The 286,246-nt window shown below is 41.0% G+C and overlaps 1 protein-coding gene and 1 non-coding gene across 2 annotated transcripts; one reads left to right on the top strand and one right to left on the bottom strand.

Moving 5' to 3' along the window:
• Nucleotides 1-85,420: 85,420 nt before the first annotated feature.
• Nucleotides 85,421-270,440, top strand: NWD2 (NACHT and WD repeat domain containing 2). The gene is made up of 7 exons (XM_043572808.1): nt 85,421-85,845; nt 160,277-160,365; nt 177,560-177,676; nt 245,486-245,689; nt 253,935-254,079; nt 258,983-259,572; nt 264,222-270,440. Exons 1-7 carry the CDS (start codon nt 85,695-85,697, stop codon nt 268,152-268,154), a joined length of 5,229 nt encoding a protein of 1,742 aa, XP_043428743.1. The 5' UTR covers nt 85,421-85,694; the 3' UTR covers nt 268,155-270,440.
• LOC122479186 lies at nt 105,458-105,564 on the bottom strand. Its single transcript, XR_006296254.1, has one exon. It is a non-coding gene; the product is annotated as a U6 spliceosomal RNA (small nuclear RNA).
• Nucleotides 270,441-286,246: the final 15,806 nt, after the last annotated feature.

Below are 286,246 nucleotides of genomic sequence, written 5' to 3'. Positions count from 1 at the left end.
GTGAAACTAGAAATGACCTCACTGACCATCGCTCTCAAGGATCCATGAGAACACCTGAAGGATCTGGTTCCCAGGGACTTCCATGCTTCCCATTTCCATACCTTTGTGCTGCATGAGCCTAAATGTCCTGGTTTCTAGAAGGCACAGAGCAAGGGTCCCACTAAACTTTAAGCTATAGCTTCTGCCAAGTTATTTCAAGGTGTTCATGCCAAGAGGACAGTGGAAAGGAGTCACCATTTTGGCAGAGCTGGGATTGTGATCACCCGGAGAAAGCTGTCACACACAGGAGGCAGAGGAAAACAGATTTAGCACCCCGATGGCCACAGGGGTGTTTCTTGGCACTCCCCTGCACCATTTTGATGGCTAACGGAGAAAGACAACAGCCTCGGCCTGAGATGGGCATGGAGACTAGGAATGAAGATCCGGGTTGCCCACCAGCTATGCCACCTAGACCAAGTATGAGAGGGCTCTGGACATGTGGTGGAGGAGGGAGATGAGTATGGCTCTGGCCTTGAGACAGCCACAGCAATGAGCACTGGAGTTTATTCCACCAATGTTCCTCTCATATGTTTACTATCGGAAGACTCCTGGATGAATCCTGGAGGCATTCATCCCAGACAGGACACATCCTCTGTGTGAAGTGGATCCAAGTGCTACATGGATGAGGTGGGGGTGGGGGAGCACTGTGATGTGCTACCTGACCCCGCGGGACTGAAACATGCCCACTTTCATAGATACTGGGAATGTGGGCGGACAATTTTTCCCCACCAATTCACTTTCAGGGGTTTTCTCTCAACAAAAGGACTTACCTTAACTCCACTCACCTCTGTTTTATGCAAGGGTAAAAGAGGCCCGATATCCTCACCTCAATCCAGGACAATCTGAATGGTCATCCCGGCACCAGATAACCCATGGGCCTCTGTGGCAACCCCACTTTCGACGTCCTCCTCTGCCCAGCTGTGCCTTCCTCATTTGTTTGTAGTGATGTTCCTGAGATCAAGCCTCAGAGCAGCTCCTGCACAAAAACCTTCACCTAGAGTCTGTTTCTCTAGGCCCCTTACCTGGGACAATAGCTGACATCTATGGAATGTTTACTGCGTGCCAAATACTTTGCAGATGTTGACTCATTCAATGCTCACTGAAAATAATATTATCCCCATATGACAGGTGAAAACTTTAGGTTTGAAAGAGGCTAAATGACATACGTGAAGCCTGATACGATGATTTGAATATTAAACTTGGAACAACTATGTACTTTGATCGGGTCGGTCTCATTGAAATTTGGAATGCCACCAATGTCTTCATTATCGGCAAATGTCTCCGATGATCCGTGACATGTAGTACACTGTACCCACAAAGGTTCCATTTACATCACACATATTCTGAGACAACTAGTGACAGTGCTTTGGACTCTACCCAGTGGCCACGTCTCAATGGGGTTTTATTGTACCCTCACCAATTCCAAAGATCAATTTTATTTATTATGACCAAATGCCAGTATACAAGGCTGGCAAAAAGTAAAATAGAAAAGGAAAAGAAAGGAGCGCCTGGGTGGCTCAGTCAGTTGAGCAGCCAACTTCAGCTCAGGTCATGATCTTACGGTCAGTGAGTTCAAGCCCCATGTCAGGCTCTGTGCTGACAGTTCAGAGCCTGGAGCCTCCTTCAGATTCTGTGTCTCCCTCTTTCTCTGCCCCTCCTCTGCTCATGCTCTGTCTGTCTCTTTCTCAAAAATAAATAAACATTAAAAATTTTTAATAAAAAAAGGAAAAGAAAGATGTTAATATGTATTGACTGCTTTGCCCTGTACTAGTGCTTTTCAAACTTCTTTTACCTCAACTTGTAGTAAGAAATACAGTTTTCATGGTAACTTGGTGTGTGTGTGTGTGTGTGTGTGTGTGTATGCGTGAAACTGAAGCAAGAAAATGTCACTATCCAATACATACCTTCATTAATGTGACACACTCTGATATTTTCTATTCTACTTGAATGTTTTTAAGCCAGTCACTGTACACTATATTGATTTCATACTTAATGATCATGAAGTACACTTTAAAAAACACCACCCAGTGCTAAGACTCTTCACATGTATTTACGAATTTAGCACCTCCCAAAGAAATTATTGTCATCCCCTTTTTTAATCAAGTACATGATTTAACAACTCTCCATTCTACAATTCATAAATGACAGAGCTGGACTTTAAACTGATTAAACTACTGGGGCGCCTGGGTGGCTCAGTCGGTTGAGCGTCCGACTTCGCTCAGGTCACGATCTCACGGTCTGTGAGTTCGAGCCCCGCATCAGGCTCTGTGCTGACAGCTCAGAGCCTGGAGCCTGCTTCAGATTCTGTGTCTCCCTCTCTCTGGCCCTCCCCCCGTTCATGCTCTGTCTCTCTCTGTCTCAAAAATAAATAAATGTTAAAAAAAAAAAAATTTTAAAAAATAAATAAATAAATAAATAAACTGATTAAACTACTAATTTATTGTTTTTCAACTTCTTGGTTGAAATAAATGCCAAATGTAAAAGGAGAGAGAGAGAGACACAGAGAGAGAGAGAGAGAACAGAAGAAAAAATAAAGAAATATAGGTGTTCTCTGCATTCATTTTCTTTTGCCTCTTACAGCAGTTCCCTGTCTGTTCTCAGAAAGAGCTCAGAGCTAGCAAGATTCCCGGACCCCATGCAGATGGAGTAACTGAAGACAAATGGTGACCACCTTGCCATTCCTCATGAGATTTCATGGAATTGAGCATGTAGCTCAAGAAAATGTGTCTTCCTATCGAGGCGATGTGCTCTCCCACTCCCTGGACAGCAAGACATCCAAGTAAGGATGATGTTGTTTCTCATCATCCTAGTTTTAAGAACCATTTTTTTTTTTTACTTCTTGAGGAGTAAAGGAAGTGTCAAGTCAATCAATGCTCCTATGGACTTTTTTCTGGAAGTCAAAAAGTGAGAAAATTTGCCCTGTTGCAGCTTAAGCACGTTATTCACTCTGGACTCTTATGGGTAAATGAAAGTGAATTGTGATATATTTCCTGAGCTGCCCAAGTTTTAGTGCTTGTTAGCATTTGAGGAAAAGATGAATTTGAGGGATGAAATTCTCTTAATCTCTCCCCAGCTTCTTTAGCAGCACTGTCCTCACAACCAATACATTGATGTGAGGTACACATAGCATCTTCCTCTCCATGCAATTTATTTTTGGTTTTCTACTGTTCCTCAAATACGTGTATACTACAATGAGAAATGTAGACCCTGGTGGTCAACAAGAGCTATAAATTTATGTCTTTTCTAGTGAAGTGGCGGGTCAGAAACCTATTTATGTGGATCATGTGAGGAAGAAGAAAGAGCAGTTTCAGACAAGTGTTTACAAAACGACCTTCAGATTTAATGTTTTCCTCGTCTAAATCCCAACAGCAATCATATAAAACTGGCAAACAGACTTTAAAAATTAACTAAAAGTGAGAAGGGCAAAAATAGCTAAATCATTTCCCAAAAAAGAAAACATGTCTGCAGGTTTTTAGTGAGTGGACAATTGTTCTTGAACATTTGGTGTGTATTTGATTATAAAGAACATAGAGGCCTTGGTGTGTCGAAGCAAGACCCAGGCCTCAGTATTTTTACCAAGATTCCCAGGTGATTTTGATATCCCCCAAGGTGTGATAACCACTTTCCCAGTAGGCAACAAGACAAATTGCAAGACTATAGCAATTAAACAGAGTGGTACTCATGTAGGAAAAGATAAAGAGACCAATGGAACAGAAGAGAGAGCCTAGAAACTCATAGGGCTAGATGCATGAGTGATATATAACGGTGGCGGCTTACAGATACTGGAAAAGAAGAATACTCAAAAATAATGGTAACAAAGTGGTTTCCATAGTAAAATAAGGTTAGATTCCGAAGGTCAACAAAATCAAAGGTAATTAAAGACAAATATTAAAAAGCCAAAACTTTACAACTTTTAAAGAAAAGCAAAGGAGAATAACTTTACCACCTATAGGACGTAATGAAAAGGATTTTATTTAGAATAGAAAGGATTTGTCAAGGAAAGATTTATAAAGCACAAATGATAAGGAAAACATTGGTAAAATGTTTTCTTAAACGTCTTCCATTTAACTGTTTATCTATAAGAAATTACAAGTTTCTAGATTATTGCTTAACAAAAAACAAAAATATTGGAGGCTAAAGAATATAGTTGTCATTCCTAACAAGGGTTTAAAATGTTTATTTTTTAATTGTATAAATAAATGTCCCAAAGTTCAATATATATGATACATTTATACTAATATGACACTGGTTGAATTTGTTTTCCATGTTTATGTTTCATATTAGATTTTATTTAAACAAAATGTCTTCCCTTAATTTAAGCCTCCTGGTTAACAGACAGCAAACCCAAGTCCAAAGAGGTTACTTAGCTTGCCCAACATGATGGATTTAACTAGTCAAAATCAACTTTTCAGATGGAATGAAAACACTAAATAACATTCTAGGATATTAGTTTTCCTTAAAGCCTTCTCTTTTATCATCTTAAAGTTGTTATTAGTAACCTCAGCACTAAAAGCTTGAAAGTAAAATGACAAAGTCTTAAGTGGCAAATTTGGATTATGAACATAGGTTTCATGGATAGGTACAGCCATTTAATTGCCAACAAAATAGATTAGTAGAAGTCATTAAGGTTTTGTGGCAAGAAATAAACCACCAACTTCTCCTTCCTTATTTACTTTCCTATATAAAATTTGATTATTATTAGGATTTAAAATGAGTCAAATCAATTACCTTTTCTTTCCCTCTAGATTCTGAACAAATTGATAACTATACACAGGCAACACTGAGCTCAAAATATCAACCTGATTGCTAGTAAAGCTGGACCAAAAAAGGCAACTTGGATATAAGCTCCAAAACTGTGCCCCCCAAAACTGACCTTTCCCCAGTCACAGGCATCAGTAGGTCATAAAAACACTATTCCAGGGAGCTTCTCCACGGAAGGAAGAAGAGAGAACACACAGATTGCTGGAAGGCAGGCTGATCCCAGAGCAAAGGCAAGATGCAAAACTATGATCCTGCACTGATATTTTCCCCATTCTTCCTTTTGTGGGGAGATAGAATACACATGGGCCCCCAAATATTTATCCACCACTTCTTTTGAGGAATAAAATTGAAGACCCTTCATGGAAGCACAAGGCTGATAAAATAAGGTGCCTTTTATCAGTTGGGGCCATAGCAAAAATCCAATGACATAATTCAAATGGAGGATTGATGGCTTGAATCGATGGGCTGCTCACAACACTGTGGGTAGTGCTTCAGGAAAATGACAAAGGAGAGTGATGCTCTCCAAAGCTAGAAGCTCCTTGTTGCAGACTCTTCTTTAATATCTGAAGGGCAAAGGGAAGAGGGAAAAGAAGTGTCTACCAGAATATGGCAAAAGGTATGGCTATAGGAGAGAGGAACAAAGCAACTGCCAGACCATGGCCAAGCAGAGAGGGAACCAGAAAAACAAATACCCCAACCTCTCCTTCTCTACTCACCCTCAGGTCTCCTCCAGATGCCACTCCTTCTCCCTAGGAAAGCATGGTTGATGCAGTCCAGAGAAGTCAGTCTTCCAGGATACAGGGAAGAGTGGACAGTGGTGGAAGGTACATCTGGAGTGTCAGAGAATATCAACTCAGCCCCTAACATGTGCAACTACTACCCACTACAGGGGACTGAAGCTGTAATGCCTACATAACATTATAGCAGCCTGTCTTCAGTACCTCAGTACTTGACCTGTCTTAAGTACTTCGGTGCTTCAGTGCTTTAGTACTCGACCTGTCTTCAGTGTTTCAGTGCTCAACCTGTCTGTAGTAGTTATTAAGGGAAAATGTTTATTGATTCTTTAGTCTCCAATGAGGAGAGTGATCAGATTAATCACAAAAAATCACTTTATTAAAAGGGTTTTTTAATTCTCAAAATACAAATATGATCAAGATTTCTGATAAATTTTTAACTTCATCATACATAAGATATCTTCTTGTATATATACCTGAGCATTTCTAAAATTCATGATACAGTCATGGAGGTATTTCAATGCAAATGAAACTAAATAAAAGTAGTACAGGAAACACTTTGTATCACACATATAAGTGTGTAAAAACACAGCTTCTTCCTGCAGAAGAAGATGATGGGGGTAGTGGTCAGGGATAACCCTCAAACCATGGCATTGCCTTCCAAAGTTGAGGTCACTTTGACCCAGCTCAGTTTTCTTCTCCAAGAATGACAAGATCACTTGGAAATACCACTACTTAGGCTTGGATTCCACCTTTTCATTCCACCACTTCAGAACTATTTAGCTAAAAGCTACACCTCTGCCAATATTTTACCAGCATTTGTCAATAGTTAAAATTTCCCTTTTAGGTGATTCACCCTTTAGAAAATATCAACTGAAGAAAACAAAATTTCCCCTAACATATCAGGAATAATAAAGGATCCAATTTTTCTCTCTTTTACGTGAAGTCTACACAAACCTAAATTCCCAAGGAAGCACAGATCATTCCCATCATTTACCATAGCAGCCATAGTCTATCTCATGAATCGCCAAAATGTCAACTGAAGCAGCAGCTGAATGGTCCACTATCCTTCTTTCTGTGATTCCCCAGCTGTTTCACCCTGTGGGCCATTTGTTCTCTTTGTGGCCCTGTCTAAAAGAACAATGCAGAATGTATTCGTTTTGGAACAATGTCTGAGTTGTGCTTCTGAAAGTTCCTAATTCAGTGATCATATAATTTTTTCAGGCACTGTGCATTTTTTCAGTCTCCAAAAGGACATCAAGTATTGTATAAAGTGATTTCCAGGTAAATTTGAGCTGAGAATTTCAAAACCCAGCTTGAGATAAAAACAATAATAAATGCCTACGGTCTTAAAGCCAAAGGCAAGAATCACTGTGGTTCATTCATTAAATGTTTGCTGTTTCTGCAATATGCCAGGCAGAGTTCTGGTCGCAGTGTGTCAGGAGGAAGGATGGACAGGTAGGAAAAGACCCAATCTACTCAGAAAAGACAAACTTATATAAATAATTAGAATACACTGGGTTGAACTCCATGTGTAGACCTCCCTATTTAAAATACCTCTTTACTTTTTTAATAAGAGACTCTTGATTTTCATTGCAATAGTAATGTGACCAACTAAAAAGGTTTGATTTCCTGGACTCCCCTGCATGCAATATAGTTCTGCCAATGAGATTAAGGCAGAAGTCCATGAAGAGGTGATTGCTTCCTGAATAAGAAGTCAAAAATCTCTCTAAAAATACAACTTAGCTCCTTTCCCCTTTGTTCATCCCTCTTCTTCTCAAGAACAGAAGATACCAGAAAGTGCAGCAGTCACCGTGCAACTGTGAGGCAACAAGCATGAGGACAAAATCCTACATCCAAGGATGTAGAGTAGAAATAGAGCAAATCCTTGAGTAACCCTGTGAGGCCTTCCCCTAGAATGTCTGTCACATAAGACAAACTAAACCTGTTGAAATCATGTGGGTTTTTTAAATGTTTATTTGTGTTGGAAAGAGAAAGGGGGCACGAGCAGGGAAGGGCAGAGAGAGAGGGAGACAGAGAATCCCAAGCAGGCTCTATGCTGTCATGCAGAGCCGACTTCTGGCTCGATCTCATGAACTGTGAGATCATGACCTGAGCCAAAATCAAGAGTCAGACTCTTAACCAACTGAGCCCTCCAGGTGCCCCTAAACCATGTTTAACTGTGGTAGATGGCGATAGAAGAACGCCTCATCCTATAAAATACAAAAGAAGGAGCAAAGAAAAGTTTTCACAAGACACACTGGCGTTTGAAACGTGAGGTGTAAGGAAGGCAGAGGCAGTAAAGTCTAGGGGTTAAGGGGAACTGAACTCAGAATGCTTGAGTTTATAACAAGTTTCTGCAACATACGGACACTTGTGTATATTTCATCTCTCTGTACCTCAGTTTCCTCATTTGTGGGAGAAGGGGTAATTTACTTCTTAGCACAGTTTTAAGTATAAAACAGTTATCACTGGTGACGCTGCTAAACAATACTGGGCACACTGGCAGCAAACACATGAAAAGATGCTCAACATCACTCATCATCAGGGAAATGCAAATCAAAATTTCAGTGAGATATCACCTCGCACCTGTCAGAATGGCTGAAACCAAAAACGCAATTAATAAGTGTTGGTGCAGATGTGGAGGGAAAGGAACCCTCTTACACTATTGGTGGGAACGCAAACTGGTGCGGCCACTGTGGAAAACAGTATGGAGGTTTCCCGAAAAAGTTAAAAATTGAACTACCCTGTGATCCAGTAATGACAGTACTGGGTATTTACCCAAAAAATACAAAAACACCAATTCAAAGGGATACATGCACCCCTATGTTTACTCCAGCATTATTTACAACAGCCAAATTATGGAAGCAGCCCAGGTGCCTACTGGTTGATGAATGGATAAAGAAGATATATATATAGTGGAATATTATTCAGCCATAGAAAGAATGAAATCTTGCCATTTGCAACAACACGGGTGGAGCTAGAGAAAAACAAATACCATACACTTTTGCTACTGTGTGGAATTTGAGAAATGAAACTAACAAGCAAAGAAAAAAAGAGACAGAGAGGCAACCAAGAAACACTCTTAACTATAGAGAACAAACTGATAGTTGCCAAGGGGGAGGTGGGTGGGGAGATGGGTGAAATAGGTGATGGGGATTAAAGAGTACACTTATCATGATGAGCGTTGGGTAATGTACAGAATTGCTGAAACACTATATTGTACACCTGACACTAACATACCTCTGTATGTTAACTATACTGGAATTAAAATTAAAAACTTAATTAAAAAAATACTGAACACATCATATAGCAGGTGCATGTAGATGTACAGGGGACTGAGCTGCTATCCTAATAGCTGAACACCCAAAAGCAGTTGTGCATTCTGCATACTGGCTGTCTGTTATCAAATATTTCCTAGATAGATCTGTATTATCAGTTAATTCACTTGGATTAAGAAAGGCTGATCAAAATATGTCCCTTTCTTGGGATGGGACTGAGCAATATGCAGGTTGAAAATTTTTACAGCTATCAGATATGGGCCCTAGATGGATGCCTGAATAGACCTGCTTTTCAGTTTGACAATTATTTATCATCTACATGGAGCGTTCCTCTCTGTCACCTCTATTTTGCCATCAGACTATTCCTATTAGATTGTTCACTCCATATTCAATTATGTCCTCCACCTAACCAAAGGCGTTTCTAACTCACCCTAACTTCTGATTTCTTCCTGAAAAGACTCCCAAGTTCCTGTGACTTTGTTTTACACAGGATTTTGGTTTTATCCAGATATAGTGAAGCCAACAGATCAGGAGACAACTGCCATTGAAAAGTGTTTTTCACAATTTCTAACAGAAAGGGACACACCACGCCATGCAGAGCTGCTTGGGGAAGCACCAGGGCCACTCAGGAAGTGGAAGGAGTGAGGCAAAAACATGGGCAAAAGCCTTTATTGTGGTTTTGTGGGAAGGAGTGGGGGAGGCAGAGTAAACAGTTTCGGATTGCATCGTTTGAATATTTTCTATGGGTTCTGGGCTCTAGAGGTTGTCCCTAATGGTCTGGTACTGGGCCTTGGGATGAAAAGGGCATGGGAATATTGCCTCCTGGAGTATAGAAGGTAGAGAAGCTTGTTCAGAGTGTGGGCTCTGGGATTGGTTGGTTTGCATATCAAGGGTGTGCTCATAGACAAGTCATTTCCTAGCTCTAGGAGTTAGCTAGGCCTGAGAGGGGCATCCTTTTCCTGGTCTAGCTAATGTATTCATTATCTACATTAATTTGGTCAGTGAGGCCCCCAAGACATCAAGGTCTCATAAGATACAGAAAATAAAAACATGACTGATACAGTCTTGGGCTCCAGTTTTGTGTTTTTGATTTACAGTATTTCAATTGTATGTTAAATTTTCTTCCGTGCCATGTAAATGTTAAATTCTTACTAGAATTCTTACAAATTCTTACAAATAAGTAAGCTACTCACGGTTAAAAACATATTTTTTTTTCAAAATGAAATTATACAAGTATTCAGATTGTTTTGGCTGGACTGTTCTGGCGTCTTTATTTTCCAGGCCATTGCTATGACTTTGGACTGTGAAGAGGCAGGCATAGTCAGTTAAGTCTCTGAATAAAGAGATACTTTCCAGTTTGCACTCAAACAAGATTAAATGTAGTGCCTCCACAATTACTACAATTAGTCTAATATATGTAATTATTCTGTATCATACACATACCCAAATAGCTATCATCTCAACATCTTGCTCCAAATAATTGCATCTTCTTTTAGAAACCATATTTGATTTTTGGAGGTTGGGGGAAGAGTACAGCAAATGCTAATAGGCAATACAAGGTTTTTTTTGCAATAAAATGTCATAATTTTTTTTTCAAATGTCCTTTTGTCTTCATGTTCTCTAGACCTGTAAACACCCTGTGAATAGGAACATGTCTGACTTATGCTCGTCCATAGTATATAACCCAAGGCTGGCACATAACAGAAGCTCAATAAATATTTGTCATAACAATGAATAGTGAAGAAATTAATGTAGACAGTGAATACATTAGTGCACTGTAAAGTAATGTAAATGACAAACATGAGTGTATTTTCAGTCTGTGTGAAGAAATCTCTCTGGAATTCTACCGAACTAAATTGTTAAAGTTCACTTCTCCATTTCCTGAAGGCACAGGAAGATATGCCAAGAACAGTCACATTAACCAATATAGTACTATACAAATCACTGCCCTTAAAGTTTTCATACCCAAACTCAAAAAACTCCCAAATCACAAACTCTTATTGATTTGACCTTGCATTTGAAGAACTCAGTAGAGTTTGCAAAGCTCTGTTAATACATGATCTCATTTACCCTCCATAACCACCTTGAGAGGAAATTAGGACGGGCCCATACTCCCATCAGCCCAGGTACTTACACAATCATGAGCTCCAGAGATTTTGAACCTAAAAAAAAAAAAAAAAAAAAAATCATCTTAGAGTGCGTGGGAATTGGGTACTTCATTAGGCTACTGCACTCAGAAATCTCAAAAACAGAAGAGGCAGATCAAATTATTGTGTCCACCACATCTTATATAAAAAAGAAGATGTCAGCTTTAAAGTTTAAATTATATACCCAAACAGCCAGTGAGCACCAGACCAGTGACTGAAGTTCAAATTATCTTTTTGTTCGACCTGCCTGGTTGAAAGTGATCTGCTAGAATTATTTAATCCAGTAATGAAATTGCTGACCTTCAGTTCTTTGAAGTCATTGATATAAGTTTTCGTCTACTTTGTGTCCTCTCTCTATTTATCTCTCTCACATTAGGGGATTCCTTACAGGCCCATGCCCTCAGTTTTTCTCTACTTCCCATAACTTTTGAAAAGCAATCTAATAAACTCACTCACTGGCTCTCCAGGGATAAAAGCCTTCTTTTGTAGTATTTGCCAGTTTCTGTGATGTAAACACTCCCTCCATTGTCAATTTCAAGGATGGCGGTTTTTAACAAGAAGATTACAAAATTCCTGAAAATTTAACAGTTAGCGACGAAATCAAGGATGAAGATTATTTACTGCCCTTCTGAAAGGCATTCGCAAAGCAATGCTACCTCCCAAAGTATACCCCAGCTCCCCAAAGTATGGAGCATCACCTCACCTGGAAGATGGTTGGAAATGTAAATTCTTTGGCCCCCCTCAAACTCGGATTGTAAACTCTGATTGTGGGGCTCCAGAATCTCTATTTTAATAAACAATGTGCATACTAAAGTTTGAGAAGCACTTTATTAGTTTGCTAGGCTGCCATAACAAGGTATACCATAGATTAGGCAGCTTAAAATATGGAAATTTATGTCCTCACAGATCTGGAAGCTAGAAGGCCATGATGAGGGTATCAGCCGGTTTGGTTCCATTCTGATGTCTCTTTCCTTGGCTTGTACGTGGCTGCCTTCTCCCTTTGTCTTCACAGTGTCTTTTCTCAGATTATGTCTGTGTCCTCATCTCTTCTTATAAGGACAATAGTTGTTTTGCATTAAGGCTTACACCAATGAACTCATTTAACTTTAATTACTTCCCACGTTCAGAGGCACTGGGGCTTAGAAATTCACCATACAAAACTGGAGGACAAAATTCAAACGTTAAGAGTGTCCAATAAATATTCGTTAAAATATTTGATTCCATTAATGAATGAATGAATAACAATAATTCAGGAGGGAGATACAGAACCAATTTATTGAAAGGCTAGGATCTACAATGCTAATCTAATTACTCCCGAATATTGACTCCGTCTATTTAGTTAGCAGGCAGAGAGTGGTAGTTATTAGCAAAAGCACTCAGTAGTTACATGAAAAAAGTTGCATCATCAAGCGGCCTTGGTTTTTATTAACTAGTCTGTTGGCTACTCTTACAAAGTCTAGAGTGGGATATACCGCTTAGGACGCTTGGGCTGGGCAGGTCTAACTGATACTTGTCATTATTTTAGCGCTCCAATTCAGTAAGACAAGGTAATCTGGCTCCATTACAAAATGGAGGCTAAAAAGGGTCTCTTTCTGTTGCTGTCCTTCCTTTTATACAATCAGGCATTAACCACAGTTTCCCAAGACCCATATGTACCCACTCACACAAATACATAAAATAAAAGTGGGACAATAATAATTCTTTCTTTTCTGATATAATGGAGTCTGCTATTTAGGGTTACTCAATTATTAAACTCCAATTTTGGAATATTTACTAATTCTACTTTGTCAGATTCATTAAATTGTGTCCATAGGGGCATTTGGGGTACTTTATATTGAAAGAAACAGTGTTGTAACAATGCTTAGACATAGTGTCACATTAGCAATCTCACATTCTAAAATGGTTCATGATAAAATTATATTCTTAAACTTTTCTAACATATTCTTTAAAAGTTTTGTTGTGAACATATATTGAATTCTTGCACATAGAGAATCATTCTGAGTCTTGCTGCCATTAATATCATGAATATTTTCTGTTTTATACGTGAGAAGGGCAAATATAAAAGCAACCATTTATTTTTAAAAATTAAGGTGAAAGTAGCAAATATCACTCTACGCTCCCAAAATTTGTCAGATGGCTTCAAAGAGAAAAAAAATAACACATCATCATTAGCAAACTCCCCAGGCAGAAGCTCTGACATATCGCCTTTGATTAAATCTAAAGTATCACATGTTTTTTGTAACTAGATCTGACAGATAGTTCCCATGGCATATCAACCCAAAACTATTCAAATACTGCTTGCAGTGCAACTTGCTTTTCTGTATTTAGGGCACCAGTTTTCTCAAACAAGAAAGAAAAAAGGTTTTCTGATTCTTCCTAGGAATTCCTGAAAAAAAGGACCATAGAATCCCAGAGGTAGGAGGGACATTGGTGTTCACATAGTTCAATTTTCCATATAATTGGGAAATCCCTCTACACTAGTCCTAACAAACTGTCACCAGCCTTTGCTGTACACTTCCCATGACAATGAGCCTGCTTCTTTTGCAGGATCCCACTGGCCCGATTCTGCACTATAGGGTGTCACTAAGTTGTTGACTTTCACAGATTATCAGTCAGATGTTTGAACTTTACTCTCAGAACCTTTTCATTCTTCTCTACTGAGTCAGAAAAGAAATCACCAAATACTCTCCAAATAACTTTTTAATGCCTCTTTACCCTCAATATGGATACATATTTATGGTGCAGCAATTAAAACATTAAAATAAAAAATAACCAAAAAAATCCTTGCCTTGAACCTGTGCTTTGTCAGGCTGTTGCCTTAACTCTCTTCTTCCATCATATTAAGTTTCTAGGAAAGAATACCGTGCCCACTGTTTTACGTTCCTACTTTCCATGAACTTCAGAGGCAACTGGGCTTTCGCCCTTACTACATCACTAGAATCATTATTCTCAGTCTTTACCAGCGAACATTTCTAAAATATCTGAACACTCCTGATTGCAAATTTCTTTGAAAAATTCCCTCTCTCTTGTTTTCTCTGACACAATTCTTTGTTTATCCTCACCCGTGTCTCCAGTCAATCCATTGTGGTATTCTTCTTGGACTTATCTTACTTGCTCACTCCTTTATATTTACTTGAGTTTATCTTTTCTGTTTCTTTATTTTTACTCAAAAAAGAAAAAAGACAAATGTCCTTCTGGATATCTATGAATCCCGAAAAATTATATCCAAAATTTTGTATCTACTTGCGTGTGCCTACTTCTAGGACTTAAGAGTACTTATTGAGAGCTCAAAGGATTCTTTTACTTTTGTTTGTTTTTAATTTTATTTATTTTGAAAGAGAGAGCACGCACACAAGTGGGGGAGGGGCACAGAGAGAGGGAGAGAGGCTCCACGATGTCAGAGCAGAGCCCCATGTGGGGCTGGGTCCCACAAACCGTAAGATTGTGACCTGAGCCAAAATCGAGTTGGACACTTAACTGACTGAGCCACGCATGTGCCCCAAGGGCTCAAAAGATTCTTGAAATGAAGTTCTACAATATTCCCTGCATAAGCACATCCACTCCTAAGACATCATCTGCCTCCTGTATACACCACTAGGTAGCTCCCCTGATATTTCACAAATGCCTCAAACACAACAATACAAAAGCAAATCACTAATTTACCACCACCACTAAATTTGTCTTTCATACATTATCTTCTGTCTTTATAAATTCCAACACTTTGGGGCACAAGGGTAGCTCCGTCGGTTAAGCATCCAACTTCGGCTCAGGTCATGATCTCACGGTTTGTGAGTTGGAGCCCCGAGTCAGGCTCTGTGCTGCCAGCTCAGAGCCTGGAGCCTGCTTCGGATTCTGTGTCTCCCTCTCTCTCTACCGCCCCCCCCCCACTTGGGCTGTCTCTCTCTGTCTCTCAAAAATAAATAAGTGTAAGAAAATGATAAATTCCAACACTATTCAGCCAGTTGTCCAAACCATAAATCAATAACGAATTCATAGCACCCCCGGCCACGCTCCAAATCCAGTCAGTGATGAAGTCCTCTCAGTGACAGCTCTCTGACATCTTCAGAATCCATCCTCTCTTCTCTACACTGCTGCCTTAGTTCAGGGTGCCATCATTTCTCAACTCAATTAGTCTAACAGATTCCTACCTGGTCTTTCTTTTCCAAAAAGTTCTTCTCTCTAGGACATTTCTATACTTCTGCTAAGTATATATGCCAAAGTCCAAATCTGATCCAGGTACTTAACTATTTAAATACCTTTTGTACTTTACAAGTGTCTTCAAAGTCCATAGGTCTTAGAATAGTGAGCAATGTTTTTCATTGCTTCTGTCTGAATGTCCAGCTCATCTCTTGACTATCTCGTCTTCCTACCTCTTGCATTCCTCCTTCTGGTGCCCCCTTCCCTCCAGCGTTCCCTGCTACCCTCTCCATCCCCACTCGTATAGCTAACTGATACCCGTTCTTCAAAACTCAGCTCAGACATCATATCATCAAATGTTTTATTCATTCATTCAGCAAATGTTTCTTAGGAGCAATCTCTTTGCTCAACACCAGGTAGATGCGGAAGACGTAATATTGGTAAGACAAACATAATCCCTGCCTCCTAGAATTTACCTTCTCTTTACAAAAAGAATTCATACCAATGAAGTTAAACCAATAAGTATATAACTAACTGTTTTATTAGAACTACAATAAGTGGTTTTAGAAGTAAGTATAAATTATGCTGAGAACATGAATATGGTTTGGACCTAGATTGTGAGATCAGGGGAAACCTCCCATAGAAATCACATTTAAGCCGAAGCCTGGAAGATTTATGGGTGTTCCTGGGTGATGGAGGGGAAAGATTCCAGATGAAGGGAACAGCAGGTGCACTGTGCAGAGGGCTTAAAGCAAAAACGCTTGTGTTGTATTAGAGGAATTGAAGGAGGACCAGTATAGCTGTAAGCCAGGGTGCAAGATAGAGCAATGCAGATTGAACCTAGAGACATAGGAGTGACCAGACCATACTGAGATCTTTGGCATCTTAGTAATGATTTAAGTCTAATTGTAAGAATAACGGGTAGCCCCCAAAGATTTTTTAATAGGCAAGTGATGTGATTAGATATGACTTTTTATCACTCTGACTTCTGTATGCAGAACAAAGGGGCTAAGTGGAAAGAGTAGATGCAAAGGGAGCGTTTACGAAATTAGTACAGTAGTTTAGGCAAGGTGTGATGGGGCCTTATACTAGCGTAGTGATGCTGCGATTAGAAAATAGAGGGGCGCCTGGGTGGCGCAGTCGGTTAAGCATCCGACTTCAGCCAGGTCGCGATCTCGCGGTCCGTGAGTTCGAGCCCCGCGTCGGGCTCTGGGCTGATGGCTCAGAGCCTGGAGCCTGTTTCCCATTCTGTGTCTCCCTCTCTCTCTGCCCCTCCCCCGTTCATGCTCTGTCTCTCTCTGTCCCAAAAATAAAATAAAACGTTGAAAAAAAATTAAAAAAAGAAAATAGAAAAATATGAGCATTTTTAGGAAAGTAAAACCAATAGGACTTGACAAAGGATTTGTATGGCAGTTAAAGAAGAAAGATATTAAGGGTGACACCTATGTTTCTACCTTGTACAACTAGGAGGATGATTATGCTATTCATGAATACAAGCCACACTGGAAAAGGAGAAAATTTCAGGGTACAGTCCTTAGTACAGTTTCTACTATGTTAAGCTTGGAGGTCACATTAAGTCTGGAGGTGACATTAAGTAAGCAAACCTGGAGGGCAAAAGTAGTAATCTCAAAGTTGAAGACATTAACATGAGTCAGTATATGAGTGGTAATTGAATTTGGAGATGTCATCATCCCAGAATATTAAAATGATAATAATAAAACTAATAATAATAGCTAGCATTTATCAAGATTTTACTCCATGCCTATCACTCTCTTAATGGCTTATCAGATACCAATTCATTAAATCTTCACAAAAGCCTATTGGTAAGTGTGACTATCATCCACATTTTACAGATAAGAAATGCGAGGCTCAGACAGATGACGTGAATTATTCAAGTCACACAATGAGTCAAGTGACAAACTATGGACTCAAACACAGGCAATGTCAGCTCTTTAGGCCCGCAAGGTGGTGGAGTAGAAAATCCAACACCTCCTTCCCTGACAAAAACGTTGACTTGACAATCATATATGGGCCCTCATACCTCTACAAGAAGCCCAGAATCCAGTGAAGTTTCAGTAGCTTAGACAAGATCAAAGCCAAGAACAGCAGCCCTGAAACGAGTAAGAAGGGCCATTTCACTTTAGTCGCATTTGCCCCTTCCGCAAGCCGGCACATCTCAGAGCTAAAAGGAATTGCTGCGACTGGCAAGGTTCTGATCAACTGGGAGAAGGTACCGAAGCTCGGGCTTCTCCCCCGGGAGGGAGAGAGGGGAGTGGAGCAGGCTTGCAAAGTCCCAACCTTTTGGTGCACCACCTGGGGGGCCAACTTCTGTCCCACCTCACTCAGAGTGCTGACACGATTGGCAGCAAAGTTGCAGGATACAAAACTCAATGTCCAAAATCACTTGTTTTTCTGTATATAAACCACAAACTGCCTGAGAAGGAAATTAAGAAAACAATACCACTCACAGTAGCACCGAAAAGAATCGAGTACTTAGGAATAGATTTAACTGAAAATGCGAAAGCCTTGCACGCTGAAAGCTATAAAATATTGATGAAAGAAGTTAGAGAAAACATAATAAAAGGGAAGACACACCCTGTTCATGAATTGGAAGACTTAATATTGTTAAAAAGTCCATACTACCCAAAGTAATATAATCCTTATCAAATCCCAAATGCATTTTTCACAGGAATAGAAAAAAACAATCCTAAAATTCATATGGAGGCACAAATGACCCAAAATAGCCAAAGCAGCCTTAAGCATGAAGAGCAAAGATGGAGGCATCACACTTCCTGATTTCAAAATATATTACAAACCTACCATGATTAAAACAGTATAATATACTGGCATAAAGGTAGAAACATAGACCAATGGAATCAAAGAGAGTTTAGAAATAAGCCTATACATATACAGCATATACAGTATACTGATCTTCAACAAGAGTACCGAGCACACACAATAGGGAAAAGATAGTCTCTTCATCATATCATGTTGAGAAAGCTAGATATCCATAAACCAAAAGAAGGAAACCGGACTCTTAACCTGACACCATACACCCTAAACTAAAACTGGATTCAAGGGGCACCTGGGTGCCTCAGTCAGTTGAGCATCTGACTCTTGGTTTCAGCTCAGGTCATGATCTCACGGTTCACGGGATTGAGCCCCGCACTGGGCTCTGTGCTGACGGCACAGAGGCTGCTTGGGATTCTCCCCTCTTTCTGTGTGTCCCCCCACCCTCTCAAAATAAATAAATAAACTTTTAAAAAATGGACTCAAGACTCAAACATAAGAACAGAAAACGGTAAAACTCCTGAAAGAAAATGTAGGGGAAAATCTTCATGCCACTGGTCTTAGCAATGATTTCTTGGATACCTAAAGCCTATGGGAAAAAAAAGCAAACGTAGAAAAGCGGGCCTATAGAAAACTAAAAAGCCTCTACACAGCAAAGGAAATAATCGATAGAGTAAAAAGGCAATCTGTGGAATGAAAAAATATTTTAAAACCATATATTTCACAAAGATTTAATATTTTAATGTTGTTTCTTCTTAGAGAGAGAGAGAGCATGAGCATGAGCAGGGGAGGGGCAGAGAGAGAGGGAGACACAGATTCTGAAGCAGGCTCCAGGCTCCGAGCTGTCAGCACAGAGCTGGTACCAGAACAGAGCTACCAGCCCAAATTCACAAGCCACGAGATCATGACCTGGGCCCAAGTCGGACATTTAACTGACTGAGCCACCCAGGCACCCCAAGTGTTAATATTTTAAATACTTAAAGGACTCCTATAATGTAATAGCAAAAATAAGCACGATAACCCGATTAAAAAGTGGAAAAAGGACTTTAATAGATATTTCTGCAAAGAAGACATAAAATGGCCAATAAGCGCATGAAAAGACGCTGAACATGACCAGTCATCAGGGAAATGCAGATCATAACCACGATGAGGTATGACCTCACGCCTGTAGGGGTGGCTATTATCAGACAAAAAAAATAGTAATCACTAGTTAAGTGTTGGCAAGGATATAAAGAAAGGACCACCCTTGTACAACGTTGGTAGGGATATAAAATATGGTGTGGCTACTATTAAAAGCAGTATGGAAGCTCCTCAAAAAATTGCACCTACCATATATGATCCAGCAATCCCACCGCTGAGTAGACAGGCAAAAGGATTGAAATCAAGATCTCAAAGAAGTATCTGCACTCCCCCGTTCATTGCATTATTACTCACAATAGCCAAGATATGGCAACAGCCTAAATACCCATATGTCTAGATATGGGTAGATACATACAGCAGAATACTGTTAAGTCATAAAAAAGAAGTAACCCCTGTCATGGGTAGAACACAGATAAACCTGGAGGACATTATGCTAAGTGAAATAAGCCCGTCACCAGGGGAAAAGTACTGCATGATTTACTTATATAAGGTATCTAAAATAGTCAGACTCATAGAAAAAGAATAGCATGGTCGTTGTTAGCAACTGGAGGAGAGAGAAATGGGGTGTTGCTGTTCAATGTGTATAGAGTTCCAGTCATGCAAGACAAGTTTGAGAGAGCTGCTGTATAGCTACTATTTTGTGTAGTAGTTTCCAATCACTGAATTTGTGATAAAGTTAAACCTCTAAGTCTTTTTCACACAAAGACTTAGTTTTTGAACACGCCAGCATTTCACCCTCCTGTATTTTTCTAATTACAGATTTAACCTTGAAGGCAATGTTAGGATTACAACCGTCAAGTTTCTTGGCCCTGCTTCTGCCCCGATGCCACATTACCAAGTTCACTTTGAATGTTTGTGACTGGTGGCATTAAAGGAGACCCAACCCATGCACCCCTATTTACTCTTCCTCCATTCTGATCCAATGGAGGAGTTAAATTTGGAAAACTAACGCAGAGGGTAAATTAAGATAGTACTTTGATTTATGAGAAATTATAGTCAATGTGACTTAAGTATAGAGAAACAATGGCATCCTGATATTGTACCCCAGAATGACACAGTCAGCCACCCCATCCTAGGCAGCTCTCTATAAAGGCGTCTGCCCTTGTAAAACTTCCAACACAGAGAAGCAGAGTTGAATACATCCTTCCAAAGGCATCTGAGTTGCTAACAGCAGAGGGAAGATCAGCAGTCTTCACAGAGAGGAATAAGGGGTGAACAAAAAAGAAAGCACAGAGTGCTACAAAATCTGCAAAAAATCCCTTTACAAAGAAGAGAAGACCTGTAAATGTCAATAGACAATCATTGCCCATAAGTGGATAAATGATCATATTGGCTTAGTTTATCTTACAGGTTTGCTGTGACAATTAAATGAGAGAATGAAAGTAAAAATTCTTTGGAAAAGATAGGACATCGTTAGCTCGTAAGATAGATTTATCCTATTTACGCCCAGGCAATCCTGAGTTTGGGTCCCACCTCCACAAGCCAATAACCGTGACCTTGGGCAAGTTGCTTCACTTCTCAAGTCACTCATCCATAAAATAATAGTCTTCTCAGAGAGTTTTTGAGACTTAAAAAAACGGTACGTGTGAAATTTGACACGATGCTCATCATACAGAAAGCCAAAAAATTTTGTAGTAGTAGCAGCCCCCGGTCGTAGTAGTTTCTATTACTATAAAGAAAACGTTTTCATCATATCAGAGTGAAGTCTTCAAAGATTACAGAAACATTAGCAAAGGTTTCGCACTCTTTAATGTCTGGCTATTTTCATTCAATACATCAAGGTGAGGATCTGTGCTATCTTTTCTGACCACTGCCTAATATTCTAATTGAGTGATAACATCATAATTTAATTATTATAACCTCATTTAAATGAATATAAATAAAGATATCACGAACCCACATGTACACACATCAATTATGTTTTTAATCAATTCCTAGGGGAAAAAAAACATCCATTTTTAAAGAAGTATTAAGGTAAGTGTTACAAGTCTTGTATTTTTGATACTTCCCATTGTTATGCATAGATATGGAAAATGTCCTGTATTTTTTCAAAGCCCAAACTGGGATCTCTCCCTTTTCATGAAGCTTTCTCTGATTGTAAGTCTTACAACTCTCCTTCCCTACAGTGTGGCATTCTCTCATTTATTATTCTGTGTTTTGTATCCTAACAGGTATAACATTCCAACTCTTTTACAAACTCCTGGAAGTTATATACATATTTTTCCTTTACATGACTCAAACACACTAAGGATATTAAACCAACATTAGTTTCAATTAGTCTAAAACCATTTCCCCGAACTGGTGCTATTTACCTCCCTGCCCTTTTACCTTGCTTATTCGTGCCTTGTCTAAAAAAGAAAAGGTAAAGAAATTTTAAAACCTCTAAGACAAAAGGTTATTTTAAAGGTTAGCCAATCAATAACAGGCTGAAGTGCATTTACTGCAAGTTTATTCTCAGCTCTTTGGGGGAGAGATCTGTCCACACACCCACAGCAGATGTAAAGAGAACCAGATCACCCATGTAACCCTCCGGGGCGGCTGCTGGCCATTGTTGGCCAGATTAGCGGCCAGATAAATGTGCTCATGGCAGACTTGTGGGACCATGATGAGAGTGTCCTTCACTCTCAGCAGTATACACTCCCATATGGACAATTTTCAACATTGTACAGGAGCACAGGTTCTCAAATTTGACCAAAGTGCAAGATCATGATCCAAATTTACCCTGTTCTCCCGAATATGACGTCGAGCTACAATTAATTTACAGGTGGGGTCAATGCTACAGATTAAAATATCATGTCATAAGCTTTCAAAGATAACATTTTAAAATAGTTTTGCTGAAAGCAATGCTATGATGTAGGCGAAATAAATGAAATTTAAATATTATGCCTAAACTAGATTATTCGCTATTTTAAGAGTTTCATGTGCAAGACCTTCATTTGTATCGAAAACGCAGGAATCTAAATTATAGAATATCTTACTGGACCTATTTTTCAGTGTAAGAAGACCATGAGATGTCTTTATTTTTGCCTACAGTATAGTTTAAATAAGGTTTGTGGGCTTTTCAGTGGTACAAGTACCCTAGCTGATTGCTTCTATATTCAGGAAATCGTGTATTTAAAGCTGGTCCTTCTGTGGAGACAACTGCTGATAAGCAAAGCTGTTTCCTTGGAAACATCTAAGCAGCATCTGACAGCTTGCTGAACATTCGAAATTCACAACAATTGATCTTGGTAGCCTCTCCTTAGACAAACTGACTTATGAGGAGGGAGTGGAGGGCTGGGGCGAGGAGCCAAATTTGAATATTAATTGGACAGCGAATTTCTCACTGTCAATCTTCTTCAAAGACTCTATTCTGGCTCATTTTATTATCTTAGAATTCATTCAGTGACCGCAGCATTGTATTTAAAATTCAACATGCAACAAAATTTTAATTTGGGATATGATATTTTCTGGTTTATACTTTGAAAACATAAATTGCTAGAATGCCTATTGAGGGCCTCGTATCCCTTAAATGCAGAAGCCAACTAGAGGTCAGTCAGGGCAGACCTTGGGCATCATTAAAAGAGACAGGGTTTACCACTGTCACTTGTCTACCTTGTCCGAGAATAAAACCTGAGGAATTGTTGGAGCATAGAAAGAATCATAACAGTAAAGCAAGTCTTATGCATCAACATACTGCAAAAAGTGTATATTTAAACATGTTTAGGGGTGCCTGGGTGGCTCAGTGGGTTAAGCATCTGACTCCTGATTTCAGCTCAGGTCGTGATCCCAGGGTCATGGGATCAAGCCCCACCTTGGGCCTCGTGCTGAGTATGGAGCCTCCTTAAGATTCTCTCTCTCTCTCTCTCTCTCTCTCTCTCTCACACACACACACACACACACACACACACACACACACAAATAAAAAAAACACGTTCATCATATGTTTATATATATATAAAACTCTGGGATAGTGTCCAGCCGTTTGTGTTCTAACAAGCCCTTCAGGGAATTCTGATGTAAACTAAATTTTGAAAACCACTGTTCTAGCATATGAATTGTGGGATGGTTACATCCACCTGAAGATGGTCTTCATATGCTTCTGATGATGACCTACAGTAAACATTATGAAGGTGCCAGAATTGCCTTGACAGAGGATTGAAAAAGGGGTCAGTAGGTTCACAGCGGTGGACAAACAGTGTGTTATTATGTAAGACCAGAGAACTACAGTCTGCATGATCCCAAGAGAGTGAGGAAAAAAAAAAACAAGTTACTTCACTAAATCAATAGGGAATTAATGAGGGAGCACTGGCACTGCTGAGAATCTGTCGAATGTCTATTCTCTGTAGCCAAGGTCGATGGGAGGATATGTTGCTATGGAGCCAGGCTCCCTCCTGTTGATGGGGTGATACAGATGATGGTATTCTGAAACATCAGAGGCCAAGTATTGCACACAATCATCAGAGGCAAAATGGATATAATTACTACAACAGGCAGAAGTTAGGATGGCAACAAGGGGTTAATAGACCATTGGGTCACTAAAAGAAAGATAAGCTAAGGAGGCAAGGAGGACATAGCTTGACTTATACAAATGAAAATGGTCAAGAGCTAATGAGCAGCTGCTACATGGAAAAGCCATGATCCCCCTTTCACCTCCCAGACCTGAGGCTGATTTTTCAGTTCCAGAGCCCATCCACTGAATTTGGAACATTAAAGAAGAATCTTGCGGGTCGCCTGGGTGGCTCAGTGGGTTAAGCAACTGACTTCAGCTCAGGTCATGATCTCACAGTCCGTGAGTTCGAGCCCCGCGTCGGGCTCTGTGCTGACAGCTCAGAGCCTGGAGCCTGCTTCAGATTCTGTGTCTCCCTCTCTCTCTGCCCCTCCCCTGCTCATGCTCTGTCTCTCTCTGTCTCAAAAATAAAAAATAATAAAAAATAATTTAAAAAAACATTAAAAAAAAAAGAATCTTGCAATACCACAGAAGGTATATATGATTAGGATTCCCAAAAATCCTTCCCCAAACAACATACAGTTACGTACTAGATGAACCAAGGTAGGGAAAGGAAAATAGCCAGTTCCTTCAAGGACTGCTGGATAGAGGGCCTGAGTGGTGACAACAAGAGAACAAAAAGTACATTGTGACCCATCTGTTGAAATGGAAACATACAGAGGGAGGCTATACATGGACTCTCAGCCCATGCCCACATCACAGTAGGTGCAATAGTTCCAAGGAGGCATACTGTTGTCATATCCCTAGTCCCTGAGTGCGTACCTGAGATGGATTATTGTAGTTGCTATACAACTTCCTGTAGATCTCTGACCAGCAGAGTAAGATTCATCACGGTAGCAATGGCCAAAGCCTACAATAGTCCCCTTTTATAGGCCAAGATAGCAAATCTGAAGCAATACCAAATACCAGGTGTATTATCAAAGATTAGTACCACTCAAAAATTTAAAAGACACACAGTGAAGCCCCTGCATAAACCAAAGAGATCAAGCAAATGATCAGAGACTGCCATAAACTTAACCATGTGGTAGCCCTGATTGCAGCTGGTGTGCCGATGTGATATCTTCACTAGAACAGACCATTGGCCTTAATTAATCTGGTAAATGCATTTTTTAAAAACATAATGCACTATTTTCAAATACTATCAGGAAGAAGAATCAAGAGAAGTTCTCATTAGCATCAGTCCATAGCAGTTCACATTCATTCTCTTGCCTCGATTACATTCGCTCTTCACTGTCAAAATATAATCTGAAGAGAACTCCATCATCTCAACCCTATGCAAAACATCACACTGGTCCACTATAATGCACCATTATACCTTTTTATTAGGTAAAATGTAATCAGAGCATAGTACTCAGGCCCTAAGTTCTTGGGACAATGACAAACTGATTCAAGAGAAGTAAATGAGTGAGGATATTGCAAAGAGACATTTGTGATTGACTCAACAATATTGGCTGCCCTTCCCTATGTGAGGATTCTCACTCTAGTAACCTTAGATGAGAACATTTGAGCTACGACTCTTCCACTGGAAACTTCAAGAGCCAGTAGGTGCTTCCCTATGTATTCTTTTCCCCCTGCCGCAACAACTGGCACTGTTCCAGATAGAAGCTGATCCATCTTCTTGGATCCCAGAGTGAAGGTGATATGGAACAGAGTCGTAATGAACATTATCCATAATGAACCTTGTTGATGCAAGCCAGAGAGATTTTCTATATTGTCTTTTATACTGCATAACCTAGCCTAGCTTAGCCAAGCCAACATCCTTCTGTGATGAAGTTGACCAAGACCAACGCTGCTCCCCAACAGGAATGAAATGAGATGCCTACAAGAAAACTTCCCAACTCTAACTACTATATTATGTGATTAGTTCTGAAAAAATGAAGGACTTACCTGTATGCTAACTGAAGAGCTGATCAGTATAAAATGAATTATAATGTGCCAAGAAAGTCTGTTGAAATGATAGATGAGGTTGCAAAGTCATCACAAACAAAAAGGAGCAACACCCCCGGAATCTACAAAAAGTAGAGTTGAGAGGAGATATTGTTAGGTCTCCCTAAAACATGACTGGGAGGAAAAAGTTGCTTTATGTGGCTGACAAAGAACTTATGTCAATACTTTAAAGATTTTCCATTTAATAGGAAACTGATTCACTGGGCTCCTATACTCTGGTAAAAACAACACTTAAGACCATCTTATTTTTGTCTCTCATTTTATATTTCCAACATTGTTTTCAAAATTAATATCTATGGTTTCTGTTGATTATTAGAGACAGAATACACTGATGAACCAACAAGAACATTCTGATCACTTGGCAGTCACATCTCATTACTAATTAATGATCAGCATTCTGACCAAAGTGGAGGCAAAGCTTCTTAAAAAATAAAACACATTACATATTTGTCTTTTACTCTTTCATTATCTCCAGCTTTGGCAATCTCATTGCAAACAATTTATCATACAATGAAAACACTCAAATTTGTGTCTCCAACATTGACAACTTGTCAATACCCTAGTTCTGGTTGATGTCTTGTCAACACCTCAAATACATATAAGCAAATTTCATGAGCCAAATAGAATCATTTATCTCCCCACCCAAAACCAATCCTACTCATCTTTCTTTATCTGTCATTGGCACTAACCAAATAGTAATCTTCTCTCTTCTTCCTCCCTATTTTGTCGTATCCAAAATGGTAATTACCTCTTTTCCCACGTTGATTGCCCATTTGGTTTGGCCTAGATTTTCACTCCCAAATCCCCAGATGTCCTCACCAATTCTATCATCAGTCTCAAAAGAGTTCAGAAATACGGTAATAGTCTCTAGCTACCTCTCCTTTTATAATATATTGGGTATTAAAATTAATACCGAGGGCCACTACCCAGGCATAATTGCTGAGTGTTTAGATTTCTTTACTGCCAGTCAGACCTAGGACTCAAATATACAATACCAAGCAAGCCCTGAACATATATGTGACCTGCAGGTTAAGTCCAAGCACTTCTACTCTTCTCAGTGGTCTCACCATATAGGACTGGAGCCCATCCTAACCTCAGTTCCAGTGAAATGGGTCCTAATACATCACTTGGGTCTTCTCTTCTCACTTCCCTTTCATGGGCCTCAGTTCTTTCCCCATTCCTCTACTATGTATTTGTAGATCTGCCAGAATCTCATCATTGCCCCTGCTATTTCTGGATTTCATAATGTTAGACCCAGTCCACATGCTCAGATGTTCTGACAATAGACACCACTCCTAACATCATTTTTAAGACTATTGTTTCACCAAAATGATATGTCTCAAACGTCTCCAGTTTTTTACTACGTTGATTTCTATGGCTGCTGTAAGAAGTTACCATAAACTTAGCAGTCTAAAACAACTGCTCAGTTTAGACAACCAACCTCACAGTTCTGTTGGTTTCAACTCCAGGTTGGCTCAACTGGTTGCTCTGAATTTCACAGGCCAAAATCAAAGTTTTGACTGGCTAGACTCATCAGAAAATTCTGGGAAAAATCCACTACCTGGCTCATTCAGGATATTGGTACAACTCAGTTTCTTGAGGTTGTAGCAGCGAAGTCCCCATCTCCTTGCTGGCTGTTACCTGGGAGCCACCCTTAAATCAGAAGCTCCATGCATTCTTCCTCACGTTTCCCTCTGTCTTACCAGCAGTGGGACAGTGAGTACTTCTCACATCTCAGATCCCTCTGACCTCCCGTCTACCATATCTCTTGCATCTCATTTTCTGCCTTCCTCTTGTGTATTCCTCTTCTGTTGATGCACCTGGAAAATCCAGAATAATTTCCTTACCTTAAAGTCAGCTATTAAGTATTCTTTTTTTGTTTATTTATCTTAGAGAGAGAGAGAGAGAGTGAGAGAGTGAGAGCAGGGGAGGGACAGAGAGAGTGGGGAAAAGAGGATCTGAAGTGGGCTCTGTGCTGACAGCAGCAAGTCCAATGCAGGGCTCGAACTCATGAACCATGAGATCATCATGACCTGAGCAGAAGTCAAACACTCAACTGACTGAGCCACCCAGGTGTCCCAGCTAATAAGTATACTTAATTTAATCTTAAAGTCCCCTCACAGAAGTACCTAAACTAGGTACCAAACAGTGCATAGATTACCATATAATGGGATAGCCAAGCTGGGAATCCTGGGAGGACACCTCTAGAATTCTGCCTACCACCACTACTCTCCAGACACATGAACCAGAGAGACTCAGGAGCCTGTAAGTAAGCACAGCGATGGCAGGGAGAAAGCAGGAGACTGAAAACAAGGGGATTGTAAAGGTCTTCTCCTGAATGATCCAAGGCACCTCCGTCCACTCAGCTCCTAGAACACCGGAAGTTAAGCTTTGATACCCCAGGCAAAGGACTGGAGAATTTCTCCCTGGAGAAACTAATGGGCACAACAGAAAAGACCTGCTGAGGTTTGATGGGTGGGTCCCCAGTGAATTAGTTATTCCCCACCAATCACTCTACAGGGAAGCTCAACAGGGAACAGCCCTGGCCATGCAGCCACAGTACCCAAACAACTTGGTAAGTCTCTCTCTGTCAAATATGATCCCAAGGAAAATTAAATTAAAAAATAAATTTTAAAAATAACATCACCGTTACAACCTAACTCAAATCTCTCTTTTCTTATAACAACCTTCCTGCCCTCTTTAGGTGCAAAGAATACCTCCCTGATTGCCACTAGCACTTTGTCTGTAATTCTCTTATGATTTCTGTCACGTCCTTTCTATCATTGCCATACTGCTCATTTTCATTTACTAAGCCATAAGCTTCTAAATATCCATTTAACTTATATAATTCAGAAATTTCTCATCCTGTTCTCTGAACAGTAACATCAAGAAATATTTCTAGAATCATATAGTGTAAAAAAAAAAAATTCAACAATGTTTCTTTTATCCTGCATTAGATTGTGAGTTCCTTGGGCGCAAGCACTATCTTGCATGCATTTTCTCCCCAGCTTATGCTCAGTGGTTAGCACTCATGGAGTATCTGTAAATGAGTGAATTCATAAAAAAAAAAACATGTGTCTAGTGCTCTGTTGTTTCCCGGAGATTCACATTCAATCTCATTTGATCCTGACACCTCCATATGTGGGCAGTTCGGTTGTCATAATATCTGCTAACACTTATTGAACCCTGTTTTAAGCCCTCACAAAACACTACGATAGACGCAAATTCATTACCATCCCATTTATAGTTAGGAACTCAGGCACAGAAAGGTTACGGCTAGGAAGAACTAAATCGAGGCTTGAATATTGGCAGCCTGAACCCTGAGCTTTTGCTATTCACCAATATCCTCCACTGATTCACTATTCAAAAAACAAAACAAAACAAACCGTTCCATTTTATGGGAAACTGAGATCAGTTGACAACTATTCTAACTCGAGATCTTGAGTCACCTCTATTGTCTTATTGTTTTCCATAGATACTTAGTGTATTAATGAGAAAATAAAGATGAGATCCACGAAGACAGGGATTTCGTCTGTTGTGTTCATTGCTACAATCCACCACCTAAACCAGCACACTTTTTGGATATTTGTCAATGATTTGAATAAATGGTCATTTGATAGTGAATAAAATTGGTAAATGTCTCTTGGATCAAATCAACTCTGGGTAAATTGGCCATCAAGTTTCTAGATCTTGTAAGGTGTGAAATACACTCTCAAAGCCCATAAAATTATAGCAATCCAGGATTCTTGGAATAAATAATTTCTTACCAATTCAGTGCAGTTTTCTGGGACGAGGGTGAGCACAAAACCACTGAATCATCATCTTGCTGTAGTTATGATAAACGTTATACAAAGGAGGAAAAATTACATGCACGTATGTATATTACAAAGTGGGAAATAAGGTAATTATCTGGAAATTTAGAGGAAATGAAAAATCATTTGCCTTGAATATAGTGATTTTCTAGGGAAAAGCCCTTTCATTACTTTTTAAAATTGTTTGATTGGGAGCACCTGGGGAGCTCAGTCAGTTGAACATCTTACTCTCTGTTTCCGCTCAGATGGTGATTCCAGGGTAGTGGGATCAACCCCACTCGGGCTCCATGCTAAGCATGGAACTGCTTAAGATTCTCTCTCTCTCTCTCTCTCTCTCTCTCTCTCTCTCTCTCTCTCTCTCTCTCTCTGTCTCCCTATGCCCTCTCCCTCCCCAGACACTCTAAAATTTAAAAAAAAAAAATCTGTTTGGTTTATCATTCCTTTTCTGTGTGTGTAGAAGAGTTCAGCTGTAGGTTTACTCTCCCTCAGGGTTCTTTCCTTCTCTGCGTCACCCCCTCCCTTGCAAATGATGACTGACTTCAACACATTCTATTCTCCTTACAGCTTCTACAACGGGTCTTCTCTCATTGTTCCTATGGAAAGGATCTGACCTGTACCTGTTGCCCACATACTATTGGCATCGTCTCCCTCTACATCCTATTTCTGATTTTTGAGTCCTACAGTAGTAGAATCTGATTCTTTTGCAGCACTAAATCATACCTAATCAGATAGGGGATCTGTTTTACAACACAAATAGTAAGTGTATGAAATAGCTTCACCCTTCAAGGTGAGCTGACTTTTATACAATGCTTCCCAGCTTCTCCATCAAGACAGAAATCTCCATTCAGCAACTTATTGAGAGAGAATGGCCACCATGCTTCATACTGTTAAAGTTACTGAAGCTTCTTATGTTCTCTCTTACCTACAGCACATTCTTTAAAGGTCTGTGCTAACCAATTGCCAGGCTGTCAGCAGGCTGCCGGGCTAAGATGAATTTTGTAGGCTTAGCCACTAACCTGAATCTCTTTCTCTTATCAGCCAGCCCTACTACAAAATTCTTTTTAACTGATAAACAATATATATCTAAATTTTTCAAAAAGGCTTCTATTTCATTATCTTTATGTTGAAGAAACGTATGGAAATATACAAATACAAACATTTTTAAAATCATGGCCAATTAAATAATTTCCCAAGGACACATGGCCTTTACCTGCCAGAATATTTTTGTTTTTATTTATTCTATTGATGGAGGGAAGACATAACTGCATTGATGCCCTTTACTCCCCCTAAGGGAAATGCGATGCCCAAGTAAGAAAAAAAAATTCTGGGAGAAGAGAAATTCTGTATCAGAAGCTCAGATGTAATTTAAGGTTCACCAAAATGCTCACATATTTTTGAAACCTTATTGATAAAAGTGGGGACTAAATCTAACAAAGAAACTCCCACATACTTTTAAATCTTTATCTTTATTTTGTTCAGCTTAATCATTTCTGGGTTTTGCAAGGGGCATTTGTTATTTCTAGTTTATATTTAAATATTTAGAGGGAATAGAATGCAAACTGCAAAGCTCTTGGATATTTTTTTCTTCCATTTCTCAAGTTCTCCCACAAGTGAGAAAACAGGGAGGATCTACATTTTTTGAAAGGCATTACATCACCAGAAAAACAGAAGTTCACCATTCATGAAAGACCAGCTTTGTGCCAGACACTGGGTTGAGCTCTGGATTGGGATATAAAACTGAGGGCAACATGGTCCCTCTGAATGATCTAGTAGAAAATATGCAACTAGGCTCTGACACTGTGCAAGGAATACCCTAGCATCATTTCCAAAGTCTTGTAGGAACACGGAAAGAACAGCTTTTATTCTTTCCAGATGGTCGAGAGGCAAAGAAGCAGTGTGGCTCTTGCCCTGGAGAAGGAGCATAATTTTACCAAGCAGTGGACAGTCCTCCCCAAACCCAAATCCAAAAATAAAAGAAGTTAAGAAGGAATGAATGAAAGGAAGGAAGAATGGAGAGAGGGGGAAGGGAATAGTTTGATTTCATCTAAATTGCCTACTCATTGAAGGCTGATTTTCTCATAAGAAAATGACATGATTAGAATTTGGAAAATATTTTGTCACACTGAGCATTTAATATCACCTAATCAACAGAAAATGATACTGAAGAAAAAAATCTTAAAGTCTTATTTTTATCTCCAGCGAATGCAATCAACCTACTATTTGATATATTTTTGATAAAGCTGCCCTTACAGAACGATCTGGCCAGATATTCCAATGATGTCACAAGATGAGTGGTCCCAGTGAAACAAGATGATGGCCGGGGTTCATCTCCCCACCCCAGAGGTTCTAATGATTCTCTGACAACTCTTCTGACTCATATGACCAAAATAATTCAAGCTTCGATATTTATTTATAACCTCAAAAATACCTTGAAGACTCATAACCCAGACTACCTCATTATTCTAGTGATTATGGCAATCAAAATCAACCTTAAATGCCCAGGATAGCACAGCATCTCAAAACTTTGCTATCTACAAGACAAGAGGAAAGTCATAAAGGGGGAAAAAATGGACAAGGTTGGCTTTTTACCAACTCTGATTATGCTACTGCCTCCGTCAGATCTTCTGACATCAAGGATTGCAAAAGTAGAAAAGTCAGTCATACAGTGACCTAGTTAACAACCTCACTAGACCAGGTTAAATGAGAAGGTTGTGTTATGATGGTGACTTCCACGTTCCCACAAACTTTCCAGGGTTATCACTTGGATAAATACAAACAATAGCCCTCACAGAAGCTACTGGACATTAATTATTTACATAAACATTTTGGTCATTGTGAAAATAATATACGATCATTGAAGAAAATTTGAAATGTATATATAGTAAACAAGAAAAAAATATCCCAAGATACTAAAGGAAACTGCAGAAAGGTTGGTATCCTGTTGTTTTATGACAAGGAAATATTATTTGAAAATGTAATTTTAATGATTATTACGTGTCATTCCATAATCTACATTAATATGCTCTTAATTTTAAAAATTAAGATGATTTCCAACTTTCTCTATAATAATTTGTCCTAAAATGAATGTCCTAACTGTAACCTATCTATTGATCTTTGTCCACATCTCTACTTAGTTCTTTGTGATAGATTCCTAGAAGTAAAATTACTAAGTAAAACAATAGAAAACGTTTTCTTAATACATGTGGCCAAATTGCTTTTCCAATACCATGTACCAGTTAATGCTTCAACTAACATAACATAATACAGCCTCCACAAACCCTCACCAGCATTAAGTAATACTATTTTGTTGCTGTTGTTGATCTGATAAATGAAAATTTGTAACTTTTTACATATTCATTGCCACGATGAAGAGGGAATTGAAAATTTTCTTGGGGCACCTGGGTGGCTCAGTCGGTTAAGGGGCCGACTTCCACTCAGGTCACGATCTGGTGGTTTGTGGGTTTGAGCTCTGAGTAGGGCTCTGTCTGACAGCTCGGAGCCTGGAGCCTGCGTCGGATTCTCCCTCTCTCTACGCCCCTTCCCTGCACATGCTCTGTTTCTCTCTGTCTCTCAAAAAATGAATAAGAACACTTAACAATTTTTTGTTAATGAAAAATTTCTTGTAGTTATTCAACATTAGCATTTCTACCATATTTTTTTTTGCCCATATTTTAGGACCTTTGTATTTTAATCATTGATTTGTAAAAATTCCAAAAATTAGGAATTGTAACATTCATATTTGTTACAGGTATCTCACTTCATAATTTGTCTTTCATTTTGGCTACTATGAAATGTGAAGTGTAGGATAATTTTATGTAAAAAATCAAAATGTTGATTTTTTAAAATCAATTTTTCCAATGCTTTTATGAATGGAAAGTCTTTCCCTATCTTGAAATCAGGCTAACAAATTAGGGGGGAAAAACCATAAATAAAAATCTTCTTTACAATTAACTCTTTTATCTAGTGAGACTGAGAATCTTAGCCATTTAATAGGATTTTAATACATAACCCTTATCATAATTTAAATATTTGGTCTTCAGATATCTCATTTTATGCTCTTATTTTCTATGCTTTATTGCTACTCTTTTGTTTCTATAGAATGTTTTTCTACTTCAATCATTTGAAAGTTACAAACTGTGCTTATTTTTTGCTTACAGACTTTTCCCACTAAGGTATTCCCAAACCTTCTTTGGCCGTTATTCCAAGGTTAACACCATCAAGAATGAAATAGCACTTTTTACTATCCACTCTAAAAACTAGGGATTTTAGCCTACTAAAACTTCCCTTCCCACCCCATCTACATTTCCAGTATACTTTAAAACAACTTGACGGGGGCACCTGGGTGGCTCAGTAGGTTAAGCATACAACTTTGGCTCAGGTCCTGATCTCATGTTTCCTGAGTTCAAACCCCGCATCGGGCTCTATGTTCACAGCTTGGAGCCTAGAGCCTGCTTTCAATTCTGTCTCCCTCTTTCTCTGCCATTCCCCCACTTGCACTCTTTCTCTCTCTCCCTCAAAATAAATAACATTAAACAATTTTAAAAGAAAACACCTGACATTAAAATTGTTTTTTTTTAATATTATATAACTTTTGTTTCAGTTTGCATTCAATTTTGCAACCTTAATCTAAAGTATGAGAATTCACAGAATGATTATGACAAGAAGTTTTGCTGATTAGAGAGACTTTACCGTATTGATTAGATATTCCATGTATTTTTAAGTATCATGTATTCAGATTGACTATATATTCTTTTTTAAATCTTTTTTTTTTTTTTTATGTTTTCTCTCATTGATTCACAAGCACTTCTCAATAGGCAATGAAGCGTAGACAGGCCAGCTGTGCTGCTGATGGTTTAGGACATGTTCCTTGTGTCATCTGAATGTGAGACATGAAGGGGGGAAGCCTGGAACCAAGATGAGCACAGTTAGAATGTTATGTCTCTCCATTCAGGTGTGAAACTCTCAATGTCCACAACAACATAATCCGTTCCTAAGATTCAACACTTGCTATTTTTAGAAAATATTTAAAATTAAGTTTTCATTGTACTCTTTCTGAATTCTCTTAGCGCTGTGTATCTTTGCTTCTCAATAAAAGGTGCTAGCAATCTGCAAGTCATAAAATTTATTGCATTGGTTCCCCAAGGGGAAAATCAGTTTTGTGTCATTAAATAAAAAGCAAGCTATGGAAAGAGTGACTCTGTGTTCAAATATAATTTCAGATGTATCGTGCTTTACTTAATAGATTCACTTCTAGCCAGTAGTTTCTTAATAAATCAAGTTATGTATTAAACGTACTGAAGACGTTTGCTATTTTATCACACGATGAATCCTTTTGTATAAGTATCGTCAATCCCTTTGTAACCTGTTTTTATGTATGTGAACTCTCTAATGTCAAGATAATTTAGTTAAAATTTTTTTAATGTTTATGTATTATTGAGAGAGAGTTCAAGTGGGGGAGCAAGCAGGGGAGGGGCATGGAGAGACGGGGATTGCACTGACAGCAGAGAGCCCAATGTGGGGCTCAAACTCATGAACCCTGGGGTCATGACCTGAGCTGAAGTCTTATGTTTAACCAACTGAGCCACCTAGGTGCCCCAAGAAAACTTAGCTTTAAACCAGTATGTTCTTCCTCTTATGTATATATATTACATATTATAAATGAAAAGCATAGTAATTCCCCTAAACCAGAGGAAGAAACAATTGCATCATATCCTCAAGTCTTCTCTTGGCAAAATAAGTCTTTAACTGTCAAGGTGGGAATAAAGTGAGTATTACCTTAAATACATGAGATAAAAAGAATCCGGAAGGTAGGCTCTTGGAGAAACGGGCAAGATGAGAGATGGGGTAGAACATCTTACCCAAGCAATGCATGAGACAAATACAACAAGTCTTGAAGAGGTACCAAAGGCACAGCTATGAACCATATTTCAAATCAGAGGTCATACATATCAAACAAGGAGGTAGAGAAGTATAGAAGATAAAATATAGAGCCAAAATGACATTAGGACCAAGAAACAAGCAAAAACGAACATGAAGAGAGATAAACAATAGGAGAAGAGAGAGGTGTATTTTGGGTTAGTCAAACAGTGCAGCGAATGAACTACAGCTATGCAAATGGAAATGAGGGAATCACAAAATAATGTTCAATGAGAAAAGCCTATAAGTAGTATAGCTCCATTGATATATGCAAAATATACAAAATTAAGAATATACATGGTGAGAGTATTTACACCATGGAAATAAACAAATGCTACCCCCCAAGAAAGAAATTTTTTTCTTCATTGTTTGAAAGTCAGATGTTAAACATTTGCTAACATATCAATGCATCCATCCACACGGAGATGGAATGTTCATCAGTTGGAGTGGCATCTCAATCTCCACATGTCTAAAACCAAACTTATTATCTCCTCTCCTCAAGTTTGTGTATCCAGTATCCATTTTCCAGTTAATGGCATCACCAACCATCTGCTTGCACAACTCCAGAACTGTTACTCTTCCTTTTCTTCACTTACACACTTAATCAGTCACCAAATCCTCTACATTTACCTTCAAAATGTGTCTCACATTTGTTCTCTCATATCCTTTCCTCATGCTGTTTCTATAGGCAAAATAATCTGTGATCTGTACATATGTTTCCAGGGTTGCTATTCAAAATATTTAAAAATGAATTATGACGGCTTGACCAATCAGAACAGAAGTCAGCTGTAATGCAGGACAGGCCCTGGAAATGTGTTAGCTGCTAAATCAGAGAAGGTCCTGAGTCCCTAGAGGTGCAGCAGGTGGCCAGAGCTCTAGGCAGGTGGGGCGGGGCAGGGGGGGACATTCAGGAGCTCAGGGCAGTCACTGTTTAACAACTGGTAAGGTGGCATTTCAATATTTTAACAACTTAAAAGCCACATCAGTGTATGCCAGCTGAATTTTTGTCATGAGTATGGCATGTGTATTATGAAGATACACAGGATAAAGAGGTGCATATACAAACTTTTTAAAAATAAAAGATGTATTTTTATTACATTTTAAAAAATATAATACACTAAGGCCAAATTTTGAAATATATTTAGTATAAACTAGATAGATAGATAGATAGATAGATAAGACTGATAGATGATAGAGATAGATGATGGATAGATAAATAGATGATAGATAGATAGATAGATAGATAGATAGATAGATAGATAGAACACTTAATAAAATTTAGATGGGTAACAGGAATTTGGAAATTTCAAAAAAAAATTGTTAATGTTTATTCATTTTTGGGAGACAGAGAGAGACAGAGTGTGAGCAGAAGAGGGGCAGAAAGAGGGGGAGACACAGAATCTGAAGGAGGCTCCAAGCTCTGAGCTGTCAGCACAGAGCCTGATGAGTATGCAGGGCTTGACCCCACAAGCTGTGAGATCATGACCTGAGCCAAAGTCGGGATGTTCAACATACTGAGCCAACCAGGTGCCCCAGGAATTTCGAAACTATGATGCCTTGCCTCCACTTTCTCCCCACTTCAGCTCTTTCAGAGATGCCAGAGTATTTTTTCTCAACAAAGATTTGATCCTTTCAACTCCATAATTTAAGTTGACACTTTTTGTTTAATCGAACAAAGACCAAATTCCTTAAAGCATATGGTAGTCTTGCAAATATGGCTTCATAAAGTTACTTTAGGCATCTCACCAGAACCTTTACATACTTAGCCACATTTGTCCAAGTTTTGCTTCACATTTTCCCAGCTGGTAAACCCCAAATGATCATTCAAACTTCAGTGTAATGCCATTTTTTTCCATGAGGCTTTCCCCAATGCTTTAAATAGAAGTAATGGCATCTTTTCCTTCCTTCCAACATGTTTCATTCACACCACCATTTAGAAGGGACTGTACACTACTTCTTCCAATTGCCCGCTGAGAACATTTGATTGCTCATTGACAACTCTCTCCCAAAGAATGGGCACAAAATAATAGAATTCTATGTTAATTGTGGCACAACCTAAGCTCTTAAAGCAAAGAGAGTTCAGCAAAATAGAAGTTTATTTCTTTCTCTTGCAATAGCCCAGGAATGGTAAACAAAGTGTGGGAGGGTGGATCCATGGTTCTCAACCTCCAGTCTCCATCCCTGTTTCCAAAGTGTCTGCTCCACTCCCAACATCATGCATGTAAGTAGCAAGCAGGAGAGGCCATGTTCAAGCCTGCTTCTTCACTCACAGGGCATTTAGTAGAAGTTGCACATATCACATCTGTTCACACGTCCTTGACCAAAACTTAGCCAAATGGTCCCATCAAATCACACCAGAGGGTCCCTGGTATCTCCCAGTATAACTCCCAGTATCCTACTGGGGGGTAGTCATTACCTGGTCAGCAATGTGCCCAGTCAAAATCTGAGAGGTTCTATTACTAAAGGGAAATGGGGAGAAATTGAGACAGAACATAAATTAACAGTTGGTACCTCAAACATGAAACACAAAATTTCTCCATTTTACTTACATATGAAGCATGAAGATAAAAGGTTTTATGGGAAAACTGTCAGATTATTGGTCACAGCCAGGTTCCTGGTTACTCTGGCATTTTAGTCATTTATGGTCTCCTTTATTACTGTTATTATTGCTTCAGCTTCCTCCATAAAACCAAGCATATATATGATCACAATCCCTCAGCCCACGTATAAATTTTGTTATTTTATGGGACCACTAAATTCTGGGCCAGCTTGTGTACATCCCTTATTTAGAGAGATGGTAAAGTAAATTAAGTCAACCTTATTTTCCTTGTTTTCTACTTCAATGGTATAAATCTTGCTTCCTAAAAATAAACCTTCTTCCAAAAATACAGTTATCATATTCTTTTTTTTAAATTGCATACCTGACTCTAGAATTATCTAGCAGTTCTTATCTTGAATTTTTTAGCTGACTCAAAGTTTTTGCAACTTGACCACAGTTCAGAAAATAATGCACTAAACCTGAGTAGGAAAGTACCGCACTCAAAGTCTGCATACAATTTGCTAGGTACCAATTATATTTTTCAAACAGTGCTCTTTTGGGCATAATAGTAAAATCTATGAAGCTTTTCATCTGCCCTCAAATTAATAAACATTTGCCTTCTTCACTGAGCAAGACTGTAGTGAAGTGAGGGTTAAGGAACCATAATGAGATACAATTATCAACTGTAGGTGTTTGGTTTGAAGCAGTAATACATTTTGTTTTTGTATGGTAGAAAGATACTCTCATTTATCCTACTGGGGGTTCTTCTTTCTGGACTACTGAGTATGAATTACTTCTAGAGGCCAAACATGTCCCTCATTGAATATTTCAGCATAATTGAGAGCTGCCTCGGTGAGCCTGCCCACATTAACAGTGTTCTCCAGTGCCGAATTAAATTTAAACTAATAGCTTTTCATGACCCTCTGGATAATCCGAAACTGAGGGCCTGCGTGTCAAAGACGGCAAACTGGTCTACCTAGTACCACCACAATGCTTTCTATGCCATATGTGAAAACAGCTGCCCTACCCACCCTCTCCCCCTACCTCAAGAGTTGGTGGTCAGCAAATGCTTGCACTATGGGACAAAAGTTAACTAATGTAAGAGTGTCTGTCTCCAGGCTTCCTCCTCAGACAGCCCACTGCTGAGGATTTGATCTTGACCCTCTTACTATTTGGGTCTTCCACCATGAGAAGAGGAGCTTTATGATGCAGGAAAAGAGTTAAGAGGGAAGGGACAAGAGCTTGTAGACATAGACTAGAAGGGAACTCTCAGAGGGAATTTTGAAGCAAGACATATGGGGACAGCTGCAGTATTTGAATGCAGTGGATAGAACAGAAAATTGGAAATACTTAGAATTGAGTGGATGGTCTAGGAATCATGGTGCTTAGGAAATATAAGAATATATATGAAACACTTGGGTTGCTTTGAAATTACGTTTGGTTGCTGGAATTTTGTCCATCAACTATGAGATTGCCCTGGGATTGAATAGAGTGGGTACTAGTTTTAAGACATTACCCTTATATTCCCTCAACACCCTCTACTGCAAGAAGAAAGGAAGAAACCAATTCTAATATTATATTTCTCAAATACTGTCAACTCCTGATCTCGGCTTTCATCACTTTTAAAATCACATTTATGAGCAACTAAAGGAGGAGTCTCTGTTGGTTATATTGAGTGTAGGGGAGGCATCTGTGCTCAACCAAAGTAGACAAATGGAGCAAAAAAGACAGGACCAAGGAAGAGCTCGAGATGTCTCCATGTTGATGACTTAAACTGTCAGCTACAAGGCAATTTCATCTTCCTCACATAACCTACTAAAACTCTCCAATAACTACTCCCTCTCATAACTATTTTACTTCATTTCTTTGCCATCTCATGTCTGATCTCTGCAGCATTTTTAAGCAGCAGATGAGTCCTTGCAACCTCATTGATATGGAGACAGTATAGCAAAGCAGGGGAGAAGAAACAGAATTCACAATCAAGCAGCACAGAGTTCAAATTGTGATTTGACCATTTACTTCCTTGGCAAAGATACTTGAAATTGGTAAGCTGTAGTTTTCTTGTCTATAAAGTATTTTGAAGATTAGATGAGATAGAAATTATAAAGTACTAAGCCTGACACCCAGCCTATAAGTTCTAAGTAAACACCAGCCATTTTTTATTATCATTAACACATTACCATGCTGTAGGTCACTATTTATTAGCTACAATTGTCACTATTGCCATCTATATCACCTTCTTTCTCTCTGAACACTTGTGTTCCTCAAGGCCATATACTGAACCTAATCTGCCTGGTTATATGTATGTTATTGCAGTTAGGAGTGGTCAGAACCCATTACAACCACCATCTGAGGATTTCAAGATGTTATCCTATCTAGTATCCATCCTGACCAGCCAACAGTGTCTCACCTGTGTCTCCCTGGTGTCTGCATCTGGCCTGAACTCATCCCTCTTCCCTGACACCAGCGAATCTAGCCTCCAATAGACAAAGCAAGGCCAGAGTTTAATCAAAACATTTCCCCCTGTATTCTAACCTTGCATTGGGACACCTCCACTCAAAAACAAAAACAAAAAAAACCCCAAAACCAAAAAAACAAAAAACAAAACTAATTTGACGCGTGCCTGGGTGGTTCAGTTGGTTAAGCATATGACTCTTGATTTCAGCTCAGGTCATGATCTCATGGTCATGAGATCAGGTCCTCTGTCGGGCTCCACACTAGGCATGGCACCTGCTTGAGATTCTCTCTTTCCCTCTCTTCCTTTCTGCCCCTCCCCTGCTCCTGTTCATGGTCACTCTCTGAAAGAAAGAAAGAAAGAAAGAAAGAAAGAAAGAAAGAAAGAAAGAAAGAAAGAAAGAAGGAAAGAAAGAAGGAAGGAAGGAAGGAAGGAAAAAAGAAAGGTAATTTGAATGCTAATTTTTATCACATAATTTTCTAAGGACTTCTGAGAAGAAAGGAACTGGATTTTTCCTATTACATTTGAAGTATTTTAATGAAATATAATACTTTAAAAAGAGAACTTTTAGGTGAGAACTTTAAAAGATCTATTCTGATCTTTAAAAAATCTAAATCATGGGTGCCTGGATGGCTCAGTCAGTTGAGCTTCCAACTCTAGATTTGGGCTCAGGTCCTGATCTCACAGTTAATGTGATCCAGCCCCACATCGGGCTCTGCACTGCTTGTAATTCTCTCTCTCCTTTTCTCTCTACCCTTCCCCTGCAAGCACTCTCACTCTCTCTCAAAATAAATAAATCAACTCAAAACAATTTAAACCAACTAACCCATAATTATTTTCTCTCTACTGAGAAAAAAGAAACCCACAGGGGACAGGAGAAAGCAATAAAACAGTAAATCAAATAAATCTCAATTTCCTTACAATTGTCTATCTTCCCAGATATTCTGTGAGATAGGTGGTATCATCTCCATTATACAGATGAGCAAACTAAGGTTTAAAGAGAGGATGTGACTAAGGCACTCAAACCAGAAAGAGTCAAGGCTGGCATAGAAGCCCCAAGTATCTGACTTCAAAGATCATCACAGTGCGAAACACTGTACCCAGGAGTAGACCCAACCCCGTGAGAGAGACCTTCCCCCCACACACTTCCTCATTCCCTTTCCACTCCCCAAATGTCCATGATAACACAACAGGGCACTATTTTAAAAAGGCACATTTTATTGGCTGATGCTTGCACGGTTTGAGCCATTTATCCTGTCTACAGCGTGCAGACGACTTCTGCATTGAGTCCACGTGACAGCCTGGTGCTCTGAATCATGATTCAACTCAGTTCTGTTACCAAACTCCCAGACACTTTTAAAAATCACTTTACTGGAGTTACCATGATGAGAAAACAAGCTACCCAGAAGCACCTGCTGAGAGGGCAGCTGGAAAGTGTCCTGAGCAATTACAGGGCAGCAGCATTTCTTCCTATTTCATCTTTACAATCACAACAGATTCAACATTTGGAGGAGAAAAATAAGAAAGCTCTCAGAAAATCGCCAGTGAGTGAATGAGAATATTTCTGAGTTCTACTGCATTGTGTTTGTACTGTGAGCATCACACCTCCTTCCATGCCAGTTACTAGCAAAGGCCCACCGGGAAACAACACCATGGAGGAAAGATAAGAGGGTTGTATTATTTTCTATACTAGACCTGAGGGATCTTGCTCTCAACCCTTATTTTATCAAGCCATCTTTACATCTTTGCCCTGTTATTGTTTTCAACATCACTCCCTCAGTTTGCAACTGATAATGAAATGGTAGACATTTGATGTGTGTGGAAGACATCAGGTCTGCTCACCCATAGTTATAGGTTCTTCTTTCCAGGTATGCAAGGATATCTTGTTCTCTACACTCTTGAGGTTAGTCCTGGCCAGGTGATTTGGTTTGGCCAGGGAAATATGGGCAGATATGAAGTGTGTCACTTTTGGCCAGAGTAATTAACTGTACTTGACTGAATCAATCTTTCCCCTGCTGTGGTGTTCATGGTAGCATGTGTTGACATGGAATTGCCATAATACCTGCAATGCTGAGCTAACTCATGGATACCACCTAAACCACAGCAAGCATACCAGAAGCAGGAAATAAACTCTTTTTGTAGGAAGCCACTGAAATTTCCAGGTTGTTCATATATTGTAGCATAAACCAGCCTAACCGATTGCAACATGTATCAGTTGTGTTTGTCTTTGGTTGACAGAAGCAGAAAACTCCATTGCAATGGCTAGAACAAACAAGGGTAATTAGCTCACAGCATTAGAATGCCCAAGAAAGTAATGCGGGGCTTGTTGGGTGGTTCAATAGTATATTCCATGCCAAATCTGTTTCCATCTTCCTACCCTATTATCTCTGGTTGTGGCATTAGTCCTCATGGTATCATATGGCTCCTGCTCCTATAGGCATCCTGTCCGGGTTGCAAGCAGGAAGAAGAGGTGAGCCCTTGTCTTTTACTTTGGGGAAGGAAGGCATCCTTGGAGATTTCTGCCTTTGTCTCATTGGCTAGATATGCATGCTATGATCAGTGCTAGCTGCAGGGAGATCTCGGAAGATGTTTCAGCTTCGTACTCTCCAAAGTAGAGGAAGATAAGGGAAAGGAGGTTTGGGGGTAGCTAATTCACAGTTTCTGTTACTATGTGATTTTTAAGAATATCAGGTTTTTGCAAATTGTTTGTTTTGTCTTTTATGCATCCTAGAGTGACTATCACATCCATTCTCTTTTTCCCCCCTTTTTTAAAATTGAGGAAGAATTGACATGTAACATTAAAGTGTGCAATGTGTTGATTGGATACATTTGTATACTGCAATGATTACTATCATAGTGTTAGCCAATACCTCTACCATATCACATAATTCCCATCTTTTTTTGTGCGTGTGGTAAGAACAATTAAGATCTCATCTCTTAGCAACTTTGAAGTTTATTTTTTTTAATGTTTATTTATTTTTGACAGAGAGAGAGAGGCAGAGCATGAGTGGGGGAGGGGCAGAGACAGAGGGAGACACAGAATCTGAAACAGGCTCCAGGCTCTGAGCTGTCAGCACAGAGCCTGACACGGGGCTCAAACTCACAGACAGCGAGATTGTGACCTGAGCTGAAGTTGGACGCTCAACCGACTGAGCCACCCAGGCGCCCCTTTGAAGTTTATAATACAGTATTATTGACTATAATCACTATGTTGTTCATTAGATCTCCAGAACCTATTTATCTGTCAGTTGCAAGTTTATACCCTTAACATTTCCCCAGTTCCTTCACCCTCCAACCCCTGGTAACCACCATTCTACTCTGTTTCTATGAGTTCAGCTTCTTTAGATTCCACATAAAAGTAAATAACATACAGTGTTTGCTTTTCTCTGTCTGACTTATGTCACTTAGCACAATGACTTCAACGTTCATCCGTGTTGTCTCCAATGACAGGTTTATTTCTTTCTCATGGCTGAATACTATTCTATTACTATAATGATGGACACTTAGGTTGTTTCCTTATCTTAGCTATTGTGAGTAATGCTGCAATGAACGTGGGCATGCAGACAGGCAAATTGTTTTTAAAAATCTAATAGTCCACCAAAGGTAGTATTAAGGAGGATACTATATAATAATAAATGTTATTTTATAGCAAAGTATATGTATTTCCTCCACTTTTGTATGGCTTACTATCCATTGACCTAGACTCATGGACAGTATCACAGAATTACAGATTTCCCCAAAAGGATTAGCAGGATTGGGCATTCCACCAAACCAATAATTGCAGTCTTTATAATCTGAGTCTTTAACATCCCGAGCCTCCAGAGATACACCATCTAATTTCCATGTAAACCCAAAGCCTGATCAGGTCACAGAATGGGAGATGCTTGTTCATTCATTCCACAGATGTCTACTGAGCCACTACTCTGGAATAGGCAACTTGCTATGTCCAAGATCTATAATTATGATAAGTGAGGCACCAACTCCGCCTTCCAGAAACTCACACCATAGAAAGAAACCTGTACTGATCAACAAGTATCTAAGTGCAATGGGACAAGAGCAATGACAGTGATACTTACAACCTATAGTTATTGCTCTGAGGAGGAAACACTCAGAGTGTGGAATGCAGAGAGGATGGGCGATTAGAGAACATGATATTTGAACTGGGTATTGCAGGATTGAGTAGGAGCTTGCCAGGATAAATGGGTTGGGAGAGAAATCCTTATAATCAAATGAAAGAAATATCCATAGTATTTAAGATCTGAAGATTTTCCAAGCTTTATATGTTTTATCAACCCTTATTTAATACATTTAAAGATATATATTGCATCAATATCATGGGGGCATTATATAAGCCTACTATCACTAGATTTTTCCCCAATAAATTTCCCCCAGAGAAATGGGGCATAAGGGGGGATAATTAGGACATAAGAATAGATTCAACCTTCACTTGTAAGACATAATGAGTTCAAACGCCTGCCGTCTAAAACATGCTGCTATGGTTAGGAAAGACAAAGGTACTATTTTTATATGTGATTCCATAAAACAGAATAAAAATTACAGATTTTCCCACAGGGGCCAAGGAGGGCTTTTGCGAGAGCATCCAATGTTACTGAAAATATATTTGGTGGTCTTTATGTGCCTCAGTTTAAAAGTATCCCAAGCAACTGAATCCATATATCAGACCTCCCTTCTATTTCCTCTTACCTTTTTGTACATGAGACACTGGAATATAGGGGGAAAACCTTACATAATGTAAGACTTATCAAATTGCCTACTCACATCCAATTAAATCATGAATGGGTAAAAATGGACCTTTTTCCCACTGCAACTATACACATTTTATTCATTTGTACCAAGTATGATAGAAAGTCTTGGCTTCAGACTCCTTGGGTGAGTGAAAATTCTGAATAAGACAAGTGTCTTGTGAGCTCCATGAAAACATAAACCATGTTGGCTTTGCTTTTATATGCCACCGTAATAATATAATGTAATAATATAGTACATGTACCAGCCGCATCATAAAAACTGTTTGGCTACTTGGTTGAATGAGTTCATAAAAAAGAAGAGAGGCTGTGAAGTTTAATATAAAATAGCAGAATGTCATTTATCCCAATGATTTGTATTACTGCAAGATCTTGTAGCAATTACTTACAAACAAAGAAAATATTGGCCTGTGTAACAACAAAATTTATTAAGGACCAGGAAGGCATTGTTCTAAGTGCTTTGCATATGCTAACTCACTTAGCTTTCCCAACACCCTATGCAAGTATCCTTGATGCTGGCAGAGATTAATCAACCCAAATCACATGTCTGAGAGCAAGAGAACTTTGAATTTCACAAAGAGAAATTAGGGCTCTGAGTAATAGATGCTTGGGTAGAATCCAGAAGTGCCCACCACGGTCCCAGGATGAGTAACATCACCAAGACTGAGCCCACATCTTCTGCTTCAGACTAATGAGCCCTCACTACACCCTGCAATCCACTTCCCAGAACAAAAACATATATGATGACTCACTAATATATGAATATTCTTTCTTATTCATACAATAAATATTTCATTCATTCAACCAACATTTATTGAGCAGGATTTGTATCGCTTTCTTTACGTACGTAAGGAAACTGTGTCTCAGAGACGTTTCTGACTAAGGTTACCCCATTCAGCAGAGAGTCTTTGGGAAGAAATTCTTCAACTTGCCAGAAGCTTCATCTTCTCTCCATGCAGTACTTTGAAGTTAATCCAGTTTCACTTCAAAAGGCACGTGGCACATGTTTACAAATGTGGGATCGATGTTTGTGAAAGAAATTATTAGAAAAGGCCCACCACAGCTGAGGATTCGTAATCATCTCCTACATTAAGCTGCATTCAGCTTAGAGGATAGGAACCTCCTGAAGGCTACCTCAAAATAAAGGAGCTGTGCAGACTTCCTCTTACTATTCCATGGAAAGCAGCCCTTCCTGGTAACCCCTATGAGCTATTTTAACTCACCACACCATCTGCAGGGGGGACTCCAAGTTTCAAGCCATGAGCTCAAAGGAGTGGTCCTATGCTCTCTCCTCTTCTTTATACACATTTTACAATTCTATTTCCAGGTAAAGAAAAGTGCAGTGAGACAAGAATAAATGGGAGTGGAATAAACAGCCCGTTAAAGAAGGCTCACATCTTTCTCTCTTATTTTTAGATCCTGTCCCTTCAACAATTATTCATCACATGCTTAACATGGGGCAAGCCCTGTTTGGCACAGGTAAAAACAAAAACAAAAACAAAAACAAAAACAAAAACACATAGGCAAATTTTTGCCCCTGGGAAACCTGTGTTCTAGTGGACTTTATATTCTAACACTATTTGAGGAAAACTGGCTAGGGCACAGAAAATAATTGAAAAGTTTAAGTCTTTTGTGAAGTCAAACTCAAATTGTCAACTATGAGTCTTCAGTCTCAAAGAACCGTGAACAAGACCCTTCCCCCACCCACACCAGCATCCGAATGATAATCTCAGAGAATGGCAACGGTCATCAATGCTGACATAAAGATGTGCCTTAAGTGTTAGGAACTTGAAACTTAGGTGAAAGTAAACTTGGGAAGGAGTCAGCTTTTTAGTCAACACTATGTCACCTCGAGAATTAGGCAAAAAAAGAAAAAAATCTGAAGTCAGCAAGTCAAACTTGAAGTGGTTTAGAGGAGAAAAAGATGGGGTCAGAGACCCCCATAGAAAGATATCATCCAATACAGGAAAACTGGGTAGTGCCTTATATTATGTAAAAATAACATTTGATGAATTAGATTTCAGGGAAGTTTTTGGCTCGCTGTCTGTTAATGCTCCCTAACAGCCTCTGTCTAGACATGGAGAGCTGGTCAATTGTCCAGACCCTGTCAGAATCTTATTGTTATTCTGAACAGATGCTTCATCATGCAGGGTAATTTGGCATCATCAATGAAGGAATTAACCAGATGACTCACAGAATTTATAATGAGCTCAGGAGCTCTCACCTGTTACACCTACAAACAAGACCTCAAGTTGGGGTTCAGGTTTACTAATGACCACATATTAATTAATCACAGGAGACATATTTTCCTGGCTTTAGACCTGAAAGATTAAATAATAATAATAATAATTATAATAATTTTTTTAAAAAAGCTCTGTAATTTCTGTGAAACCAAAGGGTAATATCTACTGTGATTCATTAAATATGGTCTCAAAGTAACAGCAGCAATTGAGTAGTGCACCATCTGCTGAAAAGTTATTGTCATTTGAATACAGTGAATCTCTGGCGCTGTATATCCAGGAACATGTAAATCCAAATAAATAGAAGTTGTTAGGTGTTTCAGTTTTCCCAACAAGTTTCCAAAAAGTAAGAAGGAGAAGACTTCTAACATTTACGAAGTGACTCTCATCTGATACGTCTCTTATCACACTTAATCTTGCAGAAATCCTGAGTTCTATATTATTACAAATCTACTTTGTAGATAAGGAAACTGAGACTCAGAGAGGTATGGTAACTTCAGTAACTTTCCCTTGGTCACACAGTGAAAAAATAGCAGAAAAACCAAGTCTGAGCTTTCCAGGTGCTTACAGCTGTGCATAAAACTGCTCAGCACTATGAGGGTTCCCCTACGGGTAGCAGCCATAATCCCTACCTTTGTGGATTTATGGTTCAGTTAAGAAGATGAAGCACATAGATATAGAAGTTAAAGAACAAGATCATAGAACACATCAGCACAAAAGTGTAATAATGCCTTACACCCACACAGGGCTTTACACTTTCCAAGATGCATCCATTTACGTTCAAAAAGCTCCTGACACATATGTTTCAAGCAAAAAAGTATTCCTTTGTTTTTCCAAAGGAATTCCAAAAAAAGTATGTCTTTGTTTAGGATTTGTATTTGAAGGAAATTGGGACTAATCTTCACACTTGTAAAATGTAAGCTTTCTAAATATACTGTACGTGAATATATTCATGAATATCATGCTGAATACACCAGCCTAGACCGTTAGTTTTCACGTAAGTTCAGCAGGCAGAGCATCCAGGAGCCATAGAGACCACTTTGAAGAGGGCTATCAAATATGGTTCCATAAAGCCAAAATATTAAAAATAAAATACATTGTGTGTGACACTGGATATCATATTACATCGGTATAGTCAAGTGACAGCCAGTGCTGAAGGTCTAAGGAAAATGCAGAGAGGTAGGCAAACTTAACATTAGGAATGACTCTTCCATATACGCTAACTAATTTGGATGTAAATTTAAAAAAATAAAATTAATTTTAAAAAAAAGAAAAAAAAAGAATGGCTCTTCCAATGCTTTTGGTTGACATTTCAGTAAACTGTAAAAGTTTCTTCTGCAATAATGGATTATCATGATCCCCTTCCTGGAACTCCAAAGGGGAACCCTGAAAACATCCAAGATGGTGGGCCAGAACTTCTGGTCCATAAACCTCCCAATGAATGCTGTATATGCATTCATGAGACTATAATAACACATTTTATATCCAACGTGTTTGATCAATGGCCTCTTTAGGGTCATACTTCCATTTAAAGAATAGGAGTCAATATATGTTGAGTGCCACCTATCAGTAGGATTAATACCAGGTACTTTACCTTAAATATTCAAAATGCTGGCAGACTATTGTCTTCATCTTTGGATGCGGACAGTGATATCCCCAGAGCCTATAGCCACACAGTCAATAAATAATGACACCTCACTTTGTAATAGCAGTCCTGCCAACCTCATAGAATTCTATTAAGGATCAAATGAGGGGGCATCTGGGTGGTTCAGTCAGTTAAGTGTCCGACCCTTGCCTTAGGCTTGGATCATGTTCTCATGGTTCATGGGCTTGAGCCCTGTGTCAGGCTCTGTGCTGACAGCGTGGAGTCTACTGGGGATTCTGTCTCCTTCTCTCTCTGCCCTTCCCCTTTTGCTCTTTATCTCTCTCTCAAAATAGATAAAAATAAACTTAAAAAAATGAAACAAAATAAAAGACAATAGCCTTTCAATTAAAAAAAAGGATCAAATGAGATAACACACAAAAGAATAACTTTGAAAATTTTAAACTTTCACCTAACTTCACTGTATCATCATCGCTATAATCATAATGATCATCAACATCACCATCAGTCATTATCATCAGTGGGTCACTTTTTTAACGAGTGGCAGTAAATCTGTTATGTGATAACAAGTATTAGCATCAGAATTATTTTTCTTGACTTATGGATAATTTTCATCAAGATGGTTTTAAAACTAAAACAGCATATCCATTGAAGACTGAACAGTACGGTTTCATTTTGCCTGAAAAGAGAAAAATAAATGAAGACCTAATAACTATTCAGTGATTCAGTTCCAAAAGCAACCTAATGAGAAAGCAAGAATGGTAGCCAACAGAAGAAATATCACACTTAGCCCAACCATGCTAACACATCATTGCTCTCTCCAGATTTTAATATTCATTTTCTACATAGCTACATTCAGTGGACATATAGGTATAGACCCTGTTTTTAATTCACAAACGTATCTCATGGTCATTTTAAAGGGTTATTACATGATCTTTATAAACCCTTATTTACAACAGCTTCATAATAGACCACATTGTATATTATTTAACAACAGCCTTACTGGTGATTTCTAATCTTTTCATGACTACTTATGATCCTGTGATTTAACGAAAATACTTTGTACACATATTTTATCATTTGGATTTTTTTAGGAGACACTAGCAAAACTTTCAATAAGAACAATCTGTAGTTCCAGATTCATTCTAATAAATATGTTTCCCTGAAGTCTTATCCAATATACACATGTCAACAACAATTAGGACTGGCCTCACCAGATACTTGTTAGAACTGTTTTATTATTATTTAAATTTATTTTTTTTGCTGATTAATGAGAGGAAAATTTCACCTTTTTATTCTAAAATATGCTTCTTTGCTAGTAGTGAAAATAAATGCTTTCCAACATGCTTGCTAGTTGTATTTGTTCCTTTTTTAATTGAGATATAATTGACCTATAATATTAAGATGTACAGTGCATTGATTTGATACATTTATATATCGCAATATGATTACCACCTTACCATTAGCTAACACCTCCACCAGGTCCAATAATTATTATATTTTGTGGTGAGAACATTTTATGAATTCTCCCATGAAGGCCTTTACACACTGAGCTATTACATTCTTAATGGTATTTCCTTAATTTATATAAAGACTTTTTCTAAAGACGCTATTTCCCTGACCATCAGTATTTGCAAACATTTTTCTCAATTTGATGTTTGCCTTTTTGTTTTGTCTTTTGTATTTTTTTTAACGTTTATTTATTTTTGAGAGAGAGGGACTACGCGTGAGTAGGGCAGGGGCAGAGAGAGAGAGACAGAATCTGAAGCAGGCTCCAGGCCAGATGCGGGGCTCGAACTCACAAACCATGAGATCATGACCTGAGCCGAAGTCGGTCACTTAACTGACTGAGCCACCCAGGGGCCCCTGCCTTTTTGTTTTGATTGCTAACATTCAAAAGTGGTAGCTCTGTGTTCACGTAAACCTCTTTATTTCAATGTGAATGTTTTTCTTTTCTTTTTTTTCTTTTTTCCTTCTTTTTTTTTTCTTTTTGCCACTTCTACGCTTAGAAATTTAGTGCATCTGCAGAGGTTTAACAAATATTTATTTCTTGTTTCTTCAAGTTTTGATAAATTTTAAAATACCACTCATTGGTCCAGTACAGCTTAGAGTTCAGTGGCACAGGCCTCCCTCAGGTCTTATCACTGACTTGGCTCACATTCTCTGCATTAGGCCTTGATCTCGAGTTTCTTTACGCTCCTCTTGCTCTACCCAACCCTTAAATGCTGGTACTTCTCAGACATCTGCGCTGGCCCTCTCCTCTTTTTCCTCTGTACGGTACAGCTCCCTGGCCATCCTACCCATGCCCATGATTTCAGCTACTCCCAGTATGGCTTTGACCTCCAGATCTGTATCTCCAGACCCAATTATCTGAGTCAGAAACCCAGCCGTTATCCTTGACTCTTTCCTCCCTCACATCCTTGGCCATCAGATTCTGTAGGTTCTGCCTCCTGATGTAGCTCCTCTCCCCCTGCCTCCATCTGCACGGCCATTCTCTTAGTACTGGCCTTCCTCTGGAAGGCTGCAACTGTCTCCTTACCAGCATTCTCGCCTCCATTCTTGTCCCTTCCGACGCTGCCTCTTCACAGATCCAGGGGATCTCGTTACCAAGCACATACCACACTCTCACCTCCCCGTCCAACATGATCTGTTCATCCACAGACCAGTAAACAATTACCGACCAGGAGTTATAGTGAAGTTACACAAAGGAAATCCGGAAAGAGGGGTGTTAACCAAGACTGAGATCAGGGGTCAAACACAGGTGAAAGAGTTGATGGTGACTATGCATTTAAAACAAAACCAAACAACCACAAAACACACGCAGAAGGAGAGAAGGCAATTCTTCACAGAGGAAGCTATGGGGGTGGATTCTGCCATCTAACATGTATGGAAAGCCTGACTCTGTGCAGGCATGTCACCTGTAATTCCCTATTCAGTCTTCCAACACCCATCTGAAGTAAGTACTATCATTAACCCCATCTTATAGATGAGGACCTGTAGCAACAGGATGGCAAAGATACTGTCTTTAGTCACAGTGCCAGAGAGTAGAAGAGCCAGGCATTTGAATCTCTAGGCCAACGCTCTTAGCTATTATGCAAAACTGCCTTTTATGGGGGGAGCAGGGAGGAAGGGACGGAGGGAGGGAGACAGAAATGGTTGAAAATTGACAGACGTATGGCATTAGGGATCCTGGTTAGGTAGGCCATGAGTCTATTGTGTTCACTTCAGAATAGTAATTAAAACGTATGCACCTTAATTTCAGTATTTATAAAATTCAGTTACTGGTACTTCCCCTTCTAGTTTCTCACCATCAAACATCATTTTACATATACCCTTGGAGTATTACTAAAATTAAGTGTTACCAGATCTATTACATGAGAAAAACTCCTCATCTTGACAAACATTCCCAACATTGTTCTCTCTCAAAATGGGTGAAGGAAGCTTAATTTTCAGTGCCCTTGACCTCTGCATTTCTTGGAATCTTATGCGACGTCACTCAGGTCTGAAGTGTGCTTGCCTTCTTCCCCCAGCTTTTAGACCTAGTGAAGAACTTCTTAGAGCTTGGGAACCTCATTGTCAGGTACTCTATGCAACTTAGAAAAGAGGTATCTTTGGGGAGTACAGGTTCCTAAAAGCAAGACAGGCATCTCAAAGAGAAGGTGTTCCTAATTGGCCTCCTTGCCTGTCACCTTAGTTCTTCCAGTGTAAGGCTTGGATCTGGACTTTACTGGAGACAAACACTGCTCATAAATTATTCTGGGGATGAACTTCTATATGACCTTTGCCTCCAAGAGCATCAATTTAATCCACGTTGTCTCCCAAGCATTAAACTTGTTCTCTTAATGGAAAGAGAAGTTTGTTGAGGAACTTTGCCTCAGTGGCAAAGTTAATCTAAAGGTGTGAGGATTTTCTTTCCTTCTTCGGGAAGGTATCTTTTAACTAAATTGACACTCAGCCACCTACACTGTTTCTATAGTAATCCCTTACAAACCAGGGTCTCAATTCCAGAAAATAAAAAGCCTAGACCATGAGCCACAGGAAACATTGAAAATTATTATATTATATGTAAAGCCTTATTTTTTTTTCTTGTTCCCTTGCCCTCATAATTTAAAATTATTGCACAGTGACTCAGTGTTTCTCCTTCTAAACCTATTTTCCAGAAAGAACTACAATATCTACTGTGGCTAAGGATAATATATCAACATTTGGGAAGAAAGAAAGTACAGATTTGGCAATTTCTGTGCATATTTTGGGAACCCATGTGTAGCTCTAAGGAATGTTAATATAACCTATCCCTGTATCCTTTTAGATTTTTGTTTTCCATTGATTGCTACACACAAAAGAGGCCTAAGCAATTTGCAGAAAGTCAGTGTCAATAATCCAAAGACAAAATGTCCTAAACACTTGAATGACAGCTGAAAATTAGCTGCATTATGTAATGGATCAATATGGATTATAAAAGCAAAATAAGTCTGACATTTAGACAACAAGTCAAAAACATTTGCGGCACCTGGGTGACTCAGTTGGTTAAGCCTCCAACTCTTGGTTTCAGCTCAGGTCATGATCTCATGGTTCATGGGATCAAGTCCTGCATCAGGCTCTGCTTGGAATACACTCTCTCCCTATCTCCTCTGCCCTTCCCCAGCTCGTTCTCTCCCTCTCCATCTCTCTCTCTCTTTCTCTTAAAATAAATAAATAAACATCTTTTAAAAAAAAAAAAAAGAGTCTGTAAAAACAAAGCATTTAAGAGATGAGAACGTAATTTTTCACCATAAAACTGTTATGTAATTCAGTTCTTAAAAATGTAAGGGACTCCTGAAATCATTGTTGCACTATATGCTAACTACTTTGGATGTAAATTTAAAAGTAAAATAAAATAAAATAATAAAATAATAAAAAGAAAGAAAGAAAGAAAGAAAGAAAGAAAGAAAGAAAGAAAGAAAAAGAAAGAAAGAAAGAAAAATACAACAAGCAAGTGTTAATGAAATGAGCCTCATCTCAGGATGAGATGTTATACAAAGAAAGAGGAAATAAGCAGTTAGAAATCTGTTTTTTCATTACCTCCTTTCCAAACCAAACCATTTGGAATAAGCTGCAAGTGCTGTAGACTCAGTCCTAATGCCTCTAATTTTCCTAAAGCCAGGAAGGCAGAAGAGTCATCTTAAGATTCCAACTGAGTGGCAGTGTCACCTGTGGAGCTGGATTGCAAAGAACGGTGACGGGGCACCTGGGTGGTTCCATCAGTTGAGCCTAGAACTTAGGCTCAGCTCATGATCTCATAGTTAGTGAGTTCCAGCCTCAGATCAGGCTTGCTGCTGTCAGTGCAGAGCCTGCCTCGGGTCCCCTGTCCGCCCCGCCTCTCTGCTCCTCCCCTGCTAATGCACATGCACAAGCTCTCTCTCAAAAATAAATAAACATTAAAAAAAAAAAAACTGTGAGGTTAAGACTGGACTCAGCAGGAAAGACATCTGACATGGATTAGTGATGTCTGCCATAGACACTGAAGGATGGGGGAGGAGGTGGTAAAAAAGGTGCTAACTATGTACCCACCTTAACTCTCATGGCATTTTTGTGGGACACGAGTGACATATACGAACATTCTTTGGCATGCCCCTTAGTATACATCAGTAAGCCATCACTGGGTTGTGGAGAATGCAAATATTCAGCTTTACAAGCTAACACCAAGTTGCTTTTTCAGAGTGGTTGTACTAGTTCACATTTCCACTAAAAATGAGGAATCTCCGCTACGGAGAAATTTTCCCATAGTTTCATATCTATAAGTGATGGACACAGATTTGGATACAGACATATTACCTCCAGAATCTTCTCTGTTTGCAACTGCATTAACCACAGAGGTATATATGAAGGCCTAAGGAAAAGAAACCTGCTGAGGAAGTGTTGAGTAGAATTCAGGATATACTGGATTTCCAAGTAAAGTTCTGGCGGCAATAGACAGAGCAATTTTGATCAATATGGAGATTTTGGTCATAGGAAGAATGACACAACAAAATGGAGATTCCTGTCTGACACATGTCACAGAAAGAATCACCATTCTGGATTTGAGGGGAAAAAAAAAAAAAACTGAGCTCGAAATCCAGTTACAGTGGAATGAATCCAGTTTTGCAGAGCAAATTATATTCCTTGACCATTAATTACCAGTTTCCACCTTAAAGATTATTTGCCTTGAATAAAAGGGGCTTTGCATGCTTCGGTATTTTGCGGGCAGGCTGAAATTAAGTAGTCCCCAGAAGAGAAAGGTAAAACATGTTTCCAAAATCCTGCTCCAGAAGGACATTTCTGATTTGTGGCTCAGTAGAGAGTTTCCTCTATTTGGGAATATACTGGTTGATGTGGTCATAGTTATAAGTCACAATGTTTTAGATGTATTAGATATGGTTTTTAGCTAGGTCTGCAACAAAGAAGTGAGGTAAGAACATCTAAAAATGTTTGAACTTGAAGCATATTAATAACAAAAATGGGAAGGTTATAAGTTAAATTAATTGCCTCTCATTTATACCTTATATTTATAAATGTCTGTTTTTAAGCTGAATCAGGACTTCACCATCACTTGACACGGGAATAAAAATAAAAGCAAACTCTTTCCAAGCCATGCTGTATGTGCAGCATTTTCTAAGTTGCTCCTTTTGTGTTGGCTTGACTTTTTAAATATTGTAACATAAAGAATTAGAAGTAAACCTAAGGTTTATTCACTTCTCAAACACGTAAATTGAGTTCTGGGTTTTGAAAGGAAATCTCCAGACTCTTTCTAATTCTCAGCTTCAGAACAACTTTTCAAAATCTGTTCTTTCACTGAATTTATTTCTTTTTTTAATATTCAGTGCAATTCAAGTTTATATTAGAATTTGATGTTTATGAAATACCTTACTTTTTATGAAGAATTCTTGACCCTCTTGTATAGTTTCTATTTTTTCAAGTTTTATATAGTTTCTATTTTTAATTAATATATACAGGATAATTTCCCATAGGTTATTAAGCACTGAATGTAAATTTTTATGTTACAAAAATAACAAAATTCCCTTGATCATTGCTCCTTAAAAGGTAATGTCAGGCTGAGGGCCACAATTTGAAGATCTGTTTCAAAAGAAGAATCTATAGTTTTGCTGACCTTTATGGTATCACATTCCCTTTACATTCAGCCAGTAACTTACTATTTGGTCCAGGGTTGCTTTTGTTTTGCTTTAAATGTTATCATGGGTTTCATCTTGTTTTAACCCAGCATCAACAACTTCTATATCCCCTCGACAGCTCCTTCTATTCTTAGGGTTCATGTGTGGGTATATGTGTATGAATGGCTATAAGGCATCTCTTTCAGGTTTCAAGTTACCGTTGAGGACAGAGTCATTAGCCACGCACCCAAGTAGCTAACAAGACCCAAAATGTGGAGACAGGCATGCATGTGGACCCTTGTCAAGCAAGTCCTGCATTGCAGGCTGCCTGATGTCCACCGCTCACCCATGTGGGTCATTACAGAGATGCCTCTTCCTCTCGCACTGCCATTGCATGGATTAATCGGCCCCCAGTGCTTTGAGGCTGCGGCTGAATTCAGTTTTGGCTTCATACAATTGCATAAATAGGTTCTGTTCAGGCGCGTTAGTCAGTGAAGTGCTTTTTTCTCACATATCCCTTCACACGGCCCCAATTCCCTTAGCCATACAATACAGTCTTTTCTGTTATAAAGAAAACACAAAACAAAAGGAGATGAGAAGAAATCCCAAGTAAATGCAAAGTATAGACCTTTTCAATAGTTTTGATTCTGATTCTAGTGGCACTCCACTCCAGAGCTGGTGATAAATGAGATAAGGTGCCCATCTGGAATGTGGTCATTTATCACCCATTAGGTAAAACGTCTGTTGGAAGTGTTATCACGAAAGGTTGCAGTAATCAGGAGGACGTGTAATGCTGCCCAGCCTCCCTTTCTAACTTTACCAGGAGCCTTGTGCAGCGATTCTGAGCAGTAAGGGTTGCTTACCAATTAGCAAAGCAAACCACACTCTGAAATGTGTAAACGATCCTTTAAGCTGGGCAGAAAGCCCAGGAATAAAGCTTCTCTGACCTGTTATAACTAATGTTACCACCGTTACCTCTTGCCTTCAATTATTCAGGCTTCCCCCATGCCTGGACTGGATTCCTGCTGACAGTAACGTGGAGTGCATTCATTAATCATTTTCTTGTCATTGTACTCTGGCGGGGGGAAGGGAGGGATGCTCACAACCAAAAATAGAATGCCTTCTCTCTCTGATAAATAGGGGGAAACTGTAATGAACATGTTATCTTGTCACGAGCAATTCCTTCTTCAATTGTTTTGAGAAGAAGCATATGATGATGGTGCTGTATATCTATAATCATAGGCACCCAATACTGAAGATGTAAATAGATACTAAATTCAAGTAACTGCCTTAAAAAATAACTATGTAAACATAAACTCTCAGTTATGCTCATCATTTCCAAGTCATGGAACACTGAAGTTTCTCAGCAATAAATGTCAGTGCGTGAAGACTGACCTTTGAGTTTTTTATCATTCATATACATGAAAAAGCCCCATTCGTGTGTGTGTTTATGCATAAAGAAATATTTTCATCACCAGACATGTGTTTGCAAAACCTCTCATGCTGGGTCACTGCTTTCAAGGGTTTCTAGAAGATTGCCATTGCACACAAATCCAATGTCATGATGATGTCATCAAGTCTAACATTTGTTAGAACTAGAATTGCTGTTAAGAGCCATTCATTGTGTCCCATCTCTTCACTTTATTTTTTTTTAATTTTTTTAAAAGTTTATTTATTTTTGAGAGAGACAGAGTGTGAGTGGGGCAGGAGCAGAGAGAGAGGGAGACACAGAATCCGAAGCAGACTCCAGGCTGCGAGTTGCAAGCACAGAGCCCTGTGTGGGGCTCGAACTCACAAACCATGAGATCATGACCCAAGCTGAAGTCAGACACTTACCAACTGAGCCACCCAGGTGCCGCCCCCACCCCGTCTCTTCACTTTATAAGTCAGGAGATGGAAGCTCAGAAAAATTTTTTTTATATAATTTTTTTAAACATGTATTCATTTTTGAGAGAGACAGAACATGAGCAGGGGAGGGGCAGAGAGAGAAGGAAACACAGAATTAGAAGCAGGCTCCAGGCTCTGAGCTGTCAGCACAGAGCCCGATGCGGGGCTTGAACCCACAAACCATGAGATCATAACCTGAGACAAAGTCAGATGCTTAACCGACTGAGCCACCCAGGTGCCCCATGACAATTCTTATTCAAGAGGCTGGAGATCCTCTCTGACCCTTGCTCCCAGTGTGAATTTTCCTTAACCCTTTGTATCAGTTCATCCATGTTCCCATTCTGGCTTAATGTGATGTCTCATGAGGCAAGCAGGGGAGAGACTCAGTGCTCCCTGATCACCCTTTCAAAGGCTGCTCTATCATACTTTGACTTTAATTTAAGAAGGGTTGCCCCATTTTTCAGTTGAGAAAGCGGAGTTAAAAAAGTCAAGTTGAGCAAATTAGTGACAGAAGGACTAGTTAGTTGGAGCTAGGCAGAGTAGGGATTAGTATCCAGGTTGCCTAATACCTAACATCCAAATGCGAGCAGTATTCTTGCCATCAAGTCCCTGGTATCTAACTACATTTTTCTTCTTTTACTCAGAAAAAAAGTACCTTTCTTTTTTCTTTCTTTCTTTCTTTCTTTCTTTCTTTCTTTCTTTCTTTCTTTCTTTCTTTCTTTCTTTCTTTCTTTCTTTTTTTGGTGTATCTGTAAAAATGACTATGTTTGCCTTCATACAGGTATAAAATTAGGGCTGTGAGGGCATTGGAGAGGCATGACTCCAAACACGCCACTTGGAACACTCTCCCAGACGTCACGCCAACAGTGTCCCAGGAAGTCCTTGAGAGACATTCTTGGGCTGGATGCTTCGAAGGATGGTTCTAGAACCACTGCAATTAACTTTGAGTTTCATCCATCACCATCTCTCATCTCTACAAAATAACCTAATGAAAGCAAATAACACTTATGGTTTTCAACATATTGGCCTGTGGAGGAAAAATGTCAGCTAATCAGTTTAGTTGATATATTGTAGAGGAAATTGGCCCCACCCACTGTCATATAGCAAAGTCAAGCGGGAGAGTCGAGTTGATTACCCGCTGTTTAAAAGGCACCATCTGTTTCACAAGTTGTTTTTTTTCCTTTTGTCTTTCCCTCATCCATGACTTTTCTTCATCCGTGACTTTTCTTTTCTCCTACTCAACATTACCTTTCACAAAGCAGAGAAACCAAAACCTAATTGTTCTATCATGGTGCCTAAAAGCATCATTTCCCATTGATGAGATGAGCTACAGGTTGACAAACATGGAAATATCATCAGCCAGAGTAATGGCAGGGTATTAAGGAGACTATATGTGACTGTTCCTAGTAAATTAATTTCCATGTAAATATTATTTTTAGCCCCCTCACATTTTAATTAGGTTCCCATCTTGTTTCACCTGACAAGGTAAAATCAGTGACTATTGCTATAGATTGCACCATCAGGTTTGTACTTCCAAATTTCTACAACATAATTTGAGACAGGAAATTCTAGCCAATGTAACTTGAGAGAGCATTTGATACCTAAGCCAAATGTTAATAAAATAAATCACTGTAGCATGTAACTCAATTCCCATCTCAGCTGAATAGTTTGATCCAGAGCTGCTGTTTGTATGGAAGCAAGACCTGCCAGCAGAATCAAAGTGAAGATTAGAGGGCAAAATGGGCCCAAGTGTAAATTGTATTTATAAAGTTTATCTGCCATCCAAACCATCAAAACTTCAACTAAAATTTATAGCACTCGGGGTTATACCATCTCATCAGCGCTCCCAGCCACATGGGGTATTCTTATCTTTGTGTGTCTTATCTGATTGACCGGAGAGGAAACAGAAATTCTGTCCTACTTCCTGCTGTCCTATCTTTCTGAGCTAAGAATGTCTGGCCCAGGATTGCCACCAAAAGTGAGCCCAGACATTTGTCGAAAACATTAGAGTGCCTTTACTGTGCAGAGGTATCCTCAAGAGTTTCTCCTGAATCCACCTTCAATGAGTTTATAATTTTTGATAGAGAATATTCTGGAATAGCAGGATGTCAACAAAAGTCAATGATAGCACACCCTTGTACGGGAATAACAGTGCAATGTCAAACATCACTGAAAAGCAGATTACAAATTCGGCAGCAAGAGCAGTATTTGAAAAGGTAGGTTAAGGGAGGTAGTGAAAATGAAGTTTGTGAAGAGGAAAAGGAAACACTTTGAATATTGTTCATGTTAAATAGAGCTTCCAAAATGTTTTTCATAACTTTCAGTGACTCCCTCCTTACCCTCACAGTAAATTTCAAACCCCTACACAAAGCATGATTCATTCAAGTAGTTATGGAATATTTATTCTCAGCCAAGTAGGAGGGAGAACACAGCAAACACTAAGCTTCGGGGATCAGTTCTCTACACCTTTCCCACAGACTGACCTACAAACTCCATACATCTATACAAGTCCACAACTGTCCACTAATCTTTCTGCTTCTTTACCTTTGCTCATCAAAGAAGAGTCTTCCCCTTCCTTTGCAACTTTTTTCATCATTCAAGGTTCAGCTCAAAGTCACTGCCTTTAGAAAGCCTTGGATAATCCATGAGGCCAACTTTCAAAGCACTCGATTATACCTCTGTTTTAGTCCATTCAAGCAGCTACAACACAAATACCATAGTCTGGGTCTTCTCAGCAACAAAAATTGATTTATCACAGTTTCAGAGGCTGAGAAATTGAAGATCAGGACACGAGCAGATTCAGTGTCTGGCGAGATCCCACTTCCTGGTTCATAGATGGCCATGTTCTTCCTGTGTCATCACAAGGCAGAAGGGGCAAGGGAACTCTCTAGAGCCTCTTTCACAAGGACACAAATTTATTCATGAAGGCACCACCCTCATGACTTAATCACATCTCAAAGGCCCCATTCTTAAAACTGTCACATTAAAGGTTGGGTTTCAACATCTGAATTGTAGAGTATACAAACATTCGGTCTATAGCAACTGCTATGGTCGATTAATAATGAACTAATTAATGAACTAATCCAGGGAGTGTGTCATACGTGAAAGGAAAGTACACTTTGGACACATGTCCACAGAAGATCCCACACGAAGCTGTTCACAAGCATATAAAGCACCTCCTCACTCCTGGCCCTGAATCCTCCCAAGGAGATTGTATCACAGGTTTGCTCCATGGCAGTTATCAGTAAGGCTGGCATCCACTGCACTGTTGAGAAGTGAGGTGGAGGAGTAAGGAAAATGAAGACAAAATCATAAGACTTCAGTTCTGTTCACAATCTAGTTATAAAGCCAAGTGTGTAAAATAAGTGTTTGTCGTTGATAAATGGATGTGAGTTCCTGAAACACTTTACACGGAAGGCAACCTGACTCCGTTGGATACTACTTCTTAAAAATGGCTCCAAGAGGAAGACTTTGGTCAGTGGTAATCTGATCGGGGAGGTGGAGGCAGTTCCTTTCTTCTTTTGTGGCCTAAGGGAAATCTAGTCCCAAGGCCTTGGCTAATCATCACAGTGAAGTTAGACCCCTGGAGGAGGGAGCAACCAACTGAAATGATACAACCAGCATCTGAAATTCTGATTTATTGTACCTTTTCTATTTTCTGAGAAAAATCTATTTAGAAGTCATGAATAATTAAGGTTAATATTAAAAAGCACACTCGTAAATCTTGTTAAAGTCTTTCTCAATTTTTTCTCTATTATTTCCTTGTAATTTGTAAGGAACAACCATCCCAGACCCTGGAAGTTGGGAGCTCGGGGTATATTTTAAGCTTATTATTCACTAGAATTCTTCACAAGGGGTCATTGGTAGGATTTTCCTCACGTGTGTGTGTGTGTGTGTGTGTGTGTGTGTGTGTGTGTGATTTCCAATTGTAGTGGGAAAATTGCCTACAAATATTTCTGATGATTCAGAAACTACACAGTCTCTGGTAATATCGATGAGGAGCCAAGTATTAAGTGAATACTACCATTTGCAAAATGATTTCTGTGAAAAAGTCCAAAACTAAGGCTACTGGTTTTCATTTGCCCTGTCCATTTCATGGGAAATTGCTTTTACTAACAAGTAGGGCTTATCTGCCCAGTTTGTAGCCCACTGACAAATTTCACTTTGCCTTGTCTTATATATAGTCAGTACATTAGGCATGTTAAACAGCTCTCAGGTTTTATTTTGTAATGGGAAGGGGGAAATGTGGCGGAACCTGTAGGCAAGCTGGGTCAGGAGAGAGTCTTTTGAAACTATAGCCTTTAACCTTGATGAGGAGTCTCCCTCCTTTGACTTTTCCAGCACGAAATTGCATTCTATCAGAAAATGGAGGTACCGGTCATGGTTCCTAAGTAGTCAAAAGAAAGAACCAATTGATTTAAGCAGAAAAGAAATGAATTGAGGATAATGGGTAGATTTGGCATCTCTGGGAGGATGGAGAACCAGACTTGAGGCTTTGTGGCCAAATATAATGTTAACTCTCCACAGCATGGCCCCAACAGAGATGCAGCACTATATCTGGCATCAGCAACACGAGGGCCTGCATACATTTTCAGAGGCTTCTGTTCCACTGGCCCTAGAAACTGCACATCTCTCTAAGGCTGTCTTCACCACAGATTCTTCCCAGGGCCTGCTTCCCTCCATCATTCCCTTCTGAATCTATGACCTACACACAGATCTCTGGATGGGAGCACCTAGATCACATGCTTATGCATAACTGCAGAAAGTCTGGAAAAATCAGTTTCTAATACCTTCCACAGGGACGTGCTGACACAGTAGGGAACTCCCTAATGTAGATATGTTCAAAGGTGCCAGACTGCCATGGAGAATGACAAACGTCCATTGTCTTGATTTCTTGGCCAAGCTGGAATATCAGCCAACATTCCAGGTCAGGGTGAACGTAAGCATAAGCAGGAAATGGTGTGTTTCCATTCAACTCCTCTATTCTGGCTAACCCCATCTCACTTGGCCCTGATTTACCAGCTGAGTGTCTTTGAGTAAATTACTCAACATTTCTAATCCAAGCCATCCATCCACTTGGAGTCCCTCTGGTTCCACTCTTGCTGTCCAATAGCTCATTTTTATACCCAGTTGAGCTTTTTACAACATATATGTGATGATGTTATTTCCAGCCTTTAGATCCTCAAATGGTTTCCACAACCAGCAAGACCCTAAAAGAACTGATTGCTGCTTATATTCACTTCAAGGCCTCTAGAACCATCCTTCCTCTCATTAATTGTTCTTCTATCCCACTTTCTTCTAACACAAGCAAGCTTGTTTTGACTCAGGGCATCTGCACTCGTGGTTTTCCCTACCTGTAATATTCTTCCCCCAAATCAGTGCATAGATGGATCCTTTTGATCATTCAGGTCATACTTCAAATACCATTTTCTCAGAGACCTTCCCTGACCACCCTATCTAAACTGGACACCCCTCCCAAACCCTTTCTACCATACCCTCTTTTAAAAACATATTTCTTGGGGCACCTGGGTAGCTCAGTGGCTGAGCCTGTGGCTCAGGTCCTGATCTCACAGTTCCTGGATTTGAGTCCCACGTTGGGCTCTGTGCTGTCAGTTTGGAGCCTGGAGCCTACTTTGGATTCTGTGTCTCCCTCTCTCTCTGCCCCTCCCCTGCTCACACTCTCTCTCCATCTCTCCAAAATAAACATTAAAAAAATTAAAAATCATATTTCTTTTAAAAATGATTTAGGGGCACCTGGGTGGCGCAGTCGGTTAAGCGTCCGACTTCAGCCAGGTCACGATCTCGCGGTCCGTGAGTTCGAGCCCCGCGTCGGGCTCTGGGCTGATGGCTCAGAGCCTGGAGCCTGTTTCTGATTCTGTGTCTCCCTCTCTCTCTGCCCCTTCCCCGTTCATGCTCTGTCTCTCTCTGTCCCAAAAATAAATAAACGTTGAAAAAAAAAATTAAAAAAAAAAAAGAATTTAAACTTAAAAATAAAATAAATAAAAATAAAAATCAATTCTTATCCATGCCTAGATTATCTTTGATCTGTTTATTAAACTATTTTCTATTTGCTCTACTAACAGATGAGGTTCATGTTTATCTAGATCTCTAGTGCCTAAAACCATTCCTAGACAATTAACAAGTGTCGAATTCCTGAGCCTCTGGCTTAATTCTTTCCACACTCTGCTTCATTCCAGGCTTCCCTTTGCCCCACTTCCTCGCACCCTAACTGAGTTCCCTGTCATGTGTTTGAGCAGATGGGACCTCCCACTTCCCTCGAAACAGATGGCACCCTCCGTGGCTAGTGTAGGCAGGGTATCAGTAGCCTGGGAGTTGAGCACGTGATCAGAGTGTGCAAGGCTGTGGAATTTGGAAGAAATTGAGTGGGAGGGTGAGGAAGAAGGATTGGAGATGTCAGGCGGGCCGGAAGTTAAGTGGGCAAATATGTGACAAAGGTGGCTATGGATACAGGGTTGATATCCAACGTCAGTTGACTTGCTGTCTGGCCAGGGCCTAGCCTCAGTCATCATTTCTTCCTGGATGAGCACAGCAGAGAGAAGCGGACGACACATACAAACCATGTGTCTCATCAAAGATCTGTTTCTTAGAGACACAAAGACGACAGGATTAGCTCAAACATCCATATGCTTGTTAATGCCTCTTGTTAATACAAAGTCCCAAGACCCAGAGTATTCCAAATGGAAGAGGAGTACATTTGGGTTTGAATTGTCCCAGTGATGTGTGAGTTATCTGTGCTTTCTCAGCTACAGGTTCGAAGGAAGGATGGCACTTTTTCCCTTCAAATAAAGTCCTATGTTAATTATGTTTCCTCTTAACATTGAGCTAAACTGATTTCAGGTATAGCTGCAAACATGTCCTCAAATGGAAAACAGGCATCCACTGAGAATCTCTCCATCATAGACCTTGACCTGAATGTTGTGATGAGTTGATTAATACTTTTCAGTCATAACTACTTTCCTTTTAAGTATCTGAAATATTGAGATAATCATTCACGCTAATGGAGAAATAGCCATGACGTGGTGAACTGCAATTTGTATGAGGTACAACCTTTCACAGTTGTGAAATTTTTCACAGTCGTGATAACATAATGCAATCCAAACTCCGACAAAGGTCCAAATCTCCCCCTCTTTCATCAGAGGACTTACCAGGGCCCAGGACTATTGGATGGTAGGTGATGAGTGAGCAGGCAGGAAAGTGTTCATCCTCTTGGTTCTTCCATTCTGCTCTTGATTCTCTCGACTGAAGGTTTTCACTTTGTTCCTCTAAACCATCCTTCCTCTTCCACTGATTGTTAGACGGGTTTTTGTCCCCTCTCTCCCTTCCCCATGGGCAGTGACATCTAATCTCTTCAAGTGGGAGTGGAGAAACAGACCATCAGGCAGCTTCGTAACAGTCACTTCAATAGAAGATTGTTTGAATCCTTGTTTCTACTTTGCTGTGAGGTGGTAGAGGGAGAAAGTTTCTTCTGGATCAAGTGAGAGGCTAGAGGGCAAATAAATGCCCAGAAACAACTACATTATTGCTTGGAGATACAGTAAAATCTTGGTTTGCTTGAACATAATTCGTTTAGGAAACATGCTTGTAATCCAAAGCACTTGTAGTGAATTTCCCCATAAGAAATAATGGAAACTCAGATAATTTGTTCTACACCCCCAAAATATGCATATAAAAATGATTACAATACTGTAATATAATACAAAATAATAAAGAAAATACAAAATATAAAGAAAACTAAACAAACTAACCTGCACTTACCTTTGAAAACCTTCCTGGCTGGTTTGAGAGAGACAAGAGAGAGGAGGGTTATCGTGTAGCACAACCTTCATTATCACTAACGGAATCACTGCTGTCTACGGCTCAATGGAATCTTTTTCTCTTCATGCAGCTTTAACAAGAAACCTATCCAATGACACTTGCTTTTGCCTCCTTTTGAAGAGTTCATGGAAATGTGACATTGCATTGTCGTTAAACAGATCCATCACTCACACTGCTACAGCCTTCTTTGGGTGGTGCTTTTCTACAAAATTTTGCACTGCTTCCCACATTTTAGACATCTCCCTCATCTCATTTGAAGTCAGGGATTCCTCTGCCTTTTTCTCCCCCTCTGCAGACGAGATGCAGACGTAGACGTCTTATAAAATCTTGAAGTTTTGGCCACTCGCATACCCTGTTCATACTTCTCAACGATTTCCTTCTTAACTTCCACCCTAATCATCTCCTTCTTCTTAGCACCTTTGTTTTCAGCCTTTTTCTGCACGGGGGCCATTGTATATGCTCACACAGATATTGGCCACAGTATTAATAAACTCTTGTCATATACTGTATTTAATGTAACTGGCAATAAGGCAGCAGAGGAAGGGGTTTATATCTGCAGGCAGCCTGACCTAGAATGAAGCAAAGCATTCCTAAGCTTACTCACATATGGAAAAGCAAAGAACTGTCCATAGATGCTTTGAAGTGCCAGTTGTGGGCACCTTCCAACGTTATGAAAAATCATTGATTTCTGCCAAACACCACAGCCTGAGACTGAGCATCTGAGCATAGAAGACAATCACCCACAGTCCAGCAGCAAGAGAGAGAAAAAGAGAGAGAGAGAGAGAGAGAGAGAGAGAGAGAGAGAGACAGAGAAGAACCATTGGCTCAGCTGTGATCATGTGACATTTGTGGTCATGCACTACTCTTATTGCAAGACATTGCTCATTTGTCAAGTTAAAATTCATTAGAAATATTTGTGTCTTGCAGAACAAATTTCTTGCAATCCAAGGTTTTACTAAATAACAGGGACAAGGTTGCAAATAGAAACCATTTGAGGAACTCAGAAAGGGGGACTTTATTGTAGAGGAGGTGTTTCCCACGAAGCCGTATCTGGACCCATTTTCTGCCTGTTGTCTCTGTGTCTGTTGCCTCTAACTCCCTCTCACTCTTCTCTCTTTCCAGGTCTTTCTCTCCTTCTGGTGCTTATTATAGTTCCCCTTACCCTACTCTAAATTTCTGACTAGACCAGCTTCCTCTGCTTCTCTAGTGCACGTGGAAAAGAAACATGCCTCTTGGATTTACCTGTTACAGATCCAGCCACTGAAATTCCCAGGGAAAGTCACCCAAGTTTTGACAGGTCTACCCTTGGAGTATCAATAGGAGAGGTGCTAAGTCAATGTCACATGAACATGGCAGAGTCCTGTAACCATGTGACAGGAAGTCGTGGAGTGGGAGAGCAAGGAACAAAAAATAAACACCCCATATAATGGATATCTACTATACAGTTTACTTATAATGCATGGCAAATTGTCTTCCTGATTTATGAGTATCATACCAGTTGCCTAGTGTATTTCATCTCACTTGAGAACAAAGAAAAGCACTCAGCCCTTAGAAACATTTGCAAACATGTCTATCCATATAGTAGAGATCTTTGAGAAATCTGCATGAGCTATCCTTAACCGGAAATGGGATTGGGCTCTTATCATTTCAGTTGTGAGAAATTTCTTGGTGTTCTGTGTGGTTGCCCACAAGATCAAGTGCTTTATGCTACATTTTTAACAGATGGAGAGCTTTCTTTCCTTACTATAATTTTCATGTCATTGAGCCAGATGGGAGTAAGGGAATTGGAAAATAACAATAGATACAACAAATATCAGTTGCTGCTCCTTCTTTTTTTTAAGACAAAAATTTTAATGTCATTTTCTTCCTTCCTCTGTCTTTCCTCAAGATCCTACTTCAATACTTTATATCCTGTGGTGACATATATCCCCTTCACGGTACAAGAAAGGTAATAGGTGCTCCATAAGTTCTTTCTGAAATAAACTGGGTTTATCCAACATGTGCGCGGTCACATGACTGACTTCGCCATCTCCCCTCTGATGGACCCAGCAAATAGGGAGGAGATCAATGTTTAAGCATTCATCAGTACACATCAGAAGTCCTTTATGGATATTTCAGAAGTATTATTCTTTATTGTCTTTGCAGTGTTAGGCTGTGAAGGGTTTTTTTTTTTTTTCTCTTTTTTCAGAATTAGCAGTAGGTGTGGTTCCCTTAGGGAGGGACTAAAAATATTCTGCTCCACATATGGCTTTCTTGGTGTTACTGCAGGTATTTGTGCTTTGCTAGATGCAACCGACTGTCTGCTACTTTGAATATATTCCAAGATCATTTGCCAGGGTGTGGGCAATTCATTGCAGAAGCCTTTATTAAGCACCTCCTCTGTGCTAAGTGCTGTGTAATTCCAATAAATAAAAAGCTAACATAATTGGTGATGGTAAGGAAATGCTTTATTCACTTTTTCTGTTGTTAAATGATTCACAATCCCTTATTCTTCCTATAATCATAAGAGTAGTTTTCAAAAACTGAGATCTGCTCCCATATTCGTATTTATTTTCTCTCATTTTAAGATAGTTTACACAAAGATATACATGTGGTAGTGCTCAGTGCCTTTTTTTTTTTCTTTCCTGGCTTTTTAACTGAAATTTTTATTGTTCCCTTCTCTTGGCAGAAGGAAAGAAATATTTTTAACTGAAATTAAAAAAAAAAAAACAATAAGGACTATTCGTAAGAATAGAGTAAGTGTTCTCTCTGTTCAGAGTTGTCTGCCAGCCAGAAAGTAGAGTGTGGCCGCTATCAGGTTATTTGGTCCCTATAACAACCAATACTGATAATGGACACATTAAAAAGGCTTCTTAACCTGTTTCGGATTCTGTGTCTCCCTCTCTCTCTGCCCCTCCCCTGTTCATGCTCTGTCTCTGTCTCAAAAATAAATAAACGTTAAAAAAAAAAATTTTAAAAAAAAGGCTTCTTAAGGGAAAAGTCTCTTTCCCAAAGAACCGAAATTAATGAAGATACATGTTTAATAGGAATGTGAAGGAAGTAGAGATTTTGACTTCTGCCAGCTAATACAGTGCTCAACTTTTGCTTAAAAGTCCATATATAATGACAGAATTAGCAATGCCTTGAAACCACACTCAGGATTCCTTTTCATTTAACAGCCTCTTCATAATGTAAAAATGACTCAAGTTATGTATAACTGCAGCGCCTAATGAATTTCTGGAAAGAAGGGGGTCTTCGTTAAAGCACTGCTGTGGAAACTCTGAATTCAGCAGCATACAGTTGACCTCCACACTGACCAGTCAGGCTCTGACATAGTCAACATTCCAGATCTATGAAGTACCATTTGCTCTCTGATAGATTTTGCACACAATACTCACAGCATCTTTTATCACAGGGCTTTCAAGTGTTCTATGGCCGCAGTTTACAGCCTTGATTTGCAAATGGAGATTCAGAAAGGTGAAGTGATTCCAGATCCTATTCTTTGCTGCCCTCATTAAGCTCGTAGGGCTCTGTCCAAGCCGTATCTGAGAAGAAAACAGTGACACAGATAACACCGTCCATCTGGGTCACTGCGGCAGCCCCCAGTGATCCATCTGTACTGATACAGGAGACACGGGGTTGGGAACACGGATGGCCATGCTGCTGCCACCTCAACTCACCTTGAGCTCCTCTCTTCTGAACTCCTGCTACACTCATTCTTAATTCACACATCGGGCTCTTAATCATTCACGACTCTGCACTGTGCTTAATCATTTCATGTTCATTGATTCATCTGGCACACAATGATGAAACATTTGCAGTAAAGAAAGCACTATTCTGGATGTGCATGTACGTGTGTTTTCTTTTTAATCTTACTCAGGCAAATACCTCCATGTTATTCAAAAATTAAAAAAAGAATTGAAGGAGACTTAGTTTTCCATTGCAGTGAGGAAATACAGAGTCACTGTTCTCTGGAATTCAAACCTAGAAAAAGAAGTTAGGCCTTACATGTTGTTCATTAGGACGCTCCATAAATATCCTAGCTCTTCTTTTCTCCTAGATATATGGTTGAGTTGAAGTGACTCACCTCTCAAGTGGAATGTGACCATAAGACTTCTTTGGGCCAATGACACATGAGTTGAACTGATGTGTATAACTTCCAGGTGAAAATTTAAGGGCCAATGGGCGATTCACCATATTCCTTTGGTCCTACCTAGTGATCATAGAAGTATATGATAATGCAAAGCCTCCATCAGCCAGGGTCTTAAGAGTGTCCACGCTGATGAGAGCCTGTCTCCCAGCCCTCATTGAGTGTGTAGCATGAGTGAGAAAATACATTTCCATTGTATTCAATTACTATGATTTCTTAACAGCTTCATTAAGATATAATTTATACACTGCAAAATTCTCCCATTTAAAATGTGTGGTTTGATGTTTTTTATTACATTTATTTATTTATTTATTTATTTATTTATTTTTAATTTTTTTTTTCAACGTTTATTTATTTTTGGGACAGAGAGAGACAGAGCATGAACGGGGGAGGGGCTGAGAGAGAGGGAGACACAGAATCGGAAACAGACTCCAGGCTCTGAGCCATCAGCCCAGAGCCCGACGCGGGGCTCGAACTCACGGACCGTGAGATCGTGACCTGGCTGAAGTCGGACGCTTAACCGACTGCGCCACCCAGGCGCCCCATGATGTTTTTTATTACATTTATAAAACTACACAACCATCACCATAACCTAATTTTAGAATGCTTTCATCAAAACAACACCATTTTAGCATTTTAGAATGCTTTCATCAACAAGAAATCCTAAACCCATCAGCAATCACTTGCCATTTCACTCTCATCTTCACAGCCCTAGGCAATCACTAATCTCCCCCTGTCCCTATAAATGTACCTATTCTGGACATTTTAAGTAAATTGACTTGTACAAAATGCAGTTGTTTATGACTGTTTACTTTCACTACACATAAAGTTTTGGAGGTTCATCTGGGTTGTGGTATCCCAGTGACATGTTCCCTTTTAGTGGTGAATACGTTCTATGTGGTTACCACATTTTGTGTGTCCATTCGTTGTTCGGTAGACATTTGGGCTTTTCCCACTTTTCTGTGTTTATGAATAATGCTGCTACAAACATTTCTCTAGGGGTGAAATTGCTGGATCATACGATAACGTGTTCACCAGTTTAAGGTACTGCCAAAGTATTTGCCAAAGTGAATACACAATTTTGCATTCACGTCAGCAATGTGTAAAACTTTTTATCTCTTCACCTCCTTACCAACAATTCTTATCGTCTGACATTTTTATTAGAGTCAATTCAAGTGGGTGTGCAATGGTACCTTGAGTGGTTTTGATTTGCATTTCCCTATTAAGTGATGATGTTGTACATCCTTCCATGCACCTACTCATCATTTGTAAATCTTTTTTGAAGAAAATGATCACTTTATAATAGGTGTATATGTCTTATTATTGAGTTTAAAGAGTTCACTGTATAATCTATATACAAATCCCTTGTTAGATATATAGTTTATGGATATGTTACCCATTCTGTGGGTTGTCTTTTTGCTTTCCTGATAATAGGTTTGCATGACAAAGCTTTTTTAAATTTTTGTAAGGTTTAAGTTTTTCTTTTATCACTTATGATTTTTGTGTTATGTCTATGAAAGCATTGCCTAAGACAAGGTTCCAGAGATTTACTCCTATGACTTCTTGCTAAGAATTTGATAGTATTAGCTCTTACCTTTAGAGCTATGATCCATTTCAAGCACATTTTTTAAGTCTTTTCTTTTTTTTTTTTTTGAAAGAGAGAAAGAGTGAGTAGGGGCGGACCAGAGGGAGAGGGAGGGACAGAATCTTAAGCAGGCTCCACACACAACACGGAGACAGAGCCTGACATGGGGCTCAGTCTCTTGACCGTGAAATTATGACCTGAGCCGAAATCAAGAGTAGGACATTTAACTGACTGAGCCACCCAGATGCCCCTCAAGTACATTTTTATGCATGGTGTGAGGTAATGGCCCAAATTCATTCTTTTGTGTGTTTATATCCAATTGTCTCGGAACCACTTGTTGAAAGGATTCCTATTTCTCCTGCTGAGTTATCTTGGCACCTCCGTTAAGAAGTAACCGACCATAAACATAAGAGCTGATTTCTGGTCTCTTAATTCTATTCTTCCAATTCTGTTCTACATGTGTCTATCCTATGCCAATACCACACTGTACTAGTTACTGTAGCTTTGTAATAGGTTTTAAAATCTGGTAGTGTAAATCCTTCAACCTCATCATTCTTATTTCAAAATTTCTTTGGGTAATCTAGATTATTGCATTTCCATGAGTTTTAGGATCAACTTGTCAATTTCTTAAAAACAGGAGAGAAAAAAAAAATCCCAGTTGGAATTTCAGTGGGGATTGCATTACATTTGTAGATCAATTTGGGAAGTTTTGCCATTGTGATGATATTGAGTCTTCTGATCCATGAACATAGGGTGTCTTTTCATTTATTTAGATCTTTAAATTTTTCAACAAGTTTTATAGTTTTTGGTATACAAGTCTTACACTTTTTGGCCAAGTGTATTTTTAATAAGTTTTAATATTTGAATGCTATTGTAAATGAAATTGTTTCCTTAATTTCTTTTTTTGCATTGTTCATTTCTAGTATATAGAAATGCAGTTGATTTTTTAATATCAGTCTTGTGTCCTGCAAATTCGATTAATTCATTCATTAGTTCTAGTATTTTTATAGTGGATTCCTAGGGCTTATCTACATAGAAGTTCATATTGTTTGCAAATAAAGATAGTTTTGTTTCTCCCTTTCCAATTTCATGCCTTTTGTTTCTTTCTGCCTTGTCTAATTGCCCTATCTAAAACCTCCAGTATGATGCTGAAGAAAAGAATCCCTGGGATTTTGACATTGGTTGTTAGGAAAGACTTCTAAGAATGACTTGGAGAGGCTAAGCCTTGAAGGACGGAAGTGAAACTATTCAATATGAAAAAATACAGTATTGAGTTCTCTGCCTTTACTTAGAGTAAATCTGTACTGGAAGAGAGGAGAGAAGACAGGAAATATAAGTTGGGAACAGAATCTTTGCGAAAAGCTGTACTGGAGAATTGAGAATGAAGATAGAAAGATCAATTGGGAGATTCCTGCAAAAACCTAGAGAGGAAATAGCAAGTGTCATAGCTAGTTAGTGCTGCCTGTTCCAAGATCTCTCCAGTGCTCACACTTAGAGCTCCAACAGTAGCTAGACTCCACCTCCTCAGGCTTCCAGAACCCCCCAGCTCCAAACTAGAGGATATTTACTAGCTACTGAGTATGAGTCTAATGGTGAACCTTGTCCCTGACTCTATCTTCTATTCTGGACCCCTATATCAGGAACAGCATGGGTTTTCCACTTTCAAATTGCAAGAATGCCTTTCCCATTTTGTGATCTTTCTGCTTTACCAGAGGCCTAGGAATCAATGTGCTTCACCTGTGTTTTTCACATTGCTCTAGCTCATTCCTCACCTAGGTTTTCTCATCTAGCTAGACTGCCTGTGGAGTAAAACCCAATGTCCTCAGCTGCTACCGATAGCCCTGCAACCCTTGTCCCCATCCACACAAAAACAAGACACAAAAGGGCCAAAATTCCTCAAATGAAGTTTTGTTAATTGGTTGGTTTGATTTTGTTTTTACTCCAACCTATGGATATAAACAAGAAATAACAAACTACAAAGTTTTAGAAATCTGGCAGAGTTTTGCTGTCATGATCTTCTTTTGAATTAAAAAAATTTTTTTTACATTAACTTATTTATTTTGAGAGAGAGAGCACAAGGGGAGGGGCAACAGAGAGAGAATCCAAGCGGGTCCACACTGTCAGCCCAGAGCTCATCATAGGGCTAGATCTCAGGAACGGCAAGATCATGACCTGAGCAGAAGTCAGACTCCCAACCTAGCCACCCACACGCCCCACGATCTTCTTTTAAAGCAATAATTGTGAGTCAAAGCGGGCCTCTCTTCTAACAATAATTACCACCAGTGAGTACCAGGCAATGTGCTGGTCCTTTAACATGCTTACCATTCACCATTGCAAAGTAGGCATCTTACTGCCTTTTCACAGAGGATGCTAAGGCTTAGAGAAGAAGATTTACTACTACAGCCACAATTAGTAAGTGTCGGAGCCAGTACTGGAACCCACATTAACTAATTTGTCTCCAAAACTCACATCCTAATATTATAGCCTACTGCCTTTTTGAGCAGAGTTCATCAAACCCCTTTTAGATTCCTGTTCTTGCATTGTCGTGACACTCTTTCATTGTGACCCTCCTTTTCCCTTCAATCCTTTTTTCTAGAGTGTTAACCAATGTCTTTTAGGGATGTACTTGTCTTCATGGTTTTGTTTGTATTTGAGAAACCTCTAAACTGATTGATGGTCATTTCATTAGAGTCTTGCCCCACACAGGCACAATCATTTTTAGAGTCCCATATTAGATTCAATTTCCTGAGAACAAGGCTGAGCTCAGAGCAAAGAAGTGCTTAACAAATGATGAATAAATAAAAAAAATAAATGAAATAGATGAATTTATGAATGCACAAATTTAATAGATCATTCTTGCAACTGGCATTTGCACTGTTTAGAGGCAATGTCACCCTTTAGCAAAAAAAGGCAGAGTCCATCATGGAAACTGAATCCCAGCTTCATCACTTACAAGCTCTGTAAAGATGGATGTATTACTTAACCTTTCTAAGCCTCAGATTGTTCATTTGTAAAATGAATAATAATCGTACAGCATATGGAAGGCCATATGAACACAACACAGAGTAAACCTTCATTGAGCATTATTTCCCTTCCCTTCCCTTCTCTTTCCTTTAAGACAGATGTTGCAACCTGAGTTTCCTTGTCTTAAGCTAGTTTTCTTTTGCCTGGTATGCTACCTAGCGTCTACAGATGGGAGTATATCAATGTTTGAAACTCAGATTCTGGAGCCTGACTACCTGCATTAAAGTCTACGCCCCACCACACCCCACCTGTGTGATTTAGGCAAGTACCTTCACATTACTTTGCCTCCGTCTCTTCATCTAGAAAATGGGAATAATAGCTCCTCCTCAGAGATTCCAACTTAGAATTAAGTAATATCTATAATTCCCATAAAAGTCATATTATTATCGTTACTGATAATAAGAATAATAATACCACTACTTTAGGCACTTAAGTAAAAGACACCTACAATGTTCTTCTTGGAGGTACAGTTCTAACTGAATCTCTGCCTACTTCATTTGCTGTTTACCTTCACCTCCTTGATGTTTACTACTGGATATCATGAATGCTAATTATCGTGGGTTATCTGCTGCTGAAAATTGCCCCTAAGTACTTGCAGCACTTTGAAGTTAGTCTGTCTCAACTTCAGGATTCATTGATTTTTTTTCTGTCCCATTTGGGATATATAGAATTCTACTGTTCCGAAATTAAGTGGCCTCTGGATCATGATGTAGTGTGTGTGTGTGTGTGTGTGTGTGTGTGTGTGTGTGTGTGTGTTTGAATACCTGTCTCCTCTGCTGTCATATGTTATCGGACTCTTCACTGTGAGCAGTCATTTCTTCCAGATAGCAGCTGTTCGTTGTCTCTAATCTGCTGTGGTTTTGCCAACCAGGAAAAGCCACCTTGTTTGAATTTTGTACATAGTAAGTGTGAAAAGACCCTGACAGAGAGCCTCTGGGGATTTCCCACTGAGTCCAGTAAGTGAGGGTCAGTGCGTATTAACATTGTAACATGCTGTCTAGCTGCTTAGGGAATTCTTTTTAGCTCACTTTCTTATTTTTGGTTGTGGTCCAAGAGAGGTGAGCTTTGCCAGGCATCTGAGTCTTAGAGAGGTGGAGCATGATTATTCTAATTTTCTTACAAGAAATGCAAAAAGCATTCAATTCACCTCTTATCCATAGCATCCAAAGTTCTGGGCCACTTACGAGCACAGGAAGTGTATTTTGCTGGTTTGAGCTGTGTAATGGTCTGACAATCTAACCTCTAAACCTCTTTCTAGTGTTTAGAGAATTCTACACAGCCTAAGTCTAGATACAGGGCAGACAGTATCTCTTCCTAGGTTCCCAGTCCCAGAAGCCAGAGTAAAGAACTGTACAGGACAATAGTGATGGCAATGGAGCCATGGTGGGATCCAGTAAATGGTACTCGTGGTGGCAATGGCGTAAATGCTCTCCTGGATGTCTGTTCCTATAGCACTGAGTGTGGATCCAATGGGCTGACCTCTTCAATCTCTCCCATTTTACAAGCCTGGTTCTCCAGCCCTCCCGCAATAATGCAATAATTTTCCAGTGAATTGCTTGTATGCTTAAACCAATCAGCACTAGTTCTGGTATTTTTTTTTTTTTCAGCCAAGAACCCTGTGTAGGACATGTGGGTAATTTCTTGTATTTCTATCTAAATCATAATATAAGGCAATCACTTGATTTCAAACCATACTTTAGCTATATATTTGATTACAGTCAGTAAATTTAACTGTTCACATTCTTATTAACACACTCAGAGAAAGTGTCAAAATTCTGTTTTGACTTACCACTTCCTGTTTAGTTTTACTCTTCTCAGTACCTGAGAAACTAGCAAGTAGCATTTAGACCATTTTTAGAAAAAATCACTTTTTCCAGGGTTCCTGGGTGGTTCAGGCTGTTAACATCAGACTCTTGATTTTGGCTGAAGTCATGATCCCAGGGTCATGGGATCAAGCTCTGTGTCCAGCTCCACACTGAGCATGGAGCCTGCTTAAGACTCTCTCTCCCAGGGCTCAGTTGGTTAAGTGTCCAACTCCGGCTCAGGTCATGATCTCACTGCTTGTGAGTTCGAGTCCCTCATCAGGCTCTGTGCTGATAGCTTGAAGCCTGGAGCCTGCTTTGGATTCTGTGTCTCTGGCTCTCTCTGCCCCTGCCCCACTTGCACTCTCTTTCAAAAATAAATAAACATTAAAAAAAAAAAAGACTCTCTCTCCCTCTCCCTCTGCAACCCCCCCTCCCCCCGAGCCCATACTCACATGCTATCTCTCTCCCTCTCAAAATAAAATGAAAAATTAAAAATTTTTCCTCCCATATTTTCTTCTACAATTTTTATGGTTTCACATCTTACATTTAAGTCCTTAATCCATTTTGAGTTGGTTTTTGTGTATAACGCAAGGTAAGTTACAACTTTCCTTTTTTTTTTTTTTTTTTTTTGCATCATATCTAGTTTTTCTAACAACATTTATTGAAGAGACTATCTTTCCCCCTTTTTGTCTCCTTGGTACCCTTGTTAAAGATTAGTTGACTGTATATGCATGGGTCTATTTCTGGGCTCTCTATTCTGTTCTATTGCTCTGTTTTTATGCCAGGACCATACTATTTGATTACTGTAGCTTTGCAACATAATTTGAAATCAAGAAGTGTGATACTTCCATCTTTGTTCTTGCTCAAGACTACTTTGGCCATATGGAGTTTTTGTGAATTTCACGATTCTTTTTTCTATTAGTTTTGGCAATCATGTTTTGGATATGACTCCAAAAGCACAGGCAATAACTGAGTGAGATTACATCAAACTAAAGAGCTTCTGTAAAGCAAAGGAAACCAACAAACCTACAGAATGGGAGAAAATGCTTGTAAAACATGTATCTGATAAGGGGTTAACATCAAAATAGGGGCACCTGGGTAGCTCAGTCGGTTAAGCATCTGACTTTGGCTCAGGTCATGATCTCGTGGTTCGTAAGTTTCAGCCCTGTGTCAGGCTCTGTGCTGACAGCTCAGAGCCTGGAGCCTGCTTTGGATTCTGTGTCTCCCTCTCTCTCTGCCCCTCCCCTGGTAGTGCTCTGTCTGTTTCTCTCTCAAAAATAAATAAATATTAAAAAAAATTTTAACAATCAAAATACATATGGAACTCATACAACTTAAAAGCAAAAACAAAACAAAAAGAAAAAATCCACAAATAATCTGACTAAAACATGGGTAAAGGAACTGAATAGATAGTTCTCCAAAGAAGACACACAAATGGCCAACAGATATATGAAAAAATGCTCAACAGCACTAATCATCAGGGAAACACAAATCAAAACTACAATGAGATATCACCTCACACCTATTAGGAAGGTTGTTCTCTAAAAAACAAAAGATAACAAGTGTTGGCAAGGAAGTAAAGAGAATCTTTGTACACTGTTGGTGGGAAGGTATGTTGGTATAGCTTTTATGGAAAACAATTTGGAAGTTTCTCAAAAAATTAAAAATAGAAGTACCATATGATCCAACAATCTTACTTCTGGGTAGATATCCAAAGAATTGACATCAGGATCTCAAAGAAATAGCTGTACTCCCATGTTTATTACAGCACTGTTCACAATAGCCAAGATAGGGAAACAACTTAAATGTGCATTAATGGATGACTGAAGAAAGTGTGGTCCTTACACATACTGGAATATGATATTCTGTCTTAAAAAAAAAAAAATCCTACCATCTGCAACAACACGGATGGACCTGGAAGACATTATATACTGAGTTAGATAAGCCAGACACAGAAAGACAAATGAAAGCATGATTTCACTTAAATATGGAACCTAAAATAGTCAAACTTCTAGATAGGGTAGGATGGTAGGTTTCCAGGGGCTAGAAGAAGGGGGAAACGGGGAGAGAATGACGAAAGGGCACAAAATTTCAGTTACGCAAGAGAAATAAGTTTGGAGATCTCCCATACAGCATAGTGCCTACGGTTAACAATACTGTATTGTATGCTTAAAATTTGCTTGGTAGACAATCTACCACAATTTGACATTAGTATTTGTGTTGAGGTATGGTAACTTCTTAAAAGAGTGGGAAGATCTACACTTAAATATCAACTCAAAATGAGTACAATCACTTTGTGTCCATTAACTTCTAAAAAGATTTCAGAAAAGATTTGGTTACTCTTTCCATGACCTAAGGCCTGAGATGTGGCTTGACCATACCCAGAATGAGTATTAGATGCCAAAAAAATGTGGGAGGGGGGAGGGAAGGGGGGGGGGGAGAGAGAGAGAGAGAGAGAGAGAGAGAGAGAGAGAGAGAGAGAATATTCATGATGCTAAGCAAGAACCAGAGATGAAATGTGGAAAAATAATATCTTTTTTCCTAAGCACATTTCCAATTCTAGGTTCCAGTTTTTCTTGAGATTCATTTACACTTCTGCCCATGAAGTCTGTATAAGGTCCTATATTCTTAAACACAAACAAAAAACAAAACAAATCCTCCTATATATATTTTTTCTAATTTTAAATATTTATTTTTGAGAGATAGGGAGAGACAGAGCCTGAGTGGAGGAGGGGCAGAGAAAGGAGACACAGAATCCCAAGCAGGCTCCAGGCTCCCAGCTGTCAGCACAAAGCCAAACACAGGGCTGGAACCTACAAGCTGTGAGATCATGACCTGAGCACAAGTTGGACCCTCAACTGACTGAGCCACCCAAGCCCCCTAAACCTCCTATTTTTAAAAGAAATTCCTCCTTAGTTTCAGTTATTTACCACTAAAAAAAATTTGTCTAATGCAGAATTAGATTTGTATTCACTGTCTTTTAAAAATGTCACATATACTTATATTTTTACAATAAAAATATATATTATAGTTATAAATAAATATATAAATATAATAGATATTATATTTCTACACCATATTTATTTTGAGAGGAAGAAAATAAGTCCCCTAAATTTTAAATCTGTTCCAAAGACTCCAAATGATGGCCAAATGATCTTCCCTTACTTTCCAAGAAGTGATAGGAGTACAGAATTTAAACCCGTTTGTGAATCATTTGATTTGTAAATGTTTCTCAAAACCTCAAAGCAATCGTAAATAACTGCCTACTCTTCACCCTGACTAAATGTAAATAACCTGTCAATTTCTGCCTATTGTACTCTAAATTTAGTCAGTAGGATCATTTACATTATGTGACCCAAGCAGACACATGGTGTAACTGTCACTAATTCAGGCTAAAGGACTGTGATGGGGACCATTATTTTGTGAAGAAGTAATTTCAATCAAATAACAAATATAAAGCAGAACTGCAAGAGTATTTTTTTAGAAAATAGAATCCATAGAATTATGTTTAGAGAGACTGTGATAGAATTATCATCTATGCTTAATTTTTACAGGAAAAATACCCAGGAAAAGAACACTTGGTCCCATTAAAACTTTGGGGGACCAAAAGTAAAATTAGCATACATTAAGTTTAATACTCTTCTAGTTAAGTACAAGCATTTAAACAATGAGATGATTGACCCGGGCAGTACATTTAAGATACTGGGGCCATGTCACTATGGAATACTATAAAGAGAATATTTTTTGTATCTTATTCATGTGGATTCAGTCTTCTGTGGTAGAAAGATCTCATTTAATAACATAGGGAGAGAAATCTGGCTCACATTCTAGCTTTGCTATTTACTAGCTACCTGAATTTGGACAAATTATTTAAACTCTCAGAACCTCTTGTTACTTGTTACTATAAAATTGAGCTGTTAATAGAATTAAAGGATATGGAACCTAGCTTTTGCTCAATAAAAAATATGGAAACCAATGTATATAAGCCATGTAGGTAACATTGCAATCCAGGTGGAGTGTTTTATACCCTGTATGATTTGGTTTGCCTAACAACCCATATAAATTTCATAGAGAGGTACAAATGATGTCCATCAATTTGGCCAGATGGATCTTGTTATATATTGGTAGTCATGTGATACATTGTAATTAAATCCATGGTTTGGTGGTCAGAGATTTAGTTTTAATACTGGCTCTGCCAACCACTAACTGAATGAACTTGGACATGCCACTTAAATCTCTTGATCTACTTTTTCATATTAAAGAAAAGGGGGGGGGCACCTGGGTGGCTCAGTCGGTTAAGCGTCCGACTTCAGCTCAGGTCACGATCTCGTAGTCCATGAGTTCGAGCCCCGCGTCGGGCTCTGGGCTGATGGCTCAGAGCCTGGAGCCTGCTTCCGATTCTGTGTCTCCCTCTCTCTCTGCCGCTTCCCCGTTCATGCTCTGTCTCTCTCTCTCTGTCTCAAAAATAAATAAACGTTAAAAAAAAGTTAAAAAAAAAATTAAAAAAAATATTTAAAAAAGGGGGGAGGGGGGAAGGGTAGTATAGTTAATGCAGAAACTACCTCTCAGGGTTAGAATCAAAATGAGTTAACATGTGTGAAAGAGCTTTGTAAAAAGCAATTCTCCAAACCAGTATCAGATAAAGGGACAAGAGAGGAGAGGGTACTGTGTTTAAGATTAATGGCATGAGGGGGAAAATATTTGGCAATCATATAATGAAAATGAAATATCTGACTGAGAAATATGAAATAAACTACAAATTTTTAAACAACTCACCTTACTTTCTTCTACTTTGTGTGGTATGCCCAGTGCTTACAAAACAATGTGAGTATTTAGAAGGTTGTAAGAGGCAGACTGATCAAAAAATACATTAAACAGATTTGGAAGGGGGTGGATATAAAGTTAGAATTTCTGAGTCATGAAAACATCAGATAGCAATTTCAGAAAGGTGTAACTTTATTTAAAACCAAGCTGCTGTGAATTCTATTATGTCACAGACACCTCTGAATCAACCCTCTCTGTTGGCAAATTGTTATGCTGACAAATTCTCACATACACCGAAAATTTCCACTTTGTAAACAAGTAAGTGGGTTCCTGATGGCCCAGCTTTTCTCCTGAGCTGGAACCTTGGAAAGCAGAGTCCTCATCTGAGTGGACCTGTATAATCTACTCCTCACATCCCCAAAGCAGATTCAAACCTTTATCACTCACATCCAAGGGCCACCATGAACATTAATGTAATATTAAATTTGACATTCTTGTTCAAGTCTAGGAAACACAAAAACACATCATTGGCTTCATTGGCTAGATTTCCTGAGATAGTTAGAATAGGTGTGGTAATTTGGTCATTTTTATAACACCAGGGGCTCTATTTCCACTTCTGTCCATGTGGACAAATACAGAACACTGGTCCAGAAGAACCCAGGATATTTGACATGCAGAAAAGTGAGTGTACATATAGGTAAATACAGCTTGAGGGGTGGCCCTTCCTTCTGCAGGGTCAGAGTCAGCGGCAGGGGCTCTGGTTGTGTGCTTTATGATCACCAGCCCTGTCATCTCAGCAGGATGACCTGGCCAAGGGATAGAGCCATGCAGATGGGTGAAAAACCACTGCCAGGGCAGGGAAGGGGAGTAGGTGAGGTATATTTCCATAACATGGACCTTAGACAGGGGAACCTGCACATACATCGCCAAAGATGATGTGTGCACATCATAAAAGGTATTCAAGGGACAGCTGTGTCCAAAATGGGATATCAAGTGGGGATATTAGAGGTGTTGGGCCCTGGCCCCAGATACAGTGCGATTTAAAGAATCTATCACAGTGTCTAGCTTACAAGTGCTCAGTATATCAATATATTAGTTTAGGTTTCCTTCCTCCTGTTTTATAAAACTACCTTGTGAGAGGGGCATTATCATATATCAAGGGGAGTTGGAGTCCATGAGCACAACGTTCCTCCTAGCTCTATGAGTAGGAAGAACCTAGCAGTAATTGAACCTTTGAACAGTCCTGTTTTTATCAAAGGCTGCGACCATTGTTGCCTAAAGACCATGCCTCTCTGTGGCCCTCCGTCCTGTTAACCGGGGTGTGTGGGAGGATGAAGAGAGGAATACCCGTCCTTGGTCACAAGCGAGGTTCCCAGCCCATTTTTCCTGTACTTTTATCTTCCAATTTCTAGACGCTTTAAACTTTCCAGCCAGCTGCAAGGATGCTATGGGTTTACCTGTGGTCTCATCAGGAAACAACAGGAATACAAGGCATTCTGCAATTACGTTGGGAGAGTCTAGTCCAGTGTGATCTTGTAGACATAGACCTTCTCTGCCACACGGAAGCAGAGGTGATAACCAGCCTTCCACACCTGTGAACGCAGACCTGAACATCTATCTTCCAGGTTACTAAAGATGTCAGCCAGGGCCAGACCCAGGCAAAATTAGAAAATAGAAGAGGTTTGTGGCAAAGAGTGCTAAGACTGGGGCCACAATACCTGGATCCCATAGTTATACGACCTTGGACAAGCCCTTCTCTTTTTTGAACGTTGGTTTTCTCATGTGTAAAATGGAAGGAATAATAACATGTTCAATATTTGATGAAGAGGAGAAAATGTTTGTAAAGTGTTTCAAACGGATATAAAAACAAAACCGTCTCCTAGCTAGAAGTCAGGGCCTGCCTTCCACATTCAAACCAGCTCCTTCCCTTCCGTTTTCAGTTCTTTTCTCTTTTCTTTCTCTCTCCACTGGTATAGTCACAAGTGCCTTGGGGTGGGAAATAAATCTAGTTAATTCCTAACAGTGTTAGTGCCAAGGGTGACATTTCCCTTATGCCATTTCCACACTAATGAATGAATCTCTGGTTTTAGGAGATCAGATATTAGCAAGAGACAGAAAACTTCGAAGATAGGAGAGAGATGTATGTGTATATGTGTATAGAGAAGGGAGGTGGTTGATTGGGTAGTGTCCTTAGGAGGCGTCCTAAGGTAGACAGCTCCCTGATAACCCAAAGACAGCGCTGGCTCTACCTATGTGAAGCTGGCTGTGCAGGGAGCCCTTTAAAACACCGCGGCACAAAAAATGTGAAAGTCTCTCTCCTCTGCATCCTTGGTCTGCAGTGACACTGGCAGATGCTAAACTTCGGCCTGTCTAGAACAGTTAATTAGGTTATAGAGGCTGCCAAAAATCCCAAAGTCATCTTAAGAAAGTGCAACACTTTGAGATGTGAAGCAAAGGTCAGAAGACACAAACACTAATCTGATTTTTAAGAGAGAAACCACCAAATAAGTAGGGGGAAACGAAAGAAAGGAAGGCAGGTCCCTGACAATCCGGCAACTTCTTATCAGTTTCTTATAAACAGCATTGAGATTAGGCATAAAGTGGTCCTGGCTCTTTTCTCCAGTAATAAATACTGTATATTCATAAAGGCTGGTACTGTAACGGACACTGTATATTCATGACGTGTTCCAGAACTCTCAGTCCATACCTCCTGGGATATCAGGAAATCTTTCGGAGACCTCCTTCCTGCCGGACAATGTTCCCACCTGGGAGTAATAAAGCTGGAGAGGGAAGGAGATAATTTGCTAAATGGAATCAGTTGAACAAATGCCTGGGTATGTTCAACGTTTCTTTACTGGTTGCATCAAATTATTACAGAGTTCGAACGGTTGACTGCCCCCTGGTTCCCAGTAGTGGAGAGGCAGCCTTAAAAACCCAGAGACCCAATTCTTCCGAAAGGTTACCCCAGAAAGCATGTTTTGGGAACGGGGTGGGGTCAGAAAATAAACAGCAGTGCATAGGACTTCACTGCCACCAGCAGGACCTAGGAGAAGTGCAGGCCAGGAGGAGGCCAGGAGAAGCCCCAGGTGAGAAGATAAAATTTGCAGCTGAGCTGCCCGCACCCTGTGCCCAAGCACCCCCCTTTCCAATCCCAAAGGTTTGGAAAAGCCGTTCTTCCTCTCTAAGAGCCAGGAGTTCCTGCCCCAAAGCTCACAATGAGAGGTTTGGACGCCAAACTCCAATTAAGGCTCCAAACACACCTCCTCCCTTCCCCCACCCCAAGTACAATCACACTTTTAATTCTACGAGGTCTTCTTCCTGTCCTGGAATTTGCAGTACTTGGCAAGGGCAGTGAGCGGGCACCGGAGATGGTGATTTTACGTTGGGGTCCCTCGGCATCTTACGTCACCCCGCCGTAGACCAGACCCCTAGAGCTACGACTCCCAACCCCGGGGTAGCAGAGTTCCGCGACCGCTCTGGCCCCGTCGGATCAGCGTCAGGCGAAGCCTGCAGGGACTTGGAAAAGCAGCCAAAAGCCAACTCTGATCTCTCGCACCCCGCCCCAATCCGTGGCCACCTGCACTTTGCGGGCTCTTGCGCCAAACAGCGCTCCCCGGAGCCCCCAAAGGCCTGCCGGGCCCAGGCGCGCACCAGGCGGCACGGGGCTCCTGGAGCCGCCCAGCTCCCGGAGTGGCCCGGGAATGCGCCAGGGCGGGGGCAGGAAGGACCCCTCTGGAGCCTTCCAGACCTCGGGAAGGCTTCCCGCGGAGACCCACTCTTGGAAAGGTTCCGCGACCACGCGGCGAGGAGCACGTGAGCGGCGCGGCTTCTCTATAAAAACCCCCGGCTCTGCCGAGCGTGAGGCCAGCGGAGCGGCAAGACAGTCACCTGCGCCACCTGAGGCCGGGCGACGGTGACAGCCCCTCCAGGACGCTCAAAAGGGTCCCGAGTTTTGATGCTTTGCACCCTCGGGGGCCGGGCTCAGTGCGTGAGTCTAACTTTGAGGCCGGAATTGGCGGCACGTAGGCAAAGAGGCGCCGGCGCCGGTAGGCGTGCGTTCCCCAAAATGCTGAGGGCTTGTTTGACCTTTAGGAGAGTTGGAGGAGTCAGAGGGATCTCGGGCTAGTTTCTTTCATGTTCTCCACCAAGGAGACAACCACGAGCGCTCGGGATCGTCCTCAGAGAAGCCCGGGAGGCCCACGGGCAGCCCGCGGCCCCCGCGCCCCCGCCCCTGCCGCCCATTAAGCCGCGGGTGAGTTCACCGCCCCGCGGAAGGACGTTCCCATAAAGTCGGACGCCTTCAGCAGATAAAGTTCGAGCAGCTCTCCTCCGCTCGGTACCCGTCACCTCGGCGACCCCTCTTCCCGCGGCAGGCGCGGACGGGGAGATGGCCGCGGGCTGGGCGGCCGGCGCGGGCGCTTCCCGGCGCAAAGAGGCGCCGCGCGCGTAGCCGCCGCCGCAGCCACCGCCACGCTGACCTCCCGCCGGCTGCTGTGCTGAGCCCCCGGCGGCGGGCGAAGGCTGACGCCCAGAGGGCCGGGAGGCGGCGGCGTCAGCGGCCCGAGGGTCCGTATGGCCGCCCCGCGCCTGCCGGTGGTGTGCGCCGCGGAGCTCGCCGGCGGCGCCTCGGGCTCGGGGCGGCTCTGAGCCGCGCCGCCTGCGGGGATCGACCTAGCTGCTCCGCGGAGCCGCGGGCAGGAACCGAGGACCAGGAGGCGGCGGCGGCTATTCCTCCCAGAGGGCGATGTGGCCGGCCGGCGCGGGCACCAGGCTGCCCTGTCCCCGGGACTCTGCGCTCCGGCGGGCGGCTTTCTCCGGGAACCTCAACGCCCTGCCTTCTCACCTCGTGCCCGCCGGGCGAAGCGTGCGGGTCTTCATCAGCGCCAACCCTGAAGGTAAGTCCTTCGCCCGGATTTGCCCGTCAGTCCTTCCGTCCGTCCGCGCGCGCCGGGAGCCAGAGAGTTCCCGCAGCACAGCCGGGCGCGCCGTGCGTGCCCCAATCTCCCTTCCTCCAGCTGAAAGCGTGGATGGCCTGAGCGCGTGGGAATTTCATTTGAATCACTTTTATTCTCCCTTCGCTCATCCCCTCTGCCCGCTGGCTTCCCCTGGGACCCCCATTCTCGCGCCCCTCGCCCGGGTTACTAATTCAGATCGAGCTAAGAAACGTCCGAGGCATTAGACGCTTCTGGAAGCGCCAACCTGCTTCCACTACCACCTTTTCTTTTAGCGGTGTCTTCTCCGGGGTTGTCGCGAACGCAAATAGTAGTTCGTCTCGCTCGCGGCTCAGCTGCGGGGTGCTGAAGGAGGGCTTCCTCCCTTGATACTTGTTCGCGCCGAGCGGGGTGAGCATATGGGGTTTCCTGAGACTAGCCTCTTGTGAGTGCGACGGTGCCCTTCGCTTTGGAGGGCAGAAGAATCCTCTGTGAATCGAAGGCCCGCGGCGATTGCAGAGGAAACGCGCTGTGGGGCCCCGGGACAGATGGGCGTTCATCCCGGCGCTGGTTTCTTGGCGAGCGCTCCGGAGTTCATCTCCACAGCTGGACCCCGGGCTTGATTTCCCGGTTTGGAACCTGACCTACTCAGGCCTGTTTCTGCTCGAGGCTGGGCACCTGGTAGGCGCCAAACGCAAACTTGTTGATTTCTCGCATTCGCAAATCACTGCGGCTGAGCGCTGGATGGTTCATTTCTTTTTTTGCTCAACACTGCCTTTGAGTTTTAGGACCTGAATATTAACTTTCCTTACTAGTAAGTGAAGAAGTAGGAAGCATTTGACTTAAGCTGGATAAAACTGCAGGAATTGCTCTTTTCTAGAAAAAGTAAATGTGTGGCCATAAGATAAGTTTTGCAGGAGCCTTTTTTTTTTATGCACTCTAAGCTTTGAGTCTGACAAAAAGTAAGCGTTAACAATCATTAGATATAATCTTTTTAACCCAAGAGTCTGGTTGCTTTTGAAAAGCATTTTGAGAGACTAACAAAAATCACTTTCTAAAGAAGTTGTAAAAAACAAAACAAAAATCTCAGAGAAACTTTCCATTATGTCAGGGCATTGGGGAAAGACTCAAATAGGTAACTCACAGTTACCTATGTAATAATAGAAAGACTATACTCTTTGAGACAGAGGCACAACTGTGCTAATAAAGTTTGCAGCTCATTTTCACAAAATTTAATAATTGAGGCATTTAGGAAATTACTGTCCACCCTTTTAAAACCTTTTAAAATCTCAGCTATGTCTTCCAGGATTTTTACTTAAGTCTGAATAAAGGAAAACATGGAGATATGCAGCCTGTTTAAAGACTACTGGTAATCTGCAATTTAAGTATTCAAGGTTTTTTTTTTTTTTTTTTAATGCTAAAACATTTTTTTAAGTGGTTGGGAGAATTGTGTTAGAAAATGTTGTCTTAAAATTTTCACTTCTCCTAAGCTTGAAAGAAATTTCATGAGAAGTGTTTAAGTCTGCTGATGTAGAACCAGCAAAATTACTGTTTTTCTTTAAACATGTTCCTTCAAAAATACTGTGAAAATGTTAATATCAGTAGTTTGTTTTTCCTTTAAATTTGTAATTTCTAAAATAAAAATCAATGATCATGAATGTGTGTTAAGTCAGGTTAATAATGAATTAATATTTAAGATTAATGTCATTTTTTTCATAAGCTTGTCCATATGATTCTTCAAATTTTCTAGTTTCTTAAAAGCTTTGCCATATGTTACTCTTAGGAAAGCAAACAGAAGGGAGGCTTTCATGTCTCCTGCTTACTGTGTGAGCTAAGCTTGTACATTGATCTTGAAGGACCAGAAATGTGACTTCTACGTGAGAAGTTGTAACAGGGTTAGCACCCAGATTTGATCAAATTGGAGAGTCGAGGGTATATTAAATAGAAGAGACAGAGATGGGTATTTTTGGGGGGCCTGTGCGTGAAACCTTGCAATCTTGGTAAATGCTCTATCAGAGGCAGCACTCCACCACGAAATTTTTGTGGATGCAATTCAGGAAGCAAATGGTTGTGTTTTGGTTCCATCCAATATTAGATTCTTGGCCAATACTCAAGAATTTCTCCACTGTCCAATTAAGACACAGAACATTATCTCATGCTTTTCTCTACAAGTGGAAATCAATTCATGCTCTAGATAAAAGCTGCTTTGTGTTGAACTCCTAGCAGTATGTTTAAGAATTCAGCTAGGGTCTCCCTTAGGTTATTGTGTTAATACATATTGCTTTAAAAGGCTTGTATGGACTTTACTTATCAATAATGAAGGTAATACATAAAAATTACTTTCCCATGTGTTAGCTCATTCAGTATTTTAATTTTGATTTCCATCCCCAAATCCTGTCAGGATGGTGGACCAGGGGCTGTTCTTCCTGTTTCACAGATAAGGAAACTAAGGCTGTGCCAGGTTAAGCTACTTGCCTGAACCTGGATAGCAAAATAACGTGGAGCTTTCAGGGGACTCAAAACATCTCTCTTGGTACTCTGTGGCCCAGCCTAGGTTTATGCCAGATTTCTGTGAAATCTCTTCCACCCACATGGACAAGACAATCAGCTGGATATATAGTGGATAAGTGTTATCCTTACTCTTGAATCCTGACAGCCAGCCAGAAGCTGACTAACAGAGAGGGAACATGGCTGCTCTGACCTACTTCACTTACACCAGAGGGGTAGCCTCAAGGGCATTCAAGGAAATTTCGGAATGTTCTGGACTCTAATGGACCTGTTTTGGTCCAAAAGTATATCTGCATACGACCAGTCCACGCCACATTAAGGACACTGGAGAAGAACCAGTGTGGGGGAGACAATAGCATTGTCCCAGATTCTCTTACATGAATAAGCCTTGGACTTCATCTAGTCCCACCTTCCACCCAAGGTAGAAATTCCATCTGTGGCTTCTGTATTAATCCTTGGGAGTCTTCTAGTTATTTAGCCATGCTTCTCTGCCAGAATGGCACATACACCTTTTTGGAACAGTGATTCTAAAACGTGTATAAAATCTTCCACTGTGATGAGCCTGAATTGTCCATGAATATGTGGAGGAGAAGAGCCAGCATAATTCTCTCCCTGTATTGAAATTCATGGGAGCCTAATAAATAATCCTCTTTGCCTCAATTCCTGTTTGTTTGTTTGTTTGTTTGTTTGTTTTGAGAGAGAGTGAGAAATAGGGAGAGAGGGAGATGAAGGGAGGGGAGAGGCAGAGAGAGAGAGGGGAGAATCCCAGACAGGTTCCATGCTGTCAGTGCAGAGCCTGATGTCAGGCTTGATTCCATGAGTTGAGAGATTGTGACCTGAGCTGAAACCAAGAGTCGAATACTTAACGAACTGAGCCACCCGGGCACCCCTGCCTTAACTCTTAATCAGTTTAGAGCACAGTAATGTCTGTCTTAGCTCAGGCTGCTGCTGCAACAAAATACCATAGACTGAGTGGCTTCGACAACAGACCTTTTATTTCTCACAGTTCTGGGGGCTGGCAAGTCCAAGATAAGGGTGCTGGCAAGTGTGATTCCTGGTGTGGGACCTCCTTGTGATTTTCCAATGACCATCTTCTCACTGTGTCCTTACATAGAGCACAAGCTCTGGTCTTTCTTCTTTTTCTTTAATAAGGATGCTGATCCCATCCTTCATCTAAATCTTCTAATAACTTCATCTAAATCTGATTACCTCCCAAAGGGTCTACCTCTAAATACCCTGACATTAGGGGTGCCCGAGTGACTTAGTCAGTTAAGCATGCTTAACTCTTGATATCCATTCAGGTCATGAGCTCACCATTCTAGAGATTGAGTCCCTATGTCAGGTTCTGCGCTGACAGCTCAGAACCTGCTTGGGATTCTCTCTCTCTCCTCTCTGTCTGCCCATCCCCTGTGCAGTGTTTGTCTCTCAAAATCAATAAAATACCATCACATTAGCTGTTAGGGCTTCAACATATGAATGGGGGAGGGGCAGAAATATTAAGGCCATAACATTCTGTCCCTGCACCTCCCCAAATTCATGTCCTTGTTGCATACAAATGATATTCATTCCATACCAACAACTCCAAAAGTCTCGACCTGCTCCAGCATCAGTTCTAAAGTCTACAGCCCAAAGTGTCGTCTAAATACAATCTAAATCAGATATGGGTGAAACTCCAGATATGATTTATCCAGAGGCAGAAATCCTTTCCTGCTGTGAGCGTGTGAAACCAGAAAAGTTGTGTGCTTACAAAATGGAATGGTGGGAGAGGCATAGGATTGCCTGTCATTCTAAAAGGAAGAAATTGGAATGAAAAAAGGGATGAAGGGTCCCAAGTTAGTTCAAAAACTAGCAAGGCAAATACCATTAGGTCTTGAAGCCTAGAATAATGGTCTTTGGTTTGATGCTCTGCTTTCCATACCCCCTGGGGGTAGCAGTGCTACATGTGTAACTCTGTGGAAGGGAGTTACCCACCAAGACTCCAGGAGGCGCTGCCCTCAAGGCTTTGGACGACGCCATCTGCCCTGTTGAAGTCCAGGTGATGCCTTCCCCTACCTTTGAACCAAGATGCAACCCTGATGATCTCCAAATCTCCTTTGAGGTCATTCTCCCTTTGTGTTGAAGAACCACAGCTGAATGGCCTTATGGCTCAATCCTGCAGGATCTCAGTCCACCTATCTTCCTTGCAACCCCTGTCTTCCTCAGTTCCAGCTGAACCTTGCCCCTGCTGGGGTGGTCCATGATTTACACCCATATCAAAGGGTTGCTCGACCACACTCTTGGTTTTCAGAGCAAAAAACTCTCGGTTTGTCCTTTTGTGTGATACGGATAAGCTGAGACTTTCCCAGATCCTAGAGTTCTGGTTCCTTTTTGTTTTAACAATTCCTTTCTCGGTTCCTCCTTTTTTTTTTTTTTTTTTTTCCTCTGCACGCAGGAGGAACCAAGCCACCCCTTCGTCCAGTTTCCTGGCTTACCAGTGCTACCTTTCACAAAACCCTAGAACACAGTTCAGCTACATCGTTGACCACTTTATAGCACTTGCCTCTGCTCTGTTGGGCGATAACATGTTCCTGGTTTCAGTCTTAGGTGTCGCCCGGATGGCCAGTTCAGCAGAATGGCCATATTCTGTTCACAATTTCTGGATTCTCTAAGAATCTTTCTCCACAGCTCTCCTCTTTCCTTTCTGAGCTCTCCCCAGAATTGCCAGTAACCGTCTCTTTGTGGCAGTCGTGGCTTTTTCTAGCATGTACCTCCCAACTCTTCTAGTCTCTACCCATTACCTAGTTCCAAAGCTGTTTCCCCATGTTTTAGGTGTTTGTTACAGCAGCACCTGCCTCTTGGTAGCAAACTCTGTCTTCATTTCCTAGAGTTGTCATGACATTGGCCAAAAACTGGGTTTTAAAGTACAGGAACTTACAGTCTCCTGATTCTGGAGGCCGGAAGTCCCAAATCAAGGTGTCAGCACGACTGTGCTCCCACTGAAGGCTCTAGGCAAGGGCCCTTCCTTGACTCTTCCTAGCTTCAGGTGGCTCCTGGTGGTCCATGCTGTGTGGACCTTGGCTTGCAGCTTTGTCCCTCCAGCCTCTGCCTCCATGGTCACCGGCAAGAAGGTCGTGTCCTCATGTGGTGGAGAGAGAACTATTGTGTCTCTTCCTCCTCTTATAAATAGGACAGTAATCCCATCATAGGGCACCTTCGTGACCTCATCTATACCTAATTACCTCCCAAAGGTCTCGCCCCACAGTACCATCACTTTTGGGCTTGGGGCTTCAACATGTGAATTTGGGGGAACACAACCATTTAGTCCGTAACTGGTAATGTCTAAAGCAAATAGAAGGTCAAGATATTGCTTTTATTACTGGTAAAAACTGATGTGGGCCCATGCTCCTTTATCATCTTTTGGGCCAGATACGATTTTGGAATTTCATATTTTTTTAGGTTTAGGAAGAAAATGGTACGTATGCTATTTATTATGTAGGGTCTGGGTCATATCCCGTAAGCAAATATGAATGTGTGTATAAGGAAACATGCCTTCACTCTAAGCTGTACTTTCTGCAGTGCTGGAAGGTTTTCATGTGCCTTGTCCTGTGTGGTAGTACTAGTTAAATATAGCTGTTATTGAGCTTTTGAAATGTGGCTGGTAGGACTGAGAATCTATTGTAACTTAGTTTAAATTTAAATAGGCACATGGGGCTGTTGGCTACGACATGCAACACAATGCTCTAAGGGGAAAAATGAGGATTTAAGTAGTTTCATGTCTGTTAGGGTCACGTTTTGCCACTGGTGACTCAGGTCACTTAAGGTTTTGCTGCCAGATGAATCGGGGAAAAATTTTTTTTGTTTTCATTACTTTGTGGATTCTGGAAGTGCAGGTAAGGACTGTGGACCTTTCGGGGGAAATATGGCTTTGGACTCGAGCCAAGTAGGGTTTTCCAGTGCTGAACCTCAGAACTGCATAAACTTACCCTCCCAGGCAGTGTCAGCAATGGACCAGGGCATAAACCTGCCCCTTCCCCCAGCTGGTGGACAGAGTTGGCCCTTTGAAAATTTAAGACATGGAAGAAGAACAGAGAAGAATGACAGGTTCACTTACAAGAGAGAACAAAGGGGCTGGACTGTTTGTGCTCAGATTTTCCTTCCAAATGCCTCCATCTGATTAAGACACTTCTGCCCTGAATAGTAAGTAATGGCCCTGTCCAGGGCTACTCTGCTAGTGGATCTCCCTATGTGTGTTGGGAGACATCAGGATTGGAGAAAAAGCTTCTCCAACACCTATTTTTGTCCCTTTTCACGCCCGCTCCGATTTATCCACTGGTCGACTTTGAGAGTCGTGCACGTTGTCCATAGTATTCGTGATCAGCTTCTTTGTCCATTTCCACATGGACTTTGTATGTCTTTGCATGTTCCCGTGCTCTCTCTTCCATGTCTTTGAGGTCTTAGTAGAAACGTTTGTTCTCCATTTTGGCAGAAGCCACAGTAAAGAGAGAAATATTTTCCCTACAGTTGTTGCAACCAGTGTTTGACTTTTACTTTATCTTGTGCTCCCAGGCAAGAGGCAGAAAGATGTGCATCAAGAAATTCAAATGAAAGCTACGAATATTCTTCACTGTGGTTCTTCTTACCTTCCCTGAAATGTGAATTATTTCTGAGGCTCCCTGGTTTTTCTTTTTTTCTTTTTAATGTTTATTTTTATTTTTGAGAGAGAGAGCATGAGTGGGGGAGGGGCAGAGAGAAAGGGAGACACAGAATCTGAAGCAGGCTCCAGGCTCTGAGCTGTCAGCACAGATCCCAACATGGGACTTGAACTCATGAACCATGAGACCATGACCTGAGCCAGTTAGACGCTTAACCAACTGGGCCACCCAGGCACCCCATTTAAGGCTTCCTGTTTTTTCATTGTTTTGGGAAGTAATCAGAAAAAATAAAGTTAAGGGGTGCCTGGGTGGCTCAGTTGGTTAAGCGGCCAACTTCGGCTTAACCAAAGTTAAGGATAAGGTTAAGATAAGGTTAAGTTAAGGTTAAGATCATGGTTAAGGTCATGATCTTGTGGTCCTTGAGTTCAAGCCCCGCATCAGGCTCTGTGCTGACGACAGCTCAAAGCCTGGAGCCTGCTTCAGATTCTGCGTCTCCCTCTCTCTCTGCCCCTCCCCCATTTGTGCTCTGTCTCTCTCTGCCTTTCAAAAATGAATACATGCTTAAAAAAAAGAAAAAGAAAAAATAAAGTTAACATGGCAGAAAAAAAAAAACTGTGCGCGCGTGTATACACACAGCTATTTGCACCACAAAGTTAATAGTCTTAAAGGAGAACATACTGAACTGCTACTTTATGGTAAATGCACATAGAGCATTTATACTGTATTCTCAACTTCTAGTGGTTGTATCTTCATGTCCTGGAGCAAATATCATTCAGGCAGGGGAAGATGTTAGATGCAGGTACAAGACCAGAGAGCCGGACTGCCCGGGCTTGCCTTCACGGTCCACCTTTTAGTGCTGTGATTCTTAAGCACGTTGCTTAACTACTTTGTTCTCAGTTTCCTAATCTGTAGAAAGAGGACAGTAATAGTGCCTGCCTTGCAGGGTTACTGAATAAATAAAGAACTTACAACAGGGCTGGGCCCATAGTAAACATGAAATAAATGTTTGCCACGGTCACCCTTATTCTCTTTATCACTATTAGTTTCCGCTGTGATCCAGATCCTGTGCAGGCCTGGGTATGGAAGGATAAACCCTCCCCTCCTTATAGAAATGGAGTCTATGGAAGCATATCAGTTAGAATTCCACAGGAAAACAAGAAGCACTCCAGATACTTCAGGGAACTCAGCCATCCCAAAAGTCATTGTTAAGAGTCTGAGGAGTGAAAGGGATACCACTAGGCAGTTTCCAAAAGCCGTCACCTAGAGGGCAGGAAACCGTAGAAGCCACTGCCAGTTGTCCTAGCTGCGAGCCGTGTAGCTGGCCAGTTTGTACAAACACGCCCGACTGCTGAAGCCACGTATCAGCCACCACAACTCAAGGCAGAAGAACTTATCTTGTTCCCTTGTCCTCCATATCTCATGCAGGCGCACCCCCCCCCCACCGCCCCCCCGGCAGAGTCAGAATTGCACTTGGACCCTCGCAGTGAGTAAGTCTAGGCCCTTCCAGGCTTCCAGCACAAGAGAGAGAATGAAAGGAAGCGGTGATGGACACTCACCACCAACACGCAGGGTCTAGTCCAGGGGGGAAGCAGGCGCATTGACTTATTCAACCAGGAGACATTCATGGAACACTTACTCCATATGGAGGGCTGTTCTGGTGCCTAGAATACAGCAGTAACAAAACAGGCAGGTCTCTGTTCTCATGCAGTTTATGTAAATAATATATGCGATGAGCACCGTGCTAAAGATATGAGCAGAGCAGTAGAGAGACACTGAGGAGGAGTAAGCCAGCCTAGAGCTCAGAATGAGGGTTGGGAGGGCTCCCCAAAGGAGCCAACGGAGCCAGGGTGTAAACACTATCCTACATGGTAATCAAATACGAGGCAAAGTGATGATGAGCTCTCTGGAGGGAATAGAAAGAGATTATTATTCAATGAAGAGCTTTTATCCCTTTGAACAAGAGAATGGAGCTGATGTCTTGAGGTGATAACTATGGTTTGTCCCTTAAAGGTGGCCCATTTAGAAAGCCATTTAAAAGAGTGCGACTTGAGTATATAGGGCCGGCTACAAAGACATTGTGACTTTATGATTTAGTCAATCATCTACAGCTCTTTTAAGATTCTTGTCACGCCATAGCAATGACACCACTTACTGCTTTAAAGGGTGTGTGTATATATGCGTTTTATTTTGTTCAGTTGTCTGCTGCCGTGTATCATGATGCCCACGCTGAAATTTAGTGACTTAAAACAATGATTTATGATTTCCCACAGTTCTGTGCCTGCCGGGGAATCCAGGTAGGGCTTGGCCTGAAGAAGACAGGTAGGTACCTTCTGCCGAGCGTTGGCTGGAGTCACTCACTTGACTGCATTCAGCTAAGCCTGGGCGGAACTGGGCTGTGGAAGGTCCAGGAAGGCCTCACTCCTGTGCCTGGCTCCTCAGTGCTCCTCCACGAGGGCTTGCTCTCCAGCTTTTCTCCTCACTCAGAGGTCTAGCCCAGGATTCATTGTAGGGGATTGGCTACCCGAGAGAAGGGAAATGGCAGCCACCAGGCCTCTTAAGGCCCTGGAAGTCCCAGGATGTCATTTTCACTGTGTTCTGTCCATGCAAGTCCTAGGCTAGCCTAAATTCAGAGGGAGAGGAAATAGACCCTCTCTCTCAGATGAGCAGAGGTAGATGCACGTTGGGGGGGAGGGACGGGGAGGAGTTAATGATGGCCAACTTCAAAAGCTACCAAAACCCCAGTTGTATTGTGAAGTTTCTTTGGCCTGTTGTCCTAATTAGGTTAAGTGAGTAAATGCTTGCAAAGTGAATAAACTGGTGGCCTGGCACGTAGCACGTGCCTGACAGGTGTTCACAGTTGTGCTGATCAGTGAGTTGTTGAGCACTGATGGGGACTCCGTGCACAGTGCCCTTGTAGAACCTTCCAAATTCTAAACTGAGAAAAACCGGAGCCTGCAAATAGATGAAAATACCACCATTGGTACTGAAAAGGTAATAACGGAGAATGCTTTTGTGCTTCTTGATACTAAACTCCAGAATTAGACATTCTTCTACCCACACACTGGCACCGGAGGGTCTGCCCCACAAAACACTGAGCCTGGAGAAGAGAGCATGACCTCTGTGTGGACAGGTCAATTCCTGGGGGAAGGAGTGAGCAGGTGGACTGAGCTTGCCTGGTTTATTTTTTCCCACATTTTCAGTCAAATGAGTCACCCCTTAAACCTTCCCACCCCTGTTCCAGGAAGTAAGGAAGGAGGTAAAAGGAACCCAGGAGTCCCATGCTCCAGAAGAAGCCTCCAGTTAGGGGAAGAAGGGCTTCTCTCCTAACCCAGATACTTACCTCTTTCAGTTTTAACATTTGTACACAGGATCACTTATATTGGGTGTCTAGTTTGAAATAGCCCAAATTCTATCCCGGCTGGTATCTAACATAAGATGCTAAGCTATAAGGTATGACATGCTTTATGTAATAGCAGTAACTATATCAGCTGTCTGTATCAGATACTTTCATAAGGTAAGTGCTTCAAGTGGTTCAGGTGGCCTTGGGGTAAGTCACTTCATCTCTCTAGAAACCACTACATTTTGGGGTAGATTGATAGGCAGCAATAGACAACCAAAAAAAAACCACAACAAACAAACAAACTCACAAACACCTTTTAAAATGGCAAATGATACAGTTCCTGTAGTGTGACAGGAATTCATCTACAGGGTAATTGGGTTTGATAAAGGCTTAGAGTTCTTTGCAACTCAAAAAAATTCTTACAAGTTTTGCCCTTACTGGTCATGTGATTTAAATCAATGTAAAACCCCTAGGAGGTGGTTCAAAAGTATACATATATGCTGAGTTATGGACAATCTAAAAGAAAGTCTGGTGCTACTAACTTAAAGACCGATTCCTTCCTGTTGCTGTTTCAAAGCTTTATCTTTCATATTTTTTACTGAAATCAAACAGGATTCCTTCTGCAAATTAAAGTAAGTAGGCTAATGTATAATTAGGAAAAGGATACGTGATAGAAAGTTAATAAAGAGATTGAATGGCATCCAAAGCTGTAGTTTCTAAGAGAATAATACCCACTTCTAATGAAATGCTTCCTTGAAATCTCATTTTCAATCCAAAATATTTGCTAGGCTTTGACATGAGTACAATCAAAACAAAGAGCAAAGCCCAGATGTCAGGTGTCTTATTCCAAGAGTGATTACAGAATCTAACTCAGAAATGAAACCACAAAATTAAAAAGCTATCTTTCATAAAGTTTAATCTGATCCATTATGGATAGTGTCAGATTCTTGCCACTGAATAGATTTCCTTCAGAGTTTATTCTAAGTGTCACCTGCAGTATTTATTAGATACCCATTGTGTACAGCCAAACTCCTAACTGGTTGGTATGGAGAGTTACAGAGGAAGTAAGAGATACATACTGTCTTCATTCTTGAGACTCCTGCAGCTAGGAGGCAATACAGGCATAACTACCGAAAGTATACTGTGCTTAGGGCGCCCTGATGGCTCAGTAGGTTAAGTGTCCGACTCGACTCTTGGTTTCAGCTCAAGTCATGATGTCATGGTTCATGGGTTCAAGCTACTCGTTGGGCTCTGTGCTGATGGCATGGAGCCTGCTTGGCATTCTCTCTCTCTCTCTCTCTCTCTCTCTCTGTCTCTGTCTCTGTCTCTCTCTCTCTCTCTCTCTCTCTGTCTCTCTGTTCCTCCCCCTTACACACACACACACACACACACACACACACACTCTCTCTCTCTCTCTCTCTCTCTCTCTCTCTCTCTCTCTCCCTCTCCCCCCCCCCCAAAATAAACAAACAAAACACCATGCTTGTGAGGTATTTCACACAAAGGGCACTTGGAAAAATTGGGATCAACCCGTGGTGTCTGATATCCCAGTCAGGCATGAGCTCATCAAATTTAGTCAAAAGGGAAAGACCAGGATGTGTCAAATCTAAGAAATGGACCCCTCTGCTGTAGAGGAGTGGCCAGTGGGGAACTGGGTCAGTTGTAGGTGATGAGAGTAAGTCTAGATCCAAGAGAAAGGCACTGTTTTTGAAGAGAAAGCATTTGTTACCAAAGAGGCGTAGTGAGCACATATATGTTGAAATTTGTTCCATTTCCTTGAGTGTCAGTATAACTTCAGAGTTTACTCGGATAATAATTGGAGGGGTTCGGGCACAAGATAGGGACTCTGGGGAAGACAGAGGGGATAGTAAGAAGCATCTGGCAAAATCAAGGCAGGATCCCAGCCCCTCATCTTTAGGTGGGACCCAGGTCCTGAGAAAGGTGTCGGCTGCTGTTAGGACTGAAATCCAAGGCCAGGGCCACAGCTGCTGTCTGAGTGATCTGACCCTGAGTCTCAGGAGAGTTGGGAAAACAGGAACTAGGAAAGTAATAGGAAACATTTCCTGGCTGAGAATAGCCAGCACTGCAGGTGGCAGGAAGTGTGGTTCTGGATATTTCACAGAGTACATGCTGGGGCTGGGCAGCAGGAAGCCTTATTCAATACAAACAAGGAATTCAGAGCACTGAGAGATTAGAAAGGCTTGATTGGCCTAGTTGAAGATGACGAAGCATTACAAAGACACGGGATAGTATATACCCTGGAAGGCAAGCTATTCTCATTGCTTAATCATTAGTGGTTGACTGAAATGTTTTGCAGCCACAAATGCGTTGGGGCCACATCCCGTGCTCAGGGATTGATTAGTAATGTCTCCTGTGGGTAAGAAATGGGGTGTATCCTTCTTTGTGCAGTGAATTTGCAACTGTGAACCCTGAGTGGGGAAGGGGTATGCAACAAACAGAAGGGTTTAGTTTTGGTTCATTTGGCCAAAGCAAGGAGAACAAGCCAGAGTGAAATAGGAAAAAAAATGCCCAAGAAATAACAGGTGAGAAATGTTCTTGCCCAAGTGACAGAACTGGTAGAATCACCACTTTTTAAAGGAGGGAAAATGTGTTAGCTGTAAAAGAGACTGAAAACCTACTTGCATGTGGTAGGACCTGCATGCTCGTTAGTTGCTAAGCAAAGGGTGTAGCTTCAAGCAGAAGACGGTGCTCGGTTGACAGTGTTCTAGAAAATTCTCTAATGAAAATAGAATTCAGAAACTACTGAGGTCAGTGAGTAAAAAGCAACAGAGGTAATCAAAGATATTACATATTAAAGGAAAAAAGAAAACCTGAGAACACGGAAAAGAAGATGTGAAAATTAAAGTTCCCTTTTAAGCCTAGGGTCGCTATTCAGAAGCCTGAATAATCTACATAGAGAGAATATGTAAAAAAAAAAAAAAAAAAAGGGAAAAGACCCAGACCTTCCCACCTTGGAGGAGTTGCCTTTGGGGGCATTCATCTGCAAAGTCATGCGGGATGAAAGCATTCATAAAAGAGGAGTCTCACAATTTAACAAAATCACCATTGAACCTGAAGTCTTAGAAGGTGTGGGGGTTTCGTTACATGGCCCCCCATTTTTTTTTTTTGGCATGCATCCCACTGAGAGGTGGAATCTATGACTTTTCTCCTTGAATCTGGGCTCTCCCAACTGGTTTTGGCCAATAGAATATGGAACAAATGGCACCGCACCAGTTTCTGGGCCCGGGGTTCTGGAAATCGGCCACCTTGCGGTCAAGGAAAATGCGCCCCCTTGAAAGTGCATCTCCTCTTTCCCAGTTCAGCTGAAGCCATGTGGGCACTGAGCTTTCCCAGTTCAGCTGAAGCCATGTGAGGCAAACGGCAGCCTTCCTTGCTGAACCCTGCCGAAATTGCAGATGTAAGGGGAAGATGAATGTTGTCTTAAGCCAGTGATTTTGATATGTTTTGCAGCAATAGACAAATTAGTAAAATAAAATAAATGCATTATAGTACGTACTGGGTAAGATGAAAGAACTTGGAGGTTACAGTTGGTTTTGAATCCCAAGATTTGTTGTAAATTTGTGTATTTAGTTTCCTCAGACTTCATTGTCCCTTCTGAAGGTTGGTCACAATAATAACTACCTGGCAAGATCATTGTGGGAAAGAAGTGAAATACGCAAGCACCTAACACAATGCCTGAAAGATATCAAGGACTCAAAAGTTCTAGATCCGAATTTGCTAAAAGCCCAGGGGGTTAGAGAAGAGAACGAGGGATAAAGGTTTCAAAGGAATGACAGTTGCTTGAGTAAGTTACTTTTTTGTAAATTGCAGCATGAAATGGTCCCTTTTCCCAGATTATGCCACCCATGTAATCACGTATGCTTTTAGCTAGAGGCAACTACATAAAAACACCGTTTTTAAATGATGGTTTTAACACATAAATATGAATTCAGCCCAAATTATAAGGTATTAAGTTACTAAGTTCCATCTCTAAATAACAGAGCAGATCTACTTAAAACCTGCTTTTAAAAATTAGCCCCAACTCTCTTTTTAAAGCCACGGATAACAAGCAGATTTCAATAAAATGACATTCAGAAAGAATAAAAAGATAGCACTTCCACCTTTTAATGTAGGGTGTGCTATAATCTTAAACTAAAAACCATAATTTCTTTCACACATAAAGAATCCCTTTAATGTTGCTTTAATCTACATAAAGTCTTGTCTTTTTTCTAACCCCTGTTAATCTTTTAGACCTTGATGCATAGTTTGCTACGATGTTTCAAAGCGTATTTGGTGCCCACATTCATTTGAGAAGGACCACTCTTCACAAAAAGGGACATCCCTCTTTAGGGAGGATTTCAATACAGACCTCACATATGTTTGAAAACTATTTCATTCTGTGTGGCCATTATGATAGAATGACCCCATGGTTACGTCAGTTGATAATTCTTAAAAAAATTTTTTTTAATGTTTATTTTTTTTATTTTTGAGAGAGAGAGAGTGAGAGTGAGAGTGAGAGTGGTGGAGGGGCAGAGAGAGAGGGAGACACAGAATCCAAAGCAGGCTCCAGGCTCTGAGCTGTCAGCACAGAGCCACACATGGGGCTCAGACCCATGAACCATGAGATCGTAACCTGAGCCAAAGTCAGACACTTAAATCACTGAGCCACCCAGGGGCCCCACATCAGTTGATAATTCTTATTGTATGCGTGTAATGGTCATTGTAAGCCCGTGTTATACTAAGCAAATGATCTAGATATTCCTGTGTGTTGGTGTTTGGGGTGGAGGAGGGGAGAGAGGAGATGGGAATGGGAGGGAGGAGATGGGTCTCTTGACTGAGTCAGTGCAAGGTCCAGGGACAGGCGGATGCTAACTTCAATCTGGAGAGTGCTTATCATTCATTTCTTTGTTGATTCTGCTCTGCAGATTTCAGACTAGAATGAAATGAAGGAGAAGGCTCCAGAATCTAGAAGTCTTGAAACCAAAACAGTTTTGTTTCTCAAGTTTGGAGTTGGGTTATACTAGAAAAGGGCTAGCTATTTAATCTGGTCCCTCTTGGGATAGGGGAGCCAGAGTGCTTGGTGGAGGAAGGCTAGGAGCCTGCCACCCTTTATGTGCCCCATAAGATTATCTGAAGAAAACGAAATTTAGGGCTTAGCCAAGTGCTTTCATTCTTTTACTGAGATTTTTAAAAACTGTTTGAAACTCCTTTTTTTTTGGATTCAGTACTTGCTGTATAATGTTTTGTTTTTCCTTCTTTTTATCCTTTCAGAAATTAGTCTGTGTCAACCTTGTCAGGGAGGAAAAAACAGGTTTCACTTTTGCAAATCCCATGAGCAGTATCAAAGCAGACCTCTGCTCTGGGGGGCAGCCCCAGCGGGTATGTAAGCAGGTGGGTGTATAAGCTGACCTTACATGGGTATGCAGATTTCTGTCTGCCAGGGGGACAGCTGTGCAAACTGGTAGGCTGTGAGTTTCATGTGAGTCCGGGGCATCCAGGAATCATGACCCCAGAGTTCTCGATTCAGTACTGCCCACTATCTACCAGCGCTGTGACCTGAGGCGGTTTCTAGAACCATGAGTCCCATCTTCCTTCCTTTTTTTTTTTTTAACTTGTTTTATTTTTTATTTTTTTAAATTCACATCCAAATTAGTTAGCATATAGTGCAACAATGATTTCAGGAGTAGATTCCTTTGTGCCCCTTACCCATTTGGCCCATCCCCCCCTCCCACAAGCCCTCCAGCAACCCTCAGTTTGTTCTCCATATTTATGAGTCTCTTCTGTTTTGTCTCCCTCCATGTTTTTATATTATTTTTATATTATATATATTTATATAAATTATATATTATATATTATATATAATTATATATATTATATATATTTATATTATATAGTTTTATATTATTTTCATTTCCCTTCCCTTATGTTCATCTGTTTTGTCTCTTAAAGTCCTCATAGGAGTGAAGTCCTATGATTGTCCTTCTCTGACTAATTTCACTTAGCATAATACCCTCCAGTTCCATCCACATAGTTGCAAATGGCAAGATTTCATTCTTTTTGATTGCCGAGTAATACTCCATTGTGTGTGTGTGTGTGTGTGTGTGTGTGTGTGTGTGTGTGTATATATATATATATATATATATATATATATATACCACATCTTCTTTATCCATTCATCCATCGAGGGACATTTGGGCTCTTTCCATACTTTGGCTATCGTCAGTAGTGCTGCTATAAACATGGGGGTGTGTATATGTGTCCCTTTGAAACAGCACACCTGGGAGGCGCCTGGGTGGCGCAGTCGGTTAAGCGTCCGACTTCAGCCAGGTCACGATCTCTCGGTCCGGGAGTTCGAGCCCCGCGTCGGGCTCTGGTCTGATGATGGCTCAGAGCCTGGAGCCTGTTTCCGATTCTGTGTCTCCCTCTCTCTCTGCCCCTCCCCCGTTCATGCTCTGTCTCTCTCTGTCCCAAAAATAAATAAACGTTGAAAAAAAAAATTAAAAAAAAAAAAAAAAAAGAAACAGCACACCTGTATCCCATGGATAAATGCCTAGTAGTGCAATTGCTGGGTCATAGGGTAGTTCTGTTTTTAGTTTTATGAGGAACCTCCATACTGTTTTCCAGAGTGGCTGCACCAGCTTGCATTGCCGCCCCATCTTCCTTTCTACAGAAACAAAACCCCTCCATTGTCTCTTTTATGGAGTTCTGAGCATTAAATTCTGTTGTAGTATGTAAACAGTGAGCCCGATGAGAAACAAAGAATCCTTTAAAAAAAAAAAAAAACTCTTTCAAATACATGAGTTGGAAACTGACTCTTAAGTGACTGTGTTAACAGTGGTGCTCACATAGTATGTACTCAAGAAATGCTTGTTGAATTTAAAGACCCCTGAAGAGAAATGGAAGTGGAGAGGGCAATGAGGTGGGGGCAGTCTTCCTCATGCCCCGGCCATGCTGGGTGTTTCTGCAGGTCCGGCTGTTGCCAGGACCACCTCTGGTTCCCAAATTCCATACCTCCTGTGGTGGTTCTGTCCCTGTTGTCTCCAGTCCCTCCTCAGTGAAGTAACCCTCCGTCACTATACCCAAACTCCTCATGCCTGTATGGCTCCCCTAGTCCTTCATCCCAGGGCTGATAGGGCCTCACCCACAGGCCAGCTAGGTGCCCACTGGGCTGGCCATGGAGGCCCAGCCCTAGGGTCCCCAAGCCCTGAGGCCCAAGTTCCCAGTATGCCCCATTCCATGCATATAGCTCCCCGTCTCCTGCTGTAGCCACTGAGGAGGAAGTGGGGGGAGACGGGTGCCTTCCCACCGGGAAATCAGGGACTGGGGGTGAGGTGAAGAGAGGTCCGTCGTGAACTTGGACTGTGGCCGTGCAGCTTTATGTGCCCGTGCATTTCTCACAAGAACAGTGAGAAGGCAATTGTGCCAGTGGTATGGGCTAGCGACATTGCGTCTTTGAGGACCAGTTAGGGCACCTTGCCGCTTTCTGAAACATCCTTTCTATGGCAAATTTCATTTTTTGTTCCATTTAAATCATCTGCCATCAGGCTTGTGTAACAGCTCTTTAGAAGTTGGAGAGCTGTGTTTTCACCAGAGACCTTCTCCTCGCCTTCTGATGGCCTTGTGTGCGCATATGGGAGAATGTTCTTGTCCTGGAGACATTGCGAGGTGGTAAGGGGTGGGGGGCAGAACATGAACTGAAATGTCTGGTTTGGACGGTATAGCTCTGTGACCTTGGGCATCTTCTCTGGGACACTTGCCTCATCTGCAGAATGAAGTGGCTGAGAAACAGGACCTTCTGGGACATCTTCCAGCTCCAGTATTACATTATCCCACTTCTTTGAAACTCCCCGGCAGTTCCGTCTTGTTTTATTTCTGTGCAGGAAGAGGGAGTGTGGGGTCTAATAGCCCTTTTTCCTGACTCGGTGACCATGTCCATTCCATCTCCTGAAGAAGAGGGATAATAGTGCCTGTCCTCCTTCTGAACCTACTGCATGAATGTGCACTGTTGATTTGAATGTGGAAAGTAAAACAAAGGGCACAAGTCAGTGGACGACATGGGCGGGATTTAGGAACTCTGACCAAAGTTTCAGTAAGAAGATGGGGAGCATGAGCAAGATGAAATACGCAGAAAGGGCCCCTTCCTTAGGCCAACAGATGAGACTTTAGGATGATAAAATCATTGGGCTTTGGGGTCAGATGGTTGTGTGTGAGCTCCTGGGTGGAAGGGATTGGCTCTCTACCCTGAATTTTGTGGTGGAATGCATTGTGTGTGCATGTACAGCACACAACGCTTACGGGGGCTAGTAATAGAGGGTAAAGGGTCGGACTCAGGAGTCGGAAACACTTGGGTTGGAGCACTTGCGGTGTGCCATTTTCTGATTGCCGTTTTCAGACTCCGTGACCTTAAAGCAGTCTGTTCCTCTAATCCTAGATTTGCCTATCTCTAAAATTGAAAATATGCTGGGATTTTTATGAGGCTCAAATGAGGTAAAGCTTGTGAAATGCTTATCACATGCCTGGAACCTCATAAGCTTTCATTGAATGTTAACTAGGATTGTTACCATTATTAGCTCCATTATCTGTTTACCTGGGAGTTGCTGACACCTCAGCGGGTAAAGAAGTGACATCAAGCCTGGCTCAACTAGCTGGCAGTCATTCAAAAAAAAAAAAAAAAACAACTCATCCACCATGGTATCTTTGTTGCCCACTCAGTAGGAGAAGGAAGATGTGTGCTATGATGACATAATTAGGGAGCATTTATATTCTGTTTGTATTAAGCCAGAATGTTTATTTCCAGCTGCCTATCAAGGTTGACATCTTAACGAGGCCACAGCTATTATAAACGTTTTATTTTTTTTAATATGAGATTTATTGTCAAATTGGTTTCCATACAACACCCAGTGCTCATACAATGCCCAGGGCTCAACACAGGTGCCCTCCTCAATGCCCATCGCCCGCTTTCCCCTCCACCCCACCCCACCCCCATCAACCCTCAGTTTATTCTCAGTTTTTAAGAGCCTCTTATGTTTTGGCTCCCTCCTTCTCTAACCTTTTTTTTTTTCCTTCCCCTCCCCCATGGTCTTCTGTTAAGTTTCTCAAAAATATGGAACGCTTCACGAATTTGCATGTCATCCTTGTGCAGGGGCCATGCTAATCTTCTCTGTATCATTCCAATTTTAGTATATGTGGTGCCAAAGCCAGCACTATTAATAAACGTTTTAAAAAGTGCTTTCGTAGAATTATCACCAGAAGGAAGTTTAGAGCCACAAGAATCAGCATGCCTTCTTCCTTTTACTCTCAGACCCCATTTTTAATCAGTGACAATAGTCATTTAACAAGTGTTTGTTGATGGCTTTCTGCATACAAACCACCGTTCTAAGCCTTGAGGATAGCATTTAGCAATGCTAAATAACTACACATTACCCCTACCCCTTGTGGTTGTTCAGATGGAGGGACCATGACATAAAAAGGCAAACACATTTGTTTGTAAAGTTTGTGGAGGTGATGGTATGTATTATGAGGAAAAGTAGAGTGAGATAAAGAGGAAGCATTTGGGCAGGTACTGTCTCCCAGTAATGAGTGGTCAGAGAATGTCTGAGGAGATAATATTTGAACAGAGACATGAATGGCGGAAGGGAGCCAAGCACTTCTGCCAAGAAGTAAGTGGAAGGAGGAAGCAGTAAGTGGAAGGAGGAAGCAGTAAGTGCAAAGGTCCTGTGGCAAGGCATGCCTTTGGAGACCCAAGGAGCAGCAAGATCAGTGTGGTGGGGAATAGATGGAGGAGGCAGTGCAGTTTTCACAAAAGTGTGTACCCCCCATATTGGCAGGTACCAACCAACCAGAACAGATGCCATCTATAAGCAACCAGTAAGCTGTGCTTAGTGCGTCTCTGTTGAACATCAGTCTTTGGAGGGAACTTAGGGAGGCCTGATCACATGGGGCCACCATGTTCTTTTAGCATAATTTCTAGGCTTAGCTCCAGAAACCAACTTTATCCATAAAAGATAAGGATTACTGTTTATTTGGGGGGGAGTACATTTATTATTGACTCGGGTTATTTTTAAAAGTGAGTGTAAGAAAATTTCAAGGCAGATTTGTTACAAATCTGATCTGTACTTGTTTGTTTTTCATTCGGCAGTTCCTTCAGCATCCTATTAGAGTAAAAAGATGTGGAACCTAACTTTCATCCCCTGCCTACTCTGGCTTCTAGGAATTAAAAGAGAAGGGGATAAGAGACACAGTTATTGGATCTTTTGAGTTAGCAGGTGACAGAGTGCCCTAGACTCTTAAAAGAAGAAGCCACCTTCTCATATGTGATCTGGGCAGATCAGAAGTCCTCTGTGAGGTGGCAGAGGGTGGGGTCCGTCTTAGTCTCTGGGTGCTGGAAAGCGTCACAGGCTGCTTTGCTTCTTGGTATACCTCCAGGTGGACCCCTGTCTTGTGCTTGAACTAAAGCCCTGAGGAACCCTGTTGAAAATTCTTTGAGAGTAGAAACCAGGGCAGTCATTCAGGAGCCCATGATAAAGTTGATGGGGCAAGGACCATCAACCCTACCACGTCGGCCTTGGTGAGGGCAGTAGCAGCCATGAGAGAGAGTGATGGCCGTCAACATTAGAGGCCTGAGTGAGTGTCACCTAGGGCCTCTGGCAGCCCAGCAGCAGCAGCTGTGATGTGACCCCCATCAGGGACAACCAGGGGCTACATGGTGCGGCTTTCACAGCTACTAGGATCCCAGGGCATTTTGTATCTACTAGACCTATACCTGAGGCCGGAAAACGGAACAGTCCGCAAAGGAGAAACACATAAGCCACATGTTTCGTAGCAGATCCCCAAGATGACCAAGAGTCTCATTCGTGGATTCATTCATTAGAGAAATCCTGCATGGCTGGAGCTGTCTGCCTCTTTCCCTTCTCCAGTCTGGTTTGGAGGCTGAGGGAGCGCGGGTTGTGAAAGCTTTCAAGATGTTAACCATGACAGAGAATTGTGTGGCTTCAGGTTCTGGAATCCGAAAGCGCTAGGTCTGGTATCTGGGCTCCGCCACTTTGTGGCAGTGCGTCTTCCTCCTCAACCTTCCCGAGCATTGGTTTCCTCATCACTGAACCGGGCTGAAAATAGCACTTGACTTAAAGTTCCTGTGAGGTTTAATGAGATAATGTATGGAAAGCACTTAGCACTGTGCCTGGTGTAGTGGACACACTAATGCTAGTTGTTGGTTTGATAATTCAGAACGGAAGTAGAATGAGTGTGTGTGTGTGTGTGTGTGTACATGTATGTGGTGGGGGGGGGCATCGGGTGGGAAAGAAGGGGAAAAGAGGAAAAAGCAGAGAGGGAAGGAGGAGGGGAGAATATTCAGGAAGAATACAGCAGGGGGAAAAAAATCAGAGGTGTGCCAAGGTGTGTGAAGATAAAATATTTGAGACCCTTGAATGATAGGCTGGAATGGGCCCTAAATTATTTAAAATGAAAAAAGAAGAAATGATTTTAGCAGTAGGGCTTTGGATGATCATTGGAATTAATTAAAGATTGCTTTTATTCCTGAACATTTACTGAGTTCCTTTACACAGTGAGATGACAAACAACCACTTTCTGAGCATTCCTGAAACAAGATAGCAATGAAAGAGAGTGCTAGGGGTATATCTGATCATTATTATGATGGAGATTCCAGACTATGGCAGCAGGGCAGTTAACAGCCATTCTATTCATTTCTGATGGAAATAACACCAACAGACCCAGGGAGGTTTTAGACGTGGACTCCTTCAATCTGTCTATCCACTCCCAAAGCTAACAGATAACTGTCAATTTTAATTTAGTGCCTGGCTGAATTCAGATGGGATAGGTGGTGATTTTTTTTTATCAGCCCCTTCCTATGATATAGGAAGACATGGAGAATTTGAGTGGCTCACTGAAGGTGAAATCGCTGGCTTAAACCTCGTATCTTCCCAGAACTTCAGAAGAGTTTGCTTTGCTTTTGGTGGATGTGTGGTCTGTATCGTTTCTCTCCCTTAGGTAAAATGAGGTTTCTCTATCCTCCCCCATCCTGGAGTTGTGTTGTTCATCATTTTGATTTTTTATAATCAGCTGACCTTTTTCCTAAATAGGTCATTTTGCTGTACAGTCAGTAAACTCAGCGTTCTGGAGATTTTTGCCCAAGGAGGCTGCATATATTTATATCTGGATGTGTCCATATGTCACGCAGATATTTCAGTCTATATTTGAAAGCTGGTGAGGTGGTAGCGTTTAAAATTCCCTGCCCTAACAGAACAAAATGAAAACAAATACCCTTAACATATAACCAGACATTTTCAAATGTTCAAAAGATGAAAAATGAGACTTCATTAAATAATAAATAAAATCAGAAGCAAAATATGCAGGATCTAGCCCTGTATCATTGATGCAACTATATTCTATGCACACATAAAAATGTTTAATTCCCGTTTAAGTTCTAAAGACGAATCACATTTAGATGTGTATAGTATATGTTTTTTTAATATTTGCTTATCTTCAGAGAGAAACTGTGAGTGGGGGATGGTGCGGAGATAGGGGAAGTGGGGGAGGGTGAGAGGATCCCAAGCAGACTCCATGCTGTCAGCACAGAGCCTGATGCAGGGCTTGATCCCATGAACCGTGAGATCGTGACCTGAACCAAAACCAGGAGTTGGACACTTAACCAACTGAGCTACTCAGGCACCCCTAGATGTGTATAGTATATTTTAAAATAAAATACTATAGTCCTCTAATACCATCTTTCAATCATCAAGAGTTAAAAAAAAAATACATTTGTTTTGGGCACAATGTTTCTGCCATAAGAATTATACTATCAAAATATGCAGGAGTGTTTACTGCAGAATCTGTAGGGTAGAATGAATCTCAAAATAGGTCTCCCTGCCATTAAATACTCAAAATAATACAAATTTCAAGAATATTAAAATCCGATCCAAGCAAGTTATTACCTCTCAAGCCCAGTCCAGCCTCTTCCGTGACTTGATTGTAAGCTTTTCTACCTTCCAAAAAAAGTGAAGCTGTGGAAGGGAAAAAAAAAAAAAAAGGAATACTTTGTGATAATCAAGTATTGAATAATTCTTTTCCAAAAGGAGAGTAATGGGGTGCCTGGGTGGCTCAGTCAGCTAGGTGTCTGACTCTTGATTTCAGCTCAGGTCATGTGCTCCTGGTTTGTGAGATTGAACCATACATCAAGTTCTGTGCTAATAACACAGAGAGCCTGCTTGAGATTCATTCCCTCTCTCCCTCTCTCCCTCTCCGGCACACACACGCATCCTCTCTCTCTCTCAAAATATTTTAAAAAAGAGAGTAAGTCCTCAAGATCCAGATTATCAAATGCTATAGTTCAAACAGGGTCAGCTGCCGTGAATTATACAAACTCCTAAGATTTAATTGACCCAGCTCTGAACAGTCTCTGTGTAAAGACACACAGAAGTATGTGACATGGGATTTATATCCAGGAGCTTACAGTGTAGTTACTGACAATGACATCTGAAGTTAGAAAGTATCTAACAAACATAAAAGATTGGAATTCATTTTCTGTTGCTTTCTTAACAAGTTACTACAAATTTAGTGGCTTATAACGGTACAAATATATTAAAGTTCTGGAGATCAGAAACCTGAACTCAGATTTTCTGGGCTAAAGTCAAGGTGTTGACAAGGTCTGCATTCTTTTTAGAAGTTGTAGGGGAGAGTCTCTTTCCTTGTCTTTTCCAGCTTCTGGAGTCTGCCTGTATTTGTTGCCTCGTGGCCCCTTCCAGCTTCAAAGCTAGTGGTGTAGCACCTTCAGGTCTCTGTTTCTGACCTCTGCTCCCATTGTCACATCTCTACCTCTGACTCTGTTTTTATGGTCACACTTCCTCCTCTCACCAGATCTTTCTGTCTGCCTCTTATAAGGACACTTGTGATTATTGGGTCCTCTCAGATAACCCAAAATAATCTCCCCATTTCAAGTTCTTGCGTTTATTCACATCTGCAAAGTCCCCTTTGTCATGTCAGGTAATGGTTACAGGTTCTAGGGATTAAAATCTGAATGTTCTGGGGGAGGGGCCCTTACTTAGCCTACCACAACTTTAAGCCACCAAAAAACCACCCTTGCGGCCAAGATTTGAAGATGCTATAACAACAGTCTTTGCCTTCAGCTTCATTTCCCACCAAACCCCCTAAGTGCATTGTTTCTGGCTACAGCCCTGCCCTTTCTCTCCTCTCTGCCTTTGTGAATCCTCCTGTCTCTTGTTCACCTTTTGGAGTCCTACCCATCCTTCAAGAGTGGTCTTGAATGCAGTGTTCTCCCTTCAGTACTTGTGACTTTCCCAGGTTAGCCAGCACACTTTGTCTGCAGGGGACAGAAGCCTATCTCAAACTAATTTAAGCAAGAACTGGAGTTGTATTAATGCCAGCAATTTAATGGTGTAGGGGCAAGTCAGGGCTGAATCTGACCTCGGAAATAGGTAGGATCGGTGTCTTAGTTTGGGCAGCTGCAACAGAATACCATAGGCATGGGTGGTTTAAACCAACAAACATTCATTTCTCAAAGTTCTGGAGGCTGGGAAATCCAAGATCAATGTGCCAGTACATTCAGTTTTTAGTGAGAGCCCTCATCTTGGCTTGCAGAAGGATGCCTTGTTCTATCCTCACATGGCTGGGAAAGAGGGCTGTGGTCTCCCTTTCCCTTCTTAGGAGAGCACTAATCCCAATATGGGTTCCACCTTCTTGACCTTATGATTACCTCACAGAGACCCTACCTCCAGCACATTTAGGGATTAGGATTTTAACATGGATTTCGGGGGACACAGGTATTCAGTTTGTAACAGTCAGGAGCTTGAACATGATTAGGACTGTGTGCTGCTGCTTTTTGCTTCTCTCCACATGCCTACCAAATTATCTCAGACCAACACTTCTGACTTTGGTGGAAATAGATGTGGCCACAGGCTACTTCAGTCTCAGAGTTTTACAACTTTTAACTAGGAAAAAAAAAAGAAGAAGAAGCAGTCTCCTTCAGCTAGAGTTTGAAAACACTTGGGTGGGAAGGACTTCGATTGGCTTGGCTTTGGTCACATGGTCAGCCTTTAGACCAATCACTGTGTCCAGATGGTCACGTATTGAAGCTGGAGAATGGAAATGGGGAAAAGATTCTCACAAGAGGTGAAAGAAGGAAAAAGGTGTTGGAAAAAAAATACTTGCTGTAGCCTCCAACCTGGTGTTACTTCTCAAACCCCACTTTATATATCTTAATTTATATTGCTGTTACTTACACCACCTCTATCTTTTTCATGACATTGATCATATATTACTCTGGATCGTTATACCAACACACTGAATCCTTAGAGGAAGTGCATATGTCTTTCTCATTGTCACCCCACCCCTCCCACCTGGCACCTAGTACTGTGCAATACCGATAGTAAATGTATAGTCAGTGTGTTAAATGCAGTTGAAAATAACATGGTAAAAGAAGCGATATCTTGAGGCAGCTCCAGGTTAATTAAAATAAGTCCTAAAAATTCAGAGAAATTAAGTATACAAAAGAGCTTGATGACTTGAAAAATGTCATCGCTTGAGCTGGAACTTGGAAGATGAGTAGAATTCAGGGTAGAAAAAGACCTATAGCAAAGAGTATGAATTGTTACAGAATGCATGTGACCATAAAGGAAACACAGAGAAACAGAAAACTAAATTTTAGGTGGAGACTGTCTCCTGATTCCGAGACCACTTCTTATGACTGTGTTGCTATAAATCATAAATATTTCATGTTCACATTAATTAGAAATTGTCATTGCAGAATAGGAGTTTTTCCATAACTTGCTATGATTCATACAAGCAGTCATCCAATTAATTACTTACTGAGGGTTTACTATGATTATGTATGCATAGTAGGAGCTGTCACTCATGTTAAGGAACCTATTGCCATTTCACCAAGGGAGGTAAGGAGCTGCAGGAAAAATGCTGAGGAAAAGGAGAAAAGCATTGCAGCCCTTGACAGTACCAACTCCATCAGAGCCTGTGGCTTTTAAGAATTCTTATGAATCTATTAATCAGAACAAAAAGAGGGTCTTACCCTCTAGTGTAGACATCAAGGGGTCCTGTCCATTTTTTTTTTTTTTTTTGATATGCCTTTTCTCTAGAAAATGTAGATGACAAGACTCTTCCTTTGAATTGAGCACCTCACCTAGGGATGCATCTAGCCACAATCTATAGACCTACAAAAGTTAAAGACTTTAAGTTTGGAGTGATAAAGATCTTGCAACCAGAGTCCTGCAATCATACCTCTCGCTCTTAATGTGTTCTTTATAAATTGGTTTAAAGTTTATTCTGACAGAGAGAAAGCAAGCAAAGGGGGGAGGGACAGAGAGAGAGGGAGGGAGAGAAAGAGAGAGAATCCCAAGCGGGTTCCTCCCTGTCAGTGCAGAGCCCCACATAGGGCTCAAACTCCCAAACCATGAGGTCATAATCTTAGCCAAAGTCAAGAACAGACCCTTAACCAACTGAGCCACCCAGGCACCCCAATGTGTTCTTTAAAACAAGAGTTGAGTCCCTACTATATGCCAGGAACTAATATTGTGACAATAATGGAAAGAATTATAACAAGTAATAATAAATTGATTCTGCCTCCAAGGATTTTGTGTCTAATGAGGGAGAGAAACAAAGAAATAGAAAGTAATAATTGCATGTAATAAGAACCGTGAAAGCCATTTGACCCCAGTGTCATAGGTTGTCTACTCTTCTTTATGAGCTTTTACCCTTACCTGTTCCTATGACCTGTCTTACTTCCTGTAGGAGTCCTCTGTAGAAAGACTATAGCTTTGTATTCAAGAAACTATTTCCATATGCTTGCCCCTTCTCAACTTGGAAACCTCTAAATTACCCCTCACCACCTCTGGAATAAAGTCTGAACTTAAGAGTCTGAGTTGCTAGGCTTTCATATTTTGGCATCATCCTACCAGCTAGCTGATTTCTTCCTGTACTCTACCCTCACGTATTCCCCCAAATGAAGCATTTGTGTTTCAGTTTTAAGGTCTACTTGCAGGAAACCATTCTGAACGAACTCCTGGGAAAATTATTGCTTAAATGCTGATTTTTAAATCATAGACCTTTCTCATTATTGCTTCACTTTATCTAGTGTCTATGCCTTGTTTCCCCAATTCATTGTTAACTTCTAAAGAACTGGGATTGTTCTATGCATGTGTTGATTCTTAACACCTTGGACAGTACCTTGCCAGAAAGTCATCCAATGAATATGCAGTATTACAAAACATAGCTTGAATGTTGATAAGACAATTACAAAACTAGGTTGACATATGATATTTTTATGCAGTAAGGTCACTCATCGGCATTAGTGATGTGTCCTATAATTGGTAAGAGCTTGTAAAAGGCTATTTGGTAATATTTAAAGGAGAAGGCAGACTGTTGGTATGAGGAAATCCATTTTTAAGAAAATTATTCTGGTAGCAATATGAATGGTGAGTTGATGAGGTGAGAGAGACTGGAGGCAAAAAGAGGAGCCACAAGACAGGTGTACTATGTAATATATTAAGCATAAGAGGCAAGTTAGGGGGCTCCTGGATGGCTCAGTGGGTTGAGCTTTTGACTTCTGCTCAGGTCATGATCTCACGGTTTGTGAGTTGAAGCCCACATCAGGCTTTGTGCTGGCAGTGCACAGCCTGTTTGGGATGCTCTCTCCCTCTCTACCTGCCCCTCCCCCACTTATGCATGCACGTATTCTCTTTTTCTCTCTTTTTCTTTCTCTCTCTCTCAGTAAATAAACTTAAAAAAAATTTTTTTTAAAGTGGCAAATTAGTATCTGCGCCAGGATTCTCCCAAAAACCCAGCATAACCAATTGCATCCATAATTATTTAAATGTTGTTAAAGCATAAATCCTCAGGATTTATTTCCATTAATTGTTTAGAGAGAGAGAGAGAGAGAGAGAGAGAGAGAGAGAGAGAAAGTAAGTCTGTTTTTAGCCAAGTAAGATCAGTTAGAGTGCATTCCAGATTTATTAGTATTACATAGATGTGAGCATGGGTGATTTCATAGGAATTAAATATAATAGCCTGTATCTAGGGCTAGAATAAATAACATGTGTTTTATAATCACAAATAAGTTTTAAAAAAAGGAGTATACTGAAATTGATGATGCCAGTCACAATTTGGTTTGATCCTGGACATCCAGATGCTATCTCCTCTTGTGCTGCTCTTAATGGTTGATTGTACTTTTTAATTAAGGAGAATCTGAGCTACGCAAGACTGAGGTCTAGAATATTAAACTAAAAAGTGGAAGTTTAATCTACAGTCTTATCTACGAATGATCCAGTAATCCTTTGTGAAACTTATATGCATTAAGATATGTAGATGTTAAGGGTACAATTTAATGAGTTTTAACAATGTATTGCCTTGTGTATCCACAAGCTGTACATATCCCTTGCCCCCAGAAGCTCTTCATGGACTCCTCACCCGTCAGTTTCCACCCTTCATGAGCACTACTCTTCTTAATCCCTTTGCCAGTGATTAGTTTTGTTTATTTTTGAGCTTCATTCAAGTGGAATCATACAATAGGTACTCTTTCATCTGCGTTCTGTCACTCAGCATAAGGTTTTGGAGATTCATCATTGTGTGGTATAGTTCACTCAAGTACTATTCTGTCTTATAAACGTATTGTTGTTATTCTTTTGATGACATTGAGGTTTCCAGTGTTTTTTTTTTTCTCTTATGAATTGAGATGTTGGCATTTTTTGAGAGTCTTTCATTGTATATATTTTCATTTGTTGATTAAATACCCAAGAGTGGAATTGCTGACTCAAAGGCTGTCAATTTGTAAAAACTGGTTGCGATTTAGGTACTTTACATCAGTCAATATTGTCCGTCTTCTAGTGAGTGTGATGTGGTATCACATTGAGGCTTTAATTTGTATCCCTCTGAGGAATACTAATATTCAGCACATTTTCCTATGCATATTGGCCATTCATACATATTTTTTTGTGAGGTGTATTCCAAGTCTTTAACAGGTTGGGTTTTTGTCTTTTTATTAATTGGTAAAATTGTTTATATATTCTGGATACAAGTCCTTTGTCAGATCTATCTATCTATCTATCTATCTATATATCTCAAATATATATATATCTCAAATATATGTATCAAATATGTATATCAAATATATATATATAGCAAATATTTATTCACAGTCTATAACATGTACCTTTCATTTTCTAAATATCTTTTGATGAGCAGATGTTTTTAATTTTGGTGAAAAATTACCAATTTTATATTTAGTGCTTTTTTTGTCCAAATAAACCTTTTCCTATTCCAGGATAGCAATTATTCTCTTACATTTTTTTTCCCTGAAAACTGTAATTTTTGCTTTTAGGTTTCAGTCTCTGATGCAGGTTGAATCAATTTTTATATAAGGTATGGACCAGGGTTAGGATTCATTTTCTATACATTATCCAGTGATCCTGTGCCATTTGTCTAAAACATGTTCTTTACCCCCACTGAAATGCTTTAACAGCTTTGTTGAAAATCGGTTGACCCCGTGTGTGTGTGGATATGTTTCTAGACTATGTTCTGGTTTGTTGGTCACTTTGTCCTTATTCCAGTATCACACTATGTGTTCATATTGTCTTGAAATAAGGTAATGTAAGTTTTCCAACATGGTTTTCTCTTTTGGGATTCTTTTTTTTTTTTTTTTTAATTTTTTTTTTCAATGTTTATTTATTTTTTGGGGGACAGAGAGAGACAGAGCATGAATGGGGGAGGGGCAGAGAGAGAGGGAGACACAGAATCGGAAACGGGCTCCAGGCTCTGAGCCATCAGCCCAGAGCCCGACGCGGGGCTCGAACTCACGGACCGCGAGATCGTGACCTGGCTGAAGTCGGACGCTTAACCGACTGCGCCACCCAGGCGCCCCTCTTTTGGGATTCTTTTGGCCATTTCAGATCTTTCTAATTTCCATGTATATATTAAAATCAGTCCATTTTTATAAGACAGCCCACTGAGATTTTGATTGGGTTTCCATTGAATCTGCAGATGAATTTAAAGATAATTGATATCCTAACAATATTAAGTCTACTAATCTATGAACATGGATATTTCAACAGTGCGTTATAGATTTCAGTGAACAGGTCTTACACATTTTTATTTCTTTTTTTTTTTTTAATGTTTATTTTAAGAAAGAGTGTGAGCGGGGAGGCACAAAGAGAAGGGGAGAGAGAGAATCCCAGGAAGGCTCCATGCTGTCAGCACAGAGCCTGACTTGGGGCTCAATTTCACAAAATGAGATCATGACCTGAGCTAAAATCAAGAGCCAGAGGCTTAACCAACTGAGCCACCCAGGTGCCCCTAGGTCTTACACATTTTTAAAAATTCTTTCCTAAGTACTTAAAAACTTTAATATGTCCTTTTAAGTGGAACTATTTTATATAATTTTCTAATTGCTGCTAGTATACAAAAATACAGTTGATCTTTATGTTAACCTTATATGCCCTATGATTATGCCGAGTTCATTTATGAGTTCAAATAATTCTTTTGTAAATTCCTTAGCATTCTCTAGATATGTAATCATGTCATTTGGAAATAAAAGGTTGCAATTCTGCCTTTCAGGTCTTTACACATTTTATTTCTATTTCTTGCTTTATTGCACTAGCCTATTATACTTCAGAGTAACTTCTTGAACAGAAATGATAAGAGAAAATATTTTTTCCTTGTTCCCAATTTTATGAGAAAATGTTCAATATTTCACTATAAAGTGTGATGTTAGATGTAGGTTTTTGGCAGTTGCTCTTTTTCAGATTTAAAATTTTCTAATCAATTCCTAATTTTCTGAGGGTTTTTATTATGAATGGGTTTGCATTTTACTAAAGACTTTTCTGCATCATTTAAAATCTTATGGGTTCTCGGTCCTTAATTCTGTTGTTGTGGTTAATTGCATGTTTATTTTCAAATGTTAAATTAGTCTTTTCCTTTCTGGGATAAACCTAACTTGGTCATCATATATTATTACCTTTTAATATTTATGGCTGAGTTTGATTTGCTGATATTTTCAGGACCTTTAGTCTGTGCTCATGAAGGATAGTGATCTGTAGCTTTCTTTTCCTGCATTGTATTTGTCTGATTTGAATATCAGTACTGTTGGCCTCAAAAAGAATTGAGAATTATTCCCGTCACCTCTATTTATTTATAATAGTTATATAAGATTGATACTATTTCTTCATTAAGTGGGTGTGACGGAATATATTACTGAAGTCATATGAGCCAGTGTTTTCTTTGTCAGAATATTTTATAATTCAACTCTTGAAAAGATACAGGACAATTTAGGTTTTCTGTCTTATCTTTTGTCAGTCCTGGTAGACTGAGGTTTGCAAGGAATTTGTTTTACTGAAGTTGTTGAATTTATTAGCATAGGGTGCCTAGTGGTATGACCTTTATTTTTATACTAATAATTGGAGTTTCCCTTCTTTTTATCCTTAATCAGTTTTGGTAATATAATCATTTTAGTATTATTTATTTATCTTACTAATCTTTTTAGACATCCATCTTTTGGCTATGTTAATTTTCTCTGTTTGCTTTCTATTTTATTCCTTTCTGTTCTTATTTTCTATACTCTATTTACTTGGGATTTAATTTACCCTTTATATATCTGCTTACAGTGAAACTGAAGTTATTGATTTTAAACCACTTTTCTAATCCAAGCATTTATGGCATAATGTATGGTCTGTTTCAGAGAATGTTCCATGTAAGCTCAAAAAGAATGTATATTTTGTATACATTGGGCAAAGTGTTCTGTCGGTTGACTTGCTGTTCTTCCCAGTTGTCTTACCAATTACGGAAATCTACTGGTTTTCCCTTTAATTCTGTTAATTTTTGCCCTGTTTTAGGTACACACATATTTATCATTGTTAAGTCCTCTAGATGTATTGACCCTTTTATTCAAAGGATCTCTTTGTATCTAGTAAAAGTTCTAGAGCTGATTTTGCCTGATGTTACTATAGCCATTCCAGGCCAGTCATGGCATTCATACCTGTTTTCATGCTTCCACGTTCAACATAGTTGTATCCTTGAATCTAGAGTATGTCTCTTGTAGACGGCATGCAGTTGGTTGAGTCTTGTTTTTTTAATCAAGTCTGACAACTGCCTTTTAATTAGAGTTTTTGGACCGTTGATACATAATAATAATAAATGTAGTTGAATTAACATAATTCAGATTTCCATTTTGCTACTTGTTTTCTATGTGCCTTCTGTCTTTTTATTCCTCTGTTCCTCCTTGACTGCCTTCTTTTGTCTTAAGTAAATATTGTAGTATGCCATTTTAATTCCTCCACTGATTTTTAAACTATATTTTAAAAATTGTTTACTTTGCATTTGTTCTAGGGATCATAAGATAAATCTATTTTTTCACAATCTCTTTAGATTACGATTAACTTTGTTCCACTAAAATGTAGAAAATGTACTTGAAAATAATTGTTCCCTTCCCTTTTGCATTAATATTGCCATATGTAGTTATAGTTCTGTAAATAATAAGCTCAATAAAAGTTTTTTGATTCTTTATATAACATATCTTTTAACGTAGGTAGATACAAAATGAAAAAATACACCTATAGAGTATTTTCTATTAACACACATGTTTACCATTTCTAGTGTTTTCCATTTTATTCAGTGGATTCTAGTCACCTTCTAGACTCATTTCATTTTTTTTTTACTTTAAAATTTTTTAATCTGTTTTTAAAATTTCAGCATAATTAACATGCAGTGTTATATTAATTCCAAGTGTACAGTAAGTGATTCAACAATTTTATACAGTACTCAGTGCTCATCCCTTATTTCACCCATCCTTCACCTCTCTTCTGGCAATCACCAGTTCTCTATATTTGAGTGTGGTTTTTTTCTTTTTTTAATTTTATTTAAAAAAAAAAATTTTTTTAACGTTTATTCATTTTTGAGACAGAAAGAGACAGAGCATGAATGGGAGAAGGTCAGAGAGAGAGGGAGACACAGAATCTGAAACAGGCTCCAGGCTCTGAGCTGTCAGCAGAAAGCCCAACGCGGGACTCAAACTCACAGACCACGAGATCATGACCTGAGCCAAAGTCAGACGCCCAACCGACTGAGCCACCCAGGTGCCCCTTGAGTGTGGTTTTTTTGCTGGTCTCTTACTTATTTTTGTTTCTGAAATTCCACACATGAGTGAAATTGTACAGTATTTGTCATTCTCTGGTTATTTCACTTATATCATTACACCTTCTAGATCCATCCATGTTGTTTCAAAGAGCAATATTCTTTTTATGGTTGAGTTATTCCATTGAATATATATGTTACAGTTTCTTTATCCATTTATCTATGAATGTATGGATGAACACTTGATGACTTCCATTATAAATGGCTATTATAAATAATGCTGCAATAAACATAAGAGTACATAATATCTTTTTGAATTAGTATTTTCATTTGCTTTTGGTAAATACCCAGTAGTGGAATTACTGGAACATATGGTAATTCTATTTTAATTTTCGAGGAAACTTCATACTGTTTTCCACATTGGCTGCACCAGTTTTCAGTCCCATCAGCAATACATGAGGGTTCCTTTTTTTCCACATCCTCACCAACACTTGTTGTTTCTTATGGTTTTGATTTTAGCTATTCTGACAGTTGTGAGGTAATACCTCATTGTGGTTGTGATTTGAATTTCTCTGATGATGAGTAATGTTGAGCCTCTTTTCATGTGTCTGTTGGCCATCTGCATGTATTCTTTGGAAAAATGTCTATTCATGTCTTCTACCCATTTTTAATTGCATTTTTTTTTTTTGGTTTTGTTTTTTGGAGTTGAGTTGTATAAGGACTTTATATACATTGGTATTAACTCCTTATTGGATATATCATTTATAAATATCTTTTTCCATCAGGTAGATTGTCTTTTTGATGGTGGTTTCCTTTGTTTTGCAAAAGCTTTGTATTTTCATGTAATCCAAATAGTTTAATTTTGCTTTTGTTTCCCTTACCAAAGTAGATATATCTAGGAAAATTTTTCTACAGCTGATGTGAGATTACTGCCTTTGTTTTCTTCTGGGAGTTTCATGGATTCAGCTCTCACATTTAGGTATCTAATCCATTTTGAGTTTATTTTTGTGTATTGTGTTAGAAAGTGGTCCAGTTTCATTGTTTTCCAGGTAGCTGTCCAGTTTTCCCAACACTATTGGTTGAAGAGACTGTCTTCAACCGATACCTGTCTTCAGTTTATACTTCCTTTGTTGTAGATTAATTGACCGCATACACATGGGTTTATTTCTAGTCTCTCTGTTCTGTTGATGCGTGTCTTTTTTAGCACCGCTGCCATTCTGTTTCTATCACTACAGCTTTGTCGTGTATCTTGAAATCTGGAATCGGGATACCCTCAGTTTTGTTCTTTTTCAAGATCACTTTGGTTATTCTGGGTCTTCTTTGGTTCCACATAAATGTTAGGATTGTTCTAGTTCTCTGAAAAATATTGTTGGTATTTTGGTAAGGATGGCATTGAATATATAGCTTGCTTTGGGTAGGATGGATATTTCAGCAATATTCATCTAATCCATGAGTATAGTGTATCTTCTTATTTGTGTGTTCTTCAGTTTCTTTTATCACCATCTTATAGTTTTCACAGTACAGGTCTTTTACCTCCTTGGTTGAATTTATTCCTAGGTATTCTTTTTGATGTAATTGTAAGTGGGATTGTTTCCATCATTGTCTGAAAACTCTTTATCTCTCCTTGAATTTTTAAATGGTAACCTTCCCAGGTGGAGTGTTCTTGGTTGTAGAGTTGTTTTTTTTTTTTTCTTTCAGAAGTTTGATTATATTCCCACTACCTTATGGCCTGCAAAAGTTTCTGTTGAAAAATTAGCTGATAGCCTTATGGAGTTTCCCTTGTACATAACTAGTTGCTTCTCCTCTGCCTTTAGGATTCTCTCTTTATCTTTAATCTTGGGACATTTTAGTTATTATGTGTCTTGGTGTGGACATCCTTGAATTCATCTTGTTTTGGACTCCCTTTGCTTCCTGGACCTGGATGGTAGTTTTCTTCCTCAGGTTAGGACAGTTTTTAGTTATTCTTCAAATAATTTTTCTGCTCCTTGTTTTTTCTCTTTCTGGGATTTCTATAGTGTGAATGTTCACATGCTTGATATTGTCTCACAGGTCCCTTAACCTATCCTATTTTTTTTTTTAATTATTTTTTCTTTTTTCTGCTCAGCTTGAGTGCTTTCCATTACCCTGTCTTCTAAATCACTGATCCATTCTGCATCTTCCAATCTGCTCTTGATTCACTGTTGTGTATTTTTTAGTTCAGTTATTGTATTTTTCCAACTCTGATTGGTTCTCTTTTGTATTCTATTTATTTTTGTGGAAGTTCTCAGTGAGTTCATCACTTTTAAGTCTTATGAGCACCTTTCTAGCCATTACTTTGAGCTCTTTATCAGGAAGACTGTTTTTCTGTGTTTCATTTAGTTATTTTGCCTGGTTCTTTCATTTGGGACACAATCCTCTGTCTCCTCATTTTGTTGGTCTTCCTGTTTCTATGAATTGGGCAAAACAGTTATCTCTCCTGGTCTTAAAGGGAGTGGCCTTGTGTAGTAATGTCCCTTGTATAGACTGTGTATACCTGACAGCTTTAGTTGGCTGGCTTGAGTTATAGTGGGCACAGGCTGGGCTTTCAGGGCAGTCTGCCCCAGAACCACCCTGGCAAGATGGCTGAGACTAAAGCAGGCACAGACTTAGAGGGTTCCAGGGTGTTCTATGCAGGGCATGCCTGGCAGGATGGCAAAAACTGAGGCAGTGCAGACTGGGGGGTTCCGGGCACTCCACACAGGAGCCACTGTGGCAAGATGGATGAAGCTGAGGCAGGCACAGGCCAAGGGATCTCAGGAAGCTCTACATAGGGGTGAGGGGGTACCTACTGGGACAACTGGAGCTGAAGCAGGTGCAGGCTAGAGGGTCCTGGAATTGCTTTGTACCTGTGCTGCCTTGATGAGATTACTTAAACTATAGTGGGCTCTGTCCTGGAATGTCCCAGTCAGTGCCATACTAGGGCCACCTTGGTGAGAGAGGTGGAACTTGGGTGGCACAGGTTGGGGCGGCCTTGAGGAGCAGCTAGGACTGGTGTGGGCTATGGACCCAGCGTTCACTGGGACAGTAGGCAGGTTGGGGCACCCAGACTCTGCTTCCATCTATTATCAAGGCGCAGGGGGAATGTAAACAATGGTGTTCACCAGTACCACTGACCCCTGGAAAGTGTTCTAGCAGCTCCTTTGCTGTTTGGCAGACTCTCTAAGGTTAGTTCACTTTTCTGTGGCCCAGGACGGTGAATCTACTGATGGTCCCTTAGTCTTATCCCTCCCTACTGCAGGTCACAGTGCTAGGTGTGAGTTTACCCATCATTCCCTTGTGTCATCTCTTCTGTTATTTTCTGTGTGGTCACTCTCTCCTTTGTTGTGCAGAAGCTGTTCAGTCATCTCTCTGTTCTTCAGGAGCTATTGCTTTATTTGTGCATGTAGATTTAGTCACCCAGTGGAGGATGTAAGTCCATGGTGTTCCTGTGTCACCATTTTGGACCCCCCCCCCCCATCATGCATTTCTGTAATTCATTAACTATGGTTTCCTTTACTACTTGGGACTTCTTTCTAAGAGCTTCTCTGAAGCTTTTATCTGCTCTAGTATTAGGGGATGTTCAAACTTCTCTAATGACTACTTTTTTTTCCTGAGTACGAGTCACACTTTCCAGTTTCTTTGCATGTCTCACAATATTTTTGTTGAAGACTGGACATTTAGATAATATTAGCAACTCTGTATTTAGATATTTCCACTGATAATAATAACAATAATAATTTGAAAATTGTTATTGTCACTGGGTTTTATTTCATTGTGTAGTAATTTACTGGATCTAATTTTGTGAAATTTGTCTCCTCTGTCATACGCTTCCATGGATACCACTGCTCAGTTTGTATGTATACATAGACCATAGATATTCTCTTGTTTTAATTTTTAGGTCTGCTTTTCTGGGGGTTTTCCCATGTATCTCTGTAGCTTGGTGGTGCGAAGTTATGCTCAACCACCTTGCCAGTAAGTCCTCTGTCCATGATCTGTGCATCTGTGTGTGGTGTAAGTAATGCATTCAAAGCTCAGGCTATTTTAAATTCTGCTCTGACCTTTACTTTTTCTAGGCCCTTTGAGGTTTTTTATGTACATTTGCTTAACCTTAGGTTTGGTTAGGAGTATGTGAATAGCTTGGGTCCTGTCTGGTATTCCCTGGATGCACACGTAGCTGTAGCCATAATTTTGCTTTCTTCAGCCATGACTTTCCCTAACCGTTGGCCCTTCCCACTTGTCTGTTGTTGAGATGATCATTTCCATCAAACATGCCACTGGGAATGAGCCATACCCATCCATCACTCAGTATTCCAAAACAAGCGATCCCCTTTACCTGCAGCAGATAAAATGTCACCCCCACGGCCTGCCCTGCCCTGGCACAACCTCCATGGCCACCTTGCTGGTCAACAGCAATTGTGAGACACCAGTAATTTTAAGTGACGTTTTTCATCAAATGTGCGACTTAAAATTGATGAAACATGGCCATACGAGTTGGGAAAAGTGCACTTAAGTGAATCGTCATATGCATTGCTGCCTTTGTGAGGGTTTCGATCATTCTGACATCCTCTGAATCTTTGTGGAAACTAGCACTCACTTCCTTGACCATTTATAAGTATAGTGAAATTGACCCAGCCATGGCACAAGAGAAATGGGCTATTTTCCAAAACACATACACCTACAAGATGAATAGCCCATTTTCTGATTTAACTGGCATCCTCACCCATCCCATTATGTACAATTGGCTTTATAGCCCTCTCACCCAAAATAGAAGGGCACGTTCTTGGTAAATTAAGTGCAGCTTATTATTATTAAGATTTCAGCTTCCTGAATCTTCTGTTGTTGTCAATTCTGTCCAAACATTAGGACAAACCAGACTAATTTAGTATAGGCACTTGTTTCCATTGCATTTGGCTCTTTTATATGATATCAAGAATAACAGTCAAAAAAAGGAAGACAGAATGCGAAGCAAGATGAAAATAATAAGGAGAAATACACATGGTTAATATCAGACTGTATGTTTAAATAGAGAAGATGTAGAATTCACTGCTAGACTTTTCTGGGTTTTAGATCTATTTGTGCAGGAACTTCATTATGATTTGTTTTACAGATTTCCAGCTCCATGTTTCTCTGCTTTCCTTTTGAATATCCATCCCTTTGGAAGCCAAAATAAATAGAAATAGGACAAAACCTTTGCTGGAAAATGATCCTCACCAAATGGGAGGGTTGATTTACCAACAACAAAAAAAAGGATTCTGTGTAATACTAAGACTGTACCTGCGGAAGGAAAAAGTTAACATAGTAATTAGCTGTTCATTTCACAATTCAGCAGTAGAATTTCCTAAAATGATATGTAGAGACGGGATTTTATTGTAAATAAATATGTTGATTATTCTCAAATACGTTTTAAACTTGCTGTAATATCTGGACTAGATTGAAAAAAAAATGAAATGAAAAGTAGAAGCATCTCTGTTGTATCTGAATTATCTCAAAAATAGTTTATTTTATATTACATTTCTTGTTAATGGAATGTTTGTAAGTTTATTTAAAACTCTTCCTATTCACTGAAAAAATTCAGCTGTTAAGAGAAGAATTTATCTTGAAAAACTTACTGCTTTCCATTCAGATTATATTATCACCCGTAGCTAAATTTAAACATGGACAGCAGAGTATAATCATCAAGTGAAATGATGCTTCTAAAAAGTACACAACAAAACTAAAACTAAAACTAAGATACGGAAAATTATTCCGAAGTTATAGCAAAGATTGTTTCTCTCAAAAGAATTTCCTAAAGGAAGAAAAAGAATGGAGAAGTCTTGATCATTTTAGAATTCACGGAAGTATTTGTAGGAATAGGTGGTAAGCAGCAAGGGGAAGTACCTGGGTCCTAAATAGGAATTAAGAGAGGAAACATTGCTGTCTAGCTGCCTAGTGGGAGGAAAGAAGATGGTTGTTGTATGGCTCTCTGTGTGTATACCTAGAGTACTGTATCAGTCAGGGCTCCAGCAGAAAACAGATGGCACACACTAGATCCTTTCTTGGGGGGCTTACAAAAGACACTTTTAACAAAGCTTTGGGAGGAGTGGAGAGAAATTACAAGGGGTGGTGCAGCCCCCTGGGGCCAATAATAATAGAGCTGTACCCACCCCTTGTCCAAAGGATCCTGGAGAAGCATGTTTACAGGATCATGCAAAGAGAAGGCCCCCTCCTGAGGGGACTTTACAGGGCAGGACCCTGCGAAATAAAGACATGACTTCTCTCTCTCCTTTCTCCCCCTGGCCTCTTGCTGTGGCTCCCAGGGTCCACAAATCACAGGAAGCTGACACTCTCTACAGATCGACCTCCTGGCTTGGGAAAAAATGAGGGGGGGCATTGGAGGATGGTGGAGGAAAGCTGACCCACATGCTATTTCAGAACGCTGCTCCTGTGGAGCTTCCAGTCCAGTGAAAGGATGTGGGTAAAAACAACCTCAGCATAGTTAAATATGAACGCAAGAGAGAAAAGCAGAAATGCCTATTGCAGGACTCTGTTTAAACATTTTTACGAAGGATTTCCGTCCTGTTTACCTGGGACAGTGGATGTCCCATGGGTCACTCTTGGCCTCCTCTCTTCTGCACCACACCAAGTATTTCTGGGACCAGTTGAGGGGGTTGGTAGATTTTACCTTTTTTTTTCTTTTAAAGCTACTCTGTTCCAGACATTTTGTTAAAAGTTGATAATATAAAGTTGGCAAAATAAAGACTTCCTCAAAGTCCTGATGGGAGGAGAAGAAAGAAAGGCATCTGTAAGTCATGTCTGGATGACCCTCAAGGGAGACTAGAGCATTCATGCGGGGGTTGGGGGGCAGGGGGGGAGGACAGAGACCCATTTCTCCTCTTAAGCTCTTTATTTATTAAAGTACTATTGTATTAAATCATGATTTCTTTGCCTGCACCTATGGGATTCATTCTGTTATCATCCCCGAAGTTAAGTAACACAGAAGGTCACACAGTAAACAAGGAAGGTGCGATTTGAGCTGGGTGGTGCTGCCCCAGCCCCTCCCCACATTCTGACCTTGACAAGGCCCTCCCGCCCACTCAAGGCTGAAAGGTCACAGAGGAAAAGAGGAAGAGTGGTAGGAGTGTCCTTAATGATGATGATAGCTCCCAGTATGTAAGGAGGAACCCAAGCTGACTTCTTGAATAACATGGGCTTGAACAGTGCAGGTCTACTTGTATGTGGATTTTTTTTTTCAATAAATACAGGGCCAGTACTGTAAATATACTTTGTTTTCCTTCTGGTTTTCCTAACATTTTCTTTTCACTACCTTACTTTAAGAATACAGTGTATGATACGTGTATAAAATTCTGTGTTAATCATCTTGTTTCTTTTCAGTAAGGTTCTCCCCAGTCAACACTAGGCTAAGAGCAAAGTTTGGGGGAAGTCAAAAGTTAAACGCAGATTTTTTACAGTGCAGGGAAGGTGGGGGCACAGTATCCCTAACCTCCAAGTTGATCAAAGGTCAGCTGTGGTATGCCCCCAGCATTGTGGTAACCACTTTTACGCTTTGTAACTCAACAAGAACTTTCAGTGCCAAATAATCAATGTTTGTTTAATCTTGTCAAACTACCTATGTAATAAAAAGGTTAAAAGCATGAAGTAATGATTCACTCATCTTCCCCTAAATCTCTGTGAATACTTTGCATTGGGTACCTTTTATCCATCATATTTGATGATACAAGGAGATTCATCACTGCTTAACAATAGAAACACTAGTAATAAAATACTAAGGTTAATATAAAAACCGTCAACTTTTTTTAAACTTTTTTAATATTTATTTGTGAGAGAGACACAGTGTGAGTTGGAGAGGGGCAGAGAGAGGGAGACACAGAATCCAAAGTAGGCTCCAGGCTCTGACCTGTCAGCACAGAGCCCAATGCGGGGCTCAAACCCATGAGACATGGGATCATGACCTGAGCCAAAGTCAGACACTTAACCGACTGAGCCACCCGGGTGCCCCAAAACCGCCAACTTCTTACACACTTTTGGTCTGTTCTGTTATCTCCTATGTAGTCATCACAGTTCATGTGAGAAAGAAACCCACTGACCCAGTCAAAGGGACGCGGAGGCTCAGAGCACAGTGAAGCGAGGTTTTAATCAACTTTTCTTGGAAGACTGGGTGTCTGAAGGACCGACATACTCAGGACAGTTACAGCAGGCAGTTTATCTCCTTGCATGCAGGGCCTTCCCCTGGTTCCTCATTGGCTGGGTCCTACAGAGGTTCCAGCCTTTTCCGGACATCACCTATGCCCACGTAAGGCAAAAAGTAGTCTAATTGGAACAAACGTACATTCCCTGAGGTGACACAGAGACTTTCAGTCCCTCCTCCCTTTATTCCATGGCACATGCTCATTGCAAAGCCCATGAAAACAAGCCCATGAAACAGAGAGGGGAAGAAGAACCAGAAAGTGAAGTGTCTAAAAGTTTGGGACTCCATCATGTGGGTGGGGGTGCGGGGGGTTGTACATATTTCTAGTGGGCTGGGGACTACTGTGAACTGGACAGCACAATTTTTTTTTTATTTACTATTTCTGAAAATCATCTCCCTTCTCAGAGTTTATATGAAGATATTTTTATTATTTTTTAAAGTTTATTTATTTTGAGAGAGCAAAAGCATGGGAGGGGCAGAGAGGGAGAGGCAGAGAATCCCAAGCAAGCTCTGTGCTGTCAGCACAGAGCCCAATGCAGGGCTCGAACTCAAGGAACCCGCAAGATCATGATCTGAGTGGAAATCAAGTCAGACACCTAACTGACTGAGCCACCCAGGCACCCCTGAAGATATTTTTATTTTAAGGGGATTTATGGATGTAAAAATAATAACAGAAATTACCTCCTTTACACACACAGAGTAGCATTCCAGTAGCTAAATCAAAGTAGTTGACTAAGTGTAGCTTCCTAAAGTCTCCACAATGCTTATAATTCCCTAGGGAGAAATAGAAAGATCTGTCTTCATATATACACTGTCTTCAGGGTTTCTCTGCATTACCGTGAGTATAATATTGCTTTTCTCGGGCAAGATTTTAGAGCAGCTGTGTATAGACCTTTAGTGGTCAATAACATAAGTTAATCGTCTCTCAATTTAAAATCATTAGCATGTCTCTTGTAGAAATCACAGTTCTTTCAGTGGAAGACTGTTAAAAATGAAAAGCAAAACAAAAACCCCAAACATTCCCAAGACCCCAAGTATAGGGTATGCAATCTATTGCCTAGACTGAAAAAAAAAAAAAATTACTGCTTATAAACTGCATACAGTGTAGCCATATTTTATTTCTAAGGTAGGAAGAAAATTATAGAATAACAATGTTTTTTCTCCACTGAGCTTGCTTTATTTCCTGGACTTGAAGTAATTTAGGTGCTTAGGAAGGCACATTAAGACTTTAGTCTACTTGGATACTGTTTGCTGCACAGCGAATGCGGTTTGGGGCTGTAAAAATAGTAAGCCCTCTCCCTGTTAAGCATCGGTAATTCAGTAAGTCAGACCCACTGACCTTCCAGTCGGTCTAAATCCTTGTACTATCTGAGTTGCAAAAATATTCAAGTGCCATTCCGTCATTCATACTCACCACTTACTGGACTTGTATTTGGCTCCAGCTATCGTGCTAGGCATGTTCCCGTAACTTATCTCTCTTTTCGGTTTTGAGGCACAAGCTTTTCTTTCCCTGGGTCTCCTTATTTAGCATTTACTAAATATTGTGGGTAAAGTTACACCATGAGCATCCTTGGAGAAATTACTTAATCTCTCAACATTCCCATTGTCATAACTTTCAATGTTGTATTACAGTTTCTCTTCTAGGGTTGTGAGAAATTAATTGACAAATGTCAGTAATGTCATTACAGTGGGTACTGTTTAATTAAATCCCAGGACAATACATGATTACTAAGTTATTCACGGAGTATTAGAAAGACACTACTGTTAACCCTGTTAACTCTGAAAGCTCAGAGAGGTTCAGTAACTTGCCCAAAGTCACACAGTTAAGGTGTGCTGAAAGTAGGCCTCACATACTCCGTATGTATTCATAGCAGGACTCTGAAGCTCCAGGCTCCTTGTTGGACTGGGACATTGTAGAATCATCTGCTGATCTTGCCTCAGATCCAGCCTTCTGCAATCAGTGAAGAGGCTTCCCTTACCTAAAATGTGTTTTCGGAATTCTTATTGGCAATGTTGTAATAGGCAGAAATCTGTTTTACAGCATTCTGGAGGAATATTTGGCTCAGTACATAATGGATTTAGGAAAAAATTCTCTGTGAGGACCAATCCACTTTTTTGACAAAATAATTTCTGAAATATGGCACTTATGTTCTCTTGAATGTGTTCGCTTAATCTTTTACTAATTCAGTGTGCTTGTATACGTCTTCTAAGAGCTCTTAATGATACTGGAAGATTTGAGTTCTGTCTTCTGGTAATTGTGGCAGTCAGTGTTTTAATCAATTACAAATGTAGAGTTGTATCATTAGTGCGGTTTATTGAAATCCTAAGCTTCCTGAGCCTAGGATATCCCATCTTTCTAAGAAACCTTGCACGTTTAGCAGAGTGACTTTACACTTAACAGAATGAGACTCGGTAATGCACAGGTCTTACAATTTGGATAATGCTTATAAAGAATTGGAACTTAAATCTCATTAATGTGAATCATATGGAAATTTACATGTAGTGGGGCAAGTCAGATAATTTGACCAAGATTTCTCTTGATATATCTCAAGATCGTCTGAGAGGTATAAAGTGATGAAGAGAACTGTCATCTCTGGAAAGTATATTTAGCACCCTTCTGTGTGCTTTATTGGTATGTGCTCAGGAGATCAAGATTCTGGAGAATGCCCCCAAAACTCTTGGATTTCAGTGTTTTCACTTAAACTAAGTGGTTGGCTCTTGGTTAGTTTACTGTATATACAGTATAAAAGTGAAGGAACAATGCAAGTGTTTTATTTAAATTCCTTCAAGAAACATTTTGGCATTCTCTCCTGGAAGGTCATTAGCATTGAGTTACCGTGAATCAGTAGAGCACCTGTATTCCAGGAGCCAAGAGCCCACAGCCCATCTTGAGGAGCTCTCCACTTCTTCACTCCTCCAGTTCCCATTGGACTCCCTTAGAGGGCCCCAGACCTCCAGATTCTCCTTTGGCCTGAGTAACCCTGTGCATCCGATGGCCCTATCTCTACAGCCCATTTTCAGGAAAGTTTCTCTTAGCATGAATCCTGTAAAATTAGGGAATAAAGGAAGACATTCAGTTGGAAACACAGAATGTGGATGTGGTACACGTACCTCTGTGCCCGGCCCCGATGAGTATCGGGTGCCCAGGATGCTGTGATAGCCCTTGTGTTGACTTGGCTCCAGAAACGAGGCTTGCAGGTATGTGTCTTTGCAGCTGTGTACTCGCCTCATGTCCCTTCAGTGACTGGAGACCGGCTGGCTGGGATATCAGAGAGGGATGTGGAGGAAATGCTGGTAGCCTGTTTGCCTTCAGGAATGATATTCTTAGTAGTTGTGTCACTAATGAAGTACCTCTCTTTCAGCCAGTTCTACGGTTAGACGTTTACTTCAGTATCTACAGATGGATAGGACTGATTTTAAAAAATCTTGGAATGGTATACGACCTTGGATACCATATTAATTTAACATTCCTTCTTGCATGTACTACCCTCAACCCCCCGCCCCCTGCCAATGCTCTCCCTTTACCAGTGGGGAACAGAAGTCTGATCAAGCTACAGTAATTATTGGCAGAACTTGAACTGTGTCTCCCTTTCTAGCCAACTTTATAGCACACTATGTAACTTTTAAGAAGGTAGACTTTTTGTGTGTCTTTTTAATGATCTCAGATATGTGTTCCCTGTAATTCAAAAACCTTTGATTATTTTTCTAAATCTCTGGAATGTTAGGAAAAAAAAAAAAAACCACTGGGCTTGCTAAAACAATTTGTAAATAATTATCCTAAAAGTGTCTCCTGTATTTTGAAATACGGTTTCATTGGCTGATCTCCAGGACTTTCTGGTAATGAGCAATGCACAATATAATAATATCTTTATAGTAACATACAAGAGTATAGGACCATTCTGATTTATAATTTTTATAAGTGCCCAAAAATTAAATGAAAAATAGGCATTGTTTTCACACATTCATCTTCATTAACACATGAAAGATACTATTTCCTAACGGTTTTCTTTGAGAAAATGTATAGATCTTGGTTTCATTTGGACTGGACAGTGTTTTCTAAAATATCTTTTGTTAACAATACATTATCACTTTACTTGGCATTCTGATTTCTAATATATGTGTATGTGTCTATCTTTATTCTGTTGGAAGTTATATGCAGAAGTTTACAGTAAGCTGATTTTTCTCATCCACAATTTTATGTGCAGAAAATTCTCTTTAATGCTCAGAATACAGGGTATAATTCTGTTCAGTGGTGTCACTGTCTATGTTATTCAAGTGATAGCAATTTTTTTAAATTAGTTTTTAGTATCAAAGTGATCTGGAAAAGAATTTCACTCCAATTTTTTGAAAGCTCATCAGATGCATGTGAGGATTTTGGAGCTGCTTGGTGTTAGGATCATGTCACCCACTGGCCTTAGGCCATATGTGTGGAAGCAAGTCATTTAAAGGTATTGCCAACAGAAATCTACAGAGAACAATTTTCTGCGTATAGTGACTGAACAAATAGGATATAGCATCACAAAGTATCATTTAATGCATAATGGTTATTTTCAAATAAAACTTTTATTGCCATCTGTGAAAAAAATTAACTTTCTAATATGATTGGACAAGTTAATCATTTTTATGTAGTGTTGTCTTATCTAGCATCCGCTTTAGAGGGTTTTCTTCACGTAGCACTTTTGTTAACAATAACAGCTGTGATGATGAAATCCCCAAGATAGTCTAGTGTTGAAATATCATCCAAATTAGACTGTGCTTATTGGGTCAGGCTTCCCCACTGTCTGAAATGGAGAAGGGCCTTAACTCTTCCTTACTGTGAATGGGTCCTCGTGCCCTAGAATGTGAAATTACCTACGTAAGAAGGATAAAGAATTCGAATCCATTTGTGGGCAGTAGAAAGAACATGGACTCTGGAGTTGAGACCCTGGATAAAAACCACAAATTGACCAACACTGAATTGACCAACACAACTAGTGTGTGCTTGGTCAAGTTGATGAGCAACTTTGAGTCTCTTCGTTGTGAAATACAGATCATGATATATCTTTCATATGATTACTGTGAGGTTTATGTCCTAGAACCTGGAGCAGTCACCGAGGAGGTCTTAAATACTGGTTGAATCGTGACTGCTCGTATTCTCACACAGCTTAACTTAAATGACACTGAAAGAAAAAAAAAATCAGTACAAAGAAGGTAGGATATTTTCTAGTGTGTACTGTGTTATGTGGATCCTTTATGTCAATAAAGGAATAAAGCCACTGCGAGGAAAATTAATTTCACACACTAGCCTTCTGCAAATGCCTCGTGTTCCAGGATCATTTAAGCCAGTATCACTTAACCCCAAGGTGAAAGTGAATATACCAAGAGGGAGAAACAGTTGTCCAATTTATTACAATAGCTGAGCTATCAAATTAAACATGTTATTTATAGCATTTCTAATTGTCACCCTGATTTATGTAACAGTTTTTCAAGATCACATGTGCAGAAATTTAATCAGCAACCTGTTATTTCCATGGAGGTTTAGTGGTTATATTCTGGAATAGAGTTCAGGCATTGTAGTCTCTTCTGCTGCCTCTGGCAGAGTCTGGAGGCATAGCCATGGAATGTGTAGAAAAGTAGAAATCTCTGTGAGCTGGCCATTTGTTACACAAGGCTTAACAATAGAAGTAAATTAGTGGTTGGTTTTTATGGGATTAATGGAACCCAATTGCTGTAGGAACATACAGGAATGGGCCTGATGATACTGGATGAATCGTTTGTTATTTAAATAAAACAGCTTTAGGGGAAAAAAAAGGTTATAAATTTGTGCTGAATTATTAATAATGATCTTTTATATTGTGTTTATGTTAATTCCATATGTGGTTTACATCAGGATTTTAGCCTCACCTGATTTTCTTTTTTCATCACTAAAGTTTCCCGTGATTTTTCATGATAAATCTCTTAACCTAGAATTCAAGCCGGTGCTCAAATGTTGATGGATATTTGGACAAATACCTCCAACATGGTTGCAGTGTTCCAGTTTTACTACTCCAGAGAATAATCTAGCTTGGGATGATATAAATTGGAAATTTCCACATGACTTCTGTATTTTTTCATGAGTCCCCTGCAGTCTCCGTTGTAATGTGCTTATACCCCATATCTGCGCAGAAGCCCTGTTTTTCAAAAATAAGCATTTTACTGACAAATTAATATTTTGATTTAATTCACTTAGTAATTTCAGAAAGTACAATACTAGTGATTATAGTTTCCTAACTAAATAGGGTCACTTCACCCATTTTGCCCCCAATATATTGTTCTGTATGAAGGAATACTTTTTTGTAAATGAATCCTTAAAGAAAAAAAAACCTTCATTTACAATGTTATTTTGACAGTTGCATATTCCTTTCTTTTTTTCACCTCCCTTACCCCTAAAGTGCCTTCCAGAAAACCCCATATAGTGTTGTTAGTTGATATCATTGGTACTCCCATTTTAATTTATCAACTTTTTTTCCTTAATTATGACATTTTTAATTCTGAGACATTTTAAACATAAAGAAAATGTATCACCCAGATACAATAAATGTCTTGCCACATAAGCTTTAGATGTTTTTTAAAGAAATAAATTATCAATGTGGCTAAAATACTGACCACTACTCTCTGCCTCCTTCCCTTGAGGGAGCAGAACGTGAGTCTGTATAATATGCAGTTATGTCTAGATTTAGAAGGTTGCAACACATAGCTTTCTCTATGTTGTACATGATACATTCTTCCAGGGCCAACTATAACAAGAGTTAAGAAAATGAAAGACCCTGATTCTTTCTACTTTGGAAGGCATGCTAATTTACCACTGTGAACGAAAAGGTGGTCTCACCTGGAAGTGTTATTACCCTCAGTGGATTGCCAGTACATTCCAGATCACAATGCCTCTATCCATTTAATGTCCTTGTGTGGTCTTATTCCCTGCAGAGGGTAGTCAGGACTGAAACAGGAACAGAACTGCCCCCTTGTCTGCAGCTAAGCCCCTGCCCCTCCCCCAGTTTTCTCCCCATCTTTGGAGGGGATCCCCTTGAAATCATGATGAAAATCGCAACTCCCAAGAAGATCCAAATGTTTGTCTCTTCAGTGTGTCTAAAACAGTTTCTGGTGCATACTAGGAGTCCCATAAATATTTATTGAATGAATGAATGAGTCCATCGGTCACAGATAATGAGAACTTTTCCTATTTTCCTGAGACTTTTAGAATTTCTTCATTATCCATCTTAACCTTTCATCCATGACCTTAATTTCTGACTACATAGCTGAAGGACTCCCTGAAGACAACTCAGTACTTTTGGGTGCTAATGTACCTGCATCTAAATGAGGCCAAAGAACCATTTTCCCAAGCATTTTTTAATGAAAATTTTCAAACGTACAGGGATGTTGAATTATATACTAAAAATACAATATACCTACCATCCGGTTCCTACAATTACAGTTTTACATACTCGCTTTCTCATATGTTTCCCTGTCCATCTTTCCTGTTACACACATTTCAAAGTAAATTGCCATCATGTGGGTACTCCACCCTTAGTGTATCACATCTGGTGTGCCATTAAATAGAGTTCAATATGAGGCACCTGGGTGGCTCAGTACATTGGGCACCGACTTCAGCTCAGGTCATGATCTCATGGTTTGTGAGTTTGAGCCCCGGGTCGGGCTCTAGATGCTGACAGCTCAGAGCGTGGAGCCTCCTTCAGATCCTGTGTCTCCCTCTTTCTCTCTCTGCTCTTTCTCTGCCTTATGCTCTCTGTCTCTCAAAAATAAAATAAAAATCTTAAAAAAATAGAGTTCAATATTTATTGACCTTATGTTTGTTTTTTTGAGGTAAAATTAACACACAGTGGAATGTACACATCCTAAGTGCACCACTTAATGAGTTTTGACAAATGGCTGCCATCAGTATGGGAGAAATCCATTGCCAACCCCTGGAAGTGCTCTCGTATGCCTTCCCAGTTAGTCCCCATACTCACCCCCAGAGGCCACCACTGTTCTGATTTATTCCGCTGTAGATTAACTTCAAACAACCAGTTAGTAACAAATGCTTTTTCCCTCATTTAAAAAAAAAAAAACAAAAACTAAAACTTTGGTTAGATTTGGCCAGCATACACAGGTACCCTGCCTGAAGGTTGAATGAACAATCCATTTTCCATTTTCACATTGGTCTAATTTTTGAGTCTCTTATTTCCACTCTCCTGATGTCTCACTTGCCCTTCTCCCTAATAATCCAACTGTCTTCCAATTCCTTCCTCCTAGTTCACGGGTAAGCGAAGGGAAGAGGAAAGTTCTTAGGAAGTCCAAGACACCATTTCACCTTTTATTTATTTGTCTATTTATTAAATGTTTATTTTTGAGAGAGAGTGATAGTGGGGGACGGGCAGAGACACACACACAGCATCCGAAGCAGGCTCCAGGCTCTGAGCTGTCAGCACAGAGCCCAGAGCCCGACACAGGGCTCGAACCCACAAACTATGAGATCATGACCTGAGCCGAAGTCAGATGCTCAACCGACTGAGCCACCCAGGTGCCCCTCTCAAGACACCATTTCAGAAATAAATTCAACCAGTATATACTAAGGGCTTGCTTTGTTCCAGGTATGGGCTAGACAGAGCAGATACCAAGATGAATAAAACATGAAGAAATCACAGTACAGGGAAACTATTATTCATTTACTGTGTTCAGAAGATACTTACTGAATCTCTCCTGTGTGTCAGGCAATGGGGATACCACCCTAGACAAGATAGACTTGGTTCTGCTCTCCAGAGCTTTAGGCTGGAATCAAAGGCAATCCTTAGTGATTCCAAGTGTGCCGAGTGTCAAAATCAGAAGTGCAGCGTGTTGTGGGAGCTTACAGTAGGCAGAGATAGCCTCCTAGGCCCTCTGGGAGGATGCAGACAGTCAGAAAAGGCTTTCTGGAAGAAATTGACTCTAAGCTGATCTTTAAAGGACAAGCACGAATAAACTAGGGGAAAGGGCTGTGCAGAAGTTTGATCACAGACATGTGGAAACAGCATTGGCATGTTGGAAAAGTGGAAGTCGAGGGTAAGAGCAAGGAGGAAAGGGACAGAAAGTAGAGGCTGGAGAAATCCAGTAGATTCTTACGATGTTCATCACGAGAAGGTGTGAGTTGAGCCATCATCATTTTCACTGTTCATACCCCAGATCAATTACTGATATATTGGATTAGCTTCTGAACATCATCTACAACTGGTTGTACGGTTTGAGAAAGAAGCAACGCTTAGAAGGATTGCTAAAGAGTTCTGGAACTAAGGAATGATAGGACAAGATTTTGGTTTAATCAGACTTCTTAAAATAAGCTGCTGTGTGTTGAGTCCGGAACCCTGAGAGCAAAGTAAGGGACAGCAGGAATCCTTCAACCAAAGCCCTTGAGTTTAGCCTTCTTCCAAGGCCCGGAATCCGCCCAGGGCATAGGGCAGTGATCCCCACTTTGTTAGCAGGTCTTCCCTGGGGAGTTAGTTCAGCAGTTTGAAAATAACATGGCCAGGTTCTTACCTTCGGATCACTTTGATTGTCTTTTGTTATTTAATACCTTATAATAAAATTAAGTTCCCATAACAAAAATAATAGTCCAATATAAGGATTGTCATGAGGCTTTAAAAAAAATACCTTAAATGCGATGTTTTGTTCATGTGGTGAGATTCTGTAGGAAAAACTCCACAGTGATTGAGCTGCTGCATTGAATTGTGTGCCATTCCTGATAAAATCTCCATTACCTTTTTGTGAATTTAATGTTAATTACATCAGCCTAGTGGGCTCCATGAAGATATTTACTTTTAGTATAATGGATTTTTAAGGGAAAATGCTCCATGAAAGCATTGAGTGTTGAATATTTTATTTGAAAGCAAATGGCAAAAATATTTTTGTAACATTCAATATTGATACTCTGGAGAAAAGTAAAGTGAAAACATCCTTTAATGGATTACAAGGAAACCTTTGCAACCTCTAGCTGTGAGGAGTAGTTTGAAGTTCACACTAATAATAATATATTATTTATAAATGCATTGGAGTGAGGGGGTAACTTTACAAAGACGTTGTTTTGCTGTTTCCTTCCATGTAAACATTTATTAATGTGCTTCGTGTGGTGTGATAGGACCAAGAAAGCGCACCCTTTTAGTGATGAGACCAGATAAACACATCCATAAATAAGTAATGGTCAAGGTAATTTAAACTTACCAAGGAGAGCCTGAGTGGCTCAGTTGGCTGAGCATCTGACTCTTGATGTCAGCTCAAGTTGTGATCTCAGGGTCATGGGATCGAGCCCTGCACTGGGCTCTGCACTGAGCAGAACCTTCTTGGGATTCTCTCTCCCCGTCTCTGTCTGCTTCTCCCCCCACATCTGCACATGCTCTTTCTCTCAAAATAAGTAAACTTAGGACAAGATAAACGTACAATCCTTTAACTGCTTTTGATAGTTTAGAATGGAGAAGAATGTTCACTGACAGGCTTCCTCCAGGTTTTCTGAAGTCCGAATCTTTTTTAATGACCTTGTAGGTCTCATTTCATGGTTGGAAGGATGTGGCCCAGGCCCCAGATGTCCACCTCACCACTTGCCCATTCATAAGATAGCAAACTGAGGGACAAGGTGGACAGCTTGGTTAAGATGTGGCTGCTGCCTTTTTCTCTGTGTTTCAGATATTCCAGTGAGATGGATTATGGTTTTGTCTGTGATAAAAAATTGTTTTGCTTAACTTGATAGGCTTGGCTATTTTTAAGGATGTCAGACCTGCTTCACGATTGATCAAGTATGGGAATCCTTTGTATAAAAACCAGAGGGTCAGCAAAAAAAAAAAAAAAAAAAAAAAATTAGTCATTGAAAGCTAGAATTACACAGGTCTTAATGATGATCCCAAGTACTACATAGATGCTTCGATTGCAGTCAGTGATCCTGAACCCTGTGAATACTGCCAGTAGGAACAAGTCCATCTTCTAAAGCAGCCTGGGTGGCTCATTCAGTTAAGCATCTGACTCCTGATTTCGGCTCAGGTCATGCTCTCACAGTTTGTGGGATCAAGCCCCATGTTGTGCTCTGTGCTGACAGGGAAGAGCCTGTTTGGGATTCTCTCTCTCTCTCTCTCTCTCTCTCTCCCCCCCCCCCCCTTCCCCTTCCTTGCTTGGGCACACACACTTTCTCTTTCTCTCAAGATAAACTTAAAATGAATAAAGCAGCCCATTTGGCCTGGAAAGTTCTAACTAGACAAATTTTTCTCTCTCTTTGGATTGGAACAGTCTCACTGAAACCTGTCTGCCATTCCTTATTCAGTGTGCGTATTTTAATAACTTACGTACAACAAAGGCAGACATCACTGTGTGCCCCATTCCTGATACATTAGCCTTGATTCTGCCTGCCTTATTATATAATCCTCATCTGTGTTACTGGTTAGGCACATAATCTGGCTTTTCCCTTGCTCATGGCATCAATTATCTCTGACCAATAATTCCCATAAACTTCATCTCCTACCCTTACTCGGCCTTCCTCAATTGCTGGATTTCCAAATGTCCCTAAGGCATTGGGGGTCAACCTTCCAGACCTATCCTATCCTGAATTAAATAGTATCTTCCCTCCCAGAACAACTCCCCAGCCCAGTGGTCATAAATTCATTTTATTATACCACCATGTTTCTAGTTTTCCAGGTTGAAAGTATATATTCTGAACTTTTTATTTTGATATGTAGGTAGTCTCCATTATTGAAAGATTCCACATTTGCAAATTCATTCACTTACTAAAATTCATTTGTAACCCCAGAACCAATACTTGCAGGGCTTTGGTGACCATTGTAGGCCCGTGTGGAGCAGTGAAGGATCTGCGTCCCCCAGTGTGCCCCATTCCCCGCTGAGGTTGACCAAGGCGATGACGTACTTTCCTGTTTCAGCGCTCCTGTAAGCAAGGATTCCTTCCACAGTTCGTTTAGTGCCACAGTTCCACATTTTTGTGTTTTTTCTCACTGGCATCGCTATGTAAAAGGGCCCCAAATTACAGTGCTGATGGCTATATAGTGTTACTAAGCACAGGAGGGCTGTGAAGTGCCTTAGGGAGAACACTTATGAGCCAGATAAGCTTCTTTCAGACATGAGTTCTAGTGCTGTTGGCCAGCATGAATGAATCAACAACAGATATTAAATAAGGTGTCTTTAAAGAGAACACCCACAAAACAAGGTTTTGTGTTGATTGGTTGATGAAATACTGTGACCAGCAGCTACCAGGAACCTGACCCCGTGTTTGTCTTAGGGGCAGTGCTTTGGTATTCGCTAATTTTGGGTTCATAGCAACACCACAGAACATATAAAACTACTGCAAATAATGAGAATCAGCTAAAATTTCAGACTTTAGGAAGAGTAAAAAGAATTTCTGTATACCCTTCACCTATATGCCCCAGATGCTAATATTTTACAACATTCACTTTATACATCTCTGTGTGTGTGTGTATATGTGTGTATATATACACATAAAATTACAACATAGATGTATATCCTTCACACCAAAATGCTTCAGTGTGTATTTTCTAAAAATAAGCACATTGTCTTATATAGCCACTATATTTATCAAAATCAGAAAATGAACATGAATTCATTAGTATCTAATCTACAGATCCTAGTAGGATTTACCAGTTGTCCCAGTAATACCAGATCATGTGTTGCATTCAACTGTTATGTCTCTCCAGCCATCATTGATTTAGTCCCGTTCCTTAGCCCTTTATGTGAGTATATCATCAGTTGTTTATAGACTGTCTTCAGTGTGATTTGATGTTTCTTCGTGATTAAATTTATATTGTGCTTTTTTGGCAGAAATGTTACAAAAGTGAGTGTTCTCCTCAGTACGCCATATCAGGAGGAATATGATGTTGATTAGTTCCATTTCTGGTAGTGCTAATTGATTGCTTGGTTAAGGTGGTGCCTTCCAGGTGTCTCTACTACAGAATTATTGCTGATGCCCTCCAGCCAAACACCCCCAGGAATACAGCTGTGTTTGAACACACCTGGGTCTATTGGCTTCAAACCAACCTCCCAGTAAGAGGGAGAGCCCATACCATGAGGAACTTTGGGACATCTCAGTAAAAGGGTCTCAAGGAGTGCTTATTATCAGGTTTAGACTTACAATTGATTATTGGGAGGGGTTTCAGGGAAGTGAGGTCTTACTCTAGAATGGATGCTTTCAGAAAAAGGTGGTTTCTAGCCAAAGTATGGAGAGAACCCAGATGTCCATGGACTGATGAATGGATAAATAAGATGTGGGGTGTGTGTGTGTGTGTGTGTATACACACATATAAATAGTGGAATACTACTAACCCATCAAAAAGAATGAAATCTTGCCATTTGCAACAATGTCAATGGAGCTAGAATGTATTGTGTTAAAGCAAACAACAAATACACATGATTTCACTTATATATGGAATTTAAGAAACAAAACCGATGAACATATGGGAAGGGAGAAGGGAAGAGAAGAGAAGGAAACAAACCGCAAGTGACTCTTTACTATAGAGAACAAACTGAAGGTTGATGGAGGGAAGTGAGTAGGAGGATGGGCTAGATGGATGCCGGGTATTAAGGAGGGCACTTGGGCACTTGTGATGAGCACTGGGTGTTGTACGTAAGTGACGAATCATGAATTCTACTCCTGAAACCAATATTGTACTGTATGTTAACTGAAATTTAAATAAAAATTTTTAAAAATTAAAAAAAACTAAGAAAAGAAACAGGTAGTTTCATTCTTGGTTAATCATCTGTATCTAGAAGGCAAGAGAAATAGAGCAAAGCTAAACCTGTATTTGATAAGCAACAGTCACTCATGTCAGTGGCAGAGGATGGATATTGGTCATTTTTTGTAATTTGCACAGTATTGTTTTTCTTCTCCTGTGTCCATCTATGTTTATAGACTGGTTTTATTTCTCTTTTATTCCATCATGGTCACAGAGTAACCGTGTCTAATACTGGTGTTAGGTGAAATTATTTACATTCACCAATTGAACACCATCATCTAGCTGTGAGAACTAGGTCAGCTCCTATTTGATAACAGTTTCAGGGATAGTTTTTTTTTCTTATTACTATTGTTCTCTCTTTGTGATTAATGTAAGTATCCCTTCTGAAGTGGGTAGATAGATGGGTAGATGGAGTGGGTGTCACAGACTTTGAGTCTGGAGTTCTCTCTTGTCCAGCAAGAGAGCAAATGCAGAATTGAATACGAGAGAGGCTAATGTCCGGGAGGAGACAAGAGCCCCAAGTAAGGGTTCTTGCTCCATATTTATTAGGATCAGAGGATCAGAGGCTTACAAACGTGATGGACATGCAGAAAAAGACAATGAAACAGTGATCATTAACTCGTGTGTGAGAGAAAGGGAGTTTCTAGCATATGCGGGTCAATACAAAACAAAATCCCAGCCCCCAGCAGATGTCTCTTTATGGCAGGCACCAGGCACCTGTCTGTTTATCTTAACTTGCCTAGGGAATAAGAGCATGCAACCTCAGGGTCAACAAGGCACCTTTCTTTTGCTAATTAGCTCCACTGCAGACAATTTCCAGGTGGTGGTCTATCATCCTGTTTACCTGTTTACCTATTCTGGATGCTTCCATCTTGTGAAAGCAGCTTCCCACTCTTATGCTTTTATTCTATGCTGGGGGCGCTTATGCCCTGTTAACCTATTCTGGATGCTTTCTTCCTAAGCCTTGTTCACCCACTGATGCAAGCTCAGGGAATTCTTAAACTTACTCCTCACAGATGGGTGAATGAAAGGATGGATGGATGGGAAGGGGGAGAGTTCTTCCTTACAATATAAGGGTAAATGTGAAAGATGATGGAAATAGAAAATCATTATTTACCAACTATAACAATTGATTCAGGCAGGGATCTTCATTGGATGCTCTGGTGGGTGAAAGGTTGAGGAACGAGTAGGACAGTTATATAGTCTCAAAGTATTGCCCCCACAAGATACTTATCAATTACAAGAAAAATGTTTAATCACTCTAGTATGATGAAGATGGTGGTGGTGCAGCCAACTTTTACTGAGAAGTTAAACACTGATTGAATCCTAATGCAGTAGACAGTATGGACATATTCTGAGGTTTGTAAGGGCTTATGAACTAGCCCTTAGACATGTACCTTATGGTTAACCAAGCCAGTACTCAAACCCAGGATTTTTCTTACAGAACAGCCATATTATGCCATCTCCTTTTTATTTATCTAATCTATCTTGCACTCCTTCTTTTCCTCCTGAAATCAAGGTATAAACTCTCTTCACCTCATGCATGGATTACTGTACCTGTTTCCAGTAGTCCCCCCAACTCCAGTTTCTTCCTTGTCACATCTGCTACACGATTGTTTCCTTTTGTACCTTTCCATGAGATCACATTTACCGCATCCTCGCCCTGCCCCTTCATCGAATCCAGGCCCATCAGTAACTTGGTCCCAATGCCATAACTTCTTCTTCCTATTCCGTTCAGAAGTTTTGTTCACTCACTCCCCCCTTCCTATAATAAGCTCTAGGTCTTTTTCTCCATTAGTAAAGCTCTCTTTTCTACCCTACTTATTCTGAATTCTACTTATTTTCAAGCCATAGCTACCCTAAAGGCTTCACTGACTTGGGCTTCAGTGTCAGTCTTGGGTCTAGAATACATTCTATTTGGTTTAATGTGGAGTCATATTTTTGGTTTTCTATGGGTACCTTAGTTGTAACTCTGTCTAAAATACAAGTTCCTTTGCACTGGGGACTATATGGTGTTTCTGTTGATTCCTTGACACCCGGTAGAGTGCTGGGTACAGGATGGAGTCTGGGCAGATGGAGGACTGCTTATTGATAAATTACTCTCAGCAGACAGATCTGCCAGGTGTAGGTGGGCCCCTTTCAGAAATGGAACAGCTGCGTTTTGGACATGGTATGAAAGACGTTTTTCTCATAGTTGACTGGAATATGTAACAAATTGCTTTTTTTTTCCTTTATGTTCCTCTGCATGTATTACTTTCTTTCCCATTTGATTATGAGAAAGAATAGCTGTCACATTCCCAAATCTCCAGCACACAGAAGAACCTCAAAAGATTCGTAACTAATGGACTAATATAATGCCCGTACCTTGTACTACAGGAAACTGTGCTGCCTGACGTTCCTCAGACACACGTGCTTTTTAAGCCTTCCTCATTTGCTCCTGCTGCCGCCTCTTCTAGAAGATATTTCTCCTTTCTGCCTGGGAAAATCTTGTCCATATTTCAAGGCCTAATATAATGGTTGTCTGCTCTGGTAAACCATCTCTGATAATCCGAAAAAAATTCTTCTGCCCTTCAGCATTTTGCTTATATGTCGAATCTAGAACTTCCTGTACATTATTAGGAATCCCATTCTAGCGGACTGTCTGCCTTCAATATGTGAGTGCTGAGAGCAAGGCTGTGCCTTCCCTCTTTTATTTTGAAAGAAACAACATAGCAGTAAATTTCAATGTGGCAAGCCCTTGTCGAGAACTACATTTGAGTGAAGTCTAGTGGAGTATGAAATTCAAATTATGTATTATTTGAGTAGATCTGAGATGCCACATATAGTTCTTACTGAATATTCTTTAAATAGACTTTGGCACGAAAGGAAGAGAATAATTAGAGATGAATTATGCCAATTTGAGGAATTTTTTTTTTATTACAAAGAAACTGACAATTCCGAGTCACCAATTTTGCAGTAACTCTGTTTACTACGGAGTTACTAGGGAATCATTTTGTAATAAATATGAACTATTTTTGAAAAGAAAAAATCTTACTTTGTTATAATAAACCACAAAGAGGTATTTAAGCTTCTTCAACAACATGCATGGTTTTAACTTTAATATTCAGTTTAATGGCTCTCCTGGAAATTTTAACAAACAGACTAAACAAAGTATAGAGACACTCAGAAAACATAGGGAGGGAATGAAGAAGGTTTTAATTTTCACCATCTCTGATTTACATGCTAGCTTAAGATCGTAATTCTTTTTAACTCCATAAATTAAACATTATTATTTTATGCAACGAATTTTTTAGGCTTAGTTATACATTTACCACTTTCTTTGTACACCAACATTTTTTGCATCTCAGACTGAACATTTGGGGCAGTTTTGGTTTGTTTGGTTTTTTTCTACCTGAAATATATTCTTTTTAATTTCCTTCTAAAGGAAGATGGCAGAAACTCCCTTTCTGTTATTCTAAAAGCATTCCCCTTTTGCCCTTTTTCTTGAAAGATAGTATTGTTGGTTACTTCATTCCAGGCGGACAGTTGGTTTTTCTCTCTACAGAGTGAAGAAAATATTCCACAGTCTTTTGGCTTCAGTACTGTTGCTGGTTTCATGTCAGCTACAAATATTATGTTGTACGTAATCGATCCATTTTCCTGTGGCTGTTTTTCAGATCTTCTCTTGTTGTTGGTGTTCTGCATTTTCACTATGATATGGAATTCTTTATACTTATGATGCCTGGGATTTGTTCGCCTTCCTGAGGACTGGTATCTTTCAACAAATCTGGCAAATACCTAACCATGATCTCTGCAAGGACTGCTTGATCTCTCTTGTCTGTGCTTCTGGGACTTGAGAGATGCCTGTTAGATTTCAGTATTTCACCCTTATCTGCTGATCTCCCATATTTTTCTTTTCTTTATATCTCTGTACTGCATTCTGGATGATTTATTCATACTTTTCTGCTCACTTACCTTTCTTCAGTTGTTTAACTATTCTATTAAATTTTAAATATAAATATTTTTTATTTTTATTTTTTAATTTTTTTTTAATTTTTTGAAAGAGAGAAAAGCAGGGGAGGGGCAGAGAGAGGGAATTCCAAGCAGACCCTGCACTGTCAGCATAGAGCCCGACGCAAGGCTCAGACTCTCAAACTATGAGATCATGACCTGAGCCGAAATCAACAATCAGATGCTTAACCAACTGAGCCACCCAGGTGCCCCAAATATTTTTCATTTTTAGAGATTCTTTCTTCAATATTAGTGTTTTTCTTGGTTTCGTACTCTTATTTTATTCATCGCCTACTTTTCTTTCTTTAAATACATTAAGTACTTATTTTGTGTTCCAGATAGTTTTGTAGTGCTGTGTGGATCTGATTGACCTGGGTTGTTTGTTTCAATTCATGGTGCGTCATTTCTTTGTGTTTTTATTGATTTTTGTTTGCATATGTGTTGATAGGAAATGGGTAAGGCTTAATATTCCTTAGAACATTTAATTTTCTGGATTTCATTAAGACATTGTTAAAAAGTATGCTTCTCAGGCACCAGGGGTCAATATCAGAATGGGACTATTTAAAAATAAATTATAGACTTAAGATTTATTAGACCGTAAATAAGATGAATTTGCACTCCTAACCTGTAGGAAGCCCAGCTTGTGATTACATGCATCAGGGAGATTGCTTTTTCTTTCACCTTATGCAGATATGATGGTCACAGTTTTTCTTGCTGATTTATTTTTGAGTCATCCTCACATTCAAGATACAGGTCTGTGGGGTCATAGCCTTTTGCATAGTTATCCTGTTATACCCATCACTTTGGGGCTCTGTGCTTTGACCAAATACCCAACAGCAGAGATGACTGATTTAACAGCAAATAACTAAAAGCTGGCCTCAGGGATCTCCTAATTTCTGAGATTCACTATGCCTTGGACCTCTGTGCATTGCTTAGTTTTTTCCATCTGTGTGACACATACAAAAATATTTTTAAATATTTTATGCTGCATTTAGTTGTGTTTAGTGTGATACTTGTACAGGTTTCTTTTATTCAACATTATCAGAAACAAGTCCAGCATTATTACCTTTTATGATTTCTTTTTTCCTAAAATGTATTTAGGTATAGAAATAATACTGAATTCCTACTGAAAGTTTTTAAGAGTATTTTCATAAACTGATAATTAGAAGAATAAGTTTATATATTTTTAAAACTAAATTTGTATTTTTTTTAAATTTTTTTTTCAACATTTATTTATTTTTGGGACAGAGAGAGACAGAGCATGAACGGGGGAGGGGCAGAGAGAGAGGGGGACACAGAATCGGAAACAGGCTCCAGGCTCTGAGCCATCAGCCCAGAGCCTGACGCGGGGCTCGAACTCACAGACCGCGAGATCGTGACCTGGCTGAAGTCGGACGCTTAACCGACTGCGCCACCCAGGCACCCCTAAATTTGTATTTTTAAAAAATCTTAGATTAAAAAAAATTATATTTTAATGGTTTTCTCTAAGGCTTTAAAAATATCTAGATAATTTAATCTTTTTTTTTTTTTTTTTTTTGAGAGAGAGGGAGGGAGCACACATGAGCAAGGTAGAGGCAGAGGAAGGGGGAGAGAGAGAATCTCAAGCAGGCTCTATGCTCCGTGCAGAGCCCAACCCAGGGCTGGATCTTGCGACTGCAAGATCATGACTTGAGCCGAAATCAAGAGACGGGTGCTCAACCAGATGAACCCCACAGGAATCATGATCTGAGCCAAAATTAATAGATGGCTTGGGCGACTGGGTGGCTCAGTTGGTTGGACATCCTATTTCAGCTCAGGTCATGATCTCGCAGTCTGTGGGTTCGACTCCCGCATTGGGCCTGCTTCAGATTGTGTGTGTGTGTGTGTGTGTGTGTGTGTGTGTGTGTGTGTGTGTGTGTCTGCGCCTCCCCAGCTCATGCTCTCTCTCAAAAATAAACAAACATTAAAAAAATTTAAAAAAAAGAGTTAGATGCTTAACTGACTAAGCCACCCAGGCACCCTGAAAATTCAATCATTTTGAGTAATATGATGTGGGACAAGATATGATTGTTGTGGCTACTTTACCGTTACTCTTTCAGTACTGAAAATTGTCATAAGTTTAAAAAAAACGCTTTAATAAATATTTGACCCTCAAATTGTGTGATAAAGTAATTGCAAACATTTATTGAGCATTTATCATACACTTAAACATACAGGTGTGTTTAAGTACTCCCAACACCTCATAAGGCTGATATTAGTAATGTTGATTGCATGTGACAAGTGAAAAATAAACGGAAACCCAGAAAGATTTAGTAATTTGGCAGAGGTCATACAGCTGGTGCATGAAGGAGCTGGAATTCAGACCTAGGAAGTTTGGTTCCAGAACCACACTCAGTCTGTCCACTGTCCTCTCTGATACCAGTCGGTGTACCTTACAGAGCAGGTAATGGGCAAGATCGACTAAGGTGTACCTTTTATTTCATGTTAATGATGGTACTCAAAAAATAGTTGCAAAATGTGCTGGGATTTTGATAGGGATTGTGTAGGATCTGTAGATGATTTTAGAGAATCTCAGGCCAGTATTTGGTAAGGATTGTCATTCTGACAATTTTGAGTCTTCCAACTCTTGAAGATGAAATGTCTATTTAGATCTTTCTCTCAGCAAGGTTTTATAGTTTATAAACGCGATATGTCTTGCATTTCTTTTGTTATATTTATTTTTCAGTGTTTTATTATTTTAATGCTACTGTAAGTGCAGTTTTTATATTTCATTTCTGGATTGGGGTGAGTATGAAAAAATATGATTGATTTCGTATGGAATATCCAGCAACTTTGCTGAACTCGTTTATCAGTTACTGAAATTTTTCCTCTGGATTCCTGACTTTCCATATAGAAGATCTTGTCATTTGAGAATAAAAATGGTTATATTTGTTTATTTCCAATGTTATTGCCTTTCTTTTTTATTATTATTATTTTATTTTTTATTTTTTATTGTTCTTCACTGCACTGACTGGAACCAGTAAAATGCTGAATAGATGTGACAAGGAAGTGTTCCTGATCACAGGTAGAAGCCATTCAGTTTTTACACCATGAAGCATGGTGCTAGCTGTAGAGTTTTGTGCAGATGCCCTTTACCAGAATGAGGAAGATTCCTCTCTGTTCCTGTAGCCAAGTTTTTGTCCTGAATGGGTATTGAATTTTGTCAAATGATTTTTTTTTCCTGCACCTGTGGAGTGACCATACGGTCATGTCCTCGTGTAATGTAATGGCATGTTCCATTAATGATTTTCAAATATTAAAACTAACCTCTCCTTCTTGTAACAAACCCCCGTTGGTCATGATATATAGGTTGCTGAACTAAGGTTGCTAGTATTTTGAAAAGGATTTTTGCATTTATGTTCATGAGGGTTATATTAGTCTGTAATTTTTGGTTTGTGTTTTTTTTCTTTCGATATCTTTGGCTTTGGGTTTAGGATAATACAGCAGACTTAAAGAAGGAATTGAAAACTATTTTCCTTCCTCTGTTTTCTGAAAGTGTTTGTAAAGGATTATTTCTTCTTTATTGATATAATTTACCATTTAAACACTCCAGAATGGTGATTTTCTTCATGAGACGATTTTTAAAAGTTCAGTAGTGTCAGTATGCCATATGGTTTCTCCTTCATTCCTATTTTGATCATTTGTCTTTTTTTGTCTTCGTCAACCTAGCCAAAAGTTTATAAATGTTACTGATCTTTTAAAGAACCAGCTTTTGACTTTACTGATTCTCTGGTGGGAAGAGGGGGGTGTTTTGTTTTCCTGATTTCTATTTCATTGATTTTCATGCTTAATTTTTTTCCCTATTCTTTGCTTTGGGTTGAGTTTGCTCTTCTTTTGCTGGGAAGGTGGACTCTTGAGTTATTGATTTGAGACCTTTCATTTTTGTTATAGGTATTTAAAGATAGAGATTTCTTTCTCACCACTACATTTCATGGCTTTTAACATGTGTTTTTATTCACTTCAAAACATTTGTCTCTCTTGTTGCATTGATCTTTGGTACATGAGTATTTTAGAAGTGTGTTGTTCAATTTCCAAATATCTGGAGGTTTCCAGGGGTGCCTGTGTGGCTCACTCCATTAAGCATCTGACTCAGTTTTGGCTCAGGTCATGATCTCTAAGATCAAGCCCCACATCAAACCCCACATCAGGCTCAGTGCTGACAGCACAGAGCCTGCTTGAGATTCTCTCTTTCCTCTCTCTCTACCCCTAAACCCCACCTCTCTCTCAGAATAAATAAACTTAAAAAAAAACCTGAGAGTTTCCCAAAAATCTTTGTTATTGATTTTTTATTCTATTATAGTAGATAATATTTGTTACAATTTTAGTACTGTTAAATTTACAAGACTTGTTTGTGGTTTAGCATATGACCTATCATCAGAGCACCAGAAAAAATGTGTTTTGCTGTCTTTTGGGGGGGGGGGGTGGATAGTTCTACAAATGTCAACTAGGTCAAGTTGTTTGATAGTGTTGTTGAAATCTTCTGTATCCTTGTTGATTTTCTGTTTTGTAGTTTTATCCGTTATTAAGAATAGACCATAGAAATCATTAGTTGTGTTGAAATGTCTATTTCTCTTTTTACTTCTGTCAATTTTTGCTTTATATATTTTTCATCTCTGTTTATAATTGTTATATCATGGCTCTTTTTTTTTCTCTAGTGTTTCTTAAAATTTGTCTTGTCTGATTTTATATATTCAGTCTGCTTTTGGTTACTGTTTTCATGTTATTTTTTTTCTATCCTTCTACTTTCAACTTCTTGGTTTTTTTTTCTTTTAAAAAAATTCTTATTTATTTTGAAAGAGAGAGGGGAAGTGATCAGGGGAGAGGGGCAGAGGGAGAAAGAGAGAGAGAATCTTAAGCAGGCTCCAGGCTAAGCTGGAGCCTGACACAGGGCTTGATCCCATGAATTGTGAGGTCATGATCTGAGCTGAAATCAAGAGTTGGGCATTTAACCAACTGAGCCGCCCAGGTGTCCCTCAACCTATTGGTGTTTTTAAACCTAGTGTGTCACTTGTAGATAGCATATAATTGAATATGGTTTCGTTATCCATAGGTAATATCCATATCCAGGAGACTGACAGTCTTTTTCCATTTGAGCGTTTATTCTTACTTAAAGTAATCATTGATGTGTTTGGGTTTATTTCTCCTTTTGCTATTTGTTTTCTACATAACTCATGTCATTCTTCTTCATCTGTTCCCACTCTACACTCTTCTTTGTAAAATATTTGAATGTATCTTTTTATTTTTTTTAAATTTACTTATTTTGAGCGAGAGCACATAGGAGAGGGACAGAAAGAGAGGAAGAGAGAGAATCCCAAGCAGGCTCCATGCTGTCAGTGTAGAGCCCAACGCAGGGCTCGGTCTCACAAGCCAGGAGTCATATCCTGAGCCGAAATCAAGAGTTTGATGCTTAACCAGCTGAGCTACAGGCGCCCCTTTTAGTGTATCATTTTAATTCCTTTGTTATATTGTTTTTATTTACTTTTTTAATGCTCTAGGGATTATAAAATCTATCTTAACTTACTACACTTTAGGTGAATACTGACTTAATTCTGGTAAAACATACTTTGTGCCACTATAGCTCCATTTTCTCCTCCCTGTTTTGTGTTACTATTGGCATGTGTTATATATATATATATATATGTATGTATGTTTGTTAAAATCAAACAGTGCAGTGTTATAGTCTTTTTTTTCAAGAAGCATGTAAAAGAGGTAACCAACTAAATAGATATTTGCAAATGACATATCAGATAAAGAGTTTGATTCCAAAATATATAAAGAGCTGTTACAACTCAATACCCAAAAAACAAATAATTCAATTAAAAATGGTCAGAAGACATGAACAGATATTTCTCCAAAGAAGACATCCACATGGCCAACAGACACATGAAAAGATGTTCAACATCACTCATCATCAGGGAAATACAAATCAAAACCACAATAAGATACTACCTCACATCCTTCAGAATGGCTAAAATCAAAAACACAGGAAACAACAAGTGTTGGCAACGACGTGGAGAAAAAGGAATCCTCTTGCACCATTGGTGGGAATGCAAACTGATGCAGCCATTCTGGAAAACGGTATGGAAGTTCCTTTAAAAATTAACAGAACTACTTTACAATCTGGTAATCACATCACTGAGTATTTACCCAGAATATACAAAAACACTAATTCAGAGGGATACATGCACTCCTATGGGTATTGCTGCATTTTTTACAATGGCCAAACTATGGAAGCACCCCAAATGTTCATTGATTGATGAATGGATAAAGGAACTGTGATATATATTCACAATGGAATATTATTCATCCACAAAAAAGAATGAAATCTTGCCATTTGCAACAATATGGATGGAGCTAAAGAATATAATGCTGAGCAAAATAAGTCAGAGAAAGACATGCACCACATGATCTCACGCATATGTAGAATTTAAGAAACAAAACAAAGGAAAGAGAGACAAACCAAGAAACAGACTCTTAACTATGAAGAACAAACCAATGTTTACCAGGGGGAGATGGATGGGAAGATGGGGGAAATGGGGGATAGGGATTAAAGAGCACACTTATTGTGATTAAAGAAGATAAAACGACGGGCGCCTGGGTGGCTCAGTCGGTTAAGCATCCAACTTCGGCTCAGGTCATGATCTTGCGGGCCGTGAGTTCGATCCCCGCGTTGGGCTCTGTGCTGACAGCTCAGAGCCTGGAGCTTGCTTCGGATTCTGTGTCTCCCTCTCTCTCTGACCCTCCCACATTCATGCTCTGTTTCTCCCTGCCTCAAAAATAAATAAACATTAAAAAAGATTTTTTAAAAAGAAGATAAAATGATTAAAAATTTGTAAAAAGTATATAAAGGAATACAGAAAAAAAATACATAATTATGTAATCTTTTTTTTACATACTTTTCACAGTGCTTTTCATTCTTTGTATGGATTTGTTAATGTCTGATGCCATTTCTTTTCAGTTTGGAGGACTTTATTTTTAATATATTTTTTTTTATTTAAAAAAAAAAATTTTTTTTTCAAGGTTTATTTATTTTTGGGACAGAGAGAGACAGAGCATGAACGGGGGAGGGGCAGAGAGAGAGGGAGACACAGAATCAGAAACAGGCTCCAGGCTCTGAGCCATCGGCCCAGAGCCCGACGCGGGGCTCGAACTCACGGACCGCGAGATCGTGACCTGGCTGAAGTCGGACGCTTAACCGACTGCGCCACCCAGGCGCCCCTATTTTTAATATTTTTAATATTAAATTAATATTTTTAAATTTTTAATGTTTACTTATTTGAGAGAGAGAGAGAGTGCAAGCAGGGGAGGGACAGAGAGAGAAACATAGAATCTGAATCAGCCTCCAGGCTCTGAGCTGTCGGCACAGAGCCTGATAATGGGGCTTGAGCTGACAAACTGCATGATTGTGACCTGAGCCGAAGTTGGACACTTAACCGACTGAGCCACTTGGCTGCCCCTGTTTTGTAAATTCTTAATGCAGATCTGCTAGCCGCAGCGTTTCTCAATCTTTTTAAATTTGTTAATGTTCTTATTTCACTTTCTTTTCTCAAGTTTATGGAGGTACAATTGACAAGTTGTAAATATTTAAGATGTACAACTTGATGTTTTGATACACACTGTGCATTGTAGGATCTTGGCAAATTTAAAGCCTAACATACAGTATTGTTAACTATATTCACATTTCTCTATTTTAGATCTACTTTTTCATCTTGCCTAAATGCAACTTTACACCCTTTGACCAACCCCTTCCCATGTCTCCCTTCAGCCCCTGGCACCGATCATTCTATTCTCTGCTGCTGTGAGTTTGACTGTTTTAGATTCTACCTGTAAGTGGAATCATGCAGTAATTTTCTGTGTCTTATTTCATTAACATCATGTCCTCCAGGTCTTTTTTTCTTTAAACATAGATTTATTAGATATGGAACTCCTGGTTGACCTTTTTTCCCCATTATTTGAGTAGGTCATTCCATTGCCTTCTGGTTTCCATGCCTTCTCATGAGAAGTCAACCCTTATTGTATTGTTTCCCTTAGTGTGATGAGTCATTTTTTGCTTGCTGTTTTCAAGATTTGCTCTTTATCTTTGGTTTCAACTGTTTGACTAGGTGTCTAACTGTGGATCTCTTAGTCATTACATATTTGGGTTCTTTCATCTTCACGGATGTGTAGATTAATGTTTTCCATTAAATTTGGGACATTTGCACAATTATTTCTTCAAAATTATTTTCCTCCTTTCTCTTACTCCTGTCCTTCTGGGACTCCCTTTACCTATGTACCACTCCAGCAGATGCTGCCCACAGGTTTCTGGAACTTGTTTATTTTTCTTTCTTCCTTAAACACAGTGACCTGAAGTTCTCTGAATACATCTTTAATAGCTGTTTTGCAGTCTTTGTTCTCTAAATCTCATATAGGAACCACCCACAGCTCATTTCTGTTGACTGCTTTTTTATCCTGAATAGGTGTCACATTTTTCTGTTTCTTTATATATCTCAAGATTTTTTGTTAAAAAGTAGACGTTTTAGGTAATACACTGTAACAAATCTGGATTCTGATTTTTACTTCTGAGTGGTGTTTTTTAATTTGTTGGCATTTTTTGTTTGTTTAGTTACTTGCCTGGACTAAATCCATGGCATCGGTTCCCCACAGTGCAGGCTGCTGCTGTCTCTGCCCAGTTATTTGATGGTGATGGTGGTGATGATGAAGATATGCCTGACTTCCCAGGGATCACCCACTTTTCTCTGCAGCTTAATGTCTGTCAATGACTTCAAGAGTTTCTTCTCAAATGCCTCAAGCCAGTAGGGCTTCTGTTCTCTGCCAGTTTCTATGGGCTGGGGAACACCTGCAAAGCTTAGCCAGTGTTTAAGTCTATCCTAACTTTTACTTTCCACCCAGTCTTATGTTTACACTGCCTATGTACACAGGCTCAAAGTCAGCCACAAATACGAGGGTAGCTTTCAGTCTCTCTTGTGTTTGTGGGTAGCCTTCCCATCAGCTAGGAATTTGCAGAGAACTTAACAAGGCCTTCCAAGACTGTTTATTTCCTTGGTCTCCTTTTTACATTTGGGTGAAACTATAGGTTGGCTGAGCCACAGAGGTCTCTCCACCTCTGAGACCACTGCTGCTGCCAACAACACGGATGGCCATGGAGTGTTCCCATGCTCCGCTCCAGATCAAGCAAGTGCTCTCTAGCAATGAAGTTGTTGATACTCACAGCTTGACCTTGTCTGACATGGGAAGGGGTGTGGCAGTTAAAGAGGAATGGGACAGTCCCATAGATTCTCACTGTTCTCACCCAGAGTTGAGTAGTTTTTCATTAAAGTCATTTCGCAGTTTGCTTTATGCCTTTGGTCTTTGGTGAATTTACAGAGAATTAAAATGCTTATTTTGACAGTTTTAGTGAATTTTATTGAGGATCTAACAAATTCCCCACTATACCAAACTCTTTCATATGTTTTGTAACATCACCCCACATTCACACACAACTATTAATGCTGCAGACACAGTCAATTATTACTTGAAAACGATATTGCATTTTGATTTGTGTTAGCTTTGTGGAGACACATTCTTTAGTTGGGATTAATCAATGTTTTCATTGTAGATAGCATCTATTTGCCCATTCACTTATTGACTGTGTACTGGGGTCTGCTTTAATTTCCACATTGCAGAGGTGAATGAGAAAGTCCCAGCATGTCATGAATTCACAAGTCTATTGGGGGAGACAAATTAAAAATTATAATATAGTATATGATGATACATAGGAGTGAGCACAGTGCTCACTGGGATGAGCTAGACAGAGCATGCCTGCCTCTGAGTAGTAAGAAATCACTACGTATACTACCTTTGATTGGGCCTAAGAAAGGTCAAAGTCTGCCAGGCAAAGGGGATGCAAGGATAAAGAATTCTGAGCATGGAAAGCAGTATGTATTAAGGACAAGGGTTGGGTTCAAGTAATAGCTGAAAATGTACCCAGGAGGGTACATGGTAGAGAGCAGTAGAACATGGAACTTAGCTAGAAAACACATTTACGTCTACTGAACTTTACAGCCTTTATCTTCTGGGCCACCAGATTCCAGCCAAGACCTGCATTGATCAAACTAGTTATTGCTTTTCTTTTGTCTTGGATTTCTCTCCATCTGTTCTCTGGAGTATAAGACTGCAATGAGGAGGGACAGATAACAGGTCAGTCAAATAGGAGACTTGGGGACCCTTCGGGTTGAGAGATGGTGAGTACAAAACTAGAGAGTGGCCAGATTCGAAAGATGTTTGTGATCAAATTGACAGGATTTGGTGATACATATAAGGGTAAGCGTGGCTGGTTGGGCACAGAGGGCTTAGAGGGTATAGAGAGGAGCCAACCTCTGGAAGCCATCAGACAAGAAATCAACCCAAACAAAAACAACAGAAGCCAGGTAGGGTGTCCAGAGGAATCACTGGCTGACAGGCCAGGGGAAGAAAGAGAACCCAGGCAAGAGCAGATGTACAGAAATCTGGGAGGCTGGGCTGGAACAACAGTTGTAGCAGAGGGTATGGGCTGGATCCTAAATGAATTTTCTGAGCTGCCCGGATGGAAGCAACTTAATCAAATGCCCCTGGCCTTAAGTTTGAGTGAGACAGGGACAGTAAGAAGTCCCAGTGCAACATGGTCATGTTGGCATTTTTATTTCTTTCTTTTTAATGTTTATTTTTGAGAGACAGAGAACGAGTTGGGGAAGGGCAGAGAGAGAGGGAGACAGAGAATCCGAGGCAGGCTCCTTGCTGTCACTGCAAAGCCCGGTGCAGGGTCGAACTCACGAGCTGTGAGATCATGACCTGAGCTGAAGTCGGACGCTCGACCGACTGAGCCACCCAGGGCATGGTCCTTGGCACTTTTATTTTTGATAGAAATTTGGCATTAATCTAAATCCCTCATGAAGTGGGATACATGGTATTGATTAATAATACTCCCTCAACTAAGGCTTTTCCCGTGGGTAACTCATACACGGCATTAGAAACGATCATTAACTCTGAGATCATTGAGGAATTATAGAAAACAACTTCTTAAAAACCTAATAGTGCTGCCCAAGTGTTAATGTATCTTTTCAAAGCACTAAGGAGCTGGGCAGATACAAATGGATGCAGTGACTATGTAGAAAGAGTAAATGATGACATACCTTGTGTCTGACCTACACTTTTTAAAGAGGTCTCTTTTTATGTGTGACATTTTGTAACTTAATTTTTCCTGTTTATGACATTCTAATGTTTTTTTAATTGCCAACCATCCGGATTTGCTGTTAGTATGAATTAGGTTTTTTAATATAATTAAGCCAGCTTATCTGCCACCCATTATAACTAATCCATTCTGTCTTAATTACTTTTCCATTTCCAGAGCCACTCATCACCTATTAATACAAATATAGGAAAATCTGAGACTTTTTTGTAACATAAGTAATAACACAAAATGTCTGTCAGATATGTGCGTATGTTTTCTTCATATTTTTAGGAAAGGTCAACATGACTTGGTAAAATGTATTCTGCCAGAAACACAGAAGCCAAAAAAGAAACCAGTATTTCAGCCCATTCACTTACCTCATGAAACCAACTTTATAAGCCACATCGTTTATTTCCCAGAATTTCCCCTAGTCTTGATTCTGGGTCCATCCAGTGACAAATTGTGATGTAGGAAGCCCTTCTGTTTCCGGAGGTAATTACAAGGAAGCATTGCCTGTCAGTTCATTTTGGTCACTGGTGCATGTGTGGGTTTTTTTTTTTTCATTCACCCATTTCTTAATCGAGCACAACTCTGATCACTGGCGATGTCGCCGTGAACGAGACACAGAAGGGTTCTGACTCTTTGAGCTCACATTGCAGTAGGGGAGACAAATAGTAACTGAATAGCAACAGTAAAGTGATGAGTAATGTGCAAAAGACTTGAGAGGTGATGTGACAGAGAGTGGTTCGTAGATGGAGGGCTCAAAGAGGCCTCTCTGAGGAGGTGGCTCTAAAACTGACACTTGAATGACAGGAGATGCCTTGAGATGATCACAGGACTAACCATTACAGGAGGAAGCCACAGCTAGTGTGAAGGCCGTGAGTAGGCGTGTAATCCAGTAGTGGTAAGAGATCCCTTTGGGGGAGGGAGAACATTCGAGGTAAGAGGCATGGATGTCATTCCCAGTGCCTTGCAGAGCCCCTGGAGGGCTTTCTGTGATCTGATTGGCGTTTGTAAAAGAGGAGTCCGGCTTCTCTGTGGAGAATGGTTTGAAGGGGGCAAGAATGAGAACAGAGAGGCAGAGTCCAGATGAGAGGTGAGTTCAGCATTCCTTAACCATTCTATGAAGTTAGTCTATGTGTCATTTTCAAAGATTGTTTCTTTGCACGTTGCGTGTTTCCTCTGGTGAGAGTGAACTATAGCATACGGCTCTCTAGATTCAAATCCAGCTTCTCTAACTTAGTGGTCATATGACTCAAGCAAGTCTCGTAACTTCTCTGTATTTCAGTTTCCTCTTATAAAAAAAATGGAATAATAATTTTACCCATTTCAGAGAGTTGTCAGGGTGACTAAGAAAATACACATAGAAATACTTAATACACGACTACAGTAAGCATTTGGTAAATATTAGAGATTAGAGACTATATTTCTGTCTTATCCTCATAATATGGCACGTTCAGATGGCTGTACCTAGTATTGAGTTACAATAACATATTAAAGAAATAATTTCTGCTCCTTCCATCATTTCATAGTTTCTCATGTTATTTTGATACTACGTTAGTATACCTTAATAGCCCTTGTTTACTTATGTAATAATATAATCATTATATTATGCATGTTATTTCCAGCTTCCACATCTGGTAGTAGTTGTTTAAATTTAATGTTAATTTTTAAATGTTTGTTTATTTTGAGAGAGAGAGACCATGTGCACATGTGCGCACTAGTAGGGGAAGGGTAGAAAGAGAGGAGGAGAGAATCCCAAGCAGGCTCCACACTGTCAGTACAGAGCACAGGACTTGATCCCATAAACCATGAGATCATAATCTGAGCTGAAACCAAGAGTTGGACACTAACTGAGCCACCCAGGCACCCCAATATTTGTGTATTTTTAAAGTGACTTTTGTTACTGGTGTTTTAAACATGCACAGCCTTTTAGAGAGATTGGTTGAATATTAATCAGCTTTATTGCAAAGTTAGTGTTTTCAGCCCTTAAAATGGGGTGAAGGGGGATGGGGCTCTGATCCCGAGATGATATAAACCCTGTAAAACCTTAGCATACTGCCTCCACTAGTGCCTTGACAGCACGTGGGCACTGCTCAAATGTACCACTCGGTCCTCCAGCTTTCCCTTTAAACTGAGGGTCCATGCTGGATCTATGGTTAGAAAAGACTCTGACCATTTGGACCATATGGTGATTTAGAAGCCTTGTATTGAGTTTCTGGTTTCCCTGTAAATACGGGTGTTTCTGTCACTTTGTCAGCCTCCAGCTGCATTTCAGACTCTTGAGATTGGTTATTTACATCTCAAAATAGTCTTGAGAATAGTAGGAAAGTAGAGTAGGTCAGCACGGCATATGGTTGAATTTGCATGGACAGACGAACTTGAGAATAATAAGGCAAGTCTTTTTAACTGGCTCTTAGTTATAAATGCGGTATGCAAATGTTTTGTAGTTATGGCTGGGATTGAGGTACATTTGGCAAATGGTAATTTTTATGAGATAAGACATTAACCTAATTTTTAAAATCTCTGTTCTCCTCTTTCACTGAAGTTAGTTGGGCAGGGAACAGCCTGTCTTTGCTGTAAGCATTTTACAGCGTCATCATCGATGCAGATAATCACCCGGCACAGGTGGCTTTGGAAAGCCCTTTCTGTGCAAAACGCTTGCCATTAAATACATACATATTCTGTGGTTCTTCTGGTTTCAAGTTCTCTGTTTCTTCTTGTATGGTTTTTTTTTTTAATTTTTTTTTTTAATTCTTTTTTATTTTTGGGACAGAGAGAGACAGAGCATGAACGGGGGAGGGGCAGAGAGAGAGGGAGACACAGAATCGGAAACAGGCTCCAGGCTCTGAGCCATCAGCCCAGAGCCCGACGCGGGGCTCAAACTCACGGACCGCGAGATCATGACCTGGCTGAAGTCCGACGCTTAACCGAAGGAGCCACCCAGGCGCCCCTGGTTTTTTTTTTTAATGACGTTAATTGTAACATGATTTTGAAGTTTTTACGTGGTGTGGAACATGTGACACAATTCCCCTCTCTGATAAACAGGCAGTCCCTGTGCCCAGGGTGGCAGGCGTTACTCTGCTAACCCATTGGCCAGTGGAATCTACCAAGTTTGGATGTTGGCTCCCACAATTTGTCCCTCCTCACTGTTGCGTTGATTGCATGGATGCCGTACTGAATTTTGTAAAAGTCTAATTAGTTCTAAGTACTATAGGCATGATGATAGAGATTGAATTTTTTGGAAATTGGTAACTGTGTGTGTGTGTGTGTGTGTGTGTGTGTGTGTGTGTGTGTGTGATTTTGTAACTTTTACACTTAATGGGGCTAAAACACCTCATAGCCAATAGCCCTATGATTTTTTTCTTCTGTCTCTTCCAAAGACAGCACGTCTGGCTATTCAAGAGATTCATGTGAGGGTCCGCGTGGGCATAAAGGCTCAAATATGAATTCCTAGCCCTGTCACATACACGGAACTGACCAGTGAGACTCCCATCCATTCCTCAGGCTTCCTGTGCGTGTCTGGAAGAGGGGTCACTAGTCCCCGTCCCCTATTAGGAACAGGGCTCCCCAATTTGTCAGATATCCCATAATTTCACAGTTGGCACCCAATCTGGTTATATTAATGTTAATATTGTAAGTTTACCTTGTTTTTCCAGAAATACATATGTGTGGACATAACTCCCTCTCTATGTGTTTGTTTTTCTACCACAGACACAGGAGCAGAAAGACAGGCACTAAGAGAAAATGTGTATCCTAAATTGAGAGAATTCTGCAGAGAAAACTATGGATTAGAATTTCAGGTAACTCTGACATTAATTTCATTTTTAATAATGTTAGCTAAATAATGTTTGTGTTTATTGTCACAGCTTCGGTGTTACAAACCAAGTTTTAAGCCCCGCCCCCCCCCCCAAAATTTTACTTCTTTAAGCATGGGTAAAAAGGAACAGTGGAAAATGGAAATAAAATATTTAGTTATTTTTGATGCTTTGCACTTTTATGCTGTTTCTTGGACCCTGCCTGGTATTGGCTCACCTTTTCCCTGTAACCATGTTTATTTGCCTCTTGGCAATCTCCACTATTTTCAAAAAGGTGAAGGTTGCTGAGCACCTGTCTTAGGCTGTGGTCTCTGGAAAGGTTTACATCTAAAAATTGGGACCAGCTTTCTCACAGGTTTTTTGTTTGTTTGTTTGTTTGTTTGTTTTGTTTTGTTTTGAGCAACTGGCCAGTCCCTTGCTTTCTATCTTGCCTTTTAGTTGTTGTTTGCATTGTAGAATGTCCTTTTTCCTCTTTCAGGGATTTGCCATTTACAAAAAAAAAAAAAAAAAATTACATCAACCTTTCAAGAGACAGTAACTCTTCATGTCATTGCTAAAGTTCATGAACACCCTGGCATTTATAGATACCACGGATTTTGCCACCTAATAGCAAAGTATTAGAAAACATTGGGCATATCTTGAATATCCAGAAATTTAAAAAGTAAATGCCTCCTGCAACAGATAATTTTTCAACCTCATTTACAATGGACATCTTACTTCTCCAGTGCTATCTTAACTACATGTTTCCACTGTTAAGTGAGGAATAAAATGTACCAGAGGTTTGTGGTATAAGAGTGCAAAATGCATCTTTGTTAGTGGAAGAAAACTTCACCCTTCATTTATTTCCTCCTGAATATTTTATCTTGGTACACTTAATGATGCTTTCTTATCTGATGGATAAAATAGTTGGTCTCAAAATGACTCCATTCTCTGTGCATACTGTAAGTCAGCAACAGGCCATTATGACACACATATTGAACAGTTACTCATAAGTCACGAATTGCTAGATAAATTGTGAGCCTAAATTAAACCCCTTGTTGTGAATTCAGCACTGCCTTCCCTGGGGAATCTGGTTCTACTGATAACAGGATCTCAACTGTTACAAAAATTCTGATCTGTCAAGATTCCCAAAGACTTAGACACTCCTTGGGGACTCAGTTACTTTAGAGAAAAAGATGTGGCCAAGCACGTTAATCCCATATTTGAGTTTGTTTGGATTTGCATTATTTTTTTTTTTTTAGTAGAGGGAGGGAGTTGTTGAGCTACAGACCAGCCTGCATACAACATGGTATTAAGATTAGCTGAGAGGAAAAAGAAGAAAAATATATTTTCTAAATTATAAGTAGTCCCAGGAAAAGAGAAATAAAGCCAAAGGAAAACTGTAGAAGGCAGGGTCCATAGAATAAATTGACAGCAAGGATCATTGAACGAGGCAGGTGCATTGAACGAGTCTTTGAGATGCCAGGAAGCAGTGGAAACCACACTGGGCAAAAAAGAGCTGGAACTGAAGCCCGGCTTTCCACTGTGACTCCTTTAGTCCGGTGTCTGAAACACGGGGGTGGTGACCACTTCTGTGTCTGAGGCTGTGTTTGGAATGAAAGTTTGCTAGTTCGCATTTGCTTCCCACCTTCTGAGCTTAGCAGGAACTCAAATATATAATACCTGAATCTGCTAAAAATATACTTCTTAGTATAGTCTCTTCTAGTAAGTTGTTTATAGATCTCCCTAAGGATATGTTTTCTAGTGAGATGGTTTTCTTCCCTCAAGTGCAACAAAATATGATGCTGGAAGATTCGTGGGGAAAAAAAAACAAAAAACAAAAACAACTTCTCTATATATTACTCTGGATTTCATCATTGGCTGTGCATTGAACCCAGAAGAAGTGAATTTCCTAGGTTTACTTAAATATGCACTGATCTGCTTTATGCTTCCTTGCCTTTGTTTATGCTGTCCTTTCCACCTGCAGTGCTCTGCAGCCTGCTTCCCTCCCTGAATAAGTCCTACTTATTCAGTTATATACATTAAAAAATGTTTAATGTATATTTATTTTTGAGAGAGGGAGACACAGAGTGTGAGTGGGGGAGGGGCAGAGAGAGAGAGGGAGACACAAAATCTGAAGTGAGCGCCAAGCTCTGAGCTGTCATCACAGAGCCCGATGCGGGTCTCAAACGGTGAGATCAGACCGGAGACAGAGTCGGACACTTAACCGACGGAGCCACCCAGGTGCCCCTAAGTCCTACTCATTCTTAAGACTATGCCTATAGATCTCAAGTCATGCCCCTCTCCTCACCACCGCCCAGTAGCTATGTGTCCTCCGTGTGGTTCCTTGAATACTTCAAGCCTGTTCCCATTTCAGGGTTTTGCCCTGGCTGCGCTTTCTCTGTAAGAATGTTCACCCCCCCCTCATCTTCACATGGGAGTTTCCTTATTATTCTCCAGGTCTCCACAAAAATGCCACTTCCTAGAGATACTTCTCTAGCGACCCAGTCTAAAGTAAGCACCTAGGAGACTTCTTTTACGTCACCCTATTTTAGTTATTTGCATAGCATGTCTCAACACTGGATATTTGCCTTTTTTCACATATTGGCTTGCTTATTATCTCTCTCCCACTAGATTGTAAGTTTCACAAGAATAAGGACTTCTCTGCCTTCTTGACAGCTCCCCTCCGAGTTCTAGAATAGTGCCTGACACATAGTAAAACTCTGTAGGAATGTGTTGAACAAGTGAATGCCTTTCTGAGCATATGAATGAATGAAGTCTAAGTCCAACATTACTTGCTTAAGGAAGTTTTCTCTGATCCTCTGGCCCCTCCTGGGATATGCCATGTACCCTCCTCTTTGCTCCCCTATAATCCTAGGCATAACTCAACAGTGCATCCAGTTTGTTCAAGAAGTGTTTGTTAACCGATGAACACATGCCAGCCAAGTGCTGGGAACACAAAAACAAACGAATCAGACCCTCTTCTTGTGGAGCTTCCAGTATTGTTGGGGGTGGCAGACAATAAACAATATATCCCAGTGGTTATGGATGCATTTTCTTGAGTAAATGCTTTTAAGAAGAGTAAGACAGGATAAGGGGGTTAGGGAATGCCAGGTAGTCAGAGAAGGACTCCTTAATAAGACCTTTGGACAGAGGTCTGTAGAAAATGAAGGAGCAAGTCTTACAGATGCCTTGGTAGGAGAATTCCAGGCATAGGCAACAAGGAAAAGGGTCTGAGGACCCTTGTGGGAGAGGACATCAGGTTCAGATCATATGGGACTTTGTGGGCCAAGATTAAGGACTTTGTACGGTTAAGAAGGGAAAGGAGGATGTTACAGGATTTACATTTAAGAGAGTCATTCAAGGGGCTCCTGGGTGGCTCAGGTGGTTAAGCGTCCATCTTCGGCTCAGTTCATGATCTCACAGTTCATGCGTTCGAGCCCCACATTGGGCTCTGTGCTGACAGCTCAGAGCCTGGAGCCTGCTTCAAATTCTGTCCCTCCCTCCCTCTCTCTCTCTCTGCCCCTCCCCTTCTCATTCTCTGTCTCTCTCTGTTTCTTAAAAATGAATTCATGTTGGGGCGCCTGGGTGGCGCAGTCGGTTAAGCGTCTGACTTCAGCCAGGTCACGATCTCGCGGTCCGGGAGTTCGAGCCCCGCATCGGGCTCTGGGCTGATGGCTCGGAGCCTGGAGCCTGTTTCCGATTCTGTGTCTCCCTCTCTCTCTGCCCCTCCCCCGTTCATGCTGTGTCTCTCTCTGTCCCAAAAATAAATAAACGTTGAAAAAAAAAAAAATGAAAAAAAAAAAAAAATGAATTAATGTTAAAAAAAAAAAAAAGATGTAAGCGAGTCACTCCGGCTCTGTGAGGAGACTGGAATAGGGGTGCAGGACAAGGTAGAAGCAGGAGAACAGTGCAAGTTAAGAAATGATCACGGCCTGGACTAGAATGAGCGACGGAGACAATGAGACATCTGGTGAGGTCAAGTTTTCATCACCTGTCTCTAAGGTCTGCAAGTTCTCAGGATTGGAATTGTCTTACTCATCTTATCCCAGTGATAAGTCAGGTGTCTGGCATATAGTAGGCTGTTGAGTTAAATATTTATTAAATTGGTAGAATATACAGTTACATTTTACACAAGGCCTTAACTCTCTCTCTCTCTCTCTCTCTCTCTCATATATATATGCCTGTTGGTCAGGCTTTTTTCTCTGTTTCCGTAATTTTTTCATTTAAACTAAGATATTCATTCATTCGTTCTTAGTATGCACTAAGAATATATAAATCTGCCCTGCCCAGTGCTCACTGTTACTCTGAACTGGGAGTAAGCCAGGTTAGGGCAGGAACCTCTAGAGGGGGTGCTTGACTCATGGGCACTTAGGACACCTCCATTTTGAAAGTGATTTTCGTGTGAGTCTAGCCACTCAACTCGGTATCATTCCTTAAGAATATCTTCTCTCCTGGGTGGCTCGGTCAGTTAAGCATCCGACTTAGACTCAGGCCAGGATCTCACTGTTTACGAGTTCAAGCCCTGCCTCGGGGTCTCTGTTGTCAGTACAGAGCCTGCTTCAGATTCTCTGTTCCCCTCTCTCTCTGCCCCTCCCCCACTTGTGTGCATGCTTGTCAAAAATAAAATTAAAAAAAGAAAAAAAACTCTGATAGCCAGCTGCTTCAGTGGCATCTAGTATTGATCTCACTTCATCTTATTCCCCAATGTTCATAAACCTGTTCCTTTTCTTCGCCTTTAACATCCAGTACACCCTGGGTGTTTTTAATCCTTAGACCCCCAGTAAGAGTGCTGTCTTCCCCCTAAGCTGGTGCCTCTGAGTGATCCCCGTGTCCTCATATCTGGCTCTCTTCCCTCCAGAGTTACATGAAGATAAGTCTCTATTTTTGGAATGTTAATATATGTGAAATGGAAGCCGTCCCTCTCCTTTTGTCCAGTTTCTCAATTGCTATTGTTTTCTAGTCTTCAAAACTTCAAGATCTTAGCTTCCAGCACATTCTTCACCTTTTTTTTTTTTTAATTTTTTTTTTCAACGTTTATTTATTTTTGGGACAGAGAGAGACAGAGCATGAACGGGGGAGGGGCAGAGAGAGAGGGAGACACAGAATCGGAAACAGGCTCCAGGCTCTGAGCCATCAGCCCAGAGCCTGACGCGGGGCCTGAACTCAGGGACCACGAGATCGGGACCTGGCTGAAGTCGGACGCTTAACCGACTGCGCCACCCAGGCGCCCCCATTCTTCACCTTTTATAATCTACAAACTGCCCCTATTCTTGTTGATTCACCTGCCACAGCATTTCTTAGAAATTCACCTTTTTCTTCCCATTTCACAAGGCTCTGTCTTTATTCAGCCTTCTGTTTCTTAGATGCTGAATGACTATGGCATTTTCCAATTCTCTCCCAGCACTGGACATTTTGTCTTCTGGTCCAGACTGTCCACAGCTGCTCAGATCATCTTCCTTAAACAGTATTTATCAGATTTAATTCATTGTAAGATGTTTCTTTTCACATTTTTACTTCTCAGAAATCAGAATTCATCTTACAAATAGCACATCCTGATGTAATTGGCAGTGCATTTGTGTTTTTAGTGGAACATTACAGTATTGGAGCAGCCTACAAGGCCTGATGTTTTGGATTCAGTAAAATACAGTGAATTATGTCATTTATGGAGTGTAGTAGAAACAGCATGAATTTTTCTGTTAGAAAGACTAGGATTCAAATGCTGGGTCTGCAAATTACCAGTTCTGTGAGTCTGAACAAATTGCTTGATATCTTTGACATTAGTTGACCGTTCTGTAAAATGAATGGGGGGTAGTGTTTATCTTCCCAGATTGTTTTGTGAAGGCACGAGATGACACAAAGCCCCTGGCACGTGGAAGTCACTCCGCCAATGTTCATTTGTTACTGCTGCTTGCCTTTTTAAGTCTCTTCTCCTGATTAAGAACCCGGTGTAATGAAATGATTTATGTGCATTTTCTTTTGCCTTTCTAAGTACAGCAGGAGACTTCTGACCAGAAGCATCTATCTGTCTGAGGGGTGCTCAGTGTCTCGTACAGAAGGAATACAAACGGGAAGAATGGTTAGGAAATACTGTGCCGCATACAAGAAAGACCAGAACCTTAAAGGTCAGGCTGTTGGCTTGAGAGAGGATTTTGCTAAATTCGTTTAATCCTTTAGCACATCGACCAGTACTGTAGGACTCTGAGCCTGGAGGTCTAAAGTGTAGAGAAAAGGGCCGAGTTTGTCCATAAGGCAGAACCAGAACTCTCCCCCTGTAGCCTCCTGGAAAGTGATAGAAGGAGAGAGAAAGGCAGAGTCAGCACGTATACCTTTCCTTTCCTTGAGTTCTGCTTCAGAGAAGGGGCCGTGGGGTTAGATAAGTGAAAATGAGTGGGAAAATAGGTAGTACTAAGGGCACCTTGCCTGTGCTCTCTACTTGGGACTCTGGAAAGAGATGGCCAGACAGTAACCACCCTTCCCCGACCTCACCCCAACCCTGCAAACAGACCTGGGCTTGGCCACATCATGGCCGTGGCAGCAAGTGACGATTAGGCTTAACTTTCCCAGGCTGCTCTCAGTTATCGTGTGTCATATATTCTGAGTTAAGAGCCAGTGCTAGTCGCCACGACCGGAAGAGGTGGCCGCACAAAAGGCCGTGGTGAAGAAACTGGATGGAGCATGGGCCCATGGCTTGGGGCAGCTCATCCACAGCAGGGGAAGCTGGCCTGGCTTGGTTGGAGAGCAACACGAGGCTCTGACCCAGCTGAGAGGGAAGGACCAGTCCCTGGGTGACATGATGCCAGCAGCCAGTGGGTATCACCTGGGGGCCATGCCCAAGCACTCTGTTTTCCCTTCAGGATATGAGGTCACCTGGATATCATCTTAGGGAAAAGAAGCAGGGGAACAGGGAAGCCATGTCTTTTGAGAAACTCGGCATTTTGATCCAAGAGAGAATAAGCACCTAACAGAGTCGTGGAAAACATCAGTTTACACTAAGGTTTAAATTGGATAAAACTGAAAGTTCACGGTCTCGTGCTAGCCAGAGGGTGGAGACTTGGACAGGAGGCACAAACTGGTCTTAGACAGAATTAAGAAGCTGCGCTCTCTGTATGTATCCGAGTTGTAGGCTGAGTGAAATTCCATGTGTCTTACACTACCTTCACCTTGCTAACGATTACCAAGTTGAGCAATCGCTTGGTCTCACACTGAAGGTCCATCCGCGGTTGCCCCCACCCACTCTTCCTCCGCCACAGCCCTCCTGCTCTGTCGAGCCCAGGCTCCTGCTCTATGCTGATTTTTTTCCTTGCAGCCGTCTGCCTGCTCACAAATCTCAAAATGTCTTTGCCTCCTGAGTTGCCAGAATACATCATTGGCTTTATAATTGACAGGCTGTGTTGTGATGCCCTTGGTTTTTTCTCCACATTGTCAGCTGATGGACTTTTCCATTTCCTGTTAATCAAATGTGTGCTTCTTAAGTGAAATGTATATCCTCTTATGGAATCACAGGTTGTTTCACTCAGGCAAGCACTTCAATTTGTCTAGCTCACTTCACATTTCAGTTCTGCCCATCAGTGCCTGGACAGGTCTTACCAACTTGATATTCCGTAGAAGTATTATAAGTGTGTGACATCATCTTTCTCCCATCCATGAGCCCATTGGTTACAAGAGGGAAGGAAGATTAATAGAGATGAGAAAGAGAAGGAAAGCAGTATGTCATAACTGACCTTCATTGTTCTAGTGTGATTGTAAGTGTTGGCTCACCATTTCTGCAGCACGGAGCGGCTCTTCTGGAATTCTCCTGCCTGACTTCCCAAGACAGTATTCTTGTTCCTCCTTTACCTGGTGTGCACAGACAATCTTCTGCCTAATATTTCTCCTAAATATAGAGCAGTGGCACTGTGGGGAGCTCCAGAAATTACTGGAGGAGCTATATACTTTGCTGAACATTTAATTCTGCTAAATTGTGGCTGGCTGATTACCCCAACGCTGAAAATCACCCAAGAAGATTAGTCCTCCAGTAAGCAGAATGAGAGATCCTCATTTGCAGGTGACATTTACGTGTCCCAGTTGGGTACAATCACCGTGAAGCCTTTCTCAGATTCTTAACACAAGGCACCTATTTCTTCCTATCCTCATTTTTTATTTCTTATAGTAGAGAGAGGAGACCTTTTAACAAGACTGCGCCGTAGAAAGAGCACTCTTATTTAAGAGATCTGATTTGTCAATAATTAGTTGTAAACCATCGAAAAAGTAACTTCAGCTCAGTTTTCTTGTTTCTTCTACTTGATCTGTATTTTCTTTTGGCTCCCACAGTTAATTATGCTGTGACCTCATCATCTCTTTATGGACAGGCTGTCACATTTCTGTCTTTGGGGAGCTTCTATCTAGAAGTCCCTCTTCTCCGAAGAACAGCCTCCTGTACATTTAACCTTCAAGTCCAGACTTCCTCACTAATGTCTCACCCTCAAGTCCTCAGGGCAGATTTAGGTCATTGGTCCCATGGGCCTCATGTATTTATTCACAGACATTGACTGAGCTCTTGCTCTGCACGAGGCAGAGTTGTGGGTGCAGCAGATACCACAGTATTGAAAACGAACCTAGTCCCTGCCTTCGTGGAGTCGTGAACGGTGGTGACCAGAGTGATGCTGGCTGCAAAGGGAACACAGGGTGCTCTGGGCGTGCACAGTGGGAGGCTTCCTCAAACTTTGAGGCCTCAGGATGGCTGCTGAGGAACTGATGTCTAAGCTGAATCCTGAAGGATGGGTAGATGCAGATGCTCACATTGAAAAGAAGAAAAGTTCAGGCAGAAAAAACATATTTGCATAGGCAAGTTTGGAAAAGAACTTGAACATTATGCTGTACTCACTGCCTACTAGGCACTTACCCTGAGTGCTGTGTGTGTGTTTAATCATTGCTGTGAGCCTAGCTAGTAAATTCCATCTTCTCCATTTTATTGCCTGGGGATGCTTAGAAATACAGAAGTAAATAACTGCTAGAGATCTCATAGCTAGTAAGCCGCAGAGTCAGATTTGACCCAAGGCCGTTTGGCCCCAGTGTCCATGCTCTTCAATCATTGCACCAAAAAGCCTCTTATGTTCACATGTTCACAAAAATGTGTATGGCTAGGTACAGGTATGTAAATATAAACATCTATGTAAATATATGTGTACATTTCAATATATATTTACACACTTGTACAAACACATGTGTGGAGGGCATATACATAGCTAGAACATGAACAGTGAGGGGGGAACGTGATAGGAAATGAGGGTAGGGAGTTGGGTAGGGACTAGATCATGGAGGATCTCATAGAGCAAGTCAGGGATTCTAGATCCGATCTTCAGGCTGATAGGAAGCATGGGAAGTACCATAAAGTAAACAGCCCAGGTTCAAATCCCACCTCCATACTTGCGACCTCTGGGGCTTTGCACAGGTTACTTCTCTCTGCCTCAGTTTTTTCATTTAAAGAAGAGAGACAATATTCTTGTCTGTCTCGTAAGTTTAAGGAGTAAATAAGTTACTCTGTGTAGTATCTGGTAGAGTAGGAGGAAATCTTAGTTCTGGTGATCAGATCTGCATTCTAAAAAGCTCCCTCTGCCCACCGTGTCATCAACAGATTAGAAGGAGCAAGGATGAAGGCAATGCAGGGAGTCGGAGTAGCAAGACAGGCACAGGTGCACTCCGATGCGGTGCTTGCTGAAATCCCAGCGATGAGAACAGAGCCAACTTGGGGTCTTTCACTCGGGCACCTGCTCTGTGGACCTGCCACCAAAGGAAGCGGGTCCCTGGTTGCTGCCTAGCTGCTGTTCCTTCATGGAGTGGGCTTCTCCAGCTTCTACTCCATGGCCATTGGCTTCTAGCTTGTGGTTCTTTTTTCTGCCTCCAACAACAACTGCTCCCTTCCCTCTGCCTCCACGTTCATTAGGCCTGAAAAGTCCAACGTGCTGCCTTACTCCGTGGTTTAGTTTTCTTCACTATCACATCATAATTGTTAGGGCTGTCCAGAGGCTAAATCTCCAAGACATAGAGGCCTCAGGTGTGAGCAGTTCATCATCCTCATGAGGCTTTGGCTGAGGCATCACCCACCCTATGTCATACTCTTGGAGCCTTCTGGTGATTGTGTATGACCACTTGTCTCAGCCAGTCCTCCCTGGACTTGATTTAGCACCTGACTTTCCCAGAAAAGTCCCATCTTAGTCATGTCCCCATATATCTTTGTCCTATATGTCATGACCAAGAGAATAATTGAGAGGTGACCTAAAGTCAAGACTTGCTATAGTTCTAGTAAAAGGGTGGCCGTGGATGATGCAGAGCTGAAGAGGGTTGTTTTTCTTATATCCTATGCATCTTAGGGAAGTCATTCTAACCAGAGCGAGAATTACCATACCTGTAAACCGTACCTCCCCAGTTTCTGGTGAACCTAGTCTGAGGTTTAAGACTCCTCCCCGTTTACATTCTCCTGCAAGGTGAACATTCTAGTAACAAGACACAACTAAATCAAAATCAAATGAGTGCTGTATTGACCTTGGAAGTTATGTCCATATCACCATAATGTTGCCCTTGTTCAAAACTTTCTAACCTGCTGTGTGTTCTTTTGAATATTTTTAGTGGTGGCAGATTTTAATCCCTTTAAGGATAGGTCTGATTTTTTTGAAAGAGCTTAAGGCCTTTTCAAAGCCATGTCTTACAATGTAAAGGCCAGTAAGGCTGGGAAAATACCATTTTTAATAAAAACAAATCTAACAGTAGAGTGACAAGAGGTTTTTTCAATACAAAATAAGATAATTCCTGCAGAGGAAATGCCCTGGGCAGTGGCAGAATCGTTGGCATGAACAGGTAGCCTCCCATTATAATAATTTTGAGAAACAGCCTTCGTTTCAGTACTGTGTCTATTCGAAACCAAAATCGGCCATACTGTCTCTGTAGTTACACTTTTGTCTTGCATTCAGGTAGCGTCATATGATAGCATGGGAAAATCGAGAAGGAACCTATTTTGGAAAATATTTCAATTCAAAGGCTGTTTCTGAAGGAATGATAGTGTGAAGCCATGGTAAATGCCAATTTGACCTTTTTTCTGGTAAATCATAAGGTTATGTTTGGTTTCTTACAGGCTGCTTTGTGTTTGCTGGGCAGTCTTGGTATTTAAATGGTTATGTCTGATTCGAGTGGCCAAATTCGTTAGGGCCTTTATTTGCTGGCTTTTTGTTTTCAGACCAATTCAGCATATTAGAATCATGATAAATTAGCTTTCCTAAGAATATTTTAAAGCAAGTTAGATGGCTTTAAGTACAAAAAGATAAAATCAAATTACTTTCCTGAGTGTTTATATTTCATGATGAAATAAGTAAAGGCACATAAAATGTGCTGTCAACAAGTTAGTATTCCAATAAATAGTAAATTAGATTCAGTGTCTGCAGTGCTTGGGCATTAGGCTAAAAGCTAAACTAATTTTTGTAAGTATATAATAAATCTTGTCTTGTTGGGCACTTTGGATTCCAACCACTTTTTGCCAGTTATTGATCATGCGAATAGACGGCAGATTTGCCTGCCTAAAATGGTGTTTTGTGTTGCATAAGTTGGATGTTTCCTCTATTTATTTCCTCTCTGCCTTCATGGTTGCTTGATTTTATCTTTTTTCATCATTTTCTGCCCATAAAGACGTTTGAGAAAGAATAACTTAAGGGAGAAAAGCTGGAAGCAGGAGAACATTTAAACAAAGTGACCAAAGTAAGGAGACGTGGCATTAGACAGCCCTGGATGAGGGCCATGGTGGCCAAACTTGAAGAAAGTCAGTAAGCAAAACTTACTACAAAAGACTTCCATTGGTGGCAGATAAATCATGTGTCCCTTAGGCTTCTATTTGAAAACATAAGTGAAATCCTTGTTTTGACTCATACCCTGGTCATTTGTTCCACATATATTTATTTAGATTTTATTGTTGACTAAAATCGTAGGCGCTTGATTTAAACATCTACTGTTGTTGCTCTCGGTTCTACTGTGAGTAGGAGACGGAAGACCTGTAGAAAATCACAGTACTAAATGGATGCACAAAGTGTCATTGAGATGACAACCACAAAATCGTCCCCCTTAAAGTGTGTGATTCAGTACTTTTTAGTATAGTCAAAGTTGTGTAAGCGTTACAATTTTACAACCTTGTCATCACCTCAAACAAAAGTCACTCTCAAATTGGCTGTCACTCTCAAATTGGCCTGTTCCCCTCCCTCCCTGCTCTAGCCAACCATTAAACTGTTGTTTGTCTCTGTAGATTTGCATGTGCTAGACATTTCATATACATGGAATCATATAGCGGATTCCTTTGTGACTGACTGTTTACTTAGAATAATGTTTTCAAGTCTCATCCATGTTGTAGCATCAGTATTTCACTACTTTTTATTGCCAAATAATATTCCATTTACAGATATACCACATTATACTTCCCCATTGATCGCTTGATGGACATTTGGACTGTTTCCACATTTTAGCTATTATGAATAATGTTGCTACGAATATCAGTTTTTGTGTGAACGTATGTTTTCATTTCTCTGGGAGAACTGCTCGATTGTGTGGTAACTCTGTGTAACTGAGTAACTGCCAGGCTCTTTTCCAAAGTGGCGGCACCATTTTATATTCCCACTAGCAACGTATGACACTGCTCCACATTTTCATTAACACTTGTTATTATCAGTCTTTTTAATGGCAGCCACCCTAGTGGGTGTGAGGCATTATCTCATTGTGGTTTTGATTTGCATTTCCCTGATGACTGATGATGTTGAGTATCTTTTCATGTGCTTATTGACAATCTATATATTCTGTGAAGAAACGTCTACTCAGATCTTTCGTCCATTTTCAATCAGCTTGTCATCTGATGGAGCTGTAGGAGTTCCTTATGTATTCTAACTGCAATTCCATTATCATATAGGGTCCTCTTTCTCTTTTTTTAATGTTTAATTTTGAGAGAGAGAGAGAGAGAGCGAGCGAGAGAGAGCGCACGAGCAGGGGAGGGCAGTGAGAGAGAGGGAGAGAGAATCCCAAGCAGGCTGCACGCTGAGTGGAGCCCCACACAGGGCTCGATCCCACAACTGCAAGATCACGACCTGAGCCCATATCAAGAGTTGGACACTTCACTGAGAGACCCAAGTGCCCCTCTTTTTACTTTCTTGACAGCATCTTTTGAAGCACAAAACTTTGATTTTGAGGAAGTCCAACTTCTCACCTTTTTTCTTTGGTTACTTGTACTTTGCTATCATATCTAAGAAACCATTGTCAAATCCCAGTTCACAAAAATATACTCCTGTGTTTTCTATAAAACTAGTTTTAATTCTAAAACTAATGTCTGTGATCTATTTCAAGTTAATTGTTGTATATGATGTGAGGTAGGGTGTCAAACTTCATTGTTTTGTATGTGGATCTCCAGTTGTCCCAGTACCTTTTGTTGAAAATATGATACATTCCTCATTGGATTATTTTGGCACCCATGTTGAAATCTGCTGACCAGAAGTGTGAGGATTTATTTTATTCCATTGAATATCCTTATGCCAGTATCACACTGTCTTAATTATTGCACCTTTGTAGTAAGTTTGCATCTGGAAGTGAGAATCCTCTAACTTTGTTCTTCCTTTACAAGTTGTTTTAGCTATTCTGGAATAGCTAAATAGCTCTTGAATAGCTAAATTGCTAATAGCTCTTGAATTCCCATATTCTGGGTTTTAGGATCAACATGTCAATTTCTGTAGGTAAGCCAGCTTGGGTTTTATAGTGATTGCTGTGAATCTAAATATTAATTTGGGGGGCACCTGGGTGGCGCAGTCGGTTAAGCGTCCGACTTCAGCCAGGTCACGATCTCGCGGTCCGTGAGTTCGAGCCCCGCGTCAGGCTCTGGGCTGATGGCTCAGAGCCTGGAGCCTGTTTCCGATTCTGTGTCTCCCTCTCTCTCTCTGCCCCTTCCCCGTTCATGCTCTGTCTCTCTCTGTCCCAAAAATAAATAAAAACGTTGGAAAAAAAAAATTTTTTTTTTAAATAAAATAAAATAAATAAATATTAATTTGGGGAGTATTGCCATCTTAAGTCTCCCGGTTCATTTACTTGGGATGTCTTCCAGTTTGTTCAGATCATCTTTCATTTCTTTCAGTAGTGTTTTATAATTTTGAGAGTGTAAATTTTACATTTCTTTTGTTAAATCTATCCCCTAAGTTTTTTATTCTTTCTGTTGCTGTTTTGTTTGCTCATTGCTGGTGTACAGAAGTACATTTGGTTTTTGTATGTTGATCTTGTATCCTACAACCTTGCTCAACTCGATGGTTCCAACACTTTTAGTGGTTTTCTTAGGATTTTAATATATAAGATCGTGTTATCTATGAATAAAGATAGATCTACTTCTTCCTTTCCTATCTGGATGCATTTTATTTTTCTTGCCTAATTGCCCTGACTGGAATATCCAGGGAAGTGTTGAATAGAAGTGGTGAGAATGGATATCCTTCCCTTGTTCCTAATCTTGAGGGCAGAGTTTCCATTATTAAGTATGCTATTAGTATATGCCCTTTATTCGGGTTAAGGTAGTTAATTTCTATTCCTAGTTTTTTGTGTGTTTTATCATAATGGGGTGTTAGGTTTTGTCAAATGTTTTTTCTGTATCTGTTAAGATTGATCATTTGATTTTTTTTCCCTTTATTCCATTGGTATAAAGTGCATCACCTTAGTTAATTTACTGGTGCTCAGCCAACTTTGCATTCCTGGGATAAATACCACCTAGTTGTGTTGTGTAATACTTTTTACATGCTGCCAGATTAGGTTTTCAAGTGTTCTTGAATATATTTGAGTATTCTAGAATCTTCTCCTTTTGTTTTATATTCATGAGATACTGCCCTGTCATTTTCTTATATGTTTGTCTGCCTTTAGTACGAGAGTCACACTGGTCTCAAAGAATAAGTTGGGAAGTGTTCTCCAATTTTTGGAAGACTGTGAAGAATTGATAGAGTTCACAACAGTGCATCCATCTGAACCTATGCTTTTCTTTCAAATTCCTACTTAATCTCTTTTCACATTTCTGTTCATATTTTGTTTTGTCTTGAGTCTGTGTGATTTGTCTCTCTCTAGGTATTTGTCCATTTAAGTAATCTAATTCATTGGCATATAGTTGTTCATCGTATTCTCTAATAATCCTTTTTCTATTTCTATAAGGTCAGTAGTAATGCCTCTCTTTCACTTGTGATTTTGGTAATTTTGAGTATTTTTTTTAATGCAGCTAAAGTTTTGTTCCACTGTGTTCAGAGAACTTTTGGTTTCACTGATTTTCTCTATTGGTTTAATATTTTCTTTAATAATTTTTTTCACTATATTTGTTACTCATAGTTATTTTAAGACCCATCTTCTCAGAACTATGTATGATTTATACCAACTTAATTTCATTGAGCTAGCATACTTCTTTATAACTCTATTCCCTTTTTGGACTGTTTTTTTATAGGTTACATATCCAATTATATTTTATATAATTTTATGTCCTTTAAAGAGGAGAGGAGAGCAGGTATATATTGATAGCATTTGCTATATCAAACTTTATATTTACCATTTCTTTTTCTATTCATTTGTTCTAAATCAGACCTTTCCTCACATATGTCCAAACAGTGTCAGCCAAAAGGATGGAAAGCAGACTGTCTGAATGACTGTTAATCTGTGCGTGGTACAACTAAGTGTCAGCATTCACATTGCAGATCTGTGTGTTTGACAAGTTATTGGTAGATGGCCAAAAATGTCTTGTTCTAATAATCTCAGTAATTTACAGTTATGCCAGATTAAAGTTTCTGTTATGGTGAAGTAGTCTGTATCTGTGCTTTCCAACATGAGAGTCAGTAGCCACATGTGGCTATTGAGTATTCGGACTGAATTAATTTTAATTTATATTTAATTTTAAATAGCCAAAGTTATAGGCTCTCATACGGGACACCGAAGTTATCATCTCAGATGACTCCTTCCTTAATACTGTGATTAAACTTTGTAAGGTAGATTAAAGGGAAGAACCCCCAAAATATGATATTCATCATTTATCATAAAACATAAGGATATTTTTTAAGAAGTTGTTATATCTTTGTCAGCCATCTAAAAACTCCTATGCACATAGACAAAGAACTGGTGCAGACACACCCATGCAGGGCCATGGCCAGGACACGGGAGGTACGCGAGCCCTTGAGGTCCGCTTGGGGCACCATGGAGGACACACACTCTGTGGCTGCGTCTCCGTGAATGCCATACAAACAGCCAGTACGGAGGGGAGGTTCTTTTTCTGCTTGTGGGAAACAAGAAAAAGGAAATCTTCAAAGCTACAATTGGAAACATTTACCTTATGTATGCAGAACATCAGTTGAGTAAAGGGAAGGAAACCCATAATGCTCTTCATAGATTTTTCAAAGAGTGTGCTTGCGGAAGTTTTCACAGACTCTCAGCATCTTCCCTCATACTCTTTGAAGTAAGGAAATAGAGGATCCTATTATCCTCACTTCTCATTAAGGCATACCGCCTTTCATTGTTTCCAATACATGTTTCTCAGACATATATTGATGAAAGCCAAACTGCTCTCAGATGAAACAGACATAAACAAAATGTCTATTCCCGTGGGATAAAGCATGATAAAAATAAATACATAAAACCTAAAAACACATGTTAAGAAATGTAGATGTTTCCCTCTAGGTCAGTATATATTAATGCCCATTATGGTTTTCCCTTCTCATATTAAGATGCACAGCACCATTATACACTATTGTTTAATTGTCTCAAATAATGTGGTTGCCATATCTCATATTAAGATGCACAGCACCATTATACACTATTGTTTAATTGTCTCAAATAATGTGGTTGCCATATCCCAAATAACGTGGTTGCTTCCAGACATGTTTTTGAATTCCTGTTACCATTTCAATATAAGGAAAAGTTGGTTCCACAAAACCTCTGCTGACAGTTAACATTTCATTCTTCTCTGGGCCTATGTCAACAGTATAATAAAGAACAAAAGACATTACAGTATGCACACCTATCATGGGGTAAAACAGTATATCTGTTTGGGTCTTAAATATAATTTTCCCTCTTAAGGGAAAACGTGCTGCAAAGAGGAAAGTTAAAAGTCACGTTAGCTTAACACTGTAAGTAAGAATAAAGGTAAATTAAGTTTTCCTGCAGGTAAACTAATGTTGCCTCATCCATTGGTTCCCAGGTCATAGATCTCTACTGGGGCATCGATGAGGACGAGTGGGACAGCCCCGAGCTCCAGAAGACACGCATGAAGCAGCTGGAGGAGTGTTTGAAAACTTCCGCAGGTCCATGTTTTGTTGTGGGTATAAAAACACTAATGCTTTATATTAAATTGTAGATGACTGTGAGAATTGTTGTTGGTTTGTGATTCTTAAGGGACTTTTAGTTATTTTGAATGAGGAACAAATCCTGGCTTTTCTCTACCTATTGAAAAACTATAAACTGTCTCCTTGCCCTAAATGTGTGAGAACAAAACCTTCAGCTTCTCCATAAGCAGCACTGCAAATTCACGGTGAATAATTCGCAGTGGTAATCGAAGGGGTGACTTGGGTCTGACAGCAGTTTCCCCCACACCTTGTGATTAGCAGTAAGGATTACTGTGTCCGTGTACAGTAAGTAGCCTGATTTTCCTTACAGGGTATAATGTATTACATCAGTGTCTCCCTTTCTTGACACCGGAATTGTTGGCAGGTTGTTGTTTGTTTTTTTTTTTAACACACTGACTGAAACATTTGTTAAAGTAAACCAATGTAGGACATCAAATCCACCAATAGAAAGTGATGCCCTATGGGAGGAAAAAATTCTTCAGAGTGATTTAAAGGCTACAAATGCACAGGTTTTTCAAGTGAGACATATTTTCCAAAGAATACGTACTCTTCTATGTACACACAGTGGTAGTATGACATGCGGGTCACTCTCTGGCAGGTGATTGTGTTAAATCACTGCCTTAATTTAGCTTAAGAAAGAATTAGCTTATCCTGAATCCAGACAGATTTTAGCAATTGATATGGAAGTTACCCCTCTCAACACAGAGATGTTGAGGCTGATAGATGAATCTGAAACTAGTGAATGCTTCAAAGAAAATATCATACAGTTAAAAGCCTAGAGTTAGTGTGTCAGCAAGAGTTTTTAATATTTATTTGCATTTCTATTTATATTCAGTTCCACAAAGGATTAGGAAGACAGAGGTGATATCAGATATCCAGCCACGCGATAGTGAAGTTTTTCCTGAGGATAATAAAGTGCATAAAGGTTCTACAGCATTTTTAGTATCAGTATATAAATTATTTACTTATTTGCCAACTACTTAATGCCTCTGTGCCAGGCCTTGCTCTTAGTGCTGGGGATATGGTGGGTTGACCCATATGAAATGGTTATTTTGTCTGCCACTTATGATTTAACCTTAGTTTTGAACTAAGAAGGTAAAACTCCCTGCCCTTAAGCAAAAACAATATAAAAACAGAGAGGGGGACAAAATAGAGGAGAATCTTAACTATAGAGCACAAACTAAGGGTTGCTGGAGGGGTTGTGGGTGTAGGGATGGGCTAAATAGGAAGGGGCATTAAGGAAGACACTTGTTGGGATGAACACCGGGTGTTCGCAGAAGACTGATAAAACTAACCACTTTCAAAAGTTTTAATAATTATTGGGCACATACAAATAAAATAAAGAATAAATTGCCAAAATAAATGAATAAATCAGACAAAAAAACCCCAAAAAACTCCTTGCCCTTTCGAGAGCTTAATACTCTTAAGTGGGCCCAAAGGGAGAGGGTAGGCAAAAATGAAGAAAATAAGGAAAATAATAAGTGCTATGGAGACGAATACAAAAAGGAAGGAGAAGAGGGAAGACCCATGAGGGGAGAGATTTGTTATTTTCGGTAGAGTGGTTGGAGACAGGCCTTACTGCTAAGGTGTGGGTAGTGCCTGTGAGGGGAGATAGGAGGAAGGACGGGAAAGAACCAGGTATATTTCCAGAGCAGAGTGTTCCAGGGAAAGGACTTGGGACCATGCTTGGCATGTTCAGGGAACAGTATGAGCAAGAGGGGGGAGGACAGGATGATCTTGGGCTTGCTCATCTTGAAGTTGGCTGCAGAGATTTTGCTTCCAATGACCTGAGAAGCCACAGAGTATTTTGAGAAGACTGAAGTGACCTAACCTCTCTTAAGGCCCACCACGGCTGCCAGGTGTAACATAGAGGGCAGAGCGGGGAGCCCCCTTAGAGCGCTAATGCAGGAAGCCAAACGAAAATACATGACTTAAGGGGTTGAAGAGTGGACATCTAACAACAGTGTCCTGTGGTCTGAACAGAACAAGACAGTCCTGAAAGCCATGTAAGATATCTGAAGATTTAGTAGGGGAAGAGGAATTAAGACCTTTTCCATAGGTCTTCAGTGGACAAAATTAGGACCGGCAGCTGGAAGGAACAAGAAGACAGGCTTCGGCTTCAGCTCCAGGTGAAGAAGTCGGAAGATACAGTACTCACTGGTTTGGGGGGGTCGCATATCCCTGGGCTCTGATATGTCATAGCTGCCTGACAGTGGAGGAGTTTCTTTACTACCCTCAGCCTCAGTTTCTTTATCTGTGAAATGGGGATGATGCTGATAATAGTTCTCTGTCTCCTGGGGTCCCTCTGAGGATGAAATGACATTCCAGAGCACTTTGTAGTGTCTCGTATCCGGAATCCGCAGTAAGTGTTGTATCACTGTTACCTCTCAAAACTGTCTAAAGATGAAATCATCCGGCCCAGAGTGCAATGAGTGCATCATTAAGAAAGTTGTCATCAAAGGAGAGGGTAGGGGTGCTGTACAGGAGACTCAGTGGAAGACAAGTTAGACCAGGTTCCGTGATGCTTGGAAAGCCCAACTGGGGAGGTCCGCCCTGGGGAATCACGGTTGTTATGCTGTCCTGATTCAGCCTCAGAAAAGTCAGGAATGAGAGGGACATTCTCCACAACCCCCCCCCCCTTTTTTGTCTCCCTGTAGAGCATCATACCCAAACTACTAAAATTAGCCACGGCCATTAATTCTCACAATTTGCTGGTAGGGAAGTGAATAAAGACTGCCAGCTTCAGCAGGTTCTGAGAATAAAGGTTAAATGAGAGAACATAGGAACAGCTTCATTGAATGTAAACAAATGATTTATCCCTTCTCCTGTTCCATGTTGAAACTCAGGGGAACCAGGATGAAACCCTGTGGATACAGCCAGGATTACTCACCCCAGTGATCCTAAACCAGGCAAGACTTCTCTCCCTGCTTATAAGAAATATAGTATGTCTCTTATGGCCTTTCTTGTTGTAACTATGGTAACAGCAGGCGTGCATGTGTTACCACATGAGCTCCAGTTTCCTTGCCCAATGCTTCCTTGCGTTACTTCTAGAAGTCATCATGACCCCTGTGGCTTGCAGCCCATGGCCTATTATTCCCCCTAGTGCTAAAGTCTTTGGCAGGAAAATTCGCTATTGCTGAATGACAAAGTTTGTGTATTTTCAAAGGCTTCACAAATACTAGCCTTATGTTAGATGCAGATAAATTCTGCAACCAAACAAAGCTCGTTTTAAGTACCCGGGGAACTGAGACCCAAAGGGAACTTGGACCTAAACGTTCTATGTGCTTGGCTCTTTCCAGCATCCTTTCCCAAAAGCGGTCCTTTGGGATATGGCCTGAGGTCGTACAGTCAAGAAGGCTAATCCTCCACACCTGTCTGTGCACATGTTTGATCACAGGATGGGATGGTATCAGGTGCCTACACACGTGTCCAGTTTCTCAGAGGATCCACTCAGGAGACCTGTCATACTGAGAATACATCATTTTCTTGTAGGAAAGCACACGCAGTGGGAAAAAGCCACACTTTGTATTTCGCAACCTGAGTTAGAGCCCTGGTTCTGACAGAGCCGTTAACTAACCTCACCCTGCTTTAATTACCACATCCATAAAATGGGGAAATAACCATGAACTACAGCAAACGTAGAACAAATATCAAAGGTTTGCTGTAGGAACCAAATGTGATAGTTCTTGATAAAGGGATGCACAACCATTAGTTATTATTAAAGTGGGATTTATTTTCAAGTGAGACTAAAACGCTTTTACCCATAATGGACATTTATGCAATATTGGACATTTTTCCCTTTGAAAATGGTGATGATAGTCTAAATGTAGAAAAGCACTAAGACACCATCAGATAATAGAGAGCAGATAATAGAGTCAAATGTTATAGGGGTTTTGAGTTCATTCTTAACAAACATTGTAAAATGTAGAGTATATATTCATTTGCTGGATAGGAATTTGCTGGAATTTACTTAGACCTTGACCTGCTCCCAAGGAGGGGTGTTGACCAGGACCGCACTGTTTACAGGAAGACAGCTTACACCGGAGTCCAGGTCCTCATCTTCAGAGAGTTGCCTCAGCCCCCACCAAGTGTGGGAAGCTTAGCAGAATCTTCCCCACAAACCTGTCCCACCCACTTAGTCCAGAAAAACCTCTTATGAAGGGGGAGGGGGGATGCCCTTGAGCAGAGTTCCCGTATCCGTGGCCCTCTTCGTGATGCGTGTTTATGGAGAGGAAGCATTTTCTTGTCATCCTTCCAAATTTGGAGTACCCCAAAAGAATTGCTTGTGACATTTCAGCATTGACCCTTGACCTTAGGTGAAGGCCTATGTCTTGGCCAAAGTTCATTAAAGCAACTGTTGGCTTGAGGAACTGGGAGTTTGAGAAGCTTCCTTACAGGATTAGAAGAGCTTCCGCCAAGGGTGTCAGAGCTGTGGGAGATGCAGACAGCGTCTCGCTACATTCCCTCAGTCCAGAGTGGGTGATGTGGAGATTTACTGAGGGAGAGGCATTGGCAGGCTACCCTAGGGGATTCGAGCCAGGCCTGTGCAGCCAATACAGGCAGCTCCAGTTACCACGGACTGAGACAGGTAAGAGGTGATTCCATGACTTCACATTCAGAGGGCCATTCCCCGTATCTTAAGAGTCGGGACAAAGAGAATGCGGCGTGCTTTGTCAATTTCCAGAAGTCTCAGGGAGCCATAGTCCATATAGCATCCTCACTGGGGTACCAGACGTAAACAGACATAATCTGTCAGCATTGGATAGAGAAGCATTCCAAAAGAACGGAACTACTGCCATCATTCTGACCTGAACGTAAGTGGATGCACACCCATCTTCCACCCCACCCCACCCACCCCTACACACACACACACACACACACACACACACACACTACCGTCACTGGCACCAGTGGTACTTGCAGAGAGCACTCTTGCCGACCACAGACGGCTCCTGGCAGCTGCACTTGAGACTATGCACAAAGTGGGAAGAAGGAAGCTCGGAAATAGACATTTTCAACTGGGCTAAATTTCAAAACAGAAATATGAAAACAGAAAAAGGGTTGGACCAAGAAATCGATCACTATTGAGCAATTTAAAGTTTTTCCACTAGGCAGAAGAATAAAGATGAGACAGAGCAAGGTCCATAGTTGTTACTGGTAAAAATGAAGCCTTTCCATATTTGCACATCACAGAGGGACACGAATGGAGCCTACAGCACACGGATCCGTTCCTTGTCACCTGCCCCCACTCTCCTCCAGCTGCCATGATGCTTCAGATTTGGGATCGTTTGGTTTTTTAATAATTTTCAGTGAAGGAAAACTGTACAGTGAGAGCTCTGAAATCACTGAATTTGAAAGATGTGTTCTCACAACAGTTTAGCTTTGCAAAATATTTCATTTTATCCACATTCCATTATATGGTTGATTTACCGTTTTAGGTATACTAAATTAAATAGAAACATGAAAAAAGAATACAAGTGCTTAGTCTCAGTTTGTACTTTAAAAAAATACGCAGGGGTTGTGTATGATTTAGTTCTCACATTTATATGTACAGGTTTACTAGTCAAAACATATGAAAAACAGAAAAATAGTCATTGATCAGAGCTGGAAAACATTTAATCAATCTAGATTTTTTTTTAAGTCCTTCCCTAAAAAAATTAAATAAAACTTAAGCTGAAGCCTTAGATTTTCAACATGAAGTCTTACAGGGGCACCTGGGTGGCTCAGTTGGTTCAATGTCTGATTTTGGTTTCGGCTCAGGTCATGATCCCAGGGTCATGGGATTGAGCCCCGTGTGGGGCTCTGCACTGAGCGTGGAGCCTGCTTGAGATCTGTTCTCTCTCTCTCCCCCACCCCTCTGCTCCTCACCCTGAATTGCATACTCCCTCTAGAAAAAAATTTTTAAGACATTTGTATAAAATTAAGCTTGTCCAGTTGAAACCAACTAGTTACTGTAGCTCTAAAATAGGTTCCAGTTGGGTTCCAATAAATTACCTGGTTATCACCCAAGTAATGATAGAATGAGCAAACACTGAAAATTATTGAAAAGGAAGCTAGTTATCTTGTTTATAGAATCCAAGAGATTCCTTTAGTTCATTTTTGCTAATATATATAGTTTAAGCACGGTTTCACAGTAAGAAGAATTATGGACCGAAGAGAGAACAGGAGAGCAGTCAACCTCTGTATAACTTAATTCGTAAGAAAAAGTGTTCATTGGAAACTGTAGTCCAAAGGACTTATGTTTCCGAGTGGAATTTCAACCACTTAAAAAATTATAAATACCCTGTTTTTACAGAGATAGTAGAGCGTAGAGTTATCAATGATTAGACAAGTTCCATGTCCAGAGAGAAAAGTCCTTTCTTGGTGAGCTGGCATTACATTTGGAGGAGGGCCAAAAGTAAACACAGTTTTCTCCATGAGACATGTGCTGCTCAGTGGGCAACATGGAACAATGGAAAGCTGGGATGAAAAAGCAGAGTGGTCTTCTTCCACAATCTCTTACTGTTTAGAAAAACAAAGTCCACTGAAACCTAACATGAATATTCAAGTCTTGCCATTGACACATTTGAATTCAAAGTCAACTGAATCCAACTAAACCTACAACCTAGTTGCACCCAGTTCAAATACTGCAACTGACATGATCAGCCTCTTCTCCTGCCTAACAGAGAGGAAAAGGAATCCATAAATAACAGCTCTTCTAAATACAATACCCAGACAAAAATAGACACATAAATAAATGGAACAGCATAGGGAGCCCAAAAATAAATCCACACTTATATGGTCAATTAACCTATGGCATAGGAGCCAAGAATATACGATGAGGAAAAGACAGTCTTTTCAAAAAACGGTGCCCAGAAAACTGGACCACTTTCTTTACACCATATGCAAAAAATCAAAATGGATTAAAGAACTAAATGTGAGACCTGGAACCCTAAAACTCCTATTAAAAAAAAACAACAACAACAAACATAGGCAGTAATTTCTTGGATATCAGCTTAGCAACATTTTTCTAGATATGTGCCCCAGGCAAGGGAAAAAAAGCAAAAATAAACTATTGGGACTATACCGAAATAAGGTTTTGCACAGCAAAGGAAACCATCAACAAAGTAGACAACCCACTGGGAGAAGATTTATGCACATGATATATCTGATAAAGCATTAATATCCAAAATATATGAAGATTTTACACAACACCAAAAAGCAATAGGATTTAAAAATGGGCAGAAGAGGGGCACCTGGGTGGCCTAGTTGGTTGAGCGGCCGACTTCAGCTCAGGTCATGACCTTGTGGTTCATGAGTTTGAGCCCCACATCAGGCTTACTGCTGTAAGCACAGAACCCACTACATATCCTGTGTCCCCCTCTCTCTGCCCCTCTCCTGCTTGTACTCTGTCAAAAATAAACATTAAAAATGGGCAGAAGATGTGTAGCAGCAGAAGAACCATATAATCCAGTAATCCCACTGGGTAGTTAGCCAAAGAAAACAAAAACAAATTCAAAAAGTTACATGTATCCCTGTATTTTATTGCAGCATTATTTACAGCAGCCAAGATATACAGTCATCACAAGTGTCCATTAATGAATGGATAAAGACTCTGTGAAATATATATATAGATATATAGATATCACAATGGAATATGAACCATAAAAAATAATATCTTGCCATTTGCAACAACATAGATGTACCTAGAGGGCATTATGCCAAGTGAAATAAGTCAGGGAGAACAAATACTATATGATTTTCCTTTTTTTGTAATTCCAGATTTTTACTTAAATTCCAGTTAACATACAGTGTAATATTAGTTTCAGGTGTAGAATTTAATGATTCATCACTTACATACAATACCCAGTGCTCATCACAACGTGTGCCCTCCTTAATACCCACCACCCACTTAACCCATCCCCTCACCAACATCTCCCCCAACCCAGCAACCCTCAGTGTGTTCTTTTTAGTTGAGTCTGTTTTATGGTTTGCCTCTTTTGTCCCCCCTTGTTCATCTGTTACATTTCCGAAATTCCACTTATGAGTGAAATCACGTTGTCATTCTTGGACTTATTTCACTTAGCATAATACTCTCTAGCTCCATCCACATCATTGCAAATGGCAAGATTTCATTGTTTTTGATGGCTGATATTTCATGTGTGTGTGTGTGTGTGTGTGTGTGTGTGTATCCATTCCACATCTTCTTTATCCATTCATCAGTCAGTGGACATTTGGGACCTTTCCATAATTTGGCTATTGATAATGCTGTCATAAACATCAGGGTGCATGTTTCCTTTGAATAGGTATTTTTGTATCCCTGGGTAAATACCTAGCGGTGCAATTTCTGGATCCTAGGGTAGTTCTATTTTTAACTTTTTGAGGAACCTCCATACTGTTTTCCAAAGTGGCTACACCAGTTTGCATTTCCACCAACAGTGTGAGAGGGTTCCCCTTTCTCTAGCCATTCTGACAGGTGCGAGGTGATATCTCATCATGGTTTTGATTTGTATTTCCCTGGTGATGAGAGATGCTGAGCCTCTTTTCACATGTCGGTTAGCCATCTGGATATCTTCTTTGGAAAAATGTCTGCTCATGTCTTCGGGCCATTTTTTAACTGGATACTTGTTTTTGTGTGTTCCATTTTATAAGTTCTTTATAGATTTTGGATACTCTTTGTCATAGGTGTCATTTGAAAATATCTTCTCTATATGATTTCACTTATATGTGGAATCTAAAATAAATTTGAACGGGGCATCTGGGTAGCTCAATTGGTTGAGCATCTGACTTCAGCTCAGGTCATGATCTCACAGCTTGTGAGTTCGAGCCCCGTGTTGGGCTCTGTGCTGACAGCTCGGAGCCTGGAGCCTGCTTCAGATTCTGTGTCTCCCTCTCTCTGCCTATAATCCACTCACATTCTGTCTCTGTCTCTCAAAAATAAATAAACGTTAAAAAAATTTTAAATAAATTTCAACAAGCAAATCAGCAAAACAAAACAAAAAACCCAAAAACCAAAAACAAACAAACAAAACAGACTCTTAAATACAGAGAACTGGTAGTTTCCAGAGGGGAGGTAGGTGAGGGAGTGGGTGAAATAGATAAAGGGGATTAAGAGGTATAAAATTCCAGTTATAAAATAAATAAGTCACAGAGATGAAAAGTACAGCACAGGGAATACAGTTGACAAAATTTTAAGAGCATTTGGTGACAAATAGTGAATACACTTATTGTGGGAGCACCAAGTATAGAATTGTTGAATCTGTATGTTGTGCACCTAAAAATCCTAAATATTGTATGTTAATTATGCTTCAGTAAGAAAATAATAAATGTAATGTGCAGAATACAATGAAAATTACAAGCATGCAAAGAATCGAGAAAATATGATTAATAAGCAAGAAAAAGTAGATAATAGAAGTCAGACCCCCAGATGACTAGATAGAGTTGACAGACAAAAGCTGTTGGATAACTATTTTTAAATGCTAATGAAAATAGATGAAAAGTAAGGTAAAATGAATGAGAAGATGGATAATTTCAACAAAGACATGGAATCTATAAAAAATATGAAAGAATCAAATGAATATTTTATAATTAAAATATATACAGTGTCTAAAAGTTGAAACTTACTTGATGGGCTTAATAGTAGACTCAACACAGTAGAAGGCAAAATTAGTGAACTCAAAGAGAAGTCAGTTAAAATATATGTAAATTGAAGCATAGATTTTCTTTAATAGAGTAAAAGAAACAGAATAAAATAGACGAGACATGTGAGGTACAAATCGTCTCACAGAAGTATAACTGGTGTCTCAGAAAAAGACACCGAGAAAAAAGATGTGAAGTAACAAGTGAGAATTTTCCAAAACTATTTGAAGACATCAACCCACACAGATTCAAGAAGCTCAGTAAACTCCAAGGAAATTGCACCTGATCACATTTTAGTAAACTGCTGAAAAGCAAAAATAAAGAGGAAAAAAAAAACACCTTAAAATCCATCAGAGAGGAAAAAATTATTACCTTCAGAAAAACAACAGAGAGCCTATCAGTTGACTTTTTAATAGAGAAATTCTTGAAGTTAAAAGACAATGAAATAACATCTTTAAAGAGCTAAAGGAAAAAAAAACAAAAACAGCCAAGCTAGATGGCTATACCTAGTGAAAGTATCCTGCAAACACAATAAATTAAGAGGTTTTCAGACAAAAACAGAAAGACCTTGTCATCTACATTCAAAGGAAAACTAAAAGATGGTTTTCTGCCTTAGAGAAAATGACTACCAGGAGAAGTTCAAATCCATAAAAAGGAATTACGAGCACTGAAAAGGATAATGTCAAAGAGTATTGACTGTATTAAGCAACTAATGCTGTGTAGGGATGGTAACATGAAAGGCAGATATAAGCCCATTATAGCTCAAAGGGCAAAAGGGACAAATGTGGTTAAAGGTAGTGGTTACCTCTTTTAAAGGTAGTCTTGCATTACTTGGGAAGTGATAACGTAAAACTTAGAGCTTATCTGTATTTAGTGAAGGATGAATATTATACCTATATAGGTTCTGCTAAACATAGGTATAATATTCATTCATTATAATGAATGATATAAAAATTTCATGTAAGAGATTAAATAGAATAACTCCTCTAAAAGAGGGCTAGAAAAGAATAAAGCATGGATGCAATAAATAGAAAGGTGGAAGCCTTAACCCCAACTATTTCATTAAATTTAAAATAAACTAAACACTCCAACTAAGATACAGATACAACTATGTGCTGTCCACTAACAAAAACAAAGTTTTGTCAGGCTTTACGCTAAGGGTTTAAGCTAAGAAGACATAGGGACATTTCATAAGATAAAAAGTTCAATTCAGTGGGAAGATGTAATATTCCTTTAAGCACCTAATAATACGGCTTCAAAATACAGGCACACCTCGAGATATTGCAGGTTCAGTTCCAGGCCACCACAATAAAGTGAATATCAAAATAAGGTGAATCAAATGAATTTTCTGGTTTCCACTGCATCTAAAAGTTATGTTTACACTGTAGTGTAGTCTATTCATAATAGCATTAGGTCTTAATAAAACAGCGTATAATTGTATAAATGTAAATTGTCAATTTAAAAATACTTTATTTGGCTAAAAAATGCTAACCATCATCTGAACTTTCACTGTCATAATCTTTCTGCTGATAGAGGGTCCTGCCTCGATGTGGATGGCTGCTGACCCGTCAGGAAGGTGGTTGCTGAAGGTTAGGGTGGCTGTGGCAATTTCTTAAAAGAAGACAATGAAGTTTGCCGTATCAAGTGACCCTTCTGTGTAGCATCAGGTGCTGTTTGGTAGCATTCTAACCCCAGTAGAACTTTTTTCAAAATTGGAGTCCCTCCTCTCAAACCCTGCCAGTGTTTCATCAACTTAGTTTATGTCATATGCTAAACCCTTTGTTGTCATTTTAGTAACCTTCACAGCATCTTCAGAAGTAGATTCCATTTCACTCCATTTGCTCATCCGTAAGAAGGAACTCATCATCTGTTAAAGTTTGATCATGAGATTGCAGCAATCCAGTCACGTCTTCAGGCTGCACTTCTAATTCTGGTTCTCTAGTTATTTCCACCACACCTGCAGTGACTTCCTCCACCGAAGTCTTGAACCCCTCAAAGTTTTCCATGAGGGGTGGAATCAATTTCTTCCAAACTCCTGTTAGTGTTATTTATATACTTATGCTTAATTTCCCCATGAATCATAAATGTTCTTAATGGCACCTCAGACCATGAATCCTTTCCAAAAAGCTTTCAGTTTACTTTGCCCAGATTCATCAGAAGAATCACTATCTATGGCACTATGGCTTTACAAAATGTATTTCTTTAATAAGACTGCAAGTTGAAAAGACCCCTTGATCCAGGGGCTGCAGAATGGTTGTGTTATCAGGCATAAAGAGGACATTAATCTCGTTGTCCATCTCCATCAGAGCTGTTGGGTGACGAGGTACATGGTCAACATGCAGTCATATCTTCAAAGGAATCTTTTTGAGCAGTAGGTCCTAACAGCCTAAAACATTCAGTAAAACATTCAGTAAACATTCATGTAAACAGATGTACTGTCATCCAGGCTTTGTTGTTCCCTTTACAGAGCAAAAGCAGAGTAGATTTAGCATCATTCTTAAGGGCCCAAGGATTTTTGAAATGGTAAATGAGCAATGGCTTCAACGTGAAGTCACCAGCTGCCTTGGCTCCTAACAAGAGAGCCAGCCTGCCCTTTGAAGCCAGCCATTGACTTGTCCTCTTTAGCTATGAAAGTCCCAGATGGCCTCTTTTTCCAATAGAAGACTGTTTTGTCTGCATCGAAGATCCGTTTTGTGTAGCCACCTTTGTTAGTTATCTTACCTAAATCTTCCGGATAACGTGATGCAGCTTCTACATTAGCACTTGCTTCTTCCCCTTGTGCTCTCATGTTCTAGAGACAGCTTCCTTCCCTAAACCTCTTGAGCCAGACTCTGTTAGCTTCAGACTTTTCTACTGCAGCTTCCTCTCCTCTCTCAGCCCTCACAGAATTGAAGAGAATTAGGGGCTTTCTCTGGGCTAGGCTTTGGGTTAAGGGAATGTTGTAGCTGGTTTGATCTTCTATCCAGACCCCTCAAACGTTCTCCGTCAGCAGTAAGGCTGTCTTATCATTCGTGTGTTCATTCAAGTAGCGCCTTTAATTTCCTTCAAGAACTTTTCCTTCGCATTCACGATTTGGCTGACTGGTGCAAGGGCCCTAGCTTTTAGCCTGTCTCGACTTTTGACACGCCTTCCTCACTAAGCTGAGAGAACCTTCCTCACCAAGCTGAATCATTTCTAGCTTTTGATTTAAAGTGAGAGACATGTGACTCTTTAACTTGAACACCTAGAAGCCATTGTAAAGTTATTAATCAGCCTAATTTCAATATTTTTTCTGTCTCAGGGAATAGGGAGAGACAGGGAAAGGCCTGTTAGTGGAACAGTCTGGAACACACAGCATGTATCAATTAGGTTCAGTCTTCTTTGGGTAGGGTTTGTGGCACCCCAAAACAATTACAATAGTAACATCAAACATCACAGATCACCGTAACAAATATGATAATGAAAAAGTTTGAAATATTTCAAGAATCACAAAAATGTGACTGAGAGACACAAAAAATGAGCAAATGCCATTGGCTAAAGGGCACCAGTAGGTTTGCTGCCATGAATCTTCAATTTGTAAAAAACAGTTATCTGCAATAAAGTGAGGTACACAGGACTTGACAGAACTAAAGGAGAAATAGTTGGAAATTTTTATAAACTTCTTTTTAAAAAAAAATTTTTTTTTTAATGTTTACTTATTTTTGAGACAGAGACACAGCATGAACAGGGGAGGGTCAGAGAGAGAGGGAGACACAGAATCCAAAGCAGGCTCCAGGCTCTGAGCTGTCAGCACAGAGCCCGATGCAGGGCTTGAACTCAACGGGCCATGAGATCACAACCTGAGCCCATAAACTTCTTCTAGTATCGGAATTAATAAGTAGAAAACAAAAATCAGTAAGTATATACATTTGAATAACGTGACCAGCAGTGACCTAACAAACATTTATATCCTAGCTGTTATAACCAATAATGACAGAGTGTAGCTTTTTTCAGTGACACTTCAGTTTGCTGAGGTGGAAAGTGTGATTCATCCATATGATGGGTAATAACACAAGTCAACAAATTTCAAAGGGCTGAAATTCCACTAAATGTGTGCACTCACCTCAGTGGAATTAAAAACTAAGAAAAAAAATCACTGAAAGAGAACTGCGAAATCTCTAAATACACAGAAGTTAAGCAGCATAGTTCTAAGTGAACCAGGGATAAAAGATGAAATATCACAAGGGAAATTTTATAATATTCTTAACCAATTAAAATGAAAACACAACATAACTAAACGTGTGGGGTTCAGCTAAAGCAGTGCTTGCAGGAACAAAGGAGGAAATGCACAGAAATGGGTTTATTAGAAGAGAGTTTGGCAATTAGTGATTTAATTGTCCATCTCAAAGAAGCTCGAAGAAGAGAAAATTAAACCTAAGGAAATCCAAAGACAGCAGCACATTCATCAGAATGTGTCAGCTTTCGGGTGCCTGGGGGGTTCAGTTGGTTAAGTGTCCAACTCTTGATTTAGGCTCAGGTCATGATTTCATGGTTTGTGAGTTCAAGCCCCACATCAGGCTCTGCGCTGACCTTGCAGAGCCTGCTTGGGATTTGCTCTCTCCCCTCTCTCTCTCTGCCCTTACCCCATTTGCTCTCTCCCTCAAAATAAATAAGCTTAAAAAAATTTGTTTAAAGAATTCATCAGCTTTGAAACCACTTTCAAAGGTTCTCACTACTGTGCACACCTCTAAAGATAAGAGGGTAATGTGACTTTAGAACTGGAAAGAGCCTTGAGATCATCAAGTAACTAAGTGGTTAAAAAAAAAAAAAATCCCACGTTTTACACACAGGTAAAAATTGAGACCCAAAGAAATGAAGGAATCCAATATTTCCTGCATGCCTAAAATATGCCAGGTTCTATTCTGAGCACGTTTCATCTACTAGTTCTTACACTAACCCATTGCAACCGTTATTTTTCCAGTTCTGTCTGTGAGGATGCTGAGACACAGGCAGTTTCTTTAATTTGCCTGAAGTCTTCCAGCTAGTAAGAGATGGGTCCAGGATTCCAGCCAGGTCTGCAACTCCAAAGGCCATACTCTCCCTACAAGCCCCTAGGTGGCTTACTTGGAGAATATAGTGAGCTCTAGAAATGACATCCCTTCCTCTCGGTCTCTTCTCACGCTATAAAAGCACAGAAATTGTACCATAGTACTCTGTTTCCATTGTGTGGAATTGTTTCACACACCGTTGAGCGGGTCAGGTACAGTAATCACTGATCTAGTGTGCAATATACTTTCCAGTGTGCAATAGAATGTCCAGTGGGGAATGTAGCTGTTTTGCCCAAGGCTTTATTAAAATTGCTTAAGCTAACCATGAAATTCTGTAATAAACTTTGACTTGTTAACCGAATTTCCCTGGACAGAGGACCTGGAAGCTGCCAAAGTCTGTGCTTGGAAATGCCATACATGCACATTGTCAGAACAACACAATGATTTCTTAGATTTCTTTTCCCCTTACACTTACCCAGTGTCTATCTACTCACAGTACAAGGTCCAGGTCGGCTATACCAAACCAGCCTAAAGTCCCCATGTGGTTCTAGAAATGCACAGTGTTGCTCAATAAAAGCAATTCCTGGAGTGTCTATCATGTATAAGACTCTGTGCTTTGTTCTCTGAATGACATATTAATAGCTAAATATTCTGTGCTCAGAGATAGAAAAATAAGGAATATACTATCTCTGTCCTAAGCATTCGCCTAAACAGAGATGTGTATGCAGTTACATATGATCCAGTTTGACAAACACGTCAATATGGTGTTAGACAAGTGTTATGAGAGCCAAAGGGAAAATGGGGCTTGTTCTGACTCTCTGGGTCGGAAGAGGTCTACAGAGGAAGGGATGTTTGCAAAGAAGCTAGAAGGACTTTCCATCTCTAGATCTAGCACAGCGAATGGGAGGGTGCCTTGATTGTCCAGAGAGCAACAGTTCCTGAATGCAGTTAGAATACAGGCAGCGTGACAGAGCCGTGGGGAACACGAGGCAAGAAATGTCATTTGAGGCCAGATCTTATAAATAAGTTGCAGCTTACACTTGTTAGCAGTGAGGGGGGACATTGTCTGCAGATATGTAGCTCTGAAGGTAGTGTTGGGAAAAAGCTAGAGACACTGGAGCCCAGCTAATGTCATGCAGCTGACGTGATCGAGGTGGAGGATTATCTGGTGTGGTGAGAGGTGAAATAGAGGGGTGGGTATAGACTAGAGACATTTAAGAAATAGAATGGGGGGAGGAGTTGCTGAAGAAGGATGAAGAGTCAAAGGTGCTTATGCTAATACCCAGGGTATTGCCTCTTCCATCCATTCCACTGTCACAGACACTGAAATGACACACGTTATAGAATAACCTATAATCCAGCTTTACAAAAGCTAATTATCTGCTGAATATAAAACCTAAGACCATCAAGAGTGTATAATATTTATTCCAATCTGTTTTCTTCCTGATTCTTCCCTATCTTGGGCCATGTTGGGGGCAGGGGGCGGTAAAACCAGTAACCAAGAGTGAATAAGGAGCAAATGGAATCACAAAATCAGTGTGGACCATCGGAGTTCTATGAACACTTCTCATACTGGTTTTTACTTCTTTAAAGCATCAAGAAAGGAGCAATTTTTTAAACATCTGTTATGGGTCAAATGCGAAGAAAACTCTGCGGTTGGAGGTCAAAGTAGGTGCTCTCCTAGCTTGGAAATCTGTACAAACATGGGACAGCCTTGTGGGCCTTCTCTGTCTTATGGCCCCTTTATTCTCAGCTGTCTATAGCAGCGCCTGAAATACCAGCACGTCCTTCCCTTTTTCCTGTTTTGTCTTCATTCTTTAGCACCTGAGATGCTAGAAAAAATACAGATCTAGTCAGAGGATCATCATTGCTCTCCTCCCCTCCCTGCTTCGCTATGACAAGTTGACAAACCATCTTCCCAGCCATCCTGCAGAACTGAACTGAATGGTTTGAGGCAATTTAAATATTTTAACATTTTCATTTATTTACATATAACGTCTCTGATTATGGAAGAGGTGATGGCTTTAACTTTTTAACTTGGAGAGAATCTCCGCTTATTTTTACTTAGTTCAGCATTTACACTGAATTGTCTACTATTAAAAAAAAAAAAAGGCATAAACGAATGCTCCAAGTTTTCCAACCCTGTCATTAAGATTAGTGTTTCTGAACTAGAATCAAATACTCATATACCACTCTCATTATTATACATAATTTTAAAGGTATCTTTTCAGGCTGTGGATGAACCATGGTACTTTTTTTTAACTATAATTTATTTTCTTGTCCAAACATGGGTGTGGACTTGGGGATTTTTACCTGGCTTTGTAAGAGGCAGCTGAGTAAGCACTTGGATGAGTCTTTGAATTGAATTGAAAATGGATATTAATTGATCTCCAGCTTGAACCAGTTATAAATATAGAGGTGACCCCGATTAACCAACTGGGAAGCAGTTGTATTTTAATTGCCTACACCAGTCTCATGAAATGCTGGACTCAACTTTTTCCAAAATGGAGCAAAGAAGTATAAAAAAGAATCTATCGCAGTCATTACATCCATCTCTCTACCTCATTTCTTCAAGACCAGAATCATAATGAGACTAGAGCTTAATTACAAAATGTTCAGCCCAGCCTTAGTTTTTACTAGATTTGTAACTGTTACCTACAGTCACCTACAGATGCGAACACACCTACCAATTAGAGGGCTTAGTTTTTAGTTTGTCTGTAGGACCTCTACAGTGTGAGCTGGGGGTCTTGCTACCCACATGGAACCACCTATGTTCCTTTACTTTCTTATTAATCACAATCACTGTGTTTTTGAATTTCCTCTTAATACACGGCCAAAATGGTTTTTTAATAAAGTTTAGGACGGAAGGCTTTCCTTGTTAATTTTTATCAATGATGTGATCATGATTTCTGCTTTTATTCTAGTTAAATATGTTGACGTTTCTCAGGAAGTGAGGCAAGAGGCTTCCCTTTCCTCACTTTATCGTGTACAAGCAATAATTGTGGCTGACACACACTGGCTCTTGTTTACTTGAGGGCACCAGGTATGTCGCCTAATTCTCGTTCTTTGACATTACAAACCAATCAACTGAATAGATGTTCCACTTTGTTGTTCCCCTGGAGAAAACGTTTAAATATGTATTCCTATTCTATCTCCTTTCACCCTGTAGTGCAGGATAATTGTTCCTTTCTTAGAAGTCTTTCTAATGCACAGAAATGAATTCTTACAATGGAAAACTTTCTGTATTTTAACAGTGTCCTTCTAGAATGAAGCAGAACTGTGTTCACGGTAATAACATTCATAAAGTGTGAAGAAAAAAATGCACTAAATTTTAGGGAACCAAAAAATCCCCAAATACTGTGTTTTTAATAAGAAAATTGGTATTATACTCTAGCTTATTGAAAAGCTGCTGCAAGGAAGTCCTTTCAGATCATTGTTCGGTGAAATTATAAGTTTTATATGAATCATAATTGTACGTTTAATAACTATTTGTATCTTCTTTTACTTACTACTTAATTATCTCTACCTCAACACTATTATTTAAAACTAAGCACACACTTGTTTGAATCATATTCTTCATTTTTTAAAAATGTCCAGATTATATTTACAGATTTATGAATCACATAAACATGTAAAACATTAGTGGGACACTTTTTCTGGGCTGTACTATGAGTAAATTTGTGGGTTAGTTCATTTACTCTTCCCAATAATTTATGAGGAAATTGCTCTTGTTACAACCATTGTACAGATGAGGTAACCCCAGGGGGAGTAGAGGGTTCCTGATCCACTAGCACACCTGCTGGTGAAGGAACAACGCAGGGCACAAACTCAGTTGGTCTGATCTAACCATCCCACAGTCTTGCTCCTCAGTCTTTGCTCAGCCTGTGTTTCCCGTGAATTAAGGTGTGTTTTTAGTCTAAGGAACCAAGTCCGTCTTTATCAATGGGTCTTAATCTCCCCTTGGAGCACAGTTATCTACTAGTAACACCTTTTCAGTATGCTCCAGTTCATATAGATCCAGGTTAAAGAAAAGCATTCCTGACTTCACCCTTCTCAAAGTTCCAGTCCATAGTTTTCATTCTGTTTTAAGACACATCCATCCATGTGCCATTGTGCTGTGCAGCACAGAAAACTGCTCATTTCTAAATGTGATTAGTTCACATTTCCTTATCTCCCACAGAAGCCATCATCCCTCCAACCCTTGGCAAGAAAGGGAGTGAAAGAATGCAGACTTACGTCATAAATACCTCCTGACTGTCCCAGCTTTACAGCGAACTTTGAGGATCCAAGGCAAAGATAAAAATCTACAATGCTAAAACCAAGACCAAATCAAGGAGGAAATTCAACTAGTTATAAGACCTGGAGAGCTAAATTAAGAGGCACAAAGTGTGGGTAATAAATAATGATAGCAGCAAACATTTACTTGGCATTATTTATGTAGTTACATATAGTGATTTGTGTAACCTCACAACAGCAGTAATGATGTAGGTACTGTTATCCCCATTTTACAGATAAGGAAACGGGCACACAGAGTTGGGATTTGAAGCCAGACAGACGGACTCTGAGGTTCATAGTCTAAACATTTCTCCTGCCACTTGGTCTGAGATACTTCATTCATTCTGACCTCACTATCTACCCTTTGCCTCAAAATCCGGGTCAGTTACATGAAATGCACTGAGCAGCCGTTCTTGGCCATGTATATATACTTTCCAGAAAGGTTGTCAAAGTTCGATCAGCAAAAATTCAGGAACTGCACATCGTTATCAACAAGGAACATGATAGAGATTTGGTAGCTTACTGTAATTTGGCATAGATATTCCCAATAGACCAGTTGCTGCTTGGAAACACCTTAGCAGCACTGCATTCTGAGAATCCTAAATACCTATATACCCCATCACTTAAGACACTGAGAGAATAAGCAACAGTGGTAGATAGAAGATCCAGCTCAATCTACTAAATGCCTATTAGACACTGGTTTCTGGATTAGGAGAAAGGGCATCAATTTGTCCTCCCACAACAGATGGAGAGGAAGAGTTGACCAACACCCAGATGGACAGAGATCAGGACAAGAGAACAAGCCAGACATTCTGTATATTCATCAAGTTTCCGAAAAAGCTTTTGAAAATGATTTTATGGATAAAGGGAAATAGACTAAGAAGAAGGGTAATATATCTGTAAATAATTTGCCCCAGGAAACCAAACACTTTAAAAAACATGTTGGCATCTCATGCAAAGGACTCTCTTGAGGCTGAAAGTTGTATGATATGAACAGAGTAATGTGAAAACAACAACCAACCAGCTAAATGGTAGGAATGGGTGATTTGCGAGGAAAACAAAGAATGGAATTAACACAGTAAAAATCAAGTCGGTGATGCAAAACATCAATATAATTTCTTGATAGAAGAAAAAAAACAAGAAGTAAAAAGAAAAAAAGCAGAGAATGGACTCCTCCCCCCCCCCCCCCCCCCCCCGCCGAAATAAATAGTACAGGCTACTTAGTACACAAGGGTCAGAAAGCCATAATCAGAGACAAAATTTGAAGAAAAAAATAGGCACAAATGATTTTGAGTAGCAGTAAAAACAGACCTTTGGCAAATCTAATAAAATAGAGCAAATACGTACAAGCAAAATTAGAAATAAAAAAGGTAATTTAGCCACATGTATAGAAATAACAGAATAAATACTAATAGAGCGCTAAGTGCCATAAGTCTAAGAATTATATATACAAGGTTTTAAACATATCACAAGAAAACTTTTAAAATTGAAATACTGTGTAAAACTCAATGCTGAGAAAGTTTCAAAGCTGAATGATACGAACACTTTTCTGGAAAGTGTAAATTACCAAAATAGCTTCAAGACTTGGACAAACTGGTAGTTGTAAAAGAAATTGAAAGCGATCAAAGCAGAAGTTCCAAAAATAAGCTTCCTTTTGCTTCCAAAAACTCAGAAAAGAAAGTGGTTTTACCTGTATGTTCTTACAGGCTTTCGAGGAACATGTTCCCCTGCTAATTGTTCCACTGTGAAGGCAGGATGCAAAGCCATCCTGTTCACTTTCTAACTTGCCCCGCCCTGACCCCAAACCTGAAAGACCACAAAAATTAATGTCCCTCATTAATTTTTTTTTTTTAATTTTTTTTTCAACGTTTATTTATTTTTGGGACACAGAGAGACAGAGCATGAACGGGGGAGGGGCAGAGAGAGAGGGAGACACAGAATCAGAAACAGGCTCCAGGCTCCGAGCCATCAGCCCAGAGCCTGACGCGGGGCTCGAACTCACGGACCGCGAGATCGTGACCTGGCTGAAGTCGGACGCTTAACCGACTGCGCCACCCAGGCGCCCCTGTCCCTCATTAATTTTAATGTAGATCCAAGAATTCTTTATAAATTACTAAATTCAAAAGTAAGTTTAGGAAAGTATATCTACCATAGTTATCCAAGAAATTTAAGATTATGAGAAAGCCCATCAATAAGTAAATCAATGCAAAAATGTTAATTTATGCTAAATAAAGCATTTAATAAAATTCAAGACCCATTTCTAACAAGTAATGAATTCTATAAATCTATCGATAGGAAGATTCTTTTTTTATATTTTAAGAGTATCATCTATTAATAACCAGCTTTGTGATGACTATAGGAATACCTATTACATAAAAAAATTTAATATTTATTTATTTTATATTAAAATATAATTTATTGTCAAATTGGTTTCTATACAACACCCAGTGCTCATCTTAACAGGTGCCCTCCTCAGTGCCCATCACCAACTTTCCCCTCTCCCCCACCCCCAATGTTTATTTTTGAGAGAAAGAGCATGAGCTGGGGAGGGGCAGAGAGACAGGGAGACACAGAATCCGAAGCAGGCTCCAGGCTCTGAGCTGTCAGCACAGAGCCCAGCATGGGCCTTCAACCCACAAACCATGAGACCATGACCTGAGCTGAAGTCGGACACTTAACCAACGGAGCCACCCAGGCGCCCCCAGGAATGCGTATTATAAACTCAATGCTTATTGACAGGAATTTGCAGATGATTAGAAAGAAAGACAATGTAAGTCACCCGTAATCTCACCATCCAGAGATACTCACCATTAATATTTTAACTAATATTTTTAATACGTACCAGGCCCTATTCTAAGTGCTGGCATGTTTCCATTTAATTCTACCAGTCTTCTGCCAGAGGTATTATTTTTGTAGTCCCCATTCTCCTGGTGATGAGACTGATGCTTACAACAGTTGTATAGTTTGTCAAGGTTGCCGATCAAGCAGTAACACAGTGAAGGTATGACCTCTGGGAATGTTACTGTAGAATTCACTCCCTCAATCCATTGCCTTATACCGTCTCTTTAGAGAAATTTTTTCCAATATTTTAGCGTAAGCCTTTTTCAATGCTAGGTTTTAAAATTAGGATTTTAATAATCGTGTAATATTCTAGCATATGAATGAACTGTTACGTATTTTTAAATTGCCTATTTTTAAATATATAGGTCATTTCTATTACTATAAATATTAATGCATTTAACATTTTCATATCAATTCAGGCTACCAAATTTCTTCTTTGAGGATAAACCCCAAGATGCAGAATTACTAGGTGAAAAGTATTAATATTTATGAACTGTCCTGAGTTTTTGCTTGTTTTCCAAAAAGAATGTGCCATTTGTGTTTCTACCCAGAGAAGCTGAGAATGTCCATCTCTGAATAGTACCACCGTGTTTAAAACTTTTGCAAATTCAATAAGTGAAAAGGGGGAATCTTACTTTATTCCACATCTCTGGCAACTAGTAAGCATGCTTTCATACGTTAATTGGCCACTGGAATATTGTTTTCTAAGTTACCTGTTTATTCCTGCCCCTGAAAAAAGCAGCATAGCTCATGGTTAAGAATGGTCGTTTTTGTCAGCCTCTAGATCAAGATGCTTTCAACTTTTAAGAAACAGAACATCACTAGACTAGATAAATTGTTCTCACACAAAGGCTGGCATGAAAAATTCATACAGGTATTCCTGGAAATCTAACTTAATCCTGATCCCACAAACCTTAATCTCACTGAACCTTATTTCCTCCTCTTTAAAGTGGGGATAATACTTCATTTCGTTTATTATCAATATTAAATAATACAAAGTTCTAAGTGTACAAAGGGTTTAGTGTTTAGTGTAGAGCAGCCTACAAATGGTAACTATTTTAAAACATTGTTCTGTGCTTTCATATCACTTACTTGAAGCTCTATTTAGACTTGAATTACAGTTTTATATATACTTATCAATAGATTATGGAATTTCAGGAATTATCTTTGTCCTGTGTCTCCAGTACTGACATGAAGTGGGGTATATATTGAAATACGTATCTACTATATTGAGCTGAATATGAAATTACTGTGTCTCCAAAGGACAACTTGTGAATAAATGTCATGATTCCGTCTAGCTAGCCTCTAAAACATTTTATCGTTTTCCTATTGCAGAATTTTTAAAAATAGAAGCAATCAAGTTTAAGTTCTTAAAGGCAGCTTTTATAGTTTCAACTACTTGCTAACTACTTTCCTTAGGGCAAACTCAATGACAGGCCAGTGCCGTACGGGCCATACTCTAGGGCATAGTGACCACCATAGTGTAATTTGATGAACAGAGGTGTGGTGGTCACAGTGTGGACCGCAGTAAATGGAGAAGTGCTCACCTCACCCCCTTCTTCCTCTTTCCATTCAAAGTGAAATGTTTTCAAAAATAGCTCACAGTGTTTGGCATAGTAAAGCAGACACACACATGACGAATCTCACTGCTAAGTTTTCATAAAGACCTGCAAAAGTCAACATGGTTTTTAAAATTATTTTCACTGACATACCAAAGTCATTAGAAAAGTTCAGGGGGAAACTTTGCAGAATAAAATAACTTAAAGCCTATCTTAGCTTAGGCGGCCATCTTTTTCATAATAAATATAAATTCATAAGGCTAATTTTGGTTATGATAATTAAGAAAACAAATGTTGGCTCTCTGTGCCCCTTATCCATCCCCAACCCACCCTCCTCAACTTAAGGGCCCATTTGCTTAACATCCCTGTTAATAATCATCTTTTTTTAAAAAATTTTTTGGGGCGCCTGGGTGGCTCAGTCGGTTAAGCGGCCAACTTCAGCTCAGGTCATGATCTCGCGGTCTGTGAGTTCGAGCCCCGTGTCAGCTGTGCTGACAGCTCAGAGCCTGGAGCCTGTTTCAGATTCTGTGTCTCCCTCTCTCTCTGACCCTCCCCCGTTCATGCTCTGTCTCTGTCTGAAAAATAAATAAACGTTTAAAAAAAATTTTTTTTTAATGTTTATTTATTTTTGAGACAGAGACACAGCATGAACGGGGGAGGGTCAGAGAGAGAGGGAGACACAGAATCCCAAGCAGGCTCCAGGCTCTGAGCTGTCAGCACAGAGCCCGACGCGGGGCTCGAACTCATGAACCATGAGATCATGACCTGAGCCAAAGTTGGACACTCAACTAACTGACTGAGCCACCCAGGCGCCCCCCTGTTAATAACCATCTTACAAAATACTAACAACAGCTTTGGTTTGGAGAACTTCAAATGTTCTATCATTATGTGCTTCTATACTGATGTCTGAATTGAAACAAAGGACATACACAACAATCATCTTTATAGACAGGTTTAAGTTCAATTTTATTATCCAAGCTTTCTCAAACAGAAAAGTGAAACACAAGCCAAAAAATAATGATGACGATGATGAGGCTCTTGGTTAAGAAGTGAGCAGTGTGACAGGGTGTCATTTAGTTCATCATCTAGCTGTCATTCGTCTTGGATGACAGCCCACAATTTCAGGAAAGTTAGGAGGGGACTCCATTTTCCCATGGAACCATGGCTGATGCTAGCCAGACTCTAGCCTGGTTTTGCCAGCATCTTGGGACAATTCCTTGGCCTGGTATGCAATTGCCTTCTTCCTGCTGACTCTTACGTTTTGCCTTATTTTCCTGATTTTTTTTTTTTAGTGACCTTTGAGTCAGAGGGACTTATAATTTGGTGACTGTTATAAAAGTGTTTCTTTCAATATACCCCCCCATGTGTCCTCTCTAAATGTAATTCTGTAAATCATTTTTTTTTTAAACTGCTTTCTCTGTAATGCTGGGCTCAACAGCAGATTTCTTTAAAAAATAAGAAGTTTAAAGAACTGGGCATTTTGCTGAAATTCACAAGGACTTGTGTGTTGTGTTGTTTTAAAGCTGCTGAGGGAATGAACATTTGTTTTTATAGGTTTTCAATTAGAAACTCTAACGCTAGTGGAATAGTTTTATTTCCTTTGTACCGAGGCTATAAAACTGGCTACAATTTCAATTCCCATTTTATAACTCAGCTTTCAGATTAATTGTATAAAGGAAAGCCAAAGCTTAGCAAACGCTTGCTAATATGCGTCCCTCTGTGTGCCCGGGCCCAAAGCTGCTTTTACTGCAGTTATCTGATCCTTCGGTGGAAAACCATGACCGTTCATGAATCCGCCCAATGTTTTGTTATATTTGAGGTTCAGCAAAGGGCGGCATTTTAGGATGTGTTTTGCAGGGTGTTCACAGGAATTGTGATGGATGGAGCTACTACAGTTAGTCAACCTCGAAGGATAAGAAGGATAGCGATCACTACATTGTACACCTGAAACTAATAGAACACCCTGTGTCAGCTGCACTCAAAAAAATACCCCCCCCCAAAAAAGAATAAATAATAAGAAAATACTTAGGGAGTAGGTTTCTGTACTTTCAATCATTTAGTCCTTCCAACAGCATGAGGAGGAAGGTACTCTTGTTACCTTCACTTCACAGAACAAACCAAGGCACAGAGAAGTTGAATGGATGCCCAAGGTCACACAGTAAGAAAGGGAGCCGGAATTCAAAACCTGACAGTCCAGCTCCAGGGTCCGTTTATTCCTGTGCCATGCACTTGTGTTTTACAAAGCAAGTATGATGTTTTTTTCACTGACTCTTCTTAATAGCTCCAGGAGATATTAAGGGTTTTTTTATTCTGCTTCTTCACTTGAATAAACTGAGACCTAGAATCGTGAAGCAGGACTGACCAAGGCCACACACGAGCAAATGTGAAGCCGTCTCAATCCCAGGCATCCTGACCACAAGCCTCCTACTCTTCTCTCATTTTGTTTTTGTTTTCCTAAGGAACAATTTCATTCAATGAAAAGTTAAGCTATCTCTTTATAGAAGACCAATAAAGGCAGAACTGTCCTGTTGAAGCAGAATGACCAGGTGCTTAGACTTCTCTCCTACCTCTACCTGTTTCCATGCCAACCCCAGGAACCCCTAGAAGGGCTCTATGGAAGAGAGCTGGGAACCCATGGTCTTGTTCTGTGTTATCTTTCAAACCGGTAAGGACTGGTTTTGTTCTGACGGACTGTAAGGTATAAGGAGACATTCGTTCTGGAGAGGCCAGAAATTACTGGCAACAGGAATAACATCTAGGAAAAAGCAAGCTGATTCCGTTGGAGAAGTCAGGACTTGAACTTAGCACTTGTAAGCTTCGGTCTGTTCATCGGTAAAGTGAGAAGAAGAATTTCTGCCTTCCGTTCAGTGATCCTAGCAGGCCAAGTACTAAACACTCTTTCATTTAATCCTTCCAGCAAATCTATGAGGCGTAGGTATTGTTATCCTCCGTTTACAGATGAAAACTTGAGGTTCAAAGAGATTAGCTATCTTCCCCCAGGTTACTAATGCAGAAAATGGCAGAATAGGAGTTCAAAACTACATTTTTTTACTATAAAGTCTGTGTTCATAACCTACATAGGATTGTGGACATTATGAGATAAAGATCCTGGTATATGCCACGCACATTTCAGGCAACCAGCAAATGGCAGGTATTATTTTAGAGAGACAGTATGTTATTGAACAGTATAGACTCTGAACTCAGAATGTCAGGGTTCAAATATCTCCTCTACTATTCACATAATGTGCGACCTTGGACAAATTTCTCAATCTTTCTAGGCTCCAAGTTACCTCGTGTATAAAATTGGAATAATATTAGCGCCTACTACAGTTTTTGTGACAATCAGACGAAACCCTGTGTTTATTTAGCACAGGGTGTTACCCATATCGTGTGTTAAATAAATGCTAGCTGTGATTATTAGTTGGAACTGCATGCTAAGGAATCAGGGATAGGAGACCAAAAAAAGCAGATTTTATAAGTAATCTAAATATCTCACTTTGTTTTCACCAAAACGTATATGAAGTGGGTGCTACATTATTTCCATTTTGCCAATGTTAATTTTTTTTCCCTCAAATGTTCATAGCCAGTAAGCACTGGAGCCAGAATGTGAGCCCAGGCAGAGGGGAGTCCAAGGCCTCATCGCCCATCTTTGATTCTGACAAACCAGTTGAGATCGACTTCTCCTAGTCTAGATGGAGCCCAAGCGTTAGGGCTGTAGCAGGTTAGGAAAAATGCCCGTATTTTCCTGCTTAACCAGTACTAGTTAAGAGGTGGTTGCAGGAATCAGGCAGATCACCTTTTACCTGATAAAGCTGTTAAGGAACATGACTTCGATTTGATGCCAGGGGTTAAATCTTTCATGAGGCAGAATGACCTCCCTCCTGGCCATCCTAACACCTCAAGCCCCACATCCACCCCATGGAGCCCGCCCTGGGGAGGACTGGAGCTGGGTGAGGATTTGCTGCAGGCAGATCCCAGAGAGAGAAGGCCAGGTCATTCGAATTCCATCCTTTCTCCCACGTGACCAACCAATCAGATAAGTGTAAGTGACGTCTCTCCTGGATGGAGTGGGTGAGGGTGGAGACAGGCCAGGGGCGTCAACACTCATGGAGCTCCTCCAAATAGAAACACGTGGAATGGGGGCATGGGAATCACACTTAACATTCCCGGATTTGTGTTCTCTCAGCCTCTCCGGGTTCAACCTTTAAGGCTGTGGGTCATCCAGACCTGTGACTACACCTCTCAGGTGAGGAGATTAACGTCTGTCTGGGCAGGACTGCTCCCGGGCATCGTGAGGCCACTCACCTAGATCAGCTGCTGCTGCTTTGGGTTTTCTCCCTGGACCGTAGCCAGACAGTGTTCTTTTCCCTCAAAAGTCCCAAAACAGGTCCGAAACGTGTAATTATTAAATTAATGCCAAGGCTACTCTGTACCTAAATCCAGAATTCGGTCTATATTCTATTTCCCTTCCCAAATTCTGTGCAGCCACATCATCCAACATAGCCCTTGGGCTGTGATGGCATTAAAAGGTGGCAAATAGCCACTCCAGTGATGAAATGCTAACAGACACTTGTATTTATTAACATAAATCTCATGCCATTATGAATTATAAAGGGAGAAATTAAAGGTAAAAGAGCGTCCAAAAAATTAAAGTGCAAAATAGTAAAGTCAAATATCAAAATAATTGGAAGTGCTCTTGCTTTTGTAGGATAAAATTTTTTGAAGTTTAGAACTGATCTCCTTTAACGTCCTATTCTGCTCAGTCTTCGTTCATAGACAGTCTTGATGCCTGGGACAAGCTTGGGCTGTCCTCCTCTGGATGGGTGTTATTACTTCAGCATCTCAGAAATGAACTATTATTCTGTGTTTCCAAGGAGATGATAAAACATAACCAGCCGTTTTAGTACTGTCCCCACGCCCATGACATTTAGAAAACAAGCCAACCCCAGCCTCTGAAGAAGTTAGCCTGGGAACCCTGATGTTGCCAGAAATCATAGCAGGGATTTAGTGGTTGCCAGCAAAAGAGACACAATAGGAAAGTCCTGTTTTCCACCTCGCCAGGATGCCAGCTGGTCTGTGCATGCACTCCAGTGACTATGACCTGCATTCATTTGGGAGAAAATTCCCATCCAGAGACTAATTTTGGCACTCTGTCTACTATAGTCAGAAAAACATTTCTCCTTGCACATACCGTCTCCCCTCACAGGACGTAACATTGACGGGCTCCTCCCTTGCCAATTGACATCTCCAATGGTGGCAAGCCCCGGACGTCAAGCTCTATGTGAGGGGTGTCATTCTTCCCCAGTGGCACTATAAATGGGGAAAATGGTGCTCTTCCCCACCTCTCCCTCCCCTGCTCCCCTTTGAGCGCCATGTTTCTGACATGCCAGTGATGCACTAAGGGTATGGAGTCAGTGACACAACCAAAGCCTCTGTGAAACTCTATTGACAAATGTCTATTATGATCTCTTACCATGGCATCACCTCCACCTATGAAGCATGGTGCCTGAAGAGGATTTTCGCTGCATCCACACATCTGTTTCAACTGGAGAACTACCCTAAGAAGATTCCTGAGCTGGAGATGTTATGGAAGTCTTAGGAAGCTACTGAGAACCATTTCTTCCATCATTTTCTCCTTAAAGTACTCCCCTCAGATTTTGACTATTTGAAGCATCAGGAGCATTTCTCTGTGTAATCTTTCTCTGCAGTAACATCATCTAGTATTGTAGAAAGGCTCAGGGTGGCATCTGGGTGGCTCAGTCAGTTAAGCTTCCAACTTCGGCTCAGGTCATGATCTCGCAGCTCATGGGTTTGAACCCTGCATCAGGCTCTGTGCTGACAGCTCAGAGCCTACAGCCGCTTCAGATTCCATATCTCCCTCTCACTCTCTCTCTCTCTCTCTTCCCCTCCCCCACTTGTGCATGCAGGGGTGCGTTCTCTCACTTGCTCTAAAATAAAAACTTCAAAAAAAAAAAAAAAAGCTCAGGGAAGTTTCTAACAGTTCAACCTAATCCTTGGCTTCCCTCCCTGTCCTAACATGCCTAGGACTAGCCTTGTTTACTGAATTTGAGAGCCTCCCCCCACCTTTAATTTATAGCCAAAACAACTGATTTTCTAAGATCTGTCTTTAGATTCATCATGTGAGAAATATGAAATTATGAGTTCTCGATAACCAGAGGCTTCTGCTTCTCAAACAAATCATGCCTATCTGGCCCTCGCTGAGTTGGACAGTTCCACGTAGGTGATTTTCTCCCATCAGATCAGCATGGAGTCTGACGTGGACTTGTTCTGTTGCCGCACTGGCTGTTCACACATAGCGGGTCTCGTCTCTGTCTCTGAGTTCTGATCTCACAAGCTTCTCAAGCAAGTCCCTAGAGCACATGAAACACCCACATGCCTCCCACAGTGGCTCTATCACCTGAAAATTCACCCAGGCATTCTTTTCTGCATTCCCCAGACTTCATATCCAATCTCTCCACATATGTAACCACTTTCCACACCAACCCCGTAACCAGAATGTGGGTCCTCAATGACTTTTAACTTTGGACTTTGCAGGGCTCTGAAGGTGTTTGCAAAAGTGTTCTGGATTCCAGTGCCCTCTAGGGAAGTAATTTCAAGTTGTTTGTTTTAGTTTATTTTGAGGGAGAGAGAGAATCCCAAGCAGACTCCACACTGTCAGCCCAGAGCCCAACGTGGGGCTTGAACTCACTAACCATGAGATCATAACCTCAGCTGAAATCAAGAGTTGGACACTTAACCGACTGAGCCAGGCAGGTGCCCTGATTTCAGGTTGTTTTCTGGGATCTCGCCTTCTGTTCTCTTCATTGGGCTTGAGTCACTCTTTCTGATCAGCTTAAAGGCATCTCCTGTTTTAGAAGCAGACAGACTTAGGCCCATCTCATGTTTGAGAGCTGTCTTTTCAGGCTTTCAAAGATTTTCATACCTATTTAGTTTTAGATGTCAGACTTTCCTTCAAGAAAATCTTTTTGTCCTTCAACCTTTAATCAGCTTGTCTTATTTTTTCAATCTTCCATTGATCCTGAAGGGATTGTCAACCTGGAGCACATTTTCCAACGCACTTGAGTTCTTCCTGCATTCCCTGATTCCTGGTGATGGGACTCTGGGTTTGCAGTAATATTGAGTTCTCTACTTCAACCCAAGAAGATGGCATATTCTGTTTATTCTGAATATACTGCCTTTCACAGGTGACCTTTGAGAGCCTTTGGCAAGCGCATAATCACCAGACATTAGCCATATTAATTCCCTCTTTGGGTCCTGAATGTAGTTCATGGATTCTGAGACGGCCAGAATAATGCTGCCTCCCTGGGCCTGACACTAATAATTTAAAGCTAGAACTTAGCAGTCTTAGTGCACACGGAGCTCAGCTAGCTCTACTCTTACAAGTCCTGGCCAGTAGGCACAGCTGAGAAATAGCAGCAAAAAGCCATTTAGCTCATGAATATCTAAAAGGCCTGTACCTGTTCGCACACTTTCCCCATCTCGACTCCGTCGGGACTACTTTTCAAGGTGGGCAACTATACTCCTGCCAACATAAAATTATTTTCTTACCCCTACAAAAATAGCCACTCACCTGCAGATAAAGCCATCCTAAGCCACTGCAGGAATCCCACAAGACCCACATTTGCCAAAGCCTGAAGCCTTCTGGCTCAGCTGCACCAGTTAAAAACCAACAGTGAGGGGTGCCTGGGTGGCTCATGATCTCGACTCAGGTCATGATCTCACAGTTTGTGAGTTTGAGCCCTGCATCAGGCTCTGTGCTGATGATGCAGAGCCTGCTTGGGATTCTGTCTCTCCTCTCTGCCCACCCCCCCCCCCCCCCCGCCCCGCTTGTGCTCCCTCTCTCTAAATAAAATAAGTAAATAAATAAATAAGATTTTAAAAAATGGCGAAAGACAGCTGCATGTCACAATATAGATACCAAGTCCCAACATTAACATGCGTGATCCCTCCCTGCCCACCCTAGAGGCCTGAAGCCATGTGCCTTGGCTCCACAAAAACCCTCTCTAGGTTGATTTCTCAAAGTTCCCAGCTGAAGGTACCAGACACTGGGGATTTAGGGAGATAAGTGACAGTCCCATATCCCATGCTTAAATTCTGAACCGACTGAGACAGACACAGGAATCACGTATCATTTAAAAACCTCACCTTTCCTGTGAATCCATCCGTTTGGGATTTCCAGGTAGGCGGGCTTGTCAGATTTCACAATCATTACCTTCCACGCACCATCGGACAGCCTCAGGCCTCCCTCAGGGGCCCCTGTCCTCATGCTACTAGCTGCTCAGAGGAGCAGAGCCGAACGTGTTCTCTGCCAACAGGTGGATTCCAAAAAGAGATGCCCGGCTGTATCCCCCAAAGCCTCCAGAGAGTCCTTCCCCCACCCTGGGAGGCATGATTGGAGGAGGGCGAAAAATGAGGGTCCCTCCGCATGGAAACAACAGCAGCACAAAGTCCTACCTTAACACCAAGTGGAGGCACACACCCACCAAGAAAGCACACGCTGTATCTCAGAACAAGGGTGGGAAACCCATAAACTGCTTTGATATGTGTGATATATTTATTTTATAGGACATATGTACACATACAATCTTCTTAACAGGATAGGAATTAACAGGGGGCAATGCAGAAGCATTTCCGGTCTTAGGAACAAGAACGATAATGATAACGTTTACCTAAAGTGTTCACTGCAGGCCAGGAATTCAGCTGAGGGTGTTCACGAACTCAGATGGGCCTGAGCACAAAGCTGGGGCTCTTAACTGCACGATCATTAGTTGTTATCTAAAACAAAGTTCTCTAAAGAACTGCTTTGGAGATTAACTGGTTTTTAAAATCTCCAAAAACGTGTTCCTCTCTCAACAAGCACACCAACCACCCTGCCAAGGTGCTCACCAGAAAGCAGTTGTCATTCAAGAGTTCAGGGAGTTTCTTCCTTTGATGTTGGATATTTAGGGATTTTGTGAGATTTCTCTCTGGCACTTGTTCATCATACTGAGTTTTGTTATTTCTGTGTAAAGAAAGCTTTCCAAGGATTTCTGCTGCTACACTGTACTAACGTAGTCTAAAAAATAAAAAGCACTCCTAGTGTGTGCATTGAAATAAACTGCTGTTCACACACACAAAAAAACACGAATTCTAGACAAAAGTACATTACATTAACATTGAAACCTATGGTTTCATGTAGGTAATTTTTTATTTTATTTTATTAGTGTTTATTGAGAGAGAGAGAGAGAGAGCAAGGGAGGCAGGGCGGTAGAGAGAGAGAGGGAGACAGAATCTGAGGCAGGCTCCAGGCTCTGAGCTGTCAGCACAAACCTCGACACGGGGCTCAAACCCACAAACCGTGAGATCATGACCTGAGTCGAAGTCAGACGCTCAACCTACGGAGGCACCCAGGTGCCCCAAATTTGTAGGTATTTTCTTAGGCTAGAAAATTGAACGCAGAAATGTGGTATCATTTCTGCAATATCTAGTGAGGTATTTCTGCCCAACCCCTAAATGTTGAAGTGTCTCAGGGTTTGGTTCTGGGTCCTTACTGCACCCTCCTACATACAGGCTTTCCAGAAGGGGTCCCCTACTCTCACTCGGCTCTCCGTGTTGGCTCTGTCCTACTCTTACTTGGCTCTCAGTGTTCTCTACAGGCTGGTGACATCCAAATGTGCAGTGCCAGCTTTGACCTCTGCTTCAAGCCCCAGGCACCCCATCTCCACCTGGGTATCTTGCAAACATTGCAGACTTTCTATGTCCTGAACATAATGTATTTCCACTCTTAATCCCCTTCTCCATCTTTTCCAGTTGAGTAAATGGATCACCATTAATTACATTATTCAAGCAAGAAACTAGGGCATTATCCTAAACTGGTACCTTCAAGAGAAATACAATGTGAGCCACATAAGTCATTTTATATTTTCTAGTAATCCCATTTTAAAACAATTAAATTTATTAATAACATAATGTATCTAGTCAATATATCAAAAATATTGCCACTGCTACCTCAATGTAAAAATCGTTAAGATCTCACAGGAACGTAAACCCTCTGGAATCCCAAATGTATTCTGTGCCCATCAGTACACTTCATTTGATTTTTTTAATATAAATATTTTTAATAGATGGCTTCATTGAACATAAGAAGGATTAATTATCATTAACACTCACCAGAGACCCTGAAATTAGATCAGTTATCTGCATCTCTCTTTTTTAAGTTTATTTACTTTGAGAGAGAAAGAGAGCAGGAGCTGGGGAGAGGCAGAGAGAGAGAATCCCAAGCAGGCTCTGCACTTCCAGCACAGGGTCCGATGCAGGGTCAAACCCACGAACTAAAAGATCATGACCTGAGCCGAAGTCAAGAGTTGGAAGCTTAACTGACTGAGCCACCCAGACACCCCTCTGCATCTTTTTTTTTTTAATTAAGTTGTTTAATTCCAGTAAACATAATGACACCTCATGTCTTACCAGCCACATTTCAAGTGCTCAGTAGGTACATGGGGCTGATGGCTGCCATATTGGACAGTGCAATCTTGATCTCAGCTTCATGTTTACATTAGCATATCCTGTTGTCTCTGTCTTAAAATATATGTAAACTGTCCACTTGTCTGTACCTCCGGGGCCTTCACATCTTTCACCTACAGACTTCCTACCGTCACCACCCCTACCCCCACCGCCAAGTTCTTCACCCCTCCACGCCTCTTCTCCACCGAGCAACCAAAGGAAGCGTTTGGAAGTATTTGCTCTTGAAGTGAATATTTATTAGATGATTACAGGCCAGACTCTATTCTTAGATACAGCAGCAGTGTAATTGTTAAGAGCAATCTATCCAAGCGTAAATCCTGCCTCTAGACCCGCTGAGTGACCCTGGGCAAATTGCTAAACCAGTCTGTGCCTTAGTTTCCTCATCTGTAAATGGGAACAATAATAGTATCTACCTTATGGGGTTGCTGCAAGGATCCACTTAGCTAACACATGTAAAGTGCCTGATACACAGAACGCAAGCACTCCATAAGTGATAGCGAGATTTTTTTAAGTCACCCTGCAGGTTTCAATTTGGGGTTACTAGTGATTTTGATTTTTTTATTGTGGTAAGATATAAACAACATTAAATTTGCCATTTTAACCGTTGCACGATTCTGCGGCAGTAACTGATTTACTGTGCTGTGCAACCGTCACCCCAGTTAGAAACTCTAGACGCAGGAAGCAACAACTCCCCATTTCCCCAACATCTGAGTTCTCCACTTTCCATCTTCCATCACGGAGCCCACCTCTACCTGAGGAGAGGCAGCAAGAAGATATTTAACCTGATGTCTGCTAAAGCTAAAGGCTAGTGAGAACAAGAAAGCCTCATGAGGGGGTGGAGGACAGGAATGCTTTGGTGATCAGGAAAAGCCCGAGGAAAAGGCATGTGCCCAGAGAGAGGAATGATCCCACCAAGTTCTTCCCCTGCCACAACCCTGCAGTGGGATTTCCATGCACTTTGAATAAAACCATTAAGTGCTGCCTGAACCTGAGCCTGTGCCTCAGGCCACTCTGCTGCCCCCCGGGGTGCTTGCTGTTTTTTCCCCTTTTCTGGAAATGTGTGTGCTTTGACGCCTAGATGCCCAGGAAAGAATCCAGTGTGCTCCCATTTTGTACGAATTTAATCTATGTGTTGATGTTATCGGCCTTAACGCTCTTACCTTTTATCACAGAAGCCCAACACGTTTGGACTTACATTCTGCTTCTCTCTGTAACTTTGTGGCTAGATTTCAAACCCTTCTCTCCCCTCTGCTCATTCCTCATCCACAAGGGCTGCCATTTTTCGAGTGCTGATCATGTTAGTTAAGCTTTCTGGTTCTCAGTGCCCTCGACTGGGAAAGGGACAGAATCTTGACCTCGTCAGGTGGTTGTGGGTAAAAACAGCCGGAAAGCACTCCACACAGGGTCTCATTATTCATCAGTGTTACCTGTTAACATAACTCATTTTCCAACAGCAATGCTCCTTTTAGTACAAAATATATTTTTGTCTGAATGTGAAATATTCAATCACAGGGATGTTTGTTTTCACTTTGCAGAGTTCCGAGTGTGGATTTGTGCTTTCCTTTCTTTAAATGTGAGGGTTCCATCTAGTGGCTAAATTGTAGGACCTAGCCTGTGGGTAGGGCAGCGTTTTTCAATTTGCAGGTCATGAAATTTTTTTTAATTGCTTAACTTATACAATAAGAAACGTCAGAGTGCATGGAAATGGCTTTATAGAATTTGACACATTCCACAAAATATTGTTAATCTTAAAACATATTCACGTGGGTACTTAGGCACAACATGAAATGCTTTTTCTGACAATGGGCCATTTTTAAAACGTTCAGACAGGGTGCCCGGGTGGCTCAGTTGGTTAGGTGACCGACTTCGGCTCAGGTCATGGTCTTGCAGTTTGTGAGTTTGAGCCCCACATCAGGCCTGTGCTGACAGCTCAGAGCCTGGAGCCTGCTTCAGATTCTGTGTCTCCCCCTCCCTCTACCCCTCCCCTGCTCACGCTCTGTGTTTCTCTGTCTTTCAATAATAAATAAACGTTAAAAAAAAATTAAAAAAAAAAACAAAAAACAACGTCCAGAACGTCACCAATCTAAGAGATTTGGTTTGTCATAAGTCAGGGATGAACATTGGCCCTACTTGGACAGAACATTCGGAATTACCTGGGGAGTTTTAAAAATACCGTTGCTTTGGGGCACCTGGGTGGCTCAAGTCGGTTGATCGTCCAACACTTGGTTTCGGCTCAGGTCATGATCTCATGGTTCATGGGTTCAAGCCCCACATGGGGCTCTGTGCTGACACCACAGAGCCTGCTTGGGATTCTCTGTCTCCCTCTCTCTTTGTCCCTGCCCCTCTTACACATGCACACTCTCTCAACGATAAACTTTAAAAATACATAAAATAGAAATACTGTTGCTTTGTTCTACCCTCCAGAGATGGATTTATTTGGTCTGGGGGGGGTCTCACCTGGGCGTCAGGATTTTTTTTAAGCAATTCAGGTGATTCCCTGTGCAGCCAGGGTTGGCACCTGTAGTCTTTAGAAGCATCAAAAATTTGTTCTGCCCGTGAGAGAACTGCAGTGTGGAGAGTTTCAATGACTTGCCAGAAGTCACGCTTGTAACTGGTAGAGAAACTTTAGGAAGGACCTTGATATCTTGGAATCTGGCAGAAGTTCAGGAAAGTTTTCATTTTGGGGAGGGCTTTTATTTTATTTTATTTTATTTTTAATTTTTTTTCAACGTTTTTTTATTTATTTTTGGGACAGAGAGAGACAGAGCATGAACGGGGGAGGGGCAGAGAGAGAGGGAGACACAGCATCGGAAACAGGCTCCAGGCTCTGAGCCATCAGCCCAGAGCCCGACGCGGGGCTCGAACTCACGGACCGCGAGATCGTGACCTGGCTGAAGTCGGACGCTTAACCGACTGCGCCACCCAGGCGCCCCTGGGGAGGGCTTTTAGAAAAAGAGAAGGAAATAAAATGGAGAACGGGTGTAATTTGTTTTCCAAGTTTTAAACTGATTTGTATATTTCAATGCATTTGTGGGATTCATCTGTAAATTTTCATTTACAGAGTTAATTCAAATTAGAGTTGTGTGTTAATACCATCTACATTACTGATGCTTTGGTTTCACAACATCCAGCTTGAGGTCATTTGCCACCTACAGCCCTGAATTCAGTAAGATAGCTTCACCTTTCTGTTGCTTTTCTCTCAGAAACTGTTGGTGTTGGTGATGCCTTGTCTCTTACTAATAACTAGGAAAGCACTTGGGAAAATCATCAAGAAAACTTCACACCCTATAAATTACAATGATTAAATGTGGTAGCGCTCGTATTCCAGAGTTCTGTGATGTGTGGAAAGAGAAGACAGATTTTTTTTAGAATTAAAAGGATGTGGAAAACAGCGTTAGACCATAACCCGAGCATGCTTGTTAATATGTTAAAGGTGCTCACAGCCAGCAGATAGGACATAATATGCACATATCGGAGCAATGCAGGTGGTGTGGGGGGCAGGGGAGGCTTCAAGAAGAAGAATTTTGAGTGGGGAGGAAGCGAGGGGTTTAGACTTAAGTCTTCAAATGGCAAATAACTGTCTTAAGTTGGAGTAAGAAAAATATTTTCTAATAGAAAAGGAGAGTATTTGGGAAGGTGTTTTGGTAGGTGGGGGAGATGGAAAGAGAAATATGTATGAAGACATACAAAGAAGGGAAATGGGTGTACAGGTTTCAGTCACCAGGAGGTGTGTGTTTTTTTGTTTTTTTGAAAGCACACACACGCATGAGCAGAGGGGGAGAGAGAGAGAATCTTAGCGAGACTCGGATCATGACCTGAGCAGAAATCAAGAGTCGGAGGCTCAACCGACTGAGCCACCCAGATGCCGCATCATCACCAGGAGTTTTTAGTGGTAGAATGCTAGAGCCCTAACAGAACGTGGAGCTAAAGCTCATCCTTATCATCCACAGGAGGAAGCGGAAATATGAAGACCTCAACAATGTGGCCCTACCTCCCCCAACCCCAAGTTCTTCCTCCTGCTCCAGTGTCTTCCCTCAGCTACAGTACATGACCTCACCTCACCAAATTTGAACAATAATTAAGAATCTGTATGTTCTGAGGCAGCTGAGTGGCTCAGTCAGTTAAGGGTCTGACTCTTGATTTCAGGTCAGGATCTCACAGTTGAGGACATTAAGCCCTGCATCAGGCTCTGCACTGACAGCTGCGGAGCCTGCCTGGGATTCTCTCTCTCCCTCTGCCCCTCCCCGGCTCTCTTTCTCTCTCTCTCAAAATAAATAAACTTAAAAGAATCTGTATGTCCTGTGCCTATCTTCATCAAAAATACTCATTTGATAAAGTATGAATACATAAAGGCAAGAACAAGCTCTTAAATCCATATGCCCGTTAAAAGTTTTTAAAACGTCAAGAGTTTATTTGAGCAAAAATAAAATTCAATTGGGCAACATCCAGTCTAGCAGACTGGAGCTCCAAGTAGCTGTACACAACAAAGGCTTTTTAAGCAAAAGGAAACAGGAGCAAGAAAGTCTAGTGAGCAAAAAATCAGGTTGGCTGCTTTCCTTCAGGGAATGGCAGGAGTCTGTCAGGCAGATTCCCCAAGTAAAGCTGATCAGACAAGTCCTGACCAGTTTAAGATTCCATTTCTGGGACAGCTGAAACTGTGTCAGTTTGGTGAGGCGGGGCTTAGCATAAGCAACTCCATTTTGGGTCTGTCATTTTTAACATGCCTGAGAATGCATTACACAGGCTTGAGCCTAATCCTCTCCCATAAAAAAAATAAAGACTAAAGGATTGATAATAAAACAATCATGAACAGTTAGACCAAACCATTGAGATCAGGGTTTCTGAACCTCAGCTCTATTGACATTTTAGGTCAAGGGTCGATCGGGTATATTGTAGGATGTTTAGCAGCGTTCTTGACCATTCCTGATTAGATACCAGTAACAACCCTCCACCACCACCACCCCCAGGTTGTAACAACCAAAAGTGTCTCCTGGGGGCAGAATCCCTACCCACGCCCATTGAGAACTATTGATATAGATGTGAGAGATATCTAGATATCTGAGGGCACAGTTCTGTCAGCATTCCTGATTAGAAGTGGGCAGAGAGTAGCCAGCAGGGTGCCTTGCTGAACGATGATGTCTCAGTTTTGGACAGCTTGAGCTCTCGCCACTGCTCCTACAGAGCTCTGCACTCTGCAGGGTCCTCCATAACCCTCTCTGTGAATGAAGAGAGACTCAGCGGTTGGCAATTTATCCACCTTAACATGGTATCCACCAGTGGGAGTCGTCTGACCCTTCTAGAGTCTCCCCCTTACAGAATTTCCAAGCACCACGGAATTCTCTCGTTCACTGAGATGTCTATGAATGTTGTGGATGCTTCAGAATTCTGCTGGCCCCAATCTCGGTCGGTCATAAAATCATTTCTGGTCACGGTCAAGTGAGTGGCAGACCTGGAGCAGGCAGTCTTTCGGTTCCCCTCTCTGGGAACCACTGGCTCCACACCACTGAACCACAGAAAGTGGGAAGCAGTGGGCAGTAAGGCCAAACTGTGAATGTTAGGCCTTTTACTTAGAAGCCAGAGACTGGCTTTAGGCTAGCAGGAAAACTTCTGGAGGGTGGGGATGTGAGGGTGGGGATTGACCTTGATTATAACCAAAGATGGGATTCAGGAAAAACTGTCTTTCATGCCACGAGTAATTGTCATTTTGTTGGGCCTTTTAATCCTATCATTTCTGTTAGAACCATCAACATTACTGAATTTACAAGAGAAGCAATTGACCCTTTTCAAAGCAAATTTTTGGAAGAGGTTCTCCAGGAACTTTAGTAGTTTTTATATTTTTAATCAGGACTCTTTATTATTTCCTGGGCTCTGTGTTATAAGAAATGCCTAAGCGTCATAAAGAGTAGAGAAAATTGGGGCACCTGGGTGGCCCAGTCAGTTAAGTGTCCAGCTCAGGTCATGATCACATGGTTCATGGGATCAAGTCCCCCATCAGGTTCCATGCTGACAACGTGGAGCCTGCTTGGGATTCTCTCTCCCCTTCTCTCCCTGCCTCTTCCGCTGCTTGTAGGTACACCCCCCCCCACATGCTCTCGTTCTCTCGCTCTCTCTCAAAATACACTTTAAGAGTACAGAACATTCATAAAAACCCAGTACAACTTGGAAATGTCCAGAGAAGATAGCCCCGGCATATTTTAAAAATGCAAAGGGATGCTATTACTACCCTAGACACGTTAATGGACCACAGTGTCTTAGTAGAAACCACTATTTTAGTCTCTTTTTTTTAATACATTGGAAAGCTGAACCCTGCACAGCAGCTAGCACTCTGTTGGTTTGAACTTGGAGTTACTGGATTCCTAACTTCCCTTCTGTCTACACACCTCCCAGCTCCTGATGTAACATGAGGTTTATCAAGTCCTACCTCTGTGGTTTTCCTCTTAACCAACATCCCTCTCTCCTATCACAACTTTCTCCTCCTTAAGGCTTAAAGCCATGCCTTGGGCTACTTGAGTTGGTCTGATTCCTTTGGTCCCCAGGCTGGGAATATGAGGTTAACCTTTGAAAAATAATTCCTTACTTCATTAAAGAATTGCAAAATGAATTATCCTCCAATTACAAAGAAAAGCCTCCAAATAAGAGTATTCGTTATTTTAGACATCTTCTAAGAAAAATAGAGGAAGAGAAACATTTCAGGTGAATATGGAAGTCTTTACTTCTCTAATCTGCCTAGTACTTTTCATCCCCTAACATAACCCACCCTAAACCCTGCAGTAAATGTATCATCTCACCTCACTGTTCCCTGGTTAGCCTTTGTTTTTATTCTGAGATCTTTGCCAGTGTTTTCCTTCTGCATTTGTCTATTATTGTCACATGATTAAACAAGAAGCCTCAAGAGGGGTAGGAGCAGGAGACCAAGGTTTTGCAGGGGAGATAGTAAAATCTGTTAACACCAGATGGCTCAGAACAGAAGTTGGACATAAATAAGTTATTGATTCACATAAGCTAAAAAAAAAAAAAAAAAAAATCAACCTATTGTTTTGAATAGGGTCTAGCACAGCCCGTGACAGAGTGATCCCCATAAATAGGCATTTAAGTACTTGATGACAGTACTCCTCAATGAGGGGCAGACCCCTCCCATTTAATTAAAAGAGGGGTGGGGCACCTGGTTGGCTCAGTCAGTTAACCAAACGACTCTGGACTTCAGCTCAGGTCATGATCTCATAGTTCGTGGCTTTGAGCCCATGTTAGGCTCTGTGCAGACAGTATGCAGCCTGCTTGAGATTCTCTCTCCACCCCACCCCTGGTCATACTCTGTCTCTCTCAAAATAAACATTAGGGTGGGGGGGGAGGAGAAGAGGGACTACAGATAAGCCGTGGCACTAGTAATCTATGTGTCCTGCAGTCACATCTAATTCCTTCTTCTCTCTCGCCGACCTGAAAGCTAGCCCAGCCCTACAGGAACAGGAAGCTTATAAGTTAGTGTTTGCAGTGGAGACACATGGGAACTTTGTCCCTGATCGGCTCATGTAGCTGAAACAGCGTACAAATTGGCCTCTCGTGGGAGCCTTTCATTCTTGACCCGGACCTCACCCTCCTCCTAGTCCTCAGTTGGCAGAGATGTAGTGCCCAGACACGTGGAGGGTTAGAAAGCATTCCAAAGCGTGTGCTAAACCAGGACAGTGGCGGCACCTACTAAGCCCAGGTGGGGCCGAGTCTTTTTAAGTTTGTACAACCGGTGTCTTCAGAGGGCTGAACGCAATTAAGGACACATGAGAGAATTTTCTTGCATCACTGCCTCCAAACGTACTTTGCAGGATTCCTTCCCTGCCCTGGAAGCTTTCTCAGCCAGACACTATCAAGGCTCACATTCAAGTACTAAAAAGTCCAGGTCAATCTAACTGAAAGTGTCTACTTCTCTACTAGATTAGTGTTTTCTTCTCTTCGGGTCAGCTTCTCAGGTAGGGAAAAGAGAAGGGGCTGGGTCGGTTCTTACACCAATCCTCCTCAGCCTTCATTCCACACCAGCCTTGTGGCGCTCAGAATATGGCTTCTGGGTCCTTCAAGACAATATTCTTTTTTGATTTTATTATTTTTTTTTAATTTTTTTTCAATGTTTTTTATTTTATTTTTGGGACAGAGAGAGACAGAGCATGAACGGGGGAGGGGCAGAGAGAGAGGGAGACACAGAATCGGAAACAGGCTCCAGGCTCCGAGCCATCAGCCCAGAGCCTGACGCGGGGCTTGAACTCACGGACCGCGAGATCGTGACCTGGCTGAAATCGGACGCTTAACCGACTGCGCCACCCAGGCGCCCCTGGGTCCTTCAGGTCGAAGGAAGGGGGAAGGGAGAAAAAGGAGCAAAAACTAAAACTTCTTCAACCCTGCCTGCCATCTTGCACTCCCTCATGTCTAGTGTCTACCAGCTGGCTCTTTCCTGGAGCTCATTGTGAGGAAGCCTTCAGTGGGACCTCCACACTGACATGAGTGGTATTATCTGATTGCCCTCTTAGGACTTCAGCCCAGTTCCCACCATTGCCGTCCACCTCATTTTTTCTCTTACTCGTGGTTTCCTCACCTTGGCATATAGCCCTCTTGGGTGAAGTTTAATCAGAATGTCTAGAGCCCAGCTATTTGATATGATTCCACTTCGTTTATGGGAAACTCACACATCCCTACCCCTCACCTGCCAGTCTCTGGGGGCCCAGGCTGCCCTGTGTGTGCTGTGCTGTCATGGGAAGCTCCCATCAGGCTGTGTTCACTTCTCTTAGATGGAAGGAGCCCATCTTGATACTTGTGAATCTTCAAAAGCTTCTGGAGCCACATCTTGGGTTCTCTCAAGAAATATTTAAGTGTGTTGCATTCCCCAATGTTCACTGGAGAGGATTTTATGGCTGCTTTAGCTCAGCAGGTCTGAGAGAGGAGAATGTGGTCTCCCCAGTCTATAGATAGAACTTTCCTCACTTTGTGGGGATGTGGATAGGGGAAGCAGCATTCAGTCTGAAAATAGAAAAAAAGCAGAGAAGACTCTACTCCAGTTTCCTCCAAAGAATCTTTCTAGTCTCCTTTTCTCGGTTATGTAGACTGGAGGTGGGTGATTGAAACAAGGGTCATAGGAACAAGATGACCACTTTTCAGTCAGCCCAGAGGTAACGTCCAGCAACTCCTTTTTACATTGTTGGCAATGGCCTACTGCTCTTGCTTTGGGTTTCAGTGAAAATTCTGAGTTTCAGGCAGAGACCTTGTGATGGTTCATTTTGTGTGTCAAATTGACACCAGAATCCAGATATTTGGCCAAACACCAGTCTAGAGGTCACTGTGAGGGTATTTTTAGTTACATTGAAATCAGCACATTGAGTAAAGCAGATTGCCCTTCATATCGTTGGGTGGGTTGAAGGCCTTAATAGAGAAAGACTGAGGTCCGCCAAGGAAGGAGGAATTCTGCCTACAGACTGTAACGTTGACTTTTCTCTGAGTCTCCAGCTTGCCCTACAGATCTCAGCCTGTGTGCCAGCCCACACATCATATAAGCCAATTCCTAAAAATGGAGATACACACACTCACATACCCTGTTTGTCTGTTTCTCTAGAGAACCCTAATCAATACAGCCCTAGTCAACATTTTATAACCGCTCTACAAAGACTTACAACTTGTTTTGCTCACTCTGGACACCGTAACCTTACTCTCCTCTCCAGTAGTCTGTGGATTCTATTCTGTCAGCATCTGTTTACCAGTACCTGGAAGCGTTTTTCAACTCGGAACTTTATGAAGATATCACAAGGAGATATCTAGATATCTTAGAAGGGGGACAACCCATATGATAAAGTGAGAATAGTACTTAATTGTCTGGCATATAACTTGGTACCGCCACATATACTAACCATCTAATTGGGACATTTGGTTCCAAATTGTTCTCTCAGAAACAGGGAATTAAATCTATCATGCTCAGTTCCGGATTTTCTCTGGTGCCACCCAGACCCTCACTGTCTTCTCGTGTGCCCACATTGTTCTTGCCATAAAGTAGCCCGTGCCGAAGTGAGGGTGATTTCAGAACCCTTATTTCTAATTCCCCAACATTCTCTGGTTCGCTTGCTTAAGGTTCACTGTAAGTACAGAGCATTTTCATTAGACGTGGCTCAAAGAAACTGCATTTCTCTGGTGCCCTTTGCCAAATGCTTACCCCTAGCAACCTGTTTCCCTGGGAACGGTCTCCCCCTCTCTGCTGAGCTGCATCTTTCTGTGGCTCTCTGTCCACTGCCTGTGGGTTTGGCACTCGCCACACCACGGCCATAGACATTTCTCATAATAAGCGCTCACTGAGTGGAAGCGGATCTTTCAAATTAAGTCCAAATTAAAACCACAGCTCCTGTTGCCCAGAAACATGAACCCGTGATTGAAATGATACCATTTAACTCCACAATTGAGGGAGTTACACAATCTCATCACCACTGTTTCTAATTGAAATAGCTAACGTTTACTAAATATTTAACTATCCTCCGGGCACTGTTCAAAGCACTTTATTCAAAGCACTAAATCATCCTTGCAAGAATCTATGGTGGTTGGTACTGTAACTGAGGCTATTTTACAGATGAGAGACCTGAGGCCCCCAAAGGTTAAACAACATATCTAGGGTCACACAGCCAATGGGGCAGGGACAGATTTCAAATCCCAGAGATAGGTCTTCAAAGCCTATGTTTCTTATTACAATGCTGTGGCCCCTAAAAGAATATCCTACTGCAGGGTCAGCCTGGTCTTTTTAAACAAAGACTTTTATATATTTTATAAGTATTTATGACTAAATTGGATCATTATTTTTAAGTTCATTATGTGTAACCATATCGACACCAAGAAGGTTTTGATAAGAATTTACATTCAGAGAACAGTAAGTTTTTCTTTCCTAATGTGAAAGAAAGAAGAAAGAGAGAAAAAGGAAAGAAAAGAAAGAAAAAGAAATTACTTGCTAAGAAAGAAGAAGCTAGGGAAAGGCAACAATATCAGAAAAGCATTTCGGGGGAGCTACCAGACTTGAACAGAAAACTTAGCTCTGAGGTTCCTGGCTGCTGTGACCAAAAGAAGAACAGTAAATTTCGCATCTTTCTTCATGTAATAAAGCAAGCATGGAAGTTCATGGAAAAAGGTATACATCTGAGAACACTGAATTGTGAAAGAAATTTATCCTAGGTCTTTTTTGTTTTTGTGGGGCTTTTTTCCCCAGCAATAGCTGTGTTGTCAGTTGAAATTTTAAGACAAAGCAGAACATGTCCACCTATGAAGGTCAATGAAAAGTTTAAGTCTCTGTAACTTCCCTACCCAACCCCTCAAGAAAACTTCAGGCGGACTTTCTCTCACAGGTCGGGCCAATCACATTTTCAGCTAATAAGGGGCTCAGGCCAATGGATTCACTGTTTAGGCCTCTCTGGCTGGCTGTCATCTGGCTCTAGGAAGACACTAGGAAAAGACTTGGATTCAGCCAACACAAACTTCTTGTGCCAAATTCTTTTTTTTTTTAATTCCAAATGTCTTGGCTAAAATAATTTTTTTTTTTTTTTGCCTTTTTGAATGCCTTGTTTCATGAGCTACAAGTCTTAAAGTTGGTGGTTTTGGATTAAAATGATGGTTTCCCTTTTAGATCACTCATTTGAAGAATCCATCATGTAACTTTGGTGGTCCAATATTTCCCATATACCCAACCTTATAATACATCTCCTTGCCCCTTAGACCACTTCCTCCTATTCTGGCTGTTGTTGACATGAACTGAATTTCTGACCTGGTCCTTCCAGTTGGTAACCTGGTTTTCCTCTTCATCCTCTTTTTCCAAAATAAAGTTAAATTTCTTTAGCCTTTCAGTCAAGTCCAGTCTTCATGCTTACAGTCAGGACTAACTTTACTGCTGCTTCTTCGGGTATGATCTCATACCAGCTGCAACCAACTCTCACCTGAGAGTTGCTTCAAAATAGATTCTCTGGACCCACCCCAGACCTACAGAATCAGAAACTTGTTGGGGGTGGGGCAGTGATCGGTGTTTGAACAACCTCTCCAGGTGATTCTGAAGCAGGCTCAAGTTGAACACCACAGCACCCCGTTTTCCTCACTCAAGGTTTTAAGCCTTTCCTTTTTGTCCCCTATTTTCTAAATCAGTAAGTAGCAGGTAACAAGAGCTAATGCAGACTGTAGACTCTTCACCCCCCAACGATCTTGTTGTTGAGAGCTTCAACAACCTTGGAAATTGACTGAATCTAAACAGATACCCATGGGTAAATTGCTACTTTTAAAATCCCTTATTTGTTTGCCTTTCCAACTGATCTAATATTCCTCGTATAGTCTCCAAATGAGTTCCGTCTGTCCTATATAACTTAAGAAATGAAGATGTGCAGAGGGAACAGCTCAATTCCCCCCCATCAAATCTTCCATTGGGAAAATAAACAGAAATTGCCTTCCTGAATTGTGTTTTAGGGTATCAGGCTTGCTATTCGGCATGGATTTTTTTCCATCTGTCTGTGGCTGTTAGCCAAACTGAAGTAGGGAGCAATTTCCCATCCTTAATCAGAAAGTTGGGAGTGATGGCATGCATTCCCTCCTCACATGAGGCAGAATTCCTAGCCATCATCAATCAATTCACCTAGAATGGAGTGCCATTTTTCACATAGAAATTGTCTTGATTCTTGCCAAGGTTTAGAAAGCTGATGAACAATTCTCAGACACTTCATTTCAACTTTGTGACTAATTGCCTTATACACTTTCTCTTGAGGAGTGGCTGGCAGATGGCCATTCTACGGAAGCCACGATGGAGTGCTTTGTTTTGTTTTGTTTTAGTGTTTATTGTGAGAACGTGCACGAGTGGGGGAGGGGCAGAGAGAGAGAGGAAAAAGAGAAGCCCAAGCAGGCTCTGCACTGTCAGCACAGAATCTGACAGGGGGCTCGATCGCATGAACCATAGGATCATGACCTGAGCAGAAATCAAGAGTAAGAGGCTCAACTGACTGAGCCACCCAAGTGCCCCTAGAATGCTTTGCTTTTATTGTTACTACTGATGCATTATAAACAAAATGCAAAATGTATATATTTTAATCTCAATTTGCATTTCTTGAAATGAAGTTTGGAGAAGCCAGATAGCCTTTCCTTAAAGGAATGATAGCTGTATGAATTTTTTGTTGTTACAGTTGCAACAGTTATGCTTAAAAGGGAACTTCAACAGGATTTATTTAGCAAAGTGGAACATTAAGGATTCAGTGACCTGTGCTGTCATTAATGGATATCGTGTGGTCCTTTTGTACGAGGCACTGACAATTGCCAAGCAGAACAAGTGAGAAGAACGCTCATGTAAAATGCACATATATAAGTAAATAGCAGTAAACCACTTCCTAAATTAGGGATCATGTCTCCTGGAAGAGCCCATAATGTTTATTTTGTGTAGTAGCTCTTTCACTTACCAGTTACAAAACCTACCTCTTCAACTTAGCTCATTTCCCTCTTCGCTGAGAAACACAGAAGACCACCGTGAACCCCCTGAAGGCCCAACTCCCTCCACCTCAGAATCTCTCTCCTCCATTGGGCCCAGTTGGCAGACTGAGTCTGCAAGAAAAGCTGGTCTCCAAAGATTCGCCTGAATCTGCCTCAGCTGCCCCCAGATCCCCTCTGCCAGGTTGCTCTTGCTGTCCGCTGGAACCTCAGCATGGCTCACATACTCCCTTTCTCCCCATTCCAGTACTTTGGACACCGCCCTGCTTTAGACCTTCATCTTCTCTCACCTGGACCCTTAACTAGTCCCTCCAGTGGTGGCTCCTTTTTCTCAGCATTTTACACCATAATTACTTGATTGTTACAAGGTGGATGTGATTATGTTAGTCCCCTCTTCAAAAACTCCATGATATCCAAAAAAAAAAAAAAAAAATTCTTAAGGAATCTCCAGGTTCTCCACAATCCACCTCCGAGTGCTTGGTTTTCCATTCCAGAACAACTGTCTTCCACACCTCCTTTTCCAGCCTCATTAGGCAACCTGCAGTTCTCTGAGCTGCCCACCTTCAGACCCCCTGCCTTTTCCCCATCTGCAGTGTCTTCTCTGTGCTTGTTGAAATTCTTCTCCTTGGTGTGCTTCTAGTGCAAACCTAGGACACCCACCTCCGTTCACATTTTATACTTCTGTTACAACACAGCCTTCCATTGGGGTTGTCTATGCCCGAGACCAGGAACAAGGTCCTTTGCATTTTTTTTTTAACTTCCCCATTGAGAAACATGGGGTTTTACCATAATTAGATGTTTAAGCACTGAATTCAATTGTCTGCTGTTAATCACAGGGACGTAATACGGAAACATTATAGAGAAGAATGTTAGCTCATTTTTAATCAGACATTTTCTTCCTTTGCAATATTACTTCAAAGTAATGCAATGTATTCCACCCCTATCTAGAATATGCATCTATTGTAATCAGTTAAATTCTCATTTGAAGAAAGCGTTATGGAAGTTCTGTGTAAAGTGGAAGGAAGGTAAGGCCGGGATTGGAGATTCTAAGCTCTGCTCCCAGCTCTGTCTGCTAATCCGGCTGCCTAGGTTCTGGCATGTCATTTCAACTTTTGGAAAGATTCAGTTTCCTTATCTGTAAAGTGAAGAGTTGGAACTACACTCTCCCTAAGGTTTCTACCAAGTCTAAGATTATTAGCCATTACCTTTTGTCAGCTTCTGTTATACAAAACCTACTGGTTATTAACTTTGATGAACCATTTTCACAGCATAAGCAAATCCACTTTAAACGCCATGAGGATTTTTTTTTTAATGTTTATTTTTGAGAGAGAGCCAGAGTGTGAGCAGGGGAGGGGCAGAGAGAGATGGAGACACAGAATCCGAAGCAGGATCCAGGCTCTGAGCTGTCAGCACAGAGCCCGACACGGGGCTCGAACCCACGAACCATGAGATCGTGACCTGAGCTGAAGTTGGACGCTCAACCAGCTGAGCCACCCCGGTGCCCCAAGGAGGATTTCTTGATGGTAAAAGGTCTCAACCCAAGTCAGTTAGCCCCCTGGGAGAAAGGATTAGGCTGTTGATTTCTTCCTGATCTTTCCATGGAATCACCAACAACAAAGTCTACTGGAAAAAAAAGCACTAGGAAGACTGCGAAACCACAGCGCACTACTCTCAGGAGCTGCCTTCTAATCACCCACCGAGATTTCCTGAACTTCTATTATATGCCAGACCCTATTCTAGGCATGAGAATATGGTAAGGAGCAAGACAGATAAGGATGCTGCGTTCTCGGAGCTTGTAACAGAGAAACTATAATGAACAAGAAAATAAAGGCGTTTTCAAAAGGTAAGGCACCATGAGAAATGATATGGCAAGGTGTAGTGGGTACTTGAAAGGCTAATGTAACACAAATGGATAGAGCAGCTTTAACTGAGGGAGTGACATCTGAGCAGAGACTAGAATGACTCCCATCAGTCTACTCCTGCAGAATCTGGGGCACCAGGCAATCTACCCAACTGTAAGAGTTTCAGTGGGTCTGGTCCACGAGGAAACTCCTGGGAGTCAGATCCATTTTGCCCAGTGGAGAAGACCTCCCTTAGGTTGAGGCACCTTCAGACCCAATGCAAAGCTCACATCCTCTCTAAGGCAAAGCTAAAATGCATAGATCTTTGACACCCTACAACTGCAACTCTCCACTTGTTTTTCTAATACATACACTTCAAGATGGGGTTTACGTCGGGGCGCCTGGGTGGCGCAGTCGGTTAAGCCTCCGACTTCAGCCAGGTCACGATCTCGCGGTCCGTGAGTTCGAGCCCCGCGTCGGGCTCTGGGCTGATGGCTCAGAGCCTGGAGCCTGTTTCCGATTCTGTGTCTCCCTCTCTCTCTGCCCCTCCCCGTTCATGCTCTGTCTCTCTCTGTCCAAAAAATAAATAAACGTTGAAAAAAAAAAAAAAAAAAAAAAGATGGGGTTTACGTCTATGCAGCCCTCCCGGGAGCAGACCCAGGTATGGTTATGACCTGTGGTGTAAAAGAGATTGGCTTCAGGTCATGGGCAATTTGTGGTACTCTGCCCCTCTAGTCCCATTCAGGAATGTACACCAGATTACATCAGTAAGAACATTTCTGTTAGTAGACCAAATAATATTTCATTCACCAACTTTAGTAATTCCTTTTCAGTGATATTTGACCTCTCATAGCTGATCAAGTCATAGTAATCAGAGACCTGGAGAATTAGGCCCACATTCCGCAGCCAATCCACACTTGAACTACCCATCCCTTAAATGTCATTACATCCCACCACGTGCTGGCTCTTAATGGGAGTTCTGTCCCAGTCATACTACAGAACACAAGGACAGGACTGTGAACTTGAGAGTTCTGTAGACCTGAGCTCAGATCCTTATTCTGTCCCACACTTGCTCTGTGACCACGTTCATCAGACTTTCTCAACCTTGAGAATAATAGTACCGAACTCATAACTTCATAATAATTGCTGTTCTTATTGATAGAAATAAAAGCTTTGCTGTTATTGTTGCCAGGCTTCTAGTTGTCTCATTTATAGCTGCAAGCATTTAGAAGGTATTTCCCCACCCTCACCCCAATTTGGCCTTTTTTGTCTAGCAGGGACTGGTTCAAGTTCTGCTTCCTTCCTCATCCACAGTCAACCTCTCATTAGTTCAATCTTCTCTGAGGTCTGTGAGTCCTGACCGACCCAACCATGCTGTCCCTTCCTGTCTCCTGTCTTGTTTTCTTTCCCATCTGGCCTATAACCAGGGAAAGAATCTTGTCCTTCACTCATTGTGCCTTCCTGTTCATTTATGAATAAATGAATAAAGTTTTATCCTCGGCATAAAATCTTCCCTTGTGACTCTAGTTCAAATAAATAGCACCCACCTGTGAATTCATTTTATGCTTTTCTCTTTTATTAGCAGCACCACCTTACTGTGTGTGCCTGAGATCAGGGACACTTCTATTCAATAGACAACCAAAGAAGAATGAAGCAATCTTGGGGAAGATGAGTTTAGAACTATGGAGGAGAAGAGATTTTTCTTTAAAGGATTACACATTTTCTTTTTAAATGCGGGTTATTATCTAAGAGTGGGCCAGGAAATCATTGTAATCTAGTTTCTAATATAGCAGGTTACCACCAGCAATTTTTCATAGAGTGGGATAAAATAGAACTGGAATGAAATAGAAAGCATCGGGATGCATTGCATGTAATGTAATTAATTGATGAAACAGATTACCGGAGATGTTCTCCGTTTCTGTTTCCATAGGTCTGGGGTGGACACAGATGGTTCCACTTCCAAAGTATGTGTGTGAGAGAGAGGGAGAGAACAGGGTCGTAATATAAAACTGTTTCTTTCTGTAGGTCTCTGTCATAAAAGGTTTGAGAAATGTTGCTCTGTCTCATAGGTTAAATGAGTCAGATCTAAGAGACACATATTTATGATTTCACCCAAAGTACTCTGGCATTGCCTCAGGAGATCTTAAAATTCTTATCAGGCAGGTAGGAACAGGTGATATTGGCATCACGGCGTACGGGGTACTGAGGCATCCAAACACTGGTCTAAGTACCACATTTTGCTTGAGCGGCACATGTGGTTGTGCACAGATACGCAGGCAGACTGTAACTGACTCAAAACCAGAGCCCATGTTCAAAACTGTTATGTTGTCATCATTTCTTCACTAATTGAGTGGTTTCTGAGCAAATGCAAATCAGCGGTCTGCGATGGATTGTCCTAAGAGTCATCCAAAAAGTCCTGATTTTTTTAAAATCTGCGAACAAAGAGTTACGTTGATTCCTGCTGCTTTTAAACTGTAACTGCGCCACGGAGGTGGCCATAGTCCCAAGTAAGCAACAACAACAAAGGGCTGAAAGTGATTCATAAACGCAGGACAGACACTAGACATCATCTCACCATCCCAAAGGAAATAGTAAGTCTAGACGACACTTCTCAATGGTTGATACAATTATTCAGGAAAGCAGGCATCAGGCAGGCGCCACACAGGCTCTGGTAGTCTCAGTGCTACTCTACTCACGCTGGGTCAGAGGTCTTGCGAGCCTCATGATTGATGCAGCAGGAAAGCACAGCATGATCAGTGGAAAAAAAAAAAAAAAGATTGAACCTGACTATAATCAAGGTTCTAAATCTAATTGCCAGCTGATTGGAAATATGAAGGCTAATTAGAGATAAATGGCAACAAGAGGTGGCAATCAGCCAAATCTCCTACCAACCACTGTTGTTGACTAGCCCACATCAAGATCCTGGAGGGCTTGTTAAAGCAAACGGCTTAGCTGCATTCCCGGAGTTTCTGCCTCGGGATGGATGGGGCCTGGGAACAGAATTAGCATTGCTACCACGTTCCCAGGGGTTGCTGAAGCCACTTGTCCAGGACCCGCACTTTGAAAACCGGTCTATGGGACAAATAACCTGCTACTCAACCAACCAATGACCTGCCTGAGAGAGGGCAGCTATTACAGAATTAGATACATTTAAAAGGCATGCAAACCCAATGCAATATATGGGCTGTATTCAGATCTCGATTTTCAAAACCTGCGACTACAAAAATGTTTTGAAACAACTGGAGAAATCTAAATATGGGCTGGAGGAGGCATTAATAAATTATACTTCATTCTTTGGAGGATAATAACAGCACCATGATGACATTTAAAACTTTCTGCAAGTTAAAAATACATGCTGAGGGTTTTTTGTTTTGTTTCCGTTTGATAAAATGATGAGATTGCCAAAGATGGATAAAACAAGATTATCAAAGTGTTGGTAATGATTGAACCTTGAAATAGGTTTGTGGGCTCATCTTGTTGGTCTCTCTACTTTGGGGGATGTGTCAAAGTCTTCATAAGGTTTATTTGTAAATGACCGGTGCCCGGACTGTACTTCTTCACATTATAGAGAATTACATTTTTCTCATCTGGAGATCAGTCTTTCAGTGGCCTCAACACTTCAAAAAATAAAAATCTGACACTCCAAAATAAAGATAAATTAGCTTTATGCTCCAGAAGTAGCTGTAATGAAACTATACCAAAGCCACCAATAATCTGTCTTCTTCAAATGTCATTCAGACTCACTTTAATATACAGTTCTATAAAAGGTTGGCTGCTACAGTTTCTCATTCCCCATTAGATCGAGTAAAGGAAGTCTGCTGGAAATGGGTATTGTGACAGCTGGAAAAATGACAGCTCGCAGCCTGACATTTACAGAATAAAAATGTATAAAAGAATTTGATCAACGTAGTACACAGTGATAGGTTATTGACTGGTTCATCAATTAAAATGTAGCCTTGACTGAGCATTTATGCTTATGATCAGTTATCCTTCTAATTCCCTTAAATTAATACTCTTAATCCACATGGCAACCCATGGAGATTGGCACTGTTGTCATCTACAGTTTACAGATAAAGAAACTGTAACAGAGAGGCTAAGTAACTTCCCTGAGGTCACACAGCAGGAGACTGTGTTCTTAACCACTCTCAGTACCACCTCATCAATAAAAGTTAAATTGCACCCATTGTCTTCTGTTTAAGATCTACATCAAGGTGAAATAAAAGTATAAAATACAGCTGAGACTTTTTTTTGTCCTATTGAAATTTATTTTAAAGAGTTTTTAAGATGCCTAAGGGATAAACTAGCCATTTGGAAGTCTCCCTGAAGAAAGCATGATACGGTAGAAAGATTATGGACTTGCATTAGGAAGACGTGGGCTCAGAGTTGAACTCCATCTTTAACCAGCTGTGGGATCTTAGGCAAGTTACTTGACCTTTCTGGTTTTCCAGTTGCTCAGCTTCAACATGGAAGAATTCACAATGGTGTTACAAGGATCAGATGAGTTAATGGCATGTGATTGGTTCGTATTTCTCCCTCTCATGTGGAAGAGCTAGTGGTGCTGGATGAATCAGTTACTGTACAATTGGCACAATCACTGACATTACTGGAAGACGAACCCTAGAATGAGTCTAAGAAACTGCCCTGACTCGAGAATTCAAACAAGTTAACAGCGATGAGAGGAATGGTGGAGGGTCCCTTCAAAAATGGTTACATCGAAAAGCCTCCAGATATTTCTCATCCAGGAAGGGTAAAACCAGACGTAGGAGTTTGGTCCCAGGGAAAAAGGCCATCATGGAAGGGAGGGGTGGGTCTAAGTACAGCCCACGTCCTAAGATTGGGAAAGGAGAAAAGAGGATGGTCAGAGCAAATGGAGCTGTGGACAGCTAAGAACTCAGGATGGCAGGAGCTCAGGCATCTGCAGTGACCACAGACAGCAACACTGGCATCTATGGGGGATGGGAGGAGAGAGGGACACCTGCTCTTTAACACCTGCTTTGACATCAGTCACCAGTACCCTTGGCATGAAGGTCTTCAGGCATCGGCTCTAGCATTATGGTCCATGGTGGGTACTGGCTGCCATAGCAGTGTTGATTAGGCCCCCACAACCCAGTTGTTGCTTTCCCACTGCTTCTGGAGACACTGGAAGGCTTTGCAAAGGCAAAACGGCAGAGTAGCATGACCACTAAACCCCAGGGCAAATCTGAAATCCCCCCTGCCTGAGTCTCCCAGATCTCTTGTGGAGGAACTCAGGATTCTGAGCTCCATGGAGGGTAGATAGAAAGCCAGGTCAATCCTATTTTGTGGCAATAATTTTGACTCTAGTTTATCACCAGTTGCTACAGCCTAGGAAATATGGATGGCCGTAAATAATTCCATGTTTAACTCCATATTTTCCATCAGGAAAGAAAGAGGATAATATTCAAATGTGCATTCCTTGTACTGAAAACCACTTAAATGCATTTGAAAATACCGGGTCAACAAAAAGAGAATACTGGCTCAATTTACTACCATCTAAGAGGAGAGATTATTATGCAAGATATTAGAAGAACCTCGAAATGTAAAACACCAGTTATGAATTAGGCAAATACTGAGGGGGACACTTATAAGTCGCCATAGACCTTCATGAGCCCAGGCCTTATTTATTAATGGGTACCCGTTAATAATGCTGCCATTTAGACAGTTAACACTCAAGCCAGCTTTCCTTCTGTCCAGCCCTCGGGCCCATGGTGCAGATGCCAGGCTTCCTTCTAGGCCTCTCTTCTCTAACCCCAGTTCAAAAGAAGAAACTTTGCTTGGAACTGTGGACCAGAGGCATGCATCGACAATTCAGCTCTTTTGGGAAGGCTTTCAAAGCGGTGCTGAAAAGCCTCACATGATCTGCACACGGATGGGCAGTTCTGAAAGAACCTTAGACACACTGACCGGGGCTGACCCTTGCAGGGCAGCAGGAAGAGAAGGGAGAGACCCCTGTGGACGAGGCGTTGTGCGATATATCCAAGCCGGGATACAGACCCAGCCAGCTGGACAATGGCTGCAAGAACCAGGCTCCACAGGCACTAAAACATGACTGGACTCCATTCATTCATCTATCTATGTAACTATATTTAGAGAGGGCAGAGGCAAGTGCAAGCAGGGGAGGGGCAGAGAGAGAGGGAGACCAAGGATCCCAAGCAGGTTCTGCTCTGTCAGCACAAAGCCCAACACGGAGCTTCATCCCACAAACCGTGAGATCATGACCTGAGCCAAGATCAAGAATCAGACACTTGACTGACTGAGCCACCCAGGCACCCCTTGAATCCACATTTTTAAGTATGAAGGTAGCAATCTGGTCCGAGTGTGGGACTTTCGATATGTTAAATATAAACGGATGTCATTTCCATGAACATAATGCCCTCAGTATCTACTAACTTAATGGTAGGATATTTAGTATGGTATTATTTGTATTTAAAAAAATGGAAGAGTCTAACTATTCATCAGTAGGAAAAGCCTATTTTTAAAAAGTCACTTGAAAATATGACCAAATGTTGAGTGGCCAAGCTAGGCTGTGGAGGTATAGTTGTTTATTTTATGTTTTGCATTTCTCTAGTTTTTAAATTCTCAGAGTTAGAAAAATAGAAACTCAAGCAGAATTCTGTCCCACACCTTAGGTGAATTGATTTTGATGGGCAATTTGTTTCTGTTTTCTTGTTTACACAATCACTGGTATATTTAATATATCTTCTAGAATAAAACCAAAATAGAAGCTAAAAATTGCTGAACATCTTAGTAAACAAATCTTTATGCAGAATAGAATGGATTTCTAAAAGTAGAATCTTCTACCTACTGCCAGATTACATTCTCAGCAGGGTTATACCCATTTGTACTGGTTCTCTGTGTCAGAGTGCCTGTTTCCTTCTGCCTCTGCACTATTAGGTATTAGTTTGATTATCAAAAAGCCTTAATCATGTGCATTTGCGTTTACAGTTCTGTGATCATTAATGAAGCTAGAGTTGAGCACTGTTCTCTCTCATGCTCACTGGCCCTTGCTTTTCTGCCTCTATGAATTACCAGTTCATGTCCTTTATGCATTTTCCCATGGCTTTATGAGAACTCTGTATGAATGTTTTCAGCAGCATCATTCCCTTCCCTCTGGACTTCTGTGACGCTGTTCCACTCTTCCTCCTCCTGCCCTGTGCCCACACTCAAACGTGGTGGTCCTCAGCCCTGTTCTCTTTCCACTCTGTAATTCGCCCTTAAAGTACCTAATTCATACAGATAGCAGAGTGCTCTCTTTATTTTTTTTTTTCCCAGCGTTTTTATTTATTTTTGGGACAGAGAGAGACAGAGCATGAACGGGGGAGGGGCAGAGAGAGAGGGAGACACAGAATCAGAAACAGGCTCCAGGCTCTGAGCCATCAGCCCAGAGCCCGATGCGGGGCTTGAACTCACGGACCGCAAGATCGTGACCTGGCTGAAGTCGGACGCTTAACCGACTGCGCCACCCAGGCGCCCCCAGAGTGCTCTCTTTAAAAGCTCAAAGGAGCAAGGACCATGAGCGCCTACGTGTCACCAATGGTCTCAGGTTGCCTGGGACTTTCACTTCTTGAACTGGGACAGTCATGAGCAAACCGAAATGGTTGGTCACCCTGCAAGTTAGACGCTCAATATTTGCTGAATGAATATATGATGACTTCCAGGACTACTTTTCCAGCCAGATTAGTCCTGGGACTTACAGATCCTTATTTGTGACTGCTTCATGGATAGCACCACTGAAATAACAGCATCTCATTTCTGTGTCCAGAACGCTCTCCCCACTCCTTTTTACCGCCCCCCCCCCCCCCACCAAACACCCTGGCTCTTTTGTATCCACTTTTTCAGTGAATTACTCCTTTAGCATTTTAGAATTTCAGTAATCCTTACACAGTTCTTAGTGCTCAGTTTTGTGAGGCAACGGGCCACAGTTAGGGTTACGATCTGTACTTTGAAACTGATGCGAATTAACCACCAGCTCCAGGATGGTTGTGTTTCCTGTGGTTCTATTACCCAATCCTCTCACACTTACGCTTGCTTCCCTTGCTTGGGTGTTTCTAAAGAGCAAGAGTTGTGTCCAGTATTTTCTAGGTAATGGAACTTCCTACATACAGAAGCACATCATAATAAGTAAAAGGTAGCAGAATTATTATTGATGTTATTATTAATGAGTTCAGCAGTGGGTTTCAGTATGTAAATAGCCATAGTTAAACCATAAAAGAAAAAAAGTAAAATTATAATTTGATTATGAGCTGAGACTCTCAAACTAGATCGAAGCATTAACTTATTCTGTTGCATACTTTATGTAATTGGTAAATCATTTAATCTATGAATTTACCCCCTCAGGACATTTAATGATGAATTGCCAGAAATACCAGATCTTACACTGACAAAATTTGCTTCGTTTTGTTCATTAGGTTTGCATTAGTCAGCTCGGGCTAGCATAACAAAATACCATAGAATGGGAGGCTTCAGAAAAAATAAGATAAAAACAGAGAGGGAGGCAAACCACAAGACTCTTCAATACAGAGAACTGACGGTTGCTGGAGGGGTGTTGGGTGGGGGGATGGGCTAGATGGGTAATGGGTATTAAGGAGGGCACTTTTGTGATGAGTGCTGGGTGTTATATGTAAGTGATGACTCACTCAACTCTACTCCTAAAACCATTATTACACTATATGTTAACTAAGTTGGATTTAAATAAAATTTTTTTAAAAAGGAAAAAAAGATAGGTCTTTTCTCACAGTTCTGGAGTTTACAAGTCCAAGTTCAGGGTGCCAAGATGGTCAGATTCTGTTGAAACCGCTTCCTGGCTCAAAGACAGCTTCCTTCTGGCTGTGTCCCCGTAAGGCAAAAAGAATGCTTGTGTCTCTTCCTCTCTTATAAGGGCACCGGTTCCGTTGGAACAAAACTCCACCCTGATGACCTTATTCAACCTTAATCACCTCCTTAAGGCCCTACCTGAATCACATGGGGGAGTTAGGGCTTCAGCATATGAATTTCAGGGGACACAGTTCAGTCCAAAGCAATGCTGGACTTCTTTGGTAGAATGATTGAATCTAAGTAACTCTCAATTCCTCCAAACATAGTTAGGAACACACTGATGACACAAACTGCTCCATTTTTTACAACTTATTTGACGTGAGGGTTGTCAGCTGTCCCTAAAGCACTGCTTGAATTCTCCACAAAGGTTAACTCCGTGCATCTGTATACTCTGACTAGCTAATATGGTGAACCCCGCATAGTTTACTGAAACCTCTTTTCCTCCCCTGCTCAAGAACAGAGGAGTTTGTCCTTACCGGACTACGTATTTTCTTTTTTTCAATTCTTTTAATGTTTATTTTTGAGATCGGGGAGGGCAGAGAGAGAGGGAAACACAGGATCTGAAGCGGGCTCTGCACTGACAGCAGTGACCCGATGCGGAGTTTGAACTTGCAAACAGTGAGATCATGACCTGAGCCGAAGTCAGATGCTTAACCGACTGAACCACCCAGGTGCCCCAGGGCTATATATTTTCTTACCATCTTACACCTGTAAGCAACTAGCTACCCACTCTTTTCCTCCTTGCTATCTTCTGTTTTCCTTTTTGCAGTCAAGAGGTATTTTATTCCTTTATCTACCTATCCAGTAGTACTTCTCAGGATTTATTCCCGTTACATGTATGTTTGAGTGTATTGCGTACGTATGTTTCTCTATAAACTACGAGTAAAGTAGTGGTGCCTTATATATATTGCTAAGTGTGCCAAGCATTCTGTGAAATGTAAAGCATTTCATCTGTAGTAGCCATTTGATTCTCACGATAAACCAGAGTGGATGTGCTGCTAGACAAATACACAGAGCCTCAAGTATTATCTCCGTTTACAGATGTGAAAGCTGAGACTCAGAGAAAGAAGGTCATTCTTAACATCTGCCTTTCCTAATTTCAAAATATTCTTTATTGACATGCAGGTTATTTGTGTGCAAGAGTGTATCTTTGTGTCGGTCGTATTTCAGAAATTCATTTTTGTGGTATGTGAAACACGGGCTCACTATGTACAAATGGTGGGAGGTGGATAGATCCTTTTGCCCATAGACAGATGCCAGTAAATGTCTAATGAGAATATACTGTTAATTCCAACATGGGTATCTGGATAATTGAGTGCTTTATGTGCTAAACATATCTGCTAACATCCACTTTTGGCAACCCCGTATGCAAGAGTGCATCTTTAATGACCAAGAGAAGCCCAGTTTTCTGAAGATATTACCTTTCTGTCTTTTGGCGCCAAAAGATAAACCTTTCTTGCAGATCTTATCCAGATCGTCTTTAGTGTGGACATAATTTAATTCTAACAGATAAGTCAGAAGTCTCACAATCTGCCATCGGCAAGCTGGAGACCCAGCACTACCGCTGATGGAAGTCCCAGGCAGAGGGCGGAAGACCAATGTCCCCGCTCAGATAGGCAGGGAGAGTAAATTCTCTCCTCCTCCACCTTTTTGTTTTATTCAGTCTGCTGATTCGAATGCTAATCTCATCCAGAAATACCCTTAAGGACACACCCAGAAATAACATTTGGTCAAACACCTGGGCACCTCTGGGTCCAGCCGACACATAAAATTAACCGTCACATTCTCTTCTCTGCATTTACTCTTGCCTCTTATGACATATGAAATGTCATGTTTGAGTAATTTGAGTTGCAATCCACTTCTAAATAAAGTACTTTGTATTACGTTTATGTTAAAAAATGTAAAAGTCAGTTGTAAAGTTGCCTGTTGACTTCAAAAAAACATTGAGAAAATACTATTAAGTACGGAAAGCAGGTACTGACCCTTTGGTTTTGGGGCCCCACTCAACAGCAGAGCTCTCTGAAGGCTGGCTATGAGCTCCTGGGAATACATCGCGACCGTGCTTGTCCCGCCACCGAACAATACATCCGATAAAAAGAATACCAACAGCCAGGGCCATAACACTGAACATGCTGCCGTCCTTGTGAACAGTGCCCCCTGGGGGTGTGCTGCACACAGACTGCGTGGCCGTGGATGGTGGCCCTGCCAAGGGCACTGGCCGGAAGAGCCATCACGGGCAAATCAGCCGCTGGAAGGCACTGTTAGGAGGGAGCATAGCACAGTAACCTGATGAAGTAGAAAGACTGAAAAGCCCCATGTTCGAGTGCCGGTACTCGAACGTCTTCTTAGAGAGGTAGTCGTGGGCAAGCCAGTGGAGGTCTGTGAGATGGGGTTTTCTTCTGCGATTCTACCTACCTCACAGAATCCTGAGGGGAAGTTGTGTATATGAATGTGGGTTTTATTTTAAGAAATAAAAGGGAATCTTACAGAAGGAAGGAAGAGTTGCACCTGCCTCACATTAGTGACTGGGTTAGTCACAGGGCATTTATGGAGTATTGCTTCCGCCTGTGATAGCGCCAGTGTGGGGAAGATCTCTCCCTTCCAGTTGCCCCCATGAGTTTTGGCTCATAAATAGCAGCCCAGAGCAGTCGTCCACCTGCCTACAAGGCATCTCACCCATAACCCCAAAAAGACTGCCTTCACATGCCTTTCCTGGCACCCCACAACAGAGTAAAAGACACACTGAGCTTACTGACACCTTTACCAATATTTCAATCCCTCTGTTCTTTCCATTACAATATAAGCTGCATACCATCAGACTCCGAGCCCAAGGATTCTCAGTTGCAAGCCCAGGGAGAACCAAGTGCACCTGAAGAGCAGAGGGAGGTGGGGGTGGGGATCAGTGTTTGCCCAGTAGAAAAGAAACATCAACGAAAAGGAAAGAAAATGTTCTAAGCCTTTAAACGCAATGGGATTAGATGTATCTATATCAGCGTATAAAGAAAGGGAGCTACAAAAAGTAGAGTCCTTTCACATTCAAGTTCCTGGTTGCAAAGAACTGAAAAATTCAGAAAACATTCCTTTTTTCACTTGAGGTGAAATTCACAGAACATAAAATTAACCACTTTAATGTGAACGATTCAGTGGAACGATTTAGTACATTTACAGCGTTGTGCAGCCATCACCTCTATCTAGTTCTAAAGCATCTGTCTTGAACTATTTCTTATGCTAGGATTTTACATGCAGAAACTACCTTGAAAATAGTAGAAGATTATCTTAGGCTGTTCAGACAAATGAACTTAACTCCCAGATTCTATTTGACAATTCAACTGGATTGTTTCCACCTACCTATCTTCAGTGTTGAAGAATGGGCAATTTAAATGTATTCACATTTGATTAAGGGGTGGGAGAGGTGATTATGGTGATTCTGCAGACAGGAGAAATTCCATAGATTTATGTTCTTATGTATATTGACAGTGTGTTAAGCAATTCAATAAAAGGTTAAAAATTATTTCAGACAGGGGCGCCTGGGTGGCGCCGTCGGTTAAGCGTCCGACTTCAGCCAGGTCACGATCTCGCGGTCCGGGAGTTCGAGCCCCGCGTCAGGCTCTGGGCTGATGGCTCGGAGCCTGGAGCCTGTTTCCGATTCTGTGTCTCCCTCTCTCTCTGCCCCTCCCCCGTTCATGCTCTGTCTCTCTCTGTCCCAAAAATAAATAAACGTTGAAAAAAAAAATTTAAAAAAAAATTATTTCAGACATAATGCGTTTCTTCCATACAGGGTCACACAGGTAGATTGATCTATATAGTGTAGTTAAAAAAAATGGACCTCAATGCAAAACCCAATGTAGTCCCTCAACTTGCCACCAAATTTCTCCCACACATGGGCAAATTTGATTTAACTAAGCAAAAAATGAGCTTTTGAGCACTGGGGCCAGAAGGATATGGACGGGTTAGTGAATATTCTATTGCCGGTGGACTCTTGCTCATAGTTTCTGAAGTCATTCATGGATACTGCCTGTGACTACAGAGCTAAGGAATCATCGGATTAGAAAACCAAGATGGACTCCATCTTGCCACCTCAAATCTGACTGCTAGCCTCCTAAGTATGGTCCTGTATCTCTACCCCCACTCTGAGCCATGAACCATATGTACTGGACTTTGCAACCAGATTAACCGACTCTAAATTGATTGTGTCCATCCCTGGTAGATATAGGCATGCTTTGTGAGTTACCTTGAAACTATAGCTACATAGAACCCCATAAAGTCTTCCTGAAAAATGTGGTGGCAAAATTCTCTTTTGCTATTTCTCTTTTTGCTATTTCTGAAATAGCAAGATAAGACTAAGACAGAATCCTGTCCTGGACTCCTGAAAAGTAACTGCTTCATGATTTATGAGCATTCCACCTAAAGGAAGAATCAATAGAAGGAAAAGACTTGGGGAGAACAATCCAATAAGAAACTCTAAGCCTGTAGCACATCATTACTTTTCTGAAGTTCTGTATTACCACTTTATATATAGTAGGTGCTCGATATACATTTGCTACTTGAATTGGATGAGGATATTTTTTCTTCTTTAGTATCTCTCCTCTAAAAAACATTTTGCCTTACTATATCGATCCAATAATTGTAGTATTTGGTGCCAGCTGTTCCACTCAAATAATTATTTTTGAATAGCCTTCGATTTTTATGTTGACCTGCCGTGTTCCCCATCCTGCCCCTTCAGTGCTTGCTAACCATTACTCATATGCATTGCCCATAGAAGTGGTTCTCAAATTCTAGATTCATTTGTGATCTCATTTGAAAATGCATATTCCTGGGCTGCCAACCACAGTGTTCTTCAGGTCTGAGAAGTGATCTTGAAACGTACATTTTAACAAGCACCCTGAGTGATCCAGGTGTGGGTAATCCATGGCACACATTTTAGAAACCGATCCATAGGGGCGCCTGGGTGGCGCAGTCGGTTAAGCGTCCGACTTCAGCCAGGTCACGATCTCGCGGTCCGGGAGTTCGAGCCCCGCATCGGGCTCTGGGCTGATGGCTCAGAGCCTGGAGCCTGTTTCCGATTCTGTGTCTCCCTCTCTCTCTCTGCCCCTCCCCCGTTCATGCTCTGTCTCTCTCTGTCCCAAAAATAAATAAAACGTTGAAAAAAAAATTAAAAAAAAAAAAAAAAAAGAAACCGATCCATAGATGTGACCCGGCCCTAGGCTCTGGAACCAGCCTTAGTTAGGGCAGAAAGACAAAGAGCCAGGAGTTAGTTCATGGCTAGTGCAGTGATGATGGTCCTGTACTAGGACACCATCTTGCTTTGCTAAGCCATTATTTGTCCTCTTTCTGACTCCATATCCCAGATCCAGCCAGTCCTGCCCTGGACCTTGATAGCTGGGTCCATGTTATTCTTGGACTTCATCGACCGCTAGCTGGAGAAGTGTCAATTAACCCCATATTTAATTTTCTGGCTGTCCTCCATATCCTCCACCCATGGCCAGACTCCACTGAATGCCTTTTTGGATTCCTCCAGTGGCTACTGCTTAGAAGTCTGCGTATTCCCTATTTTGCCCATATGGGTTTTCTAGGTAGCTCATCCCAGCACTAAAACCTCACTCCTCATGACAGAGAGCCCTGACTAAAGATGTTGACTACCCTTATCCAGACTAGCCAACAGGAATAGGATAATCCTCAGGCTGGTTAGCCTTAAAAATGTCATCTCCTTCTGTATCTGTGGCAGAATGAGAAGTCATACCTGCTCATTTATCCAAGTTTAACATCAGGGATTTCAGAAGAGGAACGCTGAAAGTGAGAATAAAATGATGGTTGCCAGAGGGGAGGGAGGTGAGGGGGTAGATGAAATGGGTGAAGGGGATTGAGACGTACAAGCTACCAGGTATAAAATAAATAAGATACGGGGATATAACGCACAACATAGGGAACACAGTCAATAATATTCTAACAACTTTGTATGGTGGCAGATGGTAACCAGACTTATTGTGGTGACCATTTTGTAATGTGTACAAATATTGAATCACTATGCTGTACAGCCGAAACTACTGCAACATTGTATGTCAATTATTCCTTCACAAAATAGAAAGTGAGAAGCAACTCAAAATAACATTATTTTTGTTGCCTACAGCCTGTTGTCAAGAATAGCCCAAAACAAATGCAGATTATAATGAAAGTGTTCCCACGTGGCCTTCAAGCTGATACAGTGAGTCGAAGTTAGAACACCCTTATGTCAACAGAACCCTCCAAAGACCCTTGTTTACCATGCTAAAATAATAAAGTGGTGGTGTCCCTCCATTCAAGGCCCTTCCAAAGGACCTTTATGCAGCCAAAGAGGACGAGCAGGTTGTATCTTCCTCCTCTCTGGCCTTTGAGGCTAGTACTGAGAAAACCTGAGCTTGAAAAGGTGAGTTCAGTTAGCCACAATCAGCTTGAGTAAGCCAATTAGATGAGACAGATTATATCCCAAGGAGACAGGGCATGGCCCAACCAGGAATGCGGGTAGACAGGAATTATTAAAAGATCACAGGCTGAAACAAAGGTTGCAGACAACACTGGTACCTTCCCAAATTGTTAGTCCCCCTGTTAAGAGCTGAAATATTACCTCTGAACACAAGAAGAAGCTTCAGCTGAGAAGAGAGCAAAGTCTAAAGATTTCTTTCTCTACCTTGGTTCATTCATTTATTCAATAAATAGGGTTTTAAAAATACACATGTTTTCTATGTGCTAGGAAGCAACACCTCGGGACTCAGTCCTTATGGGGCTTACCATCTTGCAACAGAGTTTAGGTTAGGAATTTAGTTGGGACTTTGATTTACCAGGACTTTAATTCTCTTGCCTGCCAGTATGAGATGACACTCTGGATACTGCAGTGATAAGCAGTAGAGGTAGTTCAGAAGTGGACCAAGGTCAGAAGCCAAACCACAATTCACATTCCAATGGGTAAACGAGGCTTGAAGTTTAGGGTTAAGTACTAGTCAACAGGAGGAAAGGATGAAGGTGCCCACGGATTAAGGAGAAATCTTTCCAGGGATTCTATAAAGCAGACAAACTTGTCTTGGATAGCATAGATTTGTCGTGGAGTTTCATTATGTTCCTTCCTTGTTGCTGCTAGATAAGACTGAAAAGTAATTGGAACACCAGATGCTAGAGAAGCTAACATTTTTACTAGCTTAAGCCAGTGGTTCATGCACCTGGAGGGCCTGCGAAAACAGACTGCTCGGCCCTACCCCCAGAGTTTCTGACCAGTAGGTCTGGGATGGGACGTGAGAATTTGCAGGCCTAGTCAGTCCCCAGGTGTTGCCAAGGCTACTTGTCTGAGGACCACACTGCAAGAACCGCAAGCTTAAGCAGACATTTAGAGGAGCTTGGAAGTATGGTTCCACAAGGCAGGATAGACGGCATCACTAGGTTTAAGAACTTTTTAAAATTTTTTAATGTTTATTATTCATTTTTGAGAGACAGAGAGAGAGAGCATGTGAAGGGGAGAGGCAGAGAGAGAGAGAGAGGGAGTGACAGAATTTGAAGCAGGCTCCAGGCTCTGAGCTGTCGGGATGCAGCACAACACAGGACTCGAACTCACGAACTGCGAGATCATGACCTGAGCCGGAGTGGACGTTCAACCAACTGAGGCCCTTCCAAAGGACCCAGGCGCCTCAAGAGTTTTTAATCCTTGTTGTTTTTCTCATTACAAAGTAATAATGTGTACACAAATTCTTAATAAAAAAGCAGTAAATTCAGGGGTGCCTGGATGGCTCAGTTGGTGGAGCATGCAACTCTTGATCTCAAGGTTGTGAGTTCGAGCCCCATGTTGGGTATAGAGATCACTACAAAATATAAATAAACTTTTAAAAAAAACCAGGAAGTTCATAAAACAATCTAAGTAAATTTAAAGCCACCCAAAGATAATAATTGATAATACTTCTGTGCATTCTTATAAAACCTTTCTTACATGTATATGTATGTTTGTATATACATATACACAATCTTCTCTTGTATATATATGTAATATATATATATAACATTAGAATCATCTTATACATACTGTTTTGTAACTTCCCTTTTCACTTAATAATATATTATAAACATCTTCTACAATTCAGCAATTGCACTACTAGGTATTTACCCAAAGGATACAAAAGTACTGATTCGAAGGGATATATGCACCCCAACGTTTATAGTAGCACCATCAAAAATAGCCAAATTATGGAAGAGCCCAAGTGTCCATCGACCGATGAATGGATAAAGAATACGTGGTACATATATACAGTGGAATATTCCTCAGTCATAAAAAAGAATGAAATCTTCCCATTTGCAATGATGTGGATGGAGCTAGAAAGTATTATGCTAAGTGAAATAAGTCAGTCAGAGAAAGACAAATACCATATGATTTCACTCAAAAGTGGAACTGAAGAAACAAAACAGATGAACATAGGGGGAAAAAGAAAAAAGAGAGGCATATCAGAAAACAGACTCTTAACTGTAGAGAACAAACCGGGGGTTATTGGAGGGGAGGGGGGATGGGGGGATGCATTAAATGGGTGATGGGCATTAAGGAGGGCTCTTGTGATAAGCACTGGGTGTTATGTAAGTGATGAATCACTAAATTCTACACATGAAACTAACATTACCCTGTATGTTAACTAACTGGAATTTAAACAAAAACTTGAAAAAGAAAAAATAACCTTTTTACATCAATACAGTTCTAGAATATGACTTGCTGCATCCTTTGAACAGAGGTCCCAGAGTTTATTTAAATGTTCCCATGGGCAGGACACTTAGGTTGTTATGCCAATTCTTTCCTGTTAAAATAGTATCAGCATAAATATTCTGGTAAGTCTTTATATGTACAACCTTAATTATCTTCTAAAGACAATTTTGCAGAAGAAACATTGCCAAGATGAAAGTTATATAGATTTTTAAGGCTTTTAATACGTTCTGCCTGAATCAAATATTTCAGTGAAATATTGTATCAATTTATACCCCTGTCAAGGCTATGTGGGTATCTTCTCACACCTTTTTTTTTTTTAATGTTTATTATTTATTTTTGAGAGAGAGAGACAGAGTGAAAGCAGGGAAGGGCAGAGAGAGAGACATAGAATCTGAAGCAGGCTCCAAGCTCTGAGCTATCAGCACAGAACTCAAAGCAAGCCTCAAACTCATGAACCGAACTGTGAAATCATGACCTGAGCCAAAGTTGGACACTTAACCAACTGAGCCACCCAGGCGCCCCTCACACCTTCACATAACACTGAGCATGTTTTTCTTTGGGAATTTCATAAGGAGAAAATTGTGTCCTGTTTACATTTTGAATTGTTTTTAGTTATACTGGGGTCCACGGTAGCATTGCATTCAATGATTCCCTACTTGCATTTGTAGCTGTGTTAATCTGGGGCTTAGAATCATATACTGTTTACTCTTCACAAGGCAATTTTTTGTTTGGGAGTTTACATGTTTGATATTTCACAGAGTGCAGCATGTCATTTTTCTTTGTCATGAACAAAAAACGTCAGAATAGAACAACTTTTGCTGTATCATGTAAACTTTGGGAAAATAAATTTGTGACAAAATTCTGTATGTTGAATTTGCCTCATATGATATGCAATCTCAATTCTCAGTATATGAATTTATTATGATTACAATATAAACGATCCGATTTTACTTATTAAATAATCCATGGGGAAAAAAGTATCTGCCGTGATTAAAAGAAAACAACTGATGGAACAATGTACCTGGTGTCTATTTATTATTTATCAAGTAGCTACAGGATGTGAATACGACAGAATGAATTTTCTTGGTGATACACTAACCTGAACTTTTTTGTGGATACACAGGGACTATTAGGAGAAAAATATGGGAACATCCGAATCCCCGGAGAAGTCGAAGCCTCGGAGTTTGAAATGATCTTGGATGCTGCCATAGAGGCAAAGCTGGAGACGAAGCTCCTGGAAGAGTGGTACTGTCGCGATGAGAACTCGGTGCCAGCGGCTTATTACCTCAGACCTAAGTCAGAAATGCTGCAAAGCAATAAAAATGCAGTGAGTTATCTTTCTCTCCAAAGTATACATGTGTCCATTACTCTCCACTGTTCATCATCCAGAGATGCTTCCCTCCACAGAAAAGGCACAGTAGACAGAAAATTATTCTGCCCTGGACCCTACATTTCTTTTGAACAACATAATCCAAAGCTAAGAAACTTTCCCATTTTTTTAAGTTTATTTTATTTGAGAGAGAGAGAGAAAGAGAGAATCCCAAGCAGGCTCCATACTGTCAGTGCAGAGCCTGACACAGGGATCGAACCCACAAACTGTGAGATCATAACCGAGCCAAAAGCAACAGTTGGATGCTTAATGGACTGAGCCACTCAGGCACCCTGAAACTTTCCAATTTTTACTTACCTTTCCTTTTTGGCCTCTCAGATTTTCCTCCTGGGGTTCTTTCTCAAGTATACCTTCAGAAGTTCCATTAATGGAGGTCTCTTAGTGATAAACTCTGTTCATCTGAAAATATTTTTATTTTTCCCATTTTGCCATAATGTGCCTATGTTATTCTGAATGATATATGTCATACATCCTCTATGTGTGAATTTATGTATTCTATCTGTTCTGGAAAATTCTCGGCTATCATCTTATCAAATAATGTTTTTCCTCTATTTCCTCTGTTCTTTCTGTTTTACTCTATAATTGGATTTACACTGGACCACTTCAGTCTAGCTTCCATGTCTCCTGATTCTCTTTTATATTATCAATTCCCTTAGCTCTCCATGCTGCTTTCCAGATTATTTTAGGTCTTTTCCAACTCAGTAATTTTTTTCTTCAGCTGTGTCCACTCTGTTCATGCATAAAATTTTCAAGTTCAACAGTTGTATTTTCGATTTGTGGAAGTTTCTTTGGGGGGGGTGTCTTTTTAAAGTCTGCCCAGCTATTATAGTCTCTCATTGATTAATTCACTAACTGTCCTTAAACATTTCATACATAACTTATATTCTTGTATATCGTGTAAAATCTTCAAGTGAGGTTGATTCATGATGCAAACAGTTATCATTGTCTCCTCTCCAGTTTGGATCCTAAATGTATCTACTATGTGTCCCCTGAAACAGAATAAAGGAGGAAGAGAAAATGGATGGGCCTATTCCTTATTAAGGATTCCTAGACAGATTGAAAAGAAGGCATGGTGGTGCCCAGCTGGCTCAGTCAGTAAAGCATGCAACTCTTGATCTCAGGGTCATGAGTTCAAGCCCCGCATTAGGTGTGGGGCCTACGTAATTAAAAAAACACATTGTTTTCAATTTAAAGAAGGCATAGATATCCATCCCTCTTCCGAAGAGAACATCCTTGATATATTTGGTGCTCAGGCATCTCTGAGAGGACGACAGCCCTGGCTTAGTGACAATTCTTCATTTAAGAACCGTATGTATTTGTCATCCTGGTATTTAACATAAAGCATTTTCTCCATGCAATATGGAATCATGTCAGGATCCTTCATTTTCTTCGTCCCCCTCCATGCACTATTCAAAGTAATTATCTGCAAGATTCTTGCTTCTATGGATGGGAGTATTAGGGCATATCCAAGCCATTCCTCAGTTAAATATATATGCCAGGAGGATATGTAGTTGCTGGTAAATGTAGATATCAAAAGACATAACACCTCAGGAAACCAGGTTTACATAGTGGTTTGGGAGCACTTGCTCATATGTTACTATTTAATTGGCTTTAGATGCTCCTTTGTCATTTGATTTTAAGATCCTCCAGGGGAACTTAAGTTATTCTGTAAACCCCACCCATGCAGGAATTTCTGCATAAATTTTTGTTAAATTAATGAAGGTGTGAATAAGATTATCACCAGGACTCTATAAATGTTACTTGTTTGGTAGTCAGTCCTCCCATTCGATTGCCTAGAGAATCATAAAAACAAACGAAGAAGAAACAACTAAAGACGAATGGAAACATATGAGCACCTCTCTTTTAACTTTCGGTTCTCTTTAGAGGATATTGAAGAGATCAGTTTTTTATGAAATTTGTATCAAAACCCAAGAGACACTTGCTGCCTAATCTGCTAGCAGTGCACCATACCCATGAGTTCTCCTGAGGACTGGCCCACTAGCCTCACCTTGAGCTCAGGGAAAATTTTGTTAAAACCAAGTTCTGCACACCCTGCCGCTGCCTGGCCCACAGCTGCCACCATGCCATGCCCAGGCATGTACCCTCAGCCACCCTCTAGCACCAGACCCAGATGTGCCTCGCCGTCACCACACCCCCCACCCAGCCTCCCATCCCTGGTCACCCTGCGGCACAGCCCCCGACTGCCTTAGCACTTCAAGGATCTGACGTAAGTCCAGGGGCCCAGCATGAATTTTGCTAATACTGACGCCCCATCCCAAGTTCCCTGGCGGGCACACCCCCTCAGAGATGGCCTATCTGGTTTCCACTAACACCACAGAGAGAAAGAACAGCCCACAACAGGCAGAGAGTCAGTACAGATGACTGCACTGAAAGAAAAAGTGACTCAGACACCACAACAGGGCATAAGCGACACACACAGGATACTCTTCTGAAGGTCCAGGTTCTGGTAAACAGGAGACACTCCACTGCAGGGCACTCCAGGACCTCTTCTTGCGGTCACTACTTTCAAGAATAGAAGACACAGGTGACTTGCTTAATACAGAGAAACAGACACAAAGAGACAGACAAAATGAGGAGGCAGAGAAATTTATCCCAAGTGAAAGAAGAGAACAAGGCCACAGCCAGAGATCTAAGTGAAATAGACATAAGTAATCTGACTAATAGAGAATTTAAAGCGATGATCATAAGGATACTCACTGGACTTGAGAGAAGAGTGGAGGACATGAGTGAAACCCATAACACAGAGATAAAGAATAACATAGCAGAGATAAAGGGCTCAATAAACAAAATAAGAAGCACACTTGATGGAATGAACAGCAGGCTGGAAGAAACAGAGGAATGAATTAGTGACCTAGATGACAGAGCAATGGAAAGTAATAAAGCTGAACAAAAGAAAGAAAAAAAGAATTATGCAAAACAAGAAGAGACTTAGGGAACTAGTCCCAGAAGAAGAAGAGAGAAAGGGGATAGAAACTTTATTTGCAGGAATAATAGCTGAAAACTCCCCTATTCTGGAGAAGAAAATAGATCCAGATCCAGTAGGCACAGAGAACTCCCATCAAAATCAACAACAGCAGACCCACACCAAGATATATTGTAATTAAATTGATAAAATCTAGTGATAAAAAAAAAATTTTTTTAGCAGCAAGACCAAAGAAGTCAGTTACTTACAAGGGAAAACCCATAAGTCTAGCAGGAGGTTTTTCAATAGGAACTTTGCAAGCCAGAAGGGAGTGGCATGATATATTCAAAGTGCTGAATGGGAAAAACCTGCAGCCAAGAATACTCTATCCAGAAAGGTTATCATTCAGATGAGAGAAGAGACAATTTCCCAGACAAATAAAAATTAAGGACTTCATAACCACTAACCCAGGTCTGTAAGAAATAGTAAAGGGGTCTCTTTAAGTGGGAAGGAAAGACTAAAAGTGACAGAGCAGTAAAAGTGAATATTTCCGTAAAAAAATCAATCAAGGAATTCACAAAAAAATGGGTATCAAATATAATAACATATACCTAAAACATGGGGAAGAGAAGAGAAAAGAATGTGTTCAAACTTAAATGATGATCAACTTAATATAGACTGCTATATGCAGAAGAGGTTATATACAAACCTAATGGTAACCACAAATCAAAAATTACTAATAAATATGCAAGGAATAAAGAGAAAGGAATCCAAATTGGCAAACATAATAGAAGACAAGAAAGGATCATAGAAAATCTTCAGAAACAACCATAAAACAAGTAATAAAATTGCAATAAATATATACTGTCAGTAATTGCTTTGAATGTAAATGGACTAAATGCTCCAATCAAAAGACACAGAGTGACAGAATGGATAAAAAGACAAGACACATCTGTATGTTGCCTACAAGAGATTCACTTTAGACCTAAATCACCTGCAGACTCAAAGTGAGAGAATGGAGAAATGCTTATCATGCAAACAAATATCAAAAGAAAGCCAGACTAGCAATACTTACATTGGACAAAACAGACTTTAAAAAAAAGACTGTAACAAGAGTCAAAGGTCACCATGTAATAATAAAGAGGACAATCCAACGAGAAGATATAACAATTGTAAATACTTATGCACCCAACATAGAGGCACCCAAATACACAAAACAGTTAATAACAAACATAAAGGAACTAACAAATAATACAATAATAGTAGGGGACTTTAATAACCCATTTACATCAATAGATCATCTAAACAGAAAATCAAAAAGGAAACAATGGCTTTGAATGGATTTAACAGATACATTAAGAACATCCCATTCTAAAACAGCAGAATACACATGTTTTCAAGTGCACATGGAACATTCTCCAGAATAGATCATATATTAGCCCACAAAACAAACCTCAAAAAATACAAGAAGATCAAAGTCATACCATGCAACTTTTCTGACCACAATGCTATAAAACTAGAAGTCAACCACAAGAAAAAATTTGGAAAGACCACAAATACATGGAGGTTAAATAACATGCTAGTAAATAATGAATGGTTCAGTCAAGAAATCAAAGAGGAAATAAAAAAATATATGGAGACAAATGAAAATGAAAACATAATGATCCAAAACCTTAGGTATGCAGTAAAGGCAGTTCTAAGAGGGAAGTTTATAGCAATACAGGCATACCTCAAGAAGCAAAAAAAAAAATCTCAAATAAACAACCTAACCTTACACCTGAAGGAGCTAGAAAAAGAACAACAAATGAAACCTAAAACCAGCATAAGGAAGGAAATAATAAAGATTAGAGCAGAAATAAATGATATAAAAACCAAAACAAATAAACACACACACACACACACACACACACACACACACACACAAGAAGCTGGTTCTTTGAAAAAAAATCAATAAAATTGATAAACCTGTATCCAAACTTATCAAGGAAAAAGAAAAAGGACTCAAATAAATAAAATCACAAATGAGAGAGAAATAACTGACACTACAGAAATACAATTATAAGAGAATATTATGAAAAAATAGATGCCAACAAATCGAACAACCTAAAAGAAATGGATAAATTCCTAGAAGCATATAAACTATGAAAACTGAAACAAGAACTAGAAAATTTGAAGAGACTGATAACCAGAAAATAAATTAAATCAATAATCAAAAATCTCCCAACAAACAAAAGTCCAGGGCCAGAAGTCTTCACAAAGGATTTCTACCAAACATATAAAGAAGAGGTTAATACCTATTCTTCTCAAACTATCCCAAAAAATAGAAATGGAACGAAAACTTCCATATTCATCCTATCAGGCCAGCATTATCCTGATACCAAAAGCAGATAAAGACACCATTTAAAACTGTAAGCCAATATCCCTGATGAACAAAGATGCAAAAATCCTCAATAAAATATTAGCAAAGTGAATTCAATAATACATTTAAAAAATCATTCACCACATTCAAGTGGGATTTATTCCTGGGTTGCAAGGGTGGTTCAATACTCATAAATCAATCAGTGTGATATATCACATTAACAAGAGAAAGGATAAGAACTATATGATCATTTCAGTAAACACACAAAAAGCATTTGACAAAGTGCAACATCCATTCATGATAACAAAGTAGGCTTAGAGGGAAAATACCTCAACATAATAAAGTCTATATATGAAAAACCCACAGCTAATATCCTCAGTGAGGGACAAACTGAGATCCTTTCCCCTAAGATCAGGAACAAGACAAGGATATCCATTCCCACTACTTTTATTCAACATAGTACTGGAAGTCCTAGCCATACGAATCAGAGAACAAAAAGAAATAAAAGGCATCCAAATCTGTAAGGAAGAAGTAAGACTTTCACTATTTGCAGATGACATGATACTATATTTGGAAAACTTGAAAGACTCCACCAAAACCCTGCTAGAACTGATACACAAATTCAGTAAAGTTACAGGATACAAAATCAATGTAGAAAAATCTGTTGCATTTCTACATACCAATTATGAGACAGCAGAAAGAGAAATTAAGAAAACAATCCCATTTACAACTGCATCAAAAATAATAAGATACCTAAAAATAAATCTAACCAAAGAGGTGAAAGACCTGTACTCTGAAAACTATAAATAACCAATGAAAGAAACTGAATATGACACAAAGAAAAGACATTCCATACTGATGGATTAGAAGAACAAATATTGTTAAAATGTCTACACTACCCAAAGCAATCTACACATTTAATGCAATCCCTATCAAAATGCCAACAGCATTTTTCACAAAACTAGAACAAACAATTCTAAAATTTGTATGGAACCACAAAAGACCCCCCAATAACCAAATCAACCTTGAAAAAGAAAAGCAAAGCTAGAGGCATCACAATTCTGGACTTCAAGTTATATTACAAAGCTGTAGTGATCAAAACAGTATGGTACTGGCACAAAAACAGACCCATGGATCAATTGAACAGAACAGAAACCCCAGACATAAACCTACAACGATATGGTTAATTTTCAACAACTATATGGTTAATTTTCAACAAAGCAGGAAAGAATATCCAGTGGGAAAAGGACAGTCTCTTCAACAAATTATGTTGGGAAAACTGGACAGCAACATGCAAAAGAAAGAAACTGGACCCCTTTTTTTTGCACCATACACAAAAATAAATTCAAAATGGATTAAAGACCTAACTTGAGAACTGAAACCATAAAAATCCTAGAACATAGCACAGATAGTAATTTCTCTGACACTGGCTATACCAAATTTTCTAGATAGGTCCCCTGAGGTGAGGTAAACAAAAGGAAAAACAAACTATTGGGACTCTATCAAAACAAAAAGCTTCTACACAGGGAAGGAAACAATCAACAAAACTAATAGGTGACCTACTGAATGGGAGAAGATATTTGCAAATGACTTATCCAATAAAGGGCTGGTATCCAAAGTATATAAAGAACTTATAAAACTCAACCCCCAGAAAACAAGTAATCTAGTTAAGTAATGGGCAGAAGACCTGCACAGACATTTTTCTGAAGAAGACATCCAGATGGCCAATAGACACATGAAAAGATGCTCGACATCATGGATCATCAGGGAAATACAAATCAAAACCAATATGAGATATTCACACCTGTTAGTGTTAATGGTTAAAATCACCAACACAAGAAACAGCAGTTGTTGTCGGTTAAAAGAGAAGGGAAACTTCATATGCTGTTGGTGGGAATGCAAACTGGTGCAGCCACTGTGGAATACAGTGTGGAGGTTCCTCATAAAGTTAAAAATAGAACCACTCTACTATCCAGCAATCGCATTACTGGGTATTTACCCAAAGAATACAAAAACATGAATTTGGAGGGATACATGCATCCCTATGTTTACTGAAGCATTATTTATAATAGCCAAACTATGGAAGTAGCCCAAGTGTCTATTGATTGATGAATGGATAAAGAAGTTGGACAGTGGAATACTACTCAGCCATAAAAATGGAATATATGCAATGGAATATTACTCAGCCATAAAAAATGAAATCTTGCCTCTAGCAACAACATGGCTAGAGGTAGAGAGTATAATGTTAAGTGAAGTCAGAGAAATACAAAATACCATAATATTTTACTCATGTGGAATTTAGGAAGAAACACAAATGAGCAAAGGGAAAAAGAGAGGGTGGGAAGGAGGGGGAAAGACAGGGAGGGAGGGAAGGTGGGAGAGAGAGGAAGAGTGAGAGAGAGAGAGAGAGAGAGAGAGAGAGAAAGAGAAACCAAGAAACAGACTCTTAACTATAGAGAACAAACTGATGATTACCAGAAGGGAGGTGGGTGGGGGGATGGGTTAAATAGATGATGGGGATTAAGGAATGCACTTGTGATGAGCACCAGGTGATGTATGGAAGTGTTGAATCACTCTACCATACGTGTAAAACTAATATAACACTGTGTTAACTCAATATAATTAAAACAAATATGTAAAAAAGAAAAAAGGAAATACCTGTTATAATAAGAAAGCGCAACAAACAAATTCTGTGTGATTCGGGTAAATTCACACATAACATGGACATCATTTCTAACTTTCAGGGTTATAGGGGGATTCAATGAGATATGGCCCGTTAGGCACCTAGCATAATATCGGCACATAGCAGGCCTTCAAATAATAGTGCTTTTCTTGCACTTAAATAGTGACTTATCTTTCGATGATTTTAAGACTAATATCTCCCTTTTACAATTCCATAGATGCAGCCTTCTGCCAAAGCCAACAATGAGAAGACCTGGCAAGAGATATCAGATGAGATCAAGAAGATATTCAAGGCTGCTGTAAAACTGTTACATGAAAAGGGGAAAATGAAATATAGCCAAGCTAAGAGGTACCTGTTCTCAGGTAACTGTCACACATCTTTGGTAAACTAAAGAAGTTATCAGTAAGAGATGTGTTCATGGCTTCCCTTTTATGGGTCTACGAATTTCATTTCATTTACTGCCTGATGAAATCTAACTTTTCTAAATGTTTCCTTCTCCTGGAGAGGCAAGTGTTCTTTTCTTTTAACCCACAGACAGGCCTTTACTTAACTTGATGACTTCTCCAGAAAATGTGATTTTAAAAGAAGTCAGAGGAGGCTGCAGAGAATAGAGCAAACTCTGCCAGTGTTCTCAGTTCATTCATTCATTCTGTTCATTGATTCATGCACTCACTCACTCACTCAGCAAACATTGAGAGCCTGCTATGTGCCAGGCACTGAGGATACAACAATGAATAAGAAGGCAGATCCGTCTCTCCTGGAACTTATTTTTTTTAGTGTGGGAAAATAAACGACAGGCAAGTTATCAAATAAATGAACAGGATCATTTTGGAAAGGATACATAGAATGAATAAACAAGACACAGTAACGGGGTCTGGTTAAGGAAGTCGCCTTTTAGTTTTGTTGAACGATGTGGGGGTTCAGATGTCGACAGAGTGGGCAGTAAGGAAAGGACTTTGAGCTGAATGATGGGATTCAGAGCCAGCTGTACTCTAAGAGAATTCCGGGCAGAGGGATTACCAGATTCAAGATCCCTGAGAGAGGAATGTGTTTAGTAAGTTCCGGGAGCAGGAAAAAGGTAAAGGTAGCCGGGCCTGGGGAGGCAGAGGTGAAGCATAATAAGAACCTTATGCTTTCTTCTGGGTAAGCAGGTAAGCCATTAGAGGTTGAGAAATAAAGAAGGCGGTGGCAGGATCTCATTTAACTTTAAAATAAAATAAAAATCTAAAATGAAAACCTTAAAATAAAAATGAGCAGAGACCCACTTGTCAGCCTTTCTCAGCCACAGAAAGGAGGCTTTATTTTTAAAAAAAAACATTTTTTTAACATTTATTGATTATTAAGGGACAGAGACAGAGCATGAGCAGAGGAGGGGCAGAGAAAGAGGGAGACACAGAATCCGAAGCAGGCCCCAGGCTCCGAGCTGTCAGCACAGAGCCCGACGCGGGGCTTGAACATGCGAACCGTGAGATCATGACCTGAGCTGAAGTTGGACGCTTAACCGACTGAGCCACCCAGGCGCCCCAGGAGACTTTATTTTTAAAGGATGCGCAGGAAGCCACAGATCTGAAGGAATATGTCAGCTGTAGTTTCCAGGGGACAAACACAACTGGGTAAAAATAATCAGAATAGAACATTTATTTTTAAAACTGATAATGAAGAATTATTGAGGAAAAAGCAACGGCAGATGCATTTGCAGGTTGGTTTTGTGAATGATGTGACAAAGAATCTATGAAAACCTAAAAGGCACTTGAAACCATTCTCTCTGTATACGTGTATTTCAAGCTTAGGGAAATTATAAGTATTTTTGAGAAATGCATTCTCTGGAAGCTATCAAAAATTAGGTCTGATTTTAGGTCTCTCTGAAAATATTTAAATTGGCCAGAATAAGTACTATCTTTGGAATACACAGATTGACAAATATTCTTGTTCCTCTGGGATCTTTTTGATCCGATTTTGAGGCTCCAGTTCGTCATGTTTATCAAGAACAAAACCTGGTCCTAAAAATGTGCTGTAATGGGAGAAAATGCCCAGACCAAAAGCTTTCCTATTCATGATGTAAGAAATGCCAATTTGGGGAAGGCTTCCTCTTATTTAGGATCATACAGTTCAAGTATTTCACCAGCAAAAACTGTCCCCTAATTTTCTCTAGAGAACTCTGTCCATGTGGCCAACCATAGGAAGATGAATAACTTCATATTCATACTATGTAGTACAAACACTCCTTGTGGACTGTTCTCTGCTTGGAGTACATCTCTTAAAGATATGCATGCTTCTAACAATTTTATTTGTTTTACATTTCAAGCTCATTTTAAGACCATGTCTACACAAATAAGAATGGCCGAGGAAGTGTCGGTTTTTTGAAGGGGATATAGTAGATTAACATTTTCAGAAATGTTGGAATATGAATACTTGGCAGCATCTGGGAAGGTGAACTCTTTATATCTGAATGTAATTTTTCACACTCCCACTTTCTCCTTCATAAAATAACAGCAGAGGAACAGAGATAAACTAGACCCCAACACAGTGTCCAACTATGAACGTTAAAACTGAGTGGTCTCAGGGACAGTAGTTTTGGGGATTTATATCCCATGAATGACAGTTGCCAGGGCTGGAACTCTCCTAACGTTATCTTCATCAGGTGCTGTGGCCAGTTAAACTTTAGGATATTTAGAAAAATGCAAAGACAGAAAACAAATATGGTGTTCTGGGAAGAATTTTCTGGGGAAATTTATAATATTTATAGGCAAATAAATATCAGTAATTATTAATAAAAGTCCCCCCAAATCACAAGAATACACTTGGTTTCTAGAAATACATCTATGGAGTTTTCTTTGTCTCACGTGACTCACTTATTCAGGTATATTTAGTAAGTCTATACCATCAACCAGGCATTCTTATGTACAGCCTCTTTTCTCCCCACTGAGCCAAGCTTAGATGGGTTCTACCAACTGGGTTTGTCTCTATCTCTTCTTACAATCTCTTTATAATCAACACTCCTGATTGAAACATTCTTTCCATAGGAATGATAACAATGTCAGGTTACAGTTGATTTGTTTTCTGGGCCTCAGAGGTAACAGTGCATATCTCTGGTTATCATCTGTTAGGTATACGTGCTATAGGTTGACATCTCCTTCCTCCTCATGACGCACAGAAGGTAGCACCTGGTTGATCCAGGGTGCCCCCCGGCATGTTACACAGATGGCCGGAAAAGAGGAGCCAAGGCTCCTTCTGTAGGTTTCTTACAGCCTCCCTCATCTACATTACAGTAAGTTCTTACTCCCATAAAAAGAAGAGTAGATGTAGATTGTATAAGGTCCTTTAACAGGCCTCGTTAACCAACTTGCTTGATCAAAACCCTTTGTATTATGTACTGAGGACCATAGCACAGCTCACTCCACACTGCTGGCTATAAACATATCTTTTTTACTTGAGTCATCGCTTCTGATTGATTGCTATCATTACTGAAAAAATTATCATGAGAGTTCCACAAAAAGGCACCACTTAAAAATACAGTTCCCGACTTCCTTCATAGTTACTGTATAGAATACATGTATGTTCTGGGTTTTGTTTGATGTTGGAGTTGTGGCCAGCAAGCACATTGAAATGTTTTGTTTCTTTTTTTTTTTTTAAGTTTCTCTATTTATTTTGAAAGAGAGAGAAAGATGAGTGGGAGAGGGACAGAGGGAGAATCCCAAGCAGTCTCCACACTGTCAATGCAGAGCCTGATGCAGGGCTCAAACTCATGAACTGTGAGAGATCATGACCTGAGCCAAAGTCAGGTGCTTAATCGACTGAGCCACCAAGGCATCCCAGAATATTGCCAGTTTCTGGCCGCCCACACCCTGCATATTCATGGCCCACCCCAAACCCCAATTCTTCCATCAGATCATAGCCTGGTAGTCACCTCCTTAAGGAAGGCTTCCCTGACTCTCTAAGTAGGGTAGCCCTCCTAATGGTTTGCTCTTATTGTACCATATTATTCTCCTTCACAAGACTCAAAAAGTCATAAAACATTTCTTTGTGGGATTCAATGATTCAAGTCCACCAACCTCTACTAGACTGTAAACGCCATAATGGCTTTTTCTCTCAGCATTGTCTATTTTCTCTCAGCACTGTATCCTGAGCAGCTAGCAGCACACCTGGCACATAGTAGACACTCAGTTAAGACCAACTGGATGAAGGAAAGCAGAGGAGGGTGGGGAGGGAGCCAGTTTTAAAAGATTACTTGCCTCAAAGTTCATTGCCATTGGTTTAATTATTTCATTTCTTTTTATTTGTCCTCCCTAAAATCATGCACAAGTGATGTTTTTGTTACTAATGCCCCAGTTTTAAATGTTGCTATGGGGCCTCAGTGATTTATAATGTGTATTTACTTGTAAGCATATTGTAAGCCATAACCCGGTTTATTTTCAAATAAATAAATGTACACACTAAGTCCCTTTTCTGTACCTGCTCCAATGGACATAATGGAAGTTACAGTGATATGGGTTAATTCATATTGATCAATAATCAGAACATGATTATATGCTGAACATGCTCTTATACTAGTATTTACACAAACCTGTCTGGGGTATAATGCACCCCAAACACAATGGTGAAGCCACATTGTAAAGGAGACACTGACAAGCAAAAAGGAAACTGGATGTGTCATTTGGCCTCTTCCTCATTCCTGCCTGGCTCCAGCAGGTCCCTGCTCTTCGCTATTAGAACCCCTGAGGTCAGAGAAGCTGAACAGGAACTTAGAAGAATCAACCATAAACTTGGTACCCTTTCTTTTTCATGCTTATGTTCAACTTCTCTGGGAAGGCAATTAAATAATTGTAAGCAAAACCCACAGTGTCCCGGTTTCCTGGCTGGTTTGGTTTTTTTTTTTTCCCCAGGTTTATTTATTTACTTATTTTTGAGAGAGAGAGAGAGAGAGAGAGAGAGAGAGAGAGAGAGAGAGAGAGAGGGCACATGCACATGTGTGTGCATGCAAGGGGGAGGGGCAAAGAGAGGGAGAGAAAGGAGCTGAAGCAGGCTCCACACTGCCAGCGCAGAACCCGATGCAGGGCTTGAACTCCCTAGGTGCCCCTAGGTTCCCAGCTGTTTGGGAAAAGGCAGATAGGAAATTAAGGAGTCAAGAGAGTAATCTACAGACAACTCTGCTCCACACTGCAAGCTAAACAGTCTCCCCCAGCGACTAGAGAGGTAAGTACTGGGGGTGCAGGCCCACCGCTGCTTTGCTCTAGACAATAAACCCCGTGCCATGTTTTCTTTCAGCGATAGAGGACGAGTTTGACTTTGCTCTAGGAAAGCAAACTCCAGCATTCCTAAAGAAGTGTGTCTGCTACATTCGGAAAATTGCTAACATCGAACGTTTTGTGAAAATCCCAGAGATGGGAAAGTACATGGATATAACTGGAGCAGAACCAAGGATTATGCGGGACGCAGAAGCCCAAGAGAAGCTGATAAAACTCAGGGATGAATTTATTCCTACTATTGTTGCGTCATCTAATCTGAGAGTGTACACGTCGGTTACTCATTGCGACATGAAACTGGGATATTCCCAAGAAATAGAAAATCATTACATAGAAGGACTCGGTAAGCAATTTTATGAGGACATGATCGATATAATTCAGGCAACCGTTCAACAGAATTTTGACACCGAAACTGACACGCTCTACGATGAAATCCTCCAGCATTCGTCATTATGTAAGACATACGCCTCCTTCTATGAGTACAAATGTGAGTCTCTCAACATAGTGCATAAATATGTTCTTCCGAGCAAAACTGGGCACATCAACCCTCTCGTCATTTACGGCGGACCATGTACCGGGAAGACCCTCCTGCTGGCTGAGGTGGCAAAGAAGGTAAAAGCCTATTCTTTCACCTGCTTGTTTGTAACAATCTTTTACTTTGCAGAGAAGATAAGTTGATCACGGTCATTTCCATTTTCTGTGAATTTTTATTCGTCTTTGTGGAATGGATACTTCAGTGTCTCTCTTATGCTGGTGTAACAGTCAGAGTGAAAGAATAAGGCACATCGGGTGCAGTTAGACAACAGCTTCATTTTTTTCTCTCTTTGGTCAAACTCATGTTGTGGGGCTCATTCCCATTTGGATGGAAACCAGGGCAGATCTCACAGCTCCTGTCACTTCTATCACCACAGACAAGCCCTCCAGTCACTCTGGACACTGAGTCATTCTCAGTTCAGAAATTAAATATGTCCAGTCTAAGGTGATAATTAAAACTTGAGTTTATATTTCTCTCCCGCAGCTGGGGCTCACTGTAAGCATGGCACCTGCTGTGGGAAGTGGGGATGTGATTGTCTTCTCCTTCTTTCACCACATAGTACTTCCTCCCCTCCATCCCTAACCTCAAGCACTAGACCCTTGTAGGGCTGTGACTCCTATAGGGTTGCGGCTTCGGGGATATAAGAAAGGTAAGGTGGCCAGAAAGTTCTGAATATTGGGTTCCACCCTCTCTAGTCTTGGCAGGTGCTTACAAAGCGGCCTCCTATTTCTTCTGAGGCCTTCTTCTAGTTTCCTGGATGTCCTTTCCCTCCCACATCCCTTGACCTGTACTCGCTGAGCATCTTACCTACAGTTCCCTAAACACAGGATGATGCATTTTTTTTCCAGCTGGTCACTTCCATGGCTCCTGGACATGCAGCCACACTTCTAATACCTTTCTGCCAAGGTCCATGGCCCAGCAAGCTCCCTTGGACAGGACCTGGGGCAAACAGAACCAACCAAAACCTCTGTCAGCTCAGTCTTGCCAGTGGCCCATATCTGACCCATGGGGGACACGCAGGTACTTTTCACCCTGTGAAACTCCAGTTGCAATACAGCAGCTCTCCATCACTCCTCCATCCCAGCAGCTAGTCAGTCTTGTCGGTCAACCTCCATATTTCTCAGGCATCTGATGACATCTGTCTCCCCAGCTCTGGGGGACACCCCATAAGTGGCTCATCACTGCCCCTTTCCCTGGGTGAGAAGTGGGGACATCTCTCAGCCCTCCCCTTTGGGAGTGAGTGGTCATAGATATGCCCCCCCCCAGCACCCTAACCTCCAGTGTTTTTCTTGGCCTCTTGAAACGCCTCTTTAGGCTGAAGGTGAGTAGTCCACTAAAGGCAGCAAAACTGGTTTTCACAAGTCCCTTACAAATCTTGCATGATGGTCTGGAACCTCACTCTGGAATGTGGTGTCTATTGTCTTGGCATGTCAGTCTAAACTGGATGAAACTAGTTCCATTTTGAGCTCCTGTGCACTTGCTCTCCAAGCCTGATGGTCTACGTTATCCTGGCATTACTTCAGTGTCCCTATACTGTCGTTCCTGTGGTTACTCTCCCGAGAACACAGCTTCCTTCATCTTCACAAAACACCCTTGTCATCTGTCACATGCTACACAATCTCAGGCAGGTCATCTTGAGGACAAGAGCAGGGAAAGTTGTGTTCCAACTTATATCGAGATTAGGTTCCTGGGTAAGCACGCCGGCAAAAATCAGGTGCATAAGCTTACTGTTAAAAAGTCCTCAGGAGGAGCGCCTGGGTGGCTCAGTGGTTTAAGTGTCCAACTCTTGACTTGGGCTCAGGACATGATCTCAGTTGAGATCGAGCCCTGAGTCAGGCTCCCACTGACAGCGTGGCACCTGCTAAGGGTTCTCTTTCTCCCTCTCCCAGCTCATCCGCATGCACCCTCCCTCTCAATCTCTCTCTCTCAAAACAAATGAACATTTTTTTTAAAAGCCCTTAGGAAAGTTAATTTGCCATTTCTTAATATGCCAAGCTCAGCTGCTGGTTTTTCCTCTAGCGTTAAATGACATAGTTCTCTTCTAATTGAACACCGAAAGCAGTGGCAGGCTTGCATTTAAGACCCATGCTGTGTCAAAGTAAGTTTTGTGTGCGTGTATGTTTGAATACTAATTTGTATGTGAACCTTCAAACTTTAGAGTTGTTCCAAGTAAGCAAGACAGCAACGCTACGAGGAGCACATAGCAGCTGAAATCCAAGGAGAAAATGACCATGTACACCATTTCACGTTCACTTGAGGGCTCTTTTACTCTGGAAGAGGGAAGGGTGAGGTGGTTGAAGGGACAAATGTTGTTGGACTCGACTATATTAAATGTGCATGGGATGCAACTGTGCGTGCTGTAGCCCAGGAGGTAAAGAACTGTGAAGCATGTGCTGATGCGCCTGTAGAGATAAACAGTCTCCCCAGGGGCAGAGTGTGGTGACAGTTGAGTTGGTCAACTTGAGAAATGTTTTGTTTTGTTTTTAATGTTTATTTATTTTTGAGAGAGAGAGAGAGAGAGAGAAAGTAGGGGAGGGGCAGAAAGAGAGGAGACACAGAATCCAAAGCAGGCTCCAGGCTCTGAGCTGTCGGCACAGAGCACGATGCAAGACTTGAACCCATGAACCACAAGACCATGACCTGAGCCAAAGTTGGACACTAAACCAACTGCACCACCCAGGTGCCCCGAGAAATGGTTTTCTGAGCTCTCATTCTTCTGGACGTTTTGTTCAGCCACCAGTGTGTCTACTCACAGTCCAGGACCCTGGCGCCACAAGAAGCCTTACCTGTTTCTACGTCCACTGCCTCTGCTCCACTCGCCTCTCTCCTGGGGAATGTCTGTCCCGCCGATGACAACCTGTGCTCTATTTGTGACTTCATGTCCCTTGTCAGGATGCAGACAGACATCTTGTGTTTATCTCGAGATTATCTCCTACATGCCTAACATTTCCATGGACACAAGCTCATGATCAGAGAGGCACTCTCTACAGATATCATACTCTCAACAACGCATGACTAGCAGGACAGAGGACAATGCACATAATCATCATAAGCAATCCACGGAGGGACAAAATACTGCGTTCTCTGATTTGCCACTGAAGGGCAGTTGTAGTAGGACGGCAGGATTATCTTCCTCCATATCAACCTCAAAGGTTGGGGCTAAACAATAAACTGCTTCTTTTCCTGAATAGCTCATGCTGAAACTGACATCCATACTTTTTTCCAAACTTACTCATACCTTAACCTGAACTAGATCTTCCCCCCCCCCCAAATTTATTTATTTATTTTGAGACAGAGAAAGAGAGCGCAAGTAGGGGAGGGGCAGAGAGAGAGGGAGAGGGAGAGAATCCCAAGCAGGCTCCGCACTAGCACTGCACAGCCCACAGAGCTGGGTGTGGGGCTCAAACTCATGAGATCGTGACCTGGAGCTGAAGTCAGACGCTTAACCGACTGAACCACCCAGGTGCCTTGAACTATATATCTTGAGGAACCAAGTTTCATAAACTTACTCACTCATTTATAAAATATGTTTCCTAAGGAGTATCCTTGGTAAATTCCAAGGGTTACTAAACGACATTATTTCCCTAAAAATAGACTTTGGAATCTGTTTTACACTTTGATCATATCCCTTCTTGTCCTTGCCTTTCCAGACAGAGAAATACTAAACTTAGCAGCCCCTTTATATATGTTATCTCCTTAACTCTACAATTTCAAGAGAAAAAAATAAATAGCTCCAGCTTTGTCTCATTTAACTCTGAGCAAGTCATTTCTACAGTCTGGGCCTCAGTTTACTCTGCTGTAAAATGATACTATAATCCATCTATCCTACAGAGACATAATGCTAGGGCTGATAACTGACTGTTTATATATGGTAAGCTGTCTGTTATGAAAATGCAAAATTTAACAAAATTTTAGCCAGCATTATATAGATTTGTTTTAATGTTTATTATTTGAGAAAGAGACAGAGAGCAAGCAAGGGAGGGGCAGAGAGGGAGGGAGACACAGAATCAGAAGCAGGCTCCAGGCTCCGAGCTGCCAGCACAGAGCCTGACACGGGGCTCAAACCCACAGACCGCGAGATCGTGACCTGAGCTGAAGCCGGCCGCCCAACTGACTGAGCCACCCCGGCGCCCCTATATAGATTTTTATGACAGTGATAAATAATCATAAAGATGACCGTGTATATCTGAATCATATAAGATTATATTCAGTATCTTAGTATTATTTTTACTGCATTCTAATTAACTAGGAATTTGATCAGCCATACGTGATCCCAATTAATGAAAATATCTGATGCAATATAATGTGTAAATCACTACTTAATCTATTCATTGAACAAATACTAAGCACCTACTGTGTGCCAACAACCATTCCAGGAAATAGGATTCAGTGATGAAAAACTGACCATACTGGATATGCAGATTTTGTTTGTGAAATACTTTGTAACTTTTAGAATACAAGCTAAGTGCTGCCTTGTGATTGAATAATACTTTTATCACTATTTTATTACCTTCAGTACAGTGATCCTGAGGGTCTCACCTATAGATTTTAGCGCATGAGCTTTGTGACAGCTCTTTGATCTTCTCAGAAGGTTTCCTGGTTCTAAGCCACTCTCTGCATGGTCAGGGTTACCAGCAGTCTGACCTCTGGAGAGAGGAAATGCTGTTGTACGTGTACATATATGTGAATATATATTACCATTCTAAACACTACCTTTACGTTTTAGGCTTATGGCTGGCTACATGAAGACACAGGACCAGAATCTGACCCAGTAGTCGTCGTGAGATTTCTAGGAACCACAGACATGAGTACTGACCTTAAGACTCTCCTTCTAAGCGTTTGTGAACAATTGGCAGTTAACTACCGGTGTCTGGTTCAAAGCTATCCTAAGAAAATCCATGACCTTCGTGACTTATTCATAAACCTTTTGAATGAGTCTTCATTGCAGAGACCTCTAGTAATAATATTCGATGCCCTAGAGCAGCTCTCAGAGGGTGATGAGGCCAGGAAGCTTTGGTGGCTCCCAGCTCACCTTCCCCGCTTTGTTCGAATAGTCCTGTCCACACTGCCCAATAGACATGGAATCTTACAGAAACTGAGGTGCCTTATCCACGAAGAAGCCAACTACATCGAGCTGATTCCCCGGGACAGGAAGATGTGCAGCCAGGTCCTCAAACACCAGCTGCTGCGGGTCAAAAGGAAGGTCACATCAGGCCAGCAGATTTATGTGAACAACGCATTCTCCAAGTGCACGCTGCCCATGTTTGTGAACCTGACCTTCAGGGAGGTGAGGCATTGGAGATCTCATAAAGACGTCGATGAATCCTCCCTCTGTGTCACCGTTCATGAAAGTATTGAGCAGCTATTCTGGTCCTTGGAAAAGAAGTGTGGTCAGAAACTGGTCTCTAGGGCTCTTGGTTACATCACCATGGCCAAAATGGGTTTGAGTGAAATGGAACTGGAGGATGTGTTGGCCCTAGACAACAGTGTCATGAATGAGCTCAATGAGAACGCTAGGCCCAGCAATCCCCTGAGAGTACCTTATCTGTACATCGCGAGGCTCAAGGAGGGTCTCAGCGGATACTTGATAGAAAGACACGTGAAGAACGTCACACTCCTGGTCTGGGCCAACAGACACCTGCAGCTCATAGCCCAGAAGTTGTATCTGCAGGACGACAGTGACCTGCGTGAAATGCACACCAACCTGGCAGACTACTTCCTGGGAGTCTGGTCAGGGGGCAGGAGGAAAGCTTTCTGCCTCGAAGATCCCTACTTGAATGGCTGCCTTGACTTGGAGAGCAGAAGCCTGCTGGAGGAAGAAAAGCACTTCATGGAACAGGCCTCCTTTGACAGACAGGCTCCAGACCAGCCCTGGGTTTTCCAGTGTAATCCCCTGGAGCCGGACATCTTTTTCGTCAATCATCGGAAAATGTCTGAGCTCTTGCACCACCTGACAAGGTGTGGAAAAACCGAAGACCTGCTTTACGGAATCATCATGAACTTCAGCTGGCTTTACACCATGATCAAAATCGGCCAGTTCGACAAAGTGCTTTCAGACATCGAGCTGGCTTACACCTACTCTCAAGAGAAGGAGCTGAAGTTCCTGGCGAGCACTCTCCGTGGCATCAAAAACAAGGTCACTGCATTTCCGGGCTCCCTTTCAGCAGAGCTTCAGCAAAGACTGCTGCCTGTCGTGAGTTCCCTGCCCAAACTTAGACACCTCCTTTTAGAATGTGACAAAGACGGGCCCAAATATTGCTCCATTGTGCCGTTACATTCATCCATGGACGTGACATATAGCCCGGAGCGTCTTCCTTTGTCATCTAGTCACCTGCATGTCACCGAGATTCTGCCCACCTGTAACCCGAGTACTGTCCTTGCAGCTTTAGAAAATGGTTCCATCAGCACGTGGGATGTGGAAACTCGTCAGCTGCTCAGGCAAATCACCACAGCCCAGTCTGTCATCCTGGGCATGAAACTCACCAGTGACGAGAAGTATCTTGTGGTGGCTACGACAAATAACACCTTGTTGGTTTATGACAATGTGAATTCTTGTCTTCTGTCTGAAGTGGAAATCAAAGGGACCAAGCACGGAAGCGGCTCCACCTACATCAATGGATTTACCCTGTCGGTCAACCACGCCCTTGCGTGGCTTGAAGCCAGCAAAGATGTCACTGTCATCGATCTGCTCTACGGATGGCCCCTTTACCAGTTCCACTGCTGGTACGAAGTGACCTGTGTCCAGTGCTCTCTGGATGGCATGTATGCTTTCTGTGGACAGTACCTGAACACCACTACCATATTTCATTTAGGGAGTGGAGAAAAGTTATGTACAGTGACATCTGAATTTTCGGGTGGGTTTGTGAAGTTTCTTCTTATCTTGGACACGGCTCAAGAAATGGTAATGGTAGATAGTGAGGGAAGCCTTTCTGTTTGGAATACTGAGGACATTTCCAGTCCCCAGCTGACTGACGACTTTGACTGCAGAAGAGAAGACAGCGAGGTGGTCAGCATAGAACTTTCAGAGGACCAAAACGCAATTCTGATCTGTAAAGCCCTCAGCATCGAGCTCTTAGATACTGGCATGTGGAAGGTGGCTGAAAAGTTCAGAGCTAAGCACAATGAACGCTTTATATCTGCTGTGCTGTCCAAGAATGGAGACTGCATCATCGCGACCATGGAAAATACCTCAGCTGTGTTTTTTTGGAGGCGGGACACGGGACAATGTATGGCAAGCTTACAGGAAATCTCAGGGACCATCGTCAAGTTGGTGAAATCTAGTCACCACAACATGCTGCTATCTTTATCAACCAGTGGTGTTCTTTCCATCTGGGATATAGATATAATCACGGCTATGTCCAACATAGATAAGACTGGGAAGCCCATCCAAAGCCTGGTGTTACCTGCTAGAGGGGAAATCATTTATTCCCTCGATGGCTCTGATTGTGTCCATAAGTGGAATTTCAGCAGTGGGTTCCTTGAAGCAGTGTTTAAGCATGAAGGAATAGTCGAACACTGCGTGTTGACATCCTCTGGAGATGTAATGGTGACCTCAGATGACAAAAGCAGCCAGTATGTCTGGCACACCAGCAGTGGCGAAAACCTCTTCCGAATTAACGGGCAGAGAATATCTCAGCTGCTAATTACACACAATGACCAGTTTGTGGTCTCTCTGTGTGAGGAAAATGCCTCCAGGGTTTGGAGACTGGCCACAGGCCACAGGGTCTGCAACATTTTGACCACTTTGCAGAATGCCTTTATCACCTCAGCGAATACCTTCGTGGTGGGAATGACCAAAAGCAAAGTGCTGGCGGTCAGTCTCTGGACCGGAAGCATCACCAAGAAATTTTGTTGTGAAGACGGCACGACCATTGTAAGTTTTAAGTTGATCCCTGACTGTCCTGACATCATTGTGTTTATCACGTCGGCCGAGACCGTGAATATCTGGAGTCTGACCGATGAGGTGATCTGTCGCCGTGTGCAGCTTCCCAACAACTTCTTGAAGAATCTGGAGGATTTCGAAATTTCTCCCAACGGAAAGCTAGGCATTATATCCAGGGGAGACGACAATATCAACGTACTGGATTTACACAGCGGTAAGTTACGGGTGGTTCACGCCTCTGGGGTCATCTGGCGGCAAAGGCTGTCTCGAGATGGTCGCTACCTGGTATACATTTGTTTCCGAAACGGGGAGGAAGAGGACGAGAACGGCGTGATATCCAGTTTGATTGTAATGAGGCTGGCTGACGGCAAAATTATCGGTGCTTGTTCCCTTTACAAAACGCCAACTTTTCTCGCCCTCTCACAGAGGCACCTGAACATCATAGTGGGTTTTGATGATGGCAGTATAGGGATATACACAGTGGTCGACCGTGTGGATGCTGCACTGAAAATCAAGATCGCCACGTCAAATAGCAGGCAGATTTTCAACAACGCGACACAGGCCTCCCGGCCGAAGTGTAGCAGTTACTGTTTCAAAGTGTCTGTGGATTGCTTATGGAGAGAGTCTACTGAGGTCTTTGCCAGAGACAGTCCCATCACGGTGAGCGACTCCACTGAGCCCAATGAGGCGACACCCTCCAAGAAACACAATCCCTGCTGTGACCGCGGGTGCTCCGCCCTGGAATCCAGGGGCCACAGCTATGCCCCCGACAACTGACACAACGCTTTTCCTGCTCAGCAGACATGAACGATACACATACAAAAGGGGGGGGGGGAAGTATCTTCTGTATCCCAAATGATAAACTACTCATTTCTTGAAAGACAGGACAGATACTGAAGTGCTGGTGTTGACGTGCTTGACAAAGGCACAGAAATGTGGAACTGGTTTGGAATTTGCTCTTCTTTTTTTTGGGGGGGGGGGTGTCAAAATTAATCCGGGAATGAAGTCTTGACCGAGAATGTCTCAAAATGGTGTTTAATCAGCTACATCAACTGAAAGTCAGGGGAATATTTTTTAAATCAGCTGTGTGGGAAGCAGCCGCAGAACCCACACCACGGGTTCAGATGACAGAGGCTAGAACTATAAACAGACTGCTCGGACTGGGGTTAGTTCTACAGAAATCGTTGGGAGCTGTGAACGTCAACGATTGTGTGGCCGTAAGTAAACAGAGCCTTAATCTCTCCTTACATTTTACCAGCCTGACAACTGTGTAAACCCAGTCTGCGGATGGGAGGTCAGAGGTGCAAAATAACGTTAACAAAACGCCCCCAGTGTACTCCCAGTGTCCCAAGGGAAAGGCCGTGAAACGTGGGGCCACAAATTGTACTGAGCACGAGCACTAAGTTAACCACTATCCTAGGGCTACCCAACACGCAGAGTCGGTCTTCGTTAAGACACAGCTGGGACAGTTGCACGCAAGGGCTTCCCTGTCACGGAACATAACGATTTTTAAACGACTTCCTGGGCTGCAAGAGAACACATTGAATAAGGACGTGCCATCTTCTCGTGTCTTTTTGGAATGCCTATTTGTGCCCGATGTAAAGAGGAATTACAGAGAGGGCATCACAGATTGGGTCAAGACACCTGTTCATTTCCATCCTTGTACTAACACAAGCCTGTGCTGCTCGGTTAGTTCTATGGAAGCATACACTAGTTCCTAAATCCCTGCAGTAAATCCTACCGGAAAGAAAGCTTTCTCGACACGCCGTCTTATGAAACACTGATGACATTTGCCTTATTCTTATTCCTCCTCTTTCCTGTGTAAAACGCAGATAGATGACCAAATACTCGGGGACAACTGAATATGCCTGTCTTTGTGCTAAAATATTCCATAAATCTTAAGGGTGTCCAAAAGGTCCTGATTGTCCCTGTTTGTAATCACTTTCTTACTTCCCCACACTCTATGTATGCTTCTCCCTCTGTCAGCCTTTTTCTGCTCAAGGGCTCTTTGGGGCTCTTTTATAATCGCACCCATTCAAAGCAGAAGCTGTGAAATGGTATCAAACACTTTTTAAACACGACTTCACTTATTTAAAAGAAAATAATCACGTCTCCAAAGAGGGAAAGCGATTTTCTTCCTTCCATGTCCTCCACGTGGCATGTCCTCGGACGACTGTGCAAAGGGTGTCTGTCAGTAGCGGGGGTCTGGTTTGGCTCGGAAGTGACAGCAGTGACGCGTGTCAGCAGGATAATGGCCAAGGAAACGATGCGCTGTCAGCCCAGCTCTACCAGGAACTCGCCGACTATGCCTAGACAGATCTTTAGCCTCTCTGCTATACTGTTTTTGTAAACGGCAAAACAAAGGTAGTGATAGCTTCTGCTCTAGTCGTTATATAAGGAATGGTGAGGACCAGTGTGAGAAAAAAAGGTAGGGACGTCTTGACTGTTTTTGCTAGTGGGAGAAGCAGTGATCTGATCCACAGGGAATCCAAGCTCATTGCATTTCACTTTGGAAAGCAGTTTGACACATAAGCATACAGAGATGGGATTCAGATATAAACACCCTACTCCGTGGTGAAAGACTTTTTTTCAGTATATTCCTCCCGGTCTAGCTAGCAGCCAGAAAGGGGGTAGCCCAGAGAAGGCCCCGTCCACGTAGAAATCACCTGAAGTTGATTATATGAGTCAATTGCCTTCTGAGGCAACACATTCCTATTCCTGTCATGATCAGTTGGACCGCCATGCCACACATTTCTAAGAATTAAATGCCTAGATGGATTAAATGTAGTGTGTGAATATTCTATGTAACAGCCAATAGAGTTTAACAAGTGACTTGAATGATTTTTCCTACCTTGTTTGCAACTGATAGCTCATATTGAATGTTTTTATGTAAACTTTGTATTGTTGGGAAGAATTACCCAATCAGAGATTTATATTTTCATAAATGTTACATTTAGTTAAATTTTATTACAGAGTTGTTACACTAGAAAATTACTGCGGTCTTCAAACAATGTACAGTCTTGTGTATGTATTGTTTGTATGAATAAAAAGAGAAACTACTTAGATTTGTGTGGAGTTTTTCTTCCCCAACTTTGGCAAGGGTAGAGACTGTCAATAATTTTTTTAAACTTTTTTTAATGTTTATTTATTTTTGAGAGTGAGAGAGAGAGCAAGAGAGAGAGTGCAGGTGCGGGGGGGGGGGGGCAGAGAGAGAGGGAGACACAGAATCTGAAGCAGGCTCCAGGCTCTGAGCTGTCAGCACAGACTTGGGGCTCAACTCTGAGCCCGACTTGGGGCTCGAACTCACGACCCGCGAGATCATGACCTGAGCCAAAGTCAGATGCTTAACCGACTGAGGCACCCAGGCGCCCCCAGTAGTAATTTTTCATGGTTACTGTATACCAGATGCTATTTTTGGAGCTCGGTATGTACTAAGCCATCTCCACAATGGTCTTATGATGTAGGTAGAGTTACTATTCTAAATTCACAGATGTAGAAACCTAGAAACAGAGATCCAGGGGGAATAGCTGAATAGGATGTCAATATAACATCAATGTTTACTTTTCCAAAGCACACAAAGTATAGCATTGAGTATCCAGTAGGCACTTACGGATTATGACCTATAACATATTTTCTGACCTGCAGATTAGAGACCAGGCTAGGCTCTGAAGGTCACTGGAAGTTTCTGAAAACTCCCAGGACTTTCAGGTATACCACAATTGTTGATGTACTCATTCAGCAAATAGTTATTTGGTCATGGCATTTTGCAAAGGTTAGTAAAGTAGCCTGTGCCTTCTAAGATTTCACAGTCTTAACAGAAAAACAAAAAGATTCTATGGGCAAGTGCAAGGACAGTGTGCTTCCTCCTGGGGCCTGGGGCAGAGGTGGGAACAAGGATAACTAAGGAGTTGTCCCACTCATAAACTGCCTCCAGGTGAGAGGGCGGGACCAAGGGGGAGCCTTCCCAAATGCACCTTTTTCCGTTTCTTGCCTCTTGGAACTGAGAATCCCCTCTCGCACACACACAGACACACACAAAAATTTTTCAGACAAGTTAGCAATGATGAGCTTAAGTGGTGATAAGTAGGGAATAATCAGATGAAACTCTGTGTCTAGTTTCATGAAACAATCATTCTTAGAGAAACTTAAAATCAAGGCATTAGGGGAAAAATTGAAGAAATTACCTATTGGGTTTCATCTTCATGTAGCTTAGACATTTCTGTTTAGATTTTAGCCGCCTCGAGGGGCACCTGGGTGGCTCAGTCAGTTAAGCATCCCACTCTTGATTTCTGCTCAGGTGGGGGTCTTGTGGTTTGTGAGATCGAGCCCCACGTCAGGCTCTGTGCGGAGCGTGGAGCCCACTTGGGATTCTCTCTCTCACTCTCTCTCTCTGCCTCTCCCCTGCTTGTGGTCTCTCTCTCTCTCAAAATAAATAAGTAAACATTAAAAAAAATTGCCCCCTTCAAAAACTCTCCCTAATTCCACTACCCATGGTGGGAATTCCTTCTTGGATTCTGATCTAAATCCTTTAGGTTGAAGATTACACCTGTTCTTTCAGTTTTGAGAAAATGTACAGGAGTTGGCTATCGTTTTCATAAAAGCATTTCATGCAGTTTGCTGTTCAACAAACTTACGCGTCTTCTTTCCCAGGGTCAAGGACACAACAAATATTGTGTGTTTGCTTTGTCCAAGACATTATGCTTATGCCCCAGGATGATTTGAAAATGAGTCCCGCACAACCCCTGCCCTCCAGAATCCTACAATCTAAAGGAGACACAACTAAATTAGATGTAAGACAGACTGTGATAAAGTGAATGGCAGGTGTTGAGAACACACTGCAGAGGAGCAATGAACTTGAACTGGGATTCAAAAAGGATGGCTGAAAGGAGGTGACAGCGGAGGCTTGAAGGATAAACAGGACTTAGTTGTCAGAATGTTGAAAAGACATTTCAGGGGAGGGAATCTGTGTGAGCAAAAAAAGGCAGACAGGAAGAGTCAACATATACTGTGGATGACTTCAGATGCTACGTTGGCTTTTTAAACTTTACTCTGGAGGTGCCTGGCTGGCTCATTGGGTAGGGCATGCAACTCTTAATCTTGGGGTTGGGAGTTCAAGCCCCATGTTGGGCACAGAGCTTATTTAAATAAAAACATACATCCACGAAATTGAACTTTATTCTGTAGCTCATAGGGAATTACGGAAAAGGTTCTGAGACAGGGATAGGCCTGGATGAAATGGTATTTTAGAATGACTCAGGCAGTACGATGTCAGGTGTATCAGAGATGGAAGAGACCAGAAGCTGGGGACCAGTAAAGAAACTACTGCAATAATCTGGCAGAAAGTAGAAGATCTCGATCTTAGGACAGCAGTAGTGAGGACGCTAAGAGGAGGCATGATTTCAGGGCTTAACTGACAGAGCTATGTGACAGACAACGGAGAACACACATAATTCCAGCTCCAACTGAAACTGGGTGGACAGAATTACAGATGTAAAATGAATAGGTTAGGAGACGAAAATGAAGGAAATACTAAAATAAAGGTGGACCTAGAGAGTTCAAAAGTAAAGACATCCATGCAGGCAACTGGAAAAGTGCTCTCCACCCAGTGGAGACACCAGAGCTAAAGGGAAAGAATCCAACCGTGACCTCTTTCCCAAAAGTCTAAAATGCATAATATGGTGCTGTTCTGGGTTATAACGTAAGCCAATACCATAAACTTTTTTAAATTCTGGGGGTTTTTTTTAGAACAATGCTGACAAATTTAGAACTATATTGACAAATCCACTCAAATCAGTTTTTCCTTCTTCTTCTTTAAAATTTTTTGAATGTTTTTTATTTTTGAGAGAGAGAGGGAGAGAGACAGAGCGTGAACAGGGGAGGGGCAGAGAGAGACAGAGACAGAATCCGAAGCAGGCTCCAGGCTCTGTGCTGAGCTCTGAGCTGTCAGTACAGAGCCTGACGCAGCCTATGAACCATGAGATCATGACCTGAGCCACAGTCGGACACTTAGCCGACCGAGCCAGCCAGGCACCCCTGGTTTTTCTATCTCTCGCAACTGATCGGTTGGGAAGGATTTTTATGCCAGTGGAAACATGAACACACCTAAAATACTAACTGAATCATGGTATTCCACTTCCACAGACATCAAGAAACCAGAGGTTTTTTGCCTGTGTTTTTCACACGGATCCCCTCAGGCCTCCTCCGTGAGGCATTCTACATGATCTGCATGGAGTACAGACGACTCGACTCGTGTATAGGCACATGGGAGGGCTTTGTCTCAGTGTATCAATAGGACAAATTATGTAACACTGAATTCAGACAACCAATAACACCACCACTTCTGACTGTATAGAATCCCAGCCTGATAGATGAAGGTACCTGAGTCCCTTGCTTGACCACACTCAGTGCAGTGGTTCTCAAACTAGAACATCCATCATTTGTTAAAACAAGATTTGTTTAAAAAAAAAAAAAAGGTTACTTCTTCACCCTCCCTATCCCTACCTATTTCAGAATCAGTATGTCTGGGGTGGAGCCCCAAAATTTGCATTTTTACTAGATTCTTCCAGATGAAGCTGATTCTGCTAGCCTGGGAACCAATCACGCTCTGAAACCGAAGATAAATACCAATGGCTTTTTGGTCAGAACAAATTAACTGAGAAATGTACCAATATTCTGTGGACAGCAAAGCGTCCACTAGACGTTGGGCATGAGGGGCCTCTATTATGACAACGCGTTTTATCAGAAAATAATGCAAAAGCGCATAGAATTTCTCTCTACATCTATCATTTTAAAGCATGTAGGTACTAGACCACTGGCAAGGTTTTTAAAAATGAGCTTTCTCCCACAAATCCTGACATACGTGTAAATGGGGCAGGAATCACTGCAGTGGACACAGTAACAACTAAGGACAGCATGTCCGTCTTTAAGTAGTATTCGGTCCCGCTGCTTCTCCAGCATCCTATTGTATCCTGGCTCTCCCTGGACGGTTGGAAGAGGAGAGAAGAGGGTGAGCTAGGTGGCGCAGTTGCTTAACGCATTTTCCTGTCAAACCCAACTCCACTTGGGAGCACAGGTGAAAAGAATCTCCAAAACCTAAGTAGTTAGTATTTTAAGGAAGAGCCCCAGCTCTCCACCCATCTTAGGTGCACGCACTGCAACAAAGTACCGCGTGGAGCTCAGCAGGTGTGCATGCAGGGCTGCAGCCGCGGTGCCAACAGCCCGGGGAAAGAGAGGGAAGGGGAAAAGCGTGGCCTCGCCGAACTCCCGCTTTGGTGTCCAGGGTGCAGGCAAGTGTGTGCAGCTTCCCTGGGAGTTACGTCGTGGCAGCGTCCGCGCTGTGTGTCAGCCCATCATCTCTGATGGTGCAGGCAGGCGATAGTGCACACAGCGGGTCTCAGCGGATGAACCAGAACTGAGAAAGGAAACAAACACACAAAAACACGGGGGTGAGGGGTACAGGTCTATTTGCCAGGGGGTGCGCTTACGTGCACGTACGGATTCACAGGGGGCTCCCTTCTGTGTCCAGCGCGACAGAAAAGTAGCCACCGAGACGTTCCCGGCACCGGCGGGCGGTGGGCACGCGCCCGGTGGGCACGCGCCCGGGACGTCGCGAGCGCCCGGGTATGCTGCTTCCGCGCGCGGGGAGGGAGGGCCAGCCCGGCTCCGGGGGTCGGGGGGTCGAGCCGCCGGGGCCCCGCGCGGTCCCGGGCGCGCAGGTAAAGGGTTACGCGTGCCGGGGAGGCTCGCCCGCCGGCCGCGCCACGTGACGCGCCGGCCCAATGACGGCGCCGGGGCGGCCGCTGCGAGCGCGGCGGGCTCCGGGCGGCGCTGAGCCGCTGGCGTTTCCCGGCGCCGCCGCCCGAGGCCGGCGAAGCCATGGGCGCCCCGACCCCGACCCCGCCGCCGCCCGGCCCCAGGTAGGGACGGTCCCCCGCCCCGCGTGTCGGGCCCCGCCGCGGGCTTGCCTCCTGCCGACCTCGGCTTGGGGGCATTATTTCCCCGACTTCTCTCGCAGGTCGTTTTTATTTCCTTACTTCCTTCTGCCAGGGTGGAAAAAAAAAAATGGGGTGAGGCAATGCTCAGTTTGATTACTTCGGAAAAGTCACGGAATTCAACAAAGGCACGGGGAGGGAGGCGAAATCCAGCCCCGGGGGTCGGGGAGGAGGAGGGAGAGGGGGAAGGGGCGGGAGCCGGCGGGACTTGAAAAAGTCCCCAAACTAAAGACCAGGACAGTTTGGAAAGCTTGGCATCTCGGCGGTGTATGAAACACTTTTGTTTTTAAATCCCTAATTAATGAACTTTCTACGGCGCCTGAGAACTTGAGTTGGAAAAACTGCAAGCGATTTTCCCCTTATTTCTAAGTGTCCCCTTCCCCCATTTTTAAGCATCGGAGCGTTTTCGAATAAAACGGAAATGGAGTGTTGGTCGCCGCTGTTTCTTTGAAACGTCCTTGGGTCCCAGGATTTGCTCCGGTTGGGGTGCTGGCGCCCTGGGCGGCGGTGAGAAGGGGTGGAGCGGGGAGGGTGCAGCTCTAGGAAGCCGCACGCTGTAAGAGCGTGCCAGGTGCAAACTGTTAAATGGTCACAAACTGTTTGCTGAATATTTAATAATTAGGCAGGCATCTCCCAGGGCGATGGCTTGGGTCTCACTTGACCTTGGCAGCCCTGATGAAGTGAGATTTTCACAACCCACCACTGAATAAGTTTTTTCAGTGATAGAAGACAAATTTCAAAATCAGTGGGACTTTATTTTTTACAGTCCCTCCAGGACTGTAATTAACCTTAAAAACAAAACAAAAACTCTCCTTAGTACATTTTATTTTCTCCTCAGTAACTTAGTACATTTTATTTTCCACTGTGGTGTAGACTTTTGCCCGGTAGATTTGGAAGAAGTCCGTGTTCCATGAGGTGGTTCAGATCATTAAAGAAGGTGTTTTAATTATCTGCCTGTCACTGTGAGAGAATTACGTCGCTTCTCACCCTGGCTTAGGAAGAGTCCTGAGTGGTTGTACCCAAGCTGTTATGGTAATTGCTGTAGAAAAGATGAGAAACCTTTGAGAGTTGAACTAGAAAGAAATGGAAAGTGATCGCTGCTTTTAAACACAATAAATTATATTTATTCTCTCTCTCTCTCTCTCTCTCTCTCTCTCTCACACACACACACACACACACACACACACACACACACAATTCCACTTATTCCCACATCTAATCCTCCAGTTAATACTATTTTTAGGAGACATGTTAAAGGTTCTGAGGCTAAACAGCAGTGTCTCTAGAATACCCCACCAGCCATAAGGCAGGTCATTGAAACAGTGTTTTGAAGCTCTAAAGGGTCAGTATAATTCTGGGGTTATTTGTATTTTCCTAATGTGTAAAGAATCAGTTACAAGAAGCTGCCTTGATCACAGAACAGGAATGGAGCAGACATGAATACGGGAAGGCGGGTTTGGGTTTATGTCTCTTCTCTGCTCACTCTGTCCATCCTGGTACTGTTCTTTCTGTTCAGCAAGTATGTGATGAATGCATGTCTTGTGGCATCTGGCCCCACGGCTGGTCCTTAATGGTTCTGAAGATTTCGATATCCAATGACATCTAAAGATAAATATGACCAATCTTAGCTGTGTTCTAAGAGCTTTTGCATATCTGGATTTAGAACAGGGGCGCCTGGGTGGCTCAGTGGGTTAAGCGTCTGATTCTTGATTTCAGCTTAGGTCATGCTCTCACAGTTGTGAGATTGAGCTCTGCATCCAGCTCTGTGCTGAGTGTGGAGCCTGCTTGGGATTCTCTCTCTCTCCCTCTCTCTCTCCTCCCCCATCCTTTCAAAATAAATAAACATTTAAAAATAACAAAAACAAAAACTTGCATGTGAACTAAATATGTTCCATAGCCTGAAGCTGGAATGATCCCCCTGACTTCCCACCTACCATCTCTCTGAGCCTGGAAACACAACCTAGCTGAGTTCTGGCCAGAATTGAGTCCGGCCCAAGGGCGGAGTAGGTTCTGCTGTCCTTGCTCCTGGAACTGCCCTGCCTTTGGTGCAAAAGCCCACTCTCTGTGCTTCTTGGAATGGACTCCCGTTTCCAAAGACAGTAATTGAATACCAACCTCCCAGTACCTGGATTTCTTCAGGACTTGCAAATTCCCCTAGTTTAACCATGTTTCCAAAAATCCTGAATCTTGGGCTCTTTTGGGATCTTCGTTAAATAGTACCTAGCTGCTGCCTGCCCTGCCCCCCTTTTTTGTCATTATCTGGTTTGCAGGTAGACTTTCTATCTATACAAGTCAGGAGACGCGGTAGCCTCTGCTAGGGGAGGGTAGATCTCAGTCTACACCTGTCTGCGGGTCAGATGGGTCACCGAGGTGTAGCCTTTCTTAGTGTGTTTACCACCTGAGTGGTGTTTTAAGAGAATAACGTGACAGTGAAATCTGTTATCTGCTCACCTTTTTCACCTGAGAATATTCTGATCCCACAGAAATTGGAATCTTCAGAAGGACTATATATCATCAAAGTGACCCTATCCTCAAACACAACATAGCCATCAGATGAATGTGTGTCCTGAAGTAGATACTTAATAGAACTGAAGGGACACCTGGTGGCTTATTCAGTTGAGTGTCTGACTCTTGATTTGAGTTCCAGTCAGGTCATGATCCCAGAATCCTGGGATCTAGCCCCCCATTAGGCTCCCCACTGGGTGTGGAGCCAGCTTGGGGTTGGTTCCTTCTCTCTCTCTCTCTCCCCCTCTCCTTCCCCTTCCCAGGCTTGTACTCCCTCTTTCTCTCTCTCTCAAAAACAAAACAAAACAAAAAAACTCAAAATACGGAATCAGTGTCATCAAGCATCTTAGAAAGGATGATCCTGAGCTACAGTGAATATTAAAAGACAAAAGGAAGGAGCACCTGGGCGGCTCAGTCAGTTGAGGGTCCAACTTCAAGCTCAGGTCATGATCTTGCAGCTTGTGAGTTCAAGCCCCAAGTCAGTCTCTGTGCTGACAGCTCAGAGCCTAGAGCCTACTTTGGATTCTGTGTCTCCCTCGCTCTTGGCCCCTCCCCTACTCGTGCTCTGTCTCTCTCTCTCTCTCTCTCTCAACAATTTAAAACTTTTTAAATAAAAAAGAAAAAGGGTATGTCTCAAATTTTACCATGAGCAGCAAATTCTGTTCTGTGTACAACTGGCCCTCTAAAATTAAATGAAACCTTTCCTCGACCTTGGAGACAGCACACTTGTAAACCTAGAGATATCAGGCACTACACTGAGCAGAGTGCCCGGGACACAGTCCTAGCCTTAGGGGATCTTACAGCCTTCAGAGAAGCCACTGAAGGATTTTAAGCAGATCTGTGTTTTAGAAAGTTCTCTCTGGCTATAAGAAGAATGAAATGGGAAAGATACCAGCAAGGTAGCTGCTATAAAAATCCACACGAGAAGAGTGAGAGGTGAATTGATTCTAAAGATATGTAGCAGGACAAAGGTGTTTAGGCTATTAAGTCAGAGAAAATACTGGATGACTCGTCTCTAAAGTTCATTTCCATGTCATTTCAAACTGCATTTGTTCCAGGCAGGTAGATGCGAGCCGTGTTTCATTGCGGTGTTTTCCCTACTGACTACTGCTACTCTCCAGTTGCACATCATGTGTTGCCATCACGGAGAAAGGTTTTGATAAAGAATGAGCCAAATAGATTTCACACTTTCCACAACCCACTGCTTCTTCATGTACACTTGTATATGTAGATCTGAAGGCTAAGTTAGAATAGACTATTGCCCTTGTAGTGTATGCACTCTGATTTAGCTTAACTCCTTCTGGGAATAAAAATACACTGACTTGAGAGGCAGCTGGGTTGGCTCAATGGGTTAAGCGTCTGACTTCCGTTCAGATCATGATTTCACAGTTTGTGAGTTCGAGTCCCGGATCAGACCCTCAGTGCTCAGCGCAGAGCCCACACATGATCATTCTCTCTCAAAAATAAGTAAACAAACAGACAAATACCCTAACTTGATTGCATGGCAGTTGTAGAAGTGGACAGTAGAACAGCCTTTTTTTTTTTTTTTTTTTAATTTGGCCACTGTGTCTGCAGAGGAGGCTCTGTTGCATTTGCAGAAGTACGGTGTCTGAGCATGTGCGAGCAGTACACGGGTGGAGCCCCGTACTTGGGAGGAGGTCTCCTTGGCCTCTGCCACATGCATAGCTTTGTCATACAACATGTATTTGGGTGTATTTGTGATTCACGTGTTTCTTAGGCCCATAGTCGGCCTCTACACCCAAGAGTTTTAACATTTCTTTTGATTTGGGTGTTAAATCTTCCTTCCATTTGATAATTGAGTACATACCTTGGGTCATTTATGTGTGACGAAGATTGGATCTGTACTTCATGGCTTTGAAGCATTATCCCCCTTCTTCGGTGGTCAGGTAGCCAACAGCATCAGTCCTCCAGACTGGTGCAACCGAGAAATGAATTAAAGAAGTCTTCCTGCACCCATGAAGAGCCACATACTTAGATTGTCACCAGAACGTACATGGCATTATTTCTCTTTAGACTCCTAACGAGCTTGGCTGTGTGGCTTCCTGGTCCACGGCAAGGAGGCCCACCTCACAGATTCAGCATAAGGCTATTACGATAAGTGTGAAATGTCACAACCAACTGCTGTAAACAGCAAAGCCGATACCATCAAGGTTGCCTGTGATTACATTCTGAGTCTACAAGACAAGAAAAATTGAGTTCAGAACTATCTCGTAGCAAGGAAATGAGTATGGCGTTCTGGAAAAATGCACCCTCGGACCTTTTTAGAACCCGAAAAGAACCTTAAAAACTATTGGTTCTAAGCACCTTAATTTACAGTTGAGGAAACTGAGGCTCAAAGAGGTTAAATGATGTGCCTCGGGTCATATGGCTGTCCAGTGGAAAAGCTGCTGGGACTAGAATCTGAGCATCCCAGTTCCCAGCCTGGTCACCTTCCTACTACTACTATTGGCCAAAAAGTACAAATTTTGGTGCTATGGGAAATTCATCTTCTGTTAAGTACCTTCTTCCCCAGCCATTACATATGGAGAAATTACTTCTGTAGACTATTAATTATCCATTGCTGCAGAACAAGCCACCCCAAAATGTAATGGCTTAAAATGACTACTGTTTAGTTTATGACTTTGTGGACCAGCAGTTTGGACCTGGTGAATCCGCTGGTCTTGTCCAGGCTCCCTTATGGCTACTGTGTGGTCACCAAGGCAACCCTGCCCTTGAATATTGGCTGACCATTAGCTAAAGCAACCGGGGAGTAGCTGGGCTGCACAGCTCTAATGAGTCATGGGGCTTGATCACGTGTTGGCTCAGCATGATTGTAAAAGGAGGCCTAGTTACTTCTCCATTCCCCTTTATTTTTTTTTAAGTTTATTTATTTATTTTAAGAGACAGTCGGGGAGGGAGGGAGAGTCAGTGAGAGAGATTCCGGAGCAGGCTCTGCACATATCAGCACAGAGCCTGACATGGGACTTGAACCCACAAACCGAACCCTGAGAATCTTGACCTGAGCCAAAGTCAGAAGCTCCTGACTGAGCCACCCAGGAGCCGCCTCCTCCAGTCCCCTTTAAAAGCCAGTGAAGAGGCCAGCCCAGATTCAAAGGGTGGAGAAGTAGACTCTGCCTTTCAATGGGAGGAGCTTCAGGGTCGCCTTAGTAAACCGGAAGGATTCTGGGAGGCGTGGGGAAATGGGGTCATTTTTGTAATCAATCACATTAGGTAAGCATTTTGCATAACTTAACCAAGTTAATTCTCCCAACAACCCTTGAGTTTAAGGCAGAAATCCTATTTTACAGGTGAAGACACCGGACCCCAGGCATGTCAGTCTGAGTTAGGCAGGAAGTGCAGCTGGCACTCAGATCTGACCCAAAGCACGTTTTTGTAACCACCAAAAAAAATACAGCTTTGCCTCCCTGCCCCTACATGATGCAGCAGGAAACAATAGTATTACTGTACAACTCGGAATTTTGTATGAACAAAATTTAACTTTAAGAATGCTTTTTCTTGATTTCTGTACTAAAATAAAATCAGATATGATCATGCCCTCAAAGAATGTATGGTGTGTGTGCATGTGCACACAAGCTACTTAAACAATAAGATTCAGAGTAAAGAGAAATAAGCCAACCGGTTCATCAGAGAAGAGTGATGGGGGACAAGATAATGAGCTTAGGAGAGCCAAGGGAAAGACTAATTTGAAAAGAACTGTGTCTGTTTATTAATATCTCAAAGGATCCTCCAATCACTTATAGAATAGGCACTAATCCCACTATACAGATAAAGTTATTCACCCAAGATCACACAGCTAAGACCTGATAAAGATGACATTCGAACCCGTGTCTTCATGTCTCCAAAAACAACCATCCACCATTTTTTTCCCCCAGTAAGCCAATAGCTTTGCTACTCAAGGTGGTGTCCATGGACCAGCAGCATAGCGGTCACCTGGGAGATGGTTAGAAATGCAGGCTACATTCTACTTAAAGATCTGTTGAATCAGAATCTGCATTTTAACAAGATCCCCAGATGATTCGTAAGTACAGTAGTCTGAGAAGCAAAGCACATCCCTCAAGACTTGATGCCAACCTGGATTCTGAGGAAAGAAAAAAAAAGGAAGTGAAGATGGTTCTGGACGGCCAAGTTCTGAACTGTTTCCCAACCTTTAGGCTGGGATGTTCCCTTTGCATTCTTTACTGCTGAAAAAGAAGATACTTTTTGGCGGTAATGAATGATAGTTTGGATGTTCTGTTTGCTTGCTTTCAGGCTGCGTCTACCATTCCTTAGAGAATTTTATTGTGTTTTTAATTTTCTTTTTCTTTTAGAGAGAGCAAGAGCAGGGGAGAGGGGCAGAGGGAGAGAGCAAGCGAATCTTAAGCAGACTCCAGGCTCAATCCCACGACCCTGGGATCATGACCGTAGCCGAAATCAAGAGTCAGACGCTCAATGGACTGAGCTACTGAGGCGCCCCTCCCATTCCTTTGAATTGTAGCAGTGTTTCAACTTTTGCTAAGAAGCAGTTCAAACAGAGTTCCAAATCTGAATGCCCTTGTCAATTTCCTGTATCTCGTGAAAGAATTTTTTTGAAAGGGAGTTAGTTCTAATGAAACAGTTCTTCATATAAAGTAGTTCTTCAGTTTATTAGATCTTCCCTGGGACATCTGTAGAGACAGGATTATTATGTCCCTTTCATAGTTCAGGACAGTGAGAGGTTGTAATGTCAGCCAAAACTTAAACTCAGGTCTCCTAACTCCAAACTCAGTCTTCTGACCTACCAGTGAAGCACTCTGCAGGTTTTGTAATTAATTGGGCTTTGAAGGAAATTATTAAATCAATAGATTTTTGCTTGGGGTTTTTTGATGGGCTTTTTTTTTTTTTTTTTCATATACACCGTGCCACACTCAGAAAGATGCTTGCAAGTTTAAATTGGTGATTTTGAAGTAATTATTTCATGGAAACTTAAAAATGCCTCATAAAAATATTCCCTCCCTTACCTGGTTTTCTTATCGCATTGAACCCCTATGTTGGTTCCAGTGGCAACAAACCACACTTTATACTTCAAATGATGTAATTTTACAACCTTTTCCTTGGGATTCTTTGAATGATAAAAGAATTTTATTTTTTCCAAATAAATTTTTAAGCCCATTTCTTAAGCAACTAAACTAAGGCTCTGAAAATACCTGTAGTTTACAGAATCATGACCTGGAAAGGGGCGTCACCGATCCACACACCTGGCTTTATGGATAAGAAAACCGAGGCTGGGGAGAGAAAGCAACTTGTTCAAAAATACTGGGCAAGTCCCAGGCAAAATGAGGGTGGGAACCCTTGTCTCCACCCCCAAGCCCTGTACTCTTTGACTAAAAGACTTCAAAGCAATTCCTTTGCCTGTTGTGTTTCCCAGCCTCTGCTAGGCATTGTGGGGAAATTGAGAGAGCTCCCGTTTTAAAGTCAAGTTGACCTGGGTTTGAATTGTGGTTTGCTGGCCATCTACCGTGTGACAAGATGCATTTACTGCTGCAGTCGTTTCTAAAAAGAATCATAAAACAGAGTTTATTGGCTAGACAGTCAAGATTTAGTTTACAAAGTCCAATTTATCTGCGTTCTCTTTTGAACTTGACAGGACAGGTTTTATATCCTCACTGGGACTTGGTTTTGGTGAAGGAAGCCAAATGTTCTAGAAGTGGACATAGTGAAAGCTTCAGTGACACACTGTAACCGAGGCAGAGGTCCAGCTTCAGATGATCACTGCCTGAGGCCTGATCCCTCCTGCCCTTCAGTTAGTTCAGTCTCCATTGACGCTTTCTCTTTTCAAAGCTAAGTGTTTCCTGGTGCTCTCGTACTGGGCTAAGCAGTGGTCCTGGGGAGGTGAGCCCGAAAACAAAGGCAGATGTAGAGAAGTCACAGCCCGCTGGTGTGGAGAAGCCTAGAGGGTTGTTTTTTTTAATACCCTGCCTAAATTCAGAGACTTAATGGAGCAAAAGGAGTGTGCCTTCTTTGTAATCAAAAAAAAAAAAAAAAAAAAAAAAAAAAAAGCTAAAGTATCTTTAGAGAAAGTCAAATTACTGAAATTGCACCCTTGACAGACAGTTGCCCTGTAAGAGTTAATTAGACGAACAGGAGCAGAACAAGCAAACAAACAAAAACTCAGGAATTTGCCACCCTAGCACTTTGCAGGGCCCCTAATGGCAGGTGTGACCCATTAAGGCACACGTACACGCATGCCTGTAAGTCAGAAATCCTCAGAATCATCCTCTCAGACACAGATGACAGCATCATGTGCATGATTTGGTCCCATTAAACGTCTTTACTTACTTCTGTTTACAAGTGCTTACCATCTACTTAGTTTATGCGAGCCCTTTAAGAAACTGGGAGCGGGGTTGTATTTTCTTCCATCACTGAGTCGTTTGACCCACTCTCCCAGGAGAGACTAGAATGAGGGCTGGACTGTCATCAGCCTCAAATCCCCACTCGGCCATCTGATGTGGGACCTCAGGAATTTCACTTCATCTCCCTGGATTTCAGCTTCCTTCTCCGTAACACCAGGAAACTGAGCATTTCCCCCAGCATGTGTCTGCACGTAGTGAATGTTTGATAAATCTGAGTCTCGGCTTGTGGCCTTCAGTTTTCTCAAATGCAGAATGAGAAGTTTGGACCAGAGCAGCAGCATGGGGTGTGGAATGGAAGGAAAGGATGGGGCTAGGGGCGGCGACCAGGCGACCCACTTCTCCCCAAAGCGCACTCCACCTTTACCTTCCATGAGAGCCACATGAAGTAACAGCAGGCATCAGACTTAAACACATGGCGTTTCCGCTGAATTTCTGACCAGATATATAATTTTCCTTATTATACAATCATCTACTAAAATGTCTGTCCAGGGTCTGTTTTTTTTTTTTTTTTTTTTTTTTTTTAAATTTTTTTTTTTTCAACGTTTTTTTTATTTTATTTTTGGGACAGAGAGAGACAGAGCATGAATGGGGGAGGGGCAGAGAGAGAGGGAGACACAGAATCGGAAACAGGCTCCAGGCTCCGAGCCATCAGCCCAGAGCCTGACGCGGGGCTCGAACTCACGGAGTGCGAGATCATGACCTGGCCGAAGTCGGACGCTTAACCGACTGCGCCACCCAGGCGCCCCCAGGGTCTGTTTTAAGTGCTCTCTGTACCTCAAGCATAGAAAGAACCTTGGGGGGCAGGGAATGTAGTTACAATCCCATATTTGTATTAGTGGGAAGTAGGGAGGATAACATGGACTTCATTTGAGGAGACAAAAGTGGAGTTCTTTAAGAAAGCAGAACTTAGTACACGGGGGAAAGGAAAGAAGAATAAGATAAAAATAGGGAGGCAAACCATAAGAGACTCTTAACTGTAGAGAACAAACTGAGGGTTGCTGTGGGGGGGGGGGGGCAGGTCGGGGGGGTGGGCTGAATGGGTGATGGGTGTCAAGGAGCTCAGTTGTTGGGATGAGCCCTGGGTGTTGTATATAAGTGATGAATCACTAAATTCTCCTCCTGAAACCATCATTACACTATATGTTAACTAACTTGGATTAAAAAAAAAAGTGGAGGGGCACCTGTGTGGCTCATTCAATTAAGCGTCCAACTCTTGGTTTCAGCTCAGGTCAGGATCTCATGGTTTGTGAGTTCGAGGCCTATGTCGGGCTCTGCACTGACAGTGCAGACCCTGCTTGGGATTCTCTCTCTCTCTCTCTCCGTCTCTGCCCTTCCCCTGCTCTCATCCACTTTCTCCCTCTCTAAATAAACTTAAATTTTTTTTTTTAACTAAAAAAATTAGACTTCTTTGAGAAAGCAGAATTTAGTTACATGCTGAAATGATCATTCTGTAAGTGCTGAGACTAAAGAAATCTATAAAATAGGGAGAAATGAGACATGAAGAAGATGACTTTTTCACAGTCCTCATTTCCATGAAGGATTTTCATAATAACCAAGTTGGCATTTATGTAAGTATTTAAAAGAGAAAGCCATTTTCCCTCGCCATTGGTGTTTTATATATTCTTCATCCTTTACTTTGTGAGTTTGATCGGATTGTTTTAAGAACTTCATCGTCAGCTTTTTCACCGTGGAGGGCCCACTCTAGTTGGTAAACCTAATGGCATAAAAAGCTTCCCCGCCCCTGCCCCCCACCACTAATGCTGTGTGGACTAAAACCTAAATGCCCTTCTGTTGAGCAATTGTCTGTGGAGGCCATGCCAGCCGGTGGGGATACAATGGTGAACAGAACAGACCTGGACACAGTCTCATAGGTGCCAATGTGATAAGCATACAGACATATCACTCTACGTTCCTGTGTGGACTGCAGAGAGAAAGGTCCCCTGCACCACCGGGGGTGGCATGGGGGCTGTGACCTGGACTGAAA

Source organism: Prionailurus bengalensis, chromosome B1 (assembly GCF_016509475.1).
Source record: "Prionailurus bengalensis isolate Pbe53 chromosome B1, Fcat_Pben_1.1_paternal_pri, whole genome shotgun sequence".
NCBI classification, from domain to species: domain Eukaryota; kingdom Metazoa; phylum Chordata; class Mammalia; order Carnivora; family Felidae; genus Prionailurus; species Prionailurus bengalensis.
This window is presented reverse-complemented; position numbering and strand designations above follow the sequence as displayed.

Bases quoted from the DNA above. Each gene is read 5' to 3' on its own strand.
- NWD2 (XM_043572808.1), top strand. From the start codon at position 85,695: ATGTGGCCGGCCGGCGCGGGCACCAGGCTGCCCTGTCCCCGGGACTCT. The intron at 160,366-177,559 runs GTAACTCTGACA...ATTGGTTCCCAG, and splicing joins ACTATGGATTAGAATTTCAG to GTCATAGATCTCTACTGGGG. The intron at 254,080-258,982 runs GTAACTGTCACA...GTTTTCTTTCAG, and splicing joins TAAGAGGTACCTGTTCTCAG to CGATAGAGGACGAGTTTGAC.